The sequence below is a fragment of the Rhodnius prolixus genome, unplaced genomic scaffold, assembly GCF_049639745.1.
Source record: "Rhodnius prolixus isolate KJV_2025 unplaced genomic scaffold, Rpr scaffold_7, whole genome shotgun sequence".
Classification (NCBI taxonomy): domain Eukaryota; kingdom Metazoa; phylum Arthropoda; class Insecta; order Hemiptera; family Reduviidae; genus Rhodnius; species Rhodnius prolixus.
In genome coordinates this window covers 28,796,369-29,084,726 of record NW_027411582.1, presented here as the reverse complement: position 1 = coordinate 29,084,726, position 288,358 = coordinate 28,796,369, and the positions used below count along the sequence as shown (strand labels likewise).

The 288,358-nt window shown below is 33.1% G+C and overlaps 14 protein-coding genes, 3 long non-coding RNA genes and 4 pseudogenes across 24 annotated transcripts; 13 read left to right on the top strand and 8 right to left on the bottom strand.

The window, feature by feature from the left end:
- The first annotated feature begins 12,837 nt into the window (after window positions 1–12,837).
- On the top strand, window positions 12,838–17,918 carry LOC141447313 (triabin-like). Its single transcript, XM_074114742.1, has 6 exons — window positions 12,838–12,978; window positions 14,652–14,784; window positions 15,740–15,843; window positions 16,826–16,908; window positions 17,270–17,368; window positions 17,738–17,918. The coding sequence occupies exons 1-6, from the start codon at window positions 12,971–12,973 to the stop codon at window positions 17,851–17,853; spliced, it is 543 nt and encodes a 180-aa protein (XP_073970843.1). The 5' UTR covers window positions 12,838–12,970; the 3' UTR covers window positions 17,854–17,918.
- A 2,176-nt stretch (window positions 17,919–20,094) lies between these two features.
- On the top strand, window positions 20,095–24,208 carry LOC141447311 (procalin-like). The gene is made up of 6 exons (XM_074114741.1): window positions 20,095–20,269; window positions 21,036–21,156; window positions 21,721–21,824; window positions 22,063–22,142; window positions 22,508–22,609; window positions 23,996–24,208. Exons 1-6 carry the CDS (start codon window positions 20,262–20,264, stop codon window positions 24,112–24,114), a joined length of 534 nt encoding a protein of 177 aa, XP_073970842.1. The 5' UTR covers window positions 20,095–20,261; the 3' UTR covers window positions 24,115–24,208.
- On the bottom strand, window positions 24,037–29,702 carry LOC141447312 (uncharacterized). The gene is made up of 3 exons (XR_012454262.1): window positions 26,109–29,702; window positions 25,427–26,015; window positions 24,037–25,353 (listed from the first exon to the last, which is right to left on the bottom strand). It is a non-coding gene; the product is annotated as an uncharacterized lncRNA (long non-coding RNA).
- Window positions 29,703–35,704: 6,002 nt separating this feature from the next.
- On the top strand, window positions 35,705–39,706 carry LOC141447310 (uncharacterized). Its single transcript, XR_012454261.1, has 2 exons — window positions 35,705–37,107; window positions 39,519–39,706. It is a non-coding gene; the product is annotated as an uncharacterized lncRNA (long non-coding RNA).
- Window positions 39,707–46,266: 6,560 nt separating this feature from the next.
- Window positions 46,267–72,629, top strand: LOC141447331 (triabin-like). The gene is made up of 7 exons (XM_074114769.1): window positions 46,267–46,416; window positions 49,081–49,201; window positions 49,712–49,815; window positions 50,888–50,961; window positions 51,950–52,045; window positions 52,492–52,600; window positions 72,560–72,629. The coding sequence occupies exons 1-7, from the start codon at window positions 46,358–46,360 to the stop codon at window positions 72,612–72,614; spliced, it is 618 nt and encodes a 205-aa protein (XP_073970870.1). The 5' UTR covers window positions 46,267–46,357; the 3' UTR covers window positions 72,615–72,629.
- Window positions 58,943–68,868, top strand: LOC141447333 (triafestin-1-like; annotated as a pseudogene).
- A 2,662-nt stretch (window positions 72,630–75,291) lies between the features above and the next one.
- On the top strand, window positions 75,292–83,864 carry LOC141447336 (triafestin-1-like; annotated as a pseudogene).
- A 22,861-nt stretch (window positions 83,865–106,725) lies between these two features.
- LOC141447334 (triafestin-1-like) lies at window positions 106,726–116,946 on the top strand (annotated as a pseudogene).
- Window positions 116,947–119,745: 2,799 nt separating this feature from the next.
- On the top strand, window positions 119,746–127,970 carry LOC141446563 (triafestin-1-like). Of its 2 annotated transcripts, none has more exons than XM_074113104.1 (6): window positions 119,746–119,874; window positions 121,560–121,680; window positions 122,362–122,489; window positions 124,694–124,761; window positions 125,486–125,599; window positions 127,589–127,970. In XM_074113104.1, exons 1-6 carry the CDS (start codon window positions 119,831–119,833, stop codon window positions 127,699–127,701), a joined length of 588 nt encoding a protein of 195 aa, XP_073969205.1. In that variant the 5' UTR covers window positions 119,746–119,830; the 3' UTR covers window positions 127,702–127,970. The 2 variants fall into 2 exon arrangements, with proteins under 2 accessions (XP_073969205.1, XP_073969206.1); XM_074113105.1 differs by lacking the exon at window positions 127,589–127,970 and adding an exon at window positions 127,305–127,497 and having other exon boundaries at window positions 119,747–119,874.
- A 924-nt stretch (window positions 127,971–128,894) lies between these two features.
- LOC141446562 (triplatin-like) lies at window positions 128,895–135,852 on the top strand. Of its 2 annotated transcripts, none has more exons than XM_074113103.1 (6): window positions 128,895–128,926; window positions 130,274–130,394; window positions 130,611–130,723; window positions 132,846–132,913; window positions 134,498–134,608; window positions 135,664–135,852. In XM_074113103.1, the coding sequence occupies exons 1-6, from the start codon at window positions 128,919–128,921 to the stop codon at window positions 135,777–135,779; spliced, it is 537 nt and encodes a 178-aa protein (XP_073969204.1). In that variant the 5' UTR covers window positions 128,895–128,918; the 3' UTR covers window positions 135,780–135,852. The 2 variants fall into 2 exon arrangements, with proteins under 2 accessions (XP_073969204.1, XP_073969203.1); XM_074113102.1 differs by lacking the exon at window positions 128,895–128,926 and adding an exon at window positions 129,865–129,899.
- Window positions 135,853–141,402: 5,550 nt separating this feature from the next.
- Window positions 141,403–147,933, top strand: LOC141447332 (dimiconin-like). Of its 3 annotated transcripts, XR_012454263.1 has the most exons (7): window positions 141,403–141,458; window positions 142,660–142,777; window positions 142,988–143,100; window positions 144,025–144,092; window positions 145,346–145,453; window positions 145,559–146,046; window positions 147,754–147,933. XR_012454263.1 is itself a non-coding variant. In XM_074114771.1 (6 exons), the coding sequence occupies exons 1-6, from the start codon at window positions 141,451–141,453 to the stop codon at window positions 147,867–147,869; spliced, it is 483 nt and encodes a 160-aa protein (XP_073970872.1). In that variant the 5' UTR covers window positions 141,403–141,450; the 3' UTR covers window positions 147,870–147,933. The 3 variants fall into 3 exon arrangements, 2 of the variants coding, with proteins under 2 accessions (XP_073970872.1, XP_073970871.1); XM_074114771.1 differs by lacking the exon at window positions 145,559–146,046 and having other exon boundaries at window positions 147,802–147,933; XM_074114770.1 differs by lacking the exon at window positions 145,559–146,046.
- Window positions 147,934–157,409: 9,476 nt separating this feature from the next.
- On the top strand, window positions 157,410–163,262 carry LOC141447329 (triabin-like). 2 transcript variants are annotated; one of them, XM_074114767.1, is made up of 6 exons: window positions 157,410–157,483; window positions 157,815–157,908; window positions 159,164–159,291; window positions 160,180–160,265; window positions 162,252–162,356; window positions 163,073–163,262. In XM_074114767.1, exons 1-6 carry the CDS (start codon window positions 157,425–157,427, stop codon window positions 163,195–163,197), a joined length of 597 nt encoding a protein of 198 aa, XP_073970868.1. In that variant the 5' UTR covers window positions 157,410–157,424; the 3' UTR covers window positions 163,198–163,262. The 2 variants fall into 2 exon arrangements, with proteins under 2 accessions (XP_073970868.1, XP_073970866.1); XM_074114765.1 differs by lacking the exon at window positions 157,410–157,483 and adding an exon at window positions 157,537–157,688.
- Window positions 163,263–166,088: 2,826 nt separating this feature from the next.
- On the bottom strand, window positions 166,089–193,838 carry LOC141446599 (triafestin-2-like). Its single transcript, XM_074113143.1, has 6 exons — window positions 193,831–193,838; window positions 192,996–193,128; window positions 190,814–190,947; window positions 189,800–189,900; window positions 168,415–168,621; window positions 166,089–166,277 (listed from the first exon to the last, which is right to left on the bottom strand). Exons 1-6 carry the CDS (start codon window positions 193,836–193,838, stop codon window positions 166,138–166,140), a joined length of 723 nt encoding a protein of 240 aa, XP_073969244.1. The 3' UTR covers window positions 166,089–166,137.
- LOC141446560 (triabin-like) lies at window positions 178,192–183,246 on the top strand. Its single transcript, XM_074113101.1, has 6 exons — window positions 178,192–178,442; window positions 178,618–178,711; window positions 178,964–179,091; window positions 180,080–180,165; window positions 181,103–181,204; window positions 183,084–183,246. Exons 1-6 carry the CDS (start codon window positions 178,384–178,386, stop codon window positions 183,206–183,208), a joined length of 594 nt encoding a protein of 197 aa, XP_073969202.1. The 5' UTR covers window positions 178,192–178,383; the 3' UTR covers window positions 183,209–183,246.
- A 5,282-nt stretch (window positions 193,839–199,120) lies between the features above and the next one.
- LOC141447328 (pallidipin-like) lies at window positions 199,121–223,686 on the bottom strand (annotated as a pseudogene).
- On the bottom strand, window positions 223,609–232,845 carry LOC141447326 (uncharacterized). The gene is made up of 3 exons (XM_074114763.1): window positions 226,380–232,845; window positions 224,741–224,881; window positions 223,609–223,745 (listed from the first exon to the last, which is right to left on the bottom strand). Exon 1 carries the CDS (start codon window positions 232,485–232,487, stop codon window positions 227,262–227,264), a length of 5,226 nt encoding a protein of 1,741 aa, XP_073970864.1. The 5' UTR covers window positions 232,488–232,845; the 3' UTR covers window positions 223,609–223,745; window positions 224,741–224,881; window positions 226,380–227,261.
- On the top strand, window positions 225,353–234,723 carry LOC141447337 (uncharacterized). The gene is made up of 2 exons (XR_012454264.1): window positions 225,353–226,140; window positions 234,096–234,723. It is a non-coding gene; the product is annotated as an uncharacterized lncRNA (long non-coding RNA).
- A 5,577-nt stretch (window positions 234,724–240,300) lies between these two features.
- LOC141447309 (pallidipin-like) lies at window positions 240,301–247,418 on the bottom strand. 2 transcript variants are annotated; one of them, XM_074114740.1, is made up of 6 exons: window positions 247,287–247,418; window positions 245,301–245,463; window positions 244,665–244,798; window positions 243,142–243,242; window positions 242,325–242,596; window positions 240,301–240,495 (listed from the first exon to the last, which is right to left on the bottom strand). In XM_074114740.1, exons 1-6 carry the CDS (start codon window positions 247,292–247,294, stop codon window positions 240,484–240,486), a joined length of 690 nt encoding a protein of 229 aa, XP_073970841.1. In that variant the 5' UTR covers window positions 247,295–247,418; the 3' UTR covers window positions 240,301–240,483. The 2 variants fall into 2 exon arrangements, with proteins under 2 accessions (XP_073970841.1, XP_073970839.1); XM_074114738.1 differs by having other exon boundaries at window positions 242,321–242,596; window positions 247,287–247,417.
- Window positions 247,419–252,712: 5,294 nt separating this feature from the next.
- On the bottom strand, window positions 252,713–259,855 carry LOC141447327 (pallidipin-like). Its single transcript, XM_074114764.1, has 6 exons — window positions 259,789–259,855; window positions 258,932–259,064; window positions 256,965–257,098; window positions 255,962–256,062; window positions 254,930–255,145; window positions 252,713–252,916 (listed from the first exon to the last, which is right to left on the bottom strand). Exons 1-6 carry the CDS (start codon window positions 259,794–259,796, stop codon window positions 252,774–252,776), a joined length of 735 nt encoding a protein of 244 aa, XP_073970865.1. The 5' UTR covers window positions 259,797–259,855; the 3' UTR covers window positions 252,713–252,773.
- Window positions 259,856–264,680: 4,825 nt separating this feature from the next.
- On the bottom strand, window positions 264,681–270,639 carry LOC141446598 (pallidipin-like). The gene is made up of 5 exons (XM_074113142.1): window positions 270,493–270,639; window positions 268,364–268,497; window positions 267,698–267,798; window positions 266,637–266,852; window positions 264,681–264,877 (listed from the first exon to the last, which is right to left on the bottom strand). Exons 1-5 carry the CDS (start codon window positions 270,637–270,639, stop codon window positions 264,738–264,740), a joined length of 738 nt encoding a protein of 245 aa, XP_073969243.1. The 3' UTR covers window positions 264,681–264,737.
- An 8,851-nt stretch (window positions 270,640–279,490) lies between these two features.
- On the bottom strand, window positions 279,491–287,904 carry LOC141447308 (pallidipin-like). Of its 2 annotated transcripts, none has more exons than XM_074114736.1 (6): window positions 287,764–287,904; window positions 287,247–287,340; window positions 284,326–284,453; window positions 283,711–283,799; window positions 282,549–282,659; window positions 279,491–279,714 (listed from the first exon to the last, which is right to left on the bottom strand). In XM_074114736.1, exons 1-6 carry the CDS (start codon window positions 287,769–287,771, stop codon window positions 279,590–279,592), a joined length of 555 nt encoding a protein of 184 aa, XP_073970837.1. In that variant the 5' UTR covers window positions 287,772–287,904; the 3' UTR covers window positions 279,491–279,589. The 2 variants fall into 2 exon arrangements, with proteins under 2 accessions (XP_073970837.1, XP_073970838.1); XM_074114737.1 differs by lacking the exon at window positions 287,764–287,904 and adding an exon at window positions 287,529–287,693.
- Between the last annotated feature and the right edge of the window lie 454 nt (window positions 287,905–288,358).

Genomic DNA, 288,358 nt, shown 5'->3' with positions numbered 1-288,358 from the left:
TTTCATTTGAATGTATTTGTTAAAAAGAATTCATGGATAAATCTACCCTCTTCAAGAGACATCAGTTTTAATGGAAAAACAGAAATGGTTTGGGCACAACATTTAACGAAATCAGCTGTTTATAAAATCACACAAAATAGGGAACTGTTTCTTCAATTTGCATTAGGAAATAAGGACGACCCAGTCTGTAACATCCAGCCATGCCCTACTAAGTGGTTATTTAGGATTAAAAATCACTTTCCTTGGTGAACCTAGGCCGTAATTCCGACTTTTTTCTCTGTTATTTCAACTTGTATTAGAAAATAAGGACGACCCAGTCTGTAACATCCAGCCCTGCTCTAGTAAGTGGTTACTTGAAATTAAAAACCACTTTCTTTGGTTAACCTAGGCCATAATTCCGACTTTTTCCACCGTTTCTTCAACTTGTATTAGGAAATAAGGACGACTCAGTCTGTAACATCCAGCCATGCCCTACTAAGTGGTTATTTAGGATTAAAAATCACTTTCCTTGGTGAACCTAGGCCATAATTCCGACTTTTTCCACCGTTTCTTCAACTTGTATTAGGAAATAAGGACGACCCAGTCTGTAACATCCAGCCCTGCTCTAGTAAGTGGTTATTTGAGATTAAAAATCACTTTGTGAACCTAGGCCGTGATTCCATCTTTTTCCACTGTTTTTTTAAACTTGTTTTAGGAAATAAGGACGACCCAGACTGTAACAACCAGCCCTGATATAGTAAGTGGCTCTGCATCTGGGGACCCCAGTTTAGGCTCAGATGGGAACGCACCTGTCTTGATCTTGGTAATTATGCATCTGTTTTTCAGGCGGAGTTGGCTGCCATTGAGATGGCAGCTTCCTTACTCCGCTGGAAGGGATTTGCCGATACTGATATTAGGTTCTTCACGGGATAGCCAGGCTGCAATTAAAGCTTTGGCCTCTCCTAGTAAGAACCAAATTTCGGCCAATTCTTGCCATGCTGCTCTCAATTCGTTAGGAGCTTTGAATACTGTTTCGGTTACCTGGTCTCCTGGCCATGCCATTGTATTATTTAATTCTAAATAATATTTAATGCCATTGTATAAAATGTTAAATTTTTTCTGAGTCCACAAAATTTGGAACCAATATTGAATCAGTGTTTTGAAATTGGTTAAATTTTTAATTTTGAAATCTAATGAAAGGGGCCCTTCTTTTTTCAATTAAAGTGACCATATGCAAACATTTTTAACACATTACCGACCGCACGACTTGCAATTGAATATAGTTGAATCACTGTCTGAATATTCCAAATTACTCTCTGAATCGCTTGAAATTATTCTACGAGTAGATCTATTTCCTGGTTTGATAATGTCCCCATCAGGATATCAAATTTGTCTTCTGAACATTCTGATGCAGTATCAAGATGATATTCATTAAAAGCATCTCAAAAACCTAAATGATTGCTGAATATAAATAAAGTGGAAAATATTAGAAAAATATTAAACGATCTTGTTACTTAAAGATATTTTTATATTCGAGAATCAATCAAAAACATAAAATTTGGCAACTAAGCGAGTATTTTCTTTTTTATTTTGACAAATATAATGCTCTCTAATAAATGGGTTTTGTTACACATAATTCAAATTTAAATATTAACAATAAACCTGGCGAGGTCACAGCGAGGTCACAGTGAATACAAATTTAAAGAGCAAATACTGTTACAGTATAAATACATCTATCTGCTCTTCTTCAAAATTTATTCAATTCTTCAAAATTTATTCAATCTGAAATTTGGTTACCACCATGAAGACGTAAGTAATACTATTTTGTGATAATTTTGTTTTTGCACTCATATTATTTTTAAAAAATTAGTTTTTTAATCGTGAAATATATTATAAATATTATTTAATGAAATTCTTGACAATGTCGGGTAAAGAAAAGATTGGAGGAGCACAAATAATAGATGAAAACGATAAAATTGATGGGATTAGCCCTTTAACCCTCATATATACACAGCACAGCATCAGTATATTTTGTAAAATCTCATTAGTGCCAAAACTTAAAGTTTTGTTAGGAAACAAGATAAACTGACAGGAAAATCAAAAATTGAATTTGCTTGATTCACTTTTAATTATTCGATTTAATAACAAGGGTTTTGTTCAGAAGGTATTGGTAATAGCTTTGGATAAAAATACGTTCTCAGCAAGCACCTAAGTAGAATTTATGTTCCAAATTTCAAGCTAATCGATCTTGTGGTTAGGAGATTTCTTGACGAACGAAAGGATTATATGGATGTATAGGTATAGATTTAAATAATATTGTTACAGGATAATCGTATTGACATTTTTTGGTCTTCTGGGATGTATATTTTGTGATCATGTTCCTACTGGACCAGAGGGATGTCGAGATGTATACCAACAAGCTGTAGAGAACCTTGATTCAGGAAAAGTATGTTGCATTAAATAATAAATCCAATAATCTGTTGATCACAACGTCTGTTTTACTTAAGTTTTCTCAATTTGCGTACAAAATAATTTAAACTTAATTGGTTATCCAAAAAGTAAACGTATGATGTTAGAATACACAATAGCGTATATTATCTGGCAAAAGTTTTTACACATTCAGAAAAGAAGGATGATAATGAATAGAGAAAGAAATGGATGCTGTTAGATATGAAATCCGAAGAAAGATAGATCGATCTTGTTAGCAAGTAATATGACCAGAGTTGAGAAATGGCAATGCAGCTAGTTAATGATCTGGAAACAAGTTTGATTTCAAAAAAAGTTGTGAATATTCTGTTCCTACTTTCTCTAGATTCTGACCTTTCTTTTTTATTTTTATTTTTAAAACATAATAATTCTTGCTAAGACTGTCCAGAGTGCAATATGATAGAATGGCTGTAAAGATTTAATTATGTTCCAATCCTAGTTTCTTACTACATGATACTTTTTTTCCAGTTTTTTACAGGTAGTTGGTACCTGACTTATGCAAAACATCGAAATTACACTGGTGATTGCGTGGAATTTCAAGCGACAAATGACCCCTTTGTAATGACATACGAAGTTAAGTAAGTAATTTAATTCATTATAAAGTGAACATTGTAATGAAACATCCTTCTTTTTTGGGGGAGCCTCCTTTAGAAACAATATTGTCTGAATTGCCCAAATTAAAGTTTCATTATCCAATCTGTTGAAACAAAAGAAATAAAAAAACGCAGCTCTGTCTGTAGAATGTGATACAACCATTGCTGATATGGATAATTGATAAAAAAATCTAAATCTATTTAAAAAAAAAACATCGAAAATGTGTTACAGGAATTAAAAAGAAAGCGATGTAACTCCCACCCAAACTAACTAACACTGGTTCCCTATGCCTCCAGTGAAGCTTTTCTTATTGAAAAAGTTCGTTATTAATTTGTGTTTAAACTTTTTTAAAAATTATACTTCTATTTGGCGTTTGTTGAAAACTATGGAATCAGATATGGTTAGTTTGATATGAAAGTGGAAACAGAAATATTTTCAGGCCTCGGGCAGGATTCTCCGTTCTTTTTTTCAGTCGGTAAGTTTTTCAGTTCGGGATCATATCTGAACTCGAGCAAAGAACAGCAAATCCGTTGGGTTTCCACTAAACTTAACTCTCCCCTCAAAATTCGTTGTTATATATAGCTACCCCGAAACTTGAATTTAGAAAATATTTATTTTGTGGCTAAATATAAATAATGAAATCCTCAAAGGCGCTAGATTATTTTTCAATACTGAACCAATGTATTTTTTATTTATTTATTATTTTAAATGAGGTCAATGCCCAAATGGGGTTGCTTTGGAACTCTAGAGCATCTCCTCTTTTGCTTATCTTACCTATTCGATTACCACTTTCAACTGTTAGGGTTTTCTTATGATCTGAGGGATTTTTTTTGGCGCATCAACAGCTGAGGTTATTAGCGCCCGGAGCTTTTTCCAGCGCACTGCCGGCCTCCGGACAGTGCTCTCTCGTTACAGACAACACTGTCCATCACCGGACAGTGAGCTGTAAGAAGCTCCTAGGAAGAGAAAATCTAAGGGTCAGCTGCTGGATTCGAACCCGGGACCTCCGCGTGGGAGTCCAGTATGCTAACCTCATAGCTAATCCCTTCCCTCCGTCTGAGGGATATAAAATCTTCAGTAAATATAATCTCTCAAATAATATTCCTGAGATTTCTGGTTCCCTATGCTTATTTCTGTCCTCTCATAAAAATCCTCTATCCGGCACGCATAATTTTAGAACAAGATAGAAAAAAGAAATTTAGTAGAAATTGTGAATACATTCTGTTATTTGAATGATATTTGATGTTTTTTATTTAAAAAAGTTTCTTTTTAATTATTATTATTAATTTTGTTGTTGTTGTTGTAGTAGTGGTAAAAAAGTCACTTGTAATGGTAAACAAGCAACCAATGCGAGACACGTCGAATTCGACTGCAAGGGAGAAGGTAGGTTGATTTACTCAGTGGTTCAGTCATTGAGCATTATTACAGTAGTTAGTATTATTTAGTAAATAATAATTCTAGAGTACTTAGAGTAATCTGTTATTCCGGTAGAATTTCTCTGACTTTTCTTAAAGGCCTGCTTATCAATACATTAGAGAGTGAATATATAATAGCAACAGATCTTTGTAGGTGAAGCCTACAATGTTGAAGTCTGAGAAATTCATAAGATAAGAAAAAATTGTTTAGTTGATAAGGGAATCAAATAATCACCACAATTTGCTCCACATTATTGTGGCGCATACAGAACAAACTATACACTGACTTCCTTGTGCAGCAATGACTCTTCTAGTGCTTTGTAGAAATCTCTTTGTCAAGAAGAAAGAAGAGCTCAATTTGATTCCTTAAAACTCACTGGCTCCTGCCAATTAAGTCAATTTCACTCTTTGATCCCCATATCTTAAACAAACTACAAATATCTCTTATTAAATAAAGCCTGGACGTCAGACGAAAGTCAATAATTACTGTGCCATTACTTTGCTACTTTCAAGTCCCGAAGTCTTTAAGTACGTATTATAAGCTATTCAAGAGTAAATTCCAATAAAAATAATCCAGACAAAATTAGAGTAAAATAAACTTAATTTTTCGTTTAAAAAAAACATTATAATGAGCTCTAGAAGAGATTTTTAATTCTGACTATGAGCCGTATAATGGTCTTATTTATTTATTTTTCTCGATAAAATAGACAAACTGTATAATATTTATTTTTATCTTTGCAATAATTATAGAGAATATTTTTTACATAATATATATTTTTTGCTAAGTATATGAATTTCTTATGTACTCGGTACATTTATAATTTCAGCGGGAGATACTACTCCTTATACCAATTACCAATCAGTTATGGCAGTTATTGCTACAGATTATGAAAACTATGGTACGGTTTATACCTGCTTGAAGACTGGTAATAACGGAGGTAATGAACTTTTTTTTTAATTTATCGTTTAAAAGACTCGTCAAATTTATGATAGTTTTTATATTTAACAAATTCAAAAATTTAATTATTTTAAAGGTGAAAGGTTAATATTGTGATTCTTCCTCTTCTAATTCTTCAATACGAATTCGAAGTAGGAAAAATATTTTCTTGGCGAGTATTTATTGGCGAGAATGTATTTATTGACGAGATGTATTTATTGGAAAAACAAGGGGTTAAGAATGTTTAGATTAGATATTATCTCAAGGTTTAAAAATTGTTTAGTAATATTAATTTAAAACCTTATTCTTTAAGGAGGATAGGAACTTATTAGAGCATGCTCCATTCAGTTGGCTATTCCTTTAGTATATCAGTAAATAGACTCTAGAATGGATGATTAAATGGTTAGATAGAGCCTTTTTCAAGTAATATATAAATTTTGTCACGATTCATTGAACCAAAATGCCTTTAGTTTAACCCAGAACTTCAAAAAGGAGTACTAGTATTATGTGGGGTGGCACAAATATTTCCTTCAAATATTTGTGAAGAATTTATAACTTTTCAGCAAAGAATGAATTATAACAAGGGAATTTGATCCAAAATTTAGACGTGAATTTTTATTAGCCCTGAAAACTTTTTCTAGCAGGAAATAAGAATCAATTTGGAGCAAAAGTTTCTTACTTTTTATAAGATTTTCAAACTATGTGAACACTTTGTTGTATTAAACTATGTACTATATTATGGTCTTAAACTTTATTTGGATACATTTTCTAGCGAAACTTAAATTAAGGACACTTCTCAGAATGAGGGTTGGAGAGGCTTTCATCTTTAGATCCTTTGATCCTTTAGGACCATTTGAGTTTGATGCAGTTTTTTGTTTCACATATTTTGTATCCTATAAAAGAAGGGTTAGATTTAATGCTAAAATTCCGAGTTGGATTAAAATTTCATCACCGGAGTAAAGATTCCTCTTCACTGATTAGGATTTTCACTTATTCAAGATTTTCTTGAAGATGGCTCCTATTTTTTCTTTCCACTCATTTCAGTTGCGTTGATCTTGTGTAAACAGAGACGTGTTTTACGTTTATGGAAGTCACGAAATCGTTATTTTTTACTAATTATTCATCTTTCATTTCAGAAAATGTTTTTGTATTAGCCAGAAACAAAACCGTCCCACCTTCTGAGGCTGCAAAAACTTCTGTAACGAAACTAGGCGATAAATTTGACAACTATCAAAAATTTAATTGTTAGAACTTTTTAAAGATTTCTTTGTAAGATTTAAATAATATATATATTTAAATATGGTGTATTTGAAATAAAGCAGCATTTAAAAAAGTATCTGGAATGAAAATTTTTTTAAAACTTTTCTACTGAAATTTCTCTTAAAACAATAAGATCCTAGGTCTACTGAATGTTTATAATGTTCCACTTTGATTCTTAAATTCAGGACCTTTTCGTTGAACCCGACGCTCGTGGTATTTGAAGAAGTTCTTGACCATTCTCTCATTAGAGAGGGTAAGAATCGATGCTACTGTTAGTTCTGCATTCCATCCTGATAAAGCGATAATTACATATACTTGTTACCAAATGGTTCACCTTCAGGTGAAGTACAATGGGACTATATAAAAGGCAAATAAATTATGGATATTTTTGTAATTAACGAATAGGTAAGATTTATTAACAATTTTGCTAAGGAATGAAGGATTAGGTTATACCTAATCTAGGTTTTGGATTAGGTTGGCTTTTTGGCCAATTCTGCCGCGTCTCACAAGGCCTACTTTTCCTCCAAAGAATGGTAAATATAAATGTTCCTTTCCTGTAAAAGGAGGATAATTAGTAAATAAATTAAAACTGTCCGGTAGGACAGTTGTATAAGGGTTGATCGTCAAAAACTGCACGAAAAAGCGTAACTTGAAAAACTCCCAGCTTTGACAAAGGAAATAATTAGGTAAATGCTTCAAAGTCATTATATTTCACATTATGTATCTATACTATGATTATTATATAAGATTTATTCAAATTTTCTTGTTGTATTTGGCTTGTCAGACAGTAATTAGCAAATGAATAATGAATAATATGAATAAAAAAATTCATTTACAATAGTTTGTTAATATATGTGCACAGAAATAAAGATAAATAAAGCAAAATTGAGCTTTGAAGTTCTATCTCTTCTATCTCTATCTCTTCTTTGAGGCGCTTCTACGAGGGTCGTTTGAAAAGTCCGTGCAAAAATAAAAACTACTTAATTTTTTGGGGTAAACCTTTTTTATTTTTCAACATAGTCTCCTTTTAGGCTTATACACTTCGTCCAACGCTGCTCTAGTTTGTTGATCCCTTCCGAATAATAGGATTTGTCCAAGTCTGAAAAATAGCCATTCGTTTCTGCAATCACCTCCTCGTTTGAATAAAATCTTTTTCCCGCCAGCAATTTCTTCATATTGGGGAACAAATAGTAGTCCGAGGGAGCCAAGTCTGGAGAATAGGGGGGATGTGAAACGAGTTGGAACCCTATTTCCATTAACATTGCGACCACAACTGCTGAGGTGTGAGCTGGTGCGTTGTCGTGATGGAAAAGGACTTTTTTGTGGGCCAATCGTGGGCGTTTTTCTTGCAGCTCGGTTTTCAAACGGTCCAATAACGATGAATAATATGCACCTGTAATAGTTTTACCCTTTTCCAGATAGTCGATGAGGATTATTCCTTGCGAATCCCCAAAAACGGTCTTCGCCTTTTTTGGCGCAGATTCCCTCTTGGTAACCCATTGTTTAGATTGTTCTTTGGTCTCAGGAGTGTAGTGATGTATCCATGTTTCATCCACAGTGCGAAACGACGCTTAAAGTCCTGCGAATTCTTCTGGAACAGCTGCAAACCGTCCTTGCAACACTTCATACGATTTCGTTTTTGGTCAAGCGTGAGCAATCGCGGCACCCATCTTGCGGATAGCTTTGTCATGTCCAAATGTTGATGCAAAATATTATGTACCCGTTCATTCGAGATGCCCACGGCACTAGCAATCTCACGCACCTTAACTCTTCTGTCATCCATCACCATATCATGGATTTTATCAATGATTTCTGGAGTAGTAACCTCAACAGGGCGTCCAGAACGTTCAGCGTCACTTGTGCCCATATGGCCACTCCGAAAATTTTGAAACCACTTATAAACTGTTCTAATCGAAGGTGCAGAGTCACCATAATGTTTATCAAGCTTCTCTTTAGTCTCCTAAGGCGTTTTGCCTTTCATAAAGTAGTGTTTAATCAACACACGAAATTCTTTTTCGTCCATTTTTTGAAAATCACTCGACTTCCTCGATTCAAACGAATGCCAAACACAAAGAAATAGACCGATCTGGCTGAAACTTGGTGTGTGTTCTTCCAAGAGATGCTACTAACTAAACATAACCACGATACGCGCTAGTAGTGCTGTCTCTCTGACTGCACGGACTTTTCAAACGACCCTCGTATCTCTCAACCACTATTTAGTACAGATTAAAGGAGAACATATTTACATATTAAGAAAAAATTAAATAAAAAACTTAGCATGATTTCGGAATTTATAACAAAATATTTGAATCACTTATGTTTTTAGTTTTTTTAATCAAGAAAACTTATAATTTAGAATGTTTGCTATACGAGAGTGAGGACTTTTATGACTGGTATTGACGACAATTTTTTCTAGAAGATAATAAATAGAAGTAGAGACACAAGGTACGTCAAAGACTGCATGCATACGAGGGTCGTTTGAAAAGTCCGTGTAAAAATAAAAACTACCTAATTTTTTGGGGTAAACCTTTTTTATTTTTCAACATAGTCTCCTTTTAGGCTTATACACTTCGTCCAACGCTGCTCTAGTTTGTTGATCCCTTCCGAATAATAGGATTTGTCCAAGTCTGAAAAATAGCCATTCGTTTCTGCAATCACCTCCTCGTTTGGATAAAATCTTTTTCCCGCCAGCCATTTCTTCATATTGGGGAACAAATAGTAGTCCGAGGGAGCCAAGTCTGGAGAATAGGGGGGATGTAAAACGAGTTGGAACCCTATTTCCATTAATTTTGCGACCACAACTGCTGAGGTGTGAGCTGGTGCGTTGTCGTGATGGAAAAGGACTTTTTTTGTGGGCCAATCGTGGGCGTTTTTCTTGCAGCTCGGTTTTCAAACGGTCCAATAACGATGAATAATATGCACCTGTAATAGTTTTACCCTTTTCTAGATAGTCGATGAGGATTATTCCTTGCGAATCCCAAAAAACAGTCGCCATAATCTTTCCGGCCGAAGGAACGGTCTTCGCCTTTTTTGGCGCAGATTCCCCCTTGGTAACCCATTGTTTAGATTGTTCTTTGGTCTCAGGAGGGTAGTGATGTATCCATGTTTCATCCACAGTGACGAAACGACGCTTAAAGTCCTGCGGATTCTTCTGGAACAGCTGCAAACCGTCCTTGCAACACTTCACACGATTTCGTTTTTGGTCAAGCGTGAGCAATCGCGGCACCCATCTTGCGGATAGCTTTGTCATGTCCAAATGTTGCTGCAAAATATTATGTGCCCGTTCATTCGAGATGCCCACAGCACTAGCAATCTCACGCACCTTCACTCTTCTGTCATCCATCACCATATCATGGATTTTATCAATGATTTCTGGAGTAGTAACCTCAACAGGGCGTCCAGAACGTTCAGCGTCACTTGTGCCCATATGGCCACTCCGAAAATTTTAAAACCACTTATAAACTGTTCTAATCGAAGGTGCAGAGTCACCATAATGTTTATCAAGCTTCTCTTTAGTCTCCTGAGGCGTTTTGCCTTTCATAAAGTAGTGTTTAATCAACACACAAAATTCTTTTTCGTCCATTTTTTGAAAATCACTCGACTTCCTCGATTCAAACGAATGCCAAACACAAAGAAATAGACCGATCTGGCTGAAACTTGGTGTGTGTTCTTCCAAGAGATGCTACTAACTAAACAAACATAACCTCGATACGCGCCAGTGGTGCTATCTCTCTGACTTTGCACGGACTTTTCAATCGACCTCGAATAGTCTACGGATGCCCAGCTGGGAAATGAACCAACAAATCTGACGAATTTATTTTGTATTCTCTGTATTTTATTGTAATTGTTAGCTACAAGTATGAGATTAGGTAGCGGCAGCGTACGGGAGTACCAGACGCATGTAAAGTTAATATATTTATTTCTTATTTCGAAAATCCAAAGTTGAACTTCTATTCAGCAATGAGAACAGACTGCACATTACTTCTAGCGCTCTATTATATCGTTCACATGCTTCGGGTAGGTTAACCTCCCACTTCAAGAGTCATCAATTTTAATGTGAAAAAAGCGTAAAAACGAAAAGCGCAGAAATGGTTTTACACAAAATTTAACGAAATCTGCTGATTATAAACTCGCAAAAAATTAAAAATGAAATCTTTAAAAATAAATATTAGAATATATCTGTCTTGGCAATTTCTTCCAAACTGATATTATCAAAAAATTAATTTTTATTTAAATTGTTTAAACAAATGCAAAAAGCCAAAATGACTAAAGTCACACAGGACTGCAAATTATTCTACCTAAAACAGAAGGATACTCCATTGTGAGAAAATTTGAAGTTAGCGAGCACCGCTTTAGGATCAGTAAGATCTTTAGCTGTATCTCCGTAATCTGTAAAAGGCTCTTTCAGGTTTCTGTAGATCTCCTCTATATATGAACTCAAAGATAGGCCCATTATTCAACTCAGTTACTGTAAGTCAACCAACCCTCATAGCCACGACCTGACGAAGGCAAAAAGACTAGTTGTTGTTTTAATCTGGACCGATTCCTCGCTAATTTGAATTCTTAATATAAATTGTTTACGGCCACTAAAAGCTAATACAAATTCATATTTGCTTCTATTGTTCCAACCATTTTTCGAAATTGATTTCTCTTTGGGGCTTTATTTGTCAGGAAACAATGTTTTTCTTAGATCCTAATAGAAGATAATAAATACAACTAAGCCACCTCTCTATGTTTGGGAATTTTATTACAATTAATATCATTTAAGTAATTTTACTTTATTTGATTTTCATTTATATTTTTTTAGAATTGTCACACACGCTAACAAAAGATTTTATTCATAGCATATATTTTCTCAAAATTATAATATAATTTATATCATAAAGTTCATAAATGGTAATAAATATCATATTCACTCACACATTAAAAGAGAAAATTAGAGTTTGTCTATTACTGTCGTAATTTGAATCACTAAATTAAAACGAAATTTCAGTCTTAATTTTGCCTTACATGAGAGCACAAATTACACTATTTAATAAAAATAAATAACTATTTGTAATCATTATTCATTCCTATATTATTTCTACATTAGAACGACCACATCCATGTAATGTCTAGTACTGGTTTTGAATTAGGGTGTTTTAAGTGAATAATGCTGTATTTCTAAACAACTCAAAGGCTATTCTCACTTTTAATGTGGTTTTTGCACTAGCAGTAGAACTACTAGAATTCAAACTTCGTACAATAGACAACATGAAGTGAACTATGTTTTCAATTACGTAATATTTAAACTAGATTTTGAATATTCAACTCTTTTGATTATAGAGTGCCATTTGTTACTTTAAAAACAAATTTGTGAAGAGATTGTACGTCAATTGGAGGATAATATTTGCTTATAAATGTTTGTATAACTGGTGTGGGTATTTATTTAAACAACACAGTGGATTAGTGTACATGAACATAGGACTAAAAAAACTGATAAATGAAAATTGGTGTGAACAAAATATTTTTTAATCCTATTGTTACAATTTGATAGAAACAATGAATTTTACACGACGTTCTTGGTTACCTATGTAAAGTAAAGTAAAGTAAAGTATTACCTACTTTTTCAGGCTTTCAAACAAATTAGGTATCGTGAACGGAGGCGACTAGCAAACATACTGTACTATAAATTTCTTTTATTAACTATTAAATAAAATCCAAGGCCTAAGACCGGGAATCGAACCCAGTACCACAATATGTACATATTAGCTTTACAGGTCTCGCCTCTAACCGCTCGGCTACCGTTGCGCCTAGTTACCTGTGTATGGTATGGCTAAAATAAATAATTTACAAGGAAATATTTAAGCAGATAAATAACCAGGATGGTAAAATATCTACGACTTACTGAGCCACATTAGAAAGAGTGTTTTCAAATTTTCTAGAAAATAATAGAAAACAAATCAAGACCATGCTCATAAAATGCTAATATAATAATATAAAATGCTCATAAAATAAGTAATCGTTATAATTTAAATTTTGCGAAATTAATTAAAAGTACATCCTATTTGGACAAGACATCAATACGTCTGATAGTTCTAGTTTTTTTTATAGTTTGCACTGCAATTAAAAATGCGAATAATTATTCAGATTAATTCCCGGAAACTTAATTTTAGAACTAAATTGTAATAATTATTTGCTATATATTAAAATTAAATAAATAATGTAAACAATAAACTACGTCTATTGTGAAAGTGGGAGGTGCGCTATAAATTACATTAGACTGGGATCAAAATTTACTTAATACTTTTGGGCCAACATGATGATGTGAGTAAGACTAGCAATATTTTTTTATAATTATTTTGTGTTATTTTTTAATGATAATTTTTTTTTTTCAATCCCTCTATGGTCACTAAGTTGTAGTCTGAATTTAGACTACCTTTCTACTTTTCTCCGTTCAGTTGCTCACCAACTTTCAGTCCATATTCTCTTCTAACTCTTCCTTCCTTGGCTCCTGGGTAGATCTTTCCTCCTGCCAAGAACCCAATACATCCCGGAGCATCTTTTATATCTGGGGCCGATTTCAAAATGAATTAATACTATTTCTCTTCAAATATACTAAATTTTTATTATGTATTGACATCTAATGTCCATCTAAAATAAAATCTAATTTATTTATTTTCTGTAAATCTGGAGGGATAAAAAAACTATTAACCCTAGAGTAATTCTGTATTATGAAAATTAGAATAATTGGAAAATGTGAATTTTCCTTAAGAATCCGGTACTTATCTCTCAATAAAGAAAACGTAAGATGTCAATAAAGAAAACTATTTTAAAGAAAACGTTATTAACCTTTCAGTAAAAAGTCACATTTCAAGTTAAACTATTATCTAGTTAAACTTTAGCCACTGAATAATTAAATTAAATATACCTAAATCCCTCTAACTTTTTACAAAACTGTTAGGAATTGTGTTGATTTAAACTGGTATGAAAATGAAAACCTACTGAAGCTTTTTAGGGAATCCTAAATTTTCTATTCAATTTAGTAAAACGTATGGTTATCGAACTTCCGCTCAAACCTTAGTTCGGCAACCGACAATAGTTTTATTTTGAAAATTAAGAATACCAATTTAAAATGTACTATCTGATTTTTTTTTTTAATTTCAGCGATTTTAAAACTCCATTTAAAGCGAAAATTCAATATTAAATAATTTCAGAGCATCATCCTAGAAACTAGATGTCCCAGTTTTATGTCCAAAACTTCACCTAATTCTCTTTACCATTTCCTAGCTACATCTAATTAATCCATTGACTTTTCTTATCTTTTGAAGTCTTCATTCTACAAATCAATTACGTTCAATTACCTCAACGGCTTAGCTAACCCCACCTTAGCAAGCAGGCTATTCTCAGCTCGTGGTCCTCTGGGACACTAAATAAAATAAATAAATAAATAAATAAATAAATAAATAAATAAATAAATAAATAAAAATTAAACTATTCGAAATTCAAACACTTCTTCTAAACTAAGGCATTTTCATGTCAACAATGAGCGTAAATGTAGAAATATTTGCTATAAAAACTGCTTCGGCTAATCGATGGTACTTTTAGATGGAACATCACTAAACTCACTATTAATCGTCCGCAATAATGAAATTAGTATAATATTATAGTTCAACCCTCAGAAGCATATCACTAGAAATACATCATGAAATCTATTATCTGGCAAGCAACTTGTTCAAAGAATTTTAGGGTATAGAACTTAATAGTTAATTTTAAACCTTTATGAATGCTGTCTTTATTTGACCACATTTACAAAATAATAAATAGCTATTGCATAGGAGGATGGTTCCGGGATAAGTTTAGTGCTTAGTTGTGAGTAGTGAATGATAAATTATATAATATACAATAATTGCTGATTGTTGACGCCATATCATGTCAGTCTTAATAAAAATAATATTATTTATACTTCATAAATGTATTTGTAAATAAATTTATTACAGAATCATTGTAGCCACACTTTTAGGACTTTTGGGCCACACCTTTGCAGCGGCTGGTGCCTCTGCAACTACCACTATGCCTAAAGAATGCCTTGAATTAAAGGGTGACATTAAACCAGGCTTTGACGCTAATCAAGTACGTAATATTACTGAATTCAAAATTATATTCAGATGGTAGTTCATTAGGTGGAAGTATAATTTAAATGTAAACATATTTCAGGGATTCTGTTTTTTTTATGAAAATTGAAAATAAAATATGATAAAGAAATTTTAAAAAAAAAAACCTGGAATAAAAATTATTAGAGATAAGTGATTTGTTTAAATTTTATGAGCATGGACTTGTAAGTGGGAGAACCCCAGGCATTTTGAATTATGCGAGTAAAACCCACGGTACTCGCTATTTGTTCAGGCGAGCTAAAAGTCCAACTACCAATTCAATTAGGTGACGTGGCCGGAGGCGGAAGCTCATACATTACTTTAAATTTTTTTTTTCTAACAAATAAAAAGTAGTCATTCGCGGGATTCGAACTGGGGATCTTCGACTTACAAAGCCATGCTCTTGAGCACTAAACCAACACCCGCCGCAAATCATGCGAATAGCTTCTTTTATTTGATAGAAAAATGTTTATATTAAAGAATATAGCTCGAATAGACATGGAAAGAGATAAGAGAAGATTTTAGAGGCGCTAACAACTGCTGCCGGAAAAAGATATATTGGTTTTCGCCCCGGTTTACCAACCCTAATTTGCTTGTTCGGCGTTAAACCCCGCCTTAACATTGAGATGATCGCCGCAATATACATTAAAAAAGAATAAGAAAACACTACTACTCTAATTCTGGTTACAGAAAAAACATTATATTTCTGCAGAACCTAAAAAAAAAAAAAATTACTGGAAATAAATATACTTTTTTTTAAAATTTAATAGTAACATTAAAATACAAATATCGTTGGACACTTGGTAAAATTTAATCTGTGACTTTTGGTTGATTACAAAATGAAACATTTTATTGTAAATGAAAATCAAGTTGAAATAGATATTTAAATCTCCAATCATTTTACGATTTGATGTTACTGATTTCTTTGTAATTAGTTTTTTACAGGTGATTGGTATTGGACTCATGCGAGGGACCCAAAACATCCAAAACTCTGCCAGAAATACCAAGCTACATCCGACTTACGACTTAAATTCAATGGGTAATATTCTAACTTTCTAAAGATTTTTATTATTTGGTTTTCCTTAAATATTCATTCACAAGCAGTAAACTTTACAAGACTATCATATACCTTATATTTCATATAGATTAGGCTATGGTTTGTTCATCATATTGTAATATAAGATATAATATGTAAGATACCCCACGATAGTCGAGTATTTAGAAGCCCAGTCACGATGTATTGTGTCTATTTCCGATTCCTGGTTTTGGCCTTGATTTTTATCATATGTATTTATATAAGGTAAATAGACACTAGTATACACACGCCGCTGTCCATACAGGGACGGGTATTACTTAGTAAAATCAATAAAACCAAATTAACTATATCTCGGTATGGGAGATAGGCCATTCCCCGCTGAGGAAATAGATTTTGCAACTTACTAATAGCTAATTTTGATTCTATTTTAGCGCACATAATTGTTTTAAAAATGTCAACGTTGTTTACTACTCTTACTTTTAGAGATTTGTACAGCAGAGCATCGATTTTTTGGAAATAGTTAATCTAAATTTCTCGCCTCCTTAATCCAAAACAACTAAATAATTAAAAAGAGATTTATTTTATAGATTAGCGGTTGTAGTCTATATTCCGTCTATTGTTCTTTCTCACAGTACTAATTCTTCCTTTGCATCTGTTATATTATACAAAGTACTATACTACATCTTTCAACTATTTAGGTATCGTGTTTTGTAGTAATAGAGCACTTTCCAGTTACATATTTTGAAAAATCAGCTTCCGTCCCTTAGATCTTACAAAGAAGTTACGTTAGATTTGATTAGAAAGGGCTAATCCCACAATTTTCCATTTTCTGGAGGCCGGTAAGTGCATAGAAAAACTCCAGGGACCAATGACTTCAATTGTTGACGTGCAAAACAATTATATATAAAATAAATCTAGTAAAACCAACTTAAATCTGCTGTAATATGGACTTGAGCTTTATTTAACTCCAACTTTATTTTTTTAGGAACAGTGGTTCGGACGTCACATGTCAAGGAGCCAAAGTGATTGGAAAAGAAGGGTTCTATTCTTTTCAATGCACCACGTCAGGTAAGTGGACTGCATTGCACCAGTGACTAGTCTAAAGAGGGTGTCGTGTAGAATATCGAAAAGTGAACTTTCATATAACATATATGTCTTCCCAGAGTAATAGTCAAGATGCCCAAATCTTGAATTCAACCAATAATAAATACTTTTGTGCTATATTGCTCTGATTATTGATATCAAGCAATTGATAATCATTTACATTTTGATAAACTATAATTTTGACATTGAAAGTGTTAGATTTCCGCATTGCAGTACAATATTTTTAATTCCAATCAATACAGCCCGCATGTTTTTCCTGTTTCTAGCCGTTTTGGATTTCATCAGAGGCTAATTCATGAGTTATTTATCTCGTTATGTTTTTCAGGTGTAACTTTCACATCATTTATGGCAGTTGTTGAAACAGACTATAATAATTATGCTTTGCTCTATAGATGTGGACGTTATGGATCATCTGCTGTAGAAGGTAATGAACACTTAGTTATTGCATTGAGTTGAGGCAGGTGTTAGTGGAGTGGTTATAAAACGTGGATTTGAAGTCAAAGATCCTAGAGTTCGAATCTAGCTTGAACCATATTTTATTTGTTAAAAAGAAAGTAGTTATATGCTATCGCCCCTCTTGCCCTAGCCTGAAAAAGTTGGCATTACAATACAATACTTTTCCTTATTGAAATGATAGAAATCTACCTTGGAGTGCAATATCCGATTTTTAACCACTAGGGAGATTATAAATGTCAACAAATTCTGCTCTCATTCCAATACTTACCTAGAGGGCTCGGTTCCTTTTTCATTAAATTTATTAAAAATTCAGGATTTATTATTATTGTGATTTCAGATAATTTTTTGGTATTTAACCGACAATCCAGTGGTGGAATTCCTGGAGGGCTAACAACCAAGTTGAGCCAACTAGATCTGACACCGACATCCTTCACTAAGCTTGGTTGTACTTAAGTTAACTCCTTACATTCCACATAAAAATATGTAATGATAAATATAATGAAATGGTGTAACTTTAACTATTTATTTTTTAATGCAGTCCCCACGCAAAAATTAATTTATCAACTCACAAGCCCTGCAAATCATTTTCCAAAATAGTATTATTGACGTATTTATATGCTAGTAGAAGCCACTGTGGGTTAACTAGGCACCTCAAGTTCAGATAGATTTCGATGGCTGGGGACATGTGCAGAGGATGAGCGAAAATAGAATGCCGAGCAGAATAAAGGATTGCACTCCGGTAGGGAAAAGAAGAGCTAGTCGACCTAGATGGAGGTGGTTGGATCAGTCTGCCTTGGAAGGATGCTTCTAAGTTGGGAGTTCCTAGATTTTAGTTGGCAGCCAAGGACAGAGAGTTGTGGGGAAAGTTGTTGCTGGAGGCCAAAGCTCCACCCTCGCTTTAGAGCCGAAAATGTATGTAAAATAAAGCTAAATTGCACGGCCAACGCTAGCTAGCGGATTTTTCGATTACAAGAGTTAAGTTCCATATGAATTGTTTTGATTAGTGTTGTGGACATAAGTTTGGACAAGCAAGAAAAGATCCATGTTCGAATCCAGCGTTTAGCTATTTTTTATTTAATTAGTAAATTGTGAAGTATGAGCATCCCTCTCTAGTCAATGTTAGTAGTTAACGTCGGTAGTTGGATGTTAAGCCTCGCTTGAAAAAAAGGCGATGTCTTTAATCTACTTTACATTCCTCTCAATAAGGTTATTAGTTGAACAGTTTTGATGTACTATGATTGTAGACGGTAGATATTAGAAAGCTTGATTTACTTCAAATCTGAGTCAGTTTAAGTAATCGACATAGTACACAGTATTTTATTGGTAACTGTTAGTTCTGAACATCTAAATAAGTGGTAACAATTTTTTCATGAGTTGCTGCTGTATATGACAGAGATGTATTGGTAAGGATATTTAGAGGGCCATCGCCTGTGTAAGTATAGTTCTTAAGGACAAAATGTAAAAATAGCGAGAGAATAGGTCCAAGAAAACTGCCCCAAGGAAAAATTAACCTAAAATTATCTTTTATACTGAAGATACTGATTGATACCTCTCATTTAATAGTTATTAAATAAGTTTTTAATTGCCAGTACCAGCTAAATGTAAGATTTATAGAAATAATAACTAAATATGAACCGTTCACTGAACAAATTGATTAATTCCACTAATTGAATATCTTAAATTTAATTGTCAAAGCTCTTGGTTCAGTCATAGCTTTTTATATTTATAATAAATTTACCAAATAATAAGTATTAGCAAGTAATAACAAGTATTAAACGAAATTTTTTTTTGGCCATTGAATAATAAAGAATTTTTTCAGAAGCCACTTTTGATTTACTTATTGCTCTAATATAAATTGTAGCAATAATTCAACTTAAATTCAGTATCAGTCGCTGAATAATAACGGTAAATTTATTTGAATTTATATTATAAACGGACTTAAAAAAAAAAGTACATTATTTCAATGCATTTCTACACAGGAGAAATAAAGGAACAGCAAATGATATAAATGCACTTAATCTGCGAACTGTACTGCAACTGTCTTACTCCTAAAACAGAAGGATACTCATTGCGTAAAAAAAAGAAAAAAGCGAGCTCCGCTTTAGGATCAATAAGATCTTTTGCTGTATCTCCGTAATCTATAAAAGGCGGTTTTATCGTTTTTGTAGATCATCTCTATAGATGAACTGAAAAATGGGCCATTCTACAAGTCTGCCGCTAGATAACCCACATGAGCAGGTGTGCACATCAGTTAGGTACTGCTTTTACGCCAGAAAAAGAAATAAAATTATTTACAATTTAACTAATAACACTAGAAGTAGACTATTTCTGCTCTAGTAAATGGTTATTTGTGGCAATGAATTACTTTGATAAATTTAGGCACAGTTAAGATAAGGAGAGATTTTTTTAAAAAAATCTTCAACTAAATTATAATGTTGTACGCGTGTAAGTCCTGGTGTTTTATAGTTTGTGAAACTTATACTAACCTAAATTCAAAATATCATTTTTCTAGAAAATAATAGTAACCAAGTCAAGATAATATTCATAAAATGATTAACTAATCGTGATAAATTTAAATTTTGTGAAATTAATTAAAAGTCCATCGTATTTTGTGGGAACATAAACATATGTCTGATAGTTCTAGTTTTTATTTATTTATTTTTTTTTTTGCACTGCAAAATAAATATCATTCACATTATTTCTCAGAAACATCATTTTTGAATTTGCTTGTGTTTGATTATTTGCTACATTACAATTAATTAATCAATGCAATCAATAAACTACGTCTAATTTGCTAGTGGGAGGTGTGGAATTATCTTTACTTTTCTGTGGTAAAATTTATTTATTTCTATTTGGCCAACATGATGATGTGAGTAAGACTAGCAATATTTTATTTATTTATTATATATTATTTTGTATTATTTTTTATAGATGTTTTCTTTTTTCAACTCCTCTGTGGTCACTAAGTTGTAGTCCAAATCCAGCCCATCTATCAACTTTTCTCCTTCAGTTAGTCACCAACATTCAGACCATATTCTCTTCTAACACAATCTCACATTTCAAGTTAACCTATTTTCTAGTTAAACCTCACGTTCCAGAATTTATTTTTAATATTATTATTAATATTATAATGGCGGCTGAATTATTAAATGGTTCTGAAGTTATCAAATGCCCTTAAACTTTATCCTGTCAAACTTTTTACAAAATTGTTAGGAATTATGGTGATTTAACTGGTAAATCCTGGGCCAATCATTGATGCTTTTAGAAGGAACATTATTAAACTTCACCATCAATCGTATATAATAATGAAATTAATATAACATAGTTTAACCTTTCGAATTATATCTCTCAGACATACCTCGTGAAATCTATAATCTGGCAAGCAACTTGTTCAAAGAATTTTTGCGAATGTAACTTAATAGTAAATAGTAAACCTTTATAAATGCTGCCTTATTTAGAGCAAATTTTCAAAATGATTAATAGCTGATGCTTAGTAGGGGTTTTTTAAAAGCAGTTTAGTACTTAGTTGTGAGATGTGAGTGTTATGTTATACATTATAAAATAATTGCAGATTGATGACACCATTTTATGCCAGTCTTAATAATATACTATATTTGTAAATAAATTTATTACAGAATCATTGCAGTGACATTTTTAGGTCTTTTGGGCCATTCATTTGCATATGATGAAATATCTTTAGTTAGGGGATGCTATACATTAGAGGATGACCATAAGAAAAACTTAGATACCACTAAAGTAAGAGAAATTACTGAATTCAAAATTAGCGTAGATTTTATTTTAGTGGATAGAGGAGGTTCAGTATAATTTAAATTCATACATATTTCAGGGATTCTGTTCTTTTCTTAAGAAAATTGAAAGTAATATATGATAAATAAGTACTAGGATAAAAATTATTAGTGGCGAACGTTTTGTTTAAATGTTATGAATGAGGAATTGGAGAAAACGATTTGGGGCGCTAATGACAGTAGCAGACGATGCGCCCGAAAAAAATAATTGAAAATGGGTTTTCGTCTCGGTTTAACAAACCTAATTTGTTGGTAAGGCGTTAAGACGCGCCTTAACATAGAGGCGAATGTTGCAATTTGCAAAAAAAAAAAACTTATTTTTTGTAGAACGCTGAAAAAATATTGTTTAAAAACCAATTTTAATTTAATAATAACATTTTAGTATAAATCAATAATGAAACACAGACAAATTTGATCTAAATTGTTGATTACAAAAACTACATATTATTATAAAATAGATATTCAAGTTACTAATCATTTTACGATTTGATGCTGGTGATTCTTTTTTAATTAGTTTTTTACAGGAGATTGGTATCTGACTCATTCGACGAATCCAGATAATTCTTCTCTCTGCCAGAAGTACGAAGTTAGACACGACTTACATCTTACTTTCAATGGGTAATACGACCATTCCAACTTTCTAAAAGAGTCAAGTTGTTTTAAATACATCTTAGCTTGGTTGGGCCTCGCCTCTAATCGCTCGATTACCGTGGCGCCTTTATTTTAATTTTTTTAAGAGAGTAATTAGATTAAAATTTTAATATCATTTCCAAAGCAGAGATCCTGGATTCGAATCCAGCTACCGGCTAATATGAAAATCAGCTTAATTTAACTTTAACTTTTTTTTTTTTTATAGTAAAAGTGGTTTTGTCGAATGCGAAGGGGCCAAATTGAGTGGTTATAAATGGTTCTATTCTTTTAATTGCACAACGAAAGGTAAGTGGACTGCATTTCACCTGTACGTAGTCTAAAGAGGGTGTCGTATAGAATATCAAAAGTGAACTTTTATACACATGTCTTGCCGTTGTAATAGTCAATAAATGCCTAAATCTTGATTTCAAATAATAATAAATACTTGAACACTATATTCTGCTTTGATTGTTGATATAAATTATTTGATAATCACTTTTGATAAACTGACATTTTGTCGTTGAAAATGTTAGATTTCCGCACTGCAGTACAATATTGTTAATTTTAAACCATATAGCACCCATCTAGCCGTTTTGGATTTCATCAGAGGCTAAGAGTCTAGTGTAAAGTATTTGATGGTACTTAATTTTAGATCTCGTATTATTTTACAGATAAAACATTCATAAGATTCATGTCAGTACTTGAAACAGACTATACAAAATATGCTTTACTCTATAGATGTGGACTTTATGGATCAGAAACCAGTGCACGAGGTAATGAAAATTCAATTATGGCTTGAATTGGGTGAAGCAAGTATTAGTGAAGTGTTTATGAAGTCGGAGATTCCCAGTTCGAATCTAAAGTGAACTATGCTTTATTTGTTTTAAAAATTGTAAATAGTAAAGTATATGCTTCCACCCCTTCCGTAATACCTAATTTGGCAGTTGGAGGAAAACCCAGCCTGAAAAAAAGGAGTTCTATATTTAACTTACTTAAGGCTTGAGTTTTTATATACGACTACAGCTATTAAACACAATGTGCTTATAGTTTTAAACGTTTCCACACTTGAACTAGTAGACTGTTGTTTAAAACACATTACCTTCGGGTTTAGAACCCGATCTCTAACTCCAAGAGGTTGGCTCCCTTACAACTGTACATAGGAGCAGTCCAACCGAGTCGGTATAAGGAAGCTCTATGTTCCCTTTCTTCCAGCTCTTATCTAACCCTATTCAATGCGTCGACCCGTGTCAAAAGATTGAATGGCGCAGGGGTGAATTTGTCAAAACTGCACCTGCATTTTTCCTCGGTGTAAGCAGCCTTATCCAGTAAACTCGGCTTTGGATGGCATTTGACTTAACGAAAATGTGTTTTGTAGAAGGTCAACACCCTTTAAACAGTGGCCATCCTCATTTATCGGCATCGTTCTTTTTTATCTGAGAGCCTGTGGATCACCAGGTTTTGGGGCATGATATGTCTTTCTTAGAAAAATTGGAGTAGGGGGTCTGTTGTCAGGAAGTAGTCAACCCATCCTGCTGATATCCTAATCGCCGGAGTTTCCCCTAAAGAACCTGGGTGGATGTGTAAACTATACGAGAATACTCCCATCCTTCAGTAAGTGATTTGGGTAGTGGGAGCCAGTTTGGGAACTTGGAGATGATTTTGCAGGAACGGGTACAGGTACACGAGAGAGATTATTCTTGTCTATAGACAAGCTCTCTTATCTTAGAACTCCCTTAGAGAGCTTGATTTCTTTTTAGATATGGGAATGCCAACCTAAGGGAGCCCACAGGCTTCCTAAAAGAAAATAGTCATTTATAAGAGTGGAACTTATCCTACTTAGACTACTCTCAATTAGGGAGCTCAATTTACAATATTTAGGGTGGTTGATGGGGAAGATCGTTGCGACCATCTTTAATTTCTCCACTCTGAAATTCCTTAGAGAACCTGGGTGAACCGCAGGTGCTTCAGGGTCTCTTATGACACTTGCAGGATCATTATGGATCTATTAAAGGACACTGAGTAAAATACCCAGCAAAAACCAAACAAACAAAAATAATTTGAACGCTCAAATAACCATTCTAATAATACTAAAATGATTAGCAATTCAGGATTTTATTATTATTATTATCAATGTTTTTATTTTATTATTATTATTTCAGAAAACTTTTTGATTTTTAACCGAAATAAAGATGGTGGCGTTCCTAGAGAAATTGGTAACAAGTTGAAAGAATTTGGCTTGTGGACATTCCTGTTTCGAAAGCATGGCTGTAAAAAGTAACAAATTATACGAGTATGCATGAATTTTAAAGAAAAATATGTAAAGAGAAATATAATTTTGATTATATTGATGTTTAATAAATCGTTTAACTTTTTTAACTATTCTCTATTGAAAACCTTATTGGAAAATTAACATTGCTTCACAATCTTTTAAAATAACTTTTCTACAATAGAATATATGCATACAAAGAAATGAACAAATTTTGTTAAGACTAAAAAAAACAGTGTAAATAGTTAATTTAGATGCCATTTAAAGAAAATTATGAAGAACGAAAACCAAAATCAGTAATGGATGTAGATAAATTATAATATAAATTTAGGCTTTAATTCGCACAAGAAATGTCTTTGAAAACAGTTGCGAAAAATAAATTTTCTTACAAGAATGGTTGGATGTTGGATGCATTTTACTGTATCCACTTGCATTGGCCAGTTAGGAAGTCAAGATAAGAAAAATCATTTTTATTGTTGACAATGAACACTTTATGGTGTAATGGTGGACATCTCCATTTTAATGCTTGATAAAATGAAGTTAAATGGCACATCTTATGCCATCTAGCGGATTTTTTGACAAACTGTACGATCCATATGAATTGTTTTGTTGAGGCATAATAAGGAGCAGTGAGCGGGTTTAGGGAAGTGGTTATTAACGAGTTTGAACTAATTAGTAGGAGGAGAACCAATGGTCGAATCCAGCGAGTAGCTAATTTTTTATTTTAATTAGCAAAATGATAGTAGTAAAGAATGAACGACATTTAGATTGGTAGTTGGACCGCACTTTACTCATAATAAAGAGCGTTGGTTATTCTGTGAAGAATTTAGGACCGCAATGTTTGTAGGCAGTTAATTGTTAGAATGCTTCAATTTTAGACTCATACTTCAAGACTAAATCGGTTTCAGTTACCATCGCAAAACATAGTATTGATCACTTAGCTTGGAATATCTGACAAGTATTCACGTTATTAAGTGGTAATGTTTCTTTAATGTTTATCATTTGAGTCTTGTGCGCGGGTTTCATGTCAGTTATTTGTCAATGTTAAGTCCTAGGTACAAGACAATGTTAGCACAAATAAGTGCATTCTAATTTAAATAAACAGATGGGCAAGTTGTTAAGTCTGAGAGTGAAATATATATCCAGGCCTTTTGGTTTGTGCACTATTGATTTTCTGATTTCTTAACCACTGCTCTAGTGTTAACCACTGCGTTCCGTAGTGGATGGAAGCGGATAGCTAACATACTTTACCTGAAAAACATAAAATAAATTTGGATAAAACCATAAAATTAGTTAAGCCGGTAGTCTGGACCGATAATCGCACCTAATACCACAATGCATTTTAGCTTGGGAAGCCACTCTTCTAACCGCTCGGTTACCTTGTTGTCAGTACTTTTTGGATCGATACTTAGTTTGGTGCTATATTAACCTGGTTCTGCGCTTATTAATTATTCACGTCCATATTTGAATATGGGTTATTCTCTTTATTGCTTATTCCCGAGAAGGTTTGTTAAACTTATGTGAAGTAAACTGCATCGTTCAGTTGTTTTCTCCGTTTTAAGAGGCACTGTCTAGTCCAGTTTGTCATTTAGTAATTTTTGAAATAGTTTTCTGACATTCTAAGGTATAGAGACAATTGTTTAGGTTGTGTGTCAAGAACTAGAAGATCTGAAATTTGAACTGAAGAAGAAAGATGATTTCGTGTGAGAATGACTAACTGAATTCATGTGGACTGAGCAGTGATGAAGTCAAGAATGTTAGTAAGTATTAAGAGAGATGTTGGCCAGTATTTGTTTATTTTCAGTGATTGGTCCATATTTTTAAACCCCAATATCTCGAGATACAGTATCCAACTTTTTTTTAAATGGAACGTTGTATTTTTTTTGTTGCATATTTTTATAGTATTTGAGCTCCTAAAAAAAACAAAATTTAAATCGATTAGATTTTTCAAAAGTTATAGTAATTTAAAATATGAAAAACAAATTTCAGTTTAATGTCTAAATTACCTTATTTTTTTAAAAAGAAGCGGTTCAAGCTGTCAATGGATGGGCACCATCAACGGATAGGAAAGTAAAAACTCTGGACTCCCACGCTCTGTAGAGCCACTAGCTGGTGGCAAAGTCAAGATCTAGGCAGGCTAGAGTTATTCGACGTTCCAGATCTTCGACTGAAGCCTCGGGGTTAAGGTTACTGTTCACTTTATTTTTTAGATATCCCCCACACAAAATAGTCCATTGGGGTTAAGTCCGGAGATCAAGGTGGCCACTGGATGAGACAATGAGTTCTTAAGCACATTTCTGTCCAGGTAACGTCGAACAACTCTCACATTATGTGCCGGGCAACCATCTTGTTGAAAATACATATCTAGCCGACGTTTTAGATGAAAATCTTCAAGCAGAACTGGCAAAATGTTTCTTAAAAAAAGTTAGTTACCTTGCACCAGTTAAGTTCTCTCTGTAGAAGTATGGGCCGATTAGTTGATTTCCTAAAACTCCACACCAAACGTTTGTAGGAAAAACAACCTGATCGTAGAATAACTCTAGCCTGCCTAGATCTTGACTTTGCCACCATAAGTTAAGCAGGGATGAATAATTGAGAAACTATTAAAACATTTATGGAGTAGTTTTTCTGAAATTTTCTTCATTAGAGTAAGAAGATTTATATAGATCAGAAAGTAGATTTAAAATTATTAGGTATATTTGGTTTGGATATCATCTTAATTAATTAATTCTACTGAATGCAGAGGTAAGCTGTAACGAATACGCAGTTGTCTATACAACAGTTTTAAAATGTACTATTGCATTTTTTTTTTTAGTGAGGAGGGAATAATTAAGAACAATTAAAAACTAATCTCTCACACAAGGTCATTATTGCCGGTTTTGTAAATAAATGGTCTACAGTTGGTTTTATTTATCTTTGAAGAAAATGGATTATTTGACGCTCATCCATTTATTTAAGACAAAAATAAATACAAATACATGTCTTTTATGTTTACTTTCGCTGTTTAATATGTTTATTTATACATAGATTTTTAAATAGATTTATTCACTTTGTTCTTCTGGTATTCAAATAATATCATATCAGCTGCAATTAATTAGGGAAGTTTGACAAACTGAATAAATGGTACAAATATAACCATATCTGTTTTATCTGTCTAAATTAGTTGAAAAAATAATTTACAAGGTCAGAATTGCCGAAGTAATTTACTAAAATAAAATTATAACTGCATATCTTCAATTGCAAAATATTGTTAGATTTTCTTAAGGTTCAAATAGTCCAAGTTACAAGCATTCTGTGAGAAGTACATCTACCCTCCTATAACGCGGTACTCTCAGAACGCGGTTTCCATATAACGCGGAGCTGAAATTGCAACAGCCCTCCTATAACGCGGTACTCTTACAGCGCGTTATCCGTTCAATAACGTCCCATCAGTTCTTTCCGTGCACCCAATGAATGATTTTAACTGGATATGTTTATATAAACATTCAAGCTTATCTCTTAGCCGTATACGACATCGGTTTCAGTCGTCTCAGAGCTCTTTCACAGTACGTTTCGTTGGTGACCAATTCTTTCGAAAATTTTGTTGCTGGCACTGTTCTAGCGACAGCAACGAAGCGCAAAATCGCTCCGTGGCACTCAAACGGTTTATTTGTGGTTTATAATTGGACAACATTACACGATACTGTAAATAATATTCTTCATTTGTTCTAATATAATAATAATATAGTTATTTATTTAACAAGTGTGGAAAGTAGTAGTACTTTTCCTCACACGAGGCAGGGTTTGCACGCACGAGCGAGCGAAGCGAGGCGAGTGCAAGTGCAAATTGCCGAGTGAGAGGAAAACACTTTACACTCGAGTTGAATATTATATTTTTTCTGCAACCATTAGGGTTATTAACTAAAAAAAAAAACTAAACAGGAATCACTAGATTCCATTTTAAATTTCTATAAGGTAACACTATAACCCTATAACTATAACCCTATTACACTATAACACTATAAGTTTAGTTTTTGTTTCATTTCTTTTATCATTTCCTTATATGAACTCTTCAATTCAATAAAAATAATTTATAATTTATCTTGTCTTTTGTATTTATGGTCTCCATATAACGCGGTACGAATGATGTGATTTGTACTAATTCTGAGTTTCTTATAGCGCGGTTTCCATACAACGCGGTAGATGGTTTCCATACAACGCGCTACGAATTAGCCTGGTTTGTACAGTTAAATCCGAGTTTCTTATAGCGCGGTTTCCATATTACGCGGTTCGCACTCACCGCGTTATAGGAGGGTTGACTGTATATCTTGCCCAAACATAATAAACCCAGTTTTGGCCCAAGCTAATAGACTTTCTCAGTAAAACTCCACTTCCTCGTTCATACATCACTATTTCTTTTTATTATTATTTTATTTATTGTATTAGACAATAAGTCGTTACAATGGAATTGTGTTTACAAACAAAAACAAAATAAAAGTACACTTTTAACTTAAAAATATAAAGAATAACTAAAAATCGTTCTTTAAGAAATAAAATGCCTAATATAAATAACAAAACAAAAAAATAAAATAAAAGTAATACATTTTGCAATAACCATATTTATTTATTTATTTATTTATTTAAATCATATTTAACGCACAACTACTAATAATGAATACACTACTAAAATATAAATAAAATAATAGAAATTATTAAGGTTAAGAAATAGAAAATAATAGAAATTCTCTTAATTTTAGGGAAAAATTCTTGTATTTGTACAACAGGAAAAGGCTTTCTTTGTTCTGATTCGTAACTACTCTCTCCATGCTAAGCTGGCCATCAAAAGCTTCCCTATAAAAATATCCTCTTGCCTCTGAAAACACAGGGCAAACGGCCACCATATGAGTGCCATCTTCCATCTCTTTATTGCACAGCTTACAAACATTTTGATCACTAATTTTAAAACTTACATTGTCTATAGTAAATTTTGAAAAATGTTTGCCATTTAATCTCAGCTGAGCAAATAGGCGTTTATATTTTAGAGGAATATCCAACAGGATATTTTAAGTTTGAATAGGACTCTAATACTTTTAATTTCTTTCTTAAATCAGAGGGGCTATCTCCAAAAATTACCAAATCATCGGCATAAGCCAATAGAATAATATCGTTTTTCTCATCAATTCGAATTCCATATAAACCCTTAGTTCTGAAATAACCCTCCAAATCAGATATGAATAGGTTAAAAAAAATTGGACTCAAAATTTCTCCCTTGGTTCAACTTCACCTTTATAGAATATCCATTATTATCTCTAATACTCACAGTTGCCTCCTTATATAATTTTTGTAAAATTCTGAAGCATTTTCCATAAAGACCCAGGTTTCTAAGCTTTTCCCAAAGAAGATGATGACTAATCGAGTCAAATGCTCTTTGGAAGTCTACGAAAAGACAATAAAGATTTTTCTTTTTAATACCATAATTTATCTGAGCTATAGAGTTCAAAATAAAAGTATTGTCTAGACATCCTCTTCCAATTCTAAAGCCAGATTGAAACTCTGGAACTACGTTTTCCAAGTCAGTCCATACCTCCAGCCTACTTAAAAGTATCTGAGTGAAAATCTTAACCAAACAATTAACCAGACCAATACCACTGTAGTTATCTTTGCACATTTTATCCCCTTTTTTATGTAACATAAACATGACTATTTTAGACCAATCATCAGGAATATCTTCAGATTCGATTATTTTATTAACAACACACTTCCAAATAAAGTAACCAATTTTGAGGTAAATTTATAAAAAAGTCATAATTTATTTGATCTGACCCCTATACTACTGAGGACAAATTTGAAAACGTTTTGGTTATAAGCTCTAGAGAAAAGATAAATAATATTTTTTTGTTCACCATCCAAGCACTCCAGCTAAGGCTAGAATAGTAGGTGAAAACGTGTGCTCTTTGCCAGCAGTGTAATTTTAGGTATTCGAAAATGTATAGTTTATTTTATCAGAGTAGCAGTATCTAAGTTCATAGTTGTTCTCTATACCTTAAATTATAAGTATCTGTTCTTTTTTATCATTATTTTATATTTTAATTATTTTCAAGTAATTCAGGATGTACTGGATTTAATTTAAGATTACTTAATTTTTGTAAAAAGTTGTACATGTGCTGGACAGTCTCCTTGCCACAAGATGTATTTTTCTTTAGGCAAATAAATATATTATTATTATATTATAATTTATTTGATCTTGCCCAGCAGCTTTACCTAGTTTACATCTTTTTAAAGAACCTGCGATTTCATTAGCATTAATAGGATTGTCTAAGAGAGGGTGACTAACATCTAAGTTCAAGCAGTAATGGTATTCAATATTAGGAGGGTATGAATTTAATAGATAGGTATTCCAAGCTTCCATAGCAATGGGAGAAGGCATTTTAACCTCGTATCTTCTAGTATATTTTATTGTTTTCCGAAAATCTGAACTATCCCTACAATCTGAAAGTTTGTTAGAAATATCTTAGTAAAACTAAAGTTTTTTAAACTTTATTAGATTCCTATAGTTTTTTTTAGAAATAATATACGCTTGGAAGTTATTATTATCAAGCTTATTAGATTTTCAGCTTCTACAATTTTTTTGAACTAAAGTTTTAGACTTATAGCACTCCGGGTCAAACCATGCTTTTTTAAAATTATTTTGAACATATTTCACATGTTTAACCCTTTTAGTACCGAACGACGATATATCGTCGTTCGGTGCACTTGCCAAAAATACCAACGACGATATATCGTTGCGCCTCCGTTGGGGCCTTACTTTATTACAAATAAACGAAAACTCTTTACACACATACGTATTAATAGCAACTAAGAATAGTCTCTCTCTCAACCAGGTTGACACCAGGACGACCGTAACGAACTTCCGGCTCGCAGGTCACACTGACTCGGGCTATACTAGCGGGTCCTCCGTTTCGGCGTACGACCGTCCTCGCCCGTTTCCGCTCTCTCTACAATATTTTATGCTGATTAGTGCCGCGGGTCTGTATATGTTAGAGTGATAAGATAGAAACGGGACCCGGGATATCCCTCGGATATTCGTCGACACGGGATAGTTTCTCTGGACCGTAATCGCAATCTTTATGATGTTTATGATAGTTATCGGAGTATTCAAGTGGCATGCGTGCATCGACTCGGCAAGCCTAAAATCTTTTTCAGTCTTTCTTGATCCTTCTAACGTGCAGTCAGTATTCAAAAACCGTCAAAGTTTTCATAGAGACACAATTAGCAGTAGAAAATTTTGTCAGTTTTGTTGATACCTTTTTGAAAAAATTATACCCTGTTACGAACATGGATGACGCAGAATTAGTGCGAATTATTGACAATAATAATGTCTATACATTATACTAAAAGATGTATATAGAGCTATGACCAAATGATGACTTTTTTTATGTGCAATTACCATTTGAAAAAGAGAAATCACTTTTGTACGAGTTTTGTTAAGTCTTATGTTCATGTTATTCTTATGATTTTCAACAAATAATGAAACACAATTCGTATCGTTTTATTCTCCCTTTATTTCCGAATATGCTGCTTTTTATATTTTGTAAATATCACTTCTACTTTCGTTTTTACGAGCATTTTCGCAAACTTCTGCAAATTCGCCGATTCGGCCCGGTATTGTTCGCTTAGGCACGTTCTTTTCGCCGGTACTAAAAGGGTTAAACATACCTAGCTCAGAAGCATGATTCTGAATCGACTTATTTAAGGAATCTGGTGTTTCGGAAGCAAAATCTACTTGGACATATTTACTACAAATCATTTTCTCATAGTACAATTGACTTAATTTTGAATTCCATACAAATTTTAAGGAAGTAAAATAGTTTTTAACTAGTTTTATATTACCACGTAACTTTAAGGACAACAGGGAAATGGTCTGAGTTAATTACGCTATCATTAACATATAAATCATCAATAAAATTAATACACTTTTGATTTGCCCAAACCAAATCTATGACGGAACATCCAACAGAACTTGAAAAAGTAAACTGCGAGCGACTGTCTGAATTGGATCGCCCATTCCTTTAATTAATTAAAACTAAAGAGTTTTTTTCCATAATTTTAACCGTTTTTTATTTTTTTTAATTTACTTAAAGATTAGAAGTTAATTACATACATACGAGTACATACATCATTCAAAATTGTCTACGGGGACAATCCCCATACAATTTTTACAATGTGTGTAGTCCTGTTATAATAATTAGAAGAATAAAAATAAATTAAAGATCAACTTAAAATAAAATAACAAATAAAACTTAAATCTTATTTGTAATGAAAAATAATAGTTTACCCTTTGGTATTATAAACAATATTCATTAAATTACATAAATTTGTTGAAATTTTGCCTGTTCCTAGACGAACATATGTAGATAGATTTAGAGCTTAGAAGAGAAAAGATTTAAAGATACATAACTATTTTTGAGCTAATTATTTAAGTTAATTACTATTTTCCAAGTACGATTTTAATTATTTTATACATAAATATTTATTATTATTATTTTCATTCTCAGTAATTATGTTGATCTATGAATTATTAAGGCTCTTAATTTGAGTACATTACTCACATAGGTACAAATTAATTTTAGAACAGATACAGTTTTAGGATTAAGTAATTTGTCCGTCCAGTTCTCTTCGTTGTTGAAGTTATAAAGTTCTCTGATTGGCAGATACATGGGGCATTTGAGAAAAATATGATACAAGTCTTCGCTTTTCTTTAATTTGCAAAGTTTACATTGAAACTGTGGATTAATATTATGTACAGTATCCTGGTCAGTAATTTTAATAAAGTATTTGCTAGAAATGCGGAGTTGTGCTATTAATATGGTGTAGGAGACAGGTTGGTTGAGAGCTAGGTAAGGTTGAAATGTCAGGTTAGAGTTAAATATTGAACGATAATATGGACTAAAAGTGGAATTAAATAAATAATTTAAGTCTATTGCAGTTAAGTAGTTCTGGTATCTGTCTAAAATTTGGGGTATGATAGTTTTTAAATGAACCCAATCCTCAACAAAAATTATCTCGGCAAAATAAATTTTATTTAACAATTCTTTTAATTGAAGAACCCAATCGTAGTTTGGGTTTGAACAACTAACTATTAAAGACCTTAATTTTTGTAAACAGATTTTGGGGTACCTATAATTTTCCATTTGTAAGATATTTAAGAGCCAGCTCAAACTTAATTTTAAAATATAATAGCTAATATGAAGTTGGCCAGTTTCTAACCTAATCACAAAATTCGGAGTACCCCTAAAAAGGTGGAGGTGTCGTTTATAAAAATTTAGATTGGCTTTTTCTAGTGTTTCAGCATACCTAAGACCCCAGACTTGAATGCAATACATTAATGTGCTTTTCACTATGGCCTCATTCAATCTCTTTTTTGATTCCCATGACACAAGTTTAGATTTGGCACATATATCTAACACTTTACCTCCGGCTAGTAACGCACGAGTGGTAGCTTGGGACGCTGCTTTTGAAAATAATCCGGAAGTAGAAAATAATACACCTAAATAGTTGAAATCCTCTGAACAGTGCAGTCATATTTTTAGTGCTCTTGATTATTTTAATTTTTTATTTATTTATTTCCAAAAGTAATGAATAATTTTTAGTTCAAAGTGTTCAGTAGAACTTTTTCTACAATTCTGTGAAGTGGAAAATTTACCAGCTTCTGCACTTTGATCGTTATTTGTGAAAATTCACAATAAAGTTAGTGCAAATTTAACAATTTATTGGTATTAACTTGAAGTTTGGTCTCTTTAAGATGGCAACAAAGTCGGCTAGCAAAATAAACACAGGCGAAGGCGGTAGCAGTGGAGCGCCCAGTGGCGGGGGTACTGATATGTTTAAAGCTCTAATGGATGAATTGAAGGTAATCGGACAAGAAATTACTAATATTAATAATACATTGTCTACAAATGAAACGAAACATACTCAGTTACTAACAGCTGTTAATAGCATTAAAGATGAAGTTAATAAAATGCGTGAATCGTTTGATCAAAAAAATACAGATTTGTAATAAACAAATACAGCATCTAAATAACGAAAAGCATAAGTTAAAAAGTAATATCGACAATTTGAATACGCTGTTAAATGAAAACATAATTTTAACCAAGTTAATACCCCTACCAGTTGTCACCTTATCTACACTATCTCTACCACATTTTAAATCACAAATAAAACCATCAAAATCAATAATTTTATTAAGAAGGCCAACTCTGCAGTTAAAATCACCGCAGATCACAATAGGGCAATCATGTAAACTCAACTTAAATAAAATTCATACATCACATCATTTAGTTGCTAAGAAGGGACCTTCCTTTTCTTTTGGAACAGATGGAGGTCTGTACTGATTTTCCAAATAGAAATGAGGAGACAGCATCTGTGACAAGACTGAAGGGGGCCTTTAATACGTTTTAAAATTTTAAATCTTCAGTATCCATGGCATTGTACTGTCATGTTAACGAGGGTCAGGAAGTGACCAAAAAAAACTCTGGATTAACATCTTGTGAGATATCACAAATATTGGGTTCATTCAGCGCCCTTAGTGTGGCTTGAACCAACAAACTATTCTCACTATAAGGATAGTTATCCTTAATTCATTTCTGCTAAAAAGATAGGAAGAGGCGCTCGACCAGAGTCTGATAGAGGAGAGTTAGATACCTAAAAAAGAATCAACTTACCTGATTCAGTTTTCAGGAGAGAAATAACTCATGAAAAACAAATAAAATGAGTCAGATTATTTCTTCGACAGAATACTGAGCGAATTGAAACATAATAAAGATGCCGCGCGATTCTATAATAAGAAAATGGACAGCCTAATTACTTAGATCAAGAATTACCTTCTTTAGTTGGAGAAAGGAGCTTAAGGAGTTTCCTAGACGAGCTTTATCTCCAGGAGGAAGATGGCCCCTTTATTCTGGAGATTTTCTTAACTGTTAAATTTTTATTTCAACATTATTCTCACAATTTAGAATAACAGGTTCTCATTTCTCTTCAATAAAATCTCATAAATAATTAATTCTAAATAAAATTGCAGAGTCAAATATAAGAGAAGTTGACTCTATTGATTCTAGAATGCGCCCTGTATGCTGTGTTTAACTATCGACAGTAAAATTTAAATAAAGAAATGGAAAGAATAACTAATTATTAAAATCAGAATAATATTTATAGAATCTTTAAATACTTGCAAAATGTTTTAATACTCAGGTTATTTTAATTAAATGAATAGTAAGTTCAGTAAGTTATAGTGTAAGAATGGTGCTAAGTTTCTTGTTTCATAGCAGTGATTGTAATTGATACTGTTTGTTTTGTTAAACATTATTAAGCTTAAATTTCTTAAAAGAGGTAATAAAGTATATTCATTTTTTGTTGACTTTAAAGCTGCATTCGACAGTATTCCAAGAGAGGCATATTTTTGAAATTGTTTAATCTTGGAGTTTCAACAAAATTTATCCGTATCTTAAAAAGTCTTTATTCCGACGCTGAATCGGCTGTTCGTGGTAGAGGGGGTATTTCCGAGTTTTTTCCTGTTGAATCTGGTGTTCGTCAGGGATGTATCTTGAGCCCGCTCCTTTTTGCGCTCTTTTTGGATGACCTGCCTCAGGTACTTGAGGGTGGCGTGCGTATTGGGGGTCGTCGTATTAGTGTATTGATGTACGCGGATGATATTGTTCTTCTCGCGGAGGACCGTGTTACTTTGCAGTGAAACATTAATCTGTTGGCGATCTATTGTGAACAGTGGAGTTTGACTGTTAATCTCGACAAGTCGAAAATTGTTGTTTTTCGAAGGGGGGGTAGGCTGGCTGTTGCAGATCGGTGGAGGTACAGGGGTGAGCCAGTGGAGGTGGTTAATTCTTACAAGTATCTTGGCGTTACGCTCTCTTCTCGCCTTTCCCTGGAATACCACCTGAAAGAAAGAATTTCAGCAGCAAAATTAGCTCTTAATAGGAATTGGTCGAATTTCATCGCTCAGCAACTGATCCCTCTTCATGCAAAGAAACAAGTGTTCGATGCCGTTTTACGTTCCATTGTTTGCTATGGGGCCCAGGTCTGGGGTTTTCAGAGGTATGAGCAGTTGGAGAAGTTTCAGCGGTTTTTCGTGAAGAAGTTGTTTTCGTTACCTTCCTCCACACCTAACTATATGATTTACTTGGAAACTTCTTTAGATCTTCTTAAAGTGTTTACTTTAAATTTACATTTTAGATATTGTCTTAGGGCTATAAATCTTCCCTCTCATCGTTTACCACGTATTCTGGCAATCGATTTATAGTTTTATAGAATTTATAGTTTTATCAATTTTGGGGTACTTCCATCGAATTACATTTATAAGAGATCTACAGAATCTTTGATAGTCTTCGAAAGCTAATTTACTTTAAAGTTCAAATCGATTAACATTAGTGGAGTAATAATTGTTTTTAAGCTGCCAGCGTGAATTGCCACAGAAGTCTTTGCATTCTGGCTTACCGCTCAATAATTCAATTACACTCGTTGATACCACGAGAGTTTTTGGAGGGAAAGAATTAAATTCAACCGGCTTTAAACTCCTTTTGTTTCCTGTAGTGTTTACCCGCTAAAAAACACATGTATTGCTATACTTTTATATATGGCGGTCTCTATCCCCAACTACCTCATTAGATGTTGCGATTATCAAACATTACTTTAATAAGAATTTCTCATAATAACCATTAACATTATTATTCAAGGTTTAATCAAATCCAGTATCACAATACATCTTAGCTTAGCAGTCCAGGCTTCTAACCGTCAGGCTGTCATGGTGCCTCAGTATTTCAGCTTTTCCTGAAAAAATTATGAGATTACTTTACTTTACTTTTTACGTAATTATTTCTACAATGCTTAAGATTAACCAGTAGCTTTCCATTACAGTCACCAAAACATTCTCAACAGAAATATCAGTTCTTGCGACCGACAATAAAAATTACGCTCTGGTGTACAGATGTGGCGTACTTGAAGACGATAATTATACAGGTATTACAGAATTTTATTTTAACTGTGGTATCATTTGTATACAATTAATTAAAATTAAATGATCTATTAGGTTCTTTTAAACTGCAGGTAGGAATTTAGTATTGCTGAATTCAAAAAACTTTACTATGGAATTCATAGTATAACAGGCGTTGAATAATAGTATAACAGTAATTCATTTAGGACAGTTATAAAATTGCATTAAATTTATTATGAACAAAATAAATTGTAAAGAAATGATTTCTTTTGCTGTAATTCTTTGGTAGAAAAGTGGGTTTAATGACTGGATATGGTTAAGCTATGCGGTGATACACCACCTTAGAAGCGTTCATGGCCACTTTTGGTTATCTACTTTAATATGATATAAATAATTGTTCAATAACATGTAACAACATTAAATTTGTCTGTGAAATATTTAAGTTTCAAAGTACTATGTGCATTATCTGCATTTAAGTTTTTATTAATTTAGTTTTTATTTCAGATAACATTGTGGTAATGCAACGCCAGAAACAGGCCACTTTCCCCTCTGGTTTAGAATCTGAAGTTGGCAGGTTTGGACATGGACTGAAGAAAGATAGTTTCAAAGTATTAAATTGCTAATAATATTTACATTTGTAAGATAAATTGATATTGATATTTGAAATAAAGTAGTCATAGATACAAAACAATTCTTTTGTTAAAAATTAAAACTTAAAATCATTGAAAATCTTCTTTCTTTTAGCGGTCTAAATAACTGGATAGAAATCTGGTGCGATCTCTCACATAATTACGAATTAAATACTTTTTTTTTAACATAGAATTAATGAAATGTTCGATTGCCATGTTCACAATAATAAATCGATATTTTTAAAGTGAACGCACATTTCCAAAATTCCCTTTAAAATTCAAATTCTGTAAGATACGTAGAGAAGACTAAATATCTGCCCAATTATCTTACAAGAAAGAAACCTAGTTTTTTAAAAAAGTTCCTTACTTCTTATGTAGTGGCCCTCAGACATGATGGACCCCACAAAAGTGATAATAATGAATTTACAAAGAAGCCCACACTTTAAGTAAAATACAGTAGTTTGAAGAATTGCAGAGCAATAAATTCATGTAAAATTATAGTAAAAAGTAGATAAATAAATAAATTCTTTGATACTTACTGCAACTTAGTACTGCCTAAATTAGTTATTTTCTTCACATCTCTTATTTTTGATAAATTTATTGTTAATTCTGCCGTTAAACATGTAAAACATTTTTTAGACAAGATGTTAGTATGCACACTCTTGATGGTTGATGCTGTTAGTTACGCTTCAAATGCAATTTTGAAAATGCAACACAAATGCAGTATTTCTATTTGCATTAGTGACATAAAGCAAATGCATACCGGGATTGTTGGTAGAGTGCGATTTGCAGTATAAAAAATGCATCGCTCTGTGATGCATTTATAACTTGCAATAAAATCTCTCTTGACAACATGAAGACGTAAGTAATGAAAAGTATAATGCTTTTTTTTCTAATTGATTATGGTATTATTTATTCGTTGCTTTAAACTGCATTGCTCCATATATGCACTTTCCTAGAATTTAATAATTATTCAAATTCAGAGTTAAGCACTACAAATTAATTAGACATTACTAATAGTTCTTTGAGTTTGCATTGACATGGTAGAAAGATATAATAAAGACAAATGATCATAAATACTTGGAAAATGCGTTATATAATTAAATAATATTAATTATTTACACATTTAACACGAACAAGAACATTTTCTGTAAATGCCGGTTTTGCTCATTTTCAGCAACTTTTTTCTCAAAATCTATTAGATCAGGGTTGTGGTAAAAAATTATAGTTATAAAGGAAGATTTGACTTGTACTATAAAGAAAATTTGGGAATTTTACCTTTTGTAGGAAAAGAGACAAAAATTGTTAAAGTTGGGTGCTTTTCAACGTTACGCTTTTTCGTGCAGTTTTTGATGATCAACCCTTATACAACTGTCCTACCGGACAGTTTTAATTATTAGAAGATGGACTAATTTACTAATGTTTCATAAGTTTTCTTCTCGCTGAAGCTTTCATTAACCTAAAATTCTCCATATTTTTTTCGGCGAATCTCTGACAGAGTTAATTCTCTTTCTCGGAGCCAATTGCCATTAAATGATTCATTTAGAAGATCCGTCTACCATCCACTAACGGTAATCCACAAATACAAAATCTTGTTGGTTTTCCAAAATGACAAGATAAGGTTAAGCTTATGTGGTGATACACCACCTTAGAAGTGTTCATGGCCACTTTTGGTTATCTACTTTAATTTGATAAAAATAATTATTCAATAACATGTAACATTAAATTTGTCTGTGAAATATTTAAGTTTCAAAGTACTATTTGCATTATCTGCATTTAAGTTTTTATTAATTTAGTTTTTATTTCAGATAACATTGTGGTAATGCAACGCCAGAAACAGGCCCCTTTCCCCCCTGCTTTAGAATCTGAAGTTGGCAAGTTTGGACATGGACTGAAGAAAGATAGTTTCAAAGTATTAAAGTGCTAATAATATTTACTTTTGTAAGATGTAAAAGTTATTGATATTTGAAATAAAGCAGTAATAGATACAAAACAATTCTTTTGTTAAAAATTAAAACTGAAAATCACTGAAAATCTTCTTTCTTTTAGCGGTCTAAATAAATGGATAGAAATCTGGTGCGATCTCTCACATAATTACGAATTAAATACTTTTATGTTAACATAGAATTACTGAAATGTTCGATTGACATGTTCACAATAACAAATCGATATTTTTAAAGTGAACGCACATTTCCGAAATTTCGTTTTTTAAATTCAAATTCTGTAAGATACGTAGAGAAGACTAAATATCTGCCCAATTATCTTACAAGAATGAAACCTAGTTTTGTAAAAAAAAGTATCTTATAATCGAATTTCCAGTAGACTGAGTTTTTACCAATATGGTAAACGCAACACATAAATAGAGTTGGCTGGAAAAATATTTGGAATAATTGTAATAGTTCTGCTTGAACGAAATGAGTTCACAAAGTTTAAAATCAATCAAAGTGTAAAAATAGAATCTAAGCAGCAAATTTTCCAATAAATAGCAAAAAAGAAAAAAGTGAACAAACCAGCTGGTTTCCACGCACGGATTTCGGGTTCGAATCCAGTACCCGACTCATAAATTTTCTTTTCATGGAAGCTACGTACAGTACAGTCCGGTGACGGTAAGTAAATGCCTGTATAGAGAGAACAACTGTCCAGAGTCTGGAAGTTCACTAAAAAGAAAGCTATGAACCTCAATGACTTCAGAAGTTAACGCGCCTTGAACTAAAAATTAAAAATAAAACTAATTTACGCTGTAAACTGCTAATTCTAAGCACCAATTTTCTTAATATTTTGTCACAAGTTTTTTAACCAATTATATTCAGTTTATTAGGTACTTACTGTGTTCAGAAAAGACACTTTAATGGAATCAAAAGCAATGAAAGAACTAAGGGAGAATTGAGATGCATCTTTCAAAAAATATAACTGACATTTTATCCGCGAAAGAAATTTGTTCGTGGAATGGAACAAAATTGAGAAAAAATTAGTCGTTAATAATAACATAAAATATTCTCCGATTTGATTAATACAGAAAAATAGGATGATTCTATCTTAGATTGAAAGATGGAATCAATTAATGAAGAGTGAAGAACAAGTCAGAAATGAAAATCAATTGCTGATTGTTTCTTAGTTGGTTAAAATATTTTCGGAAGGAAATTCATTAAAAAAGTCGAATCTCTGTAATTTATTCAATTTTGAAGAACAAAAAACTATAATAAGTATAAATTTTTTGAGAAGACCTCAAAATCGTGAAAAATAAATCATCAGGATTATCTTTATTGCCAAGCTCACTCGACTAAGAGCGTAAATATAAGTAACCACAAACTTAGCTCACCTCTTTAATAAATTCTAGATCTCTGGCTAAATGGCGGTAAATACTTACGGCGAAAGATGGACTTTTACAATGAAGATCCTCCTCAGGAAATTGTGAAAATAGAGCATTGTTTGAAGCGTACGCGAAATGAAATAGTCCGCTAAATTTTGATTAGACAATCATTAGTCTTGAGGTTCCGCCGTTTAAATGAAATTGTAAAAGTCAATAATAATAAATTGGGAACAATAAAAAAAAACGAAATAAGTAAAAGATTCTTAGCTAAGGGATTATTTTATTTTTTTTACCTAAGAATAAGTAATTTCTGTAATAGCAAAAATTTTTGCATGAAGCACAATCCTACGAAAACGACGACGTGGTTTTTTAAGTGGGAGATCCCCAGTTCGAATCCCGCGTATGACTACATTTTATTTAAAACATTTTTTTATGATGTATTAAGTATTATGCGGGCATTCGCGGGATTCGAACTGGGGATCTCCCATTTACAAAACCACGCTCTTGACCACTAGGCCAACATCCGCCCCTTCCTGACAATATATTCTTACCGTTATCATAGGTCAAGAAGTTTTGCATACGGGGTACTTTAACATGATGTGATGATTGCTTTTATTTGATGATAAAACAAATTTATCCCTGATTCACCCACAACCTTTACATGACACTACATGTTTTAAAATATTCAATTATTATTTTATTTTTACTTTGCATCAAATATAACATTTTTTGCAATCAGAGGACCTCCCAAAACGTGTATTTCTGGTGGAAAATTAATATTGAAAACCGTTCACGAATAGATAAAATTGTAACTTTGATCATAAATATCTTAACAAATATTAGGGATATCGAAAAAGGGTCAACGTCATTTTTCACAGTTTTTTATGTAGTTTTTATATTCATTGTCAAAACCAGTGGTCCTTATGTAACCCCAATCAGGTTTTTGGCCGTAACTCCATCAAAAATAAAGATACAACATCGAGGGTGAAAAATTTGAAAAATAGACCCAAAAAAACATATAGTTTACTTCGTGGGTTTTTTCTGAATTCCGCTTTCCTAAAAGGTTATTAGCGATTGGTGCGTTTTAAATGGATCACCCTGTGTATACTATACTATATACATATATATATATATATGTGTGTGTGTGTGTGTGTGTGTGTGTGTACATGTGTGTGTGAAGTTATACAGTGAAAGTGATTGGCACTTTAGTCACCAAACCAAGAGATGCAAATATTGAAAAGAATTACTGTCTAGAGATAGACTTATTGGATGGACAGAAGTCTGCAGCGAACTTAACTGATGATGAGTCATGTTCGATTTGGATATCATCTTAATTAATTAATTCCACTGGAATCATAAATATTTTGGTAGATTGCGATGTTAAAGCGTGTTTTTCATCATTAGAGGAAGAAGATTTATATAGACCAGAAAGTAGATTTAAAATTATGAGGTATATTTGGTTTGGATATCATCTTAATTAATTAATTAATTAATTCTACTGTATGCATTATTGCCGGTTGGGTAAATAAATGGTCTACAGTTGGTTTTATTTATCTTTGAAGAAAATGGATTATTTATTTGACAAGCTCGTCCATTTATTTAAGACAAAAATAAACACAAATGCATGTCCTTTATATTTACTTTCGCTGTTTAATATGTTTATTTATACATAGATTTTTAAATAAATTTATTCACTTTGTTCTTCTAGTATTCAAATAATATCACATCAGCTGCAATTAATTAGGGAAGTTTGACAAACTGAATAAATGATACAAATAAATCAACAGTAGAGAAATATCTTTTTCACCTGTTTAAATTAGTTGAAAAAATAATTTACAAGGTCAGAATGACCGAAGTAATTTACTAAAATAAAATTATAACGGCATATCTAAAATAATAAAAGATTGTTAGATTTTTTTTTAAGGTTCAAATAGTCCTAGTTACAAGCATTCTGTAAGAAGTATATCTTTCCCAAACATAATAAACCTAGTTTTAATAGAGATCCACCAAGCCTTACCTAGTGGAACTCCACTTCTTGGTTCATATATCACTAAGTAGTTGCTAAGAAGGTACCTTCCTTTTCTTTTGGAACAGATGGAGGTCTGAACTGATTTTCCAAATAGAAATGAGGAAACAGCATCTGAGACAAGACTGGAGTGGGCCTTTAAGACGTTTTAAAATTATAAATCTTCAGTGTCGATGGCATTGTACTGTCATGTTAACGAGGGTCAGGAAGTGACCAAAAAAAATTCTGGATTAACATCTTGTGAGATATCATAAATATTGGGTTCATTCAGTGCCCTTAGTGTGGCTTGAACTAACAAACTATTCCCACTATACGGATAGTTAGCCTTAATTCATTTCTGCTAAGAAGATATCAAAAGACTGTCGACCAGAGTCTGATAGAGGATAGAGATACAACAATCAACTTACCGGATTCAGTTTTTAGGAGAGAAATAACTCATGAAAAACAAATAAAATGAGTTAGATTAGTTCTTCGACAGAGTACTGAGCGAATTGAAACATAATAAAGATGCCGCGCGATTCTACAATAAGAAAATGGACAGCATAATTACTTAGATCAAGAATTACCTTCTTTAGTTGGAGAAAAAGGAGCTTAAGGAGTTTCCTAGACGAGGTTTATCTCCAGGAGGAAGATGGCCCCTTTATTCTGGAGATTTTTTAACTGATAAATTTTTATTTCTAGATTATTTTCACAATTTAGAATAACAGGTTCTCATTTCATAATTTCTCTTTAATAAAATCTCATAAATAATTAATTTTAAATAATTTTGTAGAGTCAAAGCTAAGAAAATAGAAAAAAATTGTCAATGTTGGGTGTTTTTCAACGTTACGCTTTTTCGTGCAGTTTTTGATGGTCAACCCTTATACAACTGTCCTACCGGACAGTTTTAATGACTCTATAGATTCTAGAATGCGCTCAGTATACTGTGTTTAACTATTGACATTAAAATTTTAATTAAGACATGGAAAGAATAGCTTAAAATCAGAATAATATTTATAGAGTTTTTAAAAACTTACAAAATGTTTTAATGCTCAGATTATTTATATTAAATGAATAGAAAGTTCAGTAAATTACAGTGTAAGAAGGGTGCTAAGTTTCTTGCTTCATAGCAGTGATTGTAATTTTAGTTTTGTTTTTTTTTAGCATTTCTTTTCAGTAATTGTCAAAATTGAACAAAAAAAAAGACCGAACTACTTATTAGCAGGTTATAATAATTGAATATTGCAAAAGATAGGGCCGTTTTTTTCCACAACTATATTGGTAAATAAAGGAGGCATTAGAAGCCAACATACCAATATGTTGATTTTTTCCAGCCTTCATAAACCATATTGGTTAATAAAGCAAACCAGGCCACAAACACAATAAATAAATAAATAAATTAAATATATTTTAGGAATGGTAAAAGCGTTAAAAGCACGTTTCTTAGTTTATGCTATGACTCGATAGTACCTGAGGCCGTTGGCACCCTTTTTTTATTTAGTACGTTGTAACCCTGTTAATTTACAGCCTTTTGACAGTGCCGTAAGATCCAGGGGTTTTGGTCCAAAAAGCAGAAGGAACGTTGATCTGATTTTCGGATGGATTCTGACTAAAGATCACAGATCTTACAGTAAATGATATTTGGGTAGAGCTTGTTTAACACTAACATGGGAATACAAGATAGAATAGTTAGAATTTTCTATAACTTCGGTCATAATATTAGAATCTCATTTAGAGTAGGGCAATGAGCAAAGTTAAGTTAAACCAAAATTTTCATAGTCCTGTAGAAATTGTTAGCAATTTTGGAGAAATTCTGAATAATCTAAATCAAGGAATAAGTAGTTGATGAGATAAATAAAAGCTGAAGCCAACTCTGAAGCTAATCTAAAATATTTACAAGTCAATCAAACCAGTTTCTTTTCTTGCCCACTATTGTTGGTAACTAGTTCAATTTATACTAGAGCAACTACAAGCCAGCAATTGTAAGTTGCAAGGACTAAGATACAAGTTGTTATGGGAAAGTTCTTGTGATTTGTACAAAGCAAATTGAGGATCTTGTTATTTATTATACATATTTACCAACGAAAGGACTTCACAAGAATATAATGGCAGAAAAATCATTTGAAACTCTAACATAACCTTTTATTTTTAGTTTTATGGAAGAGGACTTTAAAAAAACTTAACAGGAAAATAAAATTAATTAGTAAGGATGAAATAGCGAGGAAAGTTTACTGAACATTCTGCAGATAGACAATGTCTATGCACTTTGTTTGATTAATGTTTTATTTTAATTATGTAAATTTCATAAATGTTCAGTTAATAAACAATTTATTATTATTATTAAAATGCTTTATACTTAATGCTTCATACTTATACTATCTATATAAACAAATTATTTGTAAATAATTCAATTGAAATATATTTTTCCAATTTTTCTTTTAATTTAATTTTTAATAGTTTAGATATTACTCCTCTAACGCTCAGTTTAAGCTTAGGCTTTTTTCGAGATTTAAGAGTTTATTTACTGGACGGTTTAAACGATGGCTAAAAAATAATTAAAATTGACCACTTTTGGAAAGTGTTTTCACAACTCGTTCAAGGGGGAACACTAGCTAATATTACTTGAGCTCAATTTGTGAAAATTATTCTTGCTTGACTTGTAGAAATATATATTTATTCTCCGGCGTACTGACTACAAAGTTATTAGAACCAGAAATAGAAGACTAAAATTCTTTGTTAATTTCTAGTTTCTAAAATTCTGAGTTTGGATAAAATTACTTGGCCGGAGCTTTTGAATCTTTTGAGTGACCTTTTTTTGCTTTTGTGGTTGCAAATCGTCCAGACAGAAAAAAGAAGACTGACGATCTTATTTGGAATTCTTTTCACAAACATTGATTTTTATGTAGTGGCCCTCAGACATGATGGACCCCACAAAAGTGATAATAATGAATTTACAAAGAAGCCCACACTTTAAGTAAAATACAGCAGTTTGAAGAATTGCAGAGCAATAAATTCATGTAAAATTGTACAAAAAAGCAGATAAATAAATCAATAAATTCTTTGATACTTACTGCAACTTAGTACTGCCTAAATTAGTTATTTTCTTCACATCTCTTATTTTTGATAAATTCATTGTTAATTCTGCCAGTCAACATGTAAAACATTTTTTAGACAAAATGTTAGTATGCACACTCTTGATGGTTGATACTGTTACTAACGCTTCAAATGCAATTTTGAAAATGCAACACAAAGGCAGTATTTCTATTTGCATTAGTGACGTAAAGCAAATACATTCCGGGATTGTTGGTAGGGTGCGAGTTGTAGTATAAAAAATGCATCACAGAGCGATGCATATAACTTGCAATAACATCTCTCTTGACAACATGAAGACGTAAGTAATGAAAAGTATAATGCTTTTTTTCTAATTGATTATGGTATTATTTATTCGTTGCTTTAAACATGTATACACTTTCCTAGAATTCAATAATTATTCAAATTCAGAGTTAAGCACTACATATCAGTTAAGACATTACTAATAGTTCTTTGATTTTGTATTGACATGGTAGAAAGATATAATAAGACAAATGATCTTAAATACATGGAAAATGCATTATATATTTAAAAAAATACAATGTATTTATACATATATTAATAGATGATGTACTAATTTACTAATGTTTCATAAGATTTCTTCTCGCTGAAGCGTTCATTAATCCGAAACCTCCATGATATTTTTTCGATGAATCTCTGTTAGAGTTAACTCTCTTTCTCCGTGCCAATTTCCATTAAATGATTCATTTAGAAGATCTGTTACTTTCTACCATCCACTAAAGTAGCTGTTCTCTTGAAACTAGGGATAGAACGGGTCAAACTATAAAACCGCTTTATTTCTTTTTATTCATTTCAACAGAGATTTCAAAGTAATTTCATTAGACAAGTGGTACATGTAACAGAAAGTTACAAAGAATAGGAGATATTCACTGCACTTCGACTAATTGCACTGCAAACAACTGGCGACTAATAACGTCCTAAACATGAATAATGGCGTATTTGCAGTGATTTCTTAGGCAATCCTAGCTAACTACCTGGATCGATATTTTATTGAAACACTTTGAATTTTCCGCAGCAACAAGCAAATCGTCATGAATTTTTTGATGCTCGAAATGCTTGTATCCGTAAAATTGAGGGCCCAATTTTACCTATTGTCGTACGGTAGCCTTCTTAGTCTCTCGCTAGATTAGTTTACAGAACAATAAACACACAATTAAAATTACTCTTAACACCTTCCATTTCATGCTAAGTAAAAAGTTCTAACAAATACAAAATCTTGTTTGGTTTTCCAAAATCGTTTTTACTAATTAATAATTGCAGTGATTCTTTCATCACATCACTGATGTCATTTGCTTCCTCAGAGGCGGCACAATTATAGAACTAAAGCGTTTCTTTTATTTATATTCTAGTACAAACTTATTTCGTTTACCGCCCCCAATGAGAATCAATTATTTTCTTGCGCCCCCTAAAATTTATAACTTTACCACATCTTAAAAATCACAATCGCAATCATTACTTTAATATAATTATAGCCTGCTATATGAGTCTTATCCTGTTTCTGAATTCGAACTTACATTTTATATGAGACTGTTCTAATGAGAGCAATAAAACGCAATTTTATAAATAATATTTAGAAACAACTTTTATTCGAATTGAAACCAAGATTTCAATTTAAATTTTAAAACTAATTTAATCTGAAGGGATGAATCTGATGACTTTAAGTTTTTTAACAACAGGCTGGAATTTACTCAAAAACAGCCGTAAGTCACAGCGTTCGTTAACAGGCAAACGATTTCTCTTTCTAGTTAGCAGTGTTGCCACAGCACTGAATCCACCTTCACACAAATAAGACGATAGGAAATGCTAACAAAAATCGTTGAACAATCGACCACAAACCAGGGTACAATTGCGGGATTTTAATTTAGTTGCCAAAATTAACGAAAAAACAACTAGATAATCGATATAGCGTTGTAGGTAGGTTTTTATTTAAGTTTAAAATATTAGAAAAACACAAATCAGCCATCGCCCCCCTAAAACGCTTAACACCCCAAATTTTTTCTAGACCCTTTATCATCCCCTCCTGTAGGCCTTCAGCGCCCACAGGAGGGCGTTATCACCCACCTTAAGGAATACTGGTCTAGTACTTGAGCATCAGATGGGAAGATTAAATAGACAGAGTTACCTCTGAAAGTGCGACAGCTTCTAAGATAACGCGCTCTGAGCCTTTCTCCTCCAGTGACCTCTCGTTGCTATAGATACAGTCCATCACCAACCCTTTCGCTGAAGAGGTTTCTAGGAAGAGAAAAGGCAGACAGTTGGATTCGAATCTTGGTCTTCCATGAGAGTGCAATGATCCTTTCTTATTTAGTTTATTTTTGGCGAGTCAACATTTAAGTTCATTGGGGCCCGGAGCCTTCCTAAAGCACCTTCTCTTATTATTGTTATTATATTATTTTTTTGGCGCATAAACAGCAGAGGTTATTAGCGCCCGGAGCTTTTTTCAGTTTACTGCCGGCCTCCGGACAGTGTTCTCTCTTTACAGATAACACTGTCCATCACGGACAGTGAGCTGTAAAAAGCTCCTAGCAGCTGGATTCGAACCTGGGACCACCGCATAGCTAATCCCTTCCCTTATTATTATTATATTTGAATTTAAGGCGCGTCAACAACTGAGGTTATTATCGTCTAGAGCTTTTTTCCAGCGCACTGCCGGGCTACAGGCAGTGTTCTCTCGTTACAGACAACACTGTCCATCACCATAGAGTGAGCTGTAATAACTCTTAGAAAGAGTAAGATTAATAGGAGCTGGATCTTCTCTTATTGTCGTTAAAAATTAAATACCTCTATTCTCTTCAACTTTCTCTGGATTGGTTTTAACAATAAATAGACACAATTAAAAGAACTCTCAACTTCTACCATTTCTGTGCATAAAAAACGACAAATTATAATGACTACAATTAGTTATAATAAATAAAATCATGTTGTTTTCCAAACAATTTTGCAGGATAGTTGCACTGTTTATTTTTGGTTTCCTGGCCGAGGCATTCTGTGCTAACCCTCCCAAGATGCCTACTGGGTGTAAAGATTTAAACAGTAAAGCTGTGAAAGACTTTAAATACAATGATGTACGTAAATTGAAATATTACTCGCAAACAAATATCATGTGTGTGATTAATGTATACTATAATGAAATATATTATGGAAGCCCTGATTGTTGCCTGTCACAATATTAAAGTAATAAAATTCAATAATACTGCAATACTGGACCTTATCCTAAGGGGCCTCATGAGATTGCGTCACACTCCATAGGCGAGAGGTGAAATAATTAAAAAGGCATATTTGGTAATAAGTGTACGTACAATATGAAATAAGAATTAATATAAATCTATTTAAGTTACATTCTTGCATAAATTTGAATGATCCAAATAATATTTACTTCCTTTATAAAAATGTATAAGCGCCTTTCGCCAGCTAACTTAAATAGAGTAATTAGATCTAATTTTGTGAATGGTAGTTTTATATGCTGCGCAAGTCTCGCCTGGAACTTGTGTAATGATATTTCTGAACGATGAACCAGAAGGACTAAAATCAAATTATATAATTTCTCATTTTATTTTTGCTTTTTGTTCAATTAGTTTTTCAAAGACAAGTGGATTTTGACTCATGCCGAAAGAGTGACTCATCCAGATGCCTGCGAGACCTTTACAGTGAATGGAAACAAGATTACATTCTCATTAGGGTAAATATTTTACTCTCTAAAAATGAACCATATCTTCGAAAATAGAACTACATTTACAATATAATAATTTAAAAACATATATAAAATTGTTTTAGTTTCACGCAACTGTTAACAACTGCCAAAAAAGACAATAATGAATAGTAGTACATTTCCATAAAACAATAATAGTTGATACTCATTTAGCGGGAAAATCTAGAAAAAGATGTGGGTAATTTTTGGCAATCTTATAAATCCGGTCGGACTAAAAAGAATCCAGAACTGAAAAAATTCTGCTTTACACAATACCACGATTGATTTGTCTGGATATTTTTGGAGCAAAGATTTTTTGTTAGCCGTTCAGTGAAGAATTATAGATTTTTCGCTCTCACTTCAAAATTCCAGGCTAGCCAACAACAATATTCTTCAGCTCCAAGATTTAGGTATCTCTGATGAACTACAATCCAGTAGGGGTTGGTCTTAAGAAATCATTCTATTAGCTATTGCTGTTTCATCTGAGCTTCGGTGAGCAGACAAGAAGATGATCGTTTCCTTTACTGCTTTTTGGATTTTACTCACAATATAAACACTTTAAAACCTCCATCAAAACTAAAAGTATCTTTACTTTATAAGTGCTGCATTCTCCCTTACTACCTCCCTCAGGTTGCTGCTTTCCTCTTTCATTAACATTATTAACAAATAGCTGTATTACTAATTCTTGCCTCTGTAATAATAAGAAAGAGTACTATATTCAGGAAAATAGTGGAAGAAGTTCGGCCGACTTCAAACAGAGTGACTCTCAGTTTTACACCGCTGAGAAACTAAATTTATATTTGTTACAAAAATATAAGCAGTAATGGAGAGCTTCTCCTGGTGGTTGAAACATAAGCTGCCTATATATAACAAAAATCTATATAAATAGAATAAGAGTTTCAAAATGTTAATACTAAGACATTATCTCAACCAAAACATCATATTGCCTATCAAAGATAGTTAATTTTTTTAATAATTGATTCCAAAACTGATAGAAACAGAGTTACTTTTTGATTCCTGCCTATTTATTGGATATTGAAACAGTAACCAAATTCTTTTACAGAGGTAAAGAAGTCAGCTGTACGTTAGTGAAAGTAGAGGGTGCGAAATTCACCAAATTTAATTGCGAATTGCAAGGTAAATTTTTAATATACTTAAGTAGGTTACATTTCATAATTGTCATTCTCTGGTATACCTTTTATGTAATCATCAGAAGTTCTAGCCGCTTTATTATTTTTATTTTTCTATTGTAATTTCCATTTTATTATATTTATTGAAGAACTAATATTGAGCCCTAAGATCATATGAGGTTGTAGATACCACTATACTGTCGTGGCCTCAAGTAAACAAGACATGCATTCCTTTATTTATATATATGATAGACCCTCTTCTAAACGCCAAAATTTTGTCTCAAACAGGCAGATTCTTGATTAATCAATCTTAACTGCTGAAAAATAACAATAGTATTTTTAATTTATGTACTACGTCCGAAATTTGATAGTTTTATCAATTTTGAGGAACTTCTATCGAATTACATTTATAAAAGATCTACAGAATCTTCGATAGTCTTCGAAAGCTAATTTACTTTAATGTTCAAATCGATTAACATTAGCGGAGTAATAATAATTGTTTTTAAGGTACCAGCGTGAATTGAGTTATTCAGTGCAACAGAAGTCTTTGCATTTTGGCTTGTCGCTCTATCCTCCAAAGTAATTATTCAACCAATAATTCAGTTTTTGGGATGAAAACAATTTAATTCAACCGGCTTTGACCTCCTTGTGTTTCTGAAGAGTTTACCCGCCAAAAAACACATGTATTGCTATAATATTTTTTCTAAAGGGCTCTATGTCCAACTACCTCATTAGGTGTCGCGGACAAAGGCGATTAGCAAATGTACTTTTACTATAAATTTGTCTTATTAACCAAAATCCAAGGTCTAATCAAATCCAGTACCACAATACGTCTTAGCTTCGTAGTCTAGGCCTCTAACCGCTAGGCTATCGTGGTACCATAGAAATTAAGCCCTTACTGAAACAAATATGCGATTACTTTACTTACTTACTTAAATAAGATATTCCATATGTATTTATTTGATAATTCTTAAGATAAGAGTTTTCAATTACAGGCAAAAAATTCACCGCATATTTATCAGTTCTTGCAACAGACTATAAGAACTACGCTCTTGTGTACAGATGTGGCTCACATGAAAGCCCTACTAAAGGTAATGCATAATTTTCTTTTAATTTTGGTATCATTTGTATGCAATTAATTAAAATTAAATGATCTATTAGGTTCTTTTAAACTGCAGTTAGGAATTTAATACTGCAGAATTCAAAAATCTTTACAATTGAATTCATTACTATAAACAGCGTTAAAACATTGTAATTCATTTAGGAAGGTTGCAAAATTACATTAAATACATTATGAACAAAACAAATTGTAAAGAAGTGATTTCTTTTGCTGTAATTCTTTGGTAGAAAAGTGGGTTTAATGTCTGGATAAGGTTAAGCTATGCGGCTACTTTTGGTTTTCTACTTTAATATGAAATAAATAATTGTTCAATAACATGTAACATTAAATTTGTCTGTGAAATATTTATTTTAAGTTTCAAACTACTGTTTGCTTTATCTGCATTTCAGTTTTTATATATTTTATTTTTTATTTCAGATAACTTTTTGGTAGCGCAACGCAAGAAACAGTCCACTTTCCCCTCTGCTTTAGAATCTCAAGTTAGCAAGGTTGGATTCGGACTGAAGAAAGATAGTTTCAAAAAATTTAACTGCTAATAATATTTACACTTTATTTAAGATGTAAAAGTTATTAATATTTGAAATAAAGCAGGAATAGATAAAAAAAAAAAAAATATTTTCTTAAAAATTAAAACCCATTGTTAGTACATCTCGGTAATTTATGGTATTTTCTGAATCACTGAAAATCTTCTTTTTCTTTTTAGCGGTCTAAATAACTGGACAGAAATCTGTTACGATCTCTCACATACTACCTTTTATAAAATTGCGAATTAAGTATAGCTTCTAACATAGAATTACCGAAGTGTTCGATTGACATGTTCACAATAACAAATCGATATTTTTAAAGTGAACGCCACACATTTCCAAAATTCCCTTTAAAATTCAAATTCTGTAAGATACGTAGAAGAGACTGACAATGAAGTGTCCAAATTTTAGGAAATTATTTTATATCTGCCCAATTAACTTACAAAAATTAAACTATTTTTTAAAAAAGTTCCGAAATAATCGAATTTCCAGTAGACTTAATTTTGACTAATATTATATCGCCACACATAAATAGAGTTACAATTATTTCAAATATTTGAAATAATTGTAATAGTTCTGCTTGAACGAAATGAGTTTACTAAGTTTTAAATCAATCAAAGTGTAAAAATAGAATCTAAGTAGCAAATTTTCCAATAAATAGCAAAAAAGAAAAAAGTGAACAAACCAGCTGGTTTCCACGCACTGATTACGGGTTCGAATCCAATTCCCGACTCATAAATTTTCTTTTCATGGAAGCTACAGTCCGGTGACTGTAAGTAAATGCCTGTATAGACAGAACACTCTCCATAGTCGGGAACTTCACTGAAAAAAAGCTGAGGGCCTCAATGACCATAAAAGTTGACGAACCTTGAATTAAATATTAAAAATAAAAGTAATCTACGCTGTAAACTGCTACTTCTAAGCACCAATTTTCTTAATATTTTGTCACAAGTTTTTTAACCAATAATATTATACAGTTTATTATGTACTTACAGTGCTCAGAAATGACACTTAAATGGAATTAAAAGCAATGAAAGAACTAAGGGAGAATTGAGATGCATCTTTCATAAAAATATAACTGACAATTTATCGGCGAAAGAATAATGTTCAATGGAATGGAACAAAATTGAGAAACAATTATTCGTTTAAATCTTCTCTGATTTTATTAGTTTCAGAGAAATGGGATGATTCTATCTTAGATTGAAAGATGAAATCAATTAATGAAGAGTGAAGAACTAGTCAGAAATGAAAATCAATTACTGATTAAAAATTAGTTAAAAAATTTTCGGAAGGAAATTAATCAAAAACTTCGAATCCCTGTAATTTATTCAATTTTGTAGAACGAAAAATCTATAGGATACATTTTTGGAGTAGACCTCAAAATCGTGAAAAATAAATAATCTTTATTGCCAATTTCACTCGACAAGAGCGTAATAATAATAATAATAATAATAATAATATAATAATAATAATATTACTTTTTTTTAAAAAAACAGAACAAAACTATATTCATGAACAAAATCAAACAAGTAATGTACAGCATGGAACTAGTCCGTCTGCTGGAGGTCGACGTAAAAACAAAATATTGATTCTTATTATTATAATAAAGCAATATACAATATAATTAGAATATAATACAAGTTGGGACATAATACGAATAGATTAATAAATACACAGATATCTGAGATATCTCTCAGAAATCTGAGATTAAAACAAAATAAAAATTACTACCTCGGACTGACTATAAACAGTAAAAGAAATATAAATATCTTGCAATATGAAGTGGCGAAAAGAAAATACAAATAAAAATAAATAAATAAAAAATATATAAATAATAATAAATAAAATTAAATAAGTAAATGAGTAAAATAAATTAATAAAAGGTTAATATCAAATATAAATCAATAGTTGAACTCCAAAACCAGCTCATAACGATAGTGCCAAGCGTGACGGGCAAATTTAATTAAATTTTTAAAATTATTACTTAGCTGATCAATAAATTGGCTTTTCGTAAAGGAGGCTGAGTTGAAGTGCAACCGACGAATCTCTGCAAGTATGGTGCACTCGGCCATGAAGTGCACAATATCCTCTTTAACACGCGCATTACATAACGAGCAAATTACTACCTCCCTCGTCCATATTGGAGCACCATTGAGATACAATAAATCCCCTCTGATCTTAAAAAGCCACCTTAGCTCAGTCAATGACAGACCCTGAGTCTGATCAGAGATTAAGCTAAACATATGAACGTTATGTTCCAATTGTTTGTAAAATACGAAACGAGAGGAAGAGGCAACCTGCTCGTACTGCTCATTCTGAAACTTAATTGTTAGTCTGTTCAACAAATCATTGAACATCTTTGGCCATTCACTTACATTGTTCAAAGAAAATAGCGAATCGCAAGAGAATTCTGTACACAAAGTGTTCCACAACTTGAACCACAGTGCATTACTATTAATGACTCTAAGGGCGACCATTTTAGAAAGACGGGAATCCGGGAGTTTGAGTAATTTGAATATGTAATTAAAATGTAGCCTAAACGTGAATAGAAACAGTTGATTCACCTTAGTCTCTAAATAGAGCATGAAATTAGGGGTCGTCTTGGGTAGAGCAAAAAGTTTTCTAATAAAAAAACGCTGTGCCATTTCTAATTGCTCAAATCTCTCATAACCCCAGACTTGACAGGCGTAACACAGAATAGAACGGCAGATGGAGTTAAATAGTTTGTATTTTACGGAAAGAGAAACTGGATCCTGAGAGATGAAGTCATGCCAAATACTATTCAAGGCCAATTTTGTTTTGGACACTTTAGTGGAGATGTAGCTATTAAAGGAGAGGCGAGGTGTTAGATTTACTCCCAAATATTTATAATCTTTTACAATATCAACCCTAGTATTGTTGAAGTACCACTTCTCTTTAGCTGCCAGCTTACCACCCTTCCTAAATACAATAATTTTTGACTTATCTAAATTAACCGATAAATTCCATTCAGTACAATACGACTCTAGGAACTTAATGTTCCTCTGCAAACTGACGGCATTCTCGGCATCCAGGGCAACATCGTCAGCATACATAAGAACTTTGATTAAAGTATTCCCCATCCTCACACCTGACTCCAGAGCCGCTGGTAAATCGTCCAAAAACAAGGCAAACAGAAGCGGAGATAATACACAGCCTTGCCTAACCCCGCTCTGTACGCTAAACCAATCCGAAACACCATCTCTACCACGAACAGCTGACTGCGAATTTAAGTAAAGTGAACGTAAAATTTTTATAAATTTGTGGGAAATGCCCAGATTAAAAAGCTTAAGCATCAAAGCATCCCTATCAACCCGATCGAAGGCAGCCCGGAAGTCAACAAAAAAACAAAAAAGTTTCTTGCTTTGAAGAAAGCGGAGTCTGATTATGTTTATCAGTGTAAAGATATTATCGACTGTGGCGTAGGAGCGCCTAAAGCCAGCTTGAAATTCGGACAATAAATTGCAGGAAGATATGTAGGTTTCAAGACGTATTAACAAAAGACTAGAAAAAATTTTTGCGATAGTATCAATACACGAAATGGCTCTATAATTGACTACATCATTTATATCTCCGCTCTTGAAGAGAGGGAATATAATCGAACGGCTAAACGAAGCGGGGGTAACACCTAAATCATAAATATAGTTAAAAAATTGCAATAGGCCTTCATGTAAAGCTTTGGGTGCATACTTATAAAATTCATACCCAACCCTATCATAACCCGGCGCTTTATTGTTTTTCAACTTGGAAATGACTACTTCCAACTCCTCAAAAGTAAAAGGTGCATCCAAATATTCATCATACTTACACGGTTCTGCATATAGATGGACCACCTTATTACACTGAGGGTTCAGCAAATTATGGAAGTGGGAGACCCAAGAGTCCATGGTGATGCTATTTCCACAAACAAAGTTTTTCCTTTTAAAATTATTGACTAACTTCCAGAAAGTTTTCGAGTCTTTAACACGTTCAAACTGACCAGCTGCAGAAATAAGGAATTCACTCTTTTTTTCCGCACAGATCCTTTTATACTCCACAATGGAGTTCTTGTACAATAACTTAATACAACTGGACTTAGTTTGGCGGAACAAATTTAAAAGACTAAAAGAACGATTTCTTGCTTGAAGACACTTGTAATCAAACCATGGTTGTTTTCTTTCTTTCCTGATGAACGAAGGGTTAGTCTGAGAGACAGGACTTGCACATTTAACAATCCCTACTAACATATCCGCGTAATTTTGAGGCTCTAAAGGAATTTCTTTTATGTTATAAAGTAAGTGTTCTACATTTGTTGCATAGGACTTTGCGCTAGTACCCAACCAAACTAATTGAGGAAGAAGAGGCAGTTCGCTGACTTTCGGCATACCTGCGACAAAAATAGAGAAGTAGAGAGGAAGATGGTCCGAGAAAGGTTCAGAGAGCACCTTAAAGTCATCAATAGCAGCCATAAAACTCAGTGGAACACAACAAAGATCATTAACCGATGATCCCATACTTCCAATGAACGTGAAATTACCAACGTAGTCAGAGGGAAATCTGCCATTTAAAATAATCAACTCATGCTCATCGCACATTTCAAGAAACAATTTGCCTGAATCATTAACAACTAAATCATTAGATTGTCTAAACCATCTACATTTATAATTATCAACCAACAAATCTTTTGGAATTACTTGAAGAGAGCCCTCTCTTACATTACAATCACCAACTATTACTATGTTGTAATCATCAAAAGCCTTCAAAAAATTACTTAATTTAAAGAAATCATCATCCCACCTACTGGAATTTAAATAAACAGGTAATATAAATAGCACTTCCTTTAATGTTTTAATAGAAATTAAATCGACTCCGCCTAAATTATAAAAATAACAAAACTTGTAAACACTAGATTTAATACCGTATAGATTACCAGCTGACGCTCGCCCAAATTTGGAAACTTTATTAGCTGGAACCCAACATAATTTATATTCAAGAAAATAATGGTTGTACAAACAAAAATTATCATTCGTTATGAATGTCTCTGTCAAAATAAATACATCATATTGTTTAATGAAATTTAAAAATAACGGATCAGAAACTTTTGATTTAAGCCCATTAATATTATAAGCAATAATATTCGTAGAATTTGATTGCTTCCTCGATGACATAGAAAACTTAATTCTCCTCTTTGCAAAAAAATTATGTAAAATTTAAGTCAAAACAATAAATTTTAACTGAGACGAACAACAATGATTTAAAGTTGCAGTTAAAATAATTAAATTGAATTAATAAAAAGTTTTTGCAATATGAGATTTATAATTACGTTCAGAACATGAACAAGTAGAGTCTATTAGGAATAGTGCGAGAGAGATAGTGCTACCTGCCCCCACTGCAGCACAATCAACAGAACAACCGTTGAAGTTTGAACTTAAAAACAAATCACCACTTCACCAGACTTTAACTGCCCTAAAAAATTTGACCTTGAACTAATTTAAATCACTTCTTATTCAAAATTTCTTCGATAGAAATAGACAAAAAAAAAATCGTACGTATAAACAAAAACTTAATGAACACGAGATTATAAAAATCAATTAATAAAACAACAAAAAACAGCACAAAATGACAATTAAAACAAGAGCAATAAATCTGACAAGTGTATTCGAGCACTGCTAGACGTCAACTCCCGACAAGAGCGTAATATATAACCACGTAACCACAAACTTAGCTCACCTCTGTAGTAAATTCTCCAACACTGGTTAAATACTTGTGGCGAAAAATGTACTTTTATAATGCAGATACTCCTCAGAAAATTGTGAAAGTAGAACATTATTTGAAGCGTAAGCGAAATAAAATCGTCCGCTAAATTTTGATTAGACAATCATTAGTCTTGAGGTTCCGCCGTTTAAATGAAATTGTAAAAGTCAATAAAAAAAAAAAAATTGTTAACATTAAAAAAACGAAATAAGTCAAAGATTCTCAGCTAAGAGATTATTTTATTTTTTTTACCTAAAAATAAGTAATTTCTGTAATAGCAAAAATTTTTGCACGAAGCACAATCCTACGAAAACGACGACGTCCTAAAATCTCAATTTTCTTTTAAAGAAACTTTAAACATTTTACAACTATTTTAACAAATTGATAGATTAGTCTCGATCCATTCTTGCATTAGCGTTTAAATGGAAACTAAAATTAAATTCTCACAAATTTAAAAACTGGCATTACTTTGACGTATATAATGTATGCATTAGAGATATTTAACAATGTGCAAGCCATTTTTTTTAGGACACCGTAGTCATTAAAACATAATTTAGCTATGAGTTCAAAGACAAAGATGCACAATTGCTAGATTTCTATTGACTTTAGTGAGGTGGGGGCAAAGCAAATAAAACCAATAATTGCATTCGAGGGAGATTTAGTATAAATTTTGCTGCACTGGCATAAAATTTATTAAAAGTATTCCATACTTAGCCATCATGAAAATGTAAGTCACAGAAACTTTTATATACATTATTTCTTTTTATTGTTAACAATATTTTTTTTAAAAATATAATTAATAATTATTGAGTTAGGCTGTAAAAATTAATACATTGATTACTTTGGAAAAGTTTTATTTAATTTTCGATAAAATCAAATATGTGATGCCAGCCATCTTAGGAAGGTTGGATAATGTATTTGTTTTCCAACTATGTGCGAATGTATTTTTCTGCAACTAATTCAGCCGAATAGCAGTATGCCTAATATCTAATCTAGCTTCTGATGCCATATTTGAGAATAATACACACATAAGCCATATAATAGCGCAATCCCAATCTTATTACTAATTTCTGTACCGTCAGGGAAAAATACGCTATTCGCCCGGGTAGTGGAAGGAAAGGTAATCCTTATATTTAATTCCTATTTATTTAAATTCTTTTAATTTAAGATTCATTTAATGAACATTAAAAGTTTTAAATTTAGTACAAGTAATTTGTTACTTCTAAAACACGCTCTCTAAATGACGAAATTCTGATAAAACTTACAAATATGGCGGGATCTTTTTTTTAATCTAATGTTGGTGAGTGAGGATTTTATAGATTATTTTTTTCAGGCGGGACTTAACGACGTCCAGCTACCAATTAGGTGTCGTGGACGGAGGTGACTAGCAAACATACTTTACTGAATTTCTCTTTATTAACCATTAAATAAAATCCAAGGCCTAAAGACCGGGAATCGAACCCAGTACCATAATGCATGCATTAGCTTCGCAGGTCTCGCCTCTAACCGCTCGGCTACCGTGGCGCCTATTTATAGATTAAATGTCGATTTTGTTACAAATTTTCTTGTTGCACTTTTTGAAGTGATATAATAGCCTTTTTGAAGTTTTAAAACGTACTAATCAGGCAGGTTTTGAATTCTCCTACATGAAGTGTAGTTCATAGACTTCGGCATAGCCTCAGTTCGTTTAAAAGTGACCAATTATGTAATTTTATTGAGGCTTATTGTAGCACTACTTTATGTTCCTTCAAATGAAAAAAGTTGAAATCAGAATCATGTATTGTTTTTATTATTTTATTATAATTTGTTTATTTGCTTTTACAGGATAAATGCAGCATTATTTTTGGGGTTAGTGGCGTGTGTTGTTGGTGCAAATGTACCTAAAATGCCAAGTGGATGTGCAGATGTACACAATAAGGCTGTATCAGACTTTAAGTATAAAGATGTACGTAATATTAAATATTATTTTTATACCAATAACATGTAATTAAGATTGAAGATAGTCATTGCGTTTAACAGTAGTTCTACTTGAGAGGATCGATCAGGTTGCTTGAATGTCAGTGTAGAATTAGAGAACTGTCATTAGTTAGAGTCAGCATGCTTTTTGAATTAGAAAACAAACGAACAAAGTAGTAAATATTCACAAAATTTGTTTTGTTGCGAAGTAGGTAAATCTTCCTTCCGAAGTAAGAGATCGTATGTTGGATATAAAACCAAACTGAAATATTCCAGGTTTTACTGACAACTTCAAAAATCATAAAGTAACATAGTAATTCTTAAATATCTGAAATTGTACAGTGGGTGACTAAAAAACGTTTGAATCTTTTCTGTCATGTCCGCGCATGCTCAGATAATATTATTTCAATTATTGAATGATGACCATTACTATAGTAATGTAAAGAAACTGCCAAAATTTTGTATTTTAGATGATTGGCAGCATTGATCTATTTATTCAGGGACTAGCGGCCTCCATTATCACATTCAAAACTCGAGGCCGTCAATGAAATTGTTAAAATTACAAAAAAAAAAAAATCAAAGTGTTAAATACAAACATATCAGCTATGATCCAATACGAACTTATAAAAAACATTATCTGATATAATACTGATTTCATTTTGGATTGTTTTTTGTTCAATTAGTTTTTCAAAGGCCAGTGGTATCTGACTCATGCCAAACTTAGAGTAACTAATGCAAGAAACTGCGAGACCTTTACAGCGAATGGAGACGATGTTACATTTACATTAAAGTAAGCATTTCAGTTATCTAAAAATGGACAATTTTTTTTTTTTTGAAATTTCTCAATGGACCAAATGTTATTTTTAAAAAAATAACAAAATGCCTTTCTGTCCAATGCTACCAATTCCAGAAAATTGCAAGACTGAAATGTTATTAAAATTTCCTTAAAACAGTAATAATTGTAAATCTTTAGCGGGAACATCGAAGATTTCAACTATTTTGCAAGCTTGTGATTTACTGTCCTCTTTTAAAAGGTCTTTTGTTGTATCAGTACATGTCTTTTGGACCTTTTTGTGGATTCATAGTTGCTTTATTTCTCTAAGGCGATCATTTTTAAAGGGAAATTTGGAATGAATTTGTAAATAACATTGACGTCTAGTCCAATCAACGTTACGCTTTTTTTGCCACCATCTGATTAGATTAGATTAGATTAAATTAGGGCGGCCTCAAGGCCTACGCCACTGCAACCCCTTTGGATCTATTGTGGCTCCCCGACTTTAGAGCTCGCCCTCCAGACCTGTCCTTTTAATCAGGCTCTTAATTCTGGAGACCGACTCCTGGGTAAAGCACTCAGGCCTTGGTTTTTCCTCCAGTGAAGTAACTCCCTTAACCATACAAGCCCCTCACACTGACACAACACGTGCAGTGCCGTTTCCTCTTCTTCCTGAGAGAACCTACAAAGGCTATCATCTGCCAGGCCCCATGCGATGCATGCGTTTTCTGAGCCTGCAGTGGCCAGTTAATAGGCCTACAATTATCCTTATAGCGCCACGGTCTTGTCGGATTCATTCTGCAGTCAGCCTGGGCGAATGGCCCCTAATGAAATCCTTCGCCTGTCTCTGCCCCAGTGATGGCAAGCAACCACTCTTGAGACCTACTCTGCACCCATAGGTTAATGACCGCAGACTTACCGCACTTCGAAACACCAAAACAGTGCTCCGGGCCAACAAAGTGTCCCGCAGAGCCTTCCCGGGCCAATAAATCGGCCGCTTCGTTTCCCTTATGTCCTGAATGACCGGTACCCAAACCAGAAAGACCTTATTATGGTCACTAATTTCTTTCAGGGCACTCAGACAGTCCCAAAGCAGTCTTGAGTTGACCTGGTAGAAACTAATAGCTCGCAGAGCAGCCTGGCTGTCCGAGAATATTACGACCTTAGAATTAATAATTCCTGGACCAACAATCTCGGCAGCGCAGAACCTAATTGCAGTTAGCTCAGCCTGGATGACCGTAGCTAGTTTTCTTAGGCTAACTGAAAAGCTACATTTCGGCTTCGCCCCGTTCACTCCCGCTCCCACACCCTCCTCCATCTAGGAGCCATCCGTGTACCACATCGAATCTCCCACCACTGGGGGGCCATGTCTCCAAGCCTCCCCTAATCTCCAATACAGAGTTTGAAAGGCTTGTCGAAGTAGTATTTAGGAGTCATAAAATACGAAGGCAGGCGCAGAGTAGGGTCGGCCTCCAGCTCCTCTAATACGCTCTTCCATGCCAGACGGTAATAGGAACTTGTCCTTTCATGAGCCTAATGCAACGGCCCTAGCAACGCCCTGAATATATATGCAAATTTAACAAAACTTCCAAGGGGAAGTACTCATGGCGCCAGTGACACTCAGGCAAGCCAGCCTTTGAATTCCACTGAATGCTCGGACTCTAACCCACCTGCAAGGTTTTTGCCCACCAAGCCACTGCCCCGTGTGACACCATGGGTCTAATTACACTTTTATAGATCCAGAGAGTCATCCTAGGGCTTAATCCGCAACTTTTCCCACGCAGCCTTTTACAGTATCTTAAGGATACCTTAGCCTTGTGGGAAATCATTTTTAGGTGTGAATTCCATGTAAGCTTTTTATCAAAGATAACCCCAAGATACTTGGACTCCATGGACAAGGGGATAGTAACTCCCCCCTAAATTGGTTGCTCCAATCCACTCAGATTTTTCCTCCTTGTGAAAGGGACAACCCTAGTCTTATGAAGATTAATGGAGAGACCATCCGCCCTGTTCCATCTATCCCCAATATTAAGCGCTCTCTGCATGCGCTCCGAAACCGTATAAGCGAATCGTCCTTTAACAACCACTGCCAGGTCATCAGCAAAACCCAAGCAGTAGAAACTCTCCGTCGTCATTTTCACTAAGTGGCATCAACCAAAATCGTCCACAGAAGGGGACACAGGTTTTCGGCGGTAATGAGAAAACATTCTGGAGACCAGCAGACATTAAAAAGGGCCCTAGACTACAACGGCAGCTTTTATTTCATTTTTTTTAAATAACTTAAAAAATAGTTTACATTTTGTTGTTTTTTTTTGTTTGTTTGCTTGTTGGCTTCCTGTCTGTGCAGATTAGCCATAGATGTACTAATGTATTATTTGACGATATGAGTTACTGTTTACGTTTACCTTTTATTGATTAATCTAACATATTTTTTTATTTAACAGTGGACAGTCAGTCAGTTGCAAGATAGAGAAAGTAACAGGTGCGAGATTCACCAAATTTAATTGCCAGATGGGAAGTAAGTTTACTTTATCTAAGTAAACCGCATTAAACAATACGTCCAGAAGAAAGTAAAGTAGAGGAACCATTAATTTCTTTGCTCCTCTCTAATTTTAAAACCTTAAGCAGATTAAGAAACTAAAATTCACTATTTTAAAAAATAAACTCAATTAAAACACGCACAATAATTGTCAGTAAAACAGAACAATCTTTAACAAGGAGGGCTTATTTATCATCTCTGTTTTAATAAATATTTACAGAGTAGAAATACGTTTATAATGAACGTAGTCTAGATACTCGTACATACAATTCAGAAAATAAATTATTCATCTTTAATAGATTCCCAGCAACTCCTAAGCCCTAGAGTTAGATTTCGAGAACTAGATGTAATTATCATCACTTTGGGCCATTTTCCACATATAGAATAATTCTATAAAAGAGAACTCGATTGGCACTTAGTATGGTTTTAAGGAACCAGCAATGGCGTCTTGTACTAAACTTTGTAAAAACGTTTTTATTAGCGATCTTAAACTCTGTTTTCTTCACTACATTCATTTCGACATTGAATGATGAATGGAAGGCTTATGTTGTACAGTTTTCAAAACCCTTCTATTTCATAGCAAGGGCCGTGACAAAATAAGGGTTCAAGTCGTGGATCCATTGGTGGTTGTTAAGTAACACTTGCCAGATGCATGGTACAAAATTCATCCAAGAATTATAATAATAATAATAATACTTTATTTACAAGATAAATAAAAAGAAATACATAAATAAGTATTATACGGCATGGATAAATCCGTCTGCCGGAATTATCATCCAAGATTGTCTGCATTGACAACCAATCAAAGTCATGGTGATAACAGACGAACCATCGCACAATGCGAAGATAATTTTACTGGCTTAAAATGTTGTAGCCTCAAAATATGTACGTGTCCATAACGAATTGTACTTTAAATATTTGAACATTATAACAGTTTTATGTGAGTGAAAGGATTTGTGGCATTTCAGTGGTTTAATTTTCTAAAACACGCACAACGATTATGAAAGGAAATAACTTTTTTTTTGTAAATTTAGTTAATTAGAAGCCCTAAAATTTATGGAGTCGTTCATATAATATAGCCACGTAGGATCACTATCTCTTTTAATGTAAGTCACTTTCTGGTGTTTTTGAAAGTTGGAGTAAAAACATTGCTTAATTATAACATTTTGGCCTTTTAATTGATTTACATAATGAAACCAATGAATGGGAATTTTAATAATTATCTATTCTGTTTCCCTATCGCGCTTTGAAGACATTACCGCTCATCAAGGCTTTACGTTGGAAGCGCATAGCTTGCTAGGACATGGATGCGCTTAAAAATACCGCTCATCATTACAGAATCATGGCTAATTCAGTTAGTCTGGAAAACCATCTCCCATATCATCTATTCTCTCACTTCCACTCTCCCATATACAGGGTGATCAATTTAAATCGCACCAATCGCCAATAACGTTTCAGGAAAGCAGAAATCCGGAAAAAGCCATGAAGTAAACTATATGATTTTTTGGTCTAGTTTACAAATTTTTTACCTCCGAAGCTGAATTTTCATTTTTAGCGGAGTTACGGCCAAAAACCAGATTGGGGTTTCATGAGGACCACTGGTTTTGACAATGATTATGAAAACTGCATAAAAAATAGTGAAAAATGGTGTTGACCCCGTTTCGATATCACTAATATTTGTCCAGATATTTAAGATCAAAGTTACTATTTTATTAACTCGTGAACGGTTTTCGATATTAATTTTCCACCAGAAATACACATTTTGGGAGGTCCTATGATGGCAAAAATTGTTAGTGGTGACGCAAAGTAAGAAAATAATAATAATTGAAGATTTTTAAATATGTGGTATCATGTAATGGTTGTGGGTGAATCAGGATAAATTTGTTTTATCATCAAATAAAAGCAACCATCACATCATTTTAATGTACCCCATATGCAAGACTTCTTGGCTTATGATTACGGAAAGAATATCTTGCCAGGGTGTTGGTCTAACGGTCAAGAGCATGGCTTTGTAAGTGGGAGATCCTCAATTCAAATCCCGCGTATGACTACATTTTATTTCAAAAAGTATTATGATGTATTAAGTATTATGAAAGACTGCATACGCGGGATTCGAACTGGAGGTCTCCCAATTACGGTGCCACGCTCTTGACCACTAGACCAACACCCGACAATCCCTGGCAAGATATTCTTACCCTAATCATACGGAAAATAATTATTGAAAACCGTTCACGAATAGATTAAATTGTAACTTTGATCTTAAATATCTGGACAAATATTAGAGATATCGAAACTGGGGTCAACGTCATTTTTCTCAATTTTTAATGTAGTTTTCATAATCATTGCCAAAACCAGTGGTTCTTATGTAACCTGGATCAGGTTTTTCCCCTTAACTCCCCCAAAAATGAAGATACAGCATCGGGTTTGAAAAATTTGATAACTAGACCAAAAAAACATATAGTTTATTTAATGGGTTTTTCCGGATTTCCGCTTTCCTAAAAAGTTATTAGCGATTGGTGCGTTTTAAATGGATCACCTTGTATATTTATAATTGGTACCAGGATAAGTATACATATTAATAACTTGGTATAGAATATTATTACTTAGTATTATGGTCCTAATGTGTTTACAAATTCCATACGTATTTTTTTCCAAAATGCTTAAGATTTACCAGTTGTTTTCAATTACAGACAACAAATTCACCTCATATGTATCAGTTCTTGCAACAGACTATACTAACTACGCCCTGGTGTACAGATGTGGCTCACATGAAGGCCCTACTAAAGGTAATACAGAATTTTTTTTAAGTTACAGCATCATTCAATCAATTAAAATTTAATTACCTATTTTCTTCTTTAAAACCATAAAGGTTAGAAATACAAAGGTGGCCGAATCAAAGAAATAGCACAATTTAATTAAAATATAAACTTCATTGATTTTTCTGGGCATAAAAGTTAATTTAATTCTGCAACAGTAATGGTAGAGAGAGTTTTTTACTTGTAAACAATGATTGTTATTGGGTATATAGATGATTACTATTATCTCATGTTTAAGGGGCTCAAAAACCAAGACTTCCTACTGAATATCTTATATTCAAATTGACGTCGCTGCAAGTATTATGGCAACAAATAAAAACGGCAAAATAGTCGCATAATATTTGGGGTGCGGAATTGTGATGACGGCCAATATTGTGACCCACCCCAATTAATGTAAAAACTACTTCTGTCAGGGTAAGATTAGTTTACGAGGCCATCTTCACATCAACTACCTTAAGAAATACCGGGTATTGTATAAGAAGAAGGATGGTCGATTAAAGGATTGGATTGTAGAGAAATGGAATTTTCAGGCTATTAGTTTTCGCTCACCATTGACAAAATGCACTTTTCATGCGTGCTAACGGAGATTTAAGTTTTCAGAAGGATCTTTGACTGCAAGGACAAGATGCGAGGAGTGTTTGAACGTAATTGATTCTCTTACTGCGATGCTGTATTACCGAATAGGTCGATATAACAGTAGTAATAAATAATTTTTGTTATTTAACTTGAGAATTGAGCTTCTTTCGAGCAGTATAAATCGCCTTTAGATTCGAGTCTTTTCTGTACAGTTTGAGGGCTCCATCTCCAATGTTTAAGGAATTTCGGGGATTCCAGATCAATAGTTTTAGATAATGCACTGAAGGATGGAAAGCATGGAAGACGGAATATCGGTCGAGCTGTATATGTATATTTTCATTTGCGTTGAGTTTTTATTCGCCATATTTCGAGACACGCCTATAAGTGATTGAGGGGGAGCATTACAAAAATAAAAAATTACAGTAAAACTCAATTAGTTATATTTGGGGGAATAAAATTAAAAGGCCAGTTTTCAAGTTAGCTCCAAGAGAATTTCCTGAAATTAAATTACCCATTAAGGAATCTTTTTCATAGACAGAAATGCAGGCAATAGCGGCAAGTCTGTTTCTAAGTTCTTGGTCTAAAAATATTATAAGGAAATCGTTCATGCAATTTATATTTATGATCAAACGATTTGCTTATAACTCGGAATCTCAAAGTTGTATTCAATCCTCGTTAATATTAGATAAATGTACTCAATAAACAGATACTAGATGAGCAGCCAGGACAGAAGACACACCAACCTTCCAAAGCAATGTAAACAAAATATTGTAATTGTCAATAGGATAAGCCCTGAAGATGAACTAGTCACTAAGTCGAAAGCTTGACAAATATAAAAATTATGTCAAAAATTGGCAATAGTCTTCCTGTTTGATTAATGGGTGAATCAGTCACCAAAAACGGTGAACAGTATTCTGGTAGATAATATTTTATTTTTTTTTTATTGCATATATTTATTTATTTACAGCCTGTATACATATACATCCAGTAAATGAGATCATAATTTTGTTAGGCACAGATTGTAGGCTGCATCCGAGGACCCAGCGCCACAATCGGGAAGGCATGCTGAGAGGGGCCAGCCAATGCTGGTACTCTCTAGAGGTTGGAAGGAAGTTTAGGAAATAGGTAAAAGGTCGCGGGGCTAACGTCGTTTCAGGCGACGTGGAGGACTGTCAGGATGGGTTGTTGTGGATAAGGCTTGTGTTGTGGGGATTAGTATGTATGGTTAGGCTATTATGGAAATTAAGGAAGCGAGACTGGATTAGGTCATTGACAAAAGGGATATTGAGATCTGTGTGGAGGGTTAAATTGGATACATAATAAGGAGCGTTTGTCGATTTGCCGAAGGACTTTAGATTGAAAGGATTGGATTCTTTGGATGATGGAAGGTTTCGCAGAGCCCCACAGCTCAGCTCCGCAGGTCCAGATGGGTCTTAGTAGTGTCTTGTATAGAGTCAGTTTGTTCTGTACGTTCATGGTTGATCTCCGCCCTAGCAGTCTTCGTAGTTGTCCGTATCGTCTATTGAGTTCTTGTCTTTTCACTCTAGTGTGCGGGTTCCATGTAAGTCGACTGTCTAAATACAGTCCTAGGTAGCGTACTTGAGTAAATAATATTTAATAATTTTAATTTTCAACACTTTTATTTTGATGACTGTTTTTTTGATTTCAGATAACTATCTGGTAGGACAACGCACAAAAGGTACAACATTTCCTGCCGGATTAACTAGTTCTCTAGGCAGCAAGGGATTGAAACAAAGTGATTTCCAAAGCTATACTTGTCCAACTTCATAATTGAAAAGATGTTGATGTTATAAGCTTTATACATATAATTTGAAATAAAGCAAGATTTAAAAAACTAAATATATGAATATGATTTTCTTTTTTTGGAATACCCACTGGCAATGATGCAGTCCTTTTATAAATAATTTAAGATCGATTATTTCAAATAATTTTTAAATTAAAAATTTATTGCTTAATAAGTATTCACGATTTATCTGGATATTTTTGGAGCAAAGATTTTTGTTAATCGTTCAGTAAATAATTCTAGATTTTCCGCTCTCTCTTAAAAATTCCAGGCTAGCCAACAACAATATTCTTCAGCTCCAAGATTTATCTCTGATGAACTCCAGTCCAGTAACAATCCAGTAGGGGTTGGTCTTAAGAAATCATTCTATTAGCTTTTGCTGTTTCATCTGGGCTTCTGTGAGCAGACAAGAAGATGATCGTTTCCTTTACTGCTTTTTGGATTTTACTCACAATATAAACACTTTAAAACCTCCATCAAAACTGAAAGTATCTTTACTTTATAAGTGCTGCATTCTCCCTTGCTACCTCCTCAGATTGCTGCTTCTCTCATTCATTAACATTATTTACAACTAGCTCTATTACTAGAGACTAATTCTTGTCCTTGTAATAATAAGAAAGAGTTCTATATTCAGGGAAATAGTGGAACAAGTTCGGCCGACTTCAAACAGAGTGACTCTCAGTTTTACACCGCTGAGAAACTAAATTTATATTTGTTACAAAAATATAAACAGTAATGGACAGCATTTTCTGATGGTTGAAGCATAAGCTGTCTACATATAACAAAAATCTATATGTATATATAGTCACTGTAGTGACTCCCATTAATATTGGGACACCTATTACAAAATGATTTAAAAGGAAAATGAAAACAACATACAAAAGTTTGGGATTTTTTTTTTTAAATTACATTAGCAACATCTGTAGAAATTATATATAAGTATAAATCGATGAAATTCCAAACTGTTAGGTAGCACTTTTTGAAAAAGTGTAAAATAAGGCTCTCAAAAATATTGGGACACCAGAAGTGCTAGAGTTTAAATGTTCAATATTTAAAATCTCCTACTATTTAATATTTGGTTGGTAATAATTTAATAATTGCTTTTTGACTTACAAAAGCCCTCAAACGATCAGGCATAGGTGAAACAAGTTTTTGGTTAATTCAGGTGGTGTTTTTTCCCCATTCTTCCAGGAAACATCGTTTTAATTCATTTTTGTTAGATATTATTCGTTTTTCTTAAAGCACTGGCTAAATATTGCCATAAATGTTCAATGGGATTAAGATCTGGTGACTGCGGAGAGGTTTGGAATACTTTTGGGCAATTGTATAACAGTCACTGACGTATCACCCAAGCCGTAGGTTTGGGATCTTGGTAGAATTTAGAAGACCCTAAAATACCAAATGTTTGGGCACTTTTTTCAAATTATATTTTAATATATTACTATAAACCATTTTGTGCATCATTCCATCAATAAACACTAATTCTCCAAATTCTGATGCGGACATCCAGCCCCAAACCAGAACTGACCCACCTCCACCCGGAGGTGCAGCTTTAAAACCCTTTAAAGTTGGCTGTAAATTCTTCTTTTCGAGTTCAGCATTCGCTTTCCTCCAGACCATAACCCTTCCATCTGACTGGAAAACATTAAATTTTGATTCATCGCTAGAGTATATCATTCCAAAAGTCACTATTTACATTGAAATATTTTTCGGCAAATTTCACTCTCTTAACACGATTTATCTTACTGACAAAAGGATTCTTCCAGCCTACTCTACCATGATAGTCGAGTTTTCTTAGCACTCTCCGAACTGTTTCTGCTCCTTTTTTGCTCTCTGAACATGTCAAAAATTTCACATAGAAGTTTTGGAGCACCAAGTCGGTGATCTTTTTTAATTCTTTTAATATATAACGCTGCTCTCTGCTGCTCTCTCTCAGAGAGCAGTTGAGGACGGCCTTTTTGTGGGGTTGAAACAATTCTTTTTTCTTTTTGGTAACGCTGAATGATGTTCCACGCAGTAGATGTTTTAGATCCGATCAGTTTTTCTGTCTCTCTACACTTTTTATTGTCTTTGTGCAAAGAAATTATAGTATTTCTTTGTTCAATCGTTGTATTTGTATTTTTGCGCGACATGTTACACCTGGCTTGATTTATATAAACTAATTTAATTATTAATTTCATATTGAATATATGCTTAAGGTATATATTTACAAATTGTATAAATATTCGGGCAAAACCTTGGACAAACTATAAATTATAATAGTGTCCCAATATTTATGAGAGGTAGAATTTGCTCTTATTATTATATATATTTTTTTTAATCTACCAAAACATTTTTATGTACTTATTTAAATAGTTTTCATTTAATTAATAGTAATTATAAAATGAAATGAATTTATAAAAATTTGAATAAATGGGTGCCACTTTTAATTTTCGTCAATTTTTAACTTCTGTATGTACTGTCCCAATATTAATGGGAGTCACTGTAAATAGAATAAGAGTTTCAAAATGTTAATACTAAGACATTATCTCAACCAAAACATCATATTCCCTATCAAAGATCGTTAATTTTTTTAATAATTGATTCCAAAACTGATAGAAACAGAGTTACTTTTTGATTCCTGCCTATTTATTTGGCTATTGAAACAGTAACAAAATTCTTTTACAGAGGTAAACAAGTCAGCTGTACGTTAGAGAAAGTAAAGGATGCGAAATTCACCAAATTTAATTGCGAAATACAAGGTAAATTTTAATATACTTAAGTAGGTTACATTTCATAATTGTCATTCTCTGGTATACGTTTTATGTAATCATCAGAAGTTCTAGCCACTTTATTATTTTTATATATCTATTGTAATTTCCATTTTATTATATTTATTGAAGAACTAATATTGAGCCCTAAGATCATATGAGGTTGTAGATACCACTATACTGTCGCGTGGCCTGAAGTAAACAAGATATGAATTCCTTTATATATTACATAAAATAGACCCTCTTCTGTGCGTCAACATTTAGTCTCCAACAGGCAGGTTGTTGATTGATCAACCTTAGCTGCTGAAAACAATAGTATTTTTAATTTATGTACTACGTTTGAAATTTGATAGTTTTATCAATTTTGAGGAACTTCTATCGAATTACATTTATAAAAGATCTGCAGAATCTTCGATAGTCTTCGAAAGCTAATTTACTTTAATGTTCAAATCGATTAACATTAGCGGAGGAATAATTGTTTTTAAGGTACCAGCGTGAATTGAGTTATTCAGTGCAACAGAAGTCTTTGCATTTTGGCTTGTCGCTCTATCCTCCAAAGTAATTATTCAACCAATAATTCAACTAATAATTCAGTTTTTGGGATGAAAACAATTTAATTCAACCGGCTTTGACCTCCTTGTGTTTCTGAAGAGTTTACCCGCCAAAAAACACATGTATTGCTATAATATTTTTTCTGGCGGGCTCTATGTCCAACTACCTCATTAGGTGTCGCTGGACAAAGGCGATTAGCAAATGTACTTTTACTATAAATTTGTCTTATTAACCAAAATCCAAGGTCTAATCAAATCCAGTACCACAATACGTCTTAGCTTTGTAGTCTAGGCCTCTAACCGCTAGGCTATCGTGGTACCTTAGAAATTAGGCCCTTACTGAAACAAATATGCGATTACTTTACTTACTTACTTAAATAAGATATTCCATATGTATTTATTTGATAATTCTTAAGATAATAGTTTTCAATTACAGGCAAAAAATTCACCGCATATTTATCAGTTCTTGCAACAGACTATAAGAACTACGCTCTGGTGTAAAGATGTGGCTCACATGAAAGCCCTACTAAAGGTAATACAGAATTTTCTTTTAATTGTGGTATCATTTGTATGCAATTAATTAAAATTAAATGACACATTAAGTTCTTTTAAACTGTAGTTTAGGAATTTAATATTGCATAATTTAAAAATCTTTACAATTGAATTCATTACTATAAACAGCGTTGAATCATTGTAATTCATTTAGGACGGTTATAAAATTGCATTAAACACATTTTGAACTAAATAAATTGTAAAGAAGTGGTTTCTTTTGCTGTAATTCATTGGAGAAAAGTGGGTTTAATGACTGGATAAGGTTAAGCTATGCGGTGATACACCACCTTAGAAGCGCTCATGGCCACTTTTGGTTATCTACTTTAATACTATATAAATAATTGTTCAATAACATGTAACATTAAATTTGTCTGTGAAATATTTATTTTAAGTTTTAAACTACTGTTAGCTTTATCTGCATTTCAGTTTTTATCTCTTTATAACTTTTCTTTCAGATAACTTTTTGGTAGCGCAACGCAAGAAACAGTCCACATTCCCCTCTGCTTTAGAATCTCAAGTTGGCAAGGTTGGATTCGGACTGAAGAAAGAGTTTCAAAAAGTTTAACTGCTAATAATATTAACATTTGTAAGATGTAAAAGTTAATGATATTTGAAATAAAGCAGCAATAGATACAACAAAAATCTTTTGTTAAAAATTAAAACTCATTTTGAATACATCTCGGTAATTTATGGTATTTTCTGAATCGCTGAAAATCATTTTATTTAGCGGTCTAAATAACTGGATAGAAATCTGCTGCGATCTCTCACTTACTTTCTTTTCTCAAATTACGAATTACGTATTTTTTTAACATAGAATTACTGAAATGTTCGTTTTACATGTTCACAATAACAAATCGATATTTTTAAAGTGAACGCCACACATTTCTTGAATTCCCTTTAAAATTCAAATTCTGTAAGATACGTAGAGAAGACTAAATATCTGCCCAATTTACTTACAAGAATGAACCTAGTTTTTTAAAAAAAAAGTTCCTTACAATCGAATTTCCAGTAGACTGAGTTTTTACCAATATTGTAACGCCACACATAAATAGAGTTACAATATTATTTGGAATTATTGTAATAGTTCCGCTTGAACGAAATGAATTTACAAAGTTTAAAAAAAGAATCTAAGAAGCAAATTTTCCAATTAATAGAAAAAAAAAGAAAAAGAAAAAGTGAACAAACCAGCTGGTTTCCACGTACGCTCATAAATTTTCTTTTCATTAGAACAGTCCAGTGACGGTAAGTAATGCCAGTATAGAGAGAACACTGTCCGGAGTCTGGAAGTTCACTGAAAAGAAAGCTATGGGCCTCAATGACTTCAGAAGTTAACGCGCCTTGAACTAAATATTAAAAATAAAACTAATTTACACTGTAAACTGCTGCTTCTAAGCACCAATTTTCTTAATATTTTGTCACAAGTTTTTAACCAATAATATTGTACACTTTATTATGTACTTACGGTGCTCAGAAACGACACTATAATGGAATTAAAAGCAATGAGAGAACTGAAGGTGTATTGAGATGCATCTTTCATTAAAATATAACTGACAATTTATCGGCGAAAGGATAATGTTCAATGGAATGGAACAAAATTGAGAAAAAATTATTCGTTTAAATCTTCTCCGATTTTATTAGTTTCAGAGAAATAGGATGATTCTATCTTGGATTGAAAGATGAAATCAATTAATGAAGAGTGAAGAACTAGTCAGAAATGAAAATCAATTACTGCTTGCTTCTTAGTTAGTTTAAATTAATTTGGAAGGAAATTAATTATAAACTTCGAATCCCTGTAATTTGTTCAATTTTGTAGAACGAAAAATCTATAGTATAAATTTTTTGGAGAAGACCTCAAAATCGTGAAAAATAAATAATCTTTATTGCCAATTTCACTCGACAAGAGCGTAAAATATAACCACGCAACCACAAACTTAGCTCACCTCTGTAGTAAATTCTCCAAAACTGGTTAAATACTTGTGGCGAAAAATGTACTTTTATAATGCAGATCCTCCTCAGAAAATTGTGAAAGTAGAACATTATTTGAAGCGTAAGCGAAATAAAATCGTCCGCTAAATTTTGATTAGACAATCATTAGTCTTGAGGTTCCGCCGTTTAAATGAAATTGTAAAAGTCAATAAAAAAAAAAAAAAAAATTGTTAACATTAAAAAAACGAAATAAGTCAAAGATTCTCAGCTAAGAGATTATTTTATTTTTTTTACCTAAAAATAAGTAATTTCTGTAATAGCGGAAATTTTTGCACGAACCACAATCCTACGAAAACGACGACGTCCGAAAATCTTAATTTTCTTTTAAAGAAACTTTAAACACTTTACAATTATTTTAACAAATTGATAGATTAGTCTCGAGCCATTCTTGCATTAGCGTTTGAATGGAAACTAAAATTAAATTCTCACAAATTTAAAAATTGGCGTTATTTTGACGTATATAATGTATGCATTAAAGATATTTAATAATGTACGAGCGTACAAGCCATTTTTTTTTAAGGACACCGTAGTTATTAAAACATAATTTTGTTATGAGTTCAAATTTGACAATGATGCACAATTGCTAGATGTCTATTGACTTTAGTGATCTGGGGGCAATGCAAATAATGTCTACATTTACGTCAGAGGGAGATTTAGTATAAATTTTGCTGCACTGGCATAAAATTTATTAAAAGTATTCCATACTTAGCCATCATGAAAATGTAAGTCACAGAAATTTTTATATACATTATTTCTTTTTATTGTTAACAATATTTTTTTTAAAAATATAATTAATAATTATTGAGTTAGGCTGTAAAAATTAATACATTGATTACTTTGGAAAAGTTTTATTTAATTTGCGATAAAATCAAATATATGATGCCAGCCATCTTAGGAAGGTTGGATAATGTATTTGTTTTCCAACTATGTACGAATGTATTTTTCTGCAACTAATTCAGCCGAGTAGCAGAATGCTCAATATCTAATCTAGCTTCTGATGCCATATTTGAGAATAATACACACATAAGCCATATAATAGCGCAATCCCAATCTTATTACTAATTTCTGTACCGTCAGGGAAAAATACGCTATTCGCCCGGGTAGTGGAAGGAAAGGTAATCCTTATATTTAATTCCTATTTATTTAAATTCTTTTAATTTAAGATTCATTTAATGAACATTAAAAGTTTTAAATTTAGTACAAGTAATTTGTTACTTCTAAAACACGCTCTCTAAATGACGAAATTCTGATAAAACTTACAAATATGGCGGGATCTTTTTTTTAATCTAATGTTGGTGAGTGAGGATTTTATAGATTATTTTTTTCAGGCGGGACTTAACGACGTCCAGCTACCAATTAGGTGTCGTGGACGGAGGTGACTAGCAAACATACTTTACTGAATTTCTCTTTATTAACCATTAAATAAAATCCAAGGCCTAAAGACCGGGAATCGAACCCAGTACCATAATGCATGCATTAGCTTCGCAGGTCTCGCCTCTAACCGCTCGGCTACCGTGGCGCCTATTTATAGATTAAATGTAGATTTTGTTACAAATTTTCTTGTTGCACTTTTTGAAGTTTTAAAACGTACTAATCCGGCAGGTTTTGAATTCTCGTACATGAAGTGTAGTTCATAGACTTCGGCATTATGTCAATGGTCGTGCTATTTAGAAATCTTCGGCGTAGTCACACACATTTATTTAGATAAAAAATCTAACCAGCCGAATCAAGACTATGCTTGCTTGAACGAAAAAGATTCAACCATTGTCTAAGATGGCCTATATTATACTCCAAAGAACATCAAGGGAAGCTGTGGGTCTACTCACCACTAATTGTGGGAGAACATTCTGAGGATTATTAAAGTATTTTCCAATTATAACCCGTGAAAACTTGGCAAGCTCACTCTGCTGAAATTAAAAACTTGCTAATTTTACGTCACTATGGTGAATTAATCGTCTCGTCGTTGAAACTGTGCAGAGAACTGATATTGATGCTTATAGCCTCAGTTCGTTTAAAAGTGACCAATTATGTAATTTTATTGAGGCTTATTGTAGCACTACTTTATGTTCCTTCAAATGAAAAAAGTAGAAATCAGAATCATGTATTGTTTTTATTATTTTATTATAATTTGTTTATTTTCTTTTACAGGATAAATGCAGCATTATTTTTGGGATTAGTGGCGTGTGTTGTTGGTGCAAATGTACCTAAAATGCCAAGTGGATGTGCAGATGTACACAATAAGGCTGTATCAAACTTTAATTTTGATAAAGTACGTAATATTAAATATTATTTTTAAACAAATAACATGTAATTAAGATTGCAGATAGACTGTAATTGCGTTTAACAGTAGTTCTGCTTGAGAGGATCAGGTTGCTTGAATGTCAGTGTAGAATTAGAGAGCTGTCATTAGTTACAGACAGCATACTTTCTGAATTAGAAAAAAAAGACAAAAAGTAGCATTAATCACAAAATTTGTTTTTGTTGTGAAATTATAGAGTCAGGTAAAACTTCCTTCCGAAGTAAGAGATCGGATGTTGGATATAAAACCAAACTGAAATATTCCAGGTTTTACTGACAACTTCAAAAATCATTGTAACGTAATCATTCTTAAATACCTGAAATTGTACAGTGGGTGACTAAAAAACGTTTGAATCTTTTCTCTCATATCCACGCATGCTCAGATAATTTTATTTCAATTATTGAATGATGACCATCACTACAGTAATGTATAGAAACTGCCAAAATTTTGTATTTTAGATGATGGACAGTATTGATCTATTTATTCAGGGACTAGCGGCCTCCATTATCACATTCAAAACTCGAGGCCGTCAATGAAATTGTTAAAATTACAAAAAAAAAATCAAATTGTTTGATACAAACATGTTAGCTATGCTCCCATATGAACTTATAAAAAACATTATCTGATATAATACTGATTTCATTTTGGATTGTTTTTTGTTCAATTAGTTTTTCAAAGGCCAGTGGCATCTGACTCATGCCAAACTTAGAGTAACTACTGCGAAAACCTGCGAGACCTTTACAGTGAAGGGAGACGATCTTACATTTACATTAAAGTAAGCATTTCAGTTATCAAAAATGTCAATTTTTTTATTTTTGGAAATTTCTGAATGGACCAAATGTTATTTTTAAAAAAATAACAAAATGCCTTTCTGTCCAATGCTACCAATGCCAGAAAATTGCATTACTAAAATGGTATAAAAATTTCTTTAAAACAGTAATAATTGTAAATATTTAGCAGGAACATCGAAGATTTCAACTATTTTGCAAGCATGTAATTTACTGTCCTCTTTAAGAATGTCTTTTGTTGAATCAATACATGTGGATTCATAGTTGCTTTATTTCTCTAAGGCGATCTTTTATAAAGGGAAATTGGAAATGTATTTGTAAATAACAGTGACGTCTAGCCCGATCAACGTTAGGCTTTTTTTTGCCACCATCTGATTAGATTAGATTAGATTAAGTTAGGGCGGCCTCAAGGCCTACGACACTGCAACCCCTTTGGATCTATTGTGGCTCCCCGACTTTAGAGCTCGCCCTCCAGACCTGTCCTTTTAATCAGACTCTTAATTCTGGAGACCGACTCCTTTGTAAAGCACTCAGGCCTTGGTTTTTCCTCCAGTGAAGTAACTCCCTTAACCATACAAGCCCCTCACACTGATCCAACACGTGCAGTGTCGTTTCCCTCCTCCTCCTCCTGACAGAAACTACAGAGGCTATCATCTTGTAGGCCCATGCGACGCATGTGTTTTCTGGCCAGTTAATAGGCCTACAATTATCCATATAGCGCCACGGCCTGGACGGGTTAATACTGCGGTATAAGTTAATGGCCGCAGACTTACCGCATTTCGAAACCCCAAAACAGGGCTCCGGGCCAACCTTAGCCTTGTGGGAAATCATATTTAGGTGTGAATTCTATGTAATTGAATTCCACTTTTTATCAAAGATAACCCCAAGATACTTGGCCTCCATGGACAAAGGGATAGTAACTCCCCCCAAAATTGGTTGCTCCAGTTCACTCAGATTCTTCCTCCTTGTGAAAGGGACAACCCTAGTCTTATGAAGATTGATGGAGAGACCTTCCGCCCTGCTCCATCTATTCACAATATTAAGCGTCCTCCGCAGGCGCTCCGAAACCGTATAAGCGAATCGTCCTTTAACAACCACTGCCAGGTCATCAGCAAAAACCAAGCAGTAGAAACTCTCCGTCGTCATTTTCACTAAGTGGCATCAACCAAAATCGTCCACAGAAGGGAACACAAACTCCCCCCTGCGGGCAACCCCATGCCACCCTGTCCTCTACCGAACAATTGTCTAATGTGGCCATAACAATGCGGCCTATGGGGTAGACTTAATCCACTGACAGATAGTTGGCGCCAAGCCTCTCCTTGACAGGGCATCAATTAACGACTTAGCCGAGACATTGTTAAACGCCCCTTGTATGTCTGAAAACGCGGCCATTGCAAATTCTTTGTTCTCTTGGGACTTCTGAAGGAGCCTTTTAAAATCATCCAACGCAAGGTCCACAGTCTTGTCTGCCTGATAGGCACATTGACGATCACTGAGGGGTTGAATTCCTAGGATTTCTTCCCCAATATGTCTGTCTAAAAGCCTTTCCAATGTTTTGAGTAGAAAGGATGACAGACTAATCGGCCAGAATTACTGCGGTTTGGTCCCCTAATCTCCCACCTTTAGGAAGAAACACGACCTTCACCCTTTGCCATACTTCAGAAATGAACCTGACTATCTCATGAAAAGATATCCCATATAAAATAGATAATCGACAATCTCCCGTGATTGACCAGTTATTTAGAATGCATATGTACGATACAATTTTAACACACACCCATTTTAAATTAATTGTACTGCATAAGTACATTTAATATGTACGTAACAATTACTTAATCGTAAGTTTTAATTAAAAAAACGAAAAAATATTAGTGTTTGATAATTAGTTCCAAAATTTGGAAAAATATTTCATTTTAATATTTATCTATTAGTGTAGGGGTTGGCTCAGTTTTTAGCGCGCTGGATTCGTTCAGGGAGTCACGAGATTCGTATCCAGCAGCCGGTCTATGATTTTTGTTCTTTCCTAGAGGTTTCTTACAGTTTTCTGTATGGCGATAGACAGGTTTTCGGTAATGCGAAAACTCTCCGGAGACCAGCAGACACTAAAAATGGCTCTAGTCGCCAATGGCAGATTTTATTCTATTTTTTTTAAATAACTTAAAAAAAAGTTTAAGCTTATCTTTTATTGGTTACTCTAACATATTTTTTTATTTTACAGTGGGCAGCAAGTCGGTTGCAAGTTAGAGAAAGTAACAGGTGCGAGATTCACCAAATTTAATTGCCAGATGGGACGTAAGTTTACTTTATCTAAGTAAAACGCATTAAACAATGCGGCCTGAAAAAAGTAAAGTAGAGGAACCATTAATTTCTTTGCTCCTCTCTAATTTTAAAACCTTAAACAGATTAAGAAACTAAAATATTTTAAATTCACAGTTTGTTTTAATAATTATTAAAACATACACAATACTCAATTAAAACATACACAATAATTATCAGTAAAACAGTACAATCTTTAACATGATGGGCTTATTTATCATCTCTGTTTTTATAAATATTTACAGGGCAGTAGTACGTTTATAATGAACGTAGTCTAGATACACATATAATTCAGAAAATAAATTATTCATCTTTAATAGATTCCCAGCAACTCCTAAGCCCTAGAGTTAGACTTCGAGAACTAGATGTAATTATCATTACTTAGGACCATTTTCTACAGTATTGACAGTAACAACCAATCAAAGTCATGGTGATAACAGACGAACCATCGCACAATGCGAAGATAATTTTACTGGCTCAAAATGTTGTTGCCTCAAAATGTGTACGTGTCCATAACGAATTGTACTTTAAATATTTGAACATTATAACAGTTTTATGTGAGTGAAAGGATTTGTGGCATTTCAGTGGTTTAATCTTCTAAATCACGCACAACAATTATGGAATGAAATAACTTTTCTTTTGTAAATTTAGTTAATTAGAAGCCCTAAAATTTATGGAGTCGTTCATATAATATAGTCATGAAGGACCACTTTCTGTTTAATGTAAGTCACTATCTGGGGTACATGAAATTTGAAGTAAAAACATTCCTTAATTATAATATTTAGACCCTTTAATTCATTTGCATAATAAAACCAATGGAAATTTTAATAATAATCTTTACTATTTCCCTATCGCGCTTTAAAGACATTACCGCTCATCAAGGCTTTACGTTGAAAGCGCATAGCTTGCTAGGACATGGTTGCGCTAAAAATAATACCGCTCATCATTACAGAATCATGGCTAATTCAGTTAGTCTGGAAAACCATCTCCCATATCATCTATTCTCTCACTTCTCATCCCCCCCTTATACAGGATGATCTATTTAAATCGCACCAATCGCCAATAACTTTTCAGGAAAGCGGAATTTCGAAAAAACCCAGGAAGTAAACTATATGCTTTTTTTTTGGTCTAGTTTTCAAACTTTCCAGGGAGAGGCAGGTGTTGGTCTAGTGGTCAAGAGCGTGGCTTTGCAAATTGGAAGATCCCCAAATGGAATCCCGCGTATGACAACATTTTATTTAAAAAAGTATTATGATGTATTAAGTATTATGAAAGACTGCAAACGCGGGATTCGAACTGGGGGTCTCCCACTTTCAAATCCACTTTCTCAACCACTAGGCCAACACCCTGGCAAGATATTCTTACCCTAATCATATGAAAAATAATTATTGAAAATATTAGAGATATCGAAACGGGGTCAACATCATTTTTCTCAATTTTTTATGTAGTTTTCATAATCATTGCCAAAACCAGCGGTCCTTATGAAACCCTAACCAGGTTTTTGCCCGTAACTCCCCCAAAAATGAAGATAGAGCATCGGGGGTGGAAAGTTTGAAAACTAGACCAAAAAAAAAGCATATAGTTTATTTAATGGGTTTTTCCGGATTTCCGCTTTCCTAAAAAGTTATTAGCGATTGGTGCGTTTTAAATGGATCACCCTGTATATTTATAATTGGTACCAGGATAAGTATACGTATTAATAACTTGGTATAGAATATTATTACTTAGTATTATGGTCCTAATTTGTTTACAAATCCCATATGTATTTATTTCCACAATGCTTAAGATTTACCAGTTGTTTTCAATTACAGAAAAAAAATTCACCTCATATGTATCAGTGCTTGCAACAGACTATGATAACTACGTTCTGGTGTACAGGTGTGGCTCACATGAAGGCCCTACTAAAGGTAATGAAGGTTTTTTTTTTAATTACAGCATCATTCAGTCAATTAAAATTAAATTACCTATTCTCTTCTTTAAAACCATGAAGGTTAGAAATACAAATATTGCCGTATCAAAGAAATAGTACAATTTAATTAAAATATAAACTTCATCGATTTTTCTGGGCATAAAAGTTAATTTTATTCTGCAACAGTAACAGTAGAGAGAGTTTGTGCTTGTAAAAATGACCGCTATTGGGTATATAGATTGCTTTATCTCATGCAGTTTCTGAGGACAAAAAACACTCCTCAGCCTTTCTTGTTTTTACGCTACGTTCTGATTCTAAAAACGTTCAGAAACTAAAAACGTTCAACCCATGAGCGAGAAATATTGTGGGTGTTTAGGGAGCTCCAAAAACAAGACTTCCTAGTGAGTATCTTATATTGAAATTGATGCTGCTGCGAGTATTGTGGCAACAAATAAGAACGGCAAAATAGCTACGTAATATTTGAGCTGCAGAATTGTGAAGACGGCGAATATTGTGACCCACCCGCCAATTAACATAGAAACTACTTCTGTCAAGGCAATAATATTAGTTTACGAGGACATCTTCTCATCAACCACCTTAAGAAATTACCGGGTATTGAATAAGAGAAAGGATGTTCGATTAAAGGATTGAATTTGTAGAGAAATGGAATTTTCAGGCTATTAGTTTTCGCTCATCCTCGACAAAAAGGACTTTTCATGCGCGCTAACGGAGATTTAAGTTTTCAGAAGGATCTTTGACTGCAAGGACAGGATGCGACGAGTGTTTGAACGTGTAATTGATTCTCTTACTTCGATGGTGTATGACCGAATAGGTCGAAATAACAGTAGTCAAAAAACAATTTTGTTATTTAAGTTGAACTTTGAGCTTCTTTCGTGCAGATTACGTCGCTTTTAAATTCGCGTCTTTTCAGTCTAGTTTGAGGGCTCCATCTCCAATGTCTAAGGAATTTCGGGGATTCCAGAACAATAGATATGCACTGAAGGATGGAAAGCATGGAAGACTGAATATCGGTCGAGCTGTATATAGTATATATTTTCATTTGCGTTGAGTTTTTATTCGCCATATTTCAACCCACGCCTATAAGTGGTTGAGAAGAATTACAAAAAAGTAATTGCAATAAAACTCAATTGCTTAAATTTGGGTGAGGGGAAATGGCTAGGCCAGTTTTCAAGTAGCTCCAACTTCGAAATTAGTTAGCTCCAAGAGAATTTCCTGCAATAAAATTACTCATTCAGGGATACTTTTCATTGACAGAAATGTATGCATGTCTGTTTCTATGTTCTTGGTCTAAAAATGTTAAAAGGAAATCGTTCATGCAATCCATATTTCTGATCAATCGTATCTCTTTTAACTCGGAATCTCAATATTTTATTCAATCCTCGCTAATATTACATAAATTTACTCATTATAAACACATTAGATAAGAGCCAGGACAGTGGCACACCAAATTTACATAAAACAATGTAAAAAAATATTGTAATTGTCAATAGCACAAGCCCTAAAGATGACCTAGCCACTAAGTTGAAAGCTTGACAAATATAGAAATAATGACTAAAATTGGCAATATTATTTCTTCCTGTTGGATTAATGAATCAGTCAACAAAAACGCTGAACAATATTCTGATAAATAATATTTAATAATTTTAATTTTCAATACTTTTACTTTGATGACTGTTTTTTTTATTTCAGATAACTATCAGATTGGACAACGCAAAAGAAGTACAACATTTCCTTCCGGATTAACTAGTTCTCTAGCCAGCAAGGGATTGAAACAAAGTGATTTCAACAGCTACACTTGTCCAACTTCATAATTGATAAGATGTTGACGTAATAAGCTTTATACATATAATTTGAAATAAAGCAAGATTTAAAAAACTAAATATATGAATATGATTTTCTTTTTTTGGAATACCCACTGGCAATGATGCAGTCATTTTATAAATAATTTAAAATCAACCATTCCAAATAATTTTTAAATTAAAAATTTATTGCTTAATCAGTATTCACGATATATCTGGATATTTTTGGAGCAAAGATTTTTGTTAATCGTTCAGTAAATAATTCTAGATTTTCCGCTCTCACTTCAAAATTCCAGGCTAGCCAACAACAATATTCTTCAGCTCCAAGATTTATTTCCGATGAACTCCAGTCCAGTAACAATCCAGTAGGGGGTTGGCCTGAAGAAATCATTCTATTAGCTTCTGCTGTTTCATCTGGGCTTCTGTAAGCAGACAAGAAGATGATAGTTTTCTACAGTGCTTATTGCAGTTTGCCCACAATATAAACGCTTTAAAACCTCCATCAAAACTGAAAGTATCTTTACTTTATAAGTGCTGCATTCTCCCTTGCTACCTCCTCAGATTGCTGCTTCTCTCATTCATTAACATTATTTACAACTAGCTCTATTACTAGAGACTAATTCTTGTCCTTGTAATAATAAGAAAGAGTTCTATATTCAGGGAAATAGTGGAACAAGTTCGGCCAACTTCTAAGAAAGTGACTCTCAGTTCTACACCGCTGAGAAACTAAATTTCTATTTGTTACAAAAATATAAGTAGTAATGGAGAGCTTTTCCTTTTGACAGCGGTACCTCTGGTGGTTGAAGCTTAACCTTCCTACATATAACGAAAATCTATATAAATAAAATAAGAATTTCAAAATATTAATAAAATAGTAACCAAATTCTTTTACAGAGGTAAACAAGTCAACTGTAAGTTAGAGAATATACCAGATGCGAAATTCACCAGATTTAATTGTCAAAAGTCAGGTAAATTATATATATGTACTTAAGTAGGTTACATTTCATAGGAATCTCCATCGAATTACATTCATAAAGGATCTACCGAATATTCGATACTCTTCGAAAGCCAATTTACTTTAAAATTCAAATCGATTAACGTTAGCGGAGGAATAATTGTGTGTATGTGTGATCGTTTTTAAAAATGCCAGCGTGAATTGAATTATTCAATGCAACAGAAGTCTGTTTGGATTTCAGCTTACCTCTTTATTCACAAAGTAATTATCCAACCCGTATTTTCGCTAATAATTTATTTACATTCGTTGATACCACGAGAGTTTTTGGAGGCAAAGAATTAAGTTCAGACGGCTTTGACCTTTTGTTTCTGTAGTTTTTGCCTTGCCTAATAAATAGTATTTTTTTTTTTTTTTAATGATTTAAGGCGCGTTAACATTTAAGGTTATTGGCGCCCGTAGCTTTTTTCAGTGTACTACCGGCCTCCGGACAGTGTTCTCTCGTTGCAATCAACACCGGTCAGTGAGCTCCTAGGAAGAGAAAATCTAAGGGTCAGCAACTGGATTTGAACCCGGGACCACCGCGTGGGAATCCAATACGCTTACCGCATAGCTAATCTCTTCCTTAATAAACAGTAATATTTATAAAAGTAATGCTTATTTTACTCTCTAAAAATGAATAACATCTTGGAAAGTAGAACGCTATTAATAATAAAATTATTTTTAAAAAATAAATAAAATTGCCTTACTTTCACTAAACTATTTTTGTAAATTTTTTCAGGCAGCTTTAAGTCCAACTCTACCCAATTAGATGTCGTGGAGAATTGTCGCTAACATATACTGTATTATTTGCCTCAGAATTTAGGCCCTCTCTAAAAAAAAGTCGATCCCTTTACTTTAATTTTTACTTAGGTAAGATGTTCCATATGTATTTATTTGATAATTGATACGAGTTTTCAATTACAGGCAAACCTGAATTCACCTAATATTTATCAGTTCTTGCAACAGACGCTCTGGCGTGCAGATGTGGCTCACGTGAAGGCCCTACTAAAGGTAGTGAAGATTTTTTATTTGATAATTGATACGAGTTTTCAATTACAGGCAAACCTGAATTCACCTAATATTTATCAGTTCTTGCAACTGACGCTCTGGCGTGCAGATGTGGCTCACGTGAAGGCCCTACTAAAGGTAGTGAAGATTTTTTATTTGATAATTGATACGAGTTTTCAATTACAGGCAAACCTGAATTCACCTAATATTTATCAGTTCTTGCAACAGACGCTCTGGCGTGCAGATGTGGCTCACGTGAAGGCCCTACTAAAGGTAGTGAAGATTTTTTATTTGATAATTGATACGAGTTTTCAATTACAGGCAAACCTGAATTCACCACGTATTTATCAGTTCTTGCAACAGACGCTCTGGCGTGCAGATGTGGCTCACGTGAAGGCCCTACTAAAGGTAGTGAAGATTTTTTATTTTATAATTGATACGAGTTTTCAATTACAGGCAAACCTGAATTCACCTCGTATTTATCAGTTCTTGCAACAGACGCTCTGGCGTGCAGATGTGGCTCACGTGAAGGCCCTACTAAAGGTAGTGAAGATTTTTTATTTTATAATTGATACGAGTTTTCAATTACAGGCAAACCTGAATTCACCTCGTATTTATCAGTTCTTGCAACAGACGCTCTGGCGTGCAGATGTGGCTCACGTGAAGGCCCTACTAAAGGTAGTGAAGATTTTTTATTTTATAACTGATACGAGTTTTCAATTACAGGCAAACCTGAATTCACCTCGTATTTATCAGTTCTTGCAACAGACGCTCTGGCGTGCAGATGTGGCTCACGTGAAGGCCCTACTAAAGATAGTGAAGATTTTTTTAATTGTGGTGTCATTAGTATGTATGTATGCAATTAATTAATGTTCTTTCGAAGCACAGTTTAGAAATATAATATAGCAGAATATTAAAGAAACTTAACGATTTAATTTCTAGCTGTAAACCTTCGTACATTAAACACATTATGAACAAAATCAATTTTAAAGAAGTGGAATATTTCGCGGTAATTCTTTGATAGAAAAGTTGGTTGGCTCCACCTTAGATAAACGTTCAAGGTTACATTTAGTTATCTACCTTAATATGATAAAATAATTATTCAATAACATGTTATTACTACATTAAATTTGGCTGTGAAATATTTATTTTAATCTTAAAAGTACTATTTGCATTATCTGCATTTAGGTTTTTATTAATTTTATTTTTTATCTCTTTATAACTTTTATTTCAGAGAACATTTTGGTAGCGCAACGCAAGAAACAGAAAACTTTCCCCTCTGCTTTAGAATCTCAAGTTAGCAAGGTTGGACATGGACTGTCCAAAAATAGTTTCAAAAAGGTTAACTGCTAATAATATTTACATTTGTAAGATGTAAAAGTTAATGATATTTGAAATAAAGCAGCGATAGATACAACAAAAGTTCTTTTGATAAAAATTAAAACTCATTTTGAATAAATCTCGGTAATTTATGGTAATTTATAAAATCTTTTTTTTTTTTTCAAGTGGTCTAACTAACTGGTGCGATCTCTCACATAATTACAAATAAGTATTTTTTTTAACTTAGAATTATTGAAATGTTCGATTGACATGTTCACAATAACAAATCGATGTTTTTAATGCGAACGGCACACACTTCCAGAATTTCCTATAAAATTCAAATTTTGCAAGATACGTAGAGAAGACTGACAATGAAGTGTCCATTAAAATTTAAGTAATTTATGCTGTAAAGTGCTACTTTTATGCACCAATTTTCTTAATATTTTGTCACAAGTTTTTTAAACAATAATATTATACAGTTTATTAGGTACTTTCAGTGCTCTGAAAAAACACTTTAATGGAATTAAAAGCAATTAGCGAACTAAGGGAGTATTGAAATGCATCTTTCGTAAAAATATAACTGACAATTTATTGGAGAAAGAAATGTGTTCGTGGAATGGATCAAAATTGAGAAAACATTATTCGTTAATAATAACACAAAATATTCTCCGATATTATTAATACAGAGATTAATGATTCTATCTTAAATTGAAAGATGAAATCAATTAATGAAGAGTGAAGAACAAGTCAGAAATAAAAATCAATTACTGATTGCTTCTTATTTAAAAATAATTTGGAAGGAAATTAATTATAAACGTCGAATCCCTGTAATTTATTCAATTTTGTAGAACGAAAAATCTATAGTATAAATTTTTTGAGAAGACCTCAAAACCATGAAAAATAAATCATCAGGATTACCTTTATTGCCAAGATCAATCGACTAAGAGCGAAAATATAACCACGTAACCACAAACTTAGCTCACCTCAATGTGAACGCCACAAATTTCTAGAATTCCCTTTAAAATTCTGTAAGATACGTAGAGATGACTAAATATCTGCCCAATTAACTTACAAAAAGAAACCTAGTTTTAATAAAAAGTTCCGTACAATCTAATTTCCAATAGACTGAGCTTTGACAAATATGGTAAACGCCACACATAAATAGAGCTAGCTGGAAAAATATTTGAATTAATTATAATAGTTCTGCTTGAATGAAATGAGTTTACAAAATTAAAAATCAATCAAAGTGTAAAAATAGAATCTAAGCAGCAAATTTTCCAATAAATGGCAAAAAAGAAAAAAGTGAACAAACCAGCTGGTTTCCACGCACTGATTACGGGTTCGAATCCAATTCCCGACTCATAAATTTTCTTTTCATGGAAGCTACAGTCCGGTGACTGTAAGTAAATGCCTGTATAGACAGAACACTCTCCATAGTCGGGAACTTCACTGAAAAAAAGCTAAGGGCCTCAATGACCTTAGAAGTTGACGCACCTTGAATTAAAAATTAAAAATAAATAAAGCAATGGGAGAACTAAGGGAGAATTGAGATTCATCTTTCATTAAAATATAACTGACAATTTATCGGAGAAAGAATTGTGTTCGTGGTACGGATCAAAATTGAAAAAAAAATTATTCGTTAAAATATTCTCCGATTTTATTACTACAGAGAAATGGGATGATTCTATAGAGCGTAAATATAAGTAATCACAAACTTAGCTCACCTCTGAAATAAATTCTCCATCTCTGGCTAAATGGCACAAAATACTTCCGGCGAAAGATGTACGTTTATAATGCAGATTCTCCTCAGAAAATCGTGAAAGTAGCACATTATTTGAAGGCGTACACGAAATAAAATAGTCCGCTAAATTTTGATTAGACAATCAATAGTCTTGTGGTTCCGCCGTTTAAATGAAATTTATAATAATAAATTGGGAACAATAAAAAAACGAAATAAGTAAAAGATTCTTAGCTAAGGAATTATTTTATTTTATTTTTTTACCTACAAATCAGTAATTTCTGTAATAGCAAAAATTTTTGCAGGAAGCACAATCCGACGAAAACGACGACGTCAGAAAATCCCAAATTTCTTTTAAATAAACTTTAAACACTTTACAATTATTTTAACAAATTGATAGATTAGACTCGAGCCATTCTTGCATTAGCGTTTAAATGGTAAGTAAAATTTTTATTAAACATTAATTTAAAAATTGGCATTACTTTGACATGTATAATGTATGCATTAGAGATATTTAACAATGTGCAAGCCATTTTTTTTTAGGACACCGTAGTTATTAAAACATAATTTTGTGATGAGTTTAAATTTGACAATGATGCACAATCGCTAGATTTCTATTGACTTTAGTGAGGTGGGGGCAAAGCAAATAAAACCAATAATTGCATTAGAGGGAGATTTAGTATAAATTGTGCTGCACTGGATTAAAATTTATTAAAAGTATTCCATACTTAGCCATCATGAAAATGTAAGTCACAGAAAATTTTATATACATTATTTCTTTTTATTGTTAACAATATTTTTTTTTTTAAAATGATCAATATTCTTGATTTGGGCAATAAAGAATTATACATTAATTACTTTAGGAAAGTTTTATTTAATTTTCGATCACTTTGGTTTCTAAAATGAAATGTGTGATGCCGGCCTTCATAGGAAGGTTGGATAATGTATTTGTTTTCCAACTATGTACGAATGTATTTTTCTGCAACTAATTCAGCCGAATAGTAGTCTGCCCAATATCTAATCTAGCTGTGGTGCCATATTTGCGAATAATAGACACATAAGCCATATAATAGCGCAATCACAACTTTATTATTAATTTCTGCACTCACTTATTAGTAATTCCTGTAATAGCAGAAATTTTTGCACGAAGCACAATCCTACTGTTTTAATTCCTATTTTATTTTAAATTCATTCAATTTTTTTTTTTTTTTTTTTTTTAATTTATTTGATATTCACAATCTACAAAGAATAGAATTCGTAATAAGTGAATACGATAAAAGAAGTCTTCCTGACTGGATCAACATGAGGAGAGAAGCTGCCCACCGGCAACACTCTCGCTGGAGTTTCTTACATTACTGGAGATTGTCACGAGGCCAACAGCGTTTCAGTCGTCGTGGAGGACGATCTGGAATCGTTGTGGAGGCGAGATTTAGAACAAGAGGATTGGTACAGAATAGAAGAGAGTCAAAGAATTTTCTATATTTAGATTTAGATTCGTCAGTTATGTATGAGATTTTGAGATCGTTATGGAGAGTAGAGTTAGACACATAAAATGGAGAATTTGTAATCTGTCGGAGAATTTTTGATTGGAAGGACTGTATTCTTTGTGAATTGGAATGTTTGGTTGAACCCCACAGCTCAAGTCCGTAAGTCCAGATCGGTTTAAGTACACTGTTGTATATTAGTCGTTTATGTTCCAGTGGTAGTTTGGATTGTCTGCCAATTAGTCGTAACAGTAATTTGTTTCGTCGGTTGAGTTCTAGTCTTTTCAGTTTAGTGTGCGGATTCCACGTTAGTCTTTTGTCGATGTACATCCCAAGGTATTTTAAATTCATTCAATTTAAGATTCATTAATTGAACATTAAAAGTTTTAAATTAAGTACAAGTAATTTGTGATTTCTAACACACGCTCTTTCAAATATAGCGGGGTCTTTTTTTTTAATCTAATGTTTGTGAGTGAGGATTTTATAGATTAAATGTAGATTTTGTTACAAATTTCCTAGTTGCACTTTTTGAAGTGATATAATAGCCTTTTTGAAGTTTTAAAACGTACTAATCAGGCAGGTTTTGAATTCTCGTGCATGAAGTGTAGTTCATAGACTTCGGCATAGATTAGGTCAATGGTCGTGCTATTTAGAAATCTTCGGCGTAGTCACACACATTTATTTAGATAAAAAATCTAACCAGCCGAATCAAGACTATGCTTGCTTGAACGAAAAAGATTCAACCATTGTCTAAGATGGCCTATATTATACTCCAAAGAACATCAAGGGAAGCTGTGGGTCTACTCACCACTAATTGTGGGAGAACATTCTGAGGAATATTAAAGAATTTTCCAATTATATCCCATGAAAATTTGGGAAGCTCATTCTGCTGAAATTAAAAATTTGCTAATTTTACGTCACTATGGTGAATTAAACGTCTCGTCGTTGAAACTGTGCAGAGAACTAATATTGATGCTTATAGCCTCAGTTCGTTTAAAAGTGACCAGTTATGTAATTTTATTGAGGCTTATTGTAGCACTACTTTATGTTCCTTCAAATGAAAAAAGTTGAAATCAAAATCATGTATTGTTTTTATTATTTTATTATAATTTGTTTATTTTCTTTTACAGGATAAATGCAGCATTATTTTTGGGGTTAGTGGCGTGTGTTGTTGGTGCAAATGTACCTAAAATGCCAAGTGGATGTGCAGATGTACACAATAAGGCTGTATCAGACTTTAATTTTAATAAAGTACGTAATATTAAATTGTTATTTTAAACCAATAACATGTAATTAAGATTAAAGATAGACTGTCATTGCGTTTAACAGTAGTTCTGCTTGAGAGGATCACGTTGCTTGAATGTCAGTGTAGGATAGAGAATTGTCATTAGTTAGAGTCAGCATGCTTTCTAAATTAGGAAAAAAAGACCAAACAAAGCAGCAAATATTCACAAAATTTGTTTTTGTTGCGGAGTCCGGTAAAAATTCTATCCGAAGTAAGAGATCGGACGTTGGATGTAAAACCAAACTGAAATATTCCAGGTTTTACTGACAACTTCAAAATTCATAAAGTAATATAATCATTCTTAAATATCTGAAATTGTACAGTGGGTGAGTAGAGTGAGCTTGAATCTTGTCTATCATGTCCGCGCATGCTCAGAGCTCCTGAACAAAAACAGTTTTAAAAGTTAAATAAGGGTTGATTAAACGCTAAAAGGTACACAAATCAGCAAGTACCCGAAATTTCATTCATACTTCTAGTATCATATTTTTTTTGGATGCATTAGATGTCACAGACCCTTGTGCTGGCCTTTTATCACCCATAAATATTTTTCTGTTAGAATAATAAAAGATGTATCTCATCATCATAGATAGTATTAAAAAGGCATTTCATTTTAACTCTATTCCAAATTATTCTTGCGATTTATCTTTATTCTGAATAATCATCACATTCACTGGCACATTAAAAAGAAAAAGGGAAAGTTAGAGCTGGTCTATTTCTATTGTAATTTGAATTACGGGGTTAAAACGAAATTTCAGTCTTGAATTCGTCATACGTAAGCAAAAATTACGTAGTAATTACAGTAAATAATACTTGTAATTATAATTAATTCATTTTCAAACTTTAATATAATGTAGCCCTTTAATTGAGTACTTGTTATAACTAGCTAAAAATATGCATATCTATTTTATATTACATATATTTAACATTGTGGGGAGAACACCTAGATTAACAATGTAATAGAAGAAAACTACATTAACATTTAATATTAACAAACTAGATTAATTATTAATTACATATTATTATTAATGCTCTACTACTGCGTAAAGTAAAGTACCAATCAGTTTAATAGAACAATGAACCTAAACCGACGATTTTTACTTTCTTCTGCTGCGCTTAACTTGCACTTAAATCAGATGTCACAAACAAAAACAAAATAAAATCGGTGTTTATGTTGATATATGCATTTTTGTTAAAAACCTGTGCATGAATTGTTTAATGCCTCCTGTTATAATCTAAATTAAATGGGTGCTACTCATTACTGAACAAATATTGTCTACATGAAAATGGCCTGCATAAGGACCTGTGACATCTAATACATTCTAAAAAATATGATACTAGAAGTATGAATGAAATGTTGGGTACTTACTGATTTGTGTACCTTTTAGCGTTTAATCAACCCTTATACTTAACTTTTTAAGCTGTAAGTTTTTGTTAAGGAGATTTCTGTACCTTTTGGATAGATTTCCCTTTTTGTTCTTTGGTTGGAACAAATTTTTATATCCAATGATTTTTTAAATATATGGATGTCGGGAATAATTAGTAGGAAGATCTAAGTTGAAAAAACTTTCACAAGTTATTGGGGAATGGTAACAAGTTAAAGGGAAGAAGACGGAGAGTGGAGAAATGTTGTGGAATTAAGTGATGAATAATTACAACCCATTAAGAGGGATAACAGAAAGAAAATAGCAATTACCAGTGCCTTCCAATAAAAGAAAAAAGATAAGTTTTGATTACACTACTTCCTCCTAAGGGATGTAAGAGAAAACATGCTGTGCTCACAATAACTTCTAAAGAGAGGAAAGAAAAATGATTTTCAATTTCAGTTCTTCTCCGTAAACGGACAAAGAGAATTTAAACTACAAATACTGCATGGTTACAAAAGACTTCCCCTTAGTAGGTGTAAGAGCAGGATGGTACTTTAAAGCTACGTAGAAAAGCTTTAACCGCTTTTTCATGCTAAATTTTATCAAATTCGGACTAAGCGTTGTAGAAAGATTAGTAATAATGGTTTTAGAGAGGGCCTGCTTGCGTGGGGCAAACTCCTGTACTAAAGATACACAGCGTCGAGATCTATAAAAATGCAAATCTAATACACTTTTTGAACCAAATAGAGAATTCACTCAGAATTTCACTCAGAGAATTCATTCAGAGAAAATAGAGAACACTTCATTGAAGAAAATAGGGTCACGAAACGATAATTTTAAATGATTGCAAAACTTCCCTTAATAAGTGTAAGAGCAGAACGTCGCCTTAATAGTACTTAGGGGAGCCCTAATCCTTTTACCCCGCCAAATTTTATCAAAATTGGGCCAAGATTTACAGTAATTAGTAATAATTTTGGAGAGGGCCTTACATAAAGGTGGCTAAATTCTCTCCCATTCGATGTACAGCGTCGAGACCCCCAAAAGGCACATCTATATAAAATTCCGAATCGAAGGACACCTCATTCATTAAAATAGGTTCTAGCGTTTAGGCGCTACGCAGTTTACAGAATATGTGGGTAATAATAACAAGAACATTTTCTGAAAATGCCGTTTTTGCTCATTTTTGGCAACTTTTTTCCCCGAAATCTATTAGATCTGGGTTGTTGCAAAAAAATACAGTTATAAAGGAGGATTTCTCCTATATTGTACAGAATATTTGGGATTTTTATCTTTTATAGAAAAAGAGAAAAAAATTGTCAAAGTTGGGTGTTTTTCAACGTTACGCTTTTTCGTGCAGTTTTTGATGGTCAACCCTTACACAGCTGCCCTGCCGGACAGTTTTAATAAAAACTGCCAAAATTTTATTATTTTAGATGATGGACAGTATTGATCTATTTATTCAGGGACTAGCGGCCTCCATTATCAAATTTTAGACTTGAGGACGTCAATGAGATTGTTAAAATTACAAAAAAAAGTTCAAATTGTTTGATACAATCATGTTAGCTGTGGTCCAATGCAAACTCATACAAAACATTATCTGTTGTAATACTGATTTCAATTTGGATTTTTTTTGTTCAATTAGTTTTTCTCTGGCCAGTGGCATCTGACTCATGCCAAAAATGTGACTAATCTAAACGCCTGCGAGACCTTTTCAGTGAATGGAAACCAGGTTACATTCACATTAGGGTAAATTTTATACTCTCTAAAAATGAATAATTTTTTTTGAAATGTCAGAATGGACCAAATGTTATTTAAATTAAATAAAATGCCTTCCTGTCCGATGCTACCAATTCCAGAAAATTGCAATACTAAAATGTTATCAAAATTTCCAGAGAACTACGGTACTGAAATATAAGCAAATCTCCTGAAAACAAAAATCTTTAGCGGGAATTTCGAAGATTTCAACTATTTTGCAAGATTGTGATGTACCGTCCTCTTTTAGAAGGTCTTTTGTTGAATCAGTAGATGTTATGTGGACCTTTTTGTGGATTGCTTTATTTCTCTAAGGCGATCATTTATAAAGGGAAATTGGAAATGTATTTGTAAATAACAGTGACGTCTAGCCCGATCAAAGTTGAAATTCTTTGCCACTATCTCATGAAAAGATATCCCATATAATATAGATAATAATCGACAGTCTCCCCTTATTGGCCAGTTACGTATATTTAGAATACACGATAAGTAATTTTAACACCCACACATTTTAAATTAATTGTATGCATAAGTATATTTAATGTGTACGTAACAATTACTTAATCGTAAAATTGTTTAAAGTTTTAATTTAAAAAAACGAAAAAATGTTAGTTTTTGATAATTAGTTATAAAATTTGGAAAAATATTTCATTTTAATATTTATCTTTTAGTGTAGGGGCTAGCTCAGTTTTTAGCTCGCTGGATTCGTATCCAGTTGCCGGTCTCTGATTTTTCCTTTCCTAGAAGTTTGTTACAGTTCTCTGTAAGGCGATAGGTTTTCGGTAACGAGAAAACACTGCCGACCAGCAGACACTAAAAATGGCCCTAGACTACTACGGCAGATTTTATGTTATTTGTTGAAATAACAAATTAAAAAATTGTTTACATTATCATTTATTGGTTAGTCTAACATACTTTTTTTGTATGCAATATTTTTTGTTATACAGAAATATGGCAGTCACCTGTACGTCAGAGCAAGTACCAAATACGAGATTCACCAGATTTAATTGCCCGAAGGGAAGTAAGTTTACTTTATCTAAGTAAAACGCATTAAACAATACGGACTGAAAAAAGTAAAGTAGAGGAACCATTAATTTCTCTGCTCCTCTCTAATTGTAAAACCTTAAGTAGATTAAGAAACTAAAATAGTATAAATTCACTGTTTGTTTTAAAAAATAAACTCAATTAAAACATGCACAATAATTATCAGTAAAATTGTACAATTAGTACAATCTTTAACATGGTGGGCTTATTTATCATCTCTGTTTTATAAAAATTTACAGAGCAGTAGTACGTTTATAATGAGCGTAGTCAAGATACATACGAGGGTCGTTTGAAAAGTCCGTGCAAAAATAAAAACTACTTAATTTTTTGGGGTAAAACTTTTTTATTTTTCAACATAGTCTCCTTTTAGGCTTATACACTTCGTCCAACGCTGCTCTAGTTTGTTGATCCCTTCCGAATAATAGGATTTGTCCAAGTCTGAAAAATAGCCATTCGTTTCTGCAATCACCTCCTCGTTTGAATAAAATCTTTTTCCCGCCAGCCATTTCTTCATATTGGGGAACAAATAGTAGTCCGAGGGAGCCAAGTCTGGAGAATAGGGGGGATGTGAAACGAGTTGGAACCCTATTTCCATTAATTTTGCGACCACAACTGCTGAGGTGTGAGCTGGTGCGTTGTCGTGATGGAAAAGGACTTTTTTTGTGGGCCAATCGTGGGAGTTTTTCTTGCAGCTCGGTTTTCAAACGGTCCAATAACGATGAATAATATGCACCTGTAATAGTTTTACCCTTTTCCAGATAGTCGATGAGGATTATTCCTTGCGAATCCCAAAAAACAGTCGCCATAATCTTTCCGGCCGAAGGAACGGTCTTCGCCTTTTTTGGCGCAGATTCCCCCTTGGTAACCCATTGTTTAGATTGTTCTTTGGTCTCAGGAGTGTAGTGATGTATCCATGTTTCATCCACAGTGACGAAACGACGCTTAAAGTCCTGCGGATTCTTCTGGAACAGCTGCAAACCGTCCTTGCAACACTTCACACGATTTCGTTTTTAGTCAAGCGTGAGCAATCGCGGCACCCATCTAAGATGCCCACAGCACTAGCAATCTCACGCACCTTCACTCTTCTGTCATCCATCACCATATCATGGATTTTATCAATGATTTCTGGAGTAGTAACCTCAACAGGGCGTCCAGAACGTTCAGCGTCACTTGTGCCCATATGGCCACTCCGAAAATTTTGAAACCACTTATAAACTGTTCTAATCGAAGGTGCAGAATCACCATAATGTTTATCAAGCTTCTCTTTAGTCTCCTGAGGCGATTTGCCTTTCATAAAGTAGTGTTTAATCAACACACGAAATTCTTTTTCGTCCATTTTTTGAAAATCACTCGACTTCCTCGATTCAAACGAATGCCAAACACAAAGAAATAGACCGATCTGGCTGAAAGTTGGTGTGTGTTCTTCCAAGAGATGCTACTAACTAAACATAACCTCGATACGCGCCAGTAGTGCTATCTCTCTGACTTTGCACGGACTTTTCAAACGACCCTCGTATAAATCAGAAAATAAATTATTCATCTTTAATAGATTTCCAGCAGCTCCTAAGCCCTGAGTTAAACTTCGAGAACTAGATGTAATTATCATTACTTAGGGACATTTCTACATATAGAATAAATTCTAAACAAGAGATTTCGATTGGCACTTATAGTTTAAGGAAATAGCAATAGCGTCTTATACTGAACGTTGAAAAAACGTTTTTATTAGCAGATCTTAAACTCTGTTTTGTACATTACATTTCGACATTGAATGATGAATGGCAGGCTTATGTTGTAGAGTTTTGGATAGCGAAAAACAAACTTTTCTATTTCATGGCAAGGCACGTGGAAAAATAAAGGTTCAAGTCGTGGATCCATAGAAAATTAAAGCGTGGGTGTAAAGAACTAGTTGCCAGAGGCATGGTACAAAATTCATCCAAAGATTGTCTGTATTGACAGTAACAACGAATCAAAGTTATGGTGATGTACAGACCAACCACCGCACAATGCCATGATAACTTTTACTGGCCTAAAAGGTTGTTGCCTCTACACACGTGTACATATCGAATTGTACTTTAGATATTTGGACATTATAATTTAGTTTTATTTAAATGATAGGATTTAGTATCATTTCAGTGGTTTAATCTTCAAAATCACGCACAAGATCTATGAAAGGAAATAACTTTTTTTAAATTTAGATAAATAAATAGCGTTTTGAAGACATTACCGTTCATCAAGGCTTTACGTTAGAAGCGTATAGCCTTGCTAGAACATGGCTGCGCAAAAAAAAATACCGCTCATCAATGCTACATCAATTAGCCTGGAAAACCATCTCCCATATCATCCACACTCTCACTTCCACACTCCTATATATATATATATTTATAATTTGTACTAGGATAATTATATGTACTAACAACTTGGTATAGAACATTACTATTTAATATCATAATCCTTATTTGTTTACAAATTCCATATGTATTTATTACCATAATGCTTAAGATTTACCAGTAGTTATCAATTTCAGACTTAATATTCATCTCATATTTATCAGTTCTTGCAACAGACTATGATAACTACGCTCTTGTATACAGATGTGGCTCACACCAAGGCCCTACTAGAGGTAATGAAGAATTTTTTTAAGTTACAGCATCACTCAATCAATTAAAATTTAATTACCTATAATCTTCTTTAAAACCATAAAGGTTAGAAATACGAATATCGCCGAATCAAAGAAATAGTTCAATTTAATTAAAATAAAAAATTCATCGATTTTTCTAGGCATAAACGTTAATTTAATTCTGCAACAGTAATACTCGTATTAGAGAAAGTTTGTGCTTGTAAACATGATCGTTATTGGGTATTGGGTAGATTGCTTTATCTCATGCAGCTTCCGAGGACCAAAAATACTTATCAGTCTTTCTTATTTTTACGTTACTTTTTTTAATTATAAGTATTTTATGAAACTAAACACGTTCAAACCATGAGCAAGATATATTGTGGGTGTTTAGGGGCTCAAAAACCAAGACTTCCTAGAGAATATCTAGTCGCTGTAAGTATTGTGGCAACAAATAAGAACGGCAAAATAGTCGCATAATATTTGGGGAGCAGAATTTTGAGTACAGCCAATATTGTGACCCACCCTCCAATCAACGTAGAAACTACTTCTGTCAGGGTAACTTCAGTTTAAGAGGCAATCTTCACATCAACCACCTTGAGGAATTACCGGGTATTGTAAAAGAGGAAGGATTTTCGATTAAACTATTGGATTGTAGAGAAATGGAATTTTCAGGCTCATCATTGGCAAAAAGGACTTTTCATGCGCGCTAATGGAGAGTTAAGTTTTCAGAAGGATCTTTGACTACAAGACAAGATGCGAGGAGTGTTTGAACGTGTAATTGATTTTCTAACTTCGATGCTGTATGACAGAAAAAGTCGAAGTAACAATAATCAAAAAACAATTTTCTTATTTAAGTTGAGCTTTGAGCTTCTTTCGACCAGTATAAATCGCCTTTAGATTCCTGTCTTTTCAGTTTAGTTTGTGGGCTCCATCTCCAATGTCTAAGTTATATCGGGAATTCCATATCAATAGTTTAAGATAATGCACTTTAGGATGGAAAGCATGGAAGAAATTTTGGTCGAGCTGTATATAGTATATATTTTCAATTAAGGTTAGTTTTTATTCGCCATATTTCGATACACGCCTATAAGTTGTCTATAAAAAGGTAATTACAGTAAAACTCAATTAGTTAAATTTGGGGAAATCAAATTGAAAGGGTAGTTTTGAAGTAGCTCTAACTTCGAAATTAGTTAGCTCCAAGAGAATTTCCTGCAATAACATTACTCATTCAGGGATACTTTTCATTGACACAAATGCAGGCAATTGCGGCAAGTCTATTTCTAAGTTCTTTTCTAATATTGTAATTTATTATTGTTTATATATTGTAATTGTCAATAGCATTAACTCTGATGATGACCTAGTCAACTAAGTCGAAAGCTTGACACAGATAGAAAATACTAACTAAAATTGGCAATATTATTTCTTCCTGTTGGATTAATGAATCAGTCACCAAAAATGGTGAACAGTATTCTGATAAATAATTTTTAATAATTTTAATTTTCAACCTTTTATTTTGATGACTGTTTTTTTTTTTTATTTCAGCTAACTTTCAGATAGGACAGCGCAAAAGAAGTACAACATTTCCTACCGGATTAACTAGTTCTACCCTAAACAGCAAGGGACTGGAACAAAGTGAATTCAGCAGCTATAATTGTTCATAACTTTTTGATTGAAAAGATGTTGACGTAATAAGCTTGATGCTTATAATTTGAAATAAAGCAAGATTTAAAGAAGTAATTTTATGAATATGATTTTCTTTTTTTGGAATACCCACTGGCAATGGTGCAGTCTTCATATAAATAATTTAAGATCGATTATTTCAAATAATTTTAAATTAAAAATTTATTGCTAGATAAGTGTTCATGATTTGTCAGGATATTTTTGGAGCAAAGATTTTTGTTAGTAGTTCAGTGAAGAAATCTAGATTTTCCGCTCTCACTTAAAAACTCCAGGCTAGCCAACAACAATATTCTTCAGTTCCAAGTTTTATCTCTGATGAACTCCAGTCCAGTAACAATCCAGTAGTGGATGGCCTTCAGAAATCATTCTATTAGCTTTTGCTGTTTCATTAGGGCTTCTGTGAGCAGACAAGAAGATGATCGTTTCCTTTACTGCTTATCGGATTTTACTCACAATATAAACACTTTAAAACCTCCATCAAAACTGAAAGTATCTTTACTTTATAAGTGCTGCATTCTACCTTGCAACCTCCTCACGTTGGTGCTTCTCTCATTCATTAACATTATTAACAAACAGCTGTATTACTAGAGACTAATTCTTGCCTTTGTAATAATAAAAGAAGAGTATTATATTCAGGGAAATAGTGGAACAAATTCGGCCAACTTCTAGGTGAGTGACTCTCAGTTCTGCACCGCTGAGAAACTAAATTTCTATTTGTTACAACAAATAAGTAGCAATGGAGAGCTTTTTCTTTTGACAGCGGTACCTTTGGTGGTTGAAGCTTAAGCCCCCTATATTATAACAAAAATCTATATAAATAAAATAAGAGTCAAAATATTAATAAAATAGTAACCAAATTCTTTTACAGAGAGTACCAAGTCAGCTGTCAGAGAATATACAGATGCGAAATTCACCAGATTTAATTGCGAAATGCAAGGTAAATTTTAATATACTTAAGTAGGTTACATTTCATAATTGTCATTCTCTGGTATACCTTTTATGTAATCATCAGAAGTTCTAGCCGCTTTATTATTTTTATTTTTCTATTGTAATTTCCATTTTATTATATTTATTGAATAACTAATATTGAGCCCTAAGATTGGTTAGATACTGTCGTGGTCTCAAATAAGCAAGATATAAACTCCTTTATTTATGCATTTACTAGACCCCATTTTGTACGCCAAAATTTAGTCTCAAATAGATTGATGATCAATTTAGAGGAATCTCCATCGAATTACATTCATAAAGGATCTATCGAAACTTCAATATTCTTCGAAAGCCAATTTACTTTAAAATTCAAATTGATTAACGTTAACGTAGTAATAATTGAGTGTGTGATCATTTTTAAGGTACCAGCGTGAATTGAATTTTTGTAGGCGAAGAATTCAGTTCAATCGGCTTTCAACTTCCATTACTTTAGTGTTTGCCTCGCCAAATAAACAGAAATATTTATAAAAATAATGCTTATTTTACTCCTTAATAATGAATAACTTCTTGGAAAGTAGAACTATATTTACTATAAAATTTTTTTTTTTTTTTATTATTCTTTTAATGAAATTTACACCTGTACCTACAGGTACAATAGGTAAATGCGATGAATGTATGTGAATAGCGTGGCAGACGTGAATGACGGTCATCCATTGATGGCCGCCGTTAGTCACCCAGTTGGTCACGGGGCCAACGGCGCCTCAGCCGTCTTCGAGGATTGGAGGGTAGCGTAGTTGTAGACTTACCTGGAACCCCCATACGAGACTTAAACGTACCGAACTAAACAAACGATACAAACTTCTAGCCAGGCTACTCGACAAACGCTCAAAACTCTCACTACAGAACAAACGACGACTCTATACAGCCCTTCTCACACCAATATGGACTTACGGACTCGAACTTTACGGTACAGCTAAAAAATCCAACCTCAATAGACTACAAACACTGCAATCCAAAATTCTCCGCCGCATACTAGACGCTCCATTCTACGTAAGCAACCACACTATACATACAGATCTCCAAATTCCACTTATCTCCGAACTTGCCAAAATTCGATACAAAAATTTTCACCAAAAACTCTCACTGCATCCCAACCCTTTAGCTGCAAACCTGTCTACAACAATAAAATTATTTTTAAAAAATGAATAAAATTGCCTTACTTTCACTAAACTTTTTTGGTAAATTTCTTCAGACAGCTTTACGTCCAACTCTACCCAATTAGGTGTATTTTTTCATCCCCTTTCTACTAAAAATATTGCCAACGCAGTAAAGCTAGTATTTTTCTTAATATCGGGAAGTAAGTCGTTTTCGGAGTGATTTTTCTCAGAAAAATCAAATGTTAAGAGCTATAGATGTTCTCAAGCATACGAGTACACAAAATGGCTAAAAATTAATTTTACATCTGTTACAAACAAGAAGGTTTAATAATTATTTAGTAATTTCGGGAAAGTTGCGTTTAATTACCAAAAAAAATTGGAAACCTCCTGCCACATATTTAAGTGATCAATATCTTTCATGTAAAGGATCACACTTATTTCTTAATTTAATCAAATAATGCACTTTACTCAACTTGTGAAGTATGTACTGTGCCTTGAAAGGTGCCTCCTCTGGCTCGCAAGCCATGCTAGCCAGGAGGTTATCAACTGCTCTCTGTATCTAAGGAGGCACAGTACATGCTTCTCAGATTAACCGTTTAAGCATGAAATGCATTTGAGCCGTCTTAAAATGAACACTCTGTATAGTGCAAAGATTGTTATCTCGCTTAAAATATTTGTAATTTAAGTTCAGAACCTCACCTCTAATCTTCATAATTAAACTTTCAAGTGGGAGCTAACTATTTCAATAATAATTTTTATTAAGTTGTCTGTAAAGAGGTGAATCGGGAGAATTCTGTATTTTATAGGAACAGCTTTTTATAAAATTTTTGATAATTACTTATTTTTTTTAAGCTTCCCTTCCACAGTTTGGGGCTATTGTTATAATTATTTAATGTTACATTCATATTGTATTTTTTTAATGTATGACTGAATTTCTATAAACCAAGATATTTCTTTTTGGGTTACCTGAAGGGCTAGAATTTTTAATAGCCTATGGTCAGGAAGGCCCAGAATTTCTTGGTTGATAGAGTTTAAAGGGTACTAATTCTACCGTTTAGGTCGCCGGTTAATAGTCGTTTCTTATTATAAATTACATAAATAAACTCATATATCTCCGTAAAATCTATTTCTCAAGAATTACAATTAAGAAAAAATTGGGTAGACATGGGCAGTTTCTCTCGAACTTAATTTAACACTTAATAAATTCTTATCTAAATTCTTACAGAAATCTATTGCTTCAAATACTTAATACTTCTGTTTATACCAAACATGCACCCTCCTGATGCTGTTCCAATTTCTGAGTCTTTCCTTTCCAGAACCCAAAGCGTGTGAAAGTCATTACAGAAAATTCCAAATTCCTCTTGGTTCATGAGTGTTGTATATCAAAATGAGTAAAGCATTCCAATGCCGTGGTTGGTAGTTATTTTTAACATCCTTCATTGGTTCTTCCGTTTCATCGGAATCTCCTCCTTCATCCTTATCTCGAATATTTGACTTACGTCTAAATTTATCCTGTTTCTGTCTTACTTGCGCTTTTTCCTCATCCGATTTACTTTTTTTTTTTAGTAGTACGGACTATTCCTCCAATATTTGCGCTTTTCTTACTAGTCTCTGGTGGGGAAATTGATAAAAATAGTTTTTTCATGGAATCAAGCATCTGAATATCTTTTATAATCAACCTATCTTGTACTTGATTACTGCGCACTTTCCCGATTGTCGAGCCTCCAGTAATTTGGGACGTAGCGCCTTGCGGACCTCTACAACCTCTTTTGGAAAATCTTCGGATATGGACAAATTAGTGCCTTTCAATTTTGAACTATTTTTAAGTATGATCAACTTCGTCCGAAATTAGCTATGTCCAATTAAGATGGGCCGTGCTTTATTTTCCTGATATTTTCCGATTCTTCCTATAAAATCAAAATCTACCTCACCCAAATTTAAACCCAGCTTTTCATTTAATAATTGACATACAAATTCCTCTTGGTCCCAATAACCTCTAAATTCATTATTTACCCCAAAAATAATTAAATTTCTTTACCTGACCTCCCTATCTAATCTATTTAACTGAAAATTCATTTTTTGTAATTGTTCATTAACGGAAGTTAATGTTTCTTTAATCTCTGATACGGTTACATTTCTTTGCGATTCCATTTCTTTAAATATTTCATTTTTAAATTGCAATAAGAATCCTTTAGTTCTTTGTTCATTATCAATTATTAATGGCAGTCAATTGCCGCAATATTTGTATAGACCAAAAGTGAAGAATCACAACTTAATTACCTGAACGCTGATAACAGAGTTACAACTATACTCTACTGGTTGACAGTTAGGTAATGATGATAAAAACCACCTGCTGTGACCTTGAGATGATTCCCCACCAGAGCACACCTACATAAGCACAGCACCAGGGCCGGATTTTCCTATAGGCTAACTGCTTCAGACTAGGGCCTCAACATCAAGAGGGGCCTACATTCAAATTGCTAGCAAAATTAAAATTACACTATTCTAAAAACAGTGAACACTAAAACACTGAACCGAAAATAAGGAGAAATTCTACGCATATGACTTTAGAACGGAGGATACTCGATTTAGACCTAAAGTTCGAGGATAGGTAATAGAGCTTTTTCTGTGGCTTTAACAATCAAGAAGGCACAAAACCTCAACTCTATAATAAACAAACATAAAAATGTATTGGTTAAGATCAACGCTCATTGGGTATGTTCGTTTGTATGAGGGCCTCATAAGTGGAATAGCCTAGGGCCTCTTTTCATTTAAATCCGGCCCTGCACAGCACCACTCATTGCAACAATAAGTTGAGCTTTGAACTCACAAATAAATTGTTTTTGTAAACTGTAACACAATTTTAATTATATTTTACTTGATTACTAATTAACTGACCGATAAAAATTCGAAATGATAACGCAGTTCAAACACCAAACTACTATTTCACTTATATGCAAAAATTTACGACTGAATTTCGTCAAAAACTGCAGTAAAAACCCCAATTTATACAGTGCAATTTGTATATGTGTTCACAGATCAATTCCTAAATGTAGAGGGTCCGAAATGTTCGCTTACACCTTGATACGAATGTTCTAAATGGACGGAAACTTGAAACTCTGGTAAAAACCTTTATACACATTATTTCTTTGAAATAATTGTAATAGTTCTGCTTGAACGAAATTTAAAATCAAAATGTAAAAAAAGAATCTAAGTAGCAAATTTTCCAATAAATAGCAAAAAAAAACAAGTCAGAGAACAAACCAGCTGGTTTCCACGCACGGATTCCGGGTTCAAATCCAGTTTCCGCCCCATAAATTTTCTTTTCATGGAAGCTACTTATTATAATTTACCTTAAATTAAAAATAAAATAATCTATGTTGTAAACTGCTACTTTTATGCACCAATTTTCCTAATATTTTGTCACAAGTTTTTTAACCAATAATATTCAGTTTATTAGGTACTTTCAGTGCTCTGAAAAAACACTTTAATGGAATTAAAAGCAATTAGCGAACTAAGGGAGTATTGAAATGCATCTTTCGTAAAAATATAACTGACAATTTATTGGAGAAAGAAATGTGTTCGTGGAATGGATCAAAATTGAGAAAACATTATTCGTTAATAATAACACAAAATATTCTCCGATTTTATTAGTTTCAGAGAAATGGGATGATTCTATCTTAGATTAAAAGACGAAATCAATTAATGAAGAGTGAAGAACAAGTCAGAAATGAAAATCAATTACTGATTGTTTCTTAGTTAGTTGAAAAATAATTTGGAAGGAAATTAATTAAAAACATCGATTCCCTGTAATTTATTTAATTTTGAAGAACGAAAAATCCATAGTATAAATTTTTGGAGTAGGCCTCAAAATCGTGAAAAATAAATCATCTTTATTGCCAAGCTCACTCGTCTAAGAGCGTTAAATATAACCACGTTACCACAAACTTAGCTCACCTCTACAGTAAATTCTCCAACTCTGGTTAAATACTTCTGGCGAACTATGCAGATCCTCCTCAGGAAATTGTGAAACTAGAAGCATTGTTTGAAGCGTTCACGAAATAAAATAGTCCGCTAAATTTAGATTAGACAATCAATAGTCTTGTGGTTCCGCCGTTTAAATGAAAATGTAAAAGTCAATAATAATAAATTGGGAACAATAAAAAAACGAAATAAGTAAAGGATTCTTAGCTAAGGGATTATTTTATTTTTACTTTTTACCTACAAATCAGTAATTTCTGTAATAGCGGAAATTTTTACACGAACCACAATCCTACGAAAACGACGACGTCCGAAAATCTCAATTTTCTTTTAAAGAAACTTTAAACACTTTACAATTATTTTAACAAATTGATAGATTAGTCTCGAGCCATTCTTGCATTAGCGTTTAAATGGAAAGTAAAATTAAATTCTCACAAATTTAAAAATTGGTGTTACTTTGACATATATAATGTATGCATTAAATATATTTAACAATGTTTGTACCATTATTTTTTTTAGGGCACCGTAGTCATTAAAACATAATTTAGTTATGAGTTCAAATTTGACAATGATGCACAATCGCTAGATTTCCATTGACTTTAGCTAGTGTGCTAGAAGCAAAGCAAATAATGCCTACATTTACGTCAGAGGTAGATTTAGTATAAATTGTGCTGCTCTGGCTTGAAAGTTATCAAAAGTATTCCATACTTAACCATCATGAAAACGTAAGTCATAAAAATTTTTATATACATTATTTCTTTTTATTGTTAACTATTTTTTTAAAAAAATAGGTATAACCAATTAATTATTCTTGAGTTGAGCAATAAAAAATTGTACATTAATTATTTTAGAAAAGTTTTATTTAATTTTCAAACTCTTTGGTTTCTAAAATCAAATGTGTGATGCCAGCCATCTTACGAAGGTTGGATAATGTATTTGTTTTCCAACTATGTACGAATGTATTTTTCTGCAACTAATTCAGCCGAATAGCAGTATGCCTAATATCTAATCTAACTGTGATGCCCTATTTGAGAATAATAGACACATAGGTCATGTAATAGCGCAATCACAACTTTAAAAATAATTTCTGTACCGTCCGGGGAAAATACACTATTCGCCCGGGTAATGGAAGGAAAGGTAATCCTTATATTTAATCCCTATTTATTTAAATTCATTCAATTTAAGGTTCATTTAATGAACTTTCAAATTTTTAAATTTTGTTCAGGTAATTTGTTACTTCTAAAACCGCTCTCTAAATGGCGAAATTCCAATAAAACTTTAAATATGGCGGGGACTTTTGTTTAGTCTAATATTTATGATTGAGGAATTTATAGGTTAAATGCCGGCTTATGTTACAAATTTTCTTGTTGCACTTTTTGTAGTTTTAAACGTTTATGAAGTGTAGTTCATAGACTAAGGGTACGTTCACAACGGAGCTGTGAGCGTAGATGATAGCGGAGATGATAGCAGTGATGCATCAGCGCTTATAGAATAACCTAGTACATTTTTATGTGAGCGTGCACAACGAAGCTTAGACTAGTGACTCATACTCGCTGCTATAAACGAGCTTAGATGATAGAATTGAATTTTTCATTTTTCTGCTAGCTGAACTCCAGTATCGGAGCTTCAAAATGGACGTCGAAAAATTATTTAGTGCTGTCTTTACTCATTATTTTTGGTTATTATTTTATTAATTACTTTTAAACAATATTTTGTTTTTTAAACCGTGCTTACATTTATTTTCATGTGTATTTATTTGTTTTTTTTTTTTTTCAATAAAATCATTACCTAAGAGTAATCACTAGTTTTTCTTCTATGGTTATAGGATTTCCATGACAATTTTTCCAAAGTTTTCTTAATTTTGACCTTATTTTTTCTAAAATATAGTCGAATGTGGGTGGACCCATCCTCACATATTCAAAAAAACGATCCGGATAATTTCTAAGTTCCTTATATAAATAGTGAAATTCACCCAAAGTACTTCGTTTTTTATTTATGGGATGTACATGATATTTTCTAAAGCGTTTTTTCTTTAAAATATACCTTTTTGGTGCTGCTGAACATAAAAACTCTTCTTCACTACTCGACATGTTGCATGTATCACAGCTCTGTTGTGCACACTAATCAGCGATTATATTTTACTCTATCAGTTATCATCTCTGCTATCATCTATACTCACAGCTCCGTTGTAAACGTACCCTTAGGCATACATTAAGTCAATTGTCGTGTTATTTAGAAATCTTAGGTATAGTCTCGCACATTTATTTAGATAAAAATTCTAACTAGCCGAATTAAGAATTTGCTTGCTTGTCCGAAAAAGTCTAGTAGTATAAGACAGTATTTATTTTACTCCAGTAGAACATCAAGGGAACCTGTGGGTCTACTCACCACTAACTGTGAAAGAACATTCTGAGGATTATTAAAGTATTTTCTAATTATAACCCATGAAAATTTGGTGAGCTCAATCTGCTGAAATTAAAAATTTGTTAATTTTACGTCACCATGGTGAATTAAACATCTCGTCTTTGAAACTGTGTAGAGATATTGATTGTGATATTCATGCTTTTAGCCTCAGGCCGTTAAAAGTGACCAGTTCTTTAATTTTATTGAGGCTTATTATAGCACTACTTTATGTTCCTTCAAATGTAAAAAGTTAAAAACATAATCATGTACATATTTTGTTTAAAACAGGATAAATGCAGCATTATTTTTGGGGTTAGTGGCGTGTGTTGTTGGTGCTACTGTACCTAAAATGCCAACTGGATGTGAAGATGTACACAATAAGGCTGTATCAAACTTTAATTTTGATAAAGTACGTAATATTAAATATTATTTTTAAACAAATAACATGTAATTAAGATTGCAGATAGACTGTAATTGCGTTTAACAGTAGTTCTGCTTGAGAGGATCAGGTTGCTTGAATGTCAGTGTAGAATTAGAGAACTGTCATTAGTTACAGACAGCATACTTTCTGAATTAGAAAAAAAAAGACAAAAAGTAGCATTTATCACAAAATTTGTTTTTGTTGCGAAATTAAAGAGTCAGGCAAAAGTTTCTTCCGAAGTAAGAGATCGGATGTTGGACATAAAACCAAACTAAAATATTCCAGTTTTTACTGACAACTTCAAAAATCATAAAGTAACATAATCATTCTTAAATATCTGAAATTGTACAGTGGATGAATAAAAAACGCTTGAATCTTTTCTCTCATATCCACGCATGCTCAGATAATTTTATTTCTATTCTTGAATGATGACCATTACTACAGTAATGAATGGAAACTGCCAAAATTTTGTATTTTAGATGATGGACAGTAATGATCTATTTATTCAGCGACTAGCGGCCTCCATTATCACATTCCAGACTCGAGGCCGTGAATCAAATTGTTAAAATTACAAAAAAAAAAAAAAAATCAAAGTGTTAAATACAAACATATTAGCTATGATCCAATACGAACTTATAAAAAACATTATCTGATATAATACTGATTTCATTTTGGATTGTTTTTTGTTCAATTAGTTTTTCAAAGGCCAGTGGCATATGACTCATGCCAAACTTAGAGTAACTAATGAAAAAACCTGCGAGACCTTTTCAGTGAATGGAAACGATGTTACATTTAAATTAAAGTAAGCATTTCAGTTATCTAAAAATGGACAATTTTATTTTTTTTTTAATTTCTGAATGGACGAAATGTTATTTAAAAAAAAAATAAAGTAAAATGCCTTCCTGTCCAATGCTACCAATGCCAGAAAATTGCAAGACTATAATGTTATACACAGTATTAATAATAGTAATAATTGAAAATCATTAGCGGAAACATCGAATATTTTCAGTATTTTGCAAGCGTGTGATGTACGGTCCTCTTTTAGAAGATCTTTTGTTGAATCAATAGATGTCATGTGGACCTTTTTGTGGATTCATAATTGCTTTATTTCTCTAAGGCCATTATTTATAAAAGGAAATTGGAAATGTCTTTATAAATAGCAGTGACGTCTTAGTCCGGTCAAAGTTAGGCTTTCTTGGCCACTATCTCATTAGATTAGATTAGATTAAATTAGGGCGGCCTCGAGGCCTACGCCACTGCGACCTCTTTGGATTTATTGCGACTCCCCATCTTTAGAGCTCACCCTCCAGACCCGTCCGTTTAATCAGACTCTTAATTTTGGAGAGCGACTCCTAGGTTTTTCCTCCCCGAGAAGTAACACCCCTAACCATACAAGCCCCTCACACTGACACAACACGTGCAGTGCCGTTTCCTCTTCTTCCTGAGAGAACCTACAAAGGTTATCATCTTCCAGAGCCATGCGATGCATGTGTTTTCTGAGCCTGCAGTGGCCCAGTTAATAGGCCTACAATTATCCTTATAGCGCCACGGCCTTGACGGATTAATTCTGCAGTCAGCCTCGGCGAATAGCCCCTAATGAACTCCTTCGCCTGTCTCTGCCCAGTGGTGTTGAGCCACCACTCCTGAGACCTACTCTGCGCCCATAGATTAAAGACGCAGACTTACCGCACTTTGAAACCCTAAAACAGGGCTCCGGGCCAACGAAGTGTCAATAAATCCGGGCCAATAAATCTGCCGCTTCGTTTCCCTTATGTCCTGAATGCCCAGGTACCCAAACCAGAAAGACCTTATTATGGTCACTAATTTCTTTCAGGGCACTCAGACAGTCCCAAAGCAGTCTTGAGTTGACCTGGTAGAAACTAATAGCTCGCAGAGCAGCCTCGCTGTCCGAGAATATTACGACCTTAGAATTAATAATTCCTCGACCAACAATCTCGGCAGCGCAGAACCTAATTGCAGTTAGCTCAGCCAGAAAAACTGTAGCTAGTTTCCCTAAGCTAACCGAAAAGCTACATTTCGGCTACACCCCGTACACTCCCGCTCCCACACCCTCCTCCATCATGGAGCCATCCGTGTACCACATCGAATCTCCCTCAACTGGGGGGTCCATGTCTCCAAGCCTCCCCTAATCTCCAATACAGAGTTTGAAAGGCTTGTCGAAGTAATATTCAGGAGTCATAAAATACGAAGGCAGGCGCAGAATAGGGTCGGCCTCCAGCTCCTCTAATACGCTCCTCCATGCCAGACGGTAATAGGAGCTTGTCCTTTCATGAGCCTAATGCAACGGCCCTAGCAACGCCCTGAATATATATGCAAATTTAACAAAACTTCCAAGGGGAAGTCCTCATGGCGCCAGTGACACTCAGGCAAGCCAGCCTTTGAATTCCACTGAATGTTCGGACTCTACCCACCTGCAAGATTTTTGCCCACCAAGCCACTGCCCCGTGTGACACCATGGGTCTAATTACACTTTTATAGATCCAGAGAGTCATCCTAGGGCTTAATCCGCAACTTTTCCCACGCAGCCTTTTACAGTATCTTAAGGATACCTTAGCCTTGTGGGAAATCATTTTTAGGTGTGAATTCCATGTAAGCTTTTTATCAAAGATAACCCCAAGATACTTGGACTCCATGGGCAAGGGGATAGTAAATCCCCCCTAAATTGGTTGCTCCAATCCACTCAGATTTTTCCTCCTTGTGAAAGGGACAACCCTAGTCTTATGAAGATTAATGGAGAGACCATCCGCCCTGTTCCATCTATCCCCAATATTAAGCGCTCTCTGCATGCGCTCCGAAACCGTATAAGCGAATCGTCCTTTAACAACCACTGTCATGTCATCCGCAAAACCCAGGCAGTAGAAACTCTCTGCCGTCATTTTCACTTAGAGGTCATCAACCAAAATCGTCCACAGAAGGGGACATAGGTTTTCGGCGGTAATGAGAAAACATTCTGGAGACCAGCAGACATTAAAAAAGGCCCTAGACTACAACGGCAGCTTTTATTTCATTTTTTTTAAATAACTTAAAAAATAGTTTACATTTTTGTTGTTTTTTTTTTTTGTTTGCTTTTTGGCTTCCTGTCTGTGCAGATTAGCCATAGATGTACTAATGCATTATTTGACGATATGAGTTACTGTTTACGTTTACCTTTTATTGATTAATCTAACATATTTTTTTATTTAACAGTGGACAGTCAGTCAGTTGCAAGTTAGAGAAAGTAGCAGGTGCGAGATTCACCAAATTTAATTGCCAGATGGGACGTAAGTTTACTTTATCTAAGTAAAACGCATTAAACAATGCGGCCTGAAAAAAGTAAAGTAGAGGAACCATTAATTTCTTTGCTCCTCTCTAATTTTAAAACCTTAAACAGATTAAGAAACTAAAATAATTTAAATTCACAGTTTGTTTTAATAATTATTAAAACATACACAATACTCAATTAAAACATGCGCAATAATTATCAGTAAAACAGTACAATCTTTAACATGATGGGCTTATTTATCATCTCTGTTTTTATAAAGATTTACAGGGCAGTAGTACGTTTATAATGAACGTAGTCTAAATACATATACTTCAGAAAATAAATTATTCATCTTTAATAGATTCTCAGCAACTCCTAAGCCCAAGAGTTAGACTTCGAGAACTAGATGTAATTATCATTACTTAGGGCCATTTTCTACATCTAGGATAATTCTATACAAGAGATCTCGATTGGCACTTAGTATGGTTTTAAGGAAATAGCAATGGCGTCTAGTACTAAACTTTGTAAAAACGTTTTTATTAGCTGATCTTAAACTCTATTTTGTACACTACATTCATTTCGACATTGAATGATGAATGGAAGGCTTATGTTGTACAGTTTTCAAAACCCTTCTATTTCATAGCAAGGGCCGTGACAAAATAAGGGTTCAAGTCGTGGATCCATTGGTGGTTGTTAAGTAACACTTGCCAGATGCATGGTACAAAATTCATCCAAGAATAATAATAATAATAATAATAATAATACTTTATTTACAAGATAAATAAAAAGAAATTCATAAATAAGTATTATACGGCATGGATAAATCCGTCTGCCGGAATTATCATCCAAGATTGTCTGCATTGACAACCAATCAAAGTCATGGTGATAACAGACGAACCATCGCACAATGCGAAGATAATTTTACTGGCTTAAAATGTTGTTGCCTCAAAATATGTACGTGTCCATAACGAATTGTACTTTAAATATTTGAACATTATAACAGTTTTATGTGAGTGAAAGGATTTGTGGCATTTCAGTGGTTTAATCTTCTAAATCACGCACAACGATTATGAAAGGAAATAACTTTTTTTTTGTAAATTTAGTTAACTAGAAGCCCTAAAATTTATGGAGTCGTTCATATAATATAGCCATGTAGGATCACTATCTCTTTTAATGTAAGTCACTTTCTGGTGTTTTTGAAAGTTGGAGTAAAAACATTGCTTAATTATAACATTTAGGCCTTTTAATTGATTTACATAATAAAACCAATGAATGGAAATTTTAATAATTATCTATTCTGTTTCCCTATCGCGCTTTGAAGACATTACCGCTCATCAAGGCTTTACGTTGGAAGCGCATAGCTTGCTAGGACATGGATGCGCTAAAAAATACCGCTCATCATTACAGAATCATGGCTACTTCAGTTAGTCTGGAAAACCATCTCCCATATCATCTATTCTCTCACTTCCACTCTCCCATATACAGGGTGATCCATTTAAATCGCACCAATCGCCAATAACGTTTCAGGAAAGCAGAAATCCGGGAAAAGCCATGAAGTAAACTATGTTTTTTTGGTCTAGTTTTCAAATTTTTTACCCTCGAAGCTGTATTTTCATTTTTAGCGAAGTTACGGCCAAAAACCTGATCGGGGTTTCATAAGGACCACTGATTTTGACAATGATTATGAAAACTACATAAAAAATTGTGAAAAATGGTGTTGTCCCGTTTCGATATCCCTAACATTTGTCGAGCTATTTAAGATCAATGTTACAATTTTATCTATTCGTGAACGGTTTTCGATATTAATTTTCCACCAGAAATACACGTTTTGGGAGGTCCTATGAAGGCAAAAATTGTTAGTGGTGACGCAAAGTAAAAATATAATAATAAGTGAAGATTTTTAAAAATGTGGTGTCATGTAATGGTTGTGGGTGAATCAGGATAAATTTGTTTTATCATCAAATAAAAGAAACCATCACATCATTTTAATGTACCCCATATGCAAGACTTCATGACCTATGATTACGGTAAGAATATCTTGCCAGGGTGTTGGTCTAAAGGTCAAGAGCGTGGCACTGTAATTGGGAGATCCCCAGTTCGAATCCCGCGTAGGACTACATTTTATTAAAAAAAGTATTATGATGTATTAAGTATTATGAAAGGCTGCAAACGCGGGATTCGAACTGGGGATCTCCCACTTACAAAGCCTCGCTCTTGATCACTAGACCAACACTCTGCTAAGATATTCTTACCCTAATCATATGAAAAATAATTATTAAAATTATCTTCGCATTGATCACGAATAGATAAAATTGTAACTTTGATCTTAAATATCTAGACAAATATTAGAGATATCGGAACGGGGTCAACGTCATTTTTCTCAATTTTTTATGTAGTTTTCACAATCATTGCCAAAACCAGTGGTTCTTATGTAACCTGGATCAGGTTTTTGGCCGTAACTCCGCTAAAAATGAAAATTCAGCTTCGGGGGTGGAAAGTTTGAAAACTAGACCAAAAAAAAAAGCATATAGTTTATTTAATGGGTTTTTCCGGATTTCCGTTTTCCTAAAAAGTTATTAGCGATTGGTGCGTTTTAAATGGATCACCCTGTATATTTATAATTGGTACCAGGATAAGTATATGTATTAATAACTTGGTATAGAATATTATTACTTACTATTATGGTCCTAATGTGTTTACAAATCCCATACGTATTTTTTTCCACAATGCTTAAGATTTAACAGTTGTTTTCAATTACAGAAGCAAAATTCACCTCATATGTATCAGTGCTTGCAACAGACTATGATAACTACGTTCTGGTTTACAGATGTGGCTCACATGAAGGCGCTAATAAAGGTAATGAAGATATTTTTTTAAATTACTGCATCATTCAATTAATTAAAATTAAATTACCTATTTTCTTCTTTAAAGCCATAAAGCTTAGAAATACAAAGGTGGCCGAATCAAAGAAATAGTACAATTTAATTAAAATATAAACTTCATTGATTTTTCTGGGCACAAAAGTTAATTTTATTCTGCAACAGTAATAGTAGAGAGAGTTTGTGCTTGTAAAAATGACCGTTATTGGGTATAGATTGCTTTATCTCTTGCAGTTTCCGAGGGCAAAAAACACATATCAGTCTTTCTTATTTTTACGTTACGTTCTAATTCTAAAAACATTCTGAAACTAAACACGTTCAAAACATGAGCGAGAAATATTGTGGGTGTTTAGGGGGCTCGAAAACCAAGACTTCTTAGTGAGTATCTTATATTCAAATTGACGTCGCTGCAAGTATTGTAGCAACTAATAAGAACTGCAAAATAGTCGTATAATATTTGGGGAGCAGAATTGTGAGTACGGCCAATATTGTGACCCACCCACAATTAGCGTAGAAACTACTTCTGTCAGGGTAACTTCAGTTTAAGAGACCATCTTCACATCAACTACCTTAAGAAATACCGTGTATTGTATAAGAGAAAGGATTTTCGATTAAACTATTGGATTGTAGAGAAATGGAATTTTCAGGCTATTAGTTTTCGCTCACCATTGACAAAAAGGACTTTTCATGCGTGCTAACGGAGAGTTAAGTTTTCAGAAAGATTTTCGACTGCAAGGACAGGATGCGAGGAGAGTTTGAACGTGTAATTGATTCTCTTACTTCGATACTGTATGACCGAATAGGTCGAAGTAACAGTAGTCATAAAAACATTTTTCTTATTTAACTTGAGAATTGAGCTTCTTTCGACCAGTATAAATCGCCTTTAGATTCGAGTCTTTTCAGTACAGTTTGTGGGCTCCATCTCCAATGTCTAAAGTATATCGGGCATTTTGTATCAATAGTTTAAGATAATGCTCTTTAGGATGGAAAGCATGGATGACGGAATTTCGGTCGAGCTGTATATAGTATATATTTTCAATTGCGGTTAGTATTTATTCGCCATATTTCGAGACACGCCTATAAGTGGTTGAGGGGGGCATTGCAAAAAAAAGTAATTACAGTAAAACTCAATTAGTTAAATTTGGGGGAATAAAATGGATAGGTCAGTTTTCAAGTAGCTCCAACTTCGAAATTAGTTAGCGCCAAGAGAATTCCCTGCAATAAAATTACTCATTAAGGGATACTTTTCATAGACAGAAATGCATGCAGTAGCAGCAAGTCTGTTTCTAAGTTCTTGGTATAAAAATCTTAAAAGGAAATCGTTCATGCAATTTATATTTCTGATCAAACGATTTTCTTTTAACTCGGAATCTTAATATTGTATACTAGATGAGCAGAAGGCGTACCAACCTTACAGATAACAATCTAAACAAATTGCTGTAATTGTCAATAGCACAAGCTCTGAAGATGACCTAGTCGTTAAATCGAAAGCTTGACAAAAATAGAAATTATGTCAAAAATTGGCAATATTATTTCTTCCTTTTGGATTAATGACTTAGTCACCAAAAACAGTATTCTGATAAATAATATTTAATAATTTTAATTTTCAACCTTTTATTTTGATGACTGTTTTTTTGATTTCAGATAACTATCTGATTGGACAACGCACAAAAAGTACAACATTTCCTGCCGGATTAACTAGTTCTCTAGGCAGCAAGGGATTGCAAAAAAGTGATTTCAGCAGCTATAATTGTCCATAACTTTTTGTTGAAAAGATGTTGACGTAATTAGCTTTATGCATATAATTTGAAATAAAGCAAGATTTAAAGAAGTAAATATATGAATAAGATTTTATTTTTTTGGAATACCCACTGGCAAAGATGCAGTCTTCTTATAAATAATTTAAGATCGATTATTAGAAATAATTTTTAAATTAAAAATTTATTGCTTGATAAGTGTTCATACATAAAAATATGTGTTTACCAACGTACGAGGAGAAACTAAAAGTTACACACAGCTGCAGCTCCAATTAACTGAGTTTTTTTTGGCAGACACTAATTAAGTAAAGTAATCGCCTATTTTTTTAGGCGGGACTTAACGTCCAACTACCAATTAGTAGGTGTCATGGACGGATGCGGAAGCTCATACTTTGCTACTAATTTTTTCTGGCAAATAAAAAGTAACCCCTTACTCTGGATTCGAACTGGGGATCACCTACTTACAAAGCCAAGCTCATCACCACCAGTCCAACACCAATGAAAGTTATTAAATCTAAAATAAACAGAAAATTATCACACTGATTTGTAGCATAAATGAGTTTTCATTTTTGTTATATTTTAAACTAAGGTTTCCTAAAATATTTCAGTCAATTGAAAAGAAATATATATATTCTTTTACTTCAGCTTTGAGCTAGTTGCCTTTATTATTATGGAACTGCCACTCCTTAATGGCGTATTCCAAATTAGCATTACCCCTTGGTGATGAACAGAAAAACTTAAAAAATATTTACTATACATTCCGATCATTAGAGCCCGCGTAAGGATCCAAAAAGATAACCACTGAGCTGATCATTTCCTTGTAAGCGAATCTATTTACTAGTAGTTATCTACTATTGTATACAATTTCACTAATATTTAAACAATAAAAAGCGAGATATAATGTTTATAGTTTGTGGATCTCTAAGTTTTGCCTAATTTCAACTTACTATATCTCTTATCTTAATCTATGTAAAAAATTCATATTATATCTATTTGTAGTGCTAGAAGTTATCTACTTTTGTGTAGAATTTCATTAATATTTAATCGATAAAAAGCGAGATATAAAGGTTCAAAATAATGGAAAGCATATAATTATACTTCGTTATAATCTATTGAAGAGTGTATTTCAACATTTTCCTGAAATATCTTGATTCATTTGCAATCTCATCGAACTTAAATATGACATGGAAAAACGATTTGTTGATAATTTCAAATTGAAGGAGTGGGATTGGATAAAAACTCTTTTACTGCAAATGTTAATGTGGCTATAGTACAACTTGCTATGAAGAATTTTTCGGGAATTAGATATGGTGAAGAAAGTAAACTTAAATTCGATTGGGGTGAAAATGAAAACTTAAACGTTTAAGAATAGTGGGCAAAATAAAAGAAATGCCTGTCTTATTCCCAAATATGTAGAAAATAATATTAAGTTTATTGATTCTATTCCCTAACTCATCTCTTGTAGAATCAGGTTTTAGTGCTGTTAATCCATATTATGACGAAACTTGAAACCGCCTGATTATTTTCGAAAGTTCCTTACAAAAATTGTGTCAGATATCCAGTATTTAGTTTCGCAGCATCCGTCTGAGGTATCTCATTATTAGTGTAATTAATTAAGTATGATATCATCTGACGTTATACTTCTATCATTGCAAAAGTATAAATAGAAAGATAGGTTTAACTATGGAAGTTGTGTTATGAAGATTATTCTGATAAACCTAGAGATATAAAATATTTGGTAAGTAACTATTATTATATTCTTTAACTTGCTGTAACTCTGCTTTGTAAATTTTATAAAGTAAAATCACTTCTCTACATAATAAATCACTTTTATTTATAAGTTTACTAAAAACAATAATACAAAAGTTGGTTAAAAGTATAAAAAAGTTGATTATCTCTGTAGTAGTCCAACGGTCAGTACAATAAAATACAGCAAACTAGTGCTGCCTATGCTCTCTAGCGGATATTTTAGTAACAATGCAATAGTTACAATTTTTACCGAAAGTGTTTTTGGATGATGAAACAATAGTTTTAAAGAATGGTTTGCAATATTTGTTGACTTTAAAAAAGAATTTTATTGCGTTAATCGTAATCTTTTGTGGTACAAAATGTACAAAATTTGAGTCAGTGACAAAATAATTACAATTTATTATTTTATTTTATTATTTTTTTTCAAGCTTACAGGTAAATAACTTTAGCTGGGAGTTGTAACAACATTGCACAAAAAAGTAGAATAACATTAAACTAATACAGTAGTAAAATAAAGGAAATGAAACTATTCTTTATAAAATAAAAAAGTGGAAAACTAAAACATAACTCACTGACATAAATAAGTGAAAAATAACTCAATCAGTTAGACAATCTACTCAACAGTTATCACTCTAAGAGCAAAGAACTTCTGAGCTTCAGAGCTTGGTGCATAAAACTGTAAATTTCATTAATCTGGTTCACACTATTTATATCTAACAATTTGAGAAACTTATCTTTTAAAGAATCAATTGAAGACTGATACGAGTCAAGAAATGAGTTCTAATAGGTAAAAGTGAGGTACACTCAAAAATGAAATGAAAAAGAATAATTAGAATTTAGAAAAAAAAATTATGAGAAAGAATTGATCTGATTTAAAAGTTGCAATAGATTTATAGAAGATTAACTTGTCACAATGGGCATCTAATAGTTATAATAATTTTTTTTTTTTCTCTGATTGACAAGAATGACTTGAGCTGAACTCTATCTGCATGGGATATTTCCCTAAAAGCAAATGAATATATTCATTAGTATACATAAAAAACAAAGCAAGCTGAACCAGGTAGGTTTTAAATCCTCATTTTCAAATCTATTAAGCATCCCATTCATTTCCGCTGAAATTCAAGTGTGACAAAGTCACAATATTATTTTAACTGCACCATAGAGTAGAACGGCTAAGAATTTTTGAATAGTGGGAGACATATTATATAATTTGGCCTGTTCTAGCATGAAATTTAGTTGCAGCAAATTTAGCCTCGCCAACATGGAGACGTGAGTATTAAAGTTATCTATTAATTTTTTTATTTGTTAAGTTGTTTGTTAGTATAGGTTATTCTAATCATCATTCTTTTTTGCCGAAATCTTTAAAAACAATCTCTTATTCCATTGACTGACTTTGTGGGTCAGATTTTTCGCAGTAATGTAGAGATTTCTCCCAACGAACTGTTTCTCTGAAAGTATCTCTAAATTTCTCTTTTAGATATAGAATAATACTCTCCTCATATAACATTTGTATTTCTTTTCACTGTCATCCTGAAATGCTTGACACACTAGTCGTTCAATGAAGCCACTGACCAAATCCCTAGAATCATTGTATCATCGGCTTCTACAAAAAAAAGATAGATCACTCTATTCCATAACACAATCCAAGTAACACAACGGGGCTAAATATTCGGAGAATGTTTTTCCAACACATTGAAGAAATGATATTATAATACTGTTATTGTTATTGAAATGATATTACGATAATAATATTGTTATTTTCTTAACAGTCTTTTACATGTTTGATTTTTACGTTAATACTCCTTGATCATTCATGATTCTTACCGAATCATATATTTTCTTAACTACTCACAACGATTGTCAGTTCGAGTCAAAGTGTTGCACCATTTTGCATCAGTAATCATTTGCACCATACGGCATTTTCAAATAAATGGAGACTTGGTTTGAAAGTTAAGAATTAACCCTATTCAATCTTCTGACAAACATTACAGTGATTGCGAAACTTGTTTAATCCTTAATGCCAGACTGTAAACGTTTTTAAAGTCACGTAATCAATCAAATTAAATTATTTTGTACCCTCAGTTGCCTCCGAGTTAGCGAAAAAGAGATATTGGTGCAATTTTCAAGATGTATGCTGGTTTTCAGTGTCTCTGCCGCACTTCTGAAAGAAATTTTCCCATTTTCCTCATAAAATAAATATGATGAAGATAATTGGAAGTAGATACTGTTTCACTAAAAAGCTCTATTAAAGCTGGAGATATGCAAACCGTTTATCTCGATCGTGAGTCGGAAACCCCACCCAAATTTTGAGCAAATGCTTTTACATTTATTATTATTGCTGCCAAAATATCCGAATGGATTTAAAAACAGGAAACAGTCTACTAAATATTTCTTATCTTTTAATTTGGATCTTCAGGAGCTCCACCTGAACTCATTCTCCACTGGCAGGCCTGCTGCCCATTTCAGGTGACCACTCAGTAGACTAGATCTCTTACGTCATACTTCCCGAAATTCCATGGTTACTATGAGCAGATGATATTAATGATTTTATTCAACATTTATAATTCAATTTAGTAAAATATTTGCCTATTTAATATTTACACACACTCTTCACATGTACATAACTAAAAGTTTTGAACAAACTTGACATGACCTTGGTGAAATTATAAAATTGAATTTTATTTATTATGCGCGTTTCTGTTGGACATCGTTCATTGCAATGTATTTATTCCTTCCCTATTTGCAAGTTCATGTTTAGTAGTTGGTCTTCTAGTTTTTTACAGCTCCCTTAAGATTGTTCTTTTCTCTAGGCATAGTTTTAAATTTTGAGAAGTTTATTTAACTCTTAATGAGGATGCAATTATTTATTGAATCGCAGAGTTATTTTTTTCGCATAACTACTAGGTCTTATTTTATAAAAAATATTTTTATTATTAAATGTAACATTTTTACAGGATAGTTGCAGTTATATTTTTTGGATATCTGGGGTACACATTTGCCGTTTATAATTATGTTTTACCTACTCAATGTAAAAACTTAGATAATAAAGCTAAGGTTGCCTTTGATAAAGAAAAGGTATGTAATAATACATTATTACATACAATAAACTTATTGTTGACTTCATATAGTTATTGTAATACGAATATATATTATTATATTTAAATATTTAATTATATTTTAATATTATATTAAAAAGCTAAATAAAAATCAGGTGTGACTTCACAGCTTACATATTTCGGATGTTGGCTAGTTGTCATCTTCGACCAAAACATGTGATTGGTAGTTGGTCTCAAAGGCTTTGGCAAAAGTTCACAATACTTTACTTTTTATTCCTTTCCTTCTATTAAGTCCATTAAGCTATATTTATAAAGTATATTTCTTAACGTATTACCGTTACGTAGATTAGATTCTAAAAGGGTTAAACAGAAATATTACACCATTGCGACTCAAAACCTTTATTTTGGCTCCGACCCTTTTAAAGAGGTAAGGTGTTCTATCCCCATTGTGGACAATTTTAGTTGATAATTTTTCAACTATCTAGGATTCGCCAATAATTTGGCGATAATAGTTTGGGGCGCTTTTCGAATACCATTAACGAGCTTATTCAGGGAGCCCTAAATATAGTGAATACAAGGTGAAGGGTGGAGATGCTGCCTCACATCTCTAATCAAACAGCCAATAAAATGCAAGCTGTGGTAAGCAAACCTATCCAAGACAGTACTTTTTATTTCATGATAATAATTTATTACTTTGTAGTTCTTCGAACATAAAGATTGGTATGTGACTCATTTAAAGATCGAAGGCAATAATCCTGAATGCACCAAATTTGTAGCAAGGATAATAAAGGAAGAAAATCAAAAATTATCTCTTGAATACCGTAAAGGGTAAGTATTTCGTTTCATGAAAATTGACTTTTATTATTTATTTGCGAAAGGCACGATCGGAACAAATAGCTGCAATCATTTTTGCAGAATCATCGATGTGGAAGTAGCGGATATAAATACAAATTTATCAAGTTCGGCAGATAAATTGCGGCATCCGGAAGTGTTCTCTCGATACAGATAACTCTGTCTAGTACCAGTGTGCCATCATCACCAGGACAGTGAGAAGTTCCTAGGAAGAGACAATCTAAGGAGCAAGCTGCTGGATTCGAACCAATTTACCAGTGATCTCCGCGTTGGAATCCAGTATTCATTCGCTTACCACTTCGCTAGTCCCCTCCCTTGTGATATTTCCTCATAAAAATTATTTTTGTAGAAATTGGATCAATTTCAATTAGAACATGTTAGGAAGGGATTAGTCCTGGTTAGTGTGTACTGGATTCTCCAACACGGAGATCACTGTCCGATTCCAGCTGCTGACCTTTCGATTTTCTCTTCCTAGGAGTTTATTGTCCGCTAATGGACAGTGATTTGTGTAACGAGTAAACACTGTCTGGAGGCCGTTAATGCAAAGGAAATGCTCCAGGAGCCATTGTGTCTACTATCATCTACTTTGTACTAAATTTTAGTTATAATCTTGTTTACATAAATAATGAAAGTTAGCATTTCTAATGAAAGTTTCATTTCTAATAATCAGTCATTGTAACAGTTATCTATTATGTCTTTAGATGGATACAAATTAAAAACTGAACATTATAATATAACATACGAGGTGTGTTCAAAAAGTAACGGGAATTTTCGTTTTTTGAAAAAAATATTTATTTATTCATCTACATTAATATTGTCGCCTTCAAAGTAGTCCCCTTCGCATACAATACACTTGTGCCAGCGCTTTTTCCAATCCTCGAAACACTTCTGAAACTCGATCTTTGTGATAGCTTTCAGCTCTTTCAGCGATTCGCTTTTAATGTCATCTATGCTTGTAAAACGACGGCCTTTTAATGTTCTCTTTATGTTTGGAAATAGAAAAAAGTCACATGGAGCCATGTCTGGCGAATATGGTGGCTGGGGCATCGTTAAAGTTTTGTTTTTGGCCAAAAATTCACGAACAAGCAATGAAGTGTGAGCAGGTGCATTATCGTGGTGCAAAATCCATGAATTGTTTTGCCACAAATCCGGGCGTTTTTTTCGGATTGCTTCACGCAAATGGCGTTGAACTTGTAGGTAGTACTCCTTATTGATTGTTTGACCTTGTGGCAAGAATTCATGATGCACTATGCCATTAAAATCGAAGAACACAGTGAGCATAACCTTCACATTCGACCGCACTTGTCGAGCCTTTTTCGGTCTTGGCGATCCAGAATGCCTCCACTGGGACGATTGAGCCTTAGTTTCGACATCATATCCGTAAACCCATGTTTCGTCACCTGTTATAACACGTTTCAGTAGATCCGCATCGTTGTCGACTTCATTGAGTGACTCTTGAGCAACTTCCATTCTCCGCTGTTTTTGTTCGAAATTCAACAATTTTGGAACAAATTTTGCTGCCACACGTTTCATTCCCAAAACATCCGAAAAAATTTCATGGCATGAGCCAATTGATATGGCAACATCATCAGCGACTTCTCCGATTGTGATTCGGCGATCGTTCATAACCATTTCTTTCACTTTTTCCACGTTTTCATCGGTTGTTGATGTGCTTGGACGTCCAGGTCGTTCGTCATCTTCAACGTTTTCGCGGCCATCTTGGAAACGCTTATACCACTCGTAAATCCTTGTTTTACTCATAGCAGACTCACCATATGCCTTTATTAACATTTCACACACTTTATTTCATTTTTTACGCAAAATTTAATACAAATTCTTTGATCCATTTTTTTTAATAAACAAAAATCGCCAAGCTCGAAAAACACGTCTAACCTTAACGGCTGCCACTTAAGAAGTAAACAATGAATATTACTGAAAATTTTATCGTACTTCAGGGGCATGTGTACCAACATAATAAAAAAAAAAATTTTACAATCAGACTCTCTAAACCCGCGAAATTTAAAAATTCCCGTTACTTTTTGAACACACCTCGTATAAGAAACTGTAGATGGTTAAAAGCTTTCAATTTACACGTTAACACATTACCGTGTTTTCTTTAGGAAATCTTTAGTTAATTTTGCATTTTACTAATTAGTATAAATTTTTTTTTTCCTTCACAGAGGTAAAGATTTCAAGTGCGAAGGATTCAAGAATCCAACAGAAAAACATTTTTGTTTTGTGTGCCATGGTAAGCAGATTACATATTGCACTTACTTCTAACCAGTAATTAGGTGTAAGAATCAAGGAAGAAATTAAATTCGTTTGATTTGCAAGCTTAAGTGATTGCTATTATCCATAGTGATTCATCATAGACCTCTCTCTTTCAATCTTACTATTTTAGGTCATAAAAATTTTTAATTAATTCAGTTTTTTGCATTTAAGTACATCAAGAAAGCAATATAACGCCTGTCCGGAATTTACTTACTGTCAGACAGAAAAAAGAACGAATAGTTTATTTACAATTTTTTTTGAAAAGGAATACGGGATGTCCTGAAATCTTACTAAGGATGCGGATTTCACTAGTTTTAAACTTCGCTGGAAGTTATCTCACACGAAAAGAGAACTATGCATTTGTAGGAGGCTGAGGCAACTGGCAGTCTCCGGAAATATACCAGGCTTCGATTTTTTTTGTTTTTGCTACGCAGTTAAAAATAATACTTTGGACAAAAGTAATGCAGCCAAATAATTATACAAAACTAATAAACACAAAGTTTGTTCAATCGAAAATTATTTTGGATAGGCTCAGTTTTGGAGCCCATAGAAACCTTTGCAAATAATTATTTATATTTAATAATACTTCACATATATTTATTCCGTATAGAAAGCAAAGAAAAACTGTGGGTCTTGGAACATAATATTTATATAAACATGTAATGTAATCTAACATTCTTTGATGAACTATTTATTTTTAGTTGCAGGCAAACCAGACGATATCAAAAAATTTTTTACGGTCATTGACGTTGACGCTGGTTATGTCTCTTATGCTCTGGTTTATATTTGTAACGACGCTGGATCAGTAATAAGTGGTAAGAAGAACTTTAAACAGTGTTTTGAATTGCTGTTTCAAATTTGAATTGTGTTGTTTTAATTTTAATTTTCTTTCATATGAAAAAGTTAATAAAACGGAGCATTTTAAATTTGAATCTATTCTAATCTATTTAATCTTCATTTAAAGATTCTTAGCATTCATACTACAAGCCCTGATACAATGCGTTTTAATAAAAAAAAGAAAAGGAATCTAGCTGTTATGATAATCAAATATGAAGCGATGCCCTCTCGCGCAGTAACAATTTGCCATAATACACACACATGATATTCTCTTACTTTAGTTACTAAAAGTTTATATAAAAAATTTACTTCAAACGTTTAGATTATCTCGCGTAAATGTGAGGCTATAATGGTTTGTGTTGAAATACACGCTCGTGTAGAGAACATAGACCTTTAGTAAGCCACAGATCACTTGAAACCTACGTCATTATTATTATTATTATTAGGTCAAGAGTCGGGCCCTATTGTCCAAGGCACTGTAGCCAAAAAAAAGCTTATAGATAGGTAAATGCTACCCTCCTTATTGGGTGCAGAATGTTTGCCGCTGTAGGATGTTGCCTCTGGTCGCAGGTACGCAGACATCTCATATCGCTTCCTAGAGAAAACAACGAAATCAAAGACGATATGAGAAACTCTTTCCTTCCACTGTAAATCCTGGCAAAGCCGCACAGAGATTTCGGGTAAAATACCCCGAATCTGAGAATGTGATTTCCCGAACATATCTTGCAATGTTTGAAATGATCAGTCACCAGAATTTTCTGGTTCCAATCTAAGTTCAGAATTTTCTCAGGCCCGATTTTACAAAGTTGGGGCCTAAGTTTTCTAACTTGGTAAAAATTCTGGAACATCCTTCCACGATTTTCGTGATATGTCCCAAAACCCCTAGCTTAAGGGACGTTTGCACAGTTGCTTTAAACGAAGGAAGGGTTCAAGACATCAACTAATTAACAGCATCCCCCTCCCCAATATCATAGTAAGATTCTGTGCAATTACTTGTGTGTGTGCCACTATTTGTACCATTGTGGGTAACTCAAATACTAAGTATCTCAGCATTTCCTTTTTTTCTTTCCTTTTTTTTTTTGTTAAATTTTTCTCAAAACATTTTCACAAAAGAATTTTGGGTAAGGAGGCTGGCCATCCCTCTTATTTTCATTTTAGTATTTTACTACTACTTATTTTATGTACTACTTATTTTAGTATTTTTTAGTACAATAAGGACTTATCACATATTAAATATTAATTTGGACTAAATATGTGATCAAAATAAAGAAATTCAGCACATAAAATGGTTTATTAAAATGAGCTTATATAATATTGAAACCAATTCATCTTAATAATAATTTTGTAATAATGCAAAGTCAAATTTTATAGATAACTTAAATAATGATAAGAAATTTTGAGTTTTTTACTATTTACATTAGATTTTTGTAATCCAAGAAAGAATTTTTATTTATTTCAATTTATCCAAATTCCAACCAAATTAAATATTTTTTATTTTAGTATTAAAAAATCGTAGTTCGAAGTTATTTGATTCCTCAAGATCACGGACGTGCCCAAACAACTGACAAAATGTAGTCTGGCACATTATTCAAAATATCCATTAATTTGGTTCAACTCAAATTGTGAATGGGTTTTATTACAAAGATATGGTTTATTAAGGGAAATATATTAACTCTGTAATAGGAAAGCGGACTTAAAAAAGGGAGGACAGTTTGCTGGTTTGTGTCCACTAATTTAAGGTTCTCTCCCGCTAGAAGTCCTTACAAGTTATAGAGCAGTGACTACAACGGGAGAACTCTTTATGGAGACTACATTTCACTGGAAAAGTTTCAAACATACTCTAAATTTAGACCCAAAAATAGAGAAGGAATTAGAGAAAGTAATAACTTCGGACAAAGTTATATACGATATATGTGTTCAATTATTTGTAATAAAATATTTTTATTAATTTTATGTATTTATTTTAGATAACTTTTTGGTACTCCAGAATCGTGGAAGTAAGGTACTGCCTTCAGGTATAAAAGCTGCATTAAAAACTGTAAATTTGAAGGAAAACGAACTTAAATCAAATAACTGTTGATCATTCATTACCAAATTTACTGAGTTAAAAAAAATATATACTTTAATATGAAATATACCTAAAGAATTTTTAAACAAAAATTTAGTGTTGGTAACCTTCAAACACTCTTCCTTCTTTCATTAAGAAAGTAATTGCATGTGGAGTTAATTCCTAAATTTGAAAATTCTCTCAAAATATTTATAGCTTAAGCTGGCAATCAAATATAAGAAGCACCTTTGGTTCTGCATCTGAGAATTGTTCCCCCAAAAAATGAAAATTTTATGCAAATATACATGTTTATTATTATTATTTACTGAATGTTTTCATCCTCAATAATCCCATCCTTACCTCGAACGTAGTACGCTACCTGGGTTTCTACTTGGGCAGTAGACTCACATGGAATCCCCACACGAGACTTAAAAGAGTACAACTAAACAAAAGGTACGGCCAACTAAGACGCATGATGGGACCTAAATCTAAACTAACCACACCTAACAAACTAACCCTCTACAAGACGTTATTTCAACCCATCTGGATCTGAGAGCTGTGGGGCTCAACTAAACCTTCCAATATCTCCCGCATCCAATCCTTTCAATCAAAAGTCTTCCGCCGTATTGTAAATGCTCCCTAATAAGTCACTAACCTCATCCTTCAAAAAAACACCTAAATATCCCTTTTTTCACTGAAACGATCCGTTCACGATTCCTTTATTTCCACACAGAAGCCTATCCTGCCATACCAATTCAACAGCTCAAACTCTTTGCTCCCTAACCCATCCTAATAATCCCTCACGACGTCTAAAACGACGATGGCCTCGTGATCTCCTAACCTAGGCCTTTCCAAAACTAAAATTCCCGAGAGTTTCCTGATTCCTGATTTCTCTCTTCCTGTGTCCTTACGGTTGCGATGCGCGTCGGCACCCGGGGAGCTTTCGCGTCCTGTATTGTACTCGTACCATTAACACTTTGCCTGGTGTAAATGTATTTTTATACAAATAGCAAATAAATGAATTAATTTAAAAAAAAATTAATTAATCTATTTTTAATTAATTATAAAAAAAAAAAAAAAAACAGTTTCCCGTGCACCTAAGCTGAAAAATCAAATTTGACGGAGTCAAAATACTATTTTAATAACTACACAAAATGGGGTAACTAAGAATTTTGTTATAGTGGGAGGTATATTATAAAACTGTCCATTTTAGCAAGAAATTTAGTTACATCCTATTTAGCATTGTCAACATGAAGACGTGAGTAATAATGGAATTTTTTAAGTAAAAACTTGTCTTATCTGTTGGTTAATTAGCTTATTCTGATCAATTTTTTGACCAAAATCGCTAAATGAATCTTTAATTCTTTTAACTAACTTTAGAGATCTTATTTTTCGTATCAGATTGAGATCTCTTCCGACTAACATTGTTTCTCTATGTGAATACCTCAATTTCACTTTTACATACAGAATGCACTTCTCAATATTACCATAAAATATGAAGCCAGATCCCTAGCAATTGTAGCCAAATAATTGGATCAAAGATTACTTTAAAAGACGATTGATTCGCTTCATTCCCAAATTCTATCCGCAAGCGGGCTGCTTTATCACTTACAATTTTCCGTCGCTTCGAAGAATTGATATGGAACCCCTGCATTAGAAATGTGAATTGGAGTTATATGTTTTCTAATAAATCTTGAACATGATTTATATTATTACGATAATCATCTTTGAGCATTCATCATTCTTACAGTATCATAATTTTTTTTAACTACTCACGACGAGTGATAAGTCAAATCAAGTAATGTATTGCATCAGTGAATGTAATGCAACTGGAATGCAATGCAGCAATTTGCAGTAAATGCCTACTTGGCGAAGAGGGTAAAGAATTAGCCTATTCATCCAACAGTCATAGAGTTTTCTGTTTGCACATCTTGCTCAACCCTCACTGCCTAGACGTTAAATGCCATAAAACCGGTCGTCTTTCTTAGGGTTGCCAAGTAATTCTTTACACTTTGGGATTTTGAGATAGCGGATGAAAGATCTTGGTGCAATTTTCAAAATGTATCCTGTTTCTCAGTTTCTGTAGAGAAAATTGAGATTTTCCTTATAAATTTAAACATAATGCAAAAAATCCATTAATTCGTGCCATCAGTCGTTCTAACAACCATTCATACAGTGCCAATCCCGACTTCAAGCGTACTTCCGAACTTCATGGTTTCTGTGTGCATATGGTAAATTATTCTATCAAAAATTTTCATTTGCCAAAACACACATTACATCTAAACAAACAAGACCGTTGAATAAATATAAGTGATGAGACATGGATATTAGTAATTGTTAAAATCCCTTCTTAATTATTATGCGCATTTCTGTTGGAAAATCATTAATTGCAATATATTTGTTTCCTACCCTATTTGCAAATTTATGTTTAGTAGTTGGCCTTTTAAATTTTTTTTACATCCTCCATAAATTTATTTTTGTTGCTGGTCAGAAGTTTGAATTTTGTAGCAAAGTTTATCTAACTTTGAATGCATTTATTATTTATATATTAATATTATTCTTACTGTTTTTATTATTATTACTATTAAATTTTACACTTTTACAGGATAGTTACATTGATATTTCTTGGATACCTGGGATGTACATTTGCTTGCTATGACAGTATGCCTACACCTAAATGCCAAGACCTAGATAGTAAAGCTAAGTTTCCCTTTAGTACAGATAGCGTATGTATTAATACATTCAATGAAATAAAAATCAATTAAAATGAGCTAATTATTTTTTTTTTCCTTAATATAAGCGACATCTTGAACTGCGGTTCTTTAATTAATTAATAAGAAACTATTCTCAGATCTCTGACTGAGCAGCCTATGAAATGCAAGCTGCAAACTTACCCAAGACATTATCGTTTTGTTTCATGGTACTGATTTATTACTTTGCAGTTTTTCTCTAGAGACTGGTATGTGACACATTCAAAGAACCAAGCTGGTACAATTGAATGCTCGAAATTTGAAACTTCTAAAACAGGCAAAATAAATCTTAAATACCAAAGTGGGTAAGTATTTCCATTCATGAAAAACTGATTTCTTTTTTATTTATTTATTTTTTATGTAAGGCCTGAACGGAACATGTAATTCATATTTTCTGCAATCATTTTTGCAGAATCATCGGATCATAGATGATAGATATGTGGAAATAGTGAATATCAATCCAAACCCATTAGGTTTTGATCCATAAATTGCGCTGTCCAAAATGTCCGGCACATGCATATGCAAAATATGCATATGTTTATGGTTTTCTGCAGATCGTACAATGTTTAAATGAATTATGATTGTGTATCCCAAAATATCTATACTTCTTTAAATCTACAACTTCAACCTACAAACATACAATGTTTTATAATTGAACAGTATAGTATAGTTTTTAATTTATTATTATGTTTTTTATAAAGCAGGTTTAACTATTAAGTCTAAATGAGTTTGAGATTTATGAGCGTGATCCATATTTAAAACTCTCGGGCCTTCCAAAATTGATGAGCATTCATTTTTATTTGTCTAAATAATCAGTTTATCTGATATGATCTGATTGAACTAGCTCTATGAACATGCCTTATGAACAGAAACTATGAGACACCAAGAAAAACCAATAATATTGGAGAACAGTCTCAAGGAGTTGCGTCTTTAAAGGATGTACCAGTCACATATTTCAGTCTTCTCGTACAATAAGTAAATCATTTTTGGGTAATAATGACGTAAGCTTTCTAGTTAGCCCGACTGTATCGATTACAATGATTTTTGAAATTCTATAAAGATTTTACCAAATCATACTGTTACTCCATAAATAAATAATTTCAGTAGAAAGTGTACCAATTTCAGCAAAAACTCTTCTGCAGCTTCCTCTAATCTTTGTTTATCTCCTACTTCTCTACAGTCCATGATTTTAGTCCTTCCTCACCCCCATCGTATCCCTAAAACAATACCTGTTCTTTAAATTCCTCCTATTGAAAATAAATGGAATACTCAATAAATGGTTTTGATTGAAACTGGAATAGTTTACTTTCTTTCTTAAACAGGGACAGCAATGTGTTAAATTAAAATCTTATAAGTCTTCCTTATATTTCTGGACATCAAGAGTTCCGTAAGGCTCTTATACAGCCCAAATCTCGTTTTATGTATTTCTACAAAATATAGGAATAACAATGGATGAGATTTTCATTACCCTCTAGGCGGACGATTAAAAAATATTTGGACAATCGCATCTCCGAACGACAGTCGTGGACTTCAGTGACCTCTCACTCGCTGTTCGAATGGAATCAAGTTAATAAGGTGTTGTTAAATAACCAAAAATGTTCTTAGTGTTGTAACATAACAATACTAAGCCGCTACTTTTTGATTTATTCCATTTCTTCTTATTTATGAGGCAATCCTCAATCAGTGATCCAGGTTTGACCTACAATATGACCTTATAAATACTGTTAATATTAACAGAATGTATTCTATTGTTTTATTTTGTTGTAATATTGCATTTGGTGAACCACCTGAATTTTGTATACTATTCCTTAATCCAAAAGTGACGCTCTCCAGTAAGACCAATTTCGGATCACGTTTCTATTAATTATTATTATTATTTTTTTTTATCTCAATTACTGTATTCTTATTTAGAGAGGAAGATTCTCAATGGGTTGCTATTCATATAGGTTTCCATCTTCTGAAACTATATGATGGCCTACCAGACATCACCAACCTGCCATTCCTACAACCTGCCGCTGACCTATTTTTTCTCTTTAGACTACTAAAGAAAATTTTTATAATGACGGAAATAACTCCGTTTTCAATAGTCGCAGAGCAAAATTATTAGATCAGATGCAATTCTTCATTGACTTCCTGACTGAAACTTTAACTTTAGAAGTTGAGCAGTAGTTTTTTAAATAAATCAATAAATAAATAACCCAACAGCGAGTCACTGCTATTGCACCTAATAACATAGAATAATGAACAGAGTAGGTAACAGCACAGAACCCAAATAATATTTGAGTAACAATACTAATTTTAAAGTATCTTCAATGTGAACAAGTTTTACACTGAAGCTCCACCCGTTCCCTTACAAAAACCAAAAAACCTAATTATTAATCTATTTTATAGTTGGTATAAACATTTATTTTGTTTTTGTTTGTCTAGGGGCCAGAATGTCAAGTGCACTGGAGACAGCAATTCATTGAAAAAATATATTTGCTTTGATTGCGAAGGTAAGCCAATAACAAATTATGCTTACTTCCAATAAGTAACAGTTATAAGTTAAATCCACCTAGAAATTATATTAGGTTTTTTCGCAAGCATAAGTAAATTACATCACCTATTGATGATTCATTAATTCAATAAATCTCAGAGGAAATTTTGTTCCTGTCTGTTCATTTCCACGTGGATACCAAATGATTTTTGAATCTCTATATTTTACCTACATCACATGCAATCTCTTTTTATTGCATTGTTTTGTTAAAAACAACCATTGAACAATGGTAGATTATTATTTATTTCTGTCTGTTTCAACGTCTTTGGAAATAGAAGAACAGCTTGGTTCAAAGAAATATACTTATCTTTTAATGGTCAATTAAATTTAGTTCAAACTAGTTGTAAGTCAAAACCTGTTTACTGTAACATTTTCTCTGCAGACTGGGAAGGTCATGTGATTCACGCGAGTGATACATGTGTGTTTCACACACTTGACAGAGTAACGGCAACAACGGTTAAAATAAGGTCATTCTTTTATCTTCACAATACTGAATAGAAACGATATTGGAGTGCGGGAACCTAGAAGAGGTAGAACAGCCAAGATAGATTGATTTTGGAACAGTTGTTCGCATTTGAAATAATTTTATAGCCGATGGTATTGTGTATTATGTGCATAAGCAATGTTCTGAGCGACCAAACTACTAATACGCCCAGCTTCCATTTCTGCAGGGCTGCTACATCTTTAGATGATCACTATAGAAATCTCCGAATTAGGGTGTAATCAGGAGAGGTTGATTAAATATTCGACGAAGTCTGAAGTTGAAGAGTGTATATAACACTACTAAACTCTAGTACTAGAACGACCCGGATCGAAGATCTCAGTGTTTTTAAACAGATGGTTCGCGAAGATGAGGGTTTTCATTGGCAGTTATCTGGTCTGACGAGGCACAATTCAAACTTGAAGCTGTAAGCCACCACAATTTAGTGTACCATGCTCTTGCAAATCTTCAATTGATGTTATCGTGGAATTGAATGTATCGCAGATTAATAAGAGGTGCGGCCTGTCATCACGAGGATTGATTGCTCCCTAAAGAATTGTTTCTTGGTACCAAATAAAATTTACCATCAAAAAGTAGTTAGATTTTTGTAGACTCTTCTGTCAATTTTAATATTTTAAAGAGTATATATCAACAGATATCTTTGCACTTAATCACAGCAAGAAAGCAATTTTAGGTTTGATCAGAATTACGTTCTTTCGGACTAGGAAAAAGAAGTATTTAGTTAAAATTATATCAAAATTTCCGCGTTATATGCAGAAAGCGCGTTAGTCTATCTGTAATGGACTGTGCTAGCTTTTGACTTCTCTGGCCTCGCATTTCACTAAAATGACTATTTGGGCAAAACTTTTTGGCAGGGAAACAGTAATACAAAACTTTTTTTTATAAAATATTTTAAACACATCAGTATATTTATTATATATATAATATATATAATAAAAAAGGAAAACTGTTAAAAGTACATAAAACATAAATAATAATTTACATAAATACATATATAGAATTTACATACCTCGTATGATTGACTAGTAATTTTAATTACAGGTTCTAAAAACAATAAATTTAACAAATTTTTTCTGGTTCTTGAGACAGACTCTTATTATGCTGACTATGCTCTAGTTTATGTGTGTAACCAGTCTGGAACAACAACTAATGGTGAGAAAAACTTTTAATAAAGGCATGAATTGTGTTTTTTTAATTTGTATTTTCTTCCATAATCAGCGATTAATACAAATCTGAGCCTTGTGATTTTCAATCAATGGTTCATTTAAGGATTATTCATAGAACAATTAAGAACAAAGTTACTACAACCCCTCATACAAAGCGCTTTCATGAAAATAATAATTATAATAATAAAATAACAAGCCATATTTCGTCAGGTATAAATGGTCTTTTAACATGGTAAGAGTCCTGGAACAACCTTCCAGGAATGGTCATGCTCTTTCCAAAAACAGCTGTTCATCCAAGCCGTCATTCCAGTTACTTTGGTAGTTCAAAAGACATGTGCTGGACAACACCGCATTTGAATCCATATTCCACTAACAGTAATTTCCTGAAAAAATTTGTAATTAAAAATTCAAATTTAAGATGGTTTCAATTAATTGAGATCTATAATATTGAAGCCAAAATATCTTTTCAGTACAAAATCAATCTTTCAATACAATCAAATAAGCCTTCTTTTGTTTAATTATTTAAATTAAACAACTTTTAAACAAATTAGATATCTTTAAGCCTAGAATATTCCTTAAACACTGTAGTTTGAATTTATTAAACGGTTCTCGTAATTCCTAAAGATTAACGGACCTGATTGAACAACTGGCAAACTGTTGTCTGGCTCATTCTTCAAACTTCTAAATCAAGCTGTTTAACTCAAAATGAATTGGCTACTAACTAAAAAGATATGGTTTATTAACAGAAAAGATAGTAACTATTTTATTGGATGGAATCAGACTTATATCAGCTTTATGATTCCGGTTCTGTATACTGTATTTAGTTTTTCCTCTCTAAAAGTCCTTAAAGTTAAAGATTGCTTTCTATCATGAGAAAATTCTGTTCCGAGACTGACCTTGCTCAGGTACGCTCTAAATTTACTCCCAAAAATAGAGAGGGAATGAGAGAAAATAATAATTTCTGAAATTTTGTATATGGTTCAACAAAGCTAATTATTAGTAATACATATTTTTAATAATTTTAAATATATATTTTTTTAGATAACTTTTTGGTTCTCCAGCGACATAAAAGTAAGGATCTACCTTCAGGTATAAATAGTATATTAAGTAAAGTACAATTGAAGCCAAACGACCTTAAATCAAATAATTGTAAATAATTAATTACCAAATTTACAGACATTAAAAGAAAAATGTACCTAAGATGAAATAAAAAAATATTTTCAAACAAAATTTAGTCTTGTTAACTTTCAAAGATTTCCTTTTACTTACTTCCTCGTTGAGAAATTCAAGGGAAGGCCATATATTTTTAAAAATAAAATATTGAAACATTATTTATTTATTTATTAGACATCTGCAGTCATTAGCTGTACTACACATTTTTGCTTTTCTAATAAGAGGACCATATCTTGCATTGCAAGGCACGTTGGTCCTCTTAGTGTTATTATTATTGCCTAAACTTCTCTCGCAATGCGAAGAGCGATGAACCAGCTTTTTGGCTGGCGGATAACTTCTTAGCTTTTCTACTATCCGTACCGCGTCTATAGCAAAATAACAATATGTTTTTTTTTTGAAAAGTGGACTAAGGGTTATCCTTTCACTAATAACGAATCTTAAGACTCGTTATTGCGATTATTATTATTATTTTGAGAATAAACCAAATATACAAGAAGTATGTCTACAGTTTTTAAAATTGATCATTAATGGACTGTTAGCGATAACGATTGAAATGAACAACAAAAGAATAATTAATTTCGTGTTTTTATCCAACTGTGCACTACTCCTCTCGAAAGAGGATCGGTACTACGCCATCAACCAATATTTAAGATGGCTTTCACCACGATCTTCTGTAAGGATTCATGAAAAAAAGTTTCAATAGATAACGCTCGCCATTACTTCAAAAAAAATAATTAATTAGAAAGTCCCTGATGTAGTAAAAAACTCATTCAGAGATATAAGGAAAAAATTAGGGACAAATTTAAATGAAAATGCTCTTTCAAACATTTCTAACAGTTCGAAATAGAAACTGAAGTATGTATGAAATGTTAGGTACTTGCTGATTTGTGTACTTTTTATCGTTTAATCACCCCATTTACTTGTCGTTTTAGACTATAAGTTTTTCTTAAGGAGTTATTAAAGATGTATAATATAAAAAATAATTTCATCTCCTTAGAGGTAAACGTTAGAGGCAAAGATAAGCATTCAGTAAGATTAACATGAAGTAACAGACAGTGCTACAAAAGCCATCAACGTGCTACATTTTTGTATCTAGTGTGCTTGAAAAATATGTAATCTTAAAATTGGGTAAAAACAAGGTAAAGAGTTTGTAAGCATATAACTTTATTCATTTGGGTGGAACAATTTTTTCGGCACACATGACAATAAATAACATAAAGGAAACTTGAGGTAGCCTTGATTCTATAGGTTCCACCATTTGGAAGGCAAGAAGCAGGGTTGAGAATTTGGTACAAGAATAACGGGAGAAAACATTTAGTATGATGAATTAAAAACATTTCATCTCTCAAATATAAATCGGCCTTTCTTGCAACGAAAAGTTATACTGGCCCAGCCAAAACACCACCAGTAAAGTAAGACGCCACTGCTGGAGGATCTTTACACAGAGAGAGTAAAAAAGGGTACAACATATTCATTAAAAAAATTAATTATTACAATTACAAGTTGTGAAAAAGTTTTTTATTGCTTTAAAACAAATCAAAACTTCTTAAAAGAAATATTAAACAGCTAAATTGGTGTGGAAAAACAAGGCGGTTGCAGTAAATAACAGTTTTAAGTAAATAACGACGCTGCAAGAGTTATTAGTAGGGAACGGATTCGTATGTATTTACATATTTTTTTCTAGGCAATTTACAGACGTTTTTCAACTAGAAGTATTCATACTGACACTTTTTAAGCCGTTTGAGTCTACTTTTATTTCACATATTTCCACATATTTGGATGTTATCGCATATTTATACATATTTGATTAAAATAAATAAATATTTCTACATATTTAATCAAAATATGTACATATTTTTTCATATTTTTCATTTTGGGCATATTTTCATAATTGGGAGGTGGTCGACAGGAACTGTGAACCACAGACTGTAGGGCTGTGAATCACAGTGGGTACAATGGTTATTGTAATTTACACAGAATGCTGCTAAACAGTGACGGGCACTTGTTAGTTCTTTGAAGTTGTCTGACGTTGTCTGTTCTTTCAGCTCGTTCGTTGAAGTGTCCAATTCATTTCGTTCGGCCACTTAGTGTATTCTTTTTTGGGTGAAATGCCACGAACATCGGCCTCAAACAAACAACTGGTTGCTCAGCATTACAGTATTAACAGTAAACAGCTCAGTATTACTATGAAAACTACAATAAAATCAAGAATGTCCTTTCACATCTCGAAGACGAAGCAGTAGCGATAAATACAGCCAAGTCTTTATTCGAGAAACCTAATTTAAGGAACGACCTTGCATTCATTTCTGACAATTGCTTATTTCTTGCACAAGCCATTACCCAACTTGAGTCCCAAAATGTTCGACTGACAGAAAACGTGTCCAACGTTAAAAAAGTCATCGAAAAGGTGGAAGGAATACCTGGGAGTAAGGGAGATCTGATCAGATCAAAACTGGTAGAAGTACTGAGCAAGAACAAAGGGTGGGAGACCATCTGCCAGATTTCTGATATTATCAGTGGAACAGAAGTCACCTCAGAACATCGTGTACCCTTTACAACGAGATAACTTCTTTCAGCAAGGCACCTATAACATCTGTAGATGTTGAACGATCTTTTAGTCATTACAAGTCCAGCTTACGCCCAGATCGTCGTCACTTTACGTTCCAACATTTGAAATTTCAAGTGGTTGCAAACAATTTCGAAGAGTGAAGTTTTCAAAATTGAAAATTTAACACATCTTTTTATAAATAGTAAAAATGTTCTTTGTTGTTTAAATCATTATAACTTGTAAAAACAAATTATTTTGTTCCTAATAAATTATTATAAATTGTAAAAATGTTCTTTTCTTGTATAAATAATTATAACTTGCCCCCCCCCCAAAAAAAATTCCATTTTCATAAAAAAAAAATGTCCATTTTACTTAAATATTCCAGAAAATATTTTAAGAAAATCACATATTTTCCAAATAATTGACGAAAATAAATGCATATTTTAATTAAATATTTGGCATTTTTAAATACATAAAAATCCGTTCCTTAGTTATTAGATTTGAACGATCCAAACTATTTTGAATTATTTTGCTTGGAGAATTCTTCCAATACTACCCTCAGTTTGGAATGATATTAATGCCTTCCTAAGACATAGTTTATTGGACCCAGAGTAGATTAGATATTGTTGTTCTATATCGACTTCAAAGACAAAAAAAAATTGTTAATATGTTCGCAAACATGTGTTCAAACATACAAAGCAATGACAAACAATATTAAAATTAGGGTTTTGTTAGATATAAAACTATTTTATAGAATATAAATATTGTTTATATTGTTTCAATATTCAGGTGTTCACTCAAATCTCGAGTAAATATTATTCTATCCATCGGCCAGTATTTTTAAGGATTATAATGTGCAAAGTGCATATAATATTGTAATTTGTTATTTAATCTGATGAAGTGTGAAATATATATCTGTGTAAATAAAATATGTGCTACTCTAAACTCTACAGCACAAGCCTGCCAATCATCATTCAATATTGAGACTCGAAATTTAGGGGAACAAAAGAGTTTAAGATCTGCTGGTATAAACGTCTTTACAAAGTTTAGTACTAGACGCCATTGATATTCCCTTAAAACCATACTAAGTGCCAATCGAGATCTCTTGTATAGAACTATTCTATATGTGGAACATGGTCCTAAGAGATGATAATTGTTCCTCTTTCAGGGCGTATTGTTTAATGATGTTTAACTCAGTATTAACTCAGTGGTAAGAAAGCGGACTTAAAAAATGGAGGCCCAGTTTGCTGGTTTGTGTCCACTAATTTAAGTTTCTCTCCCGGTAGAAGTCCTTACAAGTTATAGAGTACTGAACAACAACGGGAGAACTCTTTATAGAGACTACATTACACGAGAAAAGCTTCAAACACACTCTAAATTTAAACCCAAAAATAGAGAAGGAATTAGAGAAAGCAATATCTTCGGACAAAGTTATATGTATAGGTGTTCTATTATTTGTAATGAAATATTTTTATTAATTTTATGTATTTATTTTAGATAACTTTTTGGTACTCCAGCCTAGTAAAAGTAACAAACTGCCCTACAAACTGTAAATTTGAAGGAAAAACTAACTTAAATAAAAAAACGGTTGATCATTCATTACCAAATTTACTGAGTTAAAAAAAATATATACTTTAATATGAAATATTAAGAATTTTTAAACAAAAATTTAGTTTTGGTAACCTTCAAACACTCTTCCTTCCAAATTTCTTTCATTAAGAAAGTAATTGCGCTGCCCTTATGGAGTTAATTACTAAACTTGAAAATTCTCCCAAAATATTTATAGCTTAGGCAGGCAATCAAATATAAGAAGCACCTCTGGTTCTGCTGCATCTGAGGATTGTTCCCCTAAACAAAAGAAAATTATGTACAATGTACATATACATGTTTATTATTATTATTTATTTGATTTTTCTGGCAATGCGAAGAGCGATGAACCAGTTATCTGGCTCTATAGAGTGGCATCATGCCATACAGAGCTGGCAAATTATCAGCAATTATCAGCTCTCTAACAATGCACTATGAGCTTACAGCAAAGTGAAAACGCACACAGATATCCTAAAAAGTAACCTCTGAAATATGTGAGACTATGATAAGGCATTTTGATGCAACGTAAAAGAAGATAAACGAGTACCAGTGTATCTTATATTAAACGATATTATGAATAGCTAAAATTCAAAAGAATTAAAATAACCAGTTAGCTGTGAATATGAATTTCATCGTCTTAACTGAAAAAAAAAGAAAACAGTATATCGCCTGATTAATTCATCCCAAGCGCTAGACTTATTCTTTACACAAATAAAGAGTAATCTATTTTCCAAATTATCCCCTTGCATAAAAATCTAAGAATGATTCTTTAGTAATTATTACTCTCCTTACATTTGTAATAAAAGAGCTTTAGCAAACTTCTTATCATACTTTAACATACAATATGACTTCAATGAAGCACATACCTGCTATAAATACTTTTGAAAACTATCTCTTACATTACTTTTTATATGTAAAGAAGACACCACCTAGCTTTTAAAATCAAAGTGATCGATTTTACAAGGATATGTGAAATAACTTTTATTTTGGACAAATGTGTAAAATAATAGTGAGATAACATTATGCACAATAGTAAATTCCAGAATAAAGAAAATGAACACACTATTAGAAATCAGTGAGATTTCGCTAATGATTAAGAGATTTTTCTCAAATTATAGTTCTAGAAAAGCTGTTTAATACAGTTGATATACTTCACGAAATTGCCTATTAAAAGAAAAGGAAAATGGTTTACTGTTATGGTCGAAATTTTCAGTCACTTGTAGTGATATTATATAAAAAGAAAAAAACACCAAGTATTAGAATGCTAAAATAAACAATGCTTTTTATATTTATAAAGAAGCAAATCAAACTAAAATAGGACGATTTTAAAAATTATTTTTCAAACGTAATTAGTTTGCCACGCAACTAAGCTGAAAAATCAAATTTGACGAAGTCATAATACTATTTTAATAACTTCACAAAAATGGGGTAACTAAGAACTTATGTTATAGTGGGAGGTAGATTATAAAACTGCCCACTTTAGGTAGAAATTTAGTTGCAGCAAATTTAACTTCGTTAACATGAAGACGTGAGTAATAATGGAATTTTTTAAGCAAAAACTTGTCTTATTGGTTAGTTAATTAGCTTATTCTGATCAATTTTTTGACCAAAATCGCTAAATGAATCCTTAATTCTCTTAACTAACTTTAGAGATCTAATTTTTCGTATCAGATTGAGATCTCTCCCGACAAACGTTGTTTCTCAATGTGAATACCTCAATTTCACATTTATATACAGAATGCACTTCTCACTATCACCCTTCATATAGTCAAAGCACTCAAAGTCGTAACATGAATCCACATCCCTAGTAAATGCAGCCGAATTCCTAGTATCATTGAATCAAAGATTCCTTCAAAAGAAGATTGATTAGTTTATTCCAAATACTATCCGCAAGGGGGTTGATTGATCTATTTTATTTTTCCGTTGCATCTACGAATTGATATAAAACCCAACATTAGAATTATTGTGAATTGTTGTTATTTTCTCATCAGTCTTGAACATGGTTGATATTATTACGATAATCATGTTTGAGCATTCAACATTCTTACAGCATCTTATATTTTCTTAACTACTCACGACGAGTGATAAGTCAAATCAAGTAATGTATTGCATCAGTGAATGTTATGCAATCGGAATGCAATGCAGCAATTTGCAGTAAATGCCTACTTGGCGATGAGGGTGAAGAATTAGCCTATTTATCCAATAGTCATGGAGTTTTCTGTTCGCACATCTTGCCAAACCCTCACCGCCTAGATCTAGATGGCAAATGCCATTAAAGTCTTTCATAGGGAAGCCAAGTAATTCTTTTCATTTTGGGATTCCGAGTTAACGGAAAAAAGATCTTGGTGCAATTTTCAAAACGTACGCTGCTTCTCAGGTTCTGTACTGAAAATCGAGATTTTCCTTATAAATTTAAAGCTAATGCAAAAAATCCGTCAATCGTTCTAACAACCATTCATACAGTGCCAATCCCGACTTCAAGCGTACCTTCAATATTCATGGCTTCTGTGAGCATATGGTAAATTATTCTATCAAAAATTTGCAATTCAATGAAGCAAAATATTTTTATAAACACACTCATAAAATTATTTTTGTTACTGGTCAGAAGTTTAAATTTTGCTGCAAAGTTTATCTAACTTTACTTTGAATGCATTTATTATATAATTAATAGTAATAATAATAAGAACCGTAAGACTAATATATATATAATAAATTTTACATGTTTACAGGATATTTACATTGATATTTCTTGGATATCTGGGATGTACATTTGCTTGTTATGACGATTTATCTGAAGATTGTCTAGACCTAGAAGATGAAGCTCAGTTTCCCTTTAGTGCCGATCGTGTATGTATTAATACAAAATATGGCAAAAATAAATTAAAAATACGCTTATTACTAGTTTTTTAAATATGTTATATCTTGAACTGCGGCTCTCAATTAATTAATAAGGGACTATTCTCAGATCTCTAACGGAAGCAGCCTACGAAATGCAAGATGCTAACTTTCCGAAGACATTATTCTTTTGTTTGATGGTACTGATTTATTACTTTGCAGTTTTTCTTTGGAGACTGGTATGTTACACATTTAAAGAAGCAAACTGGATCTCCTGAATGCTCTAAATTTGAAACTTCTATCATAGGCAGTATAATTCTTAAATACCAAAGTAGGTAAGTATTTCGATTCAAGAAAAAAACTGACTTTTTTTATTTATTTGCGAAAGGCATGAATGAAACAGATAACGGCAATCATTTTTGCAGAATCATCGGCTGGCAGATGATAGATATGTGGAAGTAGAGATTGTAAATCTAAATACTGTATGATAAAGCAGATAACTTGTAGCATCTGAATTTACTGAATTTGATCGTCAGCTATTGTACAATGCGTAATGGATTATGTGTGAGGATGGGTTCTGCCCTAGGGTCTATGCTGATCCCTAAATATGTACATATACTTCTTTAAATCCCCATAACTTCTACAGACATTCAATGTTTCTTATTTGAACGGTATATTAGGAGGTTTCTATTATTAGAAAGCAGGTTTGGCTAATTAAGTCAACATGAGTTCGAGATTTATAAGCGAAATCCGTGTATTGTACAATATGTTATAAAACTCTCAGACCTTCCAAAATTGAAATCTATTTCAATTTTCTCTTAGCGGAAATAACTCCGTGTTCAATAGTCGCAGAGCAAAATTATAAGATCAAATGCAATCCTTCATTGACTTCCTGACTGAAACTTTAACTTTAGAAGTTAAGCAGTAGTTTTTTTAAATAAATCAGTAAATAAATAACCCTAACCAGCGAGCCACCTAATAACATAAATTCTGTATTTTCTCAAGAAAACTATCTTTATGATCACATTTTTAACTGCAAAATTATTTTAGACTGACAGAAAATAATGAGTATGATAATACTTTTAATAGTTAGATAACAGCAGAGCGCTCAAATAATATTCAAAACTAATTTTAAAGACTTTGACTGTGAACAAGTTTTACACTGAAGCTCCACCCGTTTTCTTACAAAAACCAAAAAACCTAATTATTAATCTATTTTATAGTTGGTATAAACATTTATTTTGTTTTCATTTGTCTAGGGGCCAGACTGTCAAGTGCACTGCAGACAAACATTTATTGAAAAAATATATTTGCTTTGATTGCGATGGTAAGCCAATTACAAATTATGCTTACTTCCAATAAGTAACAGTTATAAGTTAAATCCACCTAGAAATTATATTAGGTTTTTTCGCAAGCATAAGTAATTTACATCATCTATTCATCAATTCATTATGATTTCAATAAATACTATAGGAAATTTTGTTCGTGACTTCTTATTTCCAAATGATTTTGAATTTACTATATTTTACCTCCATCAAATTCAATCTCTTTTTATTGCATTGCTTTATTAAAAATAAACATTGAACAATAATATGATTATTGTTTATTTCTATCTGTTTCAACGTCTTTGAAAATACAGAACAGCTTGGTCCAAAGAAATATACTTATCTTTTAATGGTCAATTAAATTTAGTTCAAACTAGTTGTAAGTCAAAATCTGTTTACTGTAACATTTTCTCTGCAGACGGCGAACCTCATGTGATTCATGCGAGTAATACGTGCGTGCTTCACACACTTGACAGTGTAATGGAAGCAACGGTTAAAATAAGGTTATTCTTTTATCATCGCAATACTGAATAGAAATGTTATTGGAGTGCGGGAACCTAGATGAGGTAGAACGGCCAAGATAGATTGATTTTGGAACAGTTGTTCGAATTTGAAATAAATTTATAGCCGATGGTATTGTGCATTATGTGTATAAGCAATGATCTGATCAACCAACTACTAATACGCCCAGCTTCCATTTCTGCAGTGCTGCTACATCTTTAGATGATCACCGTAGAAATCTCCGTATCAGGGTGTAATCAGGATAGGTTGATTAAATATACGACGAAGTCTGAAGGTGAAGAGTGTATATAATACTAGTAAACTCTACGAACTAGAACGATCTTGGTCGAAGGACTTGAGTGTTTTTAAACAGATGGTTCGCGAAGATGAGAGTTTTCATTGACAGTTATCTGGTACGACGAGGCACAATTCAAACTTGAAGCTGTAAACTTCAATTTAGTGTACCATGCTCTTGCAAATCTTCAATTGATGTTATCGTGGAATCGAATGTATCGCAGATTAATAAGAGGTGCGGCCTGTCATCACGCGGTTTGATTGCTCCATAAAGAATTGTTTTGGTACCAAATAAAATTGACCATCAAAAAGTAATTAGATTTATATTATTATTTAACATATAAATGTATATAATAAAAAAGGGAAAACTGTAAGAAGAACGTGAAACATAAATAATAGTTTACATAAATGTTTAGTGTTTACATACATCGTTTGATTAACTAGTCATTTTTAATTTCAGGTTCAAGAAGCTCATTTACAAAATTTTTTATAGTTCTTGAAACAGACTCTTATTATGCTGAGTATGCTCTGGTTTATGTGTGTAACGAGTCTGAATCAACAATTAGTGGTAAGAGACACCTTTAATTATTGGAATTGGCTTGAATTGTGTTTTTAATTAGGATTTTCTTCCAAAAACAGAGATTAATGCAAATCAGAACATTGTGATTTTCAGACAAAGATTAATTTAAGGATTCATAGAGGAACTAAGTACAAAAATTTCTGAAGTCCTAATACAACGTTCTTTAATAAAAATAATACTAATGATAATAACGTAAGAAGCGATAACCTCTTATGCAATAAACCTTTTGTAGTGAAATACTCAAAAGATATTCTTCTACTTTATTTGCCTAAAGTATAAAAAATAGAGTTATTTCAAACTTTTAGATTGTCTGAAGAAAATATGAAGCTCTGATGGTTTGTGCTGAAATTCATGTCCCAGATTTCTTAAAAACCAACGTCATCATCATTATTATTGGATCAAGAGGCGGTCCTGTTTCTCAAGGCACTGCAGCCAAAGTGGCTTATTCTACCAACCTGTAGATAGTCCTTATCTTTCCTTCTTTATCAAATTGAGTATGTTTACCACTTGTAGTTGCAAAAAAGTGCATCTCCTGCTGTATCTCCAGGCAGAGATATCAGATTGAAATAACTCGAAACTGTGTAAGTATTTCCTAAACCTACTTTGCCTTGTAAAAAGTTCGGAATATTTTAGTCCCTATTTAAGCTCAGAATTAACTCAGGTTCAGTTGTTCACAAATCGGGCATAAATGTTTCAACACGGTGAGAGTCGTGCTCTTTTAAATCATTGCTTATGAGCCGTTGGCACAACTTCGTTGGACATGAACGAATTAGAATTCCAATTCCATTGATTGTATTTTCCTATTTCGTAGCAATTCTATTTGAAATTATTGTATGAATGTTTGGTGTATATACAGGGTGATCCATTTAAAACGCACCAATCGCTAATAACTTTTTAGGAAAGCGGAATTTCAAAAAATCCAGGAAGTAAACTATATGTTTTTTTTTTATTTAGTTTTCAATTTTATCACCCCCGATGCTGTATCTTTATTTTTGGCGGAGTTACAGCCAAAAACCCGATTGGGGTTTCATAAGGACCACTGGTTTTGACAATAATTATGAAAACTGTGAAAAATGACGTTAATCCCGTTTCGATATCCCTATTATTAGTCGAGATATTTAAGATCAAAGTTACAATTTTTTCTATTCGCGAACGGTTTTCAGTATTAATTTTCCACCAGAAATACACGTTTTGAAAGGTCCTCTGGTTGCAAATGTTATTTTTGACGCAATGAACAAAAACAATAATAATTGAAGATTTTAAAGAATGTAGAGAATGTAATGGTTGTGGGTGAATCAGGAGAAATTTGTTTTATCATCAAATAAAAGTAACCATCACATCATTTTAATGTACCCCGTTCGCAAGACTTCTTGACCTATGATTACGGTAAGAATATCTAGCCAGGGAGGTGTGGGTATTGGTCTAATGGTCCAGAGCGTGGTTTTGTAAGTGGGGATCCCCAGTTCGAATCCCACGTATAACATTTTATTTAAAAAAGTGTTATGTTGTATTAAGTATTGTGAATGACTGCACCCGCGGGATTCGAACTGGGGATCTCCCATTTACAAAACCATGCTCTTGACCACTAGACCAACACCCTGGCAAGATATTCTTACCGTAATCATAGGTCAAGAAGTCTGTAACTCCGCCAAAAATAAAGATACAGCATCGGGGGTGATAAAATTGAAAACTAAATAAAAAAAAAAACATATAGTTTACTTTCTGGATTTTTCGAAATTCCGCTTTCCTAAAAAGTTATTAGCGATTGGTGCGTTTTAAATGGATCACCCTGTATATTTAGATTAAATATAGTTTCATTAGAGAGAGGTCTATAATATTGAAGTCAAAATATCTTTTCAGTACAAAATCAAGCTTTCAAAACATTCAAATAAGCCTTCTTTTGTTTACTTATTTAAATTAAACAACTTTTAAACAAATTAGATATCTTTAAGCATAGCATATTCCTTAACAACTGAAGTTTGAATTTATTAAACAGTTCTCTTAATTACTCAAGATCATGGAGGTGACTAAACAACTGGCAAAATGTTGTCTAACTCATTATTCAAAATGTTAATGTATCACGTGAATTCAAAGTGAATTGGTTTATTGATAACTAATAAGTTATCAATTTATTAACAGCAAAGATACTAACTAGCTTATTGCTTGAAATCAGATTTATAAAAGTGATTCCGATTCTGTTTCTCTTGTGTTTAGTTTTTCTCTTTAGTTATAGCTAAACTACTTTAGCAATGAAATATTTTTATTAATTTTATGTATGTATATTTTAGATAACTTTTTGGTACTCCAACGAACTAAAAGTAACTCCGTTCTTTCAGGTATAATTAGTGCTTTAAGTGATATAGGATTGAGTCAAAGTGACCTAAAATCAAATAAATGTGCATAATTAATTACTAAATTAACAATGTTTAAAAGATAAATGTATCTAAGATGAAATAAAAATAATATTTTCAACAAAACTAAAGTCTTGTAAACAATCAAAGATTTCCTTATTTATATATGTTACATAAAGTAATTAATGGCGCAGGCCATATATTTTTTAAATAAAATATGCCCCAAAAAATGTAGCTTTGATCGGGGGAACCAACTAAAATTAGTACCTTTGAATGTCCAAATCCTTTGGTTAATATTATTTTTTTTATTTATTATTTTTTTTGGCGCACCGTCGAAAATGGACATTAGCGTCTACTAAACATTTTTTCTGATCTTATGCAAGGGCCACTGGAGATGTATGGTAACTATTGACCTATTAGGTGGCCACAGGCATATCTTGCACATCAAGGCAGGTTGGAGAATCTCCTCGAACTATTATTATTGTCTAATTTTCTCTCGCAATGCAAACTGCGATGAACCAGCTCTTTGACAGAGATAGCCATCTAGGCTTGTCATAAGGAAACGGATGAATTCTCAGCTTTTATGCGAACCATGTCTACAGCAAAATGGCAGTGCAACTTCTTTTGAAAGGAGGACCAAGGCTGGTCACCGTGATCACCAACGATCACTCTTAAGACCCGCTATTGCGATTATTCCTATTTCATAAGAATAAACAAGAAGTATGTAATTTTTAACATGTCTATACTTTTGCAATTAATAATTTGTTATTAATGGAAATTGTTGAATCATTTACTAAATTTTACTGGTATTTGTTGTTTTAATACATAGGTATATAAAATTAAAAACTCAATCAAAACGTCTTTAACATTAAAAATCTGAAAAAAAGAAGGTAAAACAAGGCAGGTGCACAACATTCGAATAAAGTTAAAGTTAATAAAATTGACCAATTCAACTAAAATTTTGAATTATTTTGTTTGGAGAATTCTCCCAACACTAAACTCGGTTCGGGATGATGTAAATGTCTTTTTATGACCTAGTTTACTGGACTTAGGAGTGGTCTTGGATCGTGTAGTGCTACATCTATCGACTTCAAAGAAAAAAACACAATTACTAATATGTTCGCATAACATGTGTTCAAACATACAAAAGAATGGATAAACAATATTAAAATTTGGGTTTTGTAAAAATAAAACTTTTTTACATAATATAAATATTGTTTATGCTCTTTAAATATTCAAGTGTTCACATAAATCTTTTGTAAATATTTATTATTCTGTCCATCTGTCAATATTTTCAAAGGTTTTATTACGCAAAGTGCGCAGAATATTGTAATTTGTTATTTAATCTATTAAAGTGTAAAATATGTATACATCTGCTTATGTAAAAATGTGTGTCAATGTTTGAACATTTGGTATTAATTTGGTAAATACAATATATTATATATTTTCATATGTGCCGTGAATATTATTTACATATGAGAATGACAGAACACTTGTATTTTATTGGAAAGCAATACTGTCCCCAAATTCGAGATTATTCAAAAGAAATAATTTTGCATTGGTTCTTGTAACGTAGCCATAGAAAGATGGACTAAATCATTTCAAATTCAAACTCTTGATTGATTAGTATTTTAATTAAATATTTGAGGGTTAGCTTCATAAAATATGGAAGATTCTTATTGGGCTTTTCAACGACATAAGCCAGTAGTAGTAGAAATGTGTGGAAGCCTTCTGCCGAATTATTTGACTTTGACTCTTCTCTCCCTGAAGCTCAAAGAAAGGTACACAGATAATTTGGCTTAAAGACAATCAACGGCTTGAGGCAGCTGATGCCTTGTTTAAAAATACTACACTTACCAAGATCAGCAACAAATTCTATTACAAAATCAACAACAACCATCTTTTAAAGAAAATTTGTCAGAACCTCGAGAATAGTAGTTAGAGAAAGTCATATATCACATGACTTTGGTTCACTCCAAATTTTTTGCTAGTTTTTAAAGCCTCGTTTTTCAAACAGAAGACCATTTCTGTACTTTTTATCTTAGTTTTTAGAGTACAAACTTACTGCATTATCTAGGTTGCAATTTTTAAGTGATTCTCTTAATACTAGTGGGGTTTTCTAAGTACTTTAACTTCGTCTTTGAAGAATGTTTTCATGAATCCTTATTTATAGAAGACATTACTAAAAGTCCATTGTTATTTTGGAAATTTATAACCATCAATATTTAACTGCATTAATATTTTTTAGAATTTATACTCTTTCGTGCAATGAGACAGTTAATCTTAACTATTTATTATTATTATTTAAGGTGTGCCATTGTCTGAAGTAATTGACGCCCGGAGCTTTCTTCAGTGCCGGCATCGGAACATTGTTCTCTCGTCCACCATTGGGCTGGGTACTGTAGGAAGCCCCTAGCTAGAGAAAATATAAGAATAAATAGCTGGTTTCGGAAGCTCTGGCATCTCTGCTTTAGAATCCAATTAGCTAAACCATTCACATAATCTCTCCTCTAACTTAACAATATTAATATAAACTTACCTCCAAAAAGACTGACAATATCTTTATTAAACATTATGTTTCTTTTTGTAAGGAATTAACTTGAGAGAATAGTGTCATGACTCTTTCACTAAAAACAAGAGTAATTTTTCTTTTTATTATGGCAGTTGATTTGATTTTTTCCTGATTGTAGCAAGGTAATCTGAAGCCAGAGCTGGAGCCTTTTTTAACGCAATGTCGAACAGTATTCTCTCGTAACAGACAACACCGTCTAACACAGGACAGTGAGCCGTGAAAAACTCCTAGCTAATAAAAACCTGAGGACCAGCAGCTAATTAGAATCAGGGAAATTCAGATTTAATACAATCACTTCCGTATTAAAATTACATTATAATGACAATATATTACAATAATATACATAGTAGTTTAGTTATCCAAAACGACAGCTTTTTAGCTGAAAGTTTTACTATAAGAAATAAATCACAATATTGTCCTCTCTTAAAATGTCACTTTATTTAAAAAAAAATACTTTTTGTTTCTTTTTATACTTATGTTTTTGTCTCTTCATTTTGACATTTTTGCTCTAGTTCAAATTTGTCTTCCTGCCAACAAAATTCTTTAAATTTTTGTTTCGCATCTTCAGGAAGTTTAGCATTCTTTTCTTTGTTTAATACTAAATAATTATCTGAAAAAGAAGAAATAATATTAATGGGAGTTGCAAAAAAAAATAATTAAGGGTTACAATTAGGTTAATTAGGGCTAAAAGAACTCTTCTAAAAATCTAAATTTGATTAAATCAATCATCAATCTTAGCAATCACTTTCAGAATATGCAGAAATATAGTTAAGTATAATAAACGCGGCACAGTGATCTTTAAAAAATTGTGAAATTGCTTTTCCATTTTAGATATTCACATTCTACTCTATTGTTGTAGGAAGTTTTTTTTTCCCAACTTTCTCAATATCTGAGAACTCAGGTAAGTGAGCAATAAGACCCTTGTTTAAAGAAGAAAAAAATTAAATGTCAGGCAGGTGCCCGCTAACCCGCTATCTCCACGAGACACTCCACAGATCACTAATCGTTGAACTGTACCCTTACTTAAATGGGAGCGAATTTGTAGAGCGGAGGAAAAGTTAGAGATAGAATGTTGAAGGCAGATAGTATGTTGTAATGGCAAAATCATAGCGACTGCCAGCTGATAACTTCAATGTGAATGTATCAGATACTAAGTGTTCTGAACGAAGAGGTTTATTGTTACAGCAGAAAAAAAATGTTCAAATATGATCGCAAAAGCTTCAGTTTATATTTGTCAAAACTATTTTTAGCTTCACAGTGGTTTCTGAGCCTTCTTTATTCAACTTTAAGATTTAAGAAGTTCTTGTTTCTAAAGGAAAGTAATTGAAAGGGAAGGAATTTAGGAAAGATATTTATAAATAAAAATTCACTATTCGTGTAACAGTTACTGTGAAACCGATCTGTGATTGTAAGAACTTTTAATTTTATAAAAGTTATCATTTATTTCTTTAATTACGATTTCCCTCAATTTAGGTATGAAGTTTCTCTATTGGTTTGTTTACCTGATGTAAATTTATAATCATAGCCCAAACAATAATAGTTTCATTACCTACAAAATGTTTTCCTTGCTCTACTAAAGTTTCGGAACATGTATGAATTAAGGCATATTTCTCATAATCTGTGGAAAGAACTGTCACTTTTAGTGGGAATTCATGATTAATACTGGCTTCCTCCTCTGTTTCCTCTGTTCCCTCTGTTTCCTCCTCTGTTCCCTCCTCATGTTCTTCTTCTTTTTCCTCTTCTGCTTGTTCCTGTTCCTCTTGAAATTTTTTTAATAATTCCTGTGCGTACTCTTTGCCTAAAACTAGACGAATTTTTATATAAATACTGTAAGGCTAAAAAATATTAAGAATTAACTACATCTAACTATACTGAATTTATGTATCAATTAAAATGATACTATTATAAAAATTTCCAAAAGTAAATTTTATGTGTTTTGAAAATCTTCTGAAGGATTCATTAAAACATTTTTTAAAGCCGAAATTAAAGTACTTAGAGAGCCCCAATGGGTAAAGTAGATCGCATCCTCGTAGTTCCATCTGGAAACATATTTTAATGGTAAAATGATGAACAAACTATGTCGATTGCAGCGGGTCACATAGTCAGGGTGGTGGCGGAAGAAACTATCTTTTCAGTCAACGGCAGCATCCATAAGTCGAGTCAGATGGCTTAACGCGAATGGGTAGAAGAGATTCATTAGCCAAGGTGACGGCAATTCTTCTAGGAGGTGAGCTCTCCGAAATAATGCTCCTTGTCCTCCAGGTTGGGCCAACGACCCTGTCTCGGAAAAAATCAATTGTTACGAATGAAGAAAGAGAGAATGAATAGAGAGAGAACAGTGGCACTCTCTCTTAAATGTTGTCCAGGCCCTACAATAGGACTGTGACACCATAAGAATAAGAAAAAGAGAGCCCTAATAGTTGTAAGAGAAATCAGTTCAAGAAAATGAGGGGAAAAATTTGAATTTTTATAAAGGGTTGCAAATTTTTTGGGTCATGAAATTCTGTAAAATTATGGCCGTTCTATATCTCCCACTGTGAACCACGTATTCGTATAAAATTTTGTTCTCTTGTACACTTTGTTTTTCTCAATTATAAACTATAGTTATTTTGTGCACAGATCTATAAATGTAGAAGATATAAAGGGTTGAAAATTTTTTGGGTCATGAAATTCTGTAAAATTATGGCCGTTCTATATCTCCAACTGTGAACCACGTATTCGTATGAAATTTTGTTTTCTTGCCATTGGAGTATTTTTCAAAAGCTCTTTGTAACTCTAGACACACAATTGAGCTATTTTCGTACCTTTCATGTGTCACGTAAGTAACCTTTAGCTCCTTTATATACTTATTTATATAAATATAGAAAATAAAAACAAAACAAACAAACAAAACTTATTAATCTGTACGCTAAATTTTCATCTCAATCAGTACTGTTTTGTGACTTCAACAAATACTTTCTTATTTGCTGGTTTCTTATGTTGAAAATTTAAAATAATAATGAGGTATTACGAAAAAGATTAATTCAGTTAGATACAAGATACTTGCATCAGAAGAAAGTATTCAGAGTGTTACCAATTTAAGGTATGATTATACTTTCTAACCTATTAACATTTTTTTAGATTATGCTTTAGCTTTGTCGACTCCTATTTACCGCAGTGTTGCTCTTTAATTTTCTTTTATTCCTCGTATGATAGGTAAGCAAATAGAGTAAGATAAAAAGATATAGTAAGATAAAAATGTAGAGTCATGTATTTAAAAGACCTTTCTTGTGGAATTATATACTATCTATGAACGTAAATGCATTTCATTTCCTTTAAACATTTTTACTTGAATTGCCGGGAACTGCATTTTCACCGTTCATTCCGTTTCTTATTCCAAATGCTTTTCTTTGGACATGTAATATGGGTTAAAAGAGGCTTTTGATATCTAAGGGTATTACTCCTAGCTGAGATATCATTAAAACTGGCCGCTTCAATTATAAAAGTAGCCTTATAAAAATTGTTAACAGTACATTCAAAGTCCAATGTACATAGTAGAATACTGCAAATTCGATCATCGCTTGTTATTAATTAATTTAAAATGTAAAATAGTAATTGTATTATAGTTAGCAATTACATAATTATTCTTATTCTTTAGCAATTGCGATATTTCCTCTCAGACCGTTTGCTGTACAGAACTTTAAGAAGTCACTAAATTATGAATAATTTTAAATTGAATAATAAATCAAAAATTCAATTTGTTTAATTCAGCTAAGTATTAATGTTAAACGAAGTATGGTTTTATTCAACTTTCATTTAATAATACGTACCTTGTCTAAATTGAAATCACTCAGGTGTTACCACATTACATTTAGTAGAATCATAACCATAGTCATCATTACTACAACCAATAACAAATTCGAATGTAAAAATTCCAAAGAAAAAGGCTACTGCAAGGAACCTGCACAATATGTTTCACAATAATTGATATACAATACAATGTTCGTGAAGGAAGAAATCAAATTAGACTTAATTTTCCAGTACATTTTCGCTCACGAAAGGTAAACTAAATTGTTTACTGCATAACTATGGATTTTTTTATTTATTTTTGAATACTCCCTACGGAATTAATTTGAACGAAATTCTGGAAAGATTCCCTCAATTACTGTAAAATATCTCGCTAAACTTTCTGGAGATTACACAGGCTTTGAGGTCTACTGTTACAAAGAGATTTAAGAAATTGAATATTTTCTCTTTGTGTATGTGATTATTACCCACCGTAGCTGAAAAACTAAAAAGAGAAATCTTTGAAATTTGCTATTTCGACCAGTAGCAACTAAAGAAGCGATAATAATATTTTGGTCCCTGATTGATAAACCTTTAAAATGTTTATTCTGAATTCCTAGATACAAATAATATCAGTTCATCTGTAATGAGACCCCTTTGCTCTTTTCGAATATTCTGCGATTTTCTAGGGAGCCGTGAAGGGTTTCATTTGATCTTGGACATAACGCACATCAACCCTAACCCTTTGGTTTGATTCTTCAACTTAGGCAATGTTGTTCTTTTGAATGATTCTACAGGAGCTTTGTTGACAGGCTTCATTCGACAGTATCATTTTATCATCGTAACCATGTGTAGAAAGTTCAATTAATTAATTAAGAAAATAAAAGAAGGTAGTTCTTTTACTTACGTGTTCATGTCAGCGAGGTGAGATATAAAAACTAAATTTATTCCGAAACTGCCTACTCATACTAAATCCCCCACTAATAATTTTTTATGCGTAATAATTATAAATGCGAATTTTAATTAGGAGAAAAAAATAGCATGTTTACCTGAGAAATCTGTTTGTTTGTATTGAAGGAAATTTGGCACTCGATTTCATATCTAAGGAATAGATCAGTCGCGGAAAAAGTAAAACCAGATATTTCTGTTTTATTATTTTAATTTAAGACGTGTCATTGATGTCCGGAGGATTTTTGTAGCGCTCTGATGGCCTCCGGGCAGCGTTCTGTATCCACCACCAGACTGTGAGCTGTAAGAATAAATGGAATAAATTCTTGGTTGAGAAATCTCCTTCGCACACTACCTGGTCAATAATGCTCAAGTTTCCTGCTATTTATAGTTTTTGACGTAAGAATCAAGTAAACAACTACATAGACTGTTGCACATCATGATACGAATGTAATTCAAGAGCGGGAATTGAACTGAATGCAGCACTGGCTCAAGATACACTGTCTGTTCCAACTGTCTTAAAACATCACTAACAGCATCGTTCAGTTGGAGAGAATTAGTAGCTGTGAAAAACACACGGTTCAAACCCATATCCGAGAAATTTGACTGAAAAGAGTTCCTCTTTATTGTTGCAAAAGAGAATGTTGGATGTTCCTAATAGTGTAGAATAGTGACAAAGAGATTTAGAGTTAGGTATATTTTATGTATTTCTCGGAACAGGTAAATAATACACATGTAAGTCCAAGAAGATATTAAGTATTTCTTAAAAAGATAAATATAAACTTAACAAAACACACAAGTTTTCATTTCTCTGCTCTCCCCATAACCCTACTATCCACTCCCCTGTGGATAGTAATGTGCCGCGAAAGTTTTGAAATGTGCCACCAAATTTTAGAAATGCATGCAATAAAAATTATATATTAAATGTAGAAGACGATATGTGAGTAGCATTATCATTTATACGACCAAATATAAACGAAATTATCAAAAAACATCAAGCTCAAATTTCTCATTAAAAGTATTCTTATTATTAACTTTTTATTAATCCCTTAATAAACATATACTGTTGTTTTTGAAGTACATATTATTTTATTTTATATTGAAAATAAACATAAACTATTTTACACAGAGTATTATGGATAAGTAAAATACTTTTAAACTTATCGTATTGTTAGAGCACCGCCAAATTTTGAAATTGTTAAAAGTGTGCCGCGACAAAAAAAAAAAGATTGAGAATAACAGTCTAATAGGATAGGGGAGCGCGATCTTCAAAACAATTTTCACTTCAAAAATAACCGCCGGGGAAAAAGCCAGGATTGTCTGTCTTACTATAAAACGATGGTCTCTTGCCTACATATTGGCATTTTGCTCAAAATGGCAATCTATTTTAAGCATTCAGCTGTCATGCAATACTTCATACGTTTCATTAGGTCAAGTTTTGTGTGACGATGAATAAAACAGTTTATAAACTCAACCTTATACCTGAGCGTATTTTTTATTGTTTCAGTCCAAGCAGAATTATGCAGTGTTACTATGGGGAGCAGCCTCAGATGCAAAAATCATATTTAAAATGCAGAAAAAGGCCTTACTGATCATGTTACATAGTAGAAAAATGGACAGCTGTAAACCATTATTTAAGGAGTATAGAATATTAACATTACCGTCGTTATTTATTTATGCGAATATAATGCATATAAAAAACAGCGAGAAAAATGTTTTAAGAAGTGATGAACATTCCTATAATGTAAGAAGCAAAAATGACTTACATTTGCCTAGAAAGAGATTGTTTAGGTCCGACAAGGCGCCGAACTTGGTGGCAAACAGGATATTCAACATAATTCCACAATTTATGAGAAATCTAGAACAAAAGTCATTTAAGAAAACTATTAAAAACTTTTTATTAAATAACATATTTTATAAAATAGAAGACTTCTTGGATAATAAATGGAATGATACTCACATCAAAGTTGAATGATCTGATATTGTTTACTTGCATCAATTGTTTAATAGTGAATATTTATTGTGGTCTGAAGTTAATTATGACGAACCAATTGTATGTAGAACATATGTTCAGGCAAATATATATATATATATTCTATTCTATATTTTACAATTACGTTGTGCTGAAAAATCAAGCAAACTTTGTGAACTTAATGGAGAAGTTGTTTCACTTCATCTCTTTGCTTTGTACTAAAACATATCTAAGCATGACAATTATTATGAACTATATGTCAGCCTCAAATAGAATCAAGAATGAAGTAGCAACTAAATTGAAATAATTAAAACACCAAATCTATCTTGATGGTGGGAGATAAGGGTATAAATGCTCTTGGGTGCAATTAAATTCAGTGATAGTACTTTTCGGCTAGCTGAAATGAAAACGTGAGTAATAATTTTTAATTGGATTTTTAAATTTTTTGATCTCAAACAAATACGATTTTCTGTAATTGATGTGCTGGTTGAAAATCTACTCTCTCCTATCTGATGGAACAGACTTTGCAAGGAAAACTAGCGCAAACCAGTTCACATCCACAAAAATTTGCATTTTAGGGCATCTAAATTGCCAAAACACCAGCAAAAAGAGAGTGTAATAAATAATTCTTAATGTATTTGCCTTCTCACAAGTATTTATAAGTAATAAAAAAGAAATTAATGGCCTAATAACGTTCAGCTCTCACATAAGTATTATTGTAACTTTAAAATTGAATTACAGGATCGTTGCGTTAATATTTTTGGGGATTTTGACTTTGGCCCATCTTTCCTCTAGTAAGAAATGTGAAGCTATGAAAAACATTGATTCACAAAGGGTAGGTTTTATTAATTTTACATCTACTTATTGAATTAAATTTAACTATAATCTATTGAATATTTTCAATTCATTTTCATCAAATTTAGCGATTGATCCACATTCCTCGCCAATGATGGATGGGTATTTCTACCTGGGTATATATCTTATATAATTGCAAATAAATATGTAAAAGTTTCATCCATATAAGCAAATACAATTTTCAACTTATTGAACATTTTGTGGAGTTAAGCCGATTAATATATATAAAAAAAATAATAAAGATTATCAATTAGTATCAAAACAAACCAACTGAAAGAAATCAGAAAATGGTGCTCAAGTGGTCAAATTTTCTTTGTACGGTAAAAGAAGAAGAAAAACTTCTCAAATTTACACTTGTGTAATAAATTATTAGTTTCTTATTAGATATTATAAAAGTTGATGGCCATAGTTAAGGGATTTTTTTGCATTTAGGTTGTTTAACATTTATTCATACGGGTTGATCCCAAAATGTTTTTCGCCAAGTGAATAGTAATTGAATAGATTTCCTCTGCTTCAATTCAACATAGTTTATCAATAACATATTATTGATAAACCTATTTCGTCACAAACAGTTTTGACATTCGTACTGCAAAAATGACCTCTTTAAAAAGCTAATTTTTGCGACCTCTATAGTCATTTGAAACAGCACAAGAATCACTTGGATTCAAACAATGTCTCTCATTCTACTATTACCCGATACTATAGCCCTGTAAATACTGTAATCTAATTCCAAAACAATATATACTTACTTCGTAAATCAGTAATTTGCAACTAAATGGTCAGTGGCTGCCGCGAAAGTTGGACTAATCACGCAGGTTTCTTTCATCCTCTCCCTCCATACCAAAAAGCAGCTATCAGATAAATGGCTAACTAAGGGTTACGGGGTAACCTCATAAATTTTGATGGAAACTGAATAGTCGATATTTCTGTAACAAGGAAAGACAACATAAATACACCTCAATAACTCAATTATACTTTTCAACCTTGAAACTACACAAAATTTTGACTGGCAGAGAGCTATACCATACTTTCACGATTGTCAAGAGTAGAGCTATCAATGGTATAGTTAGCGCATAACTTGCTACAGTAATATTGCCACAGTTAACGCTGATAAATTTATAGTGCGAATTCTCTCTTTATTCTGATATGAACGCATTGCAACTTCTTAAATTCTTGCATTAAAATTCTTGTTTAATTATTTGATTTGATTTTTTAATCTTTTTTTCTTATTTTAGTTTTTCTCAGGCACATGGTTTGTGACTCATGCTAAGAATGGGTCCAGTACAATTCTCTGTCGAGAAATTACTCTTACGAAGAATGGTGACACTGTAAAAAGTGATACAAAAGGAAAATTTAAACAAGGGTATCTATTAAGTTGTCTTTTTAACTTCATTAAAAAAAAATAAGAAGAAGAAGTGGGCGGGCCTAAGAAGTCAATGCAGAAGAAAAAAAAATTTTTCAAATGGTTTCTTTTTGCCAAACTATGCTATCATTATTTCAGTATTGCTTCCCACAACCAGAAAATAGGTTTTTACAAGCACTCATGTTAGTAAAAACTGAATAGTTTTGAAGTTAACTGTAAAAATTTCAATGAATCTGCAATCAATAAAGGAGAAATGAGTTGAGCCCTTTATTTCGAAAATGATTCTACTAATTTTTAAAAATCTCTTAAAAAGAACCAAGTTGATAATAGAATTGAATAAGTGTTTAAACCACTTTGAGAGGGGATCACTGTTGCCCAGATGAATTTTTGAGCAATTCTTTCCCTCTGTTTTATGAGCGCATTCGTAATAATAGTTTTAAAAAAGACTTTTTTGGTTTTGGAATAGCAGCAATTCGTATGAGTTACTTCCACATTGTTTTTCTGGATATCTTGAACTTTCAGGTGACATTTTTGCGTAATAAATAGATGAAAAAGAAAATAAGAAGACAGAAATAGAGTTCTCAACCTTTCTTTCGTTGGTTATAAATACCTTATAAAGTGAATGAATTTTAAGCTTATTTTCTCTTGTCTACGAGCCTTACAACCATTATGTATAGTTTTTCAGAGTTTTTTCAGATTCTAAGCTCCTAGAGACCAATTAAAAAATATTAATTTTTAAATTATTGTCTGTTAAGCACAACATTTTTAGATAATAGGGGAAAAGAAAGATTTGTTTCTTTACCATTAAATCTAAATCATTAATGTTAAGTATTTCTGATTGTACGTACAGTAAGATAGAAAGCATCATATAAATTATTTGTTTTATAGAAAAACGAAATCGGAATACACCGTGCATTGCACTGGGAAAGAGAAGAAGGGAAAAGTCCCTTTTAAGTGCACACGAGAAGAAGCAGGTAAGAAAACTTTTGAATTGCTTCCAAATTGAAATTTAATTTTTGAAAGATGTCAGTGGACCATCAAAATCTAAGATCCTCTAATTAAAGGCAGTCTGAACAGAGCTGTCTTCTAAGCCTTCAAACGACACTTCAAAATAGAACTATTTACTTTGGAAATTGTTTCTTTCGACAATAGGTCTTGGCGGCTGTTTGTGCAGAGCTCAAAAAATCAGAGAAGAAATGCTCAAAGTGCAAATAGTTACGTTTCACTTTCAACCATTTCTTTAGATTTGGGAATAAATTGAAGACAGTGCCATATCTGTTGATTGAATGGATGTACAAGTAAATCTTAAGTCAAATATCACATTTATTTTAATTTTAAAGCACTTTTGTGCTTTTGTTTCTTTCGCTATCCAATCCACTTCTCAAGAAGCTTTACAACTAGATCGCCCAGAATACTTCCATAATGTTCACGATTTATTATTTTTGTTCTGCTCTGCTGCTAACCAATAATAATACCTAATAATAATAAAAATATAGCAACTCAGAAAACTCGGGCCAAAGCCAAAATGTCCTAGACATTTTTTTATCAGAACCCGAACTTTAGTTGCTCAATTAAAACCAGAAACAGAACAGAGCAGTTTATTAATATTATAAATCGGCAACAGTTGCCTCTTGAAGATCAACTACCTGAGCTTCAAAATTCTGACTTCCAAATTCCAAACTTCATGAGCGTTTGGAAGGTTTTGGTCATGTAAAGTAATCACTCCAGCCAATAACATCTTAAGACAAGGTTACTCAATGTGGGCGCAGTTTCAAGGCATCCCAGTTAAAAATTTATGAAAAGGATACGTTAGAAATCGTGGATGTAACAAAAGATCAATTAAACCCCAAGAAAGAGAAGGTAGAGCATGTAGCCACAGTAGAACGAAGAAAACAAAGTTGTGCTACTAGAATATAGAATAGAATAAACTTTATTTAACAATTGAAGGTACACACATATGTACATAAGGAGTGCTAGTATAAACACTATAATCTCCAGCTAATTACATAAATTGTTACTATAGTATAAAAGTAAATAATGAGGGGAAAAACAATGAAAAACCCTTAGCCTCTAAGGAAGGTTTTACTTCAGGGAGTCCTTAACTTTCCTGTGTGCCTGTGCACCGTGTCCAAACTATAGTCCCCTATTTGCCTGCGCTTAGTGAAAAGGATAGCCTCTGTTTTTAAGGGGTTAATTTTTATTTTCCACTTGTTAAAAAATCTGTCCTTATATGACATGGCCCTAGTAAGCCTGTGGACTATCGTGTCTAATCTCCTGTGCTACTAGAGCTACCACAATACCGCTAGTAAAAGGGAAATTTACATTCCCACGCTCGGAATTCGGGAGAGTTGGGAGATGTAGTAAAGGCATTCAAATTGCACTTTGAAAGTGTAGAAGGTCAGATACTTAACTTACGGAGAAATCCCTGAGTACTTAAATTTAATAGCTTCCTTATATTCGCGACCCTTACGTCCTTTAAATTCTGATTTCATAATCCTTACGGTTGGTACGGTTGCTCTACGTATATATATTTTTTATTATACAAAGAAATTATACGATAATTAATTGACTGCCATAAGCATCATAAACCAATTGGGTAAAATGCAGTATGAAGGCAATGGAAAAGCAAAAGCAGTAGCGAAACTGGCAATGATGGACACGTTTCAGATAAGCTATAAAAGACCGCTTTCACTTTGCTAGATGGTAGTCTTGATAATTGTAATTTTAATCTCTTTAGAATTTATTTTCTAGGGTTTAAGAAAAATGCAGTCGTCAATTTTGCATGTTTGCCATGTTTCGTAAAATCACACCCTCTTAATTCATATCTTTAATTTCGAAAGATTTGTATAGATAAATTCATGGTGTATAGTTTCTAGATAACAACGTAAAAAAATAAAGCGCACTGGGAACAATAGGTTAATCATAAATCTTAGAAGGAATATACCTTGTTGTAATTACAGATAGAAGTATTAGGAATAACAATGAATATAAAGAAGACTTTACAGTAATGGAAACAGACTACAATAACTTTGCTGTGGTATGCACAAAGAAAGAAGGAAAAGAAGGTAATGAAGATTCACATTTTTGAAATTATTTCAAATGTTTTCAATTTACTTTTTCTTTTTTTAATAATAGAATGCAAATTGCAAAACGCGTTACCTCAATTTTAAATTTTACTTTGAGTAAAAAACTGGAAAAACTCTGATTCTTTTTAGATCGTCACTCGAATTCTAAGTAGAATTAATAAAATTTTATTTATTTTTTTTAAATCCTTAAAAAAAATTTTTTCTATACTTGTTAGAAAACATTCGTCAACGATACAAAAATCAAATTTTTATAGAACTAATTAAGAACCAAATATCTGAGGATAATTCCTTAAGTGACATATCTCATCAACAATAATAATACGTACATACAATCGACTCATAACCCACTTTTGTTAATAATCAATGAACAAAACTAATCTAAATATTAAAAAAATCTTGACTGGCACCCACACATGAATCTCACTTTCTTACAATGCTAACTTATACACTATATGAAAACTATGTATTTTAAAACAAATTAGTTCTTATTAACATTATCCAGTTTTTTACATTATTCTAAATGGCCCATTACGAGAAGAATTCATCCTTAGAGCTGCCTAAAACACGTTTTTATAAAAAATTATTCTAATAAGAATTATAGATTTGTAGAAAGTGTAAATTTATCTTTGGATGTTCATTTTACAATATATTCTACTTATTTCAAGTTTGTAACTTAATCTTTTTTCTCTTTTTAGAAAATGTTTTAATAATAAACAAGAATAAAGATGCCGATTTTCCTTCAGCGGCAAAAAGTACGTTAGAAAAAGCAGAACTGAAATCAGAAAATTTAAACACCAGGAAATCGTACGATTGTAAATAATCTTAATATTTAATGTGGTTAAAAAAAAAAAGTATTGTTTTAAAAATAAAAAAGAAAGAAAATTAGTTTTCTTTAAGACTCCTTTAAAATCAGGAAAAAAATAAATAAATAAAAGCCTCACATCAAATATTAGAAAAACACTAGTTATTTTGGTTAAACAAAATCGTTTACATAAAGAACTGTGACAAACCACGCTCCTATTGAGGAATATTTTCTGAAACTTTACTACCGATTTCAATTTTTCTGCTATTTTTATTTTATTTTTTTATAAAGATGATGATTTGAACTAAAATCCTAAAATTCTATCTAGATATAATCAAAAATATGTAGCCGCATTAACTTACAGGTCGTTCTGTTTTTATTCGAGCTAGGGGACATCTGAGAACGAAGCACCGATGCACTAAAGTCCGAATAAAACTGACTCCCCTATATCCTTTAAACAGAAATAAAATACCGAAGTGGTAGACAACCAAAATTGCAGCAACGCTGTAGCCAACAAAGACTTAATTATAAACAGCTGCATAGAAATTACTTTAAAACAAAATTATCTTACACTCATCTCATGAATTCTAAGACATGAGCGAACTCATAGCCCTTTTCTACTGTGGAAAGTCAAAAACAAAATTGATTAATTTAATCAATTAAATGACTGATCTGGAGTAACGGTTGGAACCAGGACGTCCCCATTTCTGGTATGCAGAACGTAATGTAATTACATTTGTTTTATACATAGATCTAAAATTATTTTATCATGATAATTTGTTTTAGTCAAGTTGCGTCACCATCTTGTTTTGCGATAAAAGTTCTTTGGAACTTCAAGACCAGGACAGATATGTATGCAATAACATTCTCCTATTTCTCTATTGTATTCCTAGCGTACACACCATATTCATGACAATTCAATGCATGCCGATCACTTCAAAACTTTAGTAAATTAATTTACTAAATCAAATCTAAAATATTCTGAATTCTGACAATGCAGAAAAGTTAAATTTCTGGCACACCTGTGTGAATATTAAATTAAAAAAAAAAAACATTATTGGTGTCATTTTCTTTTTACAATGTTTGGGAATCTATTTTCCAACTTGCCATAATAATGTTTAAATTCTTCGCACTTAGAAACAACAATATCAACAATAACACACCTGTACACAAAAACAAATATTTATATTCCTAACAAAGTAGATCGCAATCAATAATTCTGAGATCACTTTACACAACAAAATGTTGTTCTCAATTTAATTATTAGCAATTTCTCTCAGACAAATTTAGCACTTTTCTACTGGAGAAAGTCATAACCAAAATTGATTGTTTTAATCAATTAACATAAGCTGATCTGGAATAATTGTTACAACCAGAACGTCCCCAGTTCTGGTCTGTGCATCCTCCTCCATCCTCTACCACTCATATTGGTTGTTGGTAATAATCTGTATTATTATGATTATATTTTCTGCATTTAACGCTCAGCTCTTCTTATATTTATATTGTAATAAATCAATTAGGAAAATACAAAAATGACAGAGGCTTTTGCTGCTACCTTAATTTCAAGTAACACTTTTATATGCCTCTAGGCTGAAAGAATAATTAAATAATAACCTGTTTCAACTGAATCACGGATATACTAAGAACAAAATTTTCATGATATTGAGGAATAAGCACCTTAACAAAAACTTACAGACTATAAAGTTAAGTATAAAATTTGATTAAACCACAAAAGGCAAACCAATCAGCAAATACCCATCATTTCCTTCATACTCCAGCTAGTAATTTCAGCTCGTTAGGGGCTTTCAGAAAGGTTAAATACTTTATTTAAATTTGTGTACAATTTTTCTCAAGTAATTTCTCTTACTGCGATTGGGTTTTTTAAATATGTACTTTAATTTCGCCTAAAAACGATATTTTCATGAATCCTTACAGAACACATTACTTACACATTAAAAATGCAATGTACTTTTGGAAATTTTATAACTATTGATATCAATGAACTGCATTAATATTTTTTTTTAGAATTTATCAGATATCACAGACCTTTATAGTTTCTAACTCTTCTCCCATTAGATGCACAGCTTCTAGAACTCCAAAAGCCACATCTGGATAAAATTTCCTAACGAATGACACCTAATTCATGGAATTTGGTAGCATTTAGACGCTACGTTAATTATAAAAAAAGGTTAACATTGTCTAAAAATGTTTTGGCCACTGTTCTCTTATTTTATCTATTTGATTTGTCCTTTATTTTAAAAAATGGAAACTTTATCATTTTTTCAGCAAGCCCTGCAGGAGACTATTAGCAAGAAAAAATATAAGGCTCAGCAGTGGATTCGAATTGAGCCCGGCAACTCCGCATGGGAATCCAGTGAGCTAACCACTCAGCTAATCTCTTTTCTAACTTAACAATATTAAAACAAACTTGCCTCCAAAAATGCTGACAATTTGTGTATTAAAAGTTATGTTTCTTTTTGTAGGGAATTAACTTGAGGCAAAATGTGTCATGTCTATTCCACTAAAAACAGGGGTTATATTTCTTTTTATTGTTACTATTTATTTGATTGTTTTTCTACTTGTAGCACGGTATCATCTGAAGCCATCGGGAGCCTTTTCCGACGCACTGCCGGGCAGTATTCTCTCGTAATAGACAACATTGTCATCCCCGGACAGTGAGCATTGAGAAACTCCTAGCGAATAAAAACCTGAGGACCAGCAGCTGGATTCGAACCCGGGATCTCAGCGTGGGAATTCAGATTTAATTCTATGGCACTGCCATGATGAAATTTCATTATGATGACAATATTTTCATTATATTACAATAATATACTCAGTTGCTTTATTATCTAAAAAGCCAGTTTTTCAACTGAGAGTTTCGCAGCAAAAATAAATCACAATATTGTCCTTTCTTAAAACGTCATTTTATTTAAAGTAATTTTTTGTTTCTTTTTATACTTATTTTGTCATTTCTTTTGTTTTATTGCACATTTCCCGAGTATCAAACTTGTCTCCCTCCAAATTATATTCTTCAAGTTTTGTTTTCACATCTTCAGGAAGTCCAGCATCCTCATTGGTGTTAGATACTATAAAATTATCTGAAAAAATAAATAATAATAAACTTTTAAAAGTCATTGAAAGCCATGGGAGTAGCCGGTAAAATAATTAGTTTAAATAGCGCTAGTAGAGTAATATGAATTGGATTAAATCAATCTTAGCAATTATTTTCAGGACAATCAGTGATATAGTTAAGTAATATATGTGACCCATTGAACAGAAATTCACTGCTCAAGAGATGGTAGCTTTTCTATGTTTTACATACTCCAATTCAATTCTATTAATTGCAGAATTTGGTTTTTCCTAATATATTCTAAGTTTGTCATCAATATCTACTTCTGACGAGTTTTTGAATGAATATATCTAGATAGACTTTTGTAGGTCAACTGAGAACTCAGGTCAGTGAATAATATGACACTTCTTGTAAGAAAAAACAAATGGCAGGCGTGTGAACCCGAACCCGGTATCTCTGCAAGGTAGTGCAGATAACCAATGGCTGAATTGTTTCCTTCCCTAAATGAGGAGATTTTTTAGAGCAGAAAAAAGTTAGAGGTAGAATGTTGAAGGCAGTTAAGTAGCAATGGCAAAATCATAGCATCTAACAAACTGGATGAAAAGCTGTAGTTGAAATATGTCATATCTATTTTTAGCTTCATAGTGATTACTGAACCTTCCTCATTATCAACTCTTTTAACGTATTCTCAGTTGATGAAGGGGCCATTAAATTCTGGAAAATAAGACGTTAAAAGAGCCCAAATATAGATGCCCAGTATTCTGTAAAAGTTTTACTTCAATGGATAAAATTGTCTTGAAGATGAAAACCAATTTCAAAATGATTTTTTTTTATTCTTTGACATAACCACTCGAAAAATATTAATAAAAATAAAATTACTTGCCAACATGCTTTCGTGTATTCTTCCCTCCAAATTATCGTTTTACGTTTATAATGATGAAGAAGTGGATTGGTCCAATTCAGGGGTAACTAACCTGGTTCCTAACCAGGCCTACTAGGGGCGATTCAAGCTCTCACAGTTGGCTAGGGGGCAGATTTGCAGAGTTAAAATTAACAACCGTTTAAAACGGGGATTCATTTACGTGGAACCAATTCCCTTCCTAAGTATATACTATCGAGGCCCAAAAAAAACGTATCTACCGTACCTAAAATTTCAAATTAAAAGATAATTAATTAATTAAAATCAGTTCGCCTGACGAAATTTTGAACAATTGCAGAACTTCCTCTTAGTAGGTGTAAGAGCATGCTAACACTTAAGAAACACGTAGGGAAGCTTTAACCGCTTCTTCGTGCTACATTTTTTACCAAATCGGACTAAGAGTTGGGCAAAGATTAATAATAATAGTTTTAGAGAGGGCCTGACCTGCGTGGGGGCAAACCTAAAGATACACAGCGACGAGACCTTTAAAAAAGCATATCTACATCATTTTTTGAACCAAATAACACTTCATTCAAGAATACGATAATTTTTAATTATTGCCAAACTTCCCCTTAGTAGGTGTAAGAGCAGAACGTCGCTTTAATGGTACGTAGGGGAGCACTAACCCTTTCATCCTGCCAAATGTTATCAAAATGGGGCTAAGATTTACACAGTTATTAATAATAATAATTTTGGAAAGGGCCTTACATACATTGGGGCTCACTCCTCTCCCGTTCGACCGCCAAAGGACACGTCTACAAAAATTCCGAATCGAATGACTACTCATTCATAAAAATCAGTTCGCAGGTTTAGGCGCTACGTTGTTTACAAAAAAGGTAACAAGAAGAAGAAGAGCAAGAACAAGAACATTTTCTGAAAATGCTGTTTTTGCCCATTTTCAGTAACATATTTCTCGAAATCTATTTAATCTATGTTGTTGCAAAAGAAAAATACAGTTATAAAGGAGGATTTCCCTAGATTATAAAGAAAATTTGGGAAATTTATCTTTTATAGAAAAAGAGAAAAAAACTGACAAAGTTGGGTGTTTTTCAACGTTACGCTTTTTCGTGCACTTTTTGACGATCAACCCTTAAACAACTGTCCTACCGGACAGTTTTAATAAAAGTTACCATTTATTTCTTTAATAACGATTTCCTCCAATTTGGGTATGAAGATTATCTGTTGTTTTGTTTACCTGATGTTGTTAGAAATATAATCATAGTTGAAATAATAAGAGTTTCATTACCTTGAAAAACGTTTTTTCCTTTGAATGAAATTTGGGCGCACATATGAATTAAGGCATATTCCTTATAGTCTGTGGAAAGTACTGTCACAATTAGTGGGAATTCTTGTTTATAGTTGGATGCAGTCATCTTTTTTACCACCTCATCAACTTCTTCAGTTTGGTTGTAGAATTTTTGTAAATCTTTCTTGACTTCAACTAGGTCCAAATCTAAAAATTTACTTTAATTGTAAATATTTAAATAAATCCTGTAAGGAAGTAGTTAAATTTTCAAATTTAAATGCCAAATTATTAAATATTTACGAAAAAATAATAAGAATTAACTAAATCGAAATATATTGAATTTATGTAACAATTAAATAACAATTTTTATAAAATTTCTGAAAGTACATCTTCTGTAGGATTCATTAAAACATTTTTTAAAGCCGTAATTAAGTATACTTAGGAAGCCTCAATAGTTGTAAGAGAAATAACTTCAGAAAAAGTTGGTTGAAAAGTTGAATAAAACTTATAAGCTTTTTCAAACGTTTCTAATTGGCTGAAATTAAGAACTAAACTATGAATAAAATGTTTGGAACTTGATTATTTCTCGTTTAATCCACTCCTACACTTAACTTTTTAAGCTTTAAGATTTTGTAAAGGAGATGTTAAGGTAAGTGATCGCTAGCCAGCTGTACCTTGCGATGATCTAATCAGTTTCTTGAATCCACACTCAGAGCTCTCCCTATTACATTTTTTAGCATTGACCTCTCATTTTCATTTCACTAACTAAAGGCTAACCTGAATTCATAATCAATTAAGTGCTTTATTTTTCATAATAAGTTTATTTAATTTTCTAATTTTGCAAAATAAAGGGGTAATAAAGGATGGTCAGACGAAAATCCAAACCCATAAATAATTACCATAAATCAATGTAAACATTTTTATTGTAAAGTAATGTAAAACTATTGGAATTTAATAATTTGGGTTGGCTAGACCGCCTTACATTGTGATTATCTTTTTAATGTTACTTGTGCAATGTGAACTAATTACTTACCATTTGTTTTAGTGCAATTGAAAGAGAATTTTCCTTTTTGTGTACTATCTTTGGTGCCAGTACAGTTCACGGTATAGCTATTTACCCCTCGTTCCTGTATCCTGTAAAACGATTTTTATGAAGTTAATATAATAATTATTATTGATAATTATCTGTTAACGGTTACGTCCAAGGTTGAGCTTCGGAGAAATGCTCAGTGATCTGATGATAAGCTGATGATGTTAAGTGATATCAGGATCACGTGATATAGTAACCTATAGTTTTCTAATACGATAGAGTTGAAGTTCCGAAGCTTTAATTATTATTAAGTACCAACAACATCTCTTTGACGTTACATTATTCTTGATTTGCTAAACTTTGGATGTTTAAGATTTGAGTCCCCCATACAAAGAACTTTATATCTAAATTCTGGAAGAAAATAAGAAAATAGTAAAATGTTTTGTTACATTTAAGTAGATGCCTTGACTAACTGAAATCAGTAACGTCCAAAGATAGACTAATATTAATAAAAACCATCTCAGGAAATTATATAGAAGGAATTCTCTGTTAAACATTATTCAATTTTGACAAATATTCACCATTTTGGAGAGTAACTATTTGAAAGACCAACTTGTGTATTTGAAAGCATTGTTCGTCGCGGGTAACATGTGAAATCAGGATGACTGTTAAGTTCGGTAAATCGTTTAAAGTTGAATGAAGAACTGCGTTGCAGCATGACTTTTTTTTTGTGAAAGATTGAATTGAACTCGACGAAAGTCAGAAAAGAAGTCGCACTTTACGCATTAACTAGTTGCATTAGTCGCATTAACGTCGTAATGGACTATCACGGCTACCATCATTGCTTAGACGCCGTTTCCATTTTTAAACCACGTTCTCTTCAAGCCGGCATTCGATGTTCCACTGATGCATAGCTGAAAAAAATCTTAAATTTAAATAATAATAAAAAAATTTAAAAAGCGTTATTCACCAATTTGCTCTCAGTAATTCTGCTTTTTCAAGTTTAAAATAGAAAAAAATTCCACTCACTGCATTGGATTAAGGTATGTTCTTAAGACTGGAAACATAGTGGAGCGGCGAGCAAAGCGGTGAAATCAAACACAAGGACCGCGCATAGTGGAGAGCAACGCTATCTATAGAGAGTGTTTGTTTTCGCCGCTTTGCTCTTCGCTATCATCGCCGCTTTGCTTGCCGCTCCACTATGTTTCCAGCCTAATTGATTTAAATTATTTGTTAGTGTTTTCTAAAATTGTGTTCATATTAAGAGAAATTAAATAGTTACCCATTTCCATTGAATTCATAATTGTAGCTTATGGTGCCATTGGAGTATTTGGTAAAGTAAAATTCTCGACATACACTCAAGCGACCTCCGTACCATGCATGCGTCACGTACGTGTGTGTTAGCTTTCCAAAAACCTATGAAACAAAATCAATAATTTTAACTTTTTTCTTAATCAGTTCTGATTACTGACCTCATCGTGTACTTTCCTAATTGCTTGTTTCTTATATTTACAATGAAATAGAAAATAATCAGGTATTATGGTGATAAAGTTCAGATAGATTCACTCATGCCGAAGAAAGTGGGTGTATTATTAATACAGTTATGTTTTAGTAATTTAAGGTATAAATATACTTTCTAACCTACTAACATTTTTTAGATTAAGCTTTAGCTTTTTCATCTCCTATTTATCGCCCTATTACTCTTCATTTTCTTTTGTTCTTAAGGTAGATAAGCATATGGAGTAAGATAAAAGTATTGGGTCATCAATTGATCAGACCTTACTTGAGTGGTTTAGTTCTGTCTCCAAGCTTATCAACTTTGCATTTTAATTAAATATTTTACCTAGTTTACTCATTGCTTTTTGTGTGAACTCTAGTTTCAGACTATTGTTTAATAGAAGTATTTTTTTAATTATTATTAAAAAGTTAATTTCTATTCAGAGTGTGTTCTTCTCTTCGTTTTTTGTGTCTCTCATAAATAATTAACTATTATAAAATTAATGGTTGCTGTTCAAGTGAATTATTTGTCTTGGGGAAATCGTTCACAAGTAAATGTTGCATCTGACGTAAGGCTTGCTGATAGTGGAAATAAAAATTACTGTGTTCTCCATTGTAATAGACAAGATTGATTTTGTGACTAAATGAAACTCAGAAGTGATCAAACTACTCGTAATTTCAGTATCAAAATTTCAAAAGCAGAGAAGAAAGTTAAAATAAATGCACAATTTTAAGTTTAGAAAATGAATATTCTGTTTTTATATTTGAAGTTGAAAGACTTAATTATTAGTCAAATGTCGAAAAATCTCAAATCTTTTATAATAATATGATTAGAATTACTAATATTTCTCCGAAGATTGGAGAGGATTAATTTGTAATTTTGGTTGACGATAAGACAAAATCTAAAGTTAGATTTTAGCCCTAATGACTCACTCGTTGATTTTTATTCCTTCATTTGTTTCGTTGTGGATTTGGATTCATTGATATGGAACCAGCATTACCGAAATGAGGCGAATGGACACTAGAAACAGTTGGTATGCCACTTGTTTTCCAGGCAGAAGTTTGCGTGCCTCTATGTGGAGTTTTGGATAAGCAAACACCAATCAGTTTGGATCAGTTTGGATTTTCAGGCTGCTTTCATGGCGCTGGTCGTTGAAGACTTTTTTTCATCTCCAGACTGGAGTTGAAATGTTCTAGCAGACTGAAAGAGTTGCTTTCTATTAAATATCTTGTGATCTCGCTAATATCTCGAGTAAAATCAAGCTTGTTATTATATTAGAGGGTACAGTATTTTTGTTTCCACTATCAGCAAGCTTACTTCAGATGCAATATTTGTTTGTGAACGCTTTCCGCAAGACAAATAATTCTATTAACAGCAACCATTAATTTTATAAAAGTTAATTATTATGGAGATAAAAAACGAAGAGAAAAATACACTCTGAATTGATTGGGTGGTTAGACTAAACATTGTGGCTGACAGGGTTAAAAATCGGATTCAGCTCCCTTCCAGAGTCGTTAGTAAAGTTCAGTCTAGTTTCTCACAGACCTCTCTCTGGTACCTGATAATTCCCCACTGAAATAGTGCAGAAGGCAACTCTATGAAAGAAGTCTCATAACTGATACTTTCTGAATTTTGTAGATGAAACATTTGTCCATCACATGACGTTGTTTCGAGTGAGAGGAGGTTAGTTTTAGGGTATTTGGTCGGAACAAGTTGATGGTAGGGCAGATTAGGCAGCTTGAATTATAATTTGGACTTAAATTTGGGATTAGATTTAAAACAAGTACGAGCAATTAAAGATAAAAATTAGATTTGTTTAATTGAGCTAAGTATTAATTTTAAACAAAGTTTTGCTTTGTTTAACTTAGGTTTAATAATACGTACCTTCCCCGAATCAAAGCTACTCATTGGTGTGACATCATAACATTTGTAATAAACATCCTCGTCACCAGCATATTTGAATGTTAAAAATCGAAAAATAATGGTGGAAATGGTGACAAATAAGGTAAATAATAATACTGCAAGGTACCTGCACAAAATTTTTTACTATAATTGATATACAACGTCTTATGTTCGAGAAGGAAGGAAACGAACTAGGATCTTTTTATTTTTAAATACTCTCTACGGAATTAATTTGAACGAAATCCTGGAAAGATTCCCTCAATTACTGTAAAATATCTCGCTAAACGTTCTAGAGATTACACAGGCTTTGAGGTCTACTGTAACAAAGAGATTTAATAAACTGAATATTTTCTCTTTGTGTATGTGATTATTACCCACCGTAGCTGAAAATCTAAAAATAGGAATCTTTGAAATCTGCCATTTCGACAAGTGGCAACTAAAGAAGCGATAATAATAATATTTTGGTCCAAATTGGTAAACCTTTAAAACGTTCAGCCTGAATTCCTAGATACAAATAATATCAGTTCATCTGTAATAAGATCTACGTTCTTTTCGAATATTCCGTGATTTTCTAGGGAGCCGTGAAAGGTTTCATTTGAACTTGGACATAACGCACATCAACCCTAATCCTTTGGTTTGAGACTTCAACTTAGGCAATATTGATCTTTTGTATGATTCTACAGGAGCTTTGTTGTCAGGCTTCATTCAACAATATCATTTCATCATAGTAAACATGTGTGAGAAGTTTAATTAAATAATTATCAAAAGGAAAGAAAGCAGCTATTTTACTTACGTGTTCATGTTAGCGAGGTGAGATATATACAAACTAAATTTATTCCGGAACAGCCTACTCACACTAAATCCCCCACTCATTAATTTTATAAAGTGTTTGTATTGAAGGAAATTTGACACTCGAATTCATATCTAAGGAATGGATCAGTTGAGGAAAAAGTAAAACCACATATTTCTGTTTTATTATTGTTATTATTTTAATTTAAAGTGAGCCGTTGGTGTCCGGAGGATTTTTGTAGTTCTCTGATGGCCTCCGGACAGTGTTCCGTATCCACCACCAGACTGAGAGCTGTGAAAAGCACATAGGAAGAAAAAAATCTGCGGGCCAGCAGCTGGATTCGAACCCGAGATCTATGTGAGGAAAGTAGATTTGTGTTTCTAATTTAAAATAATAAATTGACTTGTATTCTCTTCCTAAAGTGCGTCATAAAATATGAATCTGTATTTTGTGAATAAATTAAGACATAAAACAATCAAAAACCAGCTGCCAAATATTTATTGTATTTGTCTTATGTTACGTATTCACTAATTCATATTAATAATTCAAACAAATGTTTAATTATACAAAAAAAAAGAATTAAATATACATACATGTGTGATTTTAAATAAAATAACCTTCTCAGTACTTTTAAATCTCTTCCAGGACAAAAACTAATTAACGAAACTGCTGACTGGGACTTATTTCGAGCAACTCTTGTGGAAAAACTGAACTTAATTGCATCCTTAAAAACTCTTCAACAACTAGACGATAACGTGGCATACTTGACTACCGCTATTCAGCAAAGTATTTGGCATTCTACTCAACGGACTTCACCCAACAGAACTGCATTATTACCTCTAAATCTACCTCTACATTTGAGAGAACTGATAACGCGCAAACGTCGCGCAAGAGCACCAGATATCCCTCTCACCAAAGACTGTTTAACCAACTTACTAGAGAACTGACAACAAAACTAAGGGACTACTTTAACGACCAATTCTCTGTTTATACACAATCACTCACAACTGAAGACAACTCTCTGTGGACAGCAACCAAGAGAATTCTCAAATACAGAAAAACTTCTCACCCAATAAGACGCCCGGATAATTCTTGGGCTAAATCCCGTGATGAGAAGGCCAAATACTTTGAAAGAACATCTTTTTTCTGTCTTAGACGTACAAGTTAAAATATCCTATTGCAATATTAAAGGCAATGAAAAAGCAGGAGGAGCGATCAAAAAGGCAATGATGACCCGCTGTAGATAAAAGCTACAAAACGCCGCAGTTTCCGGTAAAACTGGTTTTGAAGCATAAGGCGCAAGAACCATAGAATATGAATGGACTAAGACAGAGGGACGTCACATCCACGAACACCTACAAAGAATTTAGAACAAAAGTAATATTAGAAGAGTTACATTAGTAAGTAAGAGTTAGAAGAACACAAGTAAATACTTGTGTACGAATATCTTACTGGAGACAATTCAGCTAAAAACTATTTACATATATCAATTCAAACTGAGAAACCGGTCATGTGACAATCAAACTGAACAAACCTAACCGTTCAATTATTTTATTATAAATTCTGTACTGACACAGATCAAAATAAATTCAACAAATCAGGATGACAGGAGGTAAATCTTCTAAAAAGATCTTATCACAAATTATCTTCAGTCATTTATTGATTCTGTAATTTAATTCTTTAATAACAAATTGTTATTTATAAATCTTATAAAGGATGCCTCTTGCGATAAATTAATATTATATTTACAGAAACAAGGAATGAAAACATTTTTTTTAAAACATCCCGAAAATCAATTTCCTTTTGGGAGTACCTCACAGCAGTGAGAAAGGCACTTGTTATGGTATTTCAACAAAATTATTAAGAAAGTTGTGATAAACACGCTTTTTCTGAGGAATATTTTCTAAAACTTTACTGCAGGATTTCCTGATAGTAACAAACAATAACAGATTCCTATTTTTGAGAAGCTAATACTCCTAAAATTCTATCAAGATAAAATCATTAACTGACAGGTTGTTCTGTTTTCACTCGAGCCAGGGACAGCTGACAACGATGCTCAAATGCACAAAAGCGCTAACAAAACAGAACCCCCTTGTCTTCTTTGAACTGAAATTAAATACTGAAATGGTTGACCACGAATATTGCAAAAACGCTGTGTCTAACAAAGACTTAATTCTGAATAACTACCGAGAAATTACTCTCCAGCAAAATTACTCAGAACGGCTCATGAGCGAACTTTTTTTTTTTTTTGCTCAATGTCTTCCCTATACTTCTAAACCTTATGTCGATACGCAAGAACCTCAATCACTGTGTCCTTGATGAGCAAAACTTGAAAGAAGAAATTCATAGATTGTTCCGATTTGATTTCTGGTTAAGATGCCTTCAGAAAAACCATATATTTAAGACTGTAGTTAAAAATCTAACGATTTTACTAAATTAATTTTTCTCGAAAACTGTTTGTACGATTTCTTTTAACTTTGATACCAGTAGCACATACAGGGTGATCCATTTAAAAGGTATCAATCGCTAATAACTTTTTAAGAAAGCGGAATTTCGAAAAAACTCATCAAGTAAACTATATGTTTTTTTTGGTCTAGTTTTCAAATTTTTCACCCCCGATGCTGTATCTTAATTTTTGGTGGAGTTACGGTTAAAAACCCGATTAGAGTTCCATAAGGACCACTAGTTTTGGCAATGATTATGAAAACTACATAAAAAACTGTGAAAAATGACGTTAATTTCTTTTCGATATCCCTAATATTAGTTGAGATATTTAAGATCAAAGTTAAAATTTTAACTATTCGTGAACGGTTTTCAATATTAATTTTTCACCACAAATTCACGTTTTGGGAGGTTCTTTGACTGCAAAAAAATGTTATTTGTGATGCAAAGAACAAAAATAATAATAATTGAAGATTTTAAAACATTTAGTGTAATGTGATGGTTATGGGTGAATCAGAATAAATTTGTATTATCAACAAATAAATGCAATCATCACATTATTTTAAAGCACCCAGTATGCAAGGCTTCTTGACCTATGATTACGGTAAAAATATCTTGCCAGGGTGTTGGTCTAGTGGTCAAGAGCGTGGCTTTGTAAGTGGGAGATCCCCAGTTCGAATCCCGCGTATGCTGTCATTCTTATTACTTAAAGAATCATAATACTTTTTTTAATAAAGTGTAGTCATATGCGGGATTCGAACTGGGGACCTCCCACTTACAAAGCCACGCTCATGATCATTAGACCAACATCCGCCCCTCCCTGGCACCGTAATCATAGGACAAGAAGTCTTGCATACGGAATACATTATCATGATGTTATGGCTGCTTTCATTTGATGATAAAACACATTTATTCTGACTCACCCATAACCATTACATTACACTACATTTTTTAAAATCATAAATTCTTATTATTTTTGTTCTTTGAGTCTCAAATAACATTTTTTGCAATCAGAGGACCTCCCAAAACGTGTATTTGTGGTGGAAAATTAATAACGAAAACCGTTCACGAGTTAATAAAATAGTAACTTTGATCTTAAATATCTGGACAAATATTAGTGATATCGAATCGGGGTTAACGTCATTTATCACAGTTATTTATGTAGTTTTCATAATCATTGTCAAAACCAGTGGTCCTTATGAAACCCCAATCGGGTTTTTGACCGTAACTCCGCAAAACATGAAGATACAGCATTGGGGGTGGAAAATTTGAAAACTAGACCAAAAAAAAACATATAGTTTACTTCGTGGGTTTTTTCGAAATTCCGCTTTCCTAAAAAGTTATTAGTGATTGGTGCGTTTTAAATGGATCACCCTGTATATTGTAGTTTTTGACATAATAATCAAGTAAACATCTACATAGATTGTTGCACATCATGATACGAATGTAATGCAAATGCGGGAAGTGAACTGAATGCAGCACGGGCTAAAGATACACAGCCTGTTCCAACTTCCAACTGTCCTGATAACATCGCTGATCGCTGATAACATCTTTCAGTTGAAGAGAATTACGATAGTATCTGTGAAAAACACTTGGCCCATATTCGAGAAATTTGACTGAAAGAGATCTTCTTTATTGTTATAACAGAGAATGTTGGGTAATTTGTAAGTGCAGTTCCTGATATTGAGAAAGAGATTTAGAGTTAGATGGAGATAAGAATAATGAACAGCTGATTGGTGAATCTTGAATTAAATTTCTTAAGTAAACGGCGCTAAAGTGGGATTACTTATAAATTCAATTTATCATTAGCTATCTTATGAATTTTATAAAGCAGAAGTAAGTACACTGATGCTGGCAGAGCAGAGCGAAGTCACTATAAGATTGGTCTAGAATACCAGTCTAATAGGGTAGGGGTGCGTGATCTTCAAGTCTCTTTTCTCTTCAAAAATAGCCCCGTGAAAAAAAAAAAAACAGGATTGTCTGTCTCACCATAAAACTACGGCCTTTTGCCAATGTTCACCTATACATTGGCATCTTGCTAAAAATGGCAATGTAACCTTTCAGCTGTTATAATTAACTCAGTCTTATAATTCACAATTACGTTGTGCTGAAAAATCAAGCAAACTTACTGAACTTAATGGAGAAGTTTATTCACTTCATCTCTTTGCTCTGTACTAAAACATACCTAAACATGACAATTATTATGAACTAAATGTTAGCCTCAAATAGAATCAAATATGGAGTAGCAACTAAATTGAAATAATTAAAACACTAAATCTATCTTGATGGTGGGAGATAATTGTACAAATGCTCTTGGGTGCAATTAAATTCAGTGATAGTATTTTCCGGCTAGCTGAAATGAAAACGTGAGTAATAATAATTTTTAATTGGATTTTAAAATGTTTTGAACTCGAACAATTGCCATTTTCTGTAATTGATGTTCTGGTTGAAAATCTACTCTCTCCTATCTGATGGAAGATAGGGCCTAATAACATTCAACTCTCACATAAGTATTATTGTAACTTTAAAATTTAATTACAGGATCGTTGCGTTAATATTTTTGGGAATTTTGACTTTGGCACATCTTTCTTCTAGTAAGAAATGTGAAGCTATGGAAAACATTGATTCACAAAAGGTGGGTAATATTAATTTTACATCTACTTATAGAATTAAATTTAACTACAATCTATTGAATATTTTCAATTCATTTTCAACATATTTACCGATTGATTCACATTCCTGGCGAATGATGAATGGATATTCCCACCTGAGTTTATATTATATTGTTGTAAATAAACAAACTTATAAAAGTTTCAACTGTACAAACAATTAAAATTTGCGTATGAAATAAAATAATTCCTTGGATTATTATTATTATTTATTTTAGTTTTTCTCAGGCACATGGTTTGTGACTCATGCCAAGAAAGGGTTCAGTACAATACTCTGTCGAGAAATTACTTTTAAGAAGAACGATAGCACTGTAGAAAGTAATACAAAAGGAAAAGTTAGAGAAAGGTAGCTTTTAAGTTGTTTTTTTAACTTCTTAAAAAATGATAATGATCAAAATGGGTGGGCTTAAGCAGCCAATGCGAAAAAAAGTCAATGCAAATCGTTTTGCCTAATGCTATCATAATTTCAGCATGGCCTCTCATATCCAGAAAATAAGTTTTTACAAGCACATACAGGTACGATTGTAAAAACTGAATAGTTTTAAAGTTAACTGTAAAAATTTCAATGAGTCTGCAAGCAATAAAGGAGAAAAAAAGTTAAGCCCTTCTTAGGATTTTGAAAATGATTCTACTAATTTGTAAAAATCTCCTAATAAAAGCCAAGTAGATGATAGAATTGAATGTGTTTTTAAACTACTTTAAGAGCGGATCACTGTTGCCCAGATGAATGATTTAGCAATTCTTTCTCTTTTGGATTTTTTGGTTTTGGAACCAGCAATTAGTATGAGTTACTGCCAAATTCTTTTCAGAATATCTTGAGCTGGAAAAGCCATTTTCGGGTAATATAGGAATTAAACAAAAAGGATTACAAGAAGACAGAATCGTACCCAGCTCGAGTGGATAAAAGATGAGAGAAGATTAAAATGATTAGAGGCGCTAATGACCTCAGCAGTCGATGCGCAAAAAAAAAAAAAAAAAGACAGAAATAGAGTCCGCACCCTTCCTTTCGTTGGTTCTAAATTTGTTAAGTAAATATTTCTCAATGCTTTCTAATGGAGGATAGATTTTGAGCACATTTTCTCTTCACAAGAGCCTTGAGATCATAATGTAAAGTTTTTCAGGATTATTTCAGATTGACTAATGTTCCCTACAATCATTTGAAAATTTTTAATTTATAAATTATGGTCACTATTAACAATTTTTTAAAGTTATTAGCATGAATTATTCCAAGATTTGTTTTATAACCATTAAAACTAAATTCATTAATGATAACGCTTACTTTCTTATCATACAGAAGTTAATAAGCATTACAAAAATTATTTATTGTTTTATAGGACAACGAAAAAGGAATACACCGTGCATTGCACTGGGACAGAGAATAAGGGAAAAGTCCCTTTTAAGTGCACACGAGAAGAAGGAGGTAAGAAAATTTCTGATTTCTTTCCACATTGAGATTTAACTGAAACATGACAATGGAATAATCAGATTAGAACAATAAGAGAAGAACTTCTAATGACAGGCAGTCTAAATAGTCTCTTAAGCATTCAGACAATTTCCAAAATAGAACTATTTTCTGGAAATAGCTGCAAAAGGAATTGGTGGTCTAGGCGAAGTTCAAAAATATCCAAGAACAAAGGCTTTCCGCATTAAAAAATGGAATAGACGTGAAAATATACGTAGAATAGCCTTTCTTGGCGATAAGTAGAAAAGCAATTTGCTTAACGGGTCGTAAATTGTAAAATCTTAGATACTGAGCCATCTAAAACCCAGGTAAAGCAAGGTAAAAATTTTCTTCAGGCTTCGATAGAGAGACTCATCAACAAATACATACAATGAGTATGTAATTAATTTAATATAAGAAGTATTGCGTACTGAAAAACCCAATTGCTTGCTGGAGATGGTTCAACTAATAACTATAATATTTACAGCTATTCAAATTGAACGAACTTACAAGATTTCATTGTTTGACTACAAACTTCTGGACGTAATTCAGAATAAATTTAACAGATCAGTATGACCAGGAGCCCTCTTCTAAAAAAGATCTTATCACAACTTATCTCCAGCCATTTATTGATTCCATAGATGGTAATGTCACGATAATTTTATTCAAGAATTTCAATTTTACTTTCTAAAATTCAAGAAAAATGTAGTCTTCAATCGTGCACTATTTCCTACTTTTGTAAAATCTACACACTCTTTATTTATCTCTTATAATTTTAGAAGACAGGTAGAGCTGAATGAACAAGTAATAACTTTTAACCATGAAGAAAATCATGTACACTGGGACTCCAACAAATGGTTCTTTATAAATCTTGAAAATAATACATCCTACAATAAATTATTTATTATATTTACAGAAGGAAGTGTTAGAAAGCTTGAATATAATGAAGAGTTTATAGTTGCGAAAACAGACTACGGTAACTTTGCTGTGGTATGCACGAATAAAGCAGAAAACGATGGTAATAGAGATTATTATTTTGAAATTATTTTTAAGTTTTTCCTCTTACTTTATAGTATGAAAATGCGTAACATCGCGATTTTAATAGTTCATTTTTAGTAAAAAAAAAAAAAAATCTGTCATAATATAATATGGAGAAAAATGCTGTCTCTCCAATCTCTGTGTAGTATTAGTGCATTCCTTAAAAAAATGATTTTTCATTACAAAATTATTTTCCCGTTAGAAAATCATTTGTTAATGAAGTGAAATTCGTATAACACTACTTAAGTACAGTAAATACCTACGGGTGATTCCTTAAGTAGTAGGATCTCCCTAATAACTGATATAATATGGGATAAGTTTAGTGAAAGCACTGAATAAGAGGACAGATAATAGAGAGAGGAAGAAGAAGCATCATTAGCTTACCCCATAAAAGAAAAACACATAATAGGGGGGCAAAGGGTCTAGAATATAGACAAACAAACAACGGGGAAAGGAAATAGAAGCTATAGGTAGTGACGCATTTGGGGCCGTACTTAAATTACGTAACGCAATTTAAAGAGCTTTTTAATCCCTCCCCCCCCGATGTAACAGATCGTAACAAAATGTCAACCTCCCCTCCCCCCTAGCCAAATGTACGTAATTTTTTGTTATGGAATATCGTCATTGCATAGTATTTAATTAAAATCAAACATATATTTTTTATTTATTACTTATTTAATTACATTATCACTTAGTATGAAGGTTGGCTATAGTAGAATTTGGCGCGAAAAATATCGTTAGTATTTTTCCATTAATGACCAAAAAATTATAGATTCAATTGGAAAAATTACGTACAAGCATTAAAAAAACCCCTCCCCCGAACCATAACGAATGGTAACAATCGAGCCTTACCCCCCTCCCCCCTTGCGTTCGTTACGTAATTTAAGTACGGCCCCTTTGGCATAAGAAACGGAAACAAGTTGAGATAGATAGAAAGTTAAAGAGAATAAAAAGGTGTAAAATAATAACTTAGTAGTTAGCGATAAGTAATAGAAGGAAATTAAGGCGGATGTGTACCTTAGTACGCGCGCGGGCGCGAGGCTGACCCGCGAGAGTCGGAAGCCAGCCACACTGGCCGAAGGTGCTCGGTCACGACCGAACATTTATAAAAGTAGATATTTTTTCAAAAATAATTTTAAATGTGATTGGTTAGAAATTGAATAGAATTATATTAAAATACAGTACGTAATTTTATAAGACTGCCGCCTTTTCATTCAAACACAGGTTTAGTTATTATTTATTTTGCAATATGTGAAAATGAATATATAAAACATTTAAATGTTATTGAATATCATAAAGCAATAATTATTGTATGCAAATGATCTACAGAAGTTTTTACACCATCATCCCTGCGGCTCTTGGTTTAGATTTTTTTAAATTATTTAAGGAAAAATAGCTTCCTACTTGAAATAGGTTGCCGACCCCCTAAAGTAAACAAATCTAAATAAATAAAATCCTCACTCTAAAATTTAGTCTCTAAAACAATCCCTAAAAGCCTAACTTATAAATACATGCACTACTTACAAACTAATGGAGTTGATACACCTAAATAAAAATCTTTGCTAATTTTGGAGTTTAATAAATAACCATCGCACATCAAACAATATTAAAATTAAATTATTATTATTATTGCATAATCTTAAGAATGGCCTGCCTACATAAACTAAGAAATTTTTTATACTTAATCAGTATTCCTACACAATATTTTTTTTTAATTACTAAGTTTGGTGCACCTTCTCAATTCAACTGAATAATAAACTAATTCCCAGTATTAATAATAAAATTCTCTTTGGAGGTTCACTTCATAATGTCTACGTTGGTCACTTCATGTTTGTAATTTAATCTTTTTCTCTTTTTAGAAAATGTTTTAGTAATTAACAAGAAAAAAGATGCCGACTTTCCTTCAGCAGCCAGTGATATGTTGAAAAAACTAGATCTGAAATCAGAAAATTTAAAAACCAGGAAATCATATAAATGTGAATAAGGTTAATATTTAAGGTGGTGTTAAAAAAGAAAAAACAGAAAAGGTATTGTTTTAAATATATTTGTTTAATTAAACAAGAAAGAAAATTAGTTTTCTTTAAAACTCCCTTAAAATCAGGAAAAAAATAAATTAAAAAACCTCACATCAGATATGAGAAAAGCACTCGTTATATTGGTTAAAGAAAATCGTTAAGAACATTAAGATAAAGAACGCTTCTTCTGAGGAATATTTTCTGAAACTTTACTGCAGGATTTGCTGATGGTAACCAACTGAATAACAGGTTGCGATTTTTTGAATGTATTTTTTTTTTTTAATACGATAATGATTTTAAGCTAGTACTCCTAAAATTCTATCTAGATAAAACCAAACATAAGAAGAATAAAACACAAGAAGAAACCAAGGTCGTTCGTTCTTATTCGAGCCGAGACCATCTGGCATCGAAACACAGACGCACAAAAGTGAACTTTGCTCTAGAACACAAGAAGAACAGCCTGAGTGTCTTCCTCGTCGAGGCCCAGGCTTTACACAGAGTTTGGCACCCAGGACTACTATTTAAACTTAAAAAATTCCTCCCCACTCCTTTTTACCTACTCCTGCAATCCTACCTTACCGATCGCTGTTTCAGAGTGAGATGCGGTGGAGAGGTCTCTGATCTTCATGCAATACACGGTCGGCGTGCCACAGGGCAGCATACTTGGACCGATCCTATGCACCATCTATACTGCTGACATCCCTACCCATCCCTACCCTGATGACACCGCCATACTATCTTCCCACTCTAATCCTCTTCAAGTCCCTAACATTGTCCAAGAACACCTTGAGCTCATAGAAGCTTGGTGCAGAACATGTAGGATTAAACTTAACACTACCAAATGTATACAGGTTACATTCATATTACGAAGACAGACCTGCCCTCCACTAACTATTGACAATGCTGACCTACCGACTTCCACTATCTAGGGCTCTACCTAGTCAGCCGTCTACCCTGGAACCCTCACACAAGACTTAAAAGACAAGAACTGAACAGACGTTACGGACTACTAAGGAGACTCCTTGGACCGAAATCCTCCATGAACATACAAAACAAAGTTACACTTTACAAATCACTATTACGACCAATATAGACATATGGAGCAGAAATGTGGGGCTCCGCCAAACCATCCAACATCCAACCTATCCAATCTTTCCAGTCTAAAGTCCTCCGCCGAATCGTTAACGCACCATTCTATGTCTCCAACCGCACCTTCCATCATGATCTCAATATTCCGTATGTATGTAAATGAGTTAATCCACACCCGATTCCTAAATTTCCACAGCAAACTCTCTGATCACCCAAATCCTCTGGCTCAATCACTATCCACATCGTTCCATCCTGATAATCCTCCACGTCGCTTAAAACAGCGCTTGCCACGTGACCTCATTACTTCTTAAACCCCAATAAGTTCCAAAAGAGTTCCAGCGCTGGCTGGTTTCTCTCATCCCGTCATCCTGGTTGTGGGAATGAGCCAGCTCAGTGGCACAATCAAGTGTTTCTTTGTATAACACTTTTGCTAAATGTGTATTTTGTACAGTTGCAAAAACAAAAAAAAGAAAAGCCTTTGAACAATGTTTTCATGAATCCTTACTTATAGAAGACATTACTAAAATCTAAAATGGTCTATTGTTATTTTGGAAATTTTATAACCATCAGTATTTAACTCATTAATACTGTTTTTTCAGAATTTATCACATATCACAGTCCCTTATGCTGGCCTAACTCTTCTCCCATTAGATGTACAGCTTCTAGAACTCCAAAAGCCATATCTGGTTAAAATTTCTTAACGAATGACACCTCATTCAAGGAATTTGGTAGCGTTTGTCGCAACGTTAATTACAAAAAAAGGTTAACAAGAAGAAAAACAATATCTAAAAGTGCCCTGTTATTGGTCATTTGTTCTTATTATCTATTTGATTTGTCCTTTATTTAAAAAAAAATGGATATTTTATCATTTACTCACCGAGCGCTGCAGGAGACTATTAGCAAGAGAAAATACAAGGCTCGGCAGTGGATTCGAATTGAACCCGGCAACTCTGCTTGGGAATCCAGTGAGCTAACCACTCAGCTAATCTCTTCTCTAACTTAACAATGTTAATATAAACTTGCCTCCAAAAATACTGACAATTTGTGTATTAAACATTTTTTTTTTTTAAATCAACTTGAGGCAGTTTTGTCATCACTATCCCACCAAAAACAGGGGTTATTTTTTCTTATTATTATGGCTGTTGATTTGATTTTTTCCTAATTATAGCACGGTAACATCTGAAGCCGGAGCCAGAGCCTTTTGTCAACGCACTATCGGACAGAATTCTCTTGTAACACACGATTGACAATCGCCGGACAGTGAGCAGTGAAAAGCTCCTAGCGAATACAAACCTGAGGACCAGGGGCTAGATTTGAACCCGGGATCTCTACGTGGAAATTCAGATTTAATTCTATGGTACTGCCATTATGAAATTTCATTATAATGACCATATTTTCCATCATATTACAATAATATACTCAGTTGCTTTACTAACTAAAACGCCAGTTTTTCAAATGGGAGTTTCCCAGCAAGAAATAAATCACAATATTGTCCTCTCCTAAAATGTCGCTTTATTTAAAATAAAATTTTAAAAGTTGTTTTTTTTTTAACTTATGTTTTTGTCTCTGCATTTTTACATATTTCACGAGAATCAAACTCGTTTTCCTGCCACTCATAAAGTTCTTTAATTTTTGTTTTCACCGCATCAGGAAATCCAGCATCCTCCTTTGTGTTAGATACTACATAATTATCTGAAAAGATAAATAATAATAAACTTTTAAAAGTCATTGAAAGCCATGGGAGTAGCCGGTAAAAAAATTAGTTTAAATAGCGCTAGAAAAGTAATATAAATTGGATTAAATCAATCTTAGCAACCATTTTCAGGACATTCAGTGATATAGTTAAGTAATATAGGCGACACATTGAACAGAATTTCACTGCTTAGGAGATTGTTGCTTTTCTATGCTTTACTTATTCCAATTCTATTCTATAAGAAAAAACAAATGGCAGGCTTGTGGACGCGAACCCGGTATCTCTGCAAGGTAGTCCCGATAACCAATGGCTGAATGGTTTTCTTCCTTAAATGAGGAGATTTTTTAGAACGGAAGAAAAGTTAGAGATAGGATGGTAAAGGCAGATACGAGTATGTTGTAATGGCAAAATCATAGCTACAGTCAGATGATAACTTCATTACAAATGAATACAAATCAAAGTGTTCTGAACGAAGAGGTTTATTGTTCCAGTAGAAAAAAAAATCTAACAAAATGGACGAATAGCTGTAGTTGAAATATGTCAAAACTATTTTTGGCTTCATAGTGGTGATCACTGAACCTTCCTCATTATCAACTCTTTTAACGTATTCTCAGTTAATCAAGGGGGCCATTAAATTCTGGAAAATAAGACGTTAAAAGAGCCCAAATATAGATGCCCAGTATTCTGTGACTTGCTTTAATGGATACAATTGTCTTGAAGGTGAGATGATTTTTTGTATTATTTGACTTTAACTCTCGAAAAATATTAATAAAAATAAAATTTCTTGCCAACATGCTTTCGTGTATTCTTCCCTCCAAATTATCGTTTTACGTTTATAATAATGAAGTAAAGGGATTGGTCCAATTCAGGGGTAGCTAACCTGGTTCCTAACCTGCCCTATTAAGGAAGCGATTCAAGCTCTCATAGAGGGAGGTTTTCTGCGATAATCTAAAGTGCAAAATTTTACATTATTTGCAATCGACCATTAAGTAAGGTCTTAATTTAAGCAGCTTTAATTTTAGCAGTATCGATGGTTTTGCTAAAATGCACCATCAAATGAAATTTTCTGTGGACTAAAAAGGTAAGTATGGTAAAGCAATCGCTTGTTTTTCATTCGAGACTTAACATCCAATAACTAAATTAGGTGTAGAGGCCGAGGGCAGAAGTACTCACTACACTATTAACCTTTCTTTTAACAAATAAATAGAAGCTACGCCCCGGATTTTAAATTGGGATCTCCCATTCATAAATTCACCTTTCATAACCACTTCAAATAACGTACGCAAAGTATAAATAAAATATTTTTACTAAATCTCCACTCAAAAATTACGAGAACTTTGAAGTTTTATTTAATTAAGTTACTGCAAAACCGGCGGGCGTTAAGAAAATTTTACCATCAGTGAAGATACGAACGTGAGTGGCAGGACTGTCACTTGCCTAGTTAATGGTGTATGGACTTACCAGTCGAAGTCCCAGGTTTAAGCCCACTGTCTTTAGGTTTTCTGTATCAAAGTTCTGCATCAATGAATAAAATTGTCTCAAATTTTCAAATGATGGAGAGTATTGTCTGTAGAGAAAGAGCACTTCCTTTAGAATTTAAACTGCGAATATGGCATGGTTGGAAATACTTCCCTTTAGTAGGTGTAAGAGCTGGATGACACTTAATCTAAATTTTTCTTTTTGCCTAATTTGATCAAGGACGCGAAGATTTGCAGTTATAATTATTAACCGTTTAAAACGGGGATTCATTTACGTGGGGCAAATTCCCTTCCTAAGTATATACCATCGAGACCCAAAAAAACCGTATCTACCGCATCTAAAATTTCAAATTGAAAGGCAATTCATTAATTAAAATCAGTTCGCACGTCGAAGTTTTAACCGCTTCTTCGTGCTAAATTTTACCAAATCGGACTAAAAGTTGTGCAAAGATTAATTAGAGAGGGCCAGACCTGCGAAGGGCAAACTCCTCTCCTAAAGATACACAGCGTCGAGACCTTTAAAAATGCATATCTACATCATTTTTTGAACCAAATAACACTTCATTCAAGAAAATAGGTTCACGAAACGATAATTTTAAATGATTGCCAAACTTCCCCTTAGTAGGTGTAAGAGCAGAACGTCGCTTTAATGGTATGTAGGGGAGCACTAACTCTTTCGTACTGCCAAATTTTATTAAAATCGGACTAAGATTTACAGAGTAATTAGTAATAATAATTTTGGAGGGGGCCTTACATACATGGCGCTAACTCCTCTCCCGTTCGACCCCCAAAAGGGCACACCTACAAAAATTCCGAATCGAATGACTCCTCACACATGAAAATCGGTTCGCGCGTTTAGGCGCTACGTAGTTTACAAAAAAGGTAATAAGAAGAAGTAGACCAAGAAGAGCAAGAACAAGAACATTTTCTGAAATTGCTGTTTTTGCCCATTTTCAGCAACATATTTCTCGAAATCTATTTAATCTATGTTGTTGCAAAAATAAATAAAAAAAAGAAGAAGTTATAAAGGAGGATTTCCCTGTATTATAAAGAAAATTTGGGAAATTTATCTTTTATAGAAAAAGAGAAAAAACTGACAAAGTTGGGTGTTTCTCAAAGTTACGCTTTTTCGTGCACTTTTTGACGATCAACCCTTATACAACTGTCCACCGGACGGTTTTAATAAAAGTTACCATTTATTCCTTTAGTTACGATTTCCTTCAATTTGGGTATGAAGATTCTCTGTTGTTTTGTTTACCTGATGTTGGTAGAAATATAATCTAAGTTGAAATAATAATAGTTTCATTACTTAGAAAAAAAATCTTTCCTTTAAATGAAATTTCGGCACACATATGAATTAAGGAATATTCCTTGTAGTCTGTGGAAAGTACTGTCACAATTAGTGGGAATTCTTGTTTATAGCCGGCTGCAGTCATCGTTTTTACCTCCTGCTCAACTTCTTCAGTTTTGTTGAAGAATAGTTGTAAATCTTTCTTGAGTCCCTCTTCGTCAAAATCTAAAAATTTACTTTAATTGTAAATATTTAAATAAATCCTATAAGGAAGTAGTTAATTTTTCAAATTTAAATGCCAAATTATTAAACATTTACGAAAAAATAATAAGTATTAACTAAATCGAAATGTATTGAATTTATGAAACTAATATCAATTGTTATAGAATTTCTAAAAGTACATCTTCCGTGGGATTCATTAAACATTTTTTAAAGCCGAAATTATAGTACTTAGAAAGCCCCTGAAGTAGAGAAACTACTTCAGAAAAACTGTAACTCATAAGCTTTTTTAACCCTTCTAATTGGCTGAAATTAGGATCTGAACTATGCATGAAATGTTGGAAATATGATTATTTGTCGTTTAATCAACTCCTACACTTAACTTTTAATCTTAAATCTTGTAAAGGAGATGTTAAGGTAAGATGATCGTTAGCCAGCTCTACCATGAGATCATCTAATCAGTTTCTTGAATCCACACTCAGAGCTTTCCCTTATTACATTTTTTAGCATTGACCACTCATTTTCATTTCACTAACTAAAGCCGAACTTGAATTCATAATCAATTAAGTGCTTTATTTTTCATAACAAGTTTATTTAATTTTCTATTTCTGCAATATAAGGGCTTAGCTTGGTGGTCAGACGAAAATCCAAACCCATAAATCAATGTAAATATTTGTATTGTAACGTAATGTAAAACACATTCTATTTTAATTGAGTATTTTATATTCCATTTTTTCCTTTCCTCGGCAAATTTCAATGTGAGATCCTAAATAGTGAACTAATTACTTACCATTTGTTTTAGTGCAATTGAAAGAGAATTTTCCGTTTTGTTCTCTATCTTCGGTGCCAGTACAGTTCACTGAATAGGTTTTTACCCCTCGTTCCTGTATCCTGTAAAACAATTTTTATGATGATAACATAATAATTATCTCTTGACATTTACATCTAAGGTTGAGCTTCGGAGAAATGATCAGTGATATGATAATCTTTCAGGATCACGTGACATAGCAAATCTTTATTGTTAAAAGTAACAAAGAAATCAAAAAGTGACCAGTAGTTTTCTAATAAAGTTGAAGTTCCGAAGCTATAATTATTATTAAGTACTAACGAAATTTCTTTGAAGTTTGGTTACTCCTGAGTTGCTAATGGCAAATCTAAACATTGGATTTTTAAGATTTAAGTCCCCCGTTTGGAATTTACATTCATTTTCAAAATTCCATAATTGTGTAGAGAAATGTGACTTCAAAGATACAAGCGTTTAACTCAGTACAGAGAAACAAAGCAATAACCAAACACCGATCTCTAAATTCCCTTTATATCCGGTTCAGAGACATCCTGCACCTCACATTCCTTTCCAAAGAAAATCTCTCACTCTACGTCACTCAGTTCTCTTTAACCAGTCAATCTACCTAAAGCGTCGTTGGTCCTAGGCCATCGGATGCCTGACACTGGAAGTCAGTAAAGAAGTCGCACTTTACGCATTAACTAGTTGTACTAGTCGCATTAACGTCTTAATGGACTAGCTCGGCTACCATCATTGCTTAGCCGCCGTTCACATGTTTAAATCACATTCTCTTCAAGACGCAATTCGATGTTCTACTGAAGCGTAGCTTTAAAAATCTTAAATAACAATAACACTTTATATAAAGCGTTAATCACCAATTTGCTCTCAGTAATTCTACTTTTTCAAGTTTAAAATAGAAAAATTCTACTCTGCATTGAATTAAGGTATGTTCTTAGAATATTTCAACTTTTTTAGTGCTTTATAAAATTGTATTCACAGTAAGAGAAATTAAATAGTTACCCATTTCCATTGAAGTCATAATTGTAGCCTATGGTGCCATTGGAGTATTTGTTAAAATAAAATTCTCGACATACACTCAAGCGACCTCCATACCAAGCGTGCGTCACGTACGTATGTTTTAGATTTTCAAAAAACTATGAAACAAAATCAATAATTTTAACTTTTTTCTCAATCAGTTCTGATTACTGACCTCATAAAATATAAAATAATCAGGTATTATGGTGAGATAGAGTTCAGATAGATTCACTCATACCGATGAAAAATGGTGTATTATTAATACAGTAATGTTTTAGTAATTTAAGTTATGAATATATTTCTTAATCTACTAACATTTTGTAAATTATGCTTAAGGTTTATTAACTCCTATTTACCGCAGTGTTGCTCTTTATTTTCTTTTATTCCTTGTAAGATAGGTAAGCTTATGGAGTCTGACTGTGAAGGTATCAACTTTGGATTACATTTAAATATTTTACCTAGTTTACTCATTGTTTTTTGTGTGAACTCTAGATTCAGACTATTGTTTATAGAAGTATGTTTTTAATTATTATTTAAGAGTTAATTTTTATTCAGAGTGTGTTCTTCTTTTAGTTTTTTGTCTCTATAAATATTAAATATTATAAAATGAATTGTTGCTGTTCAAGTGAAATCGTTCACAAACAAATGTTGCATCTGAAGTAAGGCTTGCTGATAGTGGAAATAAACATTCTATGTTCTCCAATATATTCGTAATAGACAAGATTGATTTTGTTACAAAATAAATCTCAGAAGTGATCTAAATAATTTCTGTATCAGAATTTCAAAAGCAGAGAAGAAAGGTTAATTAAATGCACAATTTTAAGTTTAGAAAATGAATATTCTGTTCTTATATTCGAAGTTAAAAGACTTAATTATGTCAAAACATAATGTCGAAACAATCTCAAAACTTGTATAACAATACGATTAGAATTTCTAATGTTTCTCTGCATATTGGAGAAGATTAATTTTAATTTTATTGACAATAGGACAATATCTTGTTTACGAACTTACTAAAGTTAGATTTAAGCCCCAAAGACGCACTCGTTGATTTTTTTTACTTTATTTGATTCGTCATGGATTTGGATTCATTGATGTGGAACCAGCATTACCGAAATGAGTGAACCGAATTGTGGCGAATGGACACAAGAAACAGTTGGTATGTCGCTTATTTTCCAGGCTGAAATTTGTGTTCCTCTATGTAGAGTTTTGGAAGAGCATACACCCAACAGTTTGGATCAGTTTGGATTTTCAGGCTGCTTTGATGGCGCTGATCAATGACTTTTTTCATCTCCAGACTGGTGGAGAATTGTTCTAGCAGACTGAAAAAGTTGCTTCCTATTAAATATCCTGTGATCTTGCAAATATCTCGAGCTAAATCAAGCTTGTTATTATATTAGAGAACACAGCATTTTTGTTTCCACTATCAGCAAGCCTTACTTCAGATGCAACATTTGATTGTGAACGTTTTCTCCAAGACAAATAATTATTTTCAAGAGCAACCATTAATTTTGTAATAGCTAATTTTTATGGAGGTAAAACATGAACAGGTGAACATACTCTTGATTGTTTAGTGATTGATTGGATAGTTAGTCTTCGGAGGATTCGGATTACGAGGAAATGGACAGGCTGGCCAAATTGTGAGCCTTATACTCCTCATCATACTCGAACCGGCTGTTGGCTTGTCGTTGGATAAATACTTTAGGTTTCCTCGACAGCCTCGTCACATTTATATTTTTGGATGAACTTATGGGCTATCGACAGAGTAAAGAAGTTGAATCAAAGTATCTGGCAGAGTTGTTAATGAAGTTCGTCCTAGTTACTTACAGACCTCTCTCTGGTACCTGATATTTCCTCATTGAAATTGTGGTTTATGAAGACAATTCTATGAAAGACGTCTCATAAGTGATACTTTCTGTGTTTTGTAGAAGAAACATTCACCCATCTTATGATAGATTATTTAGGTTTTGAGTAGGTTAGTTTTAGGATATTTGTTTGGAAAAAGTTGATGCTCGAAGAGCTTAGGCAGCTTGAATTGTAATTTGGATTTAAATTTGGGTCTAGATTTAAAACAAGTAATTAAAGATAAAAATTAGATTTGTTTAATTGAGCTAAGTATTATTTTCGAACAAAGTTTTGGTCTATTTAACTTAGGTTTAATAATAAGTACCTTCTCCGAACCGAAGTTATCTATAGGTTGTTCATCATAACATTTGTTATTATCTTCACCATCGTCATCAGCATCATCACCAATAGCAAATTTGAATATTAAAATTCGAAAGAAAAAGGTTACTGCAAGGAACCTGCACAAAATGTTTCATAGTAATTGATATACAACGTCTAATGGTCGTGAACTCCATTATGGACTCTTATTATTAACTTATGGACATTCCACACGAAATAATTAGACGAGAAGCTGAAAGATTCCCTCAATTAATTTAAAATATCAATTTAAAACGTTTTGGAAACATGGTTATGTTTTTAAGCTATTGATATTGTGGTCAAAGAATTCGTCCACTTATTTAAGGTAAAAAGTGAATTTTCATCTTAAACGCCGGTTTTGAGGTCCACTGTTACAAAGAGATTTAACAAATTGAATATTTTCTCTTTGTGTGTGTGATTAATGATTATACACCATAACTGAAAAACTAAGAAGTATGAATCTTTGAAATTTGCCATTTCGACCAGTTGCAATTAAAGAAGCGATAATAATTCGTTGGTCCAAATTGGTAAACCTTTAAAATGTTCATTCTGAGTTCTTAGATGCAAATAATATCAGTTCATCTGTAATAAGACCTTTGGTTCTTTCGATTATTCGACGCCCTAACTAACCCTTTGGTTTGAAATTTCAACTTAGGCAATATGACGATACAAACACTTTTGAATGATTCTACAGGTGCTTTGTTACACGCTTTATTCATCAGTATCATTTTATCATCGTAAACATGTGTCAGAAGTTCAATTAATTAATTATCAAAAGAAATGAAAGCAGCTATTTTACTTACGTTTTCATGTTGCGAGGTGAGATATATAAACTAAATTTATTCCGGAACAGCCTACTCATACTAAATTCCCCACTCATAATTTTTATGCGTAACAATCATAAAATATGGATTTTAATTAGAAGAAAAAAATAGCATGTTTTCATTAGAAATCCATTATATTTGTATTGGTGGAAATTTTACACCCGATTTTGTATCAAAGAAGTAGATCAGTTGCGGAAAAAGAAAAACTAGATATCTCTGTTTTATTATTGTTACTATTTTAATTTAAGACGTGTCATTGGAGCCCGGAGGATTTTAGCAATACATTCGGACAGTGATCTGTATCCACCACTGTACAGTGAGCCGTAAGAAGCATGTAGGAAGAGAAAATCTAAGGGCCAGCAGCTGGATTCGAACTCTAGATTTCTGCGTGGAAATTCTGAATTCGCTTATCAATGAGCTAATCCTTACTAAGTTTTATATTTAAATAATGATAATATTATTAAATAAAATGATATAGCAATTTATATGTAAAGATTGATAACTCTGAAACACATCTTAATATTTTTCTTAAATTGTAAAAATTAAACAGACCTGTTACACACGAAAATCCTGTATTTACTTATAATGTTTAACCAATTAACCACTTAAATCCCAAAACTGTGGCCAGTTAATTTTTGCTCGCCCCGACTAATCTACTTTTAACGTTAGGATAACATCTTTATTCTTAAAATCAAAAATTGGAATATGTAGAATGCATAATCTGCTTTGTTGTATTCAACCGCTCTTCAAAATGCTTTGCAGAAGGGAGCACAGGAGTTGAAATAAGTTAATTACTTTCTATTTAGTTCCCATTGTTAACAATGTTCTCTCTCAAAGTCAGATGCCAATGTTCTCCCTCTCCACCGCCCTTTCTGAATGCTATAATTTAGGATTTTAAATAAAAACAATTCCACAACGAAATATTGTTTACACAAATTGGTGAGGGTGATAAAACTATTGCAATAATTTAATGTAAATAATTTTCACTATAGATTGTGGACATGTTCATATATTATGTCTTAGTAGATTTGTTTTTAATTTAAAATAATATTTTGACTTGTATCCTCTTCCTAAAGTGCGTAATAAAACATCAATATGGTATTTTGTGAATAAATTAAGATATAGAACAAACAAAAAGGCTCACAAATATTTATTGTATTGTTCTTTTATTGCGTATTCATTAATAATTCAAATTAATGTTTAATTATACGAAAAAAGAATTAAATAGACATATGTGATTTTAAATAAAATAACCTTCTTAGAACTTTTAAAGCTCTTCCAGGACAAACACTAATTAACGAAACTGCTGAGTAGGACTTATTTCGAGAAACTCTTGACGAAAAACTGGACTTAAACATATCCTTAAAAACTCCTCAACAACTAGACGATAACGTGGCATACTTGACTACCGCTATTCAGAAAAGTATTTGGCAATCTACTCAACGGACTTCACCCAACAGAACTTCACCATTACCTCTCAATTTACCTCGATATTTGAGAGAACTGATAACGCGCAAACGTCGCGCAAGAGCTCTTTGGCATCGCACCAGATATCTCTCTCACAAAAGATTGTTTAACCAACTCACTAGAGAACTGACAACAAAACTAAGGGACTACTTTAATGACCAATTCTTTGTTTATACACAATCTCTCACAACTGAAGACAACTCTCTGTGGACAGCAACCAAAAGAATTCTTAAATACAGAAAAGCTTCTCTCCCACTAAGACGCCCGGACAATTCTTGGGCTAAATCCCATGATGAGAAGGCATGAAAGAACATCTTTCTTCAGTCTTCACTCGTCATCCTGACAAAAAAGATAAAAAATCGTATTGCAATATTAAAGGCAATGAAAAAGCAGGAGGAGCGATCAAAAAGGCAATGATGACCCAGATAAGCTACAAAACGCCACAGTTTCCGGTAAAACTGGTTTTGAAGCATAAGGCGCAAGAACCATAGAATATGAATGGACTAAGACAGAGAAACGTGACATCCTCGAATACCTACAAAGAATTCAGAACAAAATTAATAATAACCAACTGAATGACAGATTTCAATTTTTCTGCGGCTATTTTTTTTAATATGATGATGATTTTAAGGTAATAATCCTAAAACTCTATCTAGATAAAATCAAACTATATAGCCCCTTAAACACAAACTAGTCGTTCAGTTTTTATTCGAGCCAGGTACATCTGACAACGAAGCTCAAATGCACAAAAGTCCGAATAAATATGATTCCCCCTATATCCTTTAAACAGAAATAAAATCCCGAAATGGTAGACAACAAAAATTGCAGCAACGCTGTAGCCAACGAAGACTTAATTATTAACAGCTGCATAGAAATTACTTTAAAACAAAATTATCTCAAATGAGTTCCACGCATAGTGCGTGTGTCCTAGCCGAGGAAAACTTAAAAAAGAAAAATCGTAGATTGTTCTGATTTGATTTTTTGTTGTTGTTAAGATGCCTTCAGGAAACCATGTAATTACGATTGTAGTTCAAATCTATCCATTTTACAAAATTAATTTTTCTTAAAAACTGCTACAACGATTTCTTTCAAATTCGGTGCAACCAGTAATTCGGTGCAAGCGTACATACGAGGTGTGTTCAAAAAGTAACGGGAATTTTTAAATTTCGCGGGTTTGGAGAGTCTGATTGTAAATTATTTTTTTTTATTATGTTGGTACACATGCCCCTGAAGTACGATAAAATTTTCAGTAATATTCATTGTTTACTTCTTAAGTGGCAGCCGTTAAGGTTAGACGTGTTTTTCGAGCTTGGCGATTTTTGTTTGTTAAAAAAAATGGATCAAAGAATTTGTATTAAATTTTGCGTAAAAAATGAAATAAAGTGTGTGAAATGTTAATAAAGGCATATGGTGAGTCTGCTATGAGTAAAACAAGGATTTACGAGTGGTATAAGCGTTTCCAAGATGGCCGCGAAAACGTTGAAGATGACGAACGACCTGGACGTCCAAGCACATCAACAACCGATGAAAACGTGAAAAAAGTGAAAGAAATGGTTATGAACGATCGCCGAATCACAATCAGAGAAGTCGCTGATGATGTTGCCATATCAATTGGCTCATGCCATGAAATTTTTTCGGATGTTTTGGGTATGAAACGTGTGGCAGCAAAATTTGTTCCAAAATTGTTGAATTTCGAACAAAAACAGCGGAGAATGGAAGTTGCTCAAGAGTCACTCAATGAAGTCGACAACGATGCGGATCTACTGAAACGTGTTATAACAGGTGACGAAACATGGGTTTACGGATATGATGTCGAAACTAAGGCTCAATCGTCCCAGTGGAGGCATTCTGGATCGCCAAGACCGAAAAAGGCTCGACAAGTGCGGTCGAATGTGAAGGTTATGCTCACTGTGTTCTTCGATTTTAATGGCATAGTGCATCATGAATTCTTGCCACAAGGTCAAACAATCAATAAGGAGTACTACCTACAAGTTCAACGCCGTTTGCGTGAAGCAATCCGAAAAAACGCCCGGATTTGTGGCAAAACAATTCATGGATTTTGCACCACGATAATGCACCTGCTCACACTTCATTGCTTGTTCGTGAATTTTTGGCCAAAAACAAAACTTTAACGATGCCCCAGCCTCCATATTCGCCAGACATGGCTCCATGTGACTTTTTTCTATTTCCAAACATAAAGAGAACATTAAAAGGCCGTCGTTTTACAAGCATAGATGACATTAAAAGCGAATCGCTGAAAGAGCTGAAAGCTATCACAAAGATCGAGTTTCAGAAGTGTTTCGAGGATTGGAAAAAGCGCTGGCACAAGTGTATTGTATGCGAAGGGGACTACTTTGAAGGCGACAATATTAATGTAGATGAATAAATAAATATTTTTTTCAAAAAACGAAAATTCCCGTTACTTTTTGAACACACCTCGTATACAGGGTGAACCAGTAAGTAATTCAATAGGCCTCTGTGTGTAGTACATATAAAGTGGAGTTTAATGACGTATTGTTCAACTTTATATTTTCCACTGTTCTTGAGTGACGTCACTTAATTTTTTTTTCTAAAAACATTACTTTTTTGCCATAAAAATGTTATTACTCAGAAAGTTTTAGTCCGAATTCGATTCTGATGACACGGTTAGAAAGACAGATAAATTTTCTAAAAATTGACATAATTTTGAAACATAAGTTATCCTTCAAACAGCCTCAATCTTCCTCCTGGATACTGGGAGAAATAAAAGTAATCGAAATTTTTAAGAAAACTCATTAGGCCCTTATGTGATCATTATCAGACCTAGGTGCTGGCACTTTTTATAAAAGTTTCCTTGTCTAATGGGATTTCATACGGTATATCATTTTCCATGATTCTTTTTATCTTTGTATGAGAAATTACGTTTGTTTTACAAGAAAATGTGTTCACGAGCACATATCAGTGTTAGTTTATCAAGTTGTTTAATTCATTGAATACTATTTAGATGGACCAGTAGATTATAAATTGCACATTTACTTCTGATCTCTCTGAAATATTTGAGAAAATGTTAGACACCTCATTCATGAAGTTCGGTAGCGTTTAGACGTAACGTTAATTAATTACAAAACTGGTTTACCAGAAGAAAAAGAATGTCTAAAAATGCCTTTATTGCGTCTATTATCTATTTGACGTGTCTTTTATTTAAAAAAATGGAAATAATATCATTTTCTCACCAAGCGCTGCAGGAGACTATTAGCAAGAGAAATTATAAGGCTCAGCAGTGGATTCGAATTGAACCCGGCAACTCCGCATGAGAATCCAGTGAGCTAACCACTCAGCTAATCTCTCTTCTAACTTAACAATATTAATATTAACACATCCAAAAATACTTTTAATTTCTGCTTTAAACATTATGTTTCTCTCTCTCTACTAAAAACAGGGATAATTTTTCTTTTCATTGTTACTATTTATTTGATATTTTTCTAATTGTAGCTTGAAGCGTGGCAACATTTAAATTGATTGCCACACTGAGCCTTTTCCGACGCACTGTCGGACAGTATTCTCTCCAAATAGACAACACCGTCTATCACTGGACAGAGAGCATTGAGAAGCTCCTAGCGAATAAAAACCTGTGGACCAGCAGCTGGATTCGAACCAGGAATCTCTGCGTGGAAATTCAGATTTAACTCTATCCCTGCCATTATGAAATTCCATTATGATGACCATATTTTCATTATGTATTATAATAATATACTCACTTGCTTTATTATCTAAAACGCCAGCTTTTAACTGAGAGTTTTGCAATAAGAAATAAATGAAAGTATTACACTTTCTTAAAATGTCGGTTTATTTAAGATAAAATACAAAGCTTTTTGCACTGTTTATACTTTTTTCTTTGAACCTGCATTTTTACACATTTCCCGAGTAACAAACGTGTTTTCCTCCCATTTATATTCTTTAAATTTTGTTTTCAGCACTTCAGGAAGTTCAGCATTCTCTTTTACGTTAAGTACTATATAATTATCTGAAAGAATAAATAATAATAAACTTTTAAAAAATATTAACAGCCATGGGAGTAGCCGGTAAAATTATTAGGTCAAATAGCACTAAAAGAGTGATATAAATTTATGGATTAAATCCACCTTAGAAATCATTTTAACCCTCAAATGGTATCGTCGGGTCAAATTTTTTCTTTTGTATGGCATTTTGTAGGAATTAACTATAAACATCTCTCCTTCTCTGAATTCTCCTCTTTCATCCTCACCAACAATCGACCTTACAAATCAGTCGTTCTTGAGCAGTGCAACTAAATAAAATATACCTAGGTTTTGGGTCAAATTTACGTTATAACTTTTTTTTCTTAATATTTTTTATTTTTAAGTTTTAGAGTTTGTTTTCTGTTCTATGTTTTAATATTATTCTATAATATTAAATATTATATAGTAAATATTACATAATGTTTAATACTATTGCTGATAACTGGTTCTGTTCAGTTAAGCTGGTCCATGGACTAGGAAAGCTAAATTTGTCTTACTCGGGGACATTACGAAAAAATAAAAAAGAAAACCCCTCTTATATAATTCCAAATAAAAACAACTACCGTCGGAACTTCATTGTTTGTTTTTACTGGCAACAAAACGTTGGTTTTTTTGTACCAAAACAGAACAAGTATGTTACACGCGCATCATGATAATTCAGTACTTGCAGAACTATGTCCATAAGTCTTTAGGACTTATCTTTTCTTTTCTTTGAATGAACATCTAACTTTAAGAAAATAACGTTTTCCAGTAAATATTATTTTTTGTTTTTCCTTTTTTTGTAACTTAAAAAAAATGTAAAAAAAAAATTGCAACTTTTGCAACTTATGAAACAAATTTAACAAAATATTCATCATTTTCGTTTGCTAAATAAAATTTTCTAAGAAAAACTAAATCTACTTTAATTATATCGATGACCTTTTGAAAGTAATGCGCATTTAAATTTTCGGGTCAAAGCTGACCAGACGATACCAGTTGAAGTTGAGATTTTGAGGATACCAGTTAAGTGTTAAGGACGTGCAGTGATATTATTAAGTGACGTATTGAATTATAGAGTATAACTACTTGGGAGATGGTAGCTTTTCTATTTTTACACATTCAAATTCTATTTTATTCATTACAATAAGCAAGAAGAGTTGTTGAATGAATATATCTAGATAGATATTTATATGTCAACTTCTGAGAACTCAGATCAGTGAATAGTAAGACGCTTCTAGAAAAATCAAATCGTAGACAGGTGGACACGAACCCAATATCTACGCAAGGAAGTCCAGATCACCATTCGCTGAAATGACCACTTTTTTAAATGAGGAGATTCTTTAGAGCGGAGAAAGAGGCAGAATGGTGAAGGCAGATAAGTTGGGAGGGAGAATGTGTCATCAAGATTCCCTCAGTATGCCTCAATCAAATACTGAGCGTCCTAAACGAAGAAATTGATTGTACCTCGAGAGGAGCATCTCTACGATAATGGCAGACAAAGTTTATTTAAAAGATGTCTAAACTATTTAATCCTCACTAACCTCATAATGATTACCGAATCTTTCATTATCAACTTTTTTAACGTATCCACGGTTGAAACTTTTAAATTTACTTTTAACTAAATTAAATTTTAATTTTATACAAAGTTATCATTTATTTCTTTAATGACAATTTCCTTCAATTTGGGTATGAAGTTTCTCTATTGGTTTGTTTACCTGATGTTGGCAGTAAACTTATAATCATAGTTCAAACTATAATAGTTTCTTACCTGCAAAAAATTTCTTTCCTTTAAGTGTAATTTTGACACACATATGAATTAAAGCATATTCCTCATAGTCTGTGGAAAGTACAGTCAATTTTAGTGATAATTTACGATCATAGTTTTTAGCATTCTCTTCAGCCTTTTCTACTACCTCCTCTACCACTTCTTTTTCCTCTTCATCTTCATAATCCTCAAATTCGATGTGCCCTAGGTGCTTGTTCCAATCTAAAAATTTACTTTGTATGTAATTTATATATATTACTTTATAAATACAGGGTGATCCATTTAAAATGCACCAATCGCTAATAACGTTTTAGGAAAGTGGAAATCCAGATAAACCCATTAAGTAAATTGCAGTGTTGCCCATAGGAATGTTATTCCCATGGGAATTCCATGGGAAACGTCCCATGAGATGGGATGGGATGGGATAGCACACATTTGTATTTCCCATGGTAGTCGATACTTGATATTGTAAAATAAATTTAGGCTGAAATTTGCAGTTGCGTAAATGCAACAAAACAGAATTCATTCATCATCTATATAACTGCATGGTGCTATGAGAAGGGTTTCGAGTCTAAAGAATAATCCAGGTTTTCCTAGATTTTTTAAAGGCTCTGTCTAGGTTTTCTCAATTTAACGAGCGGTAACACTGCCAGACTGGCACATTGCGCATGTAGTCCAATTTAGTAGACACTAAACGTAAACTTTCATAAATTTAATAATTTTATTTGAACTGTATTCCATATTAATATTATAATGGGAATCCCGTGGGATAGGATGGGATGGGACAAGCATAAATTTCCATGGGATGGGATGGGACAGAAAAATATGTCCCATGGACAAGCCTGGTAAATTATAAATTATGTTTTTAGTCTAGTTTTAAAATTTTCCACCCTCGATGCTGTATCATTGTTTTTGGAGGTATTACGGCCAAAAACCTGAACAAGGTTACTTACATAAAATACCACTGGTTTTGGCAATGATTATGAAAACTACATAAAAAAAAATGTGAAAAATGGCCCTGACTCCGTTTCGATATCCTTAATATTTGTCGAGATATTTAAGATCAAAGACAAAATTTTATCTTATCCATGATAGGTTTTCAGAAATACACTTTTTGGAGGTCCTCTGACTACAAAAAATGTTATTTGCGACGCTATTTAAAAATTGTTGTTTTGTTTTTTTAGGAACCCAAATACTATAAAAATATGCAAAAAAAAAAATATAACGTTCCATTTGAAAAATAAAGTTGGATGTTGTATCTCGAGATATTGGGGTTTAAAAAAATGGGCCAATCACTGAAAATAAACTAGACTAAAAATGATTAAATTAGTGTTTTTTATTTTTCGAAATTTCCCGCCGTTAAAAAAAAAAGTGGGTGGAGCATATAACTCTGGTCACCCTGTATATGTACGAGGGTCGTTTGAAAAGTCCGTGCAAAGTCAGAGAGATAGCACCACTGGCGCGTATCGAGGTTATGTTTAGTTAGTAGCATCTTTTGGAAGAACACACACCAAGTTTCAGCCAGATCGGTCTATTTCTTTGTGTTTGGCATTCGTTTGAATCGAGGAAGTCGAGTGATTTTCAAAAAATGGACGAAAAAGAATTTCGTGTGTTGATTAAACTTTATGAAAGGCTAAACGCCTCAGGAGACTAAAGAGAAGCTTGATAAACATTATTGTGACTCTGCACCTTCGATTAGAACAGTTTATAAGTGGTATCAAAATTTTCGGAGTGGCCATATGGGCACAAGTGACGCTGAACGTTCTGGACGCCCTGTTGAGGTTACTACTCCAGAAATCATTGATAAAATCCATGATATGGTGATGGATGACAGAAGAGTGAAGGTGCGTGAGATTGCTAGTGCTGTGGGCATCTCGAATGAACGGGTACATAATATTTTGTATCAACATTTGGACATGACAAAGCTATCCGCAAGATGGGTGCCGCGATTGCTCACGCTTGACCAAAAACGAAATCGTGTGAAGTGTTGCAAGGACGGTTTGCAGCTGTTCCAGAAGAATCCGCAGGACTTTAAGCGTCGTTTCGTCACTGTGGATGAAACATGGATACATCACTACACTCCTGAGACCAAAGAACAATCTAAACAATGGGTTACCAAGGGGGAATCTGCGCCAAAAAAGGCGAAGACCGTTTCTTCGGCCGGAAAGATTATGGCGACTGTCTTTTGGGGTTCGCAAGGAATAATCCTCATCGACTATCTGGAACTATTACAGGTGCATATTATTCATCGTTATTGGACCGTTTGAAAACCGAGCTGCAAGAAAAACGCCCACGATTGGCCCACAAAAAAGTCCTTTTCCATCACGACAACGCACCAGCTCACACCTCAGCAGTTGTGGTCGCAAAATTAATGGAAATAGGGTTCCAACTCGTTTTACATCCCCCCTATTCTCCAGACTTGGCTCCCTCGGACTACTATTTGTTCCCCAATATGAAGAAATGGCTGGCGGGAAAAAGATTTTATTCAAACGAGGAGGTGATTGCAGAAACGAATGGCTATTTTTCAGACTTGGACAAATCCTATTATTCGGAAGGGATCAACAAACTAGAGCAGCGTTGGACGAAGTGTATAAGCCTAAAAGGAGACTGTGTTGAAAAATAAAAAAGGTTTACCCCAAAAAATTAAGTAGTTTTTATTTTTGCACGGACTTTTCAAACGACCCTCGTATGTACTAAGGCTAGAAGTTAAATTTTCAAATTTAAAACAGCAACTTTCAATCAATTTACTTACCCCATTACTTACCAAATTTTTGATAGCAAACTAAAGAGATTTTTCTTTTTTTATAACTATTTTTGGTGCCAGTACAGTTCATAGTGTAGCCATTTATCAAACCTTCTGGCTTTCTGTAAAATAATTTTTATGAAGTTAATATAATATTATCTTTTGACGGTTATGTCTAAGGTTGAGTATTGGTGAAATGATCAGCGATCTGATGATAAGCTTTATGGATCACGTGACATAGCAAATCTTTATTCTCAAAAGAAACAAAGAAATCAAAAAGTGACCAGAAGTTTTCTAATAGAGTTGAAGTTCTGAAGCTATAATTATTATTAAATACTAACTACATCTCTTTGAAGTTTGGTTACTGTTGAGTTCATAATGGTCAATCTAACCATTGGATGTTCAAGATTTAAGTCCCCCCTACAAAGAACGTTATATCTAAATTCTGGAAGAAATTGAGAAAATAGTATAATGTAACATTTAAGTAAAGTCCTTGACCAATATTATACAAGTAACATCCACAGATAGATTAAAATTAATAAAAACCATCTTAAGAAATTATATATAATGAATTCTCCGTTAAACATAATAGAGAATAATTTTGACAAACATTCACCATTTATTTGCAATTATTTGAAAGCCCAACTTGTGTATTTCAAAACATTGTTCGTCACGGGTAACATGTGAATTCAGAATGACTGTTAAGTACGGTAAATCGTTTAAAGTTGAATGAAGAACAGCATTAGTATTTGTAACTATTGCGGTACTAACTTTTTGTTAATAATTAAAGATGAATTGAACTCGTCAAAGGTCATTACCTCCGTTTTTGTTAATACTATGGTATTTGTGTGCAAAATAATTAATTAAGGTAATTATTCAAAGCATTTGTCTATTGCAAAAATAAACTTTTGTAAAATGATCATGGTTTGATTCGCAATACTGGACAATATCATCTTACTTTCTTTCTCTAAGACCTGTTTGGGATTTACATTCATCTTTAAATTTATAGATTTGGGTAGAGAAATGTGACGTCAAAGAGACATGCGTTTAACTAAGTACGAGTATAAGTGAAAACAAAGCAATAACCAAACACCGTTCTCTAAATTCCCTTTATATCCGGTTTAGAGACATCCTACATCACACATTCCTTTCCAAACAAATCTCTCACTCTAAGTCACTCAGCCAAGATATCTACAGCGTCGTTGGTCTCTGGACATGAGATGACTGACGCCGGATGCTAGAAAAGAAGACGCACTCATTAATGTTTTAATGGACTATCTCGGCCACCATCATTGGTTGACTGCCGTTCACGTGTTTAAATCACGTTCTCTTCAAGCCGCCATTCGATGGAATATCTTAAATAATAATATAAAATTTTAGACAGCGTTAATCACCAATTGGCTCTACTTTTTCAGATTTAAAATTTTAAAAAAACCTCCCCTCGGCACAGAATTAAGGTATGTTCTTAGAATATTTCAACTTTTTAGTGTTTTCTAAAATTGTATTCATATTAAGAGAAATTAAATAGTTACCCATTTCCATTGAAGTCATAATTAAAGCTTAAGCTGCCATTGGAGTGTTTGGTAAAGTAAAATTCTCGACATACACCGGGGCGACCTTCGTACCTTGAGTGAGTCACGTACATATGTTTTGGCTTTTCAAAAAACTATAAAACAAAATCAGTACATTTAACTTTTTTCTCAATCAGTTCTGATTACTGACTTCATCATGTACCTTCTTAATTGATTGTTTCTTATATTTACAAAGAAATATATATTAATCAGGTATTACGGTGATAAGTTCAGTCAGATTCACTCATACCGAAGTAAATGAGTGTAATTATTAATATAGAAATATAGAAATTTAGTAATACGGTGATTAATATAGTAATTTAATTTAATAGTGTAATAGTTATTTAAGGTAGAGGTTCCCAATCTTATTCATTAGTGTAACCCTTTACCTGATTGTTTCCTTAGTGTGTACCCCTAACATATATATATATACAGGGTGATCCATTTAAAACGCACCAATCGCTAATAACTTTTTTGAAAAGCGGAATTTCGAAAAAACCCACGAAGTAAACTATATGTTTTTTTTGGTCTAGTTTTCGAATTTTCCATCCCCGATGCTGTATCTTTATTTTTGGCGGAGTTATGGGCAAAAACCTAATTGGGGTTTCTGAGTAAAGGTGCTCTCTGTATCTGAGGAGGCACCTATGAAGGCACAGCACATGCTTCACAAGTTGAGTAAAGTGCATTATTTGATAAATTAAGGAATAAGTTTGATCCTTTCCTTGAAAGATATTGATCACTTAAAATATGTGGCAGGAGGTTTTTAATGTTTTTGGTAATTGAACGCAACTCTCCCAAAATTACCAAATAATTATTAAACCTTCTTGTTTGCAACAGATGTAAAATTAATTTTTAGCCATTTTGTGTATGCTTGAGAACATCTAAAGCTCTTAACATTTGATTTTTCTTAGAAAAATCACTCGGAAAACGACTTATTTTCGGATATTAAGAAAAATACTAGCTTTACTGCCTTGGCAATATTTTTAGTAGAAAGGGGATGAAAAAATACATAAAAATGACCTATCGCGTGCTCTTCTTTCTCTTTGATAACAAGTTAAAAAATTGAAATATGATTAATAAATACCAGATTTTGAAATGGCCTAGCACCTTTAATTTTAAAGATATCGAATTGCGGTTTCCGGTTTCTTTCATAACTTTTTATACTCTTTAAAACTATGTATATGAAAATGGGGGTCAACCGCAAACCTTCACATTTGGTCGCGCGTCAGCCGCGTATGCGGGCAGGAATCTAAAATCAAATCACATATTCAAAAACTAGAGGTGACGGGCAACAAATTTTACCTCTACCATTTTTTGCTAACCATGAAATGCATTTGAGCCGTCTTAAAATGAATCCCCTGTACAGAGTTGGGCACTGATTAAAAAAAAAATTAAATTCTAAATTCTAATCATATGACAATTATTTAATCAATTAAATTTCAGATTTAATCGTTAATCAAACTAATTTAATCAAACTAAAAAAATTATGATTAAATCTGAGAATTAAATTGAACTTTAATTTTAATCACCGAATTAGTTCAATTTCAATCGTTAATCAAACTAATTTAATCATCCACATTTATGGCTTTTCAACCAATGGTTCAACCATGTTTTGGCGAGGCCATTTTTCTGAGCGTCTTCAGTGAATACTTTTCGGTTAATTTTTGTAGACGTGGACTTCTTCACGAGTCTCTAGACCAGTGGTTCTTAACCTATTCATAGACGCGAAACACAATTATATATATATATATATATATATATATATATTTTTCTCGCGAAACACTAACATTAAATAAAGTGTATAAGAGAACAAAATTTCATACCAATACGTGGTTCACGGTGGGAGATATAGAAAGACCATAATTTTAAAGAATTTCATGACCAAAAAATTTTCAACCCTTTATATCTTCTACCTTTTTAGATCTGTGCACAAAATAACTATAGTTTATAACTGAGAAAAACAAAGTGTATAAGAGAATAAAATTCCATATCAATACGTGGTTCACAGTGGGAGATATAGAACGGCCACAGTTTTACAGAATTTCATGACCCAAAAAATTTTCAACCCTGTATATCTTCTACCTTTTTAGATCTGTGCACAAAATAACTATAGTTTATATTTGAGAAAAACAAAGTGTACAAGAGAACAAAATTTCATACGAATACGTGGTTCACAGTGGGAGACATAGAACGGTCATAATTTTATAGAATTTCATGACCCAAAAAATTTTCAACCCTTTATATATTCTATATTTATAGATCTGTGCACAAAATAACTATAGTTTATAATTGAGAAAAACCAAGTGTATAAGAGAAAAAAATTCCATATCAATACGTGGTCCACAGTGGGAGATATAGAACGGCCACAATTTTACAAAATTTCATGACCCAAAAAATTTTCAACCCTGTATATCTTCTACCTTTTTAGATCTGTGCACAAAATAACTATAGTTTATAATTGAGAAAAACAAAGTGTATAAGAGAAAAAAATTCCATATCAATACGTGGTCCACAGTGGGAGATATAGAACGGCCGCAATTTTAAAAAATTTCATGACCCAAAAAATTTTCAACCCTTTATATCTTCTACATTTATAGATCTGCACACAAAATAACTATAGTTTATAATTGAGAAAAACAAAGTGTACAAGAGAACAAAATTTCATACGAATACGTGGTTCACGGTGGGAGATATAGAACGCCCATAATTTTACAGAATTTCATGACCCAAAAAATTTTCAACCCTTTATATCTCCTACCTTTTTAGATCTGTGCACAAAATGACTATAGTTTATAATTGAGAAAAACAAAGTGTACAAGAGAACAAAATTCCATATCAATACGTTGTCCACAATGGGAGATATAGAACAGCCACAATTTTACAAAATTTCATGACCCAAAAAATTTTCAACCCTTCATATCTTCTACATTTATAGATCTGCGCATAAAATAACTATAGTTTATAATTGAGAAAAATAAAGTGTACACGAGAACAAAATTTCATACGAATACGTGGTTCACGGTGGGAGATATAGAACGGCCATAGTTTTTCAGAATTTCATGACCCAAAAATTTCAACCCTTTATATCTTCTACCTTTTTAGATCTGTGCACAAAATGACTATAGTTTATAATTGAGAAAAACAAAGTGTACAAGAGAACAAAATTCCATATCAATACGTGGTTCACAGTGGAAGATATAGAACGGCCATAATTTTACAGAATTTCATGACCCAAAAAATTTTCAACCCTTTATATCTTCCACCTTTTTAGATTTGTGCACAAAATGACTATAGTTTATAATTGAGGAAAACAAAGTGTACAAGAGAACAAAATTCCATATCAATACGTGGTCCACAGTGGGAGATATACAACAGCCACAATTTTACAAAATTTCATGACCCAAAAAATTTTCAACCCTTTATATCTTCTACATTTATAGATCTGCGCATAAAATAACTATAGTTTATAATTGAGAAAAACAAAGTGTATAAGAGAACAAAATTCCATATCAATACGTGGCCCACAGTGGGAGATAAACGGCCACAATTTTACAAAATTTTATGACCCAAAAAATTTTCAACCCTTTATATCTTCTACCTTTTTAGATCTGTGCACAAAATAACTATAGTTTATAATTGAGAAAAACAAAATGTATAAGAGAACAAAATTCCATATCAATACGTGGTCCACAGTGGGAGATATAGAACGGCCACAATTTTACAAAATTTCATGACCCAAAAAATTTTCAACCCTTTATATCTTCTACCTTTTTAGATCTGTGCACAAAATGACTATAGTTTATAATTGAGAAAAACAAAGTGTACAAGAGAACAAAATTCCATATTAATACGTGGTTCACAGTGAAAGATATAGAACGCCCATAATTTTACAGAATTTCATGACCCAAAAAATTTTCAAGCCTTTATATCTTCTACCTTTTTAGATTTGGGCACAAAATGACTATAGTTTATAATTGAGAAAAACAAAGTGTACAAGAGAACGAAATTCCGTATCAATACGTGGTTCACAGTGGAAGATATAGAACGGCCATAATTGTACAGAATTTCATGACCCAAAAAATTTTCAACCCTTTATATCTTCTACATTTATAGATCTGTGCACAAAATAACTATAGTTTATAATTGAGAAAAACAAAGTGTACAAGAGAACAAAATTTCATACGAATACGTGGTTTACGGTGAGAGATATAGAACGGCCATAATTTTACAGAATTTCATGACCCAATAAATTTTCATCCCTTTATATATTCCACCTTTTTAGATTTGTGCACAAAATGACTATAGTTTATAATTGAGAAAAACAAAGTGTACAAGAGAACAAAATTCCGTATCAATAGGTGGTTCACAGTGGAAGATATAGAACGGCCATAATTGTACAGAATTTCATGACCCAAAAAATTTTCAACCCTTTTTATCTTCTACCTTTATAGATCTGTGCACAAAATAACTATAGTTTATAATTGAGAAAAACAAAGTGTACAAGAGAACAAAATTTCATACGAATACGTGGTTCACGGTGGGAGATATAGAACGGCCATAATTTTACAGAATTTCATGACCCAAAAAATTTTCAACCCTTTATATCTTCTATATTTATAGATCTGTGCACAAAATAACTATAGTTTATAATTGAGAAAAACAAAGTGTATAAGAGAACAAAATTCCATATCAATACGTGGTCCACAGTGGGAGATATAGAACGGCCACAAGTTTACAAAATTTCATGACCCAAAAAATTTTCAACCCTGTATATCTTCTACCTTTTTAGATCTGTGCACAAAATAACTATAGTTTATAATTGAGAAAAATAAAGTGTACACGAGAACAAAATTTCATACGAATACGTGGTTCACGGTGGGAGATATAGAACGGCCATAATTTTTCAGAATTTCATGACCCAAAAAATTTCAACCCTTTATATCTTCTACCTTTTTAGATCTGTGCACAAAATGACTATAGTTTATAATTGAGAAAAACAAAGTGTACAAGAGAACAAAATTCCATATCAATACGTGGTTCACAGTGGAAGATATAGAACGGCCATAATTTTACAGAATTTCATGACCCAAAAAATTTTCAACCCTTTATATCTTCCACCTTTTTAGATTTGTGCACAAAATGACTATAGTTTATAATTGAGGAAAACAAAGTGTACAAGAGAACAAAATTCCATATCAATACGTGGTCCACAGTGGGAGATATAGAACAGCCACAATTTTACAAAATTTCATGACCCAAAAAATTTTCAACCCTTTATATCTTCTACATTTATAGATCTGCGCATAAAATAACTATAGTTTATAACTGAGAAAAACAAAGTGTATAAGAGAACAAAATTCCATATCAATACGTGGCCCACAGTGGGAGATATAGAACGGCCACAATTTTACAAAATTTCATGACCCAAAAAATTTTCAACCCTGTATATCTTCTACCTTTTTAGATCTGTGCACAAAATAACTATAGTTTATAATTGAGAAAAAAAAAGTGTATAAGAGAACAAAATTCCATATCAATACGTGGTCCACAGTAGGAGATATAGAACGGCCGCAATTTTAAAAAATTTCATGACCCAAAAAATTTTCAACCCTTTATATCTTCTACATTTATAGATCTGCGCACAAAATAACTATAGTTTATAATTGAGAAAAACAAAGTGTACAAGAGAACAAAATTTCATACGAATACGTGGTTCACGGTGGGAGATATAGAACGGCCACAATTTTACAAAATTTCATGACCCAAAAAATTTTCAACCCTTTATATCTTCTACCTTTTTAGATCTGTGCACAAAATGACTATAGTTTATAATTGAGGAAAACAAAGTGTACAAGAGAACAAAATTCCATATCAATACGTGGTCCACAGTGGGAGATATAGAACAGCCACAATTTTACAAAATTTCATGACCCAAAAAATTTTCAACCCTTTATATCTTCTACATTTATAGATCTGCGCATAAAATAACTATAGTTTATAACTGAGAAAAACAAAGTGTATAAGAGAACAAAATTCCATATCAATACGTGGCCCACAGTGGGAGATATAGAACGGCCACAATTTTACAAAATTTCATGACCCAAAAAATTTTCAACCCTGTATATCTTCTACCTTTTTAGATCTGTGCACAAAATAACTATAGTTTATAATTGTGAAAAAAAAGTGTATAAGAGAACAAAATTCCATATCAATACGTGGTCCACAGTAGGAGATATAGAACGGCCGCAATTTTAAAAAATTTCATGACCCAAAAAATTTTCAAGCCTTTATATCTTCTACCTTTTTAGATTTGTGCACAAAATGACTATAGTTTATAATTGAGAAAATAAAGTGTACAAGAGAACAAAATTCCGTATCAATAGGTGGTTCACAGTGGAAGATATAGAACGGCCATAATTGTACAGAATTTCATGACCCAAAAAATTTTCAACCCATTATATCTTCTACCTTTATAGATCTGTGCACAAAATAACTATAGTTTATAATTGAGAAAAACAAAGTGTACAAGAGAACAAAATTTCATACGAATACGTGGTTCACGGTGGGAGATATAGAACGGCCATAATTTTACAGAATTTCATGACCCAAAAAATTTTCAACCCTTTATATCTTCTATATTTATAGATCTGTGCACAAAATAACTATAGTTTATAATTGAGAAAAACAAAGTGTATAAGAGAACAAAATTCCATATCAATACGTGGTCCACAGTGGGAGATAAACGGCCACAATTTTACAAAATTTCATGACCCAAAAAATTTTCAACCCTTTATATCTTCTATCTTTTTAGATTTTTGCACAAAATGACTATAGTTTATAATTGAGAAAAACAAAGTGTACAAGAGAACAAAATTCCGTATCAATAGGTGGTTCACAGTGGAAGATATAGAACGGCCATAATTGTACAGAATTTCATGACCCAAAAAATTTTCAACCCTTTATATCTTCTACCTTTATAGATCTGTGCACAAAATAACTATAGTTTATAATTGAGAAAAACAAAGTGTACAAGAGAACAAAATTTCATACGAATACGTGGTTCACGGTGGGAGATATAGAACGGCCATAATTTTACAGAATTTCATGACCCAAAAAATTTTCAACCCTTTATATCTTCTATATTTATTGATCTGTGCACAAAATAACTATAGTTTATAATTGAGAAAAACAAAGTGTATAAGAGAACAAAATTTCATACCAATACGTGGTTCACGGTGGGAGATATAGAAAGACCATAATTTTAAAGAATTTCATGACCAAAAAATTTTCAACCCTTTATATCTTCTACCTTTTTAGATCTGTGCACAAAATAACTATAGTTTATAACTGAGAAAAACAAAGTGTATAAGAGAATAAAATTCCATATCAATACGTGGTTCACAGTGGGAGATATAGAACGGCCACAGTTTTACAGAATTTCATGACCCAAAAAATTTTCAACCCTGTATATCTTCTACCTTTTTAGATCTGTGCACAAAATAACTATAGTTTATATTTGAGAAAAACAAAGTGTACAAGAGAACAAAATTTCATACGAATACGTGGTTCACAGTGGGAGACATAGAACGGTCATAATTTTATAGAATTTCATGACCCAAAAAATTTTCAACCCTTTATATATTCTATATTTATAGATCTGTGCACAAAATAACTATAGTTTATAATTGAGAAAAACCAAGTGTATAAGAGAAAAAAATTCCATATCAATACGTGGTCCACAGTGGGAGATATAGAACGGCCACAATTTTACAAAATTTCATGACCCAAAAAATTTTCAACCCTGTATATCTTCTACCTTTTTAGATCTGTGCACAAAATAACTATAGTTTATAATTGAGAAAAACAAAGTGTATAAGAGAAAAAAATTCCATATCAATACGTGGTCCACAGTGGGAGATATAGAACGGCCGCAATTTTAAAAAATTTCATGACCCAAAAAATTTTCAACCCTTTATATCTTCTACATTTATAGATCTGCACACAAAATAACTATAGTTTATAATTGAGAAAAACAAAGTGTACAAGAGAACAAAATTTCATACGAATACGTGGTTCACGGTGGGAGATATAGAACGCCCATAATTTTACAGAATTTCATGACCCAAAAAATTTTCAACCCTTTATATCTCCTACCTTTTTAGATCTGTGCACAAAATGACTATAGTTTATAATTGAGAAAAACAAAGTGTACAAGAGAACAAAATTCCATATCAATACGTTGTCCACAATGGGAGATATAGAACAGCCACAATTTTACAAAATTTCATGACCCAAAAAATTTTCAACCCTTCATATCTTCTACATTTATAGATCTGCGCATAAAATAACTATAGTTTATAATTGAGAAAAATAAAGTGTACACGAGAACAAAATTTCATACGAATACGTGGTTCACGGTGGGAGATATAGAACGGCCATAGTTTTTCAGAATTTCATGACCCAAAAATTTCAACCCTTTATATCTTCTACCTTTTTAGATCTGTGCACAAAATGACTATAGTTTATAATTGAGAAAAACAAAGTGTACAAGAGAACAAAATTCCATATCAATACGTGGTTCACAGTGGAAGATATAGAACGGCCATAATTTTACAGAATTTCATGACCCAAAAAATTTTCAACCCTTTATATCTTCCACCTTTTTAGATTTGTGCACAAAATGACTATAGTTTATAATTGAGGAAAACAAAGTGTACAAGAGAACAAAATTCCATATCAATACGTGGTCCACAGTGGGAGATATACAACAGCCACAATTTTACAAAATTTCATGACCCAAAAAATTTTCAACCCTTTATATCTTCTACATTTATAGATCTGCGCATAAAATAACTATAGTTTATAATTGAGAAAAACAAAGTGTATAAGAGAACAAAATTCCATATCAATACGTGGCCCACAGTGGGAGATAAACGGCCACAATTTTACAAAATTTTATGACCCAAAAAATTTTCAACCCTTTATATCTTCTACCTTTTTAGATCTGTGCACAAAATAACTATAGTTTATAATTGAGAAAAACAAAATGTATAAGAGAACAAAATTCCATATCAATACGTGGTCCACAGTGGGAGATATAGAACGGCCACAATTTTACAAAATTTCATGACCCAAAAAATTTTCAACCCTTTATATCTTCTACCTTTTTAGATCTGTGCACAAAATGACTATAGTTTATAATTGAGAAAAACAAAGTGTACAAGAGAACAAAATTCCATATTAATACGTGGTTCACAGTGAAAGATATAGAACGCCCATAATTTTACAGAATTTCATGACCCAAAAAATTTTCAAGCCTTTATATCTTCTACCTTTTTAGATTTGGGCACAAAATGACTATAGTTTATAATTGAGAAAAACAAAGTGTACAAGAGAACGAAATTCCGTATCAATACGTGGTTCACAGTGGAAGATATAGAACGGCCATAATTGTACAGAATTTCATGACCCAAAAAATTTTCAACCCTTTATATCTTCTACATTTATAGATCTGTGCACAAAATAACTATAGTTTATAATTGAGAAAAACAAAGTGTACAAGAGAACAAAATTTCATACGAATACGTGGTTTACGGTGAGAGATATAGAACGGCCATAATTTTACAGAATTTCATGACCCAATAAATTTTCATCCCTTTATATATTCCACCTTTTTAGATTTGTGCACAAAATGACTATAGTTTATAATTGAGAAAAACAAAGTGTACAAGAGAACAAAATTCCGTATCAATAGGTGGTTCACAGTGGAAGATATAGAACGGCCATAATTGTACAGAATTTCATGACCCAAAAAATTTTCAACCCTTTTTATCTTCTACCTTTATAGATCTGTGCACAAAATAACTATAGTTTATAATTGAGAAAAACAAAGTGTACAAGAGAACAAAATTTCATACGAATACGTGGTTCACGGTGGGAGATATAGAACGGCCATAATTTTACAGAATTTCATGACCCAAAAAATTTTCAACCCTTTATATCTTCTATATTTATAGATCTGTGCACAAAATAACTATAGTTTATAATTGAGAAAAACAAAGTGTATAAGAGAACAAAATTCCATATCAATACGTGGTCCACAGTGGGAGATATAGAACGGCCACAAGTTTACAAAATTTCATGACCCAAAAAATTTTCAACCCTGTATATCTTCTACCTTTTTAGATCTGTGCACAAAATAACTATAGTTTATAATTGAGAAAAATAAAGTGTACACGAGAACAAAATTTCATACGAATACGTGGTTCACGGTGGGAGATATAGAACGGCCATAATTTTTCAGAATTTCATGACCCAAAAAATTTCAACCCTTTATATCTTCTACCTTTTTAGATCTGTGCACAAAATGACTATAGTTTATAATTGAGAAAAACAAAGTGTACAAGAGAACAAAATTCCATATCAATACGTGGTTCACAGTGGAAGATATAGAACGGCCATAATTTTACAGAATTTCATGACCCAAAAAATTTTCAACCCTTTATATCTTCCACCTTTTTAGATTTGTGCACAAAATGACTATAGTTTATAATTGAGGAAAACAAAGTGTACAAGAGAACAAAATTCCATATCAATACGTGGTCCACAGTGGGAGATATAGAACAGCCACAATTTTACAAAATTTCATGACCCAAAAAATTTTCAACCCTTTATATCTTCTACATTTATAGATCTGCGCATAAAATAACTATAGTTTATAACTGAGAAAAACAAAGTGTATAAGAGAACAAAATTCCATATCAATACGTGGCCCACAGTGGGAGATATAGAACGGCCACAATTTTACAAAATTTCATGACCCAAAAAATTTTCAACCCTGTATATCTTCTACCTTTTTAGATCTGTGCACAAAATAACTATAGTTTATAATTGAGAAAAAAAAAGTGTATAAGAGAACAAAATTCCATATCAATACGTGGTCCACAGTAGGAGATATAGAACGGCCGCAATTTTAAAAAATTTCATGACCCAAAAAATTTTCAACCCTTTATATCTTCTACATTTATAGATCTGCGCACAAAATAACTATAGTTTATAATTGAGAAAAACAAAGTGTACAAGAGAACAAAATTTCATACGAATACGTGGTTCACGGTGGGAGATATAGAACGGCCACAATTTTACAAAATTTCATGACCCAAAAAATTTTCAACCCTTTATATCTTCTACCTTTTTAGATCTGTGCACAAAATGACTATAGTTTATAATTGAGGAAAACAAAGTGTACAAGAGAACAAAATTCCATATCAATACGTGGTCCACAGTGGGAGATATAGAACAGCCACAATTTTACAAAATTTCATGACCCAAAAAATTTTCAACCCTTTATATCTTCTACATTTATAGATCTGCGCATAAAATAACTATAGTTTATAACTGAGAAAAACAAAGTGTATAAGAGAACAAAATTCCATATCAATACGTGGCCCACAGTGGGAGATATAGAACGGCCACAATTTTACAAAATTTCATGACCCAAAAAATTTTCAACCCTGTATATCTTCTACCTTTTTAGATCTGTGCACAAAATAACTATAGTTTATAATTGTGAAAAAAAAGTGTATAAGAGAACAAAATTCCATATCAATACGTGGTCCACAGTAGGAGATATAGAACGGCCGCAATTTTAAAAAATTTCATGACCCAAAAAATTTTCAACCCTTTATATCTTCTACATTTATAGATCTGCGCACAAAATAACTATAGTTTATAATTGAGAAAAACAAAGTGTACAAGAGAACAAAATTTCATACGAATACGTGGTTCACGGTGGGAGATATAGAACGGCCACAATTTTACAAAATTTCATGACCCAAAAAATTTTCAACCCTTTATATCTTCTACCTTTTTAGATCTGTGCACAAAATGACTATAGTTTATAATTGAGAAAAACAAAGTGTACAAGAGAACAAAATTCCATATCAATACGTGGTTCACAGTGGAAGATATAGAACGCCCATAATTTTACAGAATTTCATGACCCAAAAAATTTTCAAGCCTTTATATCTTCTACCTTTTTAGATTTGTGCACAAAATGACTATAGTTTATAATTGAGAAAATAAAGTGTACAAGAGAACAAAATTCCGTATCAATAGGTGGTTCACAGTGGAAGATATAGAACGGCCATAATTGTACAGAATTTCATGACCCAAAAAATTTTCAACCCTTTATATCTTCTACCTTTATAGATCTGTGCACAAAATAACTATAGTTTATAATTGAGAAAAACAAAGTGTACAAGAGAACAAAATTTCATACGAATACGTGGTTCACGGTGGGAGATATAGAACGGCCATAATTTTACAGAATTTCATGACCCAAAAAATTTTCAACCCTTTATATCTTCTATATTTATTGATCTGTGCACAAAATAACTATAGTTTATAATTGAGAAAAACAAAGTGTATAAGAGAACAAAATTTCATACCAATACGTGGTTCACGGTGGGAGATATAGAAAGACCATAATTTTAAAGAATTTCATGACCAAAAAATTTTCAACCCTTTATATCTTCTACCTTTTTAGATCTGTGCACAAAATAACTATAGTTTATAACTGAGAAAAACAAAGTGTATAAGAGAATAAAATTCCATATCAATACGTGGTTCACAGTGGGAGATATAGAACGGCCACAGTTTTACAGAATTTCACGACCCAAAAAATTTTCAACCCTTTATATCTTCTACCTTTTTAGATCTGTGCACAAAATAACTATAGTTTATATTTGAGAAAAACAAAGTGTACAAGAGAACAAAATTTCATACGAATACGTGGTTCACAGTGGGAGACATAGAACGGTCATAATTTTATAGAATTTCATGACCCAAAAAATTTTCAACCCTTTATATATTCTATATTTATAGATCTGTGCACAAAATAACTATAGTTTATAATTGAGAAAAACCAAGTGTATAAGAGAAAAAAATTCCATATCAATACGTGGTCCACAGTGGGAGATATAGAACGGCCACAATTTTACAAAATTTCATGACCCAAAAAATTTTCAACCCTGTATATCTTCTACCTTTTTAGATCTGTGCACAAAATAACTATAGTTTATAATTGAGAAAAACAAAGTGTATAAGAGAAAAAAATTCCATATCAATACGTGGTCCACAGTGGGAGATATAGAACGGCCGCAATTTTAAAAAATTTCATGACCCAAAAAATTTTCAACCCTTTATATCTTCTACATTTATAGATCTGCACACAAAATAACTATAGTTTATAATTGAGAAAAACAAAGTGTACAAGAGAACAAAATTCCATATCAATACGTGGTCCACAGTGGGAGATAAACGGCCACAATTTTACAAAATTTCATGACCCAAAAAATTTTCAACCCTTTATATCTTCTATCTTTTTAGATTTTTGCACAAAATGACTATAGTTTATAATTGAGAAAAACAAAGTGTACAAGAGAACAAAATTCCGTATCAATAGGTGGTTCACAGTGGAAGATATAGAACGGCCATAATTGTACAGAATTTCATGACCCAAAAAATTTTCAACCCTTTATATCTTCTACCTTTATAGATCTGTGCACAAAATAACTATAGTTTATAATTGAGAAAAACAAAGTGTACAAGAGAACAAAATTTCATACGAATACGTGGTTCACGGTGGGAGATATAGAACGGCCATAATTTTACAGAATTTCATGACCCAAAAAATTTTCAACCCTTTATATCTTCTATATTTATTGATCTGTGCACAAAATAACTATAGTTTATAATTGAGAAAAACAAAGTGTATAAGAGAACAAAATTCCATATCAATACGTGGTCCACAGTGGGAGATAAACGGTCACAATTTTACAAAATTTCATGACCCAAAAAATTTTCAACCCTTTATATCTTCTACCTTTTTAGATTTGTGCATAAAATGACTATAGTTTATAATTGAGAAAAACAAAGTGTACAAGAGAACAAAATTCCGTATCAATACGTGGTTCACAGTGGAAGATATAGAACGGCCATAATTGTACAGAATTTCATGACCCAAAAAATTTTCAACCCTTTATATCTTCTACATTTATAGATCTGTGCACAAAATAACTATAGTTTATAATTGAGAAAAACAAAGTGTACAAGAGAACAAAATTTCATACGAATACGTGGTTTACGGTGAGAGATATAGAACGGCCATAATTTTACAGAATTTCATGACCCAAAAAATTTTCAACCCTTTATATCTACTATATTTATAGATCTGGGCACAAAATAACTATAGTTTATAATTGAGAAAAACAAAGTGTACAAGAGAACAAAATTTCATACGAATACGTGGTTCACGGTGGGAGATATAGAACGGCCATAATTTTACAGAATTTCATGACCCAAAAATTTTTCAACTCTTTATATCTTCTATATTTATAGATCGGTGCACAAAATAACTATAGTTTATAATTGAGTAAAACAAAGTGTATATATAAAAATCGAATATAATTTTCAAAAAAGATATATGTATTAATTGAAATTAAAAAGAAAATGAACGACTCGTTCAGACTCGTTCATTGAAATGAACGATTTTGCCCATCACTAATTCACTTCCACTGGAAAAATGCTGTAAAAGGCTATGACTTAAAAAGATAGGCCAGATTTGGTAGTGGAAAACTCAAATTTAAAAAAAAAGGAACAATTTTTGGTTTTCGTATCTTTCCTAAGTTTCTAAATTTCAATACATTTAAAATTGAAATTTCGCGGAACACTTGGACCATATTCGCGGAACACCGGGTAAGAACCACTGCTCTAGACGTATATAGGACCACCTTACATTCACATTTAACCATGTTTACCACTCACTAGACTTAGATAGGACCACCTTGCACTAACATTTAACCATGTTGGCAACTCACTAGACTTATATAGGGCTATCTTACAAGCACATTTAACCATGTTTACCACTCACTAGACTTATATACGGTCTACCGGAAAGTTCTGTCAGTTTTTGGAATAAAACAAAATACAAATTTTTCTTGCCAATAAACTTTATTAAAACTGTCCGGTAGGACAGTTGTATAAGGGTTGATTAAATAATATAATTGCCATTATTATTAATGATATCTCGCCAGCGTGGGCGCAATTTATGTATTTCATTTTTGGAAAATGTATTATTTTTTGATGCGAGAAATTGAACCAGTACTTGTTTGATATCTACTTCATTTTTAAATGTTTCGCCCTTCAACAAATTTTGTAAGGACAAAAACAAGTGATAGTCGGAGGGTGCTAAGTTCGGGGAATATGGTGGATGCGACAGAATTTTCCAGCCTTGTTCTGCAATTTTTAGACGAGTCTTTAAAGCAGCATTTGGCATGGCATTATCATGATGCAGTATGATGTTCTTCCTATTGAACATCGCCGGCCTTTTTTCTTGGACTGCTGTCTTTAAATTATGCATTTGCTAACAATACTTCTCCGAATTTAGCTTTTCGTTCGGTTTTAAAAGCTCATAATGTGTAGGTCCTCGAATGTCTCACTATATACACAACATTCTCTTATTCAGAGTGAAATTAGGTTTACAGGTGGAAGGGCTAGGTTTTCCGGGTTCACAATATGTCCTTTTCCTTAAGATGTTTTCGTAGGTAATCTACTTTTCATCCCCAGTTATCATCCGGTTCAAGAAGAGCTCGATTTTGACCTCGAACTACGGATTTAACCCCAATAGACTATTTTCAGAGGGGATATCTAAAAAATAAAGTGTACAGTAACCTTAATCCCTTGGCTTCAATCGAAGATCTGGAATGTCGAATAGCTCTAGCCTGCCTAGATCTGGTTTGTTCCATTTGAAAAAAAACTTAGATACTGTATCTGGGGAAATTGGGGTTTAAATAATGGGTCAATTACTGAAAAAAACTAGATTTGATTAAATACGTGTTTTCAATTTTTTTGAAATTTCCCGTCGTTTAAAAAAAAAAGTGGGTGGAACACATAACTCTGGTCACCCTGTTCATAAGTTTATTGAGTCGCTAATTAGGTTAAATGTGAGTGTAAGGTAGTCCTATCTAAGTATAGTGAGTGGTAAACTTGGTTAAATGTGAGAGTAAGGTGGTCCTATCTAAGTATAGTGAGTGGTAAACTTGGTTAAATGTGAGAGTAAGGTGGTCCTATATAACTATAGTGAGTGGTAAACATGGTTAAATGTGAGTGTAAGGTGGTCCTATCTAAGTCTAGTGAGTGGTAAACATGGTTAAATGTGAGTGTAAGGTGGTCCTATCTAAGTCTAGTGAGTGGTAAACATGGTTAAATGTGAGTGTAAGGTGGTCCTATCTAAGTCTAGTGAGTGGTAAACATGGTTAAATGTGAGTGTAAGGTGGTCCTATGTAAGTCTTGAGAGTCACCAACTTGGTATAGATGAGACACCAGACTGGTAGAATGAAGGTGCCAAGTTTGGGAAAGGTGGATAATACGTATTGATAGAGAAGAGGCACCAGCTAGGCGGAATAAAGATGCATTGGTCCGATTCTGGTTTAACCATTGGCAATGTTTAGTTTTAAAAATTTAATCTCTCATATTTTGATTAAATTAAAAAATTTAATCGTCCAAAGTGATTAAAACTAAATTTGGAATTTAATTCAATCAATTAAAATTATGATTATTTTTTTTTATTTTTTTTTTTTAAATCTTTTATTGCAATTTACCACTGCAACAGTTGTTGCAACAAGCAAATACGGTGAAAGAGAAAAGAAATAACGGGAAATCATGATTGGAGAAGGCACCCAGTGGTGCCACTCCAGTAACGTGCTTAAGATAAGAGAAGATCACGAGGCCATCTTCTCTTCAATCTCCTTAGAGGATTACCTGGTAATGTGGAGGAAGATAGGTGTTCTATGAGAGGGTTAGGATGAGCTGCTGTAGAGGAGTGAAATTTGAGAAAACGAGTGTTAGCAAGATCTGTAATGAAAGGAATTTTGAGGTCATTATGGATAGTGAGGTTAGAAATATTGAATGGAGCGTTAAGAAGTTTTCGAAGTATTTTTGGGCTATAATGCCTGGAGGCGTAGTGAGTTAGAACGCTTAGTCGATCCCCATACTTCGATGCCGTATGACCAAATGGGTCGCAGTAACATTAAATATAAGAGTCTTTTGTTATGTAGGTTAAGTTTTGAACGTTTGTCAAGTAGTCTGGCGAGAAGTTTGTAGCGTTGGTTAGTTTCTTGTCTTTTCAGTCTAGTATGGGGATTCCATGTCAACCGTTTGTCTAGGTTCAGTCCAAGGTAGCGTACTTTGTCCACAGCTGGTATAGGAGTTTGGTTCAAGATGACAGGAGGTAGGATTTTCCGTCTGAGAGTAAATACTATAAACTTAGACTTCGTAACGTTGGTTTTGATTCTCCATTTGAAAAGCCAGTCCTGTAAGAGGTTGATGTGTGTTTGTAGAGTTCGTGTAGCGATAAGGGGATCGGAGTGAATTTAATTTTAATCAACTAATTTTGGAAGATTAAATTTTTTAATTTTAATCATGATTAAAATTAAATTTCGGTTTAATTCAATTGTTTTTTAATTGATTAAATTTTTGCCCAACTCTGCCCCTGTATACCCCCTCGTATATAAAATAAAAAATTGTATTCTTGATTTTACGTATTGTAACTTTAAATTAACAGCAAAACAATCTGAATATAATGTGTCTTGTAAAGACCATATACATATGATATGTTCCTATTAAAAAAATAATTTATGAATAGGTAAACATTTCAAACCAATAACTATTGCAGGGATCGTAAATTAAAACAGCAAAGCGTTAATAAAGGAGAAGTAAATTATATGCGGGCCATGCGTAATATTAGTCAAAACTAAAGCAACATATTTTCGAATTTTTACATTTTCCGGCATAATAACTTTTTTTTTGGCGTACCACTAAACAATCTTTCGCGCACTCTTAGGGGTACGCGTACCCCAGGTTGGGAACCGCTGATTTAAGGTGTAAATATAATTCCTAACCTACTAGACAGAACACTGAGAAATCTCCAAATTTTGAAAACTATGAACACTCTATTAGTGAATAATTGTTCTACATTTAGAATTAAATTGAATTTTAAATTAGAACTAGATTTAGGATTAGATTTAGAATAAGTAATTAAAGATAAAAATTAGATTTGTTTAATTGAGCTAAATATTAATTTCGAACAAAGTTTTGGTCTATTTAACTTATGTTTAATAATACGTACCTTATTCGAATTAAAGTCACTCATTGGTGTTACATCATAACATTTGGTAAAATCAGTACCATTGTCATCAGGACCACCACCAATAATAACATATTCGAATGTTAAAATTCGAAAAAAATAGATGAATAAGGTGACAATTGAGGCAACTAATAATACTGCTAGGAACCTGCACAAAATGTTTCACAATATTAAATATACAAAGTTTTATGTTCGAGAAGGAAGGAAGCGAGCTAGACTCTTAATTTTCCAGTATTACGTCGTTCACGAAAAGTTCTCTGAATTACTTTAAAATCTCTAAAACGTTCTGGAGATAAGATATAATTTTTAAACTTTTGATATTGGGGTAACTGTCAAATAATTCAAACAATTCGTCCACTTATATAAGGTCAAAAGTAAATTTTCATCTTAACACTGCATTGCCAATCTGGAGTCAATTTGACTCCACAATAATAGGAATGGTATCTGTTCCCCACATCTCAAAGCTATCCCAAAATGCTCTTAGATATGCTATCCCCACTCTCTCACCATTTGATAGTCACGAGCTGAAGGCCGTGGAATTCTAAGTTTCTTGCAGATTAGTTTACTTGAATTATAAGAGTCATTTTTACTCCAGATTGGCATTACACATAAATATATCGGAGTCTTTTCGACTCCCGATTGGTAATATAAGTAGATTTTCTGTTATTAACTTGACTCTAGATTACTAATTTGTTCTGCCCATACAGGGTAATTTACTTTTACTTCAAAACCTTCCTCGCGAAGAATTCTGAGATTTTCCTCTTGATATTTTTGAGTGTCATAAAATTTATATTTTCTTAGATTATGAAAACCGAGAGCAAAATTCATTCATGTTTATTCTTTTTTGAGCTAAATGTTACAGCTTTACAAAATGATTCAGTGAATCGAGTTTGTGTGCTAATCGTAAAACTTGGATATAACAACTTTTTTGGATATAATCAACATTTGTTGTCTAAATGCTTATTTGATAAATTTACATAATTTTCTTAGAAAGTCACAAAAAAAAGCCTCTTTCTAGAATTGATTTTCTGTCCGAATTGCAGCAAAACTTGTAGCAAATTGGTTAATTTCCCATCCGTGTCAACAGCGCACAGTAACTGAAAAAATAGGGAATTTAATTAAAAAAATGAAAATGTCCCTTACCAGAAGGCAGTCAATCCGGGTTCTACAAAATACTGAAATTACTGCGATCCCAAGTTGAAGTTAATTCCTTCTGCGTGAAATGTTAATGCCGATTTGTGGACAAAAATTTTTTTTCGTTCTTAATTCCTATTCTTTCTCATCCTTTAATGCAAATTTTATTATTAAAATTGAAATCAATGTAAAAAAGATATAAAAAATAAATTATGGAGTCTATATGACACCACATTGGCAATAACTGACTAGGTTCGAGCATTGGCAATGCAGTAGTGTTAAACATAGGCTTTGAGGTCTACTGTTACAAAGAGATAGAATATTTTCTCTTTGTGTATCTGATTACCCACCATAGCTGAAAAATTAAAAATAGAAATCTTTGAAAATTGCCATTTCGAACAGTTGCAACTAAAGAAGTGACAATAATATTTTGGTTCAAATTAGTAAACCTTTAAAATATTCATTCTGAATTCCTAGATGCAAATTATATCAGTTTATAAGTCCTTTGTCCTTTCGAATATTCCGTAATTTTCAAGGAAGTCGCAAAGGGTTACATTTGAACTTGGACATTAAGCACATCAACCCTAATCCTTTGGTTTGAAATTTCAACTTAAGCAATATTGTTCTTTTAAATGATTCTACAGACTTTATTCAACAGTAACATTTCAACATCGTAAACATGTGCAAGAAGAAGTTCAATTAATTAATTATGAAATGAAAAGAAAGCAGCTATTTTACTTACGTGTTCATGTTAGCGAGGTGAGATGTATAAAAACTGTATTTTATTTCGGATCACCCCACTCAATCACCCCACTCATAATTTTTATGAGCAGCCATTATGAACACGAATTTTAATTGGGAGAAAAACAAAATAGCATTTTTACCTGAGTAGGTAATCTATTGTGTTTGTATTCAAGGAAATTTCACACTCGTTTTGAATTTAAGGAGTAGATCAGTGTGTAAAAAGTAAGACTAGATAGTTGTGTTTAGACTAGATTTTGTGGAGGATTTTTGTAGTGCCCTGATGGCCTCCGGACAGTGTTTATATCCACCACCGGAAAGTGGGCATGTAGGAAGAGAAAATCTAAGGGCCAGCAACTGAATTCAAACCCTAGATCTCTGCGAAGAAATTTTGAACGCTAACCAATGAGTTACGATTTAAAATATAATAATAATATTAATAAGTAAAATGAAATAACAATTTATTTGTAAAAATTGATAAGCTCTGAAAGTCATCTTAATATTTTTGTTAGATTATAAAAATTAAACTGACGAAAATCATGCATTTAATTCTATTAACAAAAACGCCAAAGTAAAGATTTTTTTCTCTAATGCTTCTAACCACTTAAATCCCAAAACTGTGGCCAGGTTATTTTTGCTCGCCCCTACTAATCTACTATTAACGTTAGGTGTCGGGGCGTGATAGGGTTCCGTGCGGAACCTTACTATTTCCGCACCCTGTTTAAAGAAGGTAGGCCCAATGGGGATTGGAGGGTCCTTAAATACAGAGAAAATGACCACAATTACCACTTAGCACTTATAATTATAATTGAAGTTAAATTATAAGGTTGGAATGGATGCCCAAAACATAAAAATGTGAAAATAATTATTTTATGGAATAAAAAGTAAAGTAAAAAAGTCTAAATACCGATTTGATGCTGGTGAGAATCGAACCTGCGGTGTGAAGCGTTAGTGTCAGCAGTCGCTCACGCTACCATTAGGCTAAGCCGCTGGCTATATATGGTGTGCTTCTCTACGGACGATAATCGTAGGTATGCGCCTGCTGGACGCCGGAACTGCTCACGTACATGTACGAGGCGTTATCGTAGGCGGAAACGTTCGAGCCTTCCACTACCGCACTTGCACTCACTATTTTGTTCTTGATTTGCAAATTAATAACAAAGACGTTGTACTTGCACAAATATAATTATAACCGTTGTAATTGTACAAGTATAATCATAAACGTTGTAATTGTACAAAACGTAAGTATAAGACAATGCAAAGAAATTGAGCAAGGGATAGGCGAGGTAAACAATACTCCGACTAAGCCCTGATGTCTGCTCGTATGTGGCTGGCACCGTACTACTACTGAGTACTGACTCTTGTTGCTGGGCACAGCAACAAGGTGCAAAGTTTAACTTTTTTGTTTGCTGTTAGGCAGCAAACAGCATAGACTGTAGCCCTTCTAGAATTTATTTTAATATTTTAAATTATAATTTAACTTCGGGTACAGTACACTCCAAAACTTATAATGTGGCCTGAACATACCGCCCACCAAAATTATATTAAATTTTCCAAGATCTATAGTTCATTGTGAAGCAGCGAGATCCGCGGAAGGTGGCCTATTCTGGTTCAAGGGGTAGTAAGGCTAGGAGAAGGAGTTTACCAAGGGTTGTAAAGCTGCAGTTCGGTCGCTATGGAAAGACTTGATAGATTGAAATGAAAGTTAAATAAAGGGAATGATATGGATGCTTGGCATCAGTAAGCAAGCTGGTGCATTGCGCACGGCTTGAATGTATTAATTTGATAGTTAGGATTGTTGGTTAAGAGGCGCCAAAGGAACCAATTTGGCTACGGGCCTCTTGTAGGTGCCGGTTTTAGTCCGTATCGTAACTACCCGGACTATACCGTCGCTGCCGGGATGTGTTTCTGTGACTCTAGCTAATGGCCAAGATTTCTGTGGGGAATTGGGCTCTTTGAGGATAACCAAATCTCCCACCAGAATATTAGGGGTGCTCTTTAGCCACTTCTGGCGTTGCTGGAGGAAATGGAGGTACTCCATGCGCCACCGATTCCAGAAATGCTGCGTTTTGTCCTGAATAAGTTGCCAGCGCTGAGATAGTCTTGTGCTCCCAGGAGAGTGCTCCTCGGGTAAGGCGGTTATGGATCTTCCGATGAGGAAGTGCCCTGGAGTCAGACAAGCTATGTTATCTGGGTCGGATCCCATAGGTATAAGGGGTCTAGAGTTGAGGATGCCTTCTATTCTGCAGAACAATGTAGCCAGTTCTTCGTAAGTAAGCGCGTTCTCCCCAATCACCTTGTGTAAGATGGTTTTACAGGACTTGATGCCGGCCTCCCATAGCCCTCCAAAGTGGGGAGCTGAAGGTGGATTGAAAGACCACTCAATCTCCTGAGGCACGGTATATTGAGTGATCCGTTCTTGCGCTTGAGCCGACCTAAGTAGCACCATTAATTTTCTGAGGCGATGAGCCGAGCCGATGAAATTTGTACCACAATCCGAATAGATGTGCGCCGGCTTTCCTCTTCTGCTGACAAAGCGTTCGAGTGCTGCCAGAAAGGCGTCAGTTGTGCACTTGGATACTAGTTCCAGGTGCACGGCTTTAGTGGACATACAGACAAATAGGCATAAGTATGCCTTCCCGAGAGCAGCCTTTCGCCGCAAGGATTCACGTATGTAGAACGGACCTCCAAAATCTACGCCAACGCGAGCGAACACCTGCCCCTCCTCAAGTCGTGAGGAGGGCAGATTGCCCATAAGGGGAGCTTGAGGAGCACGCGTTGTCTTGTAGCATGTAACGCAATGGAAGACGCGGCGGCGAATTATTCCCCTGGCTCCGGGGATCCAGTACCTAGTCTGCAGCATGGCTTGGAGCGCTGTGCTTCCTGCATGCAGATAGGTTAAATGATAATGATCAATCAACAATTGTGTAAGGTGAGATTTGGAGGGGATAATGTAAGGATGCTTGGCATCATATGGGAGGCGAGAGTGTTCGAGTCGTCCACCCACCCTCAAAAGGCCTTCCTGGTCAATGAATGGACGCAGGGAGGAAAGGGATCTAAGGTTTACTACCTTACCGTCAAAGGTCACATAGCAGCGTTGTGCAAGCTTTACAAGAAGCTTTCCGGCCTTCCTATATTCGGGAAGCGATATAGGGCCAATGGGCAGTGCACGGTGTTGCAACTTGTTTATGAACCTTAGGACATAGGCAGTGCTACGCACCAGCTTGGGGTACGTACTGAAACGCTCAATCCAGTCGAATGCGTCTGAGTCAGATGTGGTATTGAGCGCGGTGATGTTTTTTAATTTAAGTTCAGGAAGAGGTTGGTCGTGTGGAGCGATTGGCTCGAGCCAATTACTCGGTATGGTACGCAGCCAAGAGGGCCCCGCCCACCATAGAGGATGGTGGAGAAGTTCACCTGGAAGAGTGCCTCGCGATGCGCAATCTGCAGGATTTTCCTGGGATGGCACATACTTCCATTGGTTTCTCTGGGTATTGTCCAATATAGCGACAATTCTGTGGGCTACGTACGTGTTAAGCAACTCTGGTGGAGTGGAAAGCCAACCCAGCACCACCTGAGAGTCTGTGAAGAAGATGGATTCTCTGATGCCTAACCTGGTCACCAGCCCTTGACATGAGTGGAAGAGCTTGCTGAGAAGTAATGCTCCACACAGCTCTAGGCGCGGGATTGTGGTTGGCTTGATGGGTGCAAGCTTTGTTTTTGCCTTGAGCAGGGATGCTTGGACACCCTCGGGAAGCGTGGCTAGCAAATATAGAACAGCTGAATAGCCTCGCTGTGAAGCATCGCTGAAACCTACTATTAGGTGTAGCGTGGCGTTTGGTGACGTGAAGTGGCGGCGAAGCTTTATTTCGCTTAAACAGCTAAGCTGGTCTACGAACAATTGCCACTTGTTCACGATTTGTGAGGGGCCTACCTCATCCCAACCAATTTTCGCTACCCAAAGGTCCTGGAGAAGCGTCTTAGCGAAGAAAATTGCCGGGGCTAAATATCCCAGGGGGTCATAGATGCGGGCAATGGCGGATAGGATCGCTCTCTTGGTGAGTTTCAAAGGTGGAATGCGTATTTGATATGAAAGCACGTCCTCGCTGGGGCTCCATTGAATGCCGAGTATCTTGATAGCGTGGCTATCGTCGGACAGGGCTATACAGGGATCACCAATTTCATCCTCGCGGAGAGTATGCAATAAATCTAGGGAGTTGGAGGCCCATTTACTCAAGTGGAAACCTCCCTTGCCCAGCAGGGTAACGAGCTCTTCTTTAAGGCGCATGACACCCTCGATGGTCGATGCCCCAGTGGCGATGTCGTCAACGTAAATATCCTCGAGTAGAGCTCTTGAAGCTAGAGGATATGAGTCGCCTTCGTCATGCACCAGCTGTTTGAGGGTTCTCTGGGCCAAGAAGGCAGAGGCCTTCTCACCATAAGTGACCGTACATAACTCGTACTCTTGCAGGGGTTCGTCTGGGTTGAATCTCCACAGGATGTGCTGATACTTTCTGTCGCTTGGATCCAACAGGATCTGGCGATACATTTTGACTATGTCGGCAATAAAAACGAACTGATGTACGCGCAAGCTAGTGATGACATCGCCTATATCCAGCTGTAGCTTAGGACCAGCAAACAGATGATCGTTTAGCGATCCACCTCGAGTGCTGCATGATGCGTCAAATACAACGCGTAATTTCATCTGGCCATTCTGTTCTTTGTATACCGCATGGTGAGGAATGGTGTAAAGGGAAGTGTCCGAAGGGGCTACCTTCATGTGGCCTAATGTTAGGTATCCCATCATGAAGGCATGATACTGCTCTTTTAATGAGGCATTTCTTTCGAGCTTGGCTTCCAAGTTAAAAAACCGGGTTAGCGCTTGCTGCCTGGGGTTATCCAAGTTACAGATGGAATCTTTGAATGGTAAAGACACTATGTAGCGTCCCTCAGGGGTTCTACTATGAGTAGAAATGAAATGGGATTCGCAAGCATTTTCTTCCTCTGACACAATGCGTGTTTTAGGCAGTTCTTCCACTTCCCAAAACCTTGCCATGATGTTCTCCATATCACTAGTGGAAGGCGCTAATAGAGTGGATGACTCTTGGCATAAGGTGGAGGTTTTAGTGGGGCCCGCTGCCACAAAACCGAATATTGTTGGAAGTAGCTTAGGTGAATCAGGACCTAACGTAAGAGGCTTCCCTTTGATTATGTCATAGAATAGATCGCCTCCTAGCAAGAATTCGATTGGAGCTGGCTTCCAGAATTCTTCGTCGGCGAGTACATATGATCTATACAAATTTAGCAATTCGGAAGGAAGTTGCTTATGAGGGAGAGGGCCAGTAATGCGCGTGACTACTATGACCTCTGGGGCCAAGTCTGCGCGAAGATCTGAGTAGAGCGCTGATCGAATGTGACAGGTCAATTTGCCCACTATGCCACTAAGGGGTGCCTGACCAATGCCGGATATGCATTGTGCATAGGGCTGCGGGATCAGGCCTAACCTCGTAGCGCAGTCGAGGGTCATAAACGAGTGCTGACTTCCATTATCAAGGACCGCGCGCACCCTTTGGTAACGGCCTTGGGCGGATTGCACTTCAATCACAGCTGTGCCCAACAGAACCTCTGTGTGAGTGTTTTGAGTACCCAAGGTTATGCCGCTAGTACTTGGTACTGTAGAGGATGCGGAAGGAGTAGGTTGTGTTGGAGGTTGCGAAAGGTGTAGCCAAGTATGATGCATTTTAGCGCAAAGCTGGCATCTTCTTTGTGAACTGCATGAATCCTTCCCATGCTTAGCGGAAAGACAGTTGGTGCAGCCCTTCCAATCCTTTAGCAGCTTGATGCGCTCTGAAGGAGAAGCCTTGCGGAAAGGGTCACATTGATATAGACCATGGGCCGATTTGCAAACAGGACATGATATTCGGGCAGCCTTAGATGAATCAGGATACGTTTTCTTCCTTTGTAATGGCGGATTGCCTACAACCTTGTTATCAACAAGAAGAGACGCATGAGATGTACCTCCCCTTCCGTTTGTCGGAGGGTGACTAGGTCGCAATGGATTTGAGGGAGGGCCTGAGTCCTCATTAGTTAGTTCCGAGGACCTCCACTCTATTCTAATAAAATCTATAAGATTTTGATAGGTGGGAAATTCTGTGCGCGCGTACTGCGTTTCAAAGGCTGTCCTTGTGCCCTTATCTAAGCAACGGAGGACCAGATAGAATAATAAGTAGTCGTCCGCTTGAGGAATTTTTAACTTCCGGAAGGAATCGATGCACTCAACAACAGTAGTCAGTAGATGCTTAATGGAATTGGAAGTTGGCTTGTTTTTAAGAGGGGTATAATCCAATACCGTCTTGAGGTATTTATTCGCCAATCTGCGCTTGTCATTATAGGTGGCATTGAGCAAGTGCCAGGCTTGAGAATAGTTGGCCTCCTCAATGTCTATCCCCTTAATTAAGGTGAGGGCTGGACCCTTAAGGCATGAAATAAGGAAAAGAAACTTTTCAATTCCAGATAAAGAAGCATCTGAATGAATAAGGGCAGTGAAAGTGTCGCGAAAGAGCGGCCATTCTGCCTGGTTCCCATCAAAGGTAGGAAGATTTATCTTAGGATACTGAGCTCTTATAATACGTGATTCGCTTAAGGTTGAAGCCTGGCCAGATGCTGGCGCAGGAGCTGCAACAGGAGTTGGATTCATGTGATGCTCATATATGGCGCTAATTTCATAATAATAGCGTTTCACAGTCTGCTGTAATTGTTTATCTTGTTGACTGGGAAAGAGGCTAGTTAACTGCCAGGAGAGTACTAGCTCTATTATTTTATCCCATGTAGACTGGAAGGTGTCAAAATAAGAATCTAACTTCTTGTACATACCCTTGAATAGAAATAATTGGGAAGGGTCCTCAGTGATGGATCGCCCTTGTTCTAAAAGAGCTTTAATCTCATGAGCTAAGTTTTGAAGTTTTGACTTCAGATGAGTGAACTCTGCGGTTCGTTCGGGGGTAAGGCCTTCCATTCTGAGCAATAGAATTGATGAACTGCTAGAAAATCAAAATAAAATCCCTAGAACCAGAAGAGAAATGCGGAAAGTTGAAGTAAACACAAAGCAATTATATGAAAATGCTGCCAATAGTTAAATATTTTTTCTGCGATGAGCGGAAGGGAGATATGTTATGGCCAGCGTACAATAAACAGTATTCCAGAAAGATAAATTCTGTTTTGAGAACTAACTATTAATAAACAAAGGGCTAAATGAGCCAAATATTATAAACTATAATCAAGAATGAATACAAAACACTTTTTAAAATGAAGAAATAATAGAAATAATTATTATTGAATTAAATGTAATTCGATTAAATTATTAATTGCGTTTAAACAATTCAAAATTTATAATAATGTCTAATGTAGACGTAAAGAATTAAGTGTAATTCAATTAGATTTTTAATAGCGCTTGAAGCTCACAATTAATATTAAGTCTAATGTAGACGCAAAGGTTTAAGTGGTAATTGTGGTTTTAAATAAATATAATAACTGAATGATTGGTAATGCCCAATAGTTATTAAAGAATAATTTGCATACTTCCGGAATGCCGGAAGATAGAGAATAAAAGTAGAATCAGACTGTACTAATTCGCGGGGCGAGAAAAAGAAATAAAAATAAAATGAAATAAGTATTTTAATAAATATTTATTATTATTATTAATTTTGTTGTTGTTAATAAACATTTACTATTCGGGCAGTGCCGAAATGTAGGGTTTGTGTCCCTGTTCGGGCGCCAGAAAATGTCGGGGCGTGCCCTTACTATTTCCGCACCCTGTTTAAAGAAGGTAGGCCCAATGGGGATTGGAGGGTCCTTAAATACAGAGAAAATGACCACAATTACCACTTAGCACTTATAATTATAATTGAAGTTAAATTATAAGGTTGGAATGGATGCCCAAAACATAAAAATGTGAAAATAATTATTTTATGGAATAAAAAGTAAAGTAAAAAAGTCTAAATACCGATTTGATGCTGGTGAGAATCGAACCTGCGGTGTGAAGCGTTAGTGTCAGCAGTCGCTCACGCTACCATTAGGCTAAGCCGCTGGCTATATATGGTGTGCTTCTCTACGGACGATAATCGTAGGTATGCGCCTGCTGGACGCCGGAACTGCTCACGTACATGTACGAGGCGTTATCGTAGGCGGAAACGTTCGAGCCTTCCACTACCGCACTTGCACTCACTATTTTGTTCTTGATTTGCAAATTAATAACAAAGACGTTGTACTTGCACAAATATAATTATAACCGTTGTAATTGTACAAGTATAATCATAAACGTTGTAATTGTACAAAACGTAAGTATAAGACAATGCAAAGAAATTGAGCAAGGGATAGGCGAGGTAAACAATACTCCGACTAAGCCCTGATGTCTGCTCGTATGTGGCTGGCACCGTACTACTACTGAGTACTGACTCTTGTTGCTGGGCACAGCAACAAGGTGCAAAGTTTAACTTTTTTGTTTGCTGTTAGGCAGCAAACAGCATAGACTGTAGCCCTTCTAGAATTTATTTTAATATTTTAAATTATAATTTAACTTCGGGTACAGTACACTCCAAAACTTATAATGTGGCCTGAACATTAGGATAACATCTTTATTCTTAAAATCAAAAATTGGAATATGTAGAATGCATAATCTGCTTTGTTGCATTCAACCGCTCTTCAAAATGCTTTGCAAAAGGGAGCACAGGAGTTGAAATGAGTTAATTTCTTTCTATTTAGTTGCCAATGTTCTAACTCCCCACCACCCTTTCTGAATGCTATAATTTAGGATTTTAAATCAAAACAATTCCACAACGAAAAATTGTTTACACAATTGGCGAGGGTGATAAAACTATTGCAATAATTTAATGTAAATAATTTTCACTATAAATTGTGCCTTCTCCAATCATGATTTCCTGTTATTTCTTTTCTCTTTCACCATATTTGTTTGTTGCAACAACTGTTGCAGTGGTAAATTGCAATAAAAGATTAAAAAAAAAAATTGTGCACATGTTCATATATTATGTGTTAGTAGATTTGTTTTTAATTTAAAATAATAAAGTGACTTGTATTCTCTTCCTAAAGTAGTAATAAAACATCAATATGGTATTTTGTGAATAAATTAAGATATAGAACAAACAAAAAAGCTCACAAATATTTATTGTATTGGTCTTTTATTGCGCATTCATTAATAATTCAAACGAATGTTAAATTATACGAAAAAAATTAAATATACATATTAAATAAAATAACCTTCTCAGTACTTTTAAATCTCTTCCAGGACAATCATTAATAAATCTGCTGACTGGGACTTATTTCGAGCAGCTCTTGTGGAAAAACTGAACTTAAATGCATCCTTAAAAACTCCTCAACCACTAGACGATAAAGTGGCACACTTGACTAACGCTATTCAGCAAAGTATTCGGCATTCTACACAACGGACTTCACCCAACAGAACTGCACCATTACCTCCCAATCTATCTTTTCACTTGAGTGAACTGATAACGGGCTAACGTCGCGCAAGAGCTCTTTAGCATCGCACCAGATATCCCTCTCACAAAAGGCTGTGTAACCAACTCACCAGAGAACTGACAACAAAACTAAGGGACTAGTTTAACGACCAATTCTCTGTTTTCACACAATCACTCACAACTGAAGACAACTCTTTGAGGACAACAACCAAGAGAATTCTCAAATACAGAAAAACTTCTTTTCCATTAAGACTTCCGGATAACTCTTGGGCTAAATCCCATGATGAGAAGGCCCAGTACTTTGTCGAACATCTTTCTTCAGTCTTCACTCCTCATCCTGACAAACAAGATAAAAAATCCTATTTCAATATTAAAGGTAATGAGAAAGCAGGAGGAGCGATCAAAAAGGCAATGATGACCTGCTCCATATAAGCTCCAAAGCGCCGCGGTTTTCGGTAAAACTGGTTTTGAAGCATAAGGCACAAGAAACATAGAATATGAATGGACTGAGACAGAGAAACGTGACATCCTCGAATACCTTGAAAGAATTCAGAAAACAATTAATAATAACAAACTTAATGACAGATTTCAAAATTTTTCCGAGACTTTTTTTTTTAATATGATGATGATTTTAAGGTAATGACCCTAAAATTCAATCTAGATAAAATCAAACTACGAGGGTCGTTTGAAAAGTCCGTGCAAAGACAGAGAGATAGCACTACTGGCGCGTATCGAGGTTATGTTTAGTTAGTAGCATCTCTTGGAAGAACACACACCAAGTTTCAGCCAGATCGGTCTATTTCTTTGTGTTTGGCATTCGTTTGAATCGAGGAAGTCGAGTGATTTTCAAAAAATGGACGAAAAAGAATTTCGTGTGTTGATTAAACACTACTTTATGAAAGGCAAAACGCCTCAGGAGACTAAAGAGAAGCTTGATAAACATTATGGTGACTCTGCAACTTCGATTAGAACAGTTTATAAGTGGTTTCAAAATTTTCGGAGTGGCCATATGGGCACAAGTGACGCTGAACGTTCTGGACGCCCTGTTGAGGTTACTACTCCAGAAATCATTGATAAAATCCATGATATGGTGATGGATGACAGAAGAGTGAAGGTGCGTGAGATTGCTAGTGCTGTGGGCATCTCGAATGAACGGGTACATAATATTTTGCATCAACATTTGGACATGACAAAGCTATCCGCAAGATGGGTGCCGCGATCGCTCACGTTTGACCAAAAACAAAATCGTGTGAAGTGTTGCAAGGACGGTTTGCAGCTGTTCCAGAAGAATCCGCAGGACTTTAAGCGTCGTTTCGTCACTGTGGATGAAACATGGATACATCACTACACTCCTGAGACCAAAGAACAATCTAAACAATGGGTTACCAAGGGGGAATCTGCGCCAAAAAAGGCGAAGACCGTTCCTTCGGCCGGAAAGATTATGGCGACTGTCTTTTGGGATTCGCAAAGAATAATCCTCATCGACTATCTGGAAAAAGGTAAAACTATTACAGGTGCATATTATTCATCGTTATTGGACCGTTTGAAAACCGAGCTGCAAGAAAAGCGCCCACGATTGGCCCACAAAAAAGTCCTTTTCCATCACGACAACGCACCAGCTCACACCTCAGCAGTTGTGGTCGCAAAATTAATGGAAATAGGGTTCCAACTCGTTTCACATCCCCCCTATTCTCCAGACTTGGCTCCCTCGGACTACTATTTGTTCCCTAATATGAAGAAATGGCTGGCGGGAAAAAGATTTTATTCAAACGAGAAGGTGATTGCAGAAACGAATGGCTATTTTTCAGATTTGGACAAATCCTATTATTCGGAAGGGATCAACAAACTAGAGCAGCGTTGGACGAAGTGTATAAGCCTAAAAGGAGACTATGTTGAAAAATAAAAAAGGTTTACCCCAAAAAATTAAGTAGTTTTTATTTTTGCACGGACTTTTCAAACGACCCTCGTATGTAGCCCCATAAAAACAAACTAGTCGTTCAGTTTTTATTCGAGCCAGGTACATCTGACAACGAAGCTCAAATGCACAAAAGTCCGAATAAATCTGATTCCCCTGTATCCTTTAAACAGAAATAAAATACCGAAGTGGTAGACAGCAAAAATTGCAGCAACGCTGTAGCCAACGAAGACTTAATTATAAACAGCTGCATAGAAATTATTCTAAAACAAAATTATCTCACACCCATAAAATGAGTTCCAAATGAGTTCCACGCATAGTGCGTGTGTCCTAGTCGAGGAAAACTTAAAAAAGAAAAATCGTAGATTGATTTTTTTTTGTTAAGATGCCTTCAGAAAACCATGTAATTAAGATTGTAGTTCAAATCAATCCATTTTTCTAAATTAATTTTTCTTAAAAACTACTTCAACGATTCCTTTCAAATTCGGTGCAACCCAGCGTACGTATACACTTATACAGGGTGAACCAGTAAGTAATGTAAATAGGCCTCTGTATGTAGTATATATAAAGTGGAGTTTAATAACGTATTGTTCAACTTCATATTTTCCACTGTTCTCGAGTGACGTCACTTAATTTTTTTTTTCTAAAAACATTCCTTTTTTCCAATAAAAATGTTATTACTCAGAAAGTTTTAGTCCGAATTCGATTCTGATAACACGGTTAGAAAGACAGATAAATTTTCTAAAAATTGATACCATTTTGAAGCATAAGTTATTCTTCAAACAGCCTCAATCTTCCTCCTGGATACTGGAAAAATATAAGTAATCGAAAATTTTTATGAAAATTCATTAGGCCCTTATGTGATCTTTATCGGACCTAGGTGCTGGCACTTTTTATAAAAGTTCCCTGGCCTAATAGGCTTTCTAACAGTATATCATTTTCCAGGATTCCTTCGATCTTCTTATGAGAAATTACGTTTGTTTTGCAAGAAAACGTGTTCACGAGCACTCAACAAAGTTAGTTTATCAAGTTGTTTAATTCAATGAAAACTCTTTAGATGGACCAGTAGGTTACAAAATTGCACCTTTACTTTTGATCTCTCTGAAATATTTTAAACGTCTCTCATGAACAGCGGAAAATATGAAATTGGCCAATACGTTTCAGAACGCCACTTCTGATCTACTTACACACAGTTGGCCCATGGAAATTACTTGCTGGTTCACCATGTATAGATCTAAAAACATTTTATCATGATAATTTGATTTAGAGTAGTTGCGTTGTAATCTTGTTTTGCGTTAGAAGTTCTTTGGAACTTCAAGAGAAGAACAGATATGTATGCAAGAATATTCTCCTATTTCTCTTTTGTATTCCTAGCGTTCACATCGTTTTCAGTGACCATTCAATGCATGTCGATCACTTCAAATCTATAGTAAATTGTTATACTAAATCAAACCTAAAATATTCTGAATTGTGAAAACGCAGAAAATTAAATTTCTGGCACACCTGTTTAAATATTAAATTAAAACAAACAAACATTAATGGTACCAGGGAAGGGATTAGCTATGTGGTTAGCATACTGGACTCCCACGCGGTGGTCCCGGGTTCGAATCCAGCAGCTGACCCTTAGATTTTCTCTTCCTAGGAGCTTCTTACAGCTCACTGTCCGGTGATGGACAGTGTTGTCTGTAACGAGAGAACACTGTCCGGAGGTCGGCAGTGCACTGAAAAAAGCTCCGGGCGCTAATAACCTCAGCTGTTGATGCGCCAAAAAAAGAAAAATTAATGGTACCAGTTGTTCCTCAATTTAATTCTTATTGGCGTTTAATTCTTAGTTATTTGGATCAGACAAATTTAGCACTTTTCTACTGGAGAAAGTCACAAACAAAATTGATTATTTTTATCAATTAAATGACTGATCTGGATGAACGGTTGCAACCAGAACGTCCCCAGTTCTGATCTATGCATCTTCCTCCATCAACGACCCCTAATTTGGTTGATGGTAACAGTCTTTATTATTATAATTATATTTTCTGCATTTAACACTCAGCAATATTTATATTGAAATAAATCAAATAGGAAAATACAAAAATTACAGGTGCCTTAATTACAAGTAATGCTTTTATAGAGCAATACTGAGATGCTTTGAAAGTAGCAGATGTCTCTAGTCTGAAAGAATGGTTAAATAATAATCTGTTTCAGCTAAATCGCGGATAGACTAAGAACAAAATTTTCATGATATTAAGGATTAAACACCTTAACAAAAACTTACAGATTTCATTAAACAGCTGAAGGTACACAAATCAGCAAATATCCGCAATTTCAATCATACTTCAGCTAGTAATTTCAGCTCGTTAGGGACTTTGAGAAAGCTTAAATACTTTATTTAAATTTGTGTACAATTTTTCTCAAGTAATTTCTCTTACTGCGATTGGTTTTTTTAAAATATATTCTTTAATTTCGCCTTTGAACGATGTTTTCATGTATCCTTTCAGAAGATATTACTAACTAAATTATATAACTAACGAAATTATATAACTATGGATATCAATGAACTGCATTAATATTGTTTTTTAGAATTTATTAGATATCACAGACCTTTATGCTGGCCTAAATTTCCTCCCATTAGATGTACAGCTTCTAGAACTCCAAAAGCCATATCTGGTTAAAATTTAGTAACGACTGATACCTCATTCATGAAGTTCGGTAGCGTTTAGACGCAACATTTATTACAAAACAGGTTAACTAGAAGAAAAAAAATATCTAAAAATGCCCTATTATTGGTCACTTATTATCTATTTGATTTGTCCTTTATTTAAAAAAATGGAAATTTTAACACTTACACACCGAGCGCTGCAGGAAACTATTTGCAAGAGAAGGCTCAGCAGTGGATTCGAATTGAACCCGGCAACCACCGCATGGAGGCTAACCACTCAGCTAATCACTTTTCTAACTTAACAATATTAATACAAGCTTACCTCCAAAAATACTGTCAATTTCTGCTTTAAACTTTATGTTTCTCTCTCTCTCTACTAAAAACAGGGATAATTTTTCTTTTCATTGTTACTATTTATTTGATATTTTTCTAATTGTAGCTTGAAGCGTGGCAACATTTAAATTGATTGCCACACTGAGCCTTTTCCGACGCACTGTCGGACAGTATTCTCTCGAAATAGACAACACCGTCTATCACTGGACAGTGGGCAGTAAAGATCCTAGTGAATAAAAACCTGTGGACCAGCAGCTGGATTTGAACCCGGGATCTCTGCGTGGAAATTCAGATTTAATTCTATGGTACTGCCATTATGAAATTTCATTATGATGACAATATTTTCATCATATTACAATAATATACTCAGTTGCTTTATTATGTAAAAAGCCAGTTTTTCAACTGAGAGTTTCGCAGCAAGAAATTAATCACAATATTGTGATTAATGTTGGTTTATTTAAGATAAAATAAATAGCTTTTTGCTCTGTTTATACTTATGTTTTTATCTCTTCATTTTTACATTTTGCCCGAGTATCAAACGTGTATTCCTCCCACTTATATTCATTAAATTTTTGTTTCACCTCTCCAGGAAGTTCAGCATCTTCTTTTACGTTAAGTACTAAAAAATTATCTGGAAAAATAAATAATAATAATATTTTAAAATTTATTAAAAGCCATGGGAGTAGCAGGTAAAATTATTAGGTCAAATAGCACTAAAAGAGTGATCTTAGCAATCATTTTAACCCTCAACTGGTATCGTCGGGTCAAATTTGACCCGCGAGTTTTTCTTTTGTGTGGCATTTTGTAGGAATTAACTATAAACATCTCCCCTTCTCTGAATTCTCCTCTTTCATCCTAACCAACAATCGACCAGACAAATCAGACGTTCTTGAACAGTGCAAGTAAATGAAATATATGTAGGTATTGGGTCAAATTTGACCCGACAATACCATTTACGTTATAACTTTTTTTCTTAATATTTTTTATTTTTATGTTTTGTTTTCCGTTCTATTTTTTAATATTATTCTATAATATTAAATATTACATAATATTTAATATTATTGCTGATAACTGGTTCTCTTCAGTTAAGTTGGTCCATGAACTAGGAAAGCTAAATTTGTCTTACTCCGGGGATATTACGAAAAAATAAAAAAGAAAACCCCTCTTATATAATTCCAAATAAAAAGAAAACTACCGTCGGAACTTCATTGTTTGTTTTTCTGGCAACAAAACGGTGTTGTTTTGTACCAAAACAGAACAAGTATGTTATACTCGCATCATGATAATTCGGTACTTGCGATATTATGGGGGAAAAAAAATTGTTTTCTTTAGGACTTTTCTTTTCTTGGAATGAACATCTAACTTTAAGAAAATAACGTTTTTCAGTAAATATTATTTGTTGTTTTTCCTTTTTTTTGTAACTTAAAATAAAATGCAACTTGTGTATTTTTTAACTTTTTTTGGTTTTCTTAATCTTATAAAACAAACTTAACAAAATATACATCATTTTCGTTTGCTAAATAAATTTTCTAAGAAAAACTAAATCGACTTTAATTATATCGATGACCTTTTAAAATTAATGTGCATTCAAAGTTTCGGGTCCAGTTGAAGTTGAGATTTTGAGGAAGTTGATTTTGAGGTTAAGGACGTGAAGTGATATTGTTAAGTAATATACGCGACACATTTAACAGAAATTCACTGCTCAGGAGATGGTTGCTTTTCTATGTTTTACTCATTCAAATTCTATTCTACTCATTGTAGTAAGTTTTTTTAGCCTAAGTTAGTCATGAATATCCACTTCTAAAGAGTTTTTAAATGAATATATCTAGATAGATATTTTTAAGTCAACTTCTGAGAACTCAGGTCAGTGAATATAAGACGCTTCTAGAAAAATCAAATCGCAGACAGGTGGACACGAACCCGATATCTACGCAAGGAAGTCCAGATCACCAATCGCTGAAATTATCCCTTTTTTAAATGAGGAGATTCTTTAGAGCGGAGAAAAAGTTAGAGGTAGAATGGTTAAAGCAATTAAGTTGGGAGGAAAAGGTGTCATCAAGCTCTCTCAACAAGATTCCCTCAGTATGTCTCAATCAAATACTGAGCGTTCTAAACGAAGCAATTTATTGTACCTCGAGAGGAGCATCTCTCCCATAATGGCAGACAAAGTTTATTTAAAAGATGTCAAAAATATTTATTCCTCAATAACCTCATAATGATTACTGAATCTTCTTCATTATCAACTTTTTTAACGTATCCTCGGATGAAACTTTTTAATTTATTTTTAACTAAATTAACTTTTAATTTTATACAAAGTTACCATTTATTTCTTTAATGACGATTTCCTTCAATTTGGGTATGAAGATTCCCTATTGGTTTGTTTACCTAATGTTCGCAGTAAACTTATAATTAACAATTATAATTATAATTAGTGCAAACAATAATAGTTTCATTACCTACAAAACTAGTGGTTTTGTCTTCGTGTGTAATTTCGGCACACATATGAATTAAGGCGTATGTATTGTAGTCTGTGGAAAGTACGGTCACTTTTAGTGGGAATTTAAGATCATATTCTTTAGCATTGCCTTCAGCCGTCTCTGTTACCTCCTCTACTACCTTCTCTTCTGCCACCTCTTTTGCCTCTTCATTTACCCCCTCATCATTTCCATAATCCGCATACATTCCTTCTTCATATCCCTCAAACTTGAAGTCCCCTAGGTCGAAGTCCCAATCTAAAAATATACTTTATATATAATTTATATTTGTTACTTTATATATACAGGGTGATCCATTTAAAACGCACCAATGGCTAATAACTTTTTAGGAAAGCGGAAATCCGGAAAAACCCATGAAGTAAACTATATGTTTTGTTTTTAGTTTACTTTTCAAATTTTCCACCCCCGATGTTGTATCTTTCTTTTTGGAGTAGTTAAGGCCGAAAACCAGATCAAGACAAAAACCACTGGTTTTGATAATGATTATGAAAACTGCATAAAATATGTGAAAAATGGCCTTGACTCCGTTTCGATATCTCTAATATTAGTCGAGATATTGAAGATCAAAGTTACAATTTTATCTTATCCATGAAAGGTTTTCAGAAATACATGTTTTGGGGGTCCTCTGACTACAAAAAATGTTATTTGCGACGTAAAAAACAAAAAAAAAAAATTGAAGCTACTAAAAAATGTATTGTAATGTAATGGTTATGAAGTTAAATTTTCAAATTTAAATCAGCAACTTTCAATGTGAGATCCTTAATAGCGAATTAATTACTTACCAAGTTTTTGATAGCAAAAAAAGGAGAATTGTCCTTTTTGTTCACTACCTTCGGTGCCAGTACAGTTCGATGTGTAGGCTTTTATCCCTTCTTCCGGTTTTCTGTAAAACAATTTTTATGAAGTTATTATAATAATTATCTTTTCAGTTACGTCTAAGGTTGAGCTTCGGAGAAATGATCACTGATCTGATGATAATCTTTCAGGATCACATGACATTGCAAATCTTTATTGTTCAAAATAACAAAGAAATCAAAAAGTGACCAGTAGTTTTCTAATAGAGTTGAAGTTCTGAAGCTTTAATTATTATTAAGTACTAACTACTCGTACATCTCTTTGAAGTTCGGTTACTCTTGAGTTGCTATTAGCAATGGTAAGATGTTTAAGATTAAAGTTGCTCCTGCCAAGAACGTAATATCTAATTTCTGGAAGAAAGTAAGGAAAAGGTATAATCTTTTGTTACATTTAAGTTCAGGCCTTGACTAATCTGAAATAAGTAACATCCACAAATAGACTAATAAATACCAAAGATGGTATTTATAATTTCTTAAGAAAGAAATTATGTAGAAGGAATACTCCGTTAAACATAAACAAAGAATAATTTCGACAAACATTCACCATTTTCGGAGTGCAATTGTTTGAAAGCCCAACTTGTGTATTTCAAAGCATTGTTCGTCACGGGTAACATGTGAATTCAGAATGACTGTTAAGTTCGGTAAATCGTTTAAAGTTGAATGAAGAACGGCATTAGTATTTGTAACTATTGCGGTACGACCTTTTTGTTCACTTCAAATATTGAATTGAACTCGATAAAGGTCATGACTACAGTTTTTGTTCATACAATGGTATTTCTTTGCAAAATAATTAATTAAGGTAATTATTCAAAGCATACGTCTATTTAAAAAATTATCTTTTGTACAATGAACATAGTTGGATTCGCAATACTGGACAATATCATTTTACTTTCTTTCTCTAAGATCTGTTTGGAATATACATTCATCTTTAAATTTATAGATTTGGGTAGAGAAATGTGACTTTAAAGTGACATGCGTTTAACTCAGTACAGAGAAAACAAAGCAATAACCAAACACCGATCTCTAAATTCCCTTTATATCCGGTTTAGAGACATCCTGCACCTCACATTCCTTTCCAAACAAATCTCTCACTCTAAGTTACTTAGCCAAGATATCTACAGCGTCGTTAGTCTCAAGCCATCGGATGCCTGACGCCAGATGTCAGAAAAGAAATCGCACTCATTAACGTCTTAATGGACTATCTCGGCTTCCATCATCGACCGCCGATCCCATATTTAAACCACGTTCTCTTCAAGCCGTCATTCGATGTAAAAATCTTAAATAATAATATAAAATTTTAGACAGCGGTAATCACGAATTGACTCTACTTTTTTAGATTTAAAATAGAAAAATTCTACTCTCGGCCCTGAATTATGGTGTGCTCTTAGAACATTTCATCTTTTTAGTTCTTCCTAAAATTGTATTCATATTAAGAGAAATGAAATAGTTACCCATTTCCATTGAATTCATAATTGTAACCTATGGTGCCATTGGTGTATTTGTTTGTATAAAATTCTCGACATATACCGAAGCGACCTCCGTACCTTGAGTGAGTCACGTACATATGTTTTGGCTTTTCAAAAAACTATAAAACAAAATCAGTACATTTAACTTTTTTCTCAATCAGTTCTGATTAATGACTTCTTAATTGATTGCACCATGCACCTTCTTAATTGATTGTTTCTTATATTTACAATGAAATATAAATTAATCAGTTATTATGGTGATAAGTTCAGTCAGATTCACTCATACCGAAGTAAATGAGTGTAATTATTAATATAGAAATATAGTGATTAATATAGTAATTTAATTTAATAGTGAAATAGTTATTTAAGGTGTAAATATAGTTAGGAACTATATTTACTAGACAGAACACTGAGAAATCTCTAAATTTTCAAAACTATGAACTCTCTATTAGTGAATAATTGTTCTACATTTAGTATTAAATTGAATTATAAATTAGAATTAGATTTGGGATTAGATTTAAAACAAGTAATTAAAGATAAAAATTATATTTGTTTAATTGAGCTAAATATTAATTTCAAACAAAGTTTTGGTTTATTTAACTTATGTTTAATAATACGTACCTTATTCGAATTAAAGTCACTCATTGGTGTTACATCATAACATTTGGTAAAATCATTACCATCGTCATAAGGACCACCATCAATAGCATATTTGAATGTTAAAAATCGAAAAATAAAGGTGGAAATGGTGACAAATGAGGTAAATAATAATACTGCTAGGAACCTGCACAAAATGTTTCACAATATTAAATATACAACGTTTTATGTACGTGAAGGAAGGAAGCGAGCTAGACTATTAATTTTCCAGTATTACGTCGTTCACGAAAAGTTCTCTGAATTACTTTAAAATCTCTAAAAACGTTATGGAGATAAGATATAATTTTTAAACTTTTCATATTGGGTAACTGTCAAATAATTCAAACAATTCGTCCACTTATATAAGGTCAAAAGTGAATTTTCATCTTAACACTGCATTGCCAATCTGGAGTCAATTTGACTCCACAAAAGTAGGAATGGTCTCTGTTTCCTCCACATCTCATAGCTATCCCAAAATGCTCTTAGATATGCTATCCCCACTCTCTCACCATTTTGATAGTCTCGGAGCTGAAGACCGTGGAATTCTTAGTTTCTTTTTGCAGATTAGTTTACTTGAATCATAAGAGTCATTTTGACTCCGGATTGGCATTACAGGTAAATATATCGGAGTCATTTCGACTCCTGATTGGTAATATAAGTAGATTTTCTGTTATTAACTTGACACCAGATTACTAATTTGGTCGGCCCGTACAGGGTAATTTACTTCTACTTCAAAACCTTCTGCTGCCTTCCTCGCGAAGAATTCTGAGATTTTCCTCTTGATATTTTTGAGTGTCATAAAATTTATATTTCCATAGATTATGAAAATCGAAAGCAAGATTCATTCATGTTTATTCTTTTATGAGCAAAATATCACAATGGTATCGTACAAAGGGAAACTCAATAAACTGGTTTGCTACACTCATCTTTACATAATGATTAGGTGAATCGAATTTGTGTGCTAATCGTAAAACTTGAAGGTAGTCATTGTGTTTCTTTTTTAATATGATCAACATTTATTGCCCAAATGCTTATGTAATAAATTTACATAATGTTCATAAAAAGTATCAAGGCACAAAAGAGCCTCTTTCTAGAATTGATTCCATGTCCAAATTGCAGCAAAATTTTGCAGCGAATTGGGTAATTTCCGATCCGTGTCAACAGCGCACAGTAATTGAAAAAATAGGGAATTAATTAAAAAAATGAAAATTTCCCTGATCAGAAGGCAGTCAATCCGGGTTCTACAAAATAGAACTGCGATCCTAAGTTGAAGTTAATTCCTTCTGGCGTGAAATGTTAAAGCCGATTTGTGGGCAAAATTTGTTTTTTCGTGCTCAATTCCTATTCTTTCTCATCCTTTAATGTAAATTTTATTATTAAAATTGAAATCAATGTAAAAAAAATATAAAAAATAAATTATGGAGTCAATATGACTCCACATTCACAATAATTGACTAAGTTCGAGCATTGGCAATGCAGTGTTAAACACAGGCTTTGAAGTCTACTGTTACAAAGAGATTTAAGAAATTGAATACTTGCTCTTTGTGTATGTGATTATTACCCACCGTAGCTGAACAACTAAAAATAGAAATCTTTGAAATTTGCCATTTCAACCAGTTGCAACTAAAGAAGCGATAATAATATTTTGGTCCAAATTGGTAAACCTTTAAAGTGTTCATTCTGAATTCCTAGATGCAAATTATATCAGTTTATAAGGTCCTTTGTCTTTTTGAATATTCCGTGATTTTCTAGGGAGCCGCAAAGGGTTTCATTTGAACTTGGACGTAACGCATATCAACCCTAATCCTTTGGTTTGAAACTTCAACTTAAGCAATATTATTCTTTTGAATGATTCTACAAGAGCTTTGTTGTTTGACTTTATTCAACAGTATCATTTCGTCATAGTAAACATGTGTGAGAAGTTGAATTAAATAATTACCAAAAGAAAAAGAAAGTAGTTCTTTTACTTACGTGGTCATGTTAGCGAGGTGGAATATAAAAAAAAACTAAATTTATTCCGGAACAGCCGACTCAATCACCCCACTCATTTTATGAGCAGCCATTATGAACACGAATTTTAATTGGGAACAAAAAATGATAGCATGTTTACCTGAGTAATCTGTTGTGTGTGTATTGGTGGAAATTATACACTCGATTTCATATCTAAGGAGTAGATCAGTTGCGAATAAAAGTAAAACCAGATATTTCTGCTTTATTATTGTTGTTATTTTAATTTCAGACGTGTCATTGGAGCCCGGAGGATTTTTGTAGCGCACTGATGGCCTCCGGACAGTGTTCTGTATCCACTACCAGTGGTTCCAGTGGGCTGTAAGAAGCATATAGGAATAGAAAATCTAAGGGCCAGCATCTGGATTCGAACCTGAGATCTCTGCGAGAAAATCCAGTACGCTAACTAATGAGCTAATCTTATCCCTGTTTTATATTTAAAATAATACGAATAATAATATAAAGAAAATAATCTAACACATTATATACATATAAAAATTGATAAGCGCTGAAACTCATCTTAACTTTTTGGAAGATAAGAGAGCTTAGGAGTTTAAAAAAGTTAATTTCTTTCTATTTAGTTGCCAATGTTAACAATGTTCACCCTCAAAGTCAGTTGCCAATGTTCCAACTCTCCACCACCCTTTCTGAATACAAGAATTCAGGATTTAAAAAACAAAAACAATTCCACAACGAAAAATTGTTTACACAAATTGGTGAGGGTGATAAAACTATTGCAACAATTTAATGTAAATCATTTTCACTATAAATTGTGGACATGTTCACATATTATGTGTTGGTAGATTTGTGTTTAATTTAAAATAATAATTTTACTTGTATTCTCTTCCTAAAGTGCGTCATAAAACATGAATCTGGTATTTTGTGAATAACTTAAGATACAGAACAAACAAAGACCAACAGCTGCCAAATATTTATTGTATTTGTCTTTTATTCATTAATAATTCAAACAAATGTTTAATTATACGAAAAAAATTAAATATACATACATACATGTGATTTTAAATAAAATAATCTTCTTAGTACTTTTAAAGCTCTTCAATTAACGAAACTGCTACTGGGATGTTTCGAGCAACTCTTGTGGAAAAACTGAACTTAAATGCATCCTTAAAAACTCCTCAACTACTAGACTATAACGCGGCATACTTGACTACCGCTATTCAGCAAAGTATACGGCATTCTACTCAACGGACTTCACCTAACAGAACTGCACCATTACCTCTCAATCTACCTCTTCATTTGAGAGATAACGCGCAAACGTCGCGCAAGAGCTCTTTGGGATCGCACCAGATATCCCTTTCAGAAAAGACTGTTCAACCAACTCACTAGAGAACTGTCTGATTATACACAATCACTCACAACTGAAGACAACTCTTTAAGGGCAACAACCAAGAGAATTCTCAAATACAGAAAAACTTCTCACCCACTAAGACGCCCGGACAATTCTTGGGCTAAATCCCATGATGAGAAGGCCAAATACTTTGAAAGAACATCTTTCTTCAGTCTTCACTCCTCATCCCAGCGTACAAGTTAGAATATCCTATTCCTCTAATTTAACAATATTAATATTAACTTACCTCCAAAAATTCTGTCAATTTCTGTATTAAACATTGTTTTTTTTTTCTAGAGAATTAACTTGCGCGAGTTGTGACATCACTCTTCCACTAAATAACAGGAGTTATTTTTCTTTTTATTGTTACCATTAATTTGACCTTTTTCTAATGGCAGCTTGTATTGGATAAATGGGTTAAATATATTAAAAATACACAAAATACATGAAGCGTGCCAGTCGGCTATATTCAACTATATTTCTATTATACAAAAAAACAGGGGTTAGCCAAAAAGCGCCCCAACGAGACAATCAGTGTTGCCACTGGGAAAGCATTATGTGGTATACAGTGAGTATATAAAAAAAACGTACAAATATAAAAGAATATAAAGTGCATAGTTCACATGTCTATATCTGACACTCTCCCTCATTGAATATGCACTTTGGTTACCGCAACCCACCCTCACGCACAAAATTCAACAGCTTTGGTTTGTTGAGAGCCTTGGTCAGCATATCTGCCAGCTGTTTCTCTGTTGATATCGGTTGGATGTTTATGGCTCCTTCTTCCACGACTTCTCTCACAAAGAAATGTCTTATACGTATATGTTTGGTACGTCGATGCATTTCCGGGTTTTTCGCAAGTTTTATAGCCGCCTCATTGTCCACGTACAGATTTGGTGTGATTCGAAGACCGCCGAGCTCATCGAGAAGTCTCCTCAGCCAAACCATTTCGCGTGCAGCCTCACTCGCAGCCACAAGTTCCGCCTCAGTAGTGGAGATGGCGACGCTTGTCTGTCTCTGACTAGACCATGAGATCGCTCCTCCGGCGTACTTGGATATAATACCTGATGTAGAACGTCCGGTATCGGCGTCTCCACCAAGGTCTGCGTCACTGTAACATTCAAGGAAACTTGAATCTTCTTCCGGTCTATAAACAATTCCAAGTTCCTCTGATCCTTTTAGGTATCGGAATATTCTTTTGACTCGTAGTATGTCGTCAGCAGTTGGGTTTTCCAGTGCACGCGACGCAACGCCCACGGCGAACGCAATATCCGGTCTTGTTGAGACCATTAGGTACATCAGTGCGCCCACGGCCTGGCGATATGGAAACCCATTATCTTCCTTTGGTACGGATCTATTTTGTGAAGGATCGATGATCGGCGTTGACACTGCCCTGCAGTTGTCCATTCCAAATCTTTTCAGGATTCTTCTTGTGTAGCTCTTTTGATCTATTTTGATCATACCGTTATTTTCTTGGGATATTTCCAGTCCGAGAAAGTAAGATAAATTCTTATGACTTACTTTAAATTCAGTTTGTAGAGCCTTTAGGAAGTCGTCCAATTCAATGTTATTGGTTGAGGCAACAAGGCCATCGTCGACGTAGAGAGCGATGTAAAGTTGATTTTCGCCCCTTTTTCTTGTGAATAAATAGGGATCGGCACTGCTTGAAGTGAATCCTAACTTCTTTAAGAAATCTACGAACCTCTTATACCAACATCTTGCCGATTGCTTCAAGCCATACAAGCTCTTTTTAAGTTTACAAACTTCGCTTGTCCCGTTATTGTATCCTTCAGGTTGTTCAATATAAATCTCTTCGCCCTCGTAAAGGTCTCCATAGAGAAAGGCTGTAGATATATCGAATTGAACAAGTGACATCCTTTTGCTGGCAGCAACACTTAAAATGGATCTTATTTTTTTTTTTTTTTTTTTTTTTTTTTGCGCGTCAACAGCTGAGGTCATTAGCGCCCGGAGCTTTTTCCAGTGCACTACCGGCCTCCGGACAGTGTTCTCTCGTTACAGACAACACTGTCCATCACCGGACAGTGAGCTGTAAGAAGCTCCTAGGAAGAGAAAATCTAAGGGTCAGCTGCTGGATTCGAACCCGGGACCTCCGCGTGGGAGTCCAGTATGCTAACCTCATAGCTAATCCCTTCCCTTAATGGATCTTATTGTGCTCATTTTTGCAACGGGGCTAAATGTTTCATTATAATTTACCCCTTTCTGTTGAGAAAATCCCTTGACTACTAGTCTTGCTTTATATCTTTCAATAGTTCCGTCAGGGTTCTGTTTAATTTTATATGTCCATTTGCAAGGTAGAGCTTTCTTGTCTTTAGGAAGATCCTGAAACACCCAGGTATTGTTGTCTCTCAACGCCTTCATTTCAACATCCATGGCCTGTCGCCAATTCTTAGAGTCCTTTGACCTTATGGGGGATATTGAATGCCTTTATGGACTTGAATAAAGATTTATTATTGCTCACATGGTTTGTGGCGCCGTTGTCTACGAACCAATTATCTTCGTCACATGCGGCAGAGAATACCTCACTGTCGGTGGCGTGTAATACCATGTTATTGACGGAAGCGGGTAAGGACTTGTCTTTGGGAGGTCTGCCATCCTTTTTCCATTTGAGACATCTCGTTATAACGTGTCCTCCCTTGCCACAGTAGTGACAGATAAATTTAGATTTATATTTACCTTTTGACACAGCAAGGGCCTCTTCTGAGTCCGAACTCTTGGCGTGATTCGTCGCGCCTGATAACGCTCTCTCATGTGCGCACAGCTGACTAGTCAGATTTTCAACTGTTCGTTCGCTCTTTGGCATAAGAAGCCAGCTAGACTTAAACGCGAAGTATTGGTTAGGTAGTGTCTCTAAAATTTTGCAGATAAGTAGAATGTCAGGTAGATTTTTGACTTCTACACCTTCTGACAGCTGGATGTTGAGGTTGTTCCAAATGTTTTTAATTTTTGACAAATGATTTGCCATGTCATCTTCAGCATTAAATTTGTAAGTGAAAAATTGCATGCATAAATCAAAGGTTTTGTCCTCGGTAACCCCTTCATAGAGTCTGTGCAGCTCCAACCATATTTCTCGAGCTGAAGTGAATCTCATTACTTTTGTAAGGGTTTCTTCTGTCATGTTTGTCGTTAAAATCAACATTGCTTTAGTGTCTGCATTAATATATGTTTCTAGTATTTTGTTGTATTCACTTACTTGTGGATCGGTGCTATTAGGTGGAAGTTCGGCGGGTTTTATTAATTCACCTTTTATGACTGCTTCTCCGTTAGGAACGGACCTCAATAGGATAAGTACTTTGTACTTCCATGAAGCCCAGTTGACTTTTCCTTCCAGATTACCAATGTTCACTTTGAAATCCATGTTTCCGATAAAAAATAAACTTCGGTAAATAACAAGGAATCTAACCACAAAGAAAAACAATCAAAGTTCACCTTTATCACTTTTGCATTACTGGGTCCATAACCTATTGGATAAATGGGTTAAATATATTAAAAATACACAAAATACATGAAGCGTGCCAGTCGGCTATATTCAACTATATTTCTATTATACAAAAAAAACAGGGGTTAGCCAAAAAGCGCCCCAACGAGACAATCAGTGTTGCCACTGGGAAAGCATTATGTGGCATACAGTGAGTATATAAAAAAAACGTACAAATATAAAAGAATATAAAGTGCATAGTTCACATGTCTATATCTGACAGCTTGAACCACGGAAGCATTTAAAGTCATTGCCACCTGGAGCGTCTTGCTCCACCGGCTTCCGGACAGTATTCTCTCCTAACAGACAACACCGTCTATCACCGGACAGTGAGCATTGAGAAGCTCCTAGCGAATAAAAACCTAAGGACCAGCAGCTGGATTTGAATCAGGGATCTCTGCGAGGGAAGTCAGATTTAATTCTATCCCTGCTACGATGAAATTTCATGATGATAACAATATTTTCATTATATTACAATAATATACTCAGTTGCTTTATTATCTAAAACGACAGTTTTTCAACTGAGAGTTTCGCATCAAGAAATAAATCACAATATTGTGTTTAATGTTGGTTTATTTAAGATAAAATACAAAGCTTTTTGCACTGTTTATACTTTTTTCTTTGACCCTGCATTTTTACACATTTCCCGAGTAACAAACGTGTTTTCCTCCCATTTATATTCTTTAAATTTTTGTTTCGCCGCATTAGGAAGTCCAGCACCCTCTTGTACGTTCAATACCACATAATTATCTGAAAAAATAAATAATAATAAGCTTTTAAAAGTCATTGAAAGCCATGGGAGTAGCCAGTAAAATTAATTAGGTTAAATAGCACTAGAAGAGTAATAGGAATTGGATTAAACCAATCTTAGCAATCACTTTCAGGACATCAGTGATATAGTTAAGTAATATACGCGACACATTGAACAGAAATTCACTGCTCAGGAGATGGTTGCTTTTCTAAGCTTTACATATTCGAATTCTATTCCATTCATAGTTGTATTTTTTTTAATAAACTCTAAGTTAGTCATGAATCATCAGCTTCTGAAGAGTTTTTGAATGGATTTAAGTCAACATCTGAGAACTCAGGTCACTGAATAGTAAGACGCTTCTTGTAAGAAAAAACAATTGGCAGGCTTGTAGACGTGAACCTGGTATCTCTGCAAGGTAGTCCAGATAACCAATGGCTGAATTGTTCCTTTCCTTAAATGAGGAGAGAAGAAAAGTTAGAGATAGAATGTTGAAGGCAGATAACTTGCAATGGCAAAATCATAGCGACAGCCAGCAGTTAGTACGTTAGTTAGTTCATACGAATGATCTTCTGAACGAAGAGGTTTATTGTTCCAGCAGAAAAAATTTAAAAAATGGTCCAAAATGTTCGCAAAAGCTGTAGTTAAAATATATCAGAACTATTTTTAGCTTCATAGTGATTACTGAACCTTCCTCATTATCAACTCTTTTAACGTATTCTTTTTAGAATTTATTGGCCAATTCTAGAAAATAAGTACTTCAAAGTGCATAAAAATAGATACACAGTATTCTCTTAAAGTTTTACTTCAATGGATAAAATTGTCATGAAGGCGAAAACCAATTTTTTGTATTCTTTGACTTTAACACTCGAAAAATTAAAATAAAAATAAAATTACTTGCCAACATACTTTCGGGTATTCTTCCCTCCAAATTATCGTTTTACGTTTATAATGATAAAGAGGAAAAGGGATTGGTCAAATTCAGGGGTAGTTAACCTCGTTCCTAATCAGGCCTACTAGGAAACGATTCAAGCTCTCATAGTGGGCTAGGGGGTTTTCTGCGATATACTAAAGTGCAAAATTTTACATAATTTGCAATCGACCACTTACTGCAAAAATGATCCTGTAGATCCTGATGAAGTAAGGTCTTAATTTAAGCTGTATCGATGGTTTTGCTAAAATGCACCATCAAATGAAATTTTCTGTGTACCAAAAAAGTAAGTACGATAAAGCAATCGCCTATTTTTCATACGAGGCTTAACATCCAACCACCAAATTTGGTGTTAGGCAAAAGTGCACACTTTACTATTAACCTTTTTTCTAACAAATGAATAGAAGCTACGCCCTGGATTTCAAATTGGGATCTCCCATTCATAAATTCACCTTTCATAACCACTAACCAATACGAGTCCAACTTTCTATATACTATAAACATACGCAAAGTATAAATAAAATATTTTTACTAAATCTCCTCTCAAAAATTACGAGAACTTTGAAGTTTTATTTAATTAAGTTACTGTTGATCCGGCGGGCGGTAAGAAAATTTTACCATCAATGAAGATACGAACGTGGGCGGTAGGACTATCACTTGCCTAGTTAGTGGAGTGTGGACTTACAAGTCGAAGTCCCAGGTATAAGCCTTTAGATTTGTTGTATCAAAGTTCTACATCAATGAATAACATTGTCTCAAATTGCCAAATGATGGAGGGTGATGTCTGTAGAGGGAGAACACTGCCTGTGTAGAGCAGCAGTGCTCTATTTAGTGTTCAAGTTTCAGATTCAAGATGTACTTGTTTCTTAAGGAAAATAATTCGAAGGGAAGGCATTTAGAAAAGAAATAATTAATAAAAACTCAATATTCGAACCACCTGTTGTGAAACCAATCCGTGATTCTAAGAACTTTTAATTTTATAAAAGTTACCATTTATTTCTTTAATGAAGTTTCTCTATTGTTTTGTTTCCCTGATGTTGGCAGTAAACTTATAATCATTGCTGAAATAATTATAGTTTCTTACCTACAAAATTTTTTTGGTTGTCTTGTAAAGTCTCGCCACATCTATGAATTAAAGTATATTTCTCATAGTCTGTGGAAAGTACTGTCACTTTTAGTGTGAAATCTTCTTTATTGTCGCCTTCCCTCATCTTTTTTATAATCTCCTCAACTTCAGCTTTTTTCTGGTCTGTGTTAGCGTCTTTTAGTAATTGTTCCTTCATGTAATCTAGGTCTAAATCTAAAAATTTACTTTATATATATTGAAAATATTTATATAAATTCTGTAAAGCTAGGAAGTAGTTAAATTTTCAAATTTAAATGCCAAATTATTAAATATTTATGAAAAGATAATATGTATTAACTAAATCAAAATATATTGAATTTATATAAAAATTATCAATTGTTATAAAATTTATAAAAGTACATCTTCGGTGGGATTCATCAAAACATTTTTTAAAACCGAAATTATAGTTCTTAGAAAGCCCCAATAGTTGTAAGAGAAACTACTTCAGAAAAAGTGGGTTAAAAAGTTGAATAAAACTCATAAGGTTTTTCAAACGTTTCTATATGACTGAAATTAAGAACTGAAGTTTGAAAGAAATGTTGAGAACATGATTATTTGCCGTTTAATCAACCCTACACTTAACTTTTTAAACTTTAAGATTTTGTTAATGAGATGTTAAGGTAGGTGATCGCTAGCCAGCTCTACCTTGCGATGATCTAATCAGTTTCTTGAATCCACACTCAGAGCTCTCCCTATTACATTTTTTAGCATTGACCTCTCATTTTCATTTCACTAAATTAAGGCGAACTTGTATTCATAATCAATTAAGTGCTTTATATTTCATAACAAGTTCATTTAATTTTCTATTTCTGCAAAATAAGGGGTTAGCTTGTTGGTCAGACGAAAATAATTACCATAAATCAATGTAAATATTTGTATTGCAACGTAATTTAAAACACATTCTATTTTAATTGAATAGTTTATATTCCATTTTTTCCTTCCTTCGGCAAATTTCAATATGAGGTCCTGTCTGGTGAACTAATTACTTACCATATTTTTGAATGCAACTGAAAGAGAATTTTCCTTTTCGTGTAGTATCTTCGGTGCCAGTACAGTTCGTTACATAGCTATTTATCCCTAAATCGTGTTTTCTGTAAAACAATTTTTATAATGTTAATATAATAATTATTATTAATAATTATCTGTTAACGGTTGTGTCTAAGGTTGAGTATTGGAGAAATGATCGGTGATCTGATGATAAGCTTTCTGGATCTCGAGATATAAATTATCTTTATTGTTAAAAGTAACAAAGAAATCAAAAATGACCTGTACTTTTCTAATATAGTTGAAGTTCCGAAACTATAATTATTACTAAGTACTAACAACTCTTAAGTTGCTATTGGCAAATCTAACATTGGATGTTTGATACTGAAATCCCTCCTACAATGAATGTCATATCTAAAGTCTGGAAGAACTTAAGAAAAGATTGTAATGATACATTTAAGTACAGGCCTTGACTAATCTAAGATAAGTTACTGCCATAGATAGACTAATATTAATAAAAACTATCTTAAGAAATTATATAGAAGGATTATGGAGAGTAACAATTTGAAAGACCAACTTGTGTATTTCACAGCATTGTTCGTTACGGGTAATCAGGATGACTGTTAAGTTTTATGTCTATTTCAGAAATAATCTTTTAAAGCGTCGTTGGTCTCAGGCCATCGGATGCCTGACGCCGGATGTCAGAAAAGAAGTCGCACTCATTAATGTCTTAATGGACTATCTCGGATACCAATCATTGATTGACCGCCGTTCACATGTTTAAACCACGTTCTCTTCAAGCCGCCATTCGATGTTCTACTGATGCATAGCTTTAAAAATCTTAAATAACAATAACAATTGTTATAAATCGTTAATCACCAATTTGCTCTCAGTAATTCTACTTTTTCAAAATTAAAATTGAAAAATTCTACTCTCTGCACTGAATTAAGGTATGTTCTTACAATACTTCATTTTTTTTAGTGCGTTCTAAAATTGTATTCATATTTACCCATTTCCATTGAATTCAAAATTGTATCTTATGGTGCCACTGAAGTCTTTGCTTACATGAAATTCTCGACATACACCCAAGCGACCGCCGTACCTTGCATGCGTCGTGTACAGATGTTTTAGCTTTTTAAAATACTATGAAACAAAATCAGTACATTAAACGGGTTGATCTTATATTTACAATAAAATGAGGTATTACGCGATAGAGTTCAGATAGATACACAAAACCGAAAAAAATATATGTATTAGTTATATATTATGTATTAGTAATTTAAGGTATGAATATATTTCTTAATCTACTAACATTTTGTAAATTATGCTTAAGCTTTGTAAGCTCTTATTTATCGCACTGTTGCTCTTTAATTTTCTTTTATTCCCCGTAAGATAGGTAAGCTTATGGAGTCTGTCTGTGAACGTATCAACTTTGCATTTCATTTAAATATTTTACTTAGTTACTCATTATTTTTTATGTGAACTCTAGTTTCATATTATTGTTTAATAGAAGTATTTTTTTAATTATTATTTAAGAGTTAATTTCTATTCAGAGTGTGTTCTTCTCTTCGTTTTTTGTGTCTCTCATAAATAATTAACTATTATAAAATGAATGATGGCTGTTCAAGTAAACTATTTCTCTTGGAGAAAAAGTTCACAAACAAATGTTACATCTGTCGTAAGGCATGCTGATTGTGGAAATAATGTTCTCCAATATTGACAGACAAGATTGATTTTGTGACTAAATGAAACACAGAAGTGATCTAAATAATTTCTGCATAAAAATTTGAAACATTTTTACCTAACCCAGAAAATAAAGATAAATTAATTGCACAAATATTTTAAGTTTAGAAAATGAATATTCTGTTTTTATATTTGAAGTTGAAAGACTTAATTATTTGTCAAATTTAAAACCCATCTCAACACTTTTATAATAATACGTTTAGAATTACTAATGTTCCTCTACAGAAGGAAGATAAATTTATACTTTTTATTGGCGATAGGACAAAATCTTGGTCACGAACTTACTAAAGTTAGATTTAAGTCCCAAAAACGCACTCGTTGATTTTTATTCCTTCTATTGATTCGTTATGGATTTGGATTCATTGAAATGGAACCATCATTACGGAAATGAGTCTACCGAATTGTGGCGAATGGATACGAGAAACAGTTGGTCCACCGCTTATTTTCCAATCAGAGATTTGTGTGTCACTATGTAGTGTTTTGGATGAGCAAACACCCAACCGTTTCGATCAGTTTGGATTATCGGGCTGTGGTCTAAGGAGAAAACTCTATGAAAGACGTCTCATAACTAATCCTTTCTTTTCTTTGTAGAAAAAACATTTATCCAACATATAACAGATGCTCTAGGTGGCTAGTTTTAGGGTATTTGGTCGGGAACAAGTCGATGGTAGAAGACCTTAGGCTGCTCCCCCTTAATGTGTTGCTTGATTTGTACAGACAGTGTTAATCATATTTAGTTACTATAGTTGCTTTTCTTTTACTATGCAACATGGGCCAAGTTGGGCTGAAGGTAGCGCAGGGTTTCGCTCATAACTGATGTGCAATTGAAATAGGCAGTATGAATTTTACAATTAGCTTCGTAAATTACTCATAGCAAATTCAAAGTCCCATCTGTGTAGAGTTCTGCCAACTCGATTATCATTTATAATTAATATAAGAGATATAAAGTTTAATATATTATACTACACTCAAGCAATTGCCCAAAATTCCTCTCAGATCTTGCTGAAAAGTACATTGGGAAATCACAAAATTTTGGAAGCTATGAACTCTCTATTAGAGAATAATTGTTCTACATTTAGTATTAAATTTTAAATTGAACTATAATTTGGAATTAGATTTGGGATTAGAATTAAAATTAAGAATAAAAGTAAAAAATTAGACTTCTTTAATTGAGCAAAGTATTAATTTTGAACAATGTTTTGTTTTATTAAACTTTTATTTAATAACACGTACCTCCTTCGAATTAAAGCCACTCATAGGTCGTACATCATCACATTTGGTAAAATCATTACCACTGTCAGTAGGACCACCACCAATAGCAAATGCGAATGTTAAAATTCGAAAGAAAAAGGTTACTGCAAGGAACCTGCACAAAATGTTTCACAATAATTGATATACAACGTCTTATGTTCGTGAAGGAAGGAAACGAAATAGACTCTCAATTTTCCAGTACCTTGTCGTCATGATAAGTAATTTAAATTGTTTACTGCGTAATTACGTATTTTTTATTTTTTAAATTTTTGAACGTTCCCTACGAAAATGATTACACGAAAGCAGAAAGATTCTCTCAAATAATTAAAAATATCTACTTAAAACGATCTGGAGATATGATATATATTTAAACTTTTGATATTGTGTAACTTTCAAATAATTCAAATAATTCGTCCAATTATTTAAGGTCAAAAGAGAATTTTCACCTTAAACACAGGCTTTGAGGGCTACTGTTACAGTGAGATAGAATATTTCCTCTTTGTGTATGTGTTACCCACCATAGCTGAAAAAACTAAAAAATAGAAATCTTTGAAATCTGCCATTTCGACCAGTTGCAACTAATGAAATGGCAATAATATTTTGGTCCAAATTGGTAAACCTTTAAAATGTTCATCCTGAATTCCTAGATACAAACAATAACATCTGTAACAAGACCTTCGTTCCTTTCGAATATTCTGCGATTTTCTAGGGAGCCAAAAGGGGTTTCATTTGAAGTTGGTCTGGCTTCATTCAACCATCATCATTTCATCATCGCAAACATGTGTAATGAGTTTAACTAAATAGTCATCAAAAGAAAAGAAAGCAGCTGTTTTACTTACGTGTTCATGTTAGCGAGGTGAGATATATAAACTAAATTTATTCCGGAACAGCCTACTCATACTAAATCCCCCACTCATAATTTTTATGAGTAATAATTATAAATACGGATTTTAATTAGAAGGAAAAAAATTCATAAAAATATCATGTATAACTGTTGTTTGTATTGTTGGCGCCAGTAGTTTTTGTTGTGCTCTGATGGCCTCCAGACAGTGTCTGATGTATCATTGGACAGTAAGCTGTAAGAACAATATAATAATAATAATAATAATAAAGTATATACATTATTTTTAATATTAAAAAGTATATACATTATTTTTAATATTAAAAAGTATATACATTATTTTTTTAGAAATAAGTATATAGGCATGGTTACATGCAGCCATCTGCCAGAGTTTACTATAAATGAAAAACTAGCATTCTTAATAAAACAAAGAAAACTAAACCTAAAAAAATTAAAAATAAAAATAAATACCAAAATAAATAATACAATAAATAAATGAAATATATATGATAATAAATTCTAAGAAGAATCTGTGATCATCCAGATGTACCTAACTCTCCAAGCATGTCGAGCTAAGCGAATCAATTGGCGAGGATTTACTTGCCCGGATAAAAAAGCAACAATTTCATCCCTTGCAAAGAGTTCGCTTACCGAAATAAAGAACCCGAAATTCTGCTAATAGAGGACACTTTCCCAGAAAATGGTATAGCTCTTAGCGGGTATTGAAGTTACAGAGAGAACACATTTCAATGTTGGGATTCCTGTCAAGCCAAGGTCTACAGTTCCAAGTATAGTAGCTCTCCCTTCAGCTTAAATAGCCAGCGAAGTTCCGAGTAGTTTAGGTTCTCGGAGAAGAAGACCGTAACCTTTTCCCGATGATCTGCAATCAAAACTCTATACAATAAAAACCGTTCGGATACTACTGCACAATTTACAGTCTCCACCAGACGAGACTTATTAATGACATCTGGAATTTGCAGAAGCTGTTTAGGGCAATCAGAAGGGGCAACTAAATAGCAATGAAAATTATATTGGTAACACCTGGTGATAGTCAGCCAATAAACTTTATTTCTAATAACCTGGAGGGCAACAATTTTAGATAGACGGTGATCAGGTAAAGATAGAACTTTAATTAAATATTTTAAGTGCAAATGAAGGGTACAGGATTCTAAAGGCGGCAACTCAGTCTCTATGGCTATCATGTATGAAGGTGTGCCAAACCATACAACTTCTTTATAAAAAATCTGTGAAATTTTTTTAAGATGTCATAAGATTGGAAACCCCAAACTTAGTAACCATAGCAAACAACTACGCGTGAGACACTGTTAAAAACTTGAATTTTAGCGTTTAATTGGATATTGTTATTTGTAATAAATTTGGACCTGACTCTGTTTAGACCGAGTTTAGCCGAGGAGACTCTTTCTTCAAGATGGGGGATATGGGAAAGGCGGGGAGTTAACGTTACACCCAGGTACTTGTACCGGTTTACTATCTTAATTCTTTCGCCTTTATAAAAACCACTTCTCAGATGCCGCAAGTCTGCCTCCCTTACGAAAAATCATTATCTTTGACTTCTTAAGATTTACTAGTAAATTCCATTGGTCAAAGTAATTTGCTAAGATATTAATATTTCTTTGGAGACTTAATGGGTTATCGGTTATAAGAACCAGATCGTCCGCGTAAAGCAATATTTTGATCTTAGTGCCACCTATTGTAACGCCACCTTCTTAGGATAGAAGGAAGGTCGTCTACAAACAGAGAGAAGAGAATAGGGCATAAAAGACATCCCTGTCTAACTCCTGAACCCACCCGGAAATATTCAGAGATTCCATCTCTACCACGAACTGAGGATAAAGCTGAGAAATATAATTTTTTTAAACAAATCAGAAATTTAGAGGAAATACCCAGGTTGAACAATTTTTTAAAAAAGAGAAGAATGATCTACGAAGCTGCCTTCAAATCGAGGAAGAAATAATAAATTTTCCTACCACTTTCAGAGAGTTTAAGGTATATTAAGCCAGTTAAAATGAAAATATTATCGACAGCGGAATAACCGCGCCTAAACCCGGCCTGGCATTCGCTCAACAAATTATTGTGTAACACAAATTGTTCCAACCTACTGAGCAACAATGACGTGAATATTTTAGCTAGAGTGTTTAAACATGAGATGCCCCTGTAGTTGGATACCTCATTGATATTTCCTTGTTTGTCGAGAGAGAATATTATAGATTTACTAAATGATAAAAGAGGATTGCCACTTTTATAAATTTAATTAAAAAAGGCTAAGAGACTAAAGTCAATAAAGGCGGAAGTTACATTTTTGTAAAATTCATATCAGGCCCTGGTGCTGTATTGTTTTTAAAGAGAGAGAGAACACGAAGAAGCTCGCCAAGTGAAAAGGGAGAAGCCAGCTCATGGGAAACAATAAATGGATCTGCTTAAGAAATAGAGGAAACAAAAGAGAGATTGAGTACAGGTTTCCTTGGCAACCTTGAAATTACTCTCAAACCAAATTATCTTACACTGAACTCAGAACGGCTCATGAGCGAACTTTTTTTCTTTGCTCACTGACTTTCCTATAATTTTGTATATTATGTCGATGCTCAAGAACCTCAATCACTGTGTCCTTGATGAGCAAAACTTGAAAAAAAAATCGTAAATAGTTCTGACTTGATTTTTGGTTAAGATGCCTTTAAAAAAACCCCTATATGTAAGATTGTAGATAAAATCAATCCATTTTACAAAAATAATTTTTCTTGAAAATTGTTTGTACGATTTCTTTTAACTTTATACCAATAGCACATATGTAGATCTAAAATCATTTTATCTTGATAATTTGTTTTAGTGAAGTTGCGTCACAATCTTGTTTTGCGATAGAAGTTCTTTGGAACTTCTAGACCAGGACAGATATTGGCACAAACAATAACATTCTCCTATTTCTCTTTTGTAATCCTAGCGTTCACACGTTTTCAGTGAAAATTCAATGCATGCCGATCACTTCAAATCTTTAGTAAATTAATTTACTAAATTAAACCTAAAATATTCTGAATTCTGATAACGCAGAAAAGTTAAATTTCTGGCACACCTGTTTGAATAATAAATAAAACAAACATTACTGGTGCAATTTTCATTTTTACAAAGTTTGCGAATCTATTTTCCAACTACACACAATAATGTTTAAATTCTTGGCACTTAGGAACAACAATTTCAACAATAACACACCTGTACTCATAAATAAATATTTATATATCTTAACAAAATATCGTTCACAGTTTAATTCTTTGTAAATTGTATCAGACAAATATAGCACTTTTCTACTGAAGAAAGTCATTAACAAAATTGATTATTTTAATCAATTAAATGACTGATCTGGATGAACGGTTGCAACCAGAACATCCCCAGTTCTGGTATGTGCATCTTCCTCCATCCTCGACCTCTAATTTGGTTGATGGTAATAGACTTTATTATTATGATTATATTTTCAGCATTTAACGCTCATCACTTCTTATATTTATATTGTAATAAATCAAATAGGAAAATACAAAAATGTCAAAGGCTTTTACTGCTGCCTTAATTTCAAGTAATGTTTTTATATGTCTCTAGTCTGAAAGAATGATTAAATAATGATCTGTTTCAGCTGAATCAGGGAAAGTCTAAGAAAAAAAAATTCATGATATTAAGGATTAAACACCTTAACAAAAACTTACAGATTTCATTAAACAACAGAGGGTACACCAATCATCAAATACCCATCATTTCATTCATACTTCAGCTAGTAATTTCAGCTCGTTAGGGACTTTAAGAAAGCTTAAATACTTTATTTAAATTTGTGTACAATTTTTCTCAAATAATTTCTCTTACTGCGATTGGGTTTTTTAAGTATGTACTTTAATTTCGCTTTTAAACGATGTTTTCATGAATCCTTACAGAAGATATTACTTACACATTACAAATCCATTGTACTTTTGGAAATTTTATAAATATTGATATCATTTAACTAAATTAAAATATTTTTTTTCAAGGATTTATCAGATATCACAGACCTTTATGCTGGCCTAAATCTCATCCCATTAGATGTACAACTTCTAGAATTCCAAAAGCCATATCTGGTTAAAATTTAGTAACGACTGACACCTCATTCATGAAGTTCGGTAGCGTTTAGACGTAACGTTAATTACAAAACAGGTTTACCAGAAGAAAAAGAATGTCTAAAAATGCCTTTTTTGCGCCTATTTTAGGCCACTATTTTCTTATTATCTATTTGATTTGTCTTTTATTTAAAAAGAAGGAAATTTTATCATTTACACACCGAGCGCTGCAGGAGACTATTAGCAATAGAAAATATAATGGATTCGAATGAACCCGGGATCTCCGCATGGGAATCCAGTGAGCTAACCACTCTGCTAATCTCTCTTCTCTAACATAACAATATTAATATAAACACCTCCAAAAATAGTGTCAATTTCTGCATTAAACATTATGTTTCTCTCTCTCTCTACTAAAAACAGGGGTAATTTTTCTTTTTATTGTTCCTATTTATTTGATATTTTTCTAATTGTAGCTTGAAGCACGCAGCATCTAAAGTCATTGCCACCCGGAGCCTTCCACTCCGCCGGCTTCCGGACAGTATTCTCTCGTAACAGACAATATTGACAATCGCCGGACAGTGAGCAGTGAAATAAAAACCTGAGGTCCAGCAGCTGCATTTGAACTTGGGATCTCTGCGTGGGAAGTCAGATTTAATTCTATCCCAGCTGTGATGAAATTTCATTATAATGACCATATTTTCATTATATTACAATAATATACTCAGTTGCTTTATTATCTAAAACGCCAGTTTTTCAAATGAGAGTTTCCCAGCAAGAAATAAATCACAATATGGTTCTTTCTTAAAATGTTGCTTTATTTAAAATAAAATATGTACATAGCTTTTTGCTCTGTTTATACTTATTTTTTTATCTCTTCTTTATTATTGCAAATTTCCCGAGTAGCAAACTTGTCTTCCTCCCACTTATATTCCTTAAATTTTTGTTTCGCCCCTTCAGGAAGTTTAGCATCCTTATTTACGTTAAATACTACATAATTATCTGAAAAAAAAAATAATAATTGACTTTTAAAATTTATTAAAAGCCATGGGAGTAGCCGGTAAAAGAATTAGGTCAAATATTACTAGAAGAGTATCAAATAAATCTTTATTTGTATTGTATTAAATAATTGGGTTAACCCTTTCCAGTTCGATGATGCCAAGTGGCATCACTAGTTTAAAATGTATTATTTCATGATTAATTTTGACTAAATGATACAATTGGCATCATTTTAGTTTTCTTTCATGTCTGTTGAGGCAGCACAAGTCGTGATTTTTACATTTTTGTCTGCATTTTTTTTTTTTCCATTTTTTTCTGTATAATAATTCGGTCCGGAAAGGGTTAAATAAAATCAAATAAATAAAAGTAGCAATCATTTTCAGGACATTCAGTGATTTACATAGGTGGCCTATAGGACAGAAATTCACTGCTCAGGAGATGGTAGTTTTTCTATGTTTTACGTATTCAAATTCTATTCTACTCATTGCAGTAATTTTTTTTTCCTAATCTATTCTAAGTTTATCATGAATAACTTCTGACGGGTTTTTGAATGAATATACTTAGACAACGTTTTTAAGTCACATCTGAGAACTCAGGTCAGTGAATAGTAAGACACTTCTCGAAAAAAAAAACAAGTGGCAGGCGTGTGAACCCGAACCCGGTTTCTCTGCAAGATAGTCCCGATAACCAATGGCTGAATTGTTCCCTTCCTTAAATAAGGAGTTTTTTTTAGAGCGGAAGAAAAGTTAGAGGTAGAATGTTGAAGGCAGTTAAGTAGCAATGGCAAAATCATAGCGACAGCCAGCTTATTTAACTTCAATGCGAATAAACTTCTAATCGAAGAGGTTTATTGTACCAGCAGAAAAAAAAAAATCTTGCAAAATGAACGAAAAGCTACAGTTGAAATATGTCAGAACTATTTTCAGCTTCACAGTGTTTACTGAATAATCAAATTTTTAACGTATTCTCGGAGGATGCCTTCAAATTCTGGAAAATAAGACCTTCAAAGTGAATAAAAATAGATGCCCAGTATTCTGTTAAAGTTTTCTTCAATGAATACAATTTTCTCGAAGTTGAAGGCATCCTCCGAGAAAATTTCAAAACCAGTTTCAAAATTTTTTGTTTTTTATTCTTTGACTTTAACTCTTGAAAAATATAAATGAAAATAAAATTACTTGCCAACACACTTTTCGTGTATTCTTCCCTCAAAATTATCGTTTTACGTTTATAATAATGAAGTAAAGGGATTGGTCAAATTCAGAGGTAGCTAACCTAGTTCCTAACCAGTCCTACAAGGGGGCGATTCAAGCTCTCATAGTGGGCTAGGGGGTTATTGTGCGATAATCTACTAAAGTGCAAAATTATTTTAGATTTTCTTTAGCAAAGTTCTACATCAATGAATAAAATTGTTTCAAACTGCCAAATAATGGAGGGTGTTGTCTGTAGAGGAAGAGCACTGCCTGTAGATAAGCAGTGTACACAAACGTGTTCAAGTTTCAGATTCAAGAAGTTCTTGTTTCTTAAGGAAAATAATTCGAAGAGAAGGCATTTAGGAAAGAAATAATTAATAAAAACTCACTATTTGAAACACTTACTGTGAAACCGATCTGTGATCGTAAGAACTTTGAATTTTATAAAAGTTACCATGTATTTCTTTAATTAAGATTTCCTTCAATTTAGGTATAAGGATTATCTATTGGTTTGTTCACCTAATGTTGGTAGTAAACTTATAATCATAGCTGAAATACTAATAGTTTCTTACCTACTAAATATGTTTTGTTTTCTATTTTCATATCAGCACAACTATGAATTAAGGCATATTTCTCATAGTCTGTGGAAAGTACTGTCACATTTTGTGGGAATTCATCTTTATGGTCGCCTTCACCCGTATTTTTTATCCCCTTCTCAACTTCAGCTTTTTCCTCCTCTGATGTAGCCTCTTTTAGTAAATCTTTCTTGATGCTCTCTAGGTCTAAATCTAAATATTCACTTTATATATATTGTAAAAATTCATATAAATCCTGTAAGGCTAGGAAGTAGTTACTAGTTAGTGGTTATTTTCAAATTTAAATGCAAAATTATTAAATATTTATGAAAAAATAACAAAAATTAACTAAAATCAAAATATATTTAATTTATGTAACAATTAAATATCAATTGTTATAAAATTACGGTGGGATCCATTAAAACATTTTTTAAAGCAGAAATTAAAGTACTTAGAAAGCCCCAATAGTTGTAAGAGAAACTACTTCAGTAAAAGTGGGTTAAAAAGTTGAATAAAACTCATAAGCTTTTTCGAACGTTTCTCTAAATGACTCAAATTAAGAACTGAACTATGAATGAAATGTTGGGAACATGATTATTTGTCGTTTAATCAACTCCTACGCTTAACTTTTTAAACTTTAAGATTTTGTTAAGTAGATGTTAAGGTAGGTGATCGCTAGCCAGCTCTACCTTGCGATGATCTAATCAGTTTCTTGAATCCACACTCAGAGCTTTCCCTATTACAGTTTAATACTTTAAAGTAGCTTTTTTAGCATTTTGTTTACACTCTCTAAGTAAAACGAACCTGAATTCATAATCAATTAAGTGCTTAACTTTTCATAAGTTTATTTGATTTACTAATTCTGCAATATAAGGGGTTAGCTTGGTGGTCAGACGAAAATCCAAACCCTTGAATAATTACCATAAATCAATGCAAATATTTGTATTGTAACATAATGTAAAACACATTCTATTTTAATTGAGTATTGTTTTATTTAATTTATACCTTACTTCGGCAAATTTCAATGTGAGATCCTGTTTAGTGAATTAATTACTTACCAAATTTTTGAGTGCAACTGAAAGAGAATTTTCCTTTTTGTCCACTATCTTCGGTGCCAGTACAGTTCGCTGTGTAGGCTTTTATCCATTCTGCCGGTTTTCTATAAGACAAATTTTATAATGACCACAGTTTTTGTTGATACAATGGTATTTCTTTGCAAAATAATTAATTAAGGAAATTATTAAGCATGATTATTATACAGCATTAACAAAACACCGATCTCTAAATTCCCTTTACGTATATCCGGTTTAGAAGCATCCTACTCCCCCATTCCTTTCCAAAAAATAATCTCTTCCTCTAAGACACTTAGCTCTCTTTAACCAGCCAAGATATCTAAAGCGTCGTTGGTCTCAGGACATCGGATGCCTGACTATCTCGGCTACCAATTATTGGTTGTCCGCCGTTCACATGTTTAAATCACATTCTCTTCAAGCCGCCATTCCATGTTCTACTGATGCATAGCTGTAAAAATCTTAAATAACAATAACACTTTATACAAATCGTTAATCACCAATTTGCTCACAGTAATTCTACTTTTTCAAATTTAAAATAGAACTATTCTACTCTCTGCACTGAATTAAGGTGTGTTCTTAGAATATTTCTTCTTTTTTTTATTTATTGCGTTCTAAAAATTGTATTCTCATTAAGAGAAATGAAATAGTTACCCATTTCCATTGAATTCATAATTGTAGCCTATGGTGCCACTGGAGTCTTTGCTTGTATGAAATTTCAGACATACTCCCAAGCGACCGCCGCCCTTTGCATGAGTCACGTACAGATGTTTTAGCTTTTTGAAATACTATGAAACAAAATCAGTGCATTAGACGGGTTGTTTCTTATATTTATAATAAAATATAACATATAATTATGTATTATGGTGATAGTGTTCAGATAGATTCACTCATACCGAAGAAAATGAGTGTATTAGTAGTACAGTTATGTTTTAGTAATTTAAGGTATGAATATACTTGCTAACCTATTAACATTTTTTTAGATTATGCTTAAGGTTAGTAAGCTTATGGAGTATGTCTGTGAACGTATCAACTTTGCTCATTTAAATATTTTATCTAGTTTACTCATTACTTTTTATGTGAACTCTAGATTCAGACTATTGTTTATAGAAGTATTTTTTGTCTCTATAAGCTTGTGAGTTAATTATTATTCAGAGTGTGTTCTTCTCTTCGTTTTTGTCTCTATAACAATTAACTATTATAAAATGAATTGTTGCTGTTCAAGTAAATTATTTCTCTTGGAGAAAGTTCACAAGCAAATGTTGCATCTGTCGTAAGGCTTGCTGATAGCGGAAATAAAAATACTGTGTTCTCCAATATTGATAGACAAGATTGATTTTGTGACTAATTGAAACTCAAAAGTGATCTAAATAATTTCTGCATAAAAATTTGAAACATTTCTATCTAACCCAGAAAATAAAGATAAATTAATTGCACAAATATTTTAAGTTTAGAAACTGAAAATTCTGTTTTTATATTTGAAGTTGAAAGACTGTTTCCCCCTTAAAGTTGCTTGATTTGTACAGACAGCGTTAATTATATTTAGTTACTTAAAGTTGCTTTTCTCCTATTATGCAACATGGTTCAAGATGGGTTTCATAGCGCAGGGTTTCGCTCATAACTGACGTACAATTAAAAAAGGCAGTATGAATTTTATAATTAGCTTCGTAAATTACGCATAGCACATTCAAAGTTCCATCTGTGTAGAGTTCTGCCAACTCGATTGTCATTTATTATTAATATGAGAGATATAAAGTTTAAAACATTAAACTACACTCAAGCAATTGCCCAAAATTCCTCTCAGATCTTGCTGGACAGAACACTGGGAAAATCTCCAAATTTTGGAAGCTATGAACTCTCTATTAGTGAATAATTGTTCTATATTTAGAACTCAATTTTAAATTGAACTATAATTTGGAATTTGATTTCGGATTAAATTTTTTTATTTTTTTTTATTTATCCTTTTATTGTAATTTACACCTGTACCCACAGGGTACAATAGGTAAATGCGATAAATGTATAAACAATTAACGTGTCAAACGTGAATGACGGCCATCCAGTGATGGCCGCCATTAGTCACCCAGTTGGTCACAGGGCCAACGGCGCCTCAGCCGTCTTCGAGGATTGGAGGGTAGCGTAGTTGTAGACAGGTTTGCAGCTAAAGGGTTGGGATGAAATGAGAGATTTTGATGAAAATTTTTATAACGGATTTTGGCAAGTTCAGAGATGAGTGGAATTTGGAGATCTGTATGGATTGTGTGGTTCCTAACATAGAATGGAGCGTCTATTATGTGGCGGAGAATTTTAGATTGGAGTGTTTGCAGTCTATTGATGTTTGATTTTTTAGCTGTTCCGTAAAGTTCAAGTCCGTAGATCCAAATTGGTGTGAGAAGAGCTGTATAGGGTCGTCGTTTGTTCTGCAGTGAGAGTTTTGAGCGTTTGTCGAGTAGTCTGGCTAGAAGTTTGTATCGTTTGCTTAGTTCGGTACGTTTAAGTCTCGTATGGGGGTTCCAGGTAAGTCTCTTGTCTAGGTACATTCCAAGGTACCGCACATGGTCGGCTGGTGGGATAGGTGTATGATGTAAGAAGACAGGTGGTGGAGTTTGACGTTTGAGTGTGAAGACTATGTATTTAGATTTAGTTGGGTTAATTTTTATACGCCAGTTTTCTAAATTTAAATTTAAAATTAATAATACAAGTAAAAAATTAGATTTCTTTAATTGAGCAAAGTATTAATTTCGAAAATGTTTTGTTTTATTAAACTTTTATTTAATAATACATACCTTGTTCGAATCAAAGTCACTCATAGGTTTTACATCATCACATTTGCTTAAACCATCATCATCATCATTGTCATCAGCATCACCATCAATAGCAAAGGCGAATGTTAAAATTTGAAAGAAAAAGGTTACTGCAAGGAACCTGCACATAATGTTTCACAATAATTGATATACACCGTCTTATGATCGTGAAGGAAGGAAACAAACTAGACTCTCAATTTTCCAGTACTCTGTCGGTCATGATAAGTAATCTTAATTGTTTAGTGCAAAACTATGATTTTTTTATTTTTGAACATTCCCTACCAAATGTATTAGAACGAGAAGCTGAAAGATTCTCTCAATTAATTTAAACTATCTATCTAAGACTTCTGGAGATATGGCAATATTTTTAAACCTTTGATATTGTGTTCAAATAATTCGTCCACTTATTTAAATTCAAAAGTAAGTTTTCTCCTTAAACACAGGCTTTTGCACATCGAAACTTCCCTAGATCCGGTTTTTCTCTTCACATTGAAACTTAATTTAGGTTATTGTCTTAATTTGCTTGAATTACCTGACTATCGCTTGCCTAAGATAGTGGCCATGGAAGTAATTAGGCGTAAATTATCATGGTTTTCTTCGTGGATTAGTTTATCCCAATTGCATGGTGTACACTTTGACTCATCAATCCAGGATAAATCCGTATGGTCAAAGCAACTAGGCTCATTAATTTCCACTTTAACACGTTTTTATAGGAAAGAATCTCTTGAGCGTGCTAAAAATTCTGATAAGTATCTATTGTATCGAGCTTTAATAGAAAACAAGGAAGATTTCGGTACTCATTGCGGGTTGAACTCAGTGACTTGTTTTAATTTATCTGATCTGAGTTTGTGGTTTAAACTCAAAGGGGAGCTCTTAAATTTAAATAGAGTCCCGTGGATGGAGAGGGATCCGGACAAGGAGTATTGCCAGGTGTGTAATCTTCGGCAGCCTGAGACTCTTTATCACTTTCTTGGGGAATGTCCAGCATTTGTTGACTCGCGAAAAAGGTTCTTCGGCCCTGATCTCATTTCTGGTAGATTTATTGTTGAATTGTTTTCCACATCAGATCGGTTATTGCTTAAATTTGCTCGTCATATTTGGGGCATAAGAAATTTAAGATTGTCAAACTAAATATCGTATGTACTCTTCACATAAGGAATGTACACTTTTTTAAGCAGTATAATTCAGAGAATTTAATAAATTTTTTTTCTTTCTTTCTTTCTTTTGTCTCTTTTTATTTTTATGTGATCTTATTCATTTCTTTTTCTATATATTTTTTATATCTGTATTTTCTTTGTTTTTTGTGTAGAAGTTTCCTAATTTATATTTTACTTATTACATTATTGTAGATATTTTAATTTTTTTTTACTTAAATTTACATATTACTTTGCTTCAATTGCAAATAGTTATTTTATTTTTGTATGTATTTATGATATTGTATTTAAGACAAACTCCGGCAGACGGTCTAGCCATGCCTATTGTACTTATTTTTATATATTAGTTTTTGTATTTATTTTCTTTTGTATAAATAAAGTACTATTTAAACTAACACAGGCTTTGAGGAACACTGTTACAAAGAGATTTAACAAATTGAACACTTTCTCTTTGTGAATCTGATTACCCACCATAGCTGAAAAAATTAAAAATAGAAATCTTTGAAATTTGCCATTTCGAACAGTTGCAACTAAAGAAGTGATAATAATATTTTGGTTCAAACTGGTAAACCTTTAAAATGTTCATTCTGAATACCTAGATTCAAATAATATCAGTTCATCTGTAATGAGACCCCTTTGCTATTCTATCCCCTTTAATATTCTGCGATTTTCTAGGAAGCCGGGAAGGGTTACATTTGAACTTGGACATAACACACATTAGCCCTAACCCTTTGGTTTGAAACTTCAATAGGCAATATTGATCTTTTTTATGATTCAACAGGAGCTTTGGTGACAGACTTCATTCAACAGCAACATTTCATCATCGCAAACATGTGTAATGAGTTTAACTAAATATTTATCAAAAGAAAAGAAAGCAGCTGTTTTACTTACGTGTTCATGTTAGTGAGGTGAGATATATAAAAATTAAATTCATTCCGGAACAGCCTATTCACACAAAATCCCCCACTTGTAATTTTTATGCGTAATAATTATAAATACGGATTTTAATTAGAAGAAAAAAAATAGCATGTTTACCTGAGAAATCTATTATGTTTGTATTTTAATTTTAGGCGTGTTGTTGGCACCTGGAGATTTTTGTAGAGTTCTGATGGCCTCCAGACAGTGTTCTGCATCCATCACTGGACAGTAAGCTATAAGAACAATATAAGAAGAAAAACAGAATAAAAAAACAAAAAATCTAAGGGCCCGCTGCTGGATTGAACCCTAGATCACTGCGAGGGAATCCTGCATGATAACCAATGAGCTAATCTTTTCCCTATTTTAAATTTAAAAAATAATAATTATATAAAGTAAAATAATCTATTTATGGGTTAAGATTGATAAGCACTGAAACTCATCCTAATTTTTTGGAAGATTATAAAAATTAAGCAGACTAATTACACACAAAAATTATGTATTTACTAATAAGGTTTATTACTTATTAACAAAAGTATCAGAGCAAAGATTTTTCTTTCTAATGCCTCTAACCACTTTAATCCCAAAACTGTGGCCATGTAAATTAGGCTCACTTCTACTAATCTATATTTCACGTTATAACAACCTCATTCTGCTATCTTTATAACCACCGCTCTTCAATATGCTTTGCAAAAGAGAGCTTAGGAGTTGAAATAAGTTAATTTTTTTCTATTTAGTTGCCAATGTTAACAATATTCTCTCTCAAAGCCAGTTGACAATGTTCTAACTCTCCACCACCCTTTCTGAATGCTATAATTTAGGATTTTAAATAAAAACAATTTCACAACGAAAAATTGTTTACACAAATTGGCGAGGGTGATAAAACTATTCAATAATTTAATGTAAATAATTTTCACTATAAATTGTGTACATGTTCATATATTATGTCTTAGTAGATTTGTTTTTAATTTAAAACAAAATAATTTGACTAATATTCTCTCCCTAAAGTGCGTAATAAAACATGTTTCTGGCCTTTTGTAAATAAATTAACACATAGAACAAACAAAAACTAACAGCTGCCAAATATTTATTGTATTTGTTTTTTATTTCACTAATAATTCAAACAAATGTTAAATTATACGAAAAAGAAAATTAAATAGACATACATTGTCAATAGTTAACGCTCCCTTCTACGTCTCCTATCATACTATACACACTGATCTCAATATTCCTCTCGTCTCTGAAATAGCCCAATCTCGGTACACAAAACTCCACTCAAATCTCAGTCATTACAACCCTCTGATCCACAACATGACTACCTACACTTCCTTCAAATCCACATCGCAGACTAAAGCGGCGGTGGCCACACGACCATCTCAACACCTAACGCTGATCTCCTAGGATGGTTGCTTACCAATATATCATATCTCCACTTTGTCACATGCACTACAAACCTACATCACTAGATTTACAATTTTTTCCACAGTTGCATTAACTATTTAATTTAATTTTTCCCAGTTCATGAAAAAAAAATTATTATAATTATAATAATAATAATAATAATAGAGTTTATTTAAAGAAATGTTTCCATCTTACAATACAATAATATTTATGAACAAATAATAATTCTAAATTCAATAGAAAAATAAATAATAACTCTTTGAAGGCAATGGATTACATCCGTCTGCCGAGTTGCGATTACAAATTATTATGGTTTAAAACTGCAACTAAATGAGGAACATATAAACATCGGAGAAAGTAAAAAATAAAAATAATATTAAAACAGAACAAAAATAGAAATGAAAACGACTTATCATCAGAGATAAAATTCATTAATAATCAATCTTCTATAAGAGATAGCTGATTTTAAATATTTGCATAAGTCACTCCAGTTTTCTGTACCATTCAAAAAACTACATACCTCCTCAATCGAGAGAACTGTTTTATTTAAATAATGAAGCCTATATGGCGCCAGTATGGGACAAACTCCTATAAAATGAATAACGGTTTCTATTTCATTTAGGTTACACAAAGTGCAGTTTTGGTCAGCTTCTGGATCAAAGGGCCTAAAATTTAAATTGAATGACTCTGATCTCGCTTTTATTATTAGGCGGGCATCTTCGACACTATAATTACAGAGGTATTCCCATTTATCGTAATTTAACCTCGGATAGATAACATGATGTTGTCCTTCTCTCGCCCTAGCTATATCATTCTCTCTCTCGTTCATCTTTAATATATCCAGAAAACTATTTAAATTACTTCTCCAGTTATCATAATTTTCTAGATTGAACGGGGATATTCCCAGTTGACGACACATGTTATCCCAATCCTTGAACCACAAGTTTTTTTTAGCGATAATTTTCTTGGCTATTAGTTTGGGGAGCCTACCGTCTGGAAGTTGAAGTATTTTGAAAATATAACTTATGTGCAACTTCAATGTATACCAAAACATACTCGTCAAATTCGTTTCTAAACTGATTATATAATTAGCCGTATTCTTTGGTAACTTGAAAAGTTTTTTAACAAAAAACCGTTGCAACCTTTCAACTGTTTGATACTTTTTATAACCCCAAACCTGCGCCGCATAACACATTATCGAACGCGAGGTTGAATGAAAAACTTTTATCTTAGAATTCATTGGGACATTATAGTTATCAATTAATTTGGACCAAGTACAGTTCATGGCAAATTTAGATGCCTGAAGTTTTTCTTTCAGATGAGGTTCAAATGAGAGTGCAGGGGTAATAGTAACTCCTAAATAATTATATTTATTTACTATTTCAATATTATTTCCCTCGAAATTCCACTTTTCTTCGTTAGAATATCTTCCTCCTTTATTTCTACAGACCATCATCTTAGACTTTTCAAGATTCACTCTTAGACCCCAACTTTGGCAATAGCTGCTTAATGCGTCTATCATACGTTGCATTGTTACAGGCTTATCTGCTATCAAAACAATATCATCGGCGTACAAAAGTACTCGAATATTTAACTCCCCAAGATAAATACCACCCCCAATGTCATCGTGAAGATCATTAAGGTAGATCGAGAATAGAATTGGGGACAATAAACAACCCTGTTTCACCCCTGATAAAGTTTTAAAGAATTCTGATATTCCCTGTTCGCCCCAGACTGCAGCTTTACTATCCTCATACATATGTTCAATAACTTTAATAAATTTACTTGACAGGCCCAGTCTAGATAATTTATAAAACAATAGCTTTCTCGGTACGGAATCAAATGCAGCTTTGAAGTCGACGAAAAATAAGTAAATCTTCTTTACTTTATTTTCGACGAATTGCAATTGTATTAAGTTTATAACACTAAAAATATTGTCAATTGTTCCATACCCTGGTCTGAATCCCGCCTGAAATTCATTTAACACATTATAACTATCCAACCAAAGCCATAATCTGTTTAACAAAATTCCCGAAAACAATTTGGCTTCAATATCGATAAATGAGATACCCCTGTAATTGAATATTTGTTTCGTATCACCCTTTTTATGGAGAGGATATATTAGTGCTTCTTTAAAATTTTGTGGTACTCGACTGGTAGCATAAATTCTATTAAATGCGTCGAGCATTTTCCCCAAAAAGTTGTCAGATGCATTCTTGAGGAACTCGTATGGTACTCGGTTTAATCCAGGAGCTTTGCCATTTTTTGCTTTACCTATAACCGCTAACAATTCAGCAAAATTGAACTTATCATCTAGAATTGCGTCATAAACAAAAGGTTCTGCGTACATAATAGAAGGTACCTCAAGTACAGGATTATATAATTCTTCAAAGTAGGCCTTAAACTGATTAACATCTATACTGGTGTTGTAAAGAAATTTTTGTTTTTTAAGTAATTTGATTGAATTCCAAAATTGTTTCGGATTTTTCGCTTCATTTATTTTTTCTATAGATAATTTATTAAAGTTTTCCTTTTTATTTTTACACAACAGCTTATAGTTTAGATTGCATTTTAAATAGATGTTTTTAATTACATTAGAATTAGTTTTTCTATAAAAATTTAATAGACGAAACGACCTTTTTCTCTCTTTATCACACTGCCAGTCATACCATTCTTGTTTTTTAATTAAAGGTTTCCGAAATTTTTGCCGTGACGCTACAATGTTAACAATATTTATCAGAGAATTAATAATATCATGAGCTTCATTTCCTAAATTTTTATATTTATTTAACTCGATGTCTAATTTTTCGCTATATTTTGAATCATCGCGCCATATTAACTTCGGCAAAAGTGGGAGAGTGGCGATATTGTTTAAATCAGAATGTATTAGATTTAGTGTTAAGACGATAGGGCAATGGTCAGAGTATGTTTCAGGAAGAACAACAAAATCATTTATTATTGGCAAAATTGAAAAACTTACATTGCATAAATCTATTACCGAGGAACCAGATGCTCCTATGAATGTAAATTCTCCTTGTCGGCCTCCCTTTGATCTACCATTTAAGACCACCATATCATAATCGTCACAAAGCTCTAACCATTGTTTCCCTCTTGCATTTAAACAATTGTCTTTAGATATACGTACTTCCCTAATGTTGCTATTGTGATATACGAGGTTCGACCAAATAATTTGTTCGTCTGAAATTCTCACATTACAGTCCCCTATTACTATGAGCTTTCTACTGTTAACATCATTTAATAAACTATTTAATTGGTCAAAGTCGTTATTCCAGTGGTTTACATTAATATAAACAGGTATTAAAAGTATTTTAAAATTGTTTTGATTAATTTCCATTACAACATTATTGTTTACATAAATAAAATTACAGATATTAGATACAAAACACGATTTTTTAAAACCAAAAATTGAGCCTCCCACAGCTCCACCAAATTTAGATTGACGTAATGCCGGTATACAATGAATTTTAAATTCTTTGAAGTAATGCTCAAATGAACCAATTTCACTTCTTTCCAAATGCGTTTCTAGTAACAAAATAATATCAAACTTATTTATAAACTCAAAAAACATAAACATATCTTTTTTATTTTTCAAACCTGCTATATTATACGATAAAATATTAAACTTAAAATTATCATTTTCACTACATAATTTTTTATTTTCCTCACGTCGTTTCCGCGGATGCTTGTTGTTCTCCTTTTCACCTCGGCAGACAGTTTTTTCTCATCTTGGCTTATTTAAAGGCCCTTCACCCGCTTTTTGTTCGTATTGTCTTTCTGCTTCCTGAATTTCTTTAATACTATCTTCTAATTCTTTTTTAAACCCATTTCCCATAATTTGTTTAAGTACCACTGCACCATTGACTCCCGCACATTTTAGACCCTCTTCCAGATCCCAAACAAATCTTCTATCATTATATATGAAAAAGCTATCTCTCATTTTTATTTTAGCTTGACTTTCCACTTCTATTATTTTCCATCTAAGTTGTAGCAGGCATCTCTTCTTCCTTTTAGTTCTAACCGATACATCTCTATGTATAATAATACCACTACCCTTCAATTTACTCGCATTCTTCAAAATATCGTAAGTTGTTTCTTCTCTAGTAAATTCAGCTACTATAATATTGTTTACATTTTTCTTCTTTATTTCAAAAGCTTTATTTATTTGCGCATTTTCAACTCCAAGTATTTCATGACAAATTTCACCAACTGTATCCACTGCGTTCCCATGCCTGGTTGTCACCACACCTCTGAATACTAAATTTCTTATTTTACTTTTGTTGATCAGATATTCAATAGTATCGTTCATTTTATTTTCTCTCTCCTTCATTTCTTGAATTTCCTTTTTTAATACTTGATTTTCCAAAACTAGTACATCTAATTTATTTTCTAGCGTTTTGAAATCTTCTTTGGAAGGCAATGACGACCTAAATAATTCAAATTTAGAGTCTAATAAAGCACTCATAGTTTCAACATTAAGTTCCATATTTCCCTTTTTGTAAATTTTCTATTTTTTACCTTTTCAAGATGTAATTCTGGCGAACTTTTGGATCGTCTTCTTTTGGGTGTTGTACTTGAGTTTGGCGAGAAATAGTCCTCTAACTTACTGCCTTTTTTGCTCATCAAAAACAACAAAAAACTTTCTCATCCAGAGATATTCATAAATAACACGCGGAATACAAAAATTTTGGAATCATTAAACTTGAAATAAATTAAACTGAAGTATATGAATTATACATCATGCAAAACAAATAGGGAGCTGATATAAATTATTCGTTTAATAATAATAATATTAATAATAAACTGAAAGTTCTCAATAAAGTTCAAACAGCAAAAGTGAAAGATATCTTCAAACAAAACAATTGCTATAGAATATTTTGTTCCATACTTACATATTTTTGTCCATATCAGTATACATAAATATCGTTCCCCACCTCTGTAGAAAGATGATACACCACTAGTAAATATTCTATCCCCACTCCACCAACTTCCTCTTGAATATTTCTCTAATTCTTAATAAATTAAATATAATATTCGCAAATACTTTAATTAAATCAATCTAACCAGTCGAAACAACTGAATTTTCTAAAAGTACACCTCTTATTAATATTGTTGGCCAATTATTGAAAAAAACCTTCCACATTAAACCAGTGAAAAAAGCATTTAAATACGGAGCACAAATCAAGCGTGCGTACAGTTCAACTACCAGATAGCAACTCTTATTATATTTATAATAACTGTTAGCATCTCGTGCTTTGCACTATTTCGGGATTTTTATGAGATTATTTTACCTTGTTTTTTATGTATAGACAGGTTTTTAATTTAAAAGTTTAGATATTATGGGCTTGAGGTTCCAAATCTAAGAAAATAATGGTTTGTGTAACGGATGTAGAATCCTGATACTCCTCTAACTCGAATATTCTATTTCTGTTATTTTATTTTTAATTATTTAATTTGTATTTGTACTTAATATAAAAGGTTAGGTTATGCAATTAGAATGATAAATTTATAATTAATGTATATTATAAATGTAATGAACATTATAATTAAGTTATATTATAGATTTAATGAGGAGTACAATTACTCTAATTTCAATATTTGCAATCAGTTGTTTTCCTGACATGTTGGAATGAAGTTTCACCAAGTCCCTTCAAAATTTCTTCAAGATTCGAAGGATCTTCGCTGTCTTTATCCTTGCTTAATACCAAAATATTACCTGAAAAAAATCATATTGAAATAATAAATTACTGCTTAAATTTACAAGATAATCTTCGCGTCTAAAAAGGAAGCGAACAGGCTCGCTGTGGATGTCTACAGATCTATAATTTACCAACTCATTCTCTCTTATACATATAGTAATTAGGAAATAAATTTTACTGAAACTTTTCACACTATTTATTGTTATATTTGTATGTAATAATAATTCCAGGAAAATATTGTAATTTTAGTTTTCTCTCTTTTAAAAACTGCAACTAGTGACTGCCAACTAGTTAATAAGTAGGTTCGTAAATGATAAAACACACTAAACTATCCACAAAACTAATTATTACACAGACACAGTAAATAACATTTACTAACATCACAACTATTTACTGAATTAATTCACTTAAATCACAACAATTCACTGTTAAACATATACTACACAAATTCACAGTAAAAACTGCTCAAAGACTACTATCAGACTGCCGATAGATTGCTTCTCTGGCGCCGCTCTTTCGCCATACTGCCATGGAATGTTCTGGAATCTACTAGAAGCTCGCAGAATAATCTAGGCATGTCAGTTTTTACTAGCCCCTTCTAAGCCTCCGCCTAAGCTTGCTCTTCCTAGTGGCTCCCTAGACTAGCAAACTAGAGGTTCTATCTTCTTTCAAAAGATGGCACCAAAGTCACTTCGTTACAATATGATCTTTTCCACCAAATGTTTAACCATCTGGGATAAATATAATAATAAATCATACTTCTGAAATATATTTATATATTTCAATCTCTTCAAATTTGAAGGGACAGAGAACTGTTCTATATGTAAATGCCAATTGCCAGAGAATTTAGAACATTATATGATCGAATGCCCTTTGTACGAACCTTTAAGAATGCAGTATCTGGCCAAATACATGAATGGGGTGAATGATAAAGTGGCAAAAATAACGAAATTGCTGGAAATTCAAGACAAAGATCAGGCAAATAATATTTACTTGTATATAGTAGGGTCGCTCAAACTAAGAGCATTTATAAAAAATGAATAGTTTATTTAAAGAATGAATCATAGTAATCTATTTTATTATTATTATTATTGTTTTATTTCTATTAAAAGAAAATATTTAATTTGTTGTTTCATTATTTTGTTTAATTATTTGGCTAATCTTTAGAATAGCGCCCCAGAGGCGTGGCCTGTTTATTTTTAGGGGGTGCGAAGTACAGCGCACCTACCGGGGAAAATTAAAACTACCTCCCGCCAATGTGCGGATGGTGCGAATTTCGTAGCGCTTATGTTTAGCGCGCATGCGCAGTACACATACTGCATAGCAACTGCTTCCTGTTTAATGTATTAATAGTTCCCGCGTGTGTTCTGTATGTGACCGGAGGTGCCGTTTTTTTGTAACTTTATGAGTATGAGCGTTTTAAATTTGCGGGTTGTTTTAAATTAAAGCATGATTGAAGTGTGAGTAAGAATGGAGTTCGACAAGTATACCCTCCTCAGGAAAAGGACTCCACAGAATAAGGTAGTTTCTTTTTTGTTGTTCTGTGTAATTATTGTAATGAATGGTGTGACACAAATTAAAAAATTGAGGGTGATTAGGTAGGTTAGGAGGGGGGTATGAAAAAAAGAAAAAATCAGGGGGTGTGGGGGGCGAAGCCCCCCAATAAGAAATAAATAAAGAATTCGAAGTTATTCTGATTCGCTGTTACCATATAACCCGCTAGATTTAAGTGTAAATATAAAATAAAGAAATAGTTTTATATTTATATTTGAATATGGCGGGTTCTATAGTAACAGCGAATCAGAATCACTTCGAATTAGGCCACGCCTCTGGGGAGCTATTCTAAAGATTTACCAATTATTTTACATGTGCTATATATTTTATTTATTTATTTATTATTTCTTTTGAAAATTGAGGGAAAAATTATTATTATTATTATTATTATTATTACTATTATTATTATCATTATTTTTGTATATAATTATTAAATCAAACTCTTTTGTATAAGATATGTATCTTAAAACAAATAAATTATGTCTATGTCTATTTCAATCTCTAAGTTCATCCCCGCTTTAATCAGCTACCTCTCCATCTTCAGAACATCTTCTTTCTCTTCCTTTTCAGTGGCACCTGTTCTTGCCCTTAATTGATCTGTATGCTTTTTCTTTAGTTCTCCTTCAGTTCTCACTCTAATCCTGCAGTTGGTCACACCCGGCTTCCATCCTTTCCCTGATTTCTTTTTTAATCCAAACTTCTATCCCTGTGTAAATTCTTTCTTTCACATACTTAGATCTTTTTCGTTTCCATATCTCCTACTCTATGACTTCCTTCGGATCTGGCTTCAACCTATCTAATACTGTTCTTTTCATTTAGCCGGTGTTTCACGGTAGTTCTATGAGGTGTGTTCCGATAACTTTGCAACAACCTTTTCTTGGGGGCTTCATCCTTTGTCGTTTACCGCCAGATACCTTTAGTTTTAAAGTCTTAATAAATTGCTCCACTTATCTATTAGACTTCAGGAGATATGGAATGGTTCTGATGCGCTAAATTGCATTTTCGCAAATATAAAAGGAAAAGACCTCTTTAAAATGTTAACTGTCTTTGACCTAGTGCTAGATGATTTTTTTTCTTCTTCTTTTTAGTGCACAAAAATTAAAAAATGGAGATACTTTTTTTACATTTCATGCATGTAGATTTATTATTTTAATTGATTAATTTTTCAAGAAATTCCTTGCATTTCAGTTCTAGGGAAGAACCTGTCAATCTGAACTTAATACTAAAGAGCACTTCTTTATCTCTTGGTCAATAAAAGTTGAATCCATATAAAATAAAAATTTAAACAATTAATTACCTGAACTGAATCCTCCAGACTTTACACATCTATTGACTACAGAGTATGTTTTGTAGTCTGTTGTCATGACTGTCACTTCTTCTTGGAAAGTAGGAGAAGCAGTACTGTTGTCTGTAAATGTAAGGTATAAGTATTAGAAATTCTAATAGAATCGAATATTTTTCGGATGCCTTCTCAGCGCACTGCTGGTATTGGATCAACGCTCTCATGTTGTAGTCATAGTGAGTTGTAGAGGCAACTTTCAAGATTAGAGATTCGCTATTAATCCAAAAGGTATAATGGAATCAACCTAAACTTTTAATGTTACCAGAATAAGAATCGAGTAATGTTCCGCAAAATCATTTACCTAACGATTACGTAATAGTAACTCTAATTTATTGTAATAAAGTACCAATGTACAATCCATTAACAATGGCAATCCATGTAACATCTCGACAAGAGATGGGGAGGCTATGGATTCGCTACTGTTCAAATACTGAATTCATCAGACCCTCCCATAGCGAGAGTTAGAAGAGAAATATTCTGTTCTCATAAGACCTTGCAGCATAAACCTTAGTTTCGAGTTTAGAACCCCCCCCAAATAGTTCATTTCAGGCGGGAACTCAATTTTTGAAAAAATGATTCGTTGGCAGTTCTTCCATTGTTAGTACAAGAGGAAATCAATGAAAAAGTCAAAATTAATGCGCAGAACAACTGCTTCTTCAATCAAAAGAAGAGAAAAAAGAACGTGAGTTTTCAGCTACTATTTACACTGAAAATTAATAAAAATGTAACTAAATTAAGTAAAGAAAGAATGGAAAGTAAAACCTACACATTTAAACTTTTGATGATGCTCATTTAAATGTTTTGAATGTGCATCTTCAAGGTGAACGTAACCCTTTCTTTATTACAAAGTTCTTGATATTTTAACAACATATTGTAAAGTGTATATTAAATTATGATTTCTCAGTCTCCTTTTCAAGTTCAAAGAAGACTGGGCAATCATAATTTGATATATCATAAAAAATTTAAAAATATAAAATCCCAATTCAACGGCCAAAGACAGTCTGACGAAAAGTCAAGAGCGGACCAAAATGAAGATCACTGTATGATTAGTTTAATTAGGGATCTAATTGACTCAATTAATGATACTTAAGTAACATTAATTATGATATAAGCTTACCAGATGATTGTTTGCAGTTGAATGAAAACTTTGCCTTATTACTTCGCTGAGTTCCATTACAAGAGTTATGATACTTCTGCTTTTCGGAGCTAAAAAATAAAGAATTTTTGTGCATCAGTACCAATACAAACAGATTAAAAATTTAAAGTTACCAATATCAAATTCAACGTTCTAATATATTCAAATAATTCTAAGAGTAATAACATACTTTTTTAGAACGTGGTTTGAATACATTAGCTTTAGCCATCTAACCGTAACAATTAATTAAATTAAGCTGTAAAGACTTAACGACAGTAACCGAGGTTTAGTGTAGAGATTCATTCTTTTTTTTTTTTTTTTTTTTTTTTTTTTTTTTTTTTTTTTTTTTTTTTTTTTTTTTTTTTTTTTTTTTTTAATGATTTAAGGCGCGTCAACATCTTAGGTTATTGGCGCCGAGATTCATTCTTGAATGGAGTTATGTGAATAGTAAGTCAATGAACACTGTTTTTGGTACATCCAGATGTATTTCATTGTCAAAGGCAATGTATATGACAAATTAGTTTAAGGAAAAGAAAAATAGGTTTAGCATCATATTTAGCTTTAACAAAAGAAATTTATAAGAAAATAAATAGTTACCCTCCATAATAATCGTAATTAGATGTTAATTTGCCATCTGAATCTCTGTTGTAATCAAATTTAATGCAAGCGACTGATTTAGGTCCTTCACTTACACGTTGCACATAGTCAAGTTTTGCAGAGAAATACTAATAAAATTAATAAACAAAAAATTACTAACATTATCATTTAAAACAAAAACAAAAAAAGAATTACAAAGGTCACAAACTTGGGTATTATTAGTCCACCACAGCTTGCATTGTTTTTTATTTTTCCAGAATTGTACTCCTAAGGACGTACGGTTTAAAGAAATAATGGTAGAATGATGCTTATCTCTGAGATATTATCTTTTATCTGCTATGAACTAGTACTGATTATTAACTTTAGTGATAAGTGAGATTTGTAAATAACAAACTGTGTAATGATACAATTAAACATTAGTACGTATACGACAGGGGTGTCAAACTCATTTAAAACGGATCATTTCGTGCTAGACGCAAGATGCTCGCGGACAACATTACGTTTACAAATTTTGTTAGATTTATATTCTGACACTTCAGAATCCACTGGATTCAGGAATATCCAAAACATGGGTTCAAAGACAGATAAATTGAGGCAGATAAATGTTTATTAAAACTGTCCGGTAAACTGTCTGTCACTTGTATAAGTGTTGATTTGTTAATCTTGAATGGGAAAATTGTGTATACGATAAAGGCCTGGATCTCCCCTAAGCGCTATTTCCTTCATATCAATTTTTTGTATTTTCATTTTTTTTCAGAACTTTGTGGGCCACATAACAATTACTTCGAGGGCCACCAGTTTGACACCCCTAGTCTAAGAAATTGAAATTTGTCAATGAAAGTAGAGCAGAGATCTAATCTCAGGATTTGTATGAATTATTGTTGATAATTGTGATTGTCCATAATGAATTGGCTGCCTGACAACCCTTATCGTACTTTTTAGTTAATAAGCATAGCAATTGATGCCTTCAGACATTCCGTTTTAAATATAGAACTGGTAGAACATATTTATTATTATTATCAAAGACTAGCTACTTCATTAAGGATCTTGACATCCCTATGTACTCAAAGGGATATAACCCAGCTTAACCACACGCATCCTTTATCTTCTAATCCCTTACAAGCGTCAGGAAAGTCTTCCTGCTGCCTCCTTTTACATTTCCCAATTTTGGTGTATTACTATTTTTAATGACAAAAAGACTTCTTCATCGTACAATTGCTTCAGTTCAATTTGTGTATGACATCTTTTGGCACTTTTGAAAATCAGTTGACAATCTATCAGTTTTCATCATCAATCCATTTCTAGCAGTCAAGTTTATCTAATCTCCAACATTTATAATAAATCTCATCGCCACTTCTCCGTTCAAGCTCTCACACAACTTCATTTCCTCACTAGCATTCTTTTATGAATGTTTAAACAAGTGTTTCTCTAAGTTATTTACCTTAATCCTCTTATTAATATAATTCTCTCTATCTCATTCTATCTTTTACATTTCACAACTATTCTCTATTTTTTTTTTTTTTAAGAGGGGGAAAATGCCAACAGGCACCGTCCGCCGAGGCGGGTGTGTGGGGCTTCACCCACTAAAAACCCCCTCTTTTCCAGGTGAGTTTCCTCCACGGCACCACCATAAGGTATTTCTTCGGGGAGGCACCTCGTATTTTATTCGCCACATTTTACAAACAGATAGTTCTTATCTTTCGATCCTCTCCAAATCCTTCCTCTTTACCATTAAAATCCTCCTAATATTCAAGGCGATGACATGCCAATTTTCTTTACGTCTCAGCATTGCCATCATCAGCGTTTCAGGGACAATAACTCCTGTAACGTCCATAATGTTTTTCCTTTCTACCTTCCACCGCTCGCAGTCAAAGAGTGTGTGCTCAGCGTCGTCTCTGGGTGAGTCTCCATAAATACAAGCACCATCAGGGCGTTTTCCCATGCGGGCTAAGTATGCCATAAAACAACCATGCCCTGTAAGGATTTGTGTCATGTAAAAGTCGACCTGACCGAACTTCCAGAAGAACAGAATGGTTCTGCTATCAATCTGGCCGTCCATCTTCCCCGGCTCTCGTTGGCCCATCGGGCAATCCACTCCTGTTCTATATGGGCTTTGGCTAATTCATTAGCAGTCAATGTATCCACGCCTTTTTCCTTTCTCAGTAGATAAGCTTTCTTCCTTGCGGAGGCCATTAGATCTATTGGGGTCATACCTGCCAGAACTAAGGCAGCTGGCTCCGATACTGTTCTACTATTCTGTATTCTCTATTAAACAACCTTACAAACAGCATACCAGAGTATGTTTTTGCGAGCCTTGTGTATGTTATGAGTTTTGGGACCCTCGTAGAATAGAGATAGTTGAGATTGTCTAATTTTTAGGTTGGAACACCTTTAGAAATGTCACTTTGCAATTATCAAAACCTCGCTCCACTTCGCGCATTGATGTAAATTTTCCTAATGCAATTACTTTTTCTTATCTTCTTTTTAATCAGCTCGAAATCTCTCTTATCAATCTTCAGTGTTGTCTTGCAGTTGTTCATTTGCTTATAAGAGCATATGAAAATCCAAAAACTTACGGGTCCATGAAACCAGAAAACACCCTACGATCCTCGTATCTAGTATTACATTAACCCAAAGTACTAGAGCAATTAAATTTGAGAAAAGGCTTATATGATCAACATATTTTCCTAGAAAATCAAAAATAAGCAAGCTGTGAATTCAAACTTTTTGTTTCCTTAGCTACCAAATTAGAGTACTCCCGTAGTATCACAAACTGCACTTATTACAATCACTTAATGAAAATCGTCTCCAAATTCAATAAATTCTAACATGAATAAGTGAATTTAATTTCAGAAATAAATAATATTTTAAAGATACAATGAGATTTGTTTTTATTAATCTCAGTAACTTAAGTATCAAACCTTTGCTGAGTCAAAGCTTTCCATAGGATTTTTTTTTTCACATACTGCAGCATTTGTTACTACTAAAACTCCTAAAAATATGACCGCAAACATCCTGTAACAAAATTAAAAGTATATTAAATTTATGGATGTACTAAAAATAATGTACACATATTTATTTACTTTCTCTTACATTTGATCAACCCAAATATATGCACATATATAACAGGCATATATTATATAAGAAACTAAAATAAAAAAACACTTGTATAAAACTTTCAATAAATTACAGTATCAACTTACAGAAAAAAATAGAAAATAAGTCGCTTGGGAGTAGAAAAAGAAATTTTCACATTTATTTATATATTTGTGGTTTGATTAATTGAATAATAAATGCTTTCCACAAACCCGACGTATCTGGAATATTGTACTGGAGATTTGCATATGCACAAAATTTCATCGAATGACAATTGATAGGAATAATTCCATTTTCAAAAATTATAAATGATAAAAATTTAACAACAGTTTTATTACTCACGTATTCATGTTGATGAGGCTAAAATTTGTACCAACTAAATATCATGATCATACAGCAATGGAAATTATATTGTATCTCCCACTATTACAGTATTCTTAATTTGCATTTCATGAGGCGTCATTAAATGAACGTCTTATAACTAATTTTAATTTTCAAAACAGCAGAAATACTAAATATGAAGAGCATTTGCGACCGTAAAAAGAAGCATTTAGAAACTGAGCTGCAGGGAGGTTCTTGTTTATTGTGTAACACAAATATTTCCACTTATAAATGGTTCTTCAAGTTTATAGATCAAACCCAGATTCTGGTTGTTAAAAGGTGTGCTGATATCAATGCTACCCCCGACTTATTGACTCTATTATTCTCTTACTAAGCGGTAAGTGTTATGCCTGAATTAGAGCAAAAGTGCTTAATTGAAGGTAGTTACTCGAATTGTTACTAAAAATCAACATGTCTTTACTCCTCGTGAGAGTAAGAACGATTTGTAATTTACCTCCTATTGTTAAGGTGATGATATAAGGTATTTTATGGTTAAATAAAAGTAAAACCAGACAGAGGCTTGGAATTGAATTTGTAATGGCTTTGGTCTAAAAGT

What these genes read in the sequence shown, in the direction of transcription:
- LOC141447313 (XM_074114742.1), top strand. An exon ending in CAGGCTTTGACGCTAATCAA is followed by an intron (nt 14,785 to 15,739) that starts GTACGTAATATT and finishes CTTTGTAATTAG; the next exon opens with TTTTTTACAGGTGATTGGTA. An exon ending in TTACGACTTAAATTCAATGG is followed by an intron (nt 15,844 to 16,825) that starts GTAATATTCTAA and finishes TTATTTTTTTAG; the next exon opens with GAACAGTGGTTCGGACGTCA.
- LOC141447329 (XM_074114765.1), top strand. Translation starts at nt 157,552, where the DNA reads ATGTGCTGGTTGAAAATCTACTCTCTCCTATCTGATGGAACAGACTTT. An exon ending in AAAACATTGATTCACAAAGG is followed by an intron (nt 157,909 to 159,163) that starts GTAGGTTTTATT and finishes TTCTTATTTTAG; the next exon opens with TTTTTCTCAGGCACATGGTT. An exon ending in AAAGAAAGAAGGAAAAGAAG is followed by an intron (nt 162,357 to 163,072) that starts GTAATGAAGATT and finishes TTCTCTTTTTAG; the next exon opens with AAAATGTTTTAATAATAAAC.
- LOC141447326 (XM_074114763.1), bottom strand. Translation starts at nt 232,487, where the DNA reads ATGGAAGGCCTTACCCCCGAACGAACCGCAGAGTTCACTCATCTGAAG.
- LOC141446562 (XM_074113102.1), top strand. Translation starts at nt 129,880, where the DNA reads ATGGTTTCTGTGTGCATATG. An exon ending in AATCTTAAATACCAAAGTGG is followed by an intron (nt 130,724 to 132,845) that starts GTAAGTATTTCC and finishes TTGTTTGTCTAG; the next exon opens with GGGCCAGAATGTCAAGTGCA. An exon ending in TATTTGCTTTGATTGCGAAG is followed by an intron (nt 132,914 to 134,497) that starts GTAAGCCAATAA and finishes TTTTAATTACAG; the next exon opens with GTTCTAAAAACAATAAATTT.
- LOC141447311 (XM_074114741.1), top strand. An exon ending in AAAACTTAGATACCACTAAA is followed by an intron (nt 21,157 to 21,720) that starts GTAAGAGAAATT and finishes TTTTTTAATTAG; the next exon opens with TTTTTTACAGGAGATTGGTA. An exon ending in TTACATCTTACTTTCAATGG is followed by an intron (nt 21,825 to 22,062) that starts GTAATACGACCA and finishes TTTTTTTTATAG; the next exon opens with TAAAAGTGGTTTTGTCGAAT.
- LOC141446599 (XM_074113143.1), bottom strand. An exon ending in ATAACTTCGGTTCGGAGAAG is followed by an intron (nt 190,948 to 192,995) that starts GTACTTATTATT and finishes TTTGTTTCATAG; the next exon opens with TTTTTTGAAAATCTAAAACA. An exon ending in AGGAAAAAACGTTTTTCAAG is followed by an intron (nt 166,278 to 168,414) that starts GTAATGAAACTC and finishes TTATTTTTTCAG; the next exon opens with ATAATTTTATAGTATCTAAC.
- LOC141446563 (XM_074113104.1), top strand. Translation starts at nt 119,831, where the DNA reads ATGAAATTTAGTTGCAGCAAATTTAGCCTCGCCAACATGGAGAC. An exon ending in TCTCTTGAATACCGTAAAGG is followed by an intron (nt 122,490 to 124,693) that starts GTAAGTATTTCG and finishes TTTCCTTCACAG; the next exon opens with AGGTAAAGATTTCAAGTGCG. An exon ending in TTTTTGTTTTGTGTGCCATG is followed by an intron (nt 124,762 to 125,485) that starts GTAAGCAGATTA and finishes ATTTATTTTTAG; the next exon opens with TTGCAGGCAAACCAGACGAT.
- LOC141446598 (XM_074113142.1), bottom strand. Translation starts at nt 270,639, where the DNA reads ATGTGCAGGTTCCTTGCAGTAACCTTTTTCTTTCAAATTTTAACATTC. An exon ending in GTGACTTTGATTCGAACAAG is followed by an intron (nt 268,498 to 270,492) that starts GTATGTATTATT and finishes TTTGTTTCATAG; the next exon opens with TATTTCAAAAAGCTAAAACA. An exon ending in CAGTTGCACTCAAAAATTTG is followed by an intron (nt 266,853 to 267,697) that starts GTAAGTAATTAA and finishes GTGAATATTTAG; the next exon opens with ATTTAGACCTAGAGAGCATC.
- LOC141447327 (XM_074114764.1), bottom strand. An exon ending in GTGGCTTTAATTCGAAGGAG is followed by an intron (nt 257,099 to 258,931) that starts GTACGTGTTATT and finishes TTTGTTTCATAG; the next exon opens with TATTTTAAAAAGCTAAAACA. An exon ending in CAACCAAAAAAATTTTGTAG is followed by an intron (nt 252,917 to 254,929) that starts GTAAGAAACTAT and finishes TTATTTTTTCAG; the next exon opens with ATAATTATGTGGTATTGAAC.
- LOC141447308 (XM_074114736.1), bottom strand. An exon ending in AAAGCTTTGACTCAGCAAAG is followed by an intron (nt 284,454 to 287,246) that starts GTTTGATACTTA and finishes TAATTTTATTAG; the next exon opens with TATTTCTCTGCAAAACTTGA. An exon ending in GTCTGGAGGATTCAGTTCAG is followed by an intron (nt 279,715 to 282,548) that starts GTAATTAATTGT and finishes GATTTTTTTCAG; the next exon opens with GTAATATTTTGGTATTAAGC.
- LOC141447332 (XM_074114770.1), top strand. An exon ending in ATTCTTAAATACCAAAGTAG is followed by an intron (nt 143,101 to 144,024) that starts GTAAGTATTTCG and finishes TCATTTGTCTAG; the next exon opens with GGGCCAGACTGTCAAGTGCA. An exon ending in GTCTGAATCAACAATTAGTG is followed by an intron (nt 145,454 to 147,753) that starts GTAAGAGACACC and finishes TGTATATTTTAG; the next exon opens with ATAACTTTTTGGTACTCCAA.
- LOC141447331 (XM_074114769.1), top strand. Translation starts at nt 46,358, where the DNA reads ATGCATCACAGAGCGATGCATATAACTTGCAATAACATCTCTCTTGAC. An exon ending in TCTCTTGACAACATGAAGAC is followed by an intron (nt 46,417 to 49,080) that starts GTAAGTAATGAA and finishes ACAATTTTGCAG; the next exon opens with GATAGTTGCACTGTTTATTT. An exon ending in AAAGATAGTTTCAAAAAATT is followed by an intron (nt 52,601 to 72,559) that starts TAACTGCTAATA and finishes AGGCAAAAAATT; the next exon opens with CACCGCATATTTATCAGTTC.
- LOC141446560 (XM_074113101.1), top strand. Translation starts at nt 178,384, where the DNA reads ATGCTCTTGGGTGCAATTAAATTCAGTGATAGTATTTTCCGGCTAGCT. An exon ending in GTGCACACGAGAAGAAGGAG is followed by an intron (nt 180,166 to 181,102) that starts GTAAGAAAATTT and finishes TTATATTTACAG; the next exon opens with AAGGAAGTGTTAGAAAGCTT. An exon ending in GAATAAAGCAGAAAACGATG is followed by an intron (nt 181,205 to 183,083) that starts GTAATAGAGATT and finishes TTCTCTTTTTAG; the next exon opens with AAAATGTTTTAGTAATTAAC.
- LOC141447309 (XM_074114738.1), bottom strand. An exon ending in TATGAATTCAATGGAAATGG is followed by an intron (nt 243,243 to 244,664) that starts GTAACTATTTCA and finishes ATTGTTTTACAG; the next exon opens with AAAACCGGAAGAAGGGATAA. An exon ending in TTTTTGCTATCAAAAACTTG is followed by an intron (nt 242,597 to 243,141) that starts GTAAGTAATTAA and finishes GTATATTTTTAG; the next exon opens with ATTGGGACTTCGACCTAGGG.